A 205,692-nucleotide genomic window follows, 5' to 3' on the forward strand; every position below is an offset into this window, starting at 1 on the left:
TTTACACTATGTACTTTGGATTCAAGTGAAGTATCGCGTATGGTATTGTAATTTGTGAATTTATTCTTGGAAAAAATATTTGAGTATTTTTAACATAAGATTTGAGTCTAATACCTTATTTAGAAAACACATTAGAGATATGAAGAATGGAAAATTATTGCTTGTTTTGTTTTGTTTTTCTTCATGTGATCAGTTTAGTTGAATGTGAACAAGCCAACCTAATTGGACCTCATTGGTTTATTCATTCTCAGTATTTAAAATTCAGAAGCTGCAACGGACTGAAAAGGATAATGAGGAAGCACACACTGACAATATGTGAACCTCTACTGCTGTCTAGTGGATAACATTTGAAAATGTCTTTTAATACACAATACTATAACACTACGTCATCTTGGTTCCCTGAGTCAGTTTTCAGTGGGGGTATGCTAATGGTAAAAGACAAAGAGAAAAGTGTCAATGCAATACAATCATGTTTTCTTAATATCTTGTGAGAGGCTGTGTGAATAACACAGACAGACGACTCATGTGAAGGTCTATTGTTAAGCCTTTGATGAATGATCGTGTTTTAAAAAAATGTTTGTGCTAAATATCTCATACAAAAAAATATTGCGCTTTACCAAGTGATACAATGCAATGACTGAAATGTTTTTCAAACAGAAATAGACACAGACATCAACAGTGGAGGACAACACTGTCCATCTTTCCATCACAGACATACGCAATTGTTCACACAACTATTCTCACATGACTTATCACTCATCTCATCATCAGGCCCAAAGTTTTTACTTGTCACAGATGCCCTTCAGTCTTTTATCCAGCGATGGGACTTGTACAGTGCCTGTTCAGATTCAGACAGGGTAGAAAAATGTGAAAGAGCCAGTTTGGCCTGCAGGGCAGACCTGTCCTTTTGTTCCCTTCTCCTGTTGTCCCATCAGCCCTTGTGTTTCCTTCACCTGCATACATGGGAACAAAACATCCTGGTTGCTGCTCCACCCTGACACAACAAACACAAAATTCCAGTCGCACAACTTTGAGGAGGCCTGAAATGCAAACGTACATAAGGATCGACTAAACTTGTTTGTTTTCTTTTTCCAGTCTGCTGTCAAACAGTTGGTGGTGGGTTGAGGAGAAGCTGCGCAGACTGGGAAACAACAGTGATAATTTGAAGCATGACTTAACATGCTCAGCATAAAATAAATAATTAAAAACTTAACTATGTCAGGCTGAATTTTTCTGTGAGTCTTTATTATTTGTTTTAACATTCTGGCTGAGGCTTCGACATGATAGAAGATGGAAGAGGAGGTAGTGACTGACACAAATAAACCAGGCTTTTCCACATACCACAGGTCATGTGGTCTGTCAGCAGAGGAGAGTTGGGTAAAGCACGAGACACACAACACACGATGGTTAATGAATCCATTAAAAAGGTCAATTTGAGCCAGTTCAAAAAAAATATGATTTCCTTCTGATATTTTACAAAATACAATCTGTAGTCGGGGTCACAGTTTAGATGTCTATGAGTTGGTATTAGCTCCAAATTGTGATTTTACCCTCTGAACTTCTCACATTGTTTCATTTCAATACATGTTCAAATGATCCAATATCTCACCAAAAATCAAAGATTAGAGAAAACAAATCAGAAAACAGATTTGTGCCTCTTCTCCCAGTAATCATCTGACAAAGCCCAGATTCATCTGCTGTCCTTGTATGTAAAACTGGATTCCTTATTGTAAGTCGCTTTGGATAAGAGCGTCAGCTAAATGAAATGTAATGTAATGTAATGTAATGTAATACAAAGTAGTTTAAACCAGCTCAACCTGCAGCAGTTGCAGTAACATGCTCCTTATACATTGATGCTTCAGTATTAATAATCTAATGATGTCATATATAATAACATATCAGTCAGAGGGACCAAATCAGCACTTTTATTTTAATAGGCTACTTAGACTACAATTTGCTGCTACTACTGGTGTACTTTTACTTACGTAAGATTTGCAAAGCAGGACTTTGGAGTAGTACATTGCTGCATTGGTACTTTTACCTAAATGAAGGATCTGAGTGCTTTTTCCACCATTGGGGCAGGTCACTTAATAATGAAGATAAACAAATTACCACTTAATTGAGATTTTTTTTAAATAAACAGAGGGAAACATGTTTTATTGATGATCCACTGTTGACTTTTAAAGCTTTTTTTTTAAAGCGAGCATCCAAATAAAGTGACTGAAACTCATTTTAAGGGCATTTTTGATGTACACATGTACACATAGGAATTTCCAGTCATGAAAATAAAAAAATGTAACTGAATATAGGTCTGCTTTTCATCCACTTGTCCTCGACCTGTCACACACAAAGTCATCCTAAAAGACCAAAAACGTATTTCAAGCCCTTGCATTTTTTTTAAACCAAATATTTTTTCAATAAAGGCATAATATTGTTGTTTATTTGATATGCTGAATTATATTATGTTTTTAAAAGCATATAAAGTTGTAAAATGACTGGCCTAAGTCAGTCTATGTAGCCATGTGTCATGTCAGTGCACCCTCGCGGAGGCACAGCATCTGATTTTCACCTGAGTTTAATTTCCTGGTTAGTGTCATCATCGCCGGCCTGATGTCAAATCAGACGCAACCTCGGGGTTAAAGCACGAAATAATCCGCACGGGTTTCGATGTCACTGAAATGGCGTCTCTGTCCGCGGCTGAGGGAGATAGACTGCGGAGCAGACCACAAAAACGGTGTTTTTAAAGGGAAACACCGAGCTGAACCCTGCAAGCTGGAGAGAGAGAGAGAGAGCAGGAGCTGCGCGTGGGAGAATGTCAGCGGGTAGAGGACATGATGATGATGATGATGATGATGATTTCCTCCACCTTGGGGGAGGATCCGTCCACGTAATGCGAAGCCAACGCCGAGCTTTTCCTCCTTCTGCCGCGGTGCATCAGCAGTAATGAAGCCGCAGCCCGGAGATGTGCCTGGGTCCGTCACGCGCAGCTCGGACTCCGGATAGAAGGACGACGCCGCTCTCATTTTCTCGCGTTTGGCGTGTTTGTGTGGGTTTTTTTGGGTTTTTTTTTTTTTTTTGGAAAGCGGAGAAGATTTTCTTTCTGAGCCCGTCGTTATAAAACCCAGAGGATGAACAGCATAAGACAGGTGCCCACACGGGTGAAGAGCAGGCGTACTGAGGCCAGCCTCGGAGCGGAGAGGGAGCATTTTGACAAGCAGCAGGTAAATATGAAAGCCAGCGGGACGGGACGGGTTAGTCCCTGCCGTGGGATGGGAAACATGTCTTTTTTGTTGTTGTTGTTGTTCTGGCCTGCTGTGGCTTTACTGTGTGACCGAAGATCTACCGCTGCAGGCCACATTCACAGGTACCACATTCAACGGGAACTTGAATGTTTCACGAGTGAATTGACTGACTTGAAGAAGTCGCAGCTTCATGTGGGTGCTATTTTACCTGCGTCTCCTATTTAGAGACACGTCCTCTGCGTGTCTATCGTTACTATCAGCGGTGGAAGACGTATTCAGATCCTATAGTAAAAGTACCAATACAGCAATGTAAAAACACTCCAAAGTCCTTCATAGAAAATCATGTCGCAGTAAAAGTAGCAAAGCCCATTGAAGAAAAAGAACTGGCTGGGTCCCTCTGACTGATATAATATCATGTATGACATCACTAAATGATTAATACTGAAGCATCAGCGTGTAAGCAGCATGTTGCTGTAGTAGTAGCTGCTGCTGCTGCTGCAGGTGGAGCTGGTTTAAACTAGGCTACTTTATATAGCCTACAGTTTTATAAACGGGGACAGCAGATAAATGTGAGAGGTCGCCAGATGATTTCTAATCTTTGATTTTTGGTGAGATATTGGATCATTTTGAGATGTACTGAAATGAAACCATGTGAGAAGTTCAGAGGAAACAAATCCCAATTTGCTGGAGCTGTTAAGAACTCCCGGACATCTGAAATGTGAATACGACTACACACTGATTTCTGTAAGATGTCGGAAGCCGAAAAGGTTGGAAACAACTGGTTTGATCATTAACAATGTGTTGTGTTTTAGGTAGATTGTTCATTGTGGCAAATCTTCCCCTAAAAAGTAACTAAAGTTGTCAAATTAATGTAGTGGATAAAGAACAATAATTCCCTTTTTGAAAGGTAGTGAAGCGAAAGTATGTCAGTGGAATAAGCTTCCTATCTGGCTCAAGCTAACGCAAGTTGAGAGGAGTTTTAAATCAGATCTTAAATGGTTTTAAGATCATTTGTAGTTTGATGTGTTTTGTCTTTTTTGTTTTGTGAAGGGCTGAAAATAAGCACAAACTTGTTTGTTTTTGTGTTTTGGCTTTTCACAGAAACAAGCATGTGCTGAAATACATTAGATTTCAACTATTTCAACATGATATTTGTCAAGTCTGAAAGTTGGCTAACAACGCTCTGTGTCATCAGCCACACCATTCATTCCTCTCTGAAGACCATCAGTATCATGCCAATCTCGTCCTTCCTGTTTGGCCACCTTTCCTCCATTACAGTAACTCCCTGGTTTTTACTGCCTCATTTTTGGGTGCTGTTCTTTGGGAAAACGAGTTTTAACTTTGACACATTGTCCTTCAGTAACATTTCAGTTTCCTTTTGAATGTGTGCACTGGAGTACTGAAGTTTCACCTCATTCTTAATACAACAGGTGCTTTGTGGTTTCTGGCTGTTGCTTCACTTCAGTTACATGCCAAGAAAACCATGTTGCTCCGCACCGTTGTGCATGAGGAGGAACCAGTGACAGAGACAAGTAAATTCAAAAACATACTGAACTAAATTCTTAAAAGTATTCGAGACTCCGTTTCAAGTGATGTACACACCCAAATCTCTCTGCGAAACATGAGATTTAAATGAGGTTGAGTAACTAAACAAACTGTTGACCGGGTGTTCAGACTTACAGCACTTTCAGTAATTTGTTATCTGATTATGGGCTGAGCTTCTACTTTCCTGGGTATAGCGTATATCCCTCTGTCAGTGTTTTATTTGCTTTTGAAGCACGTGTAGCAGAGGTGGAGCTGAGGGGCTTGAACTCCTGCATACCTGCCCTCTGGGCCACATCTTTGTCAGAAGTGGCTGGAATTAAATATGATGTACTGTTATCAAAAAGTAAGAAGAAAAAAAAAAAAAAAAAAAAAAACCTGTCTTTTACCGAGTCCCATCCCCACTGCTCTGCGTTCACTTTAAAATATTTATTGGTTTGAAAAGCAAATGGCAACAAGTAGGTTCAGTTTTGCTATCAACACTAGCCATTTTTCCTTACCAGTTTCCATGCCATCAATTAAATGTTGCACAGGACATGTTGCGCAGAAAAGATAAATGTCAAAGCATGAGATGAACTGCGTTGAGCTGGTGTTGGTGTTGTGCTAAAGTGTGCAGGCTCAGGGAAGCGAGTCACCACAGCTCAGCTCATAGGGATTCACTGGGCAATATGCAAAGTAAGTTGATGCATGCAAGGAAGAATCTGGACTCCTGACTGGCATGTTTAAGATTTTTATCACCATAGCCTCCTGATCAACATTTTTACTGCAAGCAGTCTAGTATAGTGGGGTTAAGTGGTGTACTGGTACTGCCTAAGCAACATTTCTAATGGTATACTGTCGAGCTACCACTTAAATTTGTGCTCTTTTAATGGTGTTATATCAAAGAGGTTGTTGTGTGTAGGAGGGAGCCGGTATATTTCTCTAGACATTGAGGTTAACAGTGCTGCTGATTCACCAAGTGCTTTGACTGAAACTCCACTGCTGCTCTCTACTCTCATTCCACTCTCTCCTGCTGTTTATGTTGACCTCAGTACCAAGGTGAAATGTCTCACACAGCGTCCTGTGTGTTTTATACTGTTTGCTTTCCCTCACTCCTGTTGCCCGAGTGAGTGCCCATGAGAGAGAGAGATGGGAGTATCAGAGGGCAAACAGCTTCTAAGTGGGAGTAGAGAGAGAATTAATGGCACTTAACATATCAAGTTTTCACACATTAATGAAATACACTGACGTGGGAGTTATTTTTTATTCTTGTAGTGAGAACAAAAATATGAAGGTTTTTTTTTGTATCTTTTTAATGCAGGCATAAAACACACTGCAATCAAAAATCAAGTTTGTGAGTAAAAACATGAACTGAGAGTAAAACTTTTAGATTGCAAAAAAACGATCCCCTACGCTTTGGCTGGAGGTCAGCTCACATTATATTGCTTTTTTTTTTTTTCAATTGAACTGCTTTTAAATGGAACTCCATCAGCTTTGAATTGGACATAATGGGTGGGCCATTATGTCCAATTCACTTGTTTTTTGTCACAAACAAAGAAATCAAAAGTTTCTGTGAGGCTTTAAAAGCAAAACTCTCAAGACTGTGACCAAAACCAAACAAACTGAGAGGAATAGTTTGTTTGTAATCAAAATAATTTCTAACTTAGTTCATATGTTTTTACCAATCGGAAACCAAAAGTGACGTCACTCATTAGTTTATGAAACCTTGAGTTTGACTTTTTGGCCATCGCCATCTTGCCAGTTCAGAGATGTTTGGAACCAGAAGCGACCATATATGGATGAGCTGGGGAGGAACAAGCGTTGGATCTGACTCTATCTGATTTGGAACCAAAGGACACTACGCCCCGCCCACCTATAGCAGAAACCTGATTGTGTACCAGGTCTGTTAATCAAACAGACCGCCCCCAAGAAAAACGTCTTTTTGAGACGAATTTCTAATTAATGTCGGGATTACTTTTAGATTGACTGCCAGAAAACGAATAAGAAGAAGTGACTTTAGCGAATGACACCATGATAATTTGTTGAAAATATAAAATGTCTTTGTATTTCATGAGAAAAGTTGAATGGGGCCAACCCTAGTGGTACTCGGTGATATTGCACTTTATGGCTCTTCCACATTGGCTTCATTTTTCAGATCTCGAAGCTACGTCCACTTTTATATACAGTCAATGATTTTTACTTGTATATTTGTTTGGTTTTTATTTCAAGTGTGAGGAATTTGCTCTCAAAACTGTCTTTAATGCTTCCAATAAAAAGACACAAAAATAACTTCACAATTCATGCTATTAACACTAAGTTAATGAGCCAAGTGTGTGTCTGCAAAAAAATGTGAAGTCCTATATTGGTTTTCTGCATAAAACTTCACTAAATGTCCACTTTTAGTGTCAAGCATTATGATGGGTACATTTCATAGAAAATGCACATCTAATGCTTTTACATTATTTACAAAACGTGTGCTCATGATGCCTGTAATATCCATGTATTTTTACTGATAATAGGCCAATGTATAAGTTTTAAACAGTGTAATACCATGTTTGTGATATGGTATGTAAAGTTTGAGCTGCGGCTTACTTGATATTTATGGTCAACAGCTACTTACAGTCATAAACATCATGTGAATCATGAGCTAACTAAAAAGATCAGCAGACTTCTTGAACAAGAAACTATCCGGGTGCTAAAGAACAGCTGATCTTTTGTTGAATGTTTTAATGTAATTAGTCATAAAAGTAAGTTATAACCTAATAAGACATCAAGATCTCCATCTGTGCAGCCGTTCAATGCTCTTTTAATTCATTCACTCTTTCTTTAGTTCACACATACATACATACTGCCTTTGTTGACTTTTGTTGTCTCTTCATTGTGAACTCGGTGATGGAGAACACGTGATTAAAAATGTATTTTTGTTGTTGTCCCATTCATTAAATTCTAACTTTCATGGGTCATTTTTAGCATTAAGAGTGAATGGGACACTAAATCTCAGGGATCATCAGATAAACAACACGTGTGGTTTGTGGTCTGCAAGAGTGCTTTTGATTTTGAGCTCCTTCTCCCCCTCCCCCATACATTTTGAGGAGAGTTTATTTGTGTTTATGCAACATACACCACTGTAGCATGTGCAGTGTCCTTCCTGTTAGGGCGATTGGGCAGCTAGGAGGACAACGAGACATGCAGCGTGTGCTTGTGTTAGGTTTATTGCCTGTGTTGTTGTGGGACAGGGTGGTTCAATTAGAAAAAGGCCGCAGAGGCAGTCGAGAAGTAACACAATAAGAAGTTTTTAAAATACCAGACTAACCTTGCAAAGCCATGCAATCTGAAAGAAAGACTATTAAAACTATTTTTGAGCAAGTTTCATAAATCCCTGTGTTCACTGATTTTGCATTTCTTAAAATTTTGTATCACTGGTTTATCTGGTTGGTAAACCAGTCAGCTGAATTGTTACCATAGTTAATAGTGCTACATGCAGCTAACCGTAGCCAATAGCTGTGTTTAAAGTCTGTGTGTGACCTTGTCGGCCAGATCCCCAGCAGCAGTCTGTTGAATTAAGCTGATAAGGACCTGCAATAAGTTCTCCTGTCTCGCGGCATTATGTCCACTGAGAAGCCGCTCAGGTGTCGCGTTGATGCCTTGACTTTGGTAAATTCACACACTCCTTTAGGACGCCCTGGCACATGGCAATGTTGCCTAAAAGCAAAGATGAAAAGGTGAGCTGAGAGGCTTTATGGTTGGTAGATATTTGAACGGCGTACAATGTTTGGTGTGTGCACAGTATGGTGCAAGTGTGTAAATAAAGTAATGCTAGCTGGCAATAGACCTTATGGCAGGCCTCTGGGATTAGTCCAGGCTTTCCCTCCCTCTCACTTCTCCTCTCTGCTGGTTGGGGGATTTACTGACGCTTGAACCAGATGCAGCACCAAGTTGTTGGGGAGCCGAACAGTCAACAGCATGTCTGGAGCACTCGGAAGAAAATACTCTTGTTAGTAGAACGTTTGGATTTCATCTGACTTACCTTTTGACCGTGACATAAGGAGCTGGTACAAGTGGTGTCAGTGTGTGATCTGTGTGTCACTGTATGTGAGGCTTGTTAGTGACAGTTTGTATTGTGTGTAGTAGCAGACAAATAATTAGTTATTTAATCGTCATTAAATTTGCAGGCAATTAGGGAAACTGACTAGTGATAAGAGCTGCAACAATTAATTGATTAGTAGAATGCCATCGATAAATCTGCTGCTTTTTAAAATCCCTACATTTACTTTTTCCAGCTTGTCAAATAGGAAAATTAGCATTTTGATCTTCAATGACTTTTTCTGATATCTTGCAGAACAAACGATTAATGGAGCAAATATTTGGCAGATTGATCATTAATTAAAGTAGCTGTTTGTTGCAATCCTCCTCGTAATCGAAGGGTTGCTAGTTTGATCCCCATGTAGCCAGTGCCCATTAAGTCCCCAGTGGCCTTGAGCAAATGTACGTAAAGGTGTGTATGGAGTGAGGGAATGAGAGACCCTGAAAGCGAGTATAGGGTACAAAAATGGTGCAGCACAGACCGTAGCCGGTCATCATGGTCTTATTTTGACACGAGCTGTTGGTAGCATTTGGTCAACCTCCACCTCGTGTCCTGCATTTGATGTCCTTCTCCTCTCTGTCTCTTTCATGGCTGTCTCGCTGCTTTCTGACAGACAGCCATTCTGAATGCACCATGAGAGTCTCCCTGCAGCCTAGCTGCTCAGCAGCCATCTGTTGAGGCCTCTGTGCCAGACTCTGTGTGCCAGAGCGCGGCCCCATCCAAACCAATCTTCTACCCCAGCTGTCGGCCTTCCTCCCCCAACAAACTCCTCATTGTCACACAGACCTCCATGCTATCCCGCCGCACTTGCCCTGTGTAAACGAGGAACTTGCAGTTAATTTGCGTCCGAAGGGGGCGGGGGGAGTCTCCTATTAACCAGTACACCCCTCTCTCACTCAGTTGTAGCCCACAGTAGCCCCTCTGTGTGTGTGTGTGTGTGTGTGTGTGTGTGTGTGTGTGTGTGTGTGTGTGTGTGTGTGTGTGTGTGTGTGTGTGTGTGTGTGTGTGTGTGTGTGTGTGTGTGTGTGTGTGTGTGTGTGTGTGTGTGTGTGTTCCCAGGTTACTAATGCATTAAAGAGGCTAGTGTTTTGTTGGATTAAGGGCTTCTGCCACTGATATGTGATTATGGTTGAAACAAAGATGGATTGCTAAACCAGTGTTTTAGGCTAAAACCAAAGAAGCAGTGCCTTACACTGTCATTTATGTGTAACCTCTAAGACATAGTAATTGTCACATGTTCAAGTTTAAAGAGGTTTTATTTTTCAAGTAACATCATTTAGACTGCATTAAAAGAGAGGCTGAAATTGAACATGTTGCCCCTTTAATGCCTGCCATGTATGGTGGATTATTCTCTTATGTAATACTAACATGGTGAAGCTGGCCTGCGGGCATTATAAAGCTATGATGGGATTCGACAGATGCGTTAAAAATACAGAGCAAACAAAACATGTTATTACATACATTATATTACATTTCTGTCCGGTATTTTTTGAGTGTCTACAAATTGCCAGGGTTTTGACATGTCCCCAAATATAAAAGTTATCACAGATTATTGGAGTAATTATACAATTATTATGCACTTTTGTTGTGACTCACGGTGAGGCCACCTTACAGTTTTTGAAGCCCGCTTTATGAGCTATGGGTGGTGTCACAGCCGTCTGGGGTATTTTCACTGTTTCGCCGAAGCTTTGATCTTTATGTAATCATGATGTGTTTGTGAGTGAGCGATTTTAAATCTCTCTTGTATGATCCTAAAACGGCAACATCATGGCCAACCTTGTTTTATTTTTTTCAAGGACAGTTCTGCATTTCTCTGCTGTGCAGTTGGTTTCATACTGCAACATCATTTTCAGTAGAAGGTCCAAACTGAATTTAAAACACGAGGCGATAAAGTGCATCCGGAAAGTATTCACAGCGCTTCACTTTTTCCACATTTTGTTATGTTACAGCCTTATTCCAAAATGGATTAAATTCACTTATTTCCTCAAAATTCTACACACAATACCCCATAATGATAACGTGAAAAAAGTTTTTTGGGGAAATTTTTGTATTCACAGCCTTTGCCATGACACTCAAAATTGAGCTCAGGTGCATCCTGTTTCCACTGATCATCCTTAAGATGTTTCTACAACTTGATTGGAGCCCTGTTGTGTGTAGAATTTTGATGAAAAAAATTAATTTAATCCATTTTGGAATAAGGCTGTAACATAACAAAATGTGGAAAAAGTGAAGCGCTATGAATACTTTCTGGATGCGCTGTATATATTAGCCACCCTCAGTGTTTTCATGTATTTGAGCAGCCCCATCCTCGTGCATTTGTCCAACCCACAATGTTCTAAATATTTTTGAAATAATTTTAAATTTGACTTACATTTTCATCTTTATGGATATACAGCAGACCCCACTTATTCTCCAAGCTCCAAGTCATGATTTTTTTTATTGGCACAGATTGGGGACTGCCGTGATGAGGGCAGTGCATGACTGTACAAAGCAGATTTTGTTGCGTGTCGGATCATATTGGACCGGAAGCTGATTAATACTGCCAAATGTCCAAGAGGACACGGAGATCGAGCATGTGTGTTTCTGCCTATCCCTCCCAGGTCTTCTTCTGCGGGGCTTGTTTGACCTGCTGGACAAGTTGCATAGCAGCAGCACAATTGGAGATATTATCTTTTGATGTCTGGTTTGTCTCAGTTGATACCGCATGCATTGTTTTTGGTGGTGGCATGATTAGCAGCACTAGATACAAAAAAAAAAAGGTTGGATACAAGTTTTAATACAGATGGTAGTGACATTATTATGTACCTTTCTTGGTGTAGTTGATTCAAACCAGCAATAAATCACTCACAGACTGGATTTTTAGGTAAAATCAGTCTAATCAAAAGGTGAGAGTCCTTTTGTACAACGCTGTGTGTACACGGTGCAGAGTCATTGTTTCTCCCATTCAATCCTGCCATTGCAGCGTAACTGGTTATCATTTGTTTGACTCGTGGTCTTAATTAAGTTGTCATGACTTGTGTTTGTTGTTACGTCTGTTGGAAGCTCAAAAAGTGATGGATGTATGAGTGGGGAATAAAGACATACAAGATAATACATTAACTCCTCTCCTCTCCTCTCCTCTCCTCTCTCAGCTCAGCAGCATCAGCAAAGCCATCACTTCCTCTGAGACGCCTGTGAAGGAGAAGCATGCTCGACGTATCCTTTATAATGATTCCAAAAAGCAAACTCAAACCAAAGTTGTTTTTTTTTCTTAAAGCAGTACATTTTTGAAGCAAAAATGCAAATCAGCTGGCAGGCTATTCCATACTTTGCTGCTCGATCACCTTATCTGGTAAAAATGTGCCTGATTAAATAAGATAGAAGCCTGTCAGATATACACTCTGCTCAAAAGCATTTTAGATATTTTATATCGAGTATCGTATCACTATGACCTAACACCTAAGATGTACAACTAAAGTGTATACATTCATTTATGCAGTTAGGCAGTGTATTTATGCATTTTGAAAGTGCAGAAATCTGTTCTGTACTGAACATGAAGCAAGTGAAGCTGTTAAAGAACTGGAGTGATATGGTCACACTTTATGTTCTGGGCAGCTGTGTTTTGAATTAAGCTGGAGAAGTTAAATAGATTCAGAAGGAGGGCCTGCTACAGGGTTTTACTGTCTGATGGAGACAAAGACATAGACAAGTTTTTCTGCATCTACCTGAGCGATAATGCTTCAGATTGTTTTAGATATTTCTGAGGTTATTAAAGGATGCTTTAGTGATGCTGCTAATGTGTGAATTATAATTTAGGTCGGCATCAGATTGGTCAGTGAGAGTAATTGACAGTGAATCCAAAGAGTTAAAGATATTCAGAGATGGTGAGAACTAACCCAACTCTCATGCTTTCTTTTTAATTAATAACTGATTATATGTATCGAGCGCTGAGCTCAGGTTGAGCATAGTCAGCACAGAGACATTTTTGTATCAATAATTCTGATGAGAGCTGTTTTAGTGCTTGGAAGATGGAAATCAGACTGGAATTTGTCATAAATGTTATTAGCAGCAAGGTGGTGAACAACAGGAAGCAGATCTTGATGTTATTTGAATCTCTCAAAGGTCCACTGTGGAAAGATATTTGAAGATGAAGTTAATTATGATGGCAGTTGCAAAGTATTAATTTCCCTCTGTGGGACAGATAAATCTGATAAGCTTATGAACCAAAACCTTGACAGCACAAATTACTAAATGCTTACATTTTAAAGTTCTTATGTAGCTGAGTTTTGGAAAAATTTTCATTTTGTAATGAAATAGATTTCCTGTTGGAGCAGAGTTTGAGGATGGAGTAGCCAGCAGGATACCAGAGCATTTTTATTTAAAAGTCAGATCTGGTGGAGCTTTTATTTTAAATATAGAAATAATAAAATATTGTCCAAAATAAATGGATTTATTTGTGTAATATTAGCATAAAATGAAATGTGTGTATATTGTATTATATTAATGTGTGTATAATAGCAAACATGCAAACCTACCTACACCAAGGTGAATGTAATTTTTTAATTTCATTGTGCCTTTAATGCTGACCAGCAAAAACAAATGGCAGACATTGTTGTTGTTGTTGTTGTTGTTGTGTGATAGTTTGTGCTTCCTTAATGACAACAACAGGAATCATCCTGGGGACTCACAGGGAGAAGGGAGCCTACACCTTTTGGTCCTATTCTCTGGGCTTCCCTCTGGCCAGCAGCTCCATCCTCAGCTGGAAGTTCTGCCACGTACTGCACAAAGTCCTGCGAGACGGGCACCAAAATGTAAGGCACCCTTCTCTGTGTTCCCACCATATCCTATTACACCAAATGTGGCACCATCATGAGCTCGACATAAAGCTAGGGAAGATAATGAAGGCATTAAAGAGTTGAGTGTCATAAATATGATAAGATTATTTTAGACTGCACGCAAAGAGTTTGTCCTGAAGGCAAAAAAGCAAACATTGATTTAAATGTAACTATACCCCATCTCCTTTAGCGAGTTGCTCTTAATTTGTTAAAACGTCTGTCGAAAATAAAAGTGTGATATGTGTTCAAAACACACAACCGTGAATGTGAGTTTAATGCAAGGTGTTGCCTTCACAGGTCCTACAAGACTGCATGAGACATCACGGTTCTCTGGTTGAAATTGGGAAATTATGGGTCAGTCTTTGCATTCTATATTATTACATTTGTAAAAATAATTAGAATAAATACAAAAACTTAATTTTTGCTTTTCCTGTGGTTTCCAGGCCCACCTCCATGACAAATATGGACAGCTGGTGGTTCTGTATACCAAGCTGCTCTGCACAAAACTGGAGTTTCATGTGAAGGTAAATGCATCTTCAGTCATATGTCACGCATATGGATAAGGCAACAAAACCTTAGGAATTCACACTGTGAATAGGAACTGCCTCTAAACCTTATAAACTGTACCTCAATGCAGCACTCAGAAATCCCACCGAACCTGGAGGTCACAGATGAAGTCCTGGAGCGCACTGCAGGAACAGACATTAATAATGTGTGAGTTTACAAGTGCTGTAACCTTAAAAGTTAAATGTCTGTTTAGACTTTGATCGATTATAAGCACAGCTGCTGCCTCCCAACTTTGTTCACATAAATAAGCATTCGGTCCCCGCTGCTCTTTCATTTCACAGGGTCACAGCATCATTGTTTCTGAGCGGGGACTCTTCTCTGTCTAACGAAAGGTATCAACTTCTCTCCCGCAGGTTCCAGCTCACAGTGGAGGTGTTTGATTACATGGACACAGAGCTGCGTCTGGCCGAGACAGGTGAAAACAGAAACTCCTCCCACCTTTTCCCCATCCTACTCTTCCAAGGAAGAGAAACCTGAGCTACAGTCAAATGCTGCTGCCTGCTAACATTATCTATTTATGGACAAAAACTGAGAGCCTTTCAAGAAAGGGTTACTGTAAGCAACTGTTGGTTCGCCTGTTTTCACATGGACTGTGGCCCTTACATTTCAAATGTGATTTCTGTTACTTGGTCTAGTTTTTATCCTATTTTTGTCTGTGTTTGTACTGATAAGGAAATGCCTGCAATTAGCAGACATTAAGTTGATTTCCTCCAGTTGAGCAGTAATGGTATGCTCCTCCCAGGCCTGCAGAGTGGAGACCCAGGAGCACGTCTTAACACCACAAACAAATTTTGCAGCTGTATTGTGTATGTGGTTGTACTTGCATGTGTGTTCTCAGTTTAAGCACCATGTTTCGGTGTCATAGGCACAAAAACCCCTTATAGTGTTAATATGTTGGAGAAAGTATGTAATGTTATGACCTCACCAGTCAGCTGGGTGCTCAACTCTTTGGAGGTCCGATCAGTGTGATTTACAGAATGACTAAAAGCACAATATGCAGTATGTATGCACCACAAGGGGCCTTCATTAATTATCCAAAAGAGGCCAGCTTCTAAACTCTGCTGCAGCAGAGAGATTTCCAAAATAAAAGCAAACTACAAAATGTTTGGTAAGCGACAGTCCAAATTTAGTTCAAGGATACTTACGTCCTGTCTGTTTTTTCTCTCAGTGATCCGACAGCTCAACACATCCATCGCCATCTCCACTCTCACATCAGGCCAGTGTCGTCTGTCTCCTCTCATCCAAGTTATCCAGGACTGTAGCCACCTCTACCACTTCACCGTCAAGCTGCTATTCAAGCTGCATGCCTGTAAGGACAGTTATTACCCAGAACAAAATATTCATACATCATAAGTCTTTGCCTGTGACATTCGCAGAAAATGTGTTAAATGTTCTGTCACTGAAGTATTTCAAGGTATTGCCCTTAATGTTAGATTATTTACGCGTGTCTAACCACTGCCTGATACTGAACATTTTGGACCATGTCCTGGATTTCAGGTCTCCCTGCTGATACCTTACAAGGACACCGTGATCGTTTCCATGACCAGTTCCGCAGGTAGGTCGTCTGAAGCCCAAAGCTATGAGTGAACAAGAGTGTCTGCATCAAAGGCTTTTCTTTTTTTATCTGTGTAAATCTACAACATAATCTCGCCTCACCCAGTCGCCATAGCACTTTGAACTAATGCAAATATAACTATCAATCCAGCCCATCCCCACCCTTTGTTAAGTGTCTGTTGGTGTCACTGTCACAGACACATTTATGTTTTCTGCCGAGTTCAGAGCCTCTCTGTTACAGGAAGGCTTTATTTAGCACAGATTTTTTTTTTACTTTAATTGTACTTGATGCTTTATGCCTCTTTTTGTATTGTGACACTGTTTGCCATACCTGACAACTGGGATATAATAAATGAGAACAGTCCATCATAAGTAACAGTCATATTTCTAAATAAAACAAAACTGAGATGGGAGTGTGCATTGCATGTGCTATATTCTGTGCATGAATATGAGGTGATAATAAAAGGAAGTTTTTGTGTTTTTCTTTGTCCCGCAGCCTTAAGACATTCTTCAATAAAGCCAGAGACATGATGTACTTCAAGAGACTGATCCAGATCCCCAAGCTGCCTGATGTAAGAGCACAGAGGGATGGGGGATGTGCTGAGTCACAGCCTCCATCATCATAAACCTGATACCAATACTTTTACCCACAAACTGGGAGAATGGAGTCATTATTTATGCGGGGAACTTTGGACTGTTGAAATTTAGCATAGAAGAATATAAATAATCTTATTTATTATCATTATTTCACTAAAGCATGATAGCATAGTGTTTAAACGATGGCCTCTTTTTGTCTTTCTCCTTGTCAGTCCCCACCTAACTTCCTGCATGCAGCCTCACTTGCAAAGCATGTAAAGCCAGTGGTGGTCATCCCTGATGAGGACGAACCAGAGCAACAAGACGATGATGACGATGATCCAGAGCCACTCATTGAAGTCAGCGACGTCTCAACATCCAGCATACAGTCACAACCGCAGGTATGGCACCACAGACACGGGGATGTGTGCAGTATGCTGTATACACCCGCTCATACATGTACACAACAATACCATGACGTGTAAGCTCTAAATTATATTCTTTTTATTACTTTTCCTTTTTTTCTCAACAGCCTGACATATTTGATCAGACATTTGGACCTCCAAATGGAGGCTTTGATGACAGGTGAGCTTGTGTGTTTTACCCTGTTACCTGTCATTTTTAAATTGATTGTTTGGTTTGAGCAGTTGTGCGTGTCTGTGACAGTGGTCTTTCTGTCTGTCAGGGACCTCCAGATTGAGAGCCTGAAGCGAGACCTTGAGCTGTTGAGAGCAGACCTGGAGAGAGTCAAAGCAGAGGTAAGAGCCTGTTACTTAGGTTTTTGACATTTTTCTGTGTGTGTGTGACAGTGGAGGGCATGATTATCTATGTGCAAAGGAATCTGGGTCATGTGTTGGGTGGATGCAAATCTACCCCTGACATGTAGAATGTGGCAAGTAGCCTTTGAATGAGAGGTGACAGGACTCCACTTGAGATTTTTGTTGTCTCTGCCAAGCTTCTTCTCTACAAACGCAGACATTATGTAAACGATTTGAAGTCAAGCTTGTCTGGTACAAAGAGACATGAAATAAATGGTGTAAAATAAATGCATCTTGTGGGATGAATATTTTAAGATTGTTATGTTATATAATAAAGAACTGCAGCTGCACTGAACACAGGTTTCCCATGCACTTAAATCTATTTTCCCCTCCTGAAGGCTCAGCGCTACATCACACAGCTCAAGTCCCAAATCAACAGTTTGGAGGCAGAGCTAGAGGAACAGCGTGCACAGAAACAACGTGCCCTTGTGGAAAATGAACAGCTGCGCATGGAGCTGGAGGCAACCCGCCGCCGAAACGCAGAACATGAAGGCATACAGGCCACCTTCATCGAGGCAGAAAGTAAGATACGCAATTAACGCTCTTGTGCAGAGAGGGCTATTGTCATGAACAACATAACATCCTCATCCTCATCTCTGTCTGTGCAGAAAGGTCACAGGCCACTGAGCAGCGGTACAATAAACTGAAAGAGAAGCACTCGGAGCTGGTAGCTGGCCATGCTGAACTACTCCGGAAGGTACAGACAGACTGCAGGCCAGTTCAGAGGGGTTTGGTTCAAATTCGATTCGCACCTGGTTGTGTGTGGTAACACTAAATGTGTAACTGGGCTAACAGAGTGCAGACACTGTGAAGATGCTGTCAGCAACACAGCAGACGCAGGAGGAAGTGGAGAGGACCAAACTGCAGCTGTCCTTCGAGGTGGATCGGATAAAACAGGATGCTGACATGAAGGTTGGTGTCGTTTGGCTTTAAGAACATGGATGTCTGGTGTGGATGCGAATGCCTAATGCTGTTGTTGCTGCAGTTGGAAGAGCAGAAGTTTGAGATGGAGAAGCTGAAGAGAGAGCTGGAAGAGAAGATGGCAGAGGTGATGCGCATCAAGGCGACTTTGCAGAGCAGCGAGAAGGTGAGTGTGCACCTGCAATGTGGTGATACAGCATTAACCTTGATGATGTCTAATTATATTCATTTGGTACTCGGAGTTATCATCAGTTCTATGTTTAGAGGCCTGAGGCCTGCTACACATTTCCGGATGATCTTTTGCTCTGACACGCACGGCCATCGGACTGTCCTCATTGCTCTCTGTTTTTGCCAGACATCGGAGCAAGTGAACAGCTCAATGACAGCTCTGCAAGCAGAGAAGGAGCGTTTGATGCGATCTGTGAGTGAGAAGGAGGCGGAGCTGTCATCTCTGCGGCAGGCTGCGCAGGTGCAGCAGTCGTCACTTCAGCAGGAGCGAGAGAGGAACAGCAGGGAGATGGGAGAGCTGCAGGGCAAACTGCAGGAGAAGGTCAGTCAGGACAGTGGAGCCTGGCTCAGCACTGTGAACAGCAGACTCATCACTCATTTTAAAGAAGGCACACATGAACACATGGAAGAAATATTAACTTTTACTGGGCACATGTATATCTATATCTATATATCTATCTATACCTATATCTATCTATATCCAAATATACAGCTCTGGAAAAAAAATTAAGAGATCACTTCAAAATGATCAGTTTCTCTGGTTTTACTATTTATTGGTATGTGTTTGGGTAAACTACTGACAAGATTTCTCCCAAATTTCAAAAACCAATATTGTCATTTAGAGCAGTTATTTACAGAAAATGACAACTTGTCAGTGTTTACAAATCTCGAATAATGCAAAGAAAACAAGTTCATATTCATTTTTAAACAACGCAATGTTGATGTTTTAACTTAGGAAGAGTTCAGAAATCAATATTTGGTGGAATAACCTTGATTTACAATCACAGCTTTCAAGCATCTTGGCATGCTCTACACCAGTCTTTCACATTGCTGTTGGGTGACTTTATGCCACTCCTGGCGCAAAAATTCAAGCAGCTCGCCTTTGTTTGATGGCTTGTGACCATCCATCTTCCTCCTGATCATATTCCAGAGATTTTCGATGGGATTCAGGTCTGGAGATTGGGCTGGCCGTGACAGGGTCCTGATCTAGTGGTGCTTCATCCACACCTTCACTAACCTGGCTGTGTGGCATGGAGCATTGTCCTGCTGGAAAAAACACTCCTCAGAGTTGGGGAACATTGTCAGAGCAGAAGGAAGCAAGTTTTCTTCCAGGACAACTTTGTACATGGCTTGATTCATGCGTCCTTCACAAAGACAAATCTGCCCGATTCCAGCCTTGCTGAAACACCCCCAGATCATCACCGATCCTCCACCAAATTTCACAGTCGGTGCGAGACACTGTGGCTTGTAGGCCTCTCCAGGTCTCCGTCTAACCATTAGACGACCAGGTGTTGGGCAAAGCTGAAAATTGGACTCATCGGAGAAGATGACTCCAGTTCTCTGATGTCCAATCCTTATGGTCTTTTGCAAACCTCAGCCTGGCTCATCTTTACTTCTCATTGATGAAGGGCTTTTTTCTAGCTTTGCACGACTTCAGCCCCGCCCATAGGAGCCTGTTTCTAACCGTCCTCGCCGTGCACTTCACCCCAGCTGCCATTTGCCATTGTTTTTGGAGGTCACATGATGTCATCCTACGGTTGTTGAGTGACATTCGAATGAGTTGGCGGTCATCCCGGTGAGTGGAGAGTCGTTTTCGTCCTCTGCTGGTCTGTAGCTTCGTTGTCCCTAATGTCTGCTGCTTGACCTTGTTCTTATGAACCGCCGTCTTTGAAATTTTAAGGATGGAAGCAACCTGATGCTCCCTTTGCCAGTAAAACCAGAATTGAACCTTTCTTTTCCTCACTCAAAACTTTTCTTTTGAACTCTTTTGGCATGGTCAATAGTCGCTTTTTAAAAAAATTCCAATTGCTTTTAAAGGTACTACTAGCACTGTTTCTACCATCCAACTGGTCCTATTGCAAGAGGATAGTGATGACCACAGCACTGGTTTTTATACTTTTCTTCATTAAATAATCACCTAATCAGTACCTCATTAAGTAGAATCAGATGTGCCTGTATTGGAATTCAACAGACACGGGAATGGAACGGCTGCCATACATGTAGAGATGCTGATTTAAGAAAAATTTGGAGTGGTCTCTTAATTTTTTCCAGAGCTCTATATATATTTGAAGCGCAGTTTCTGCCTTTTTCTTACATTGCTGGCCAACAAGGGAATACTAAATGATAATGACTAATTAGGAGTCTGGGGCTTTAGAAAAAGTTCTGTCGTGGTCTAAAGTGGAGTGTCTTCACTCATTAATCCAAGCTCGCCAATAGCTGCAATATAAAGTTTAATAGTGTAAAAGAGTGTAAAAACGTGTTCATGCTCAATGTTTTTGAATTGATAAAGATTTAAAGAAAGACACTTGTTTTGAAGGAACATGAAGCAGAATGTAGACAGATTTTGAAACGGCTGGAGTCTGTTGTGCTCACTGCACTCAAACAGGAGAACGACAGGTGCTTTTTTGGCCCGTTTAGGCTTTAACAATAAATCTTGATGATGAAACTGTAACAGGTAAAACGGGCATACTGTCTTTGGCTCACGGTAGGGTGTAATGGGTTCTCCCCTAAGATGACCAAGGACAGATATGTTGCGTGAAACATTTTGAAATGTAAACCCACAAAAAGTCTAGATTATTTATAACAGTCTAAAGCTCCTTTTTATCAAACATTTGTATATGTTCTGTTGTGTGTGTGTCTACACATCCAGGCAAGTCAGGAAGAGCAGCTGAAGCAGAAGCTCCAGGAGGAGCAGTTTGCTCTGCTGCAAGGCACCATAACGGAAGCTGAGAGCATCATCCAAGATGCTTCTGCCAAACTGGATGATCCCCTCCATATACGGTGTACCAGCTCTCCAGGTCAGAGTCCTGCTCTGTCAATAAGAAAACAGTAAATTTGAATATTAAAAAAAAAAGAAGCATGACATTAGCTTGTTGACCACATGCAGAAGCATATTCAGAAAAGTTAAAAAGAAAGACTTTTTTTTTTTTTTTTTAATCATGTTTTTCCTCCAAACACAGATTACCTCATAAATCGGGCAGAGGCCACACTGGGCTCCATTGACAAAGTGAAAAAGGGCCACGCAGATTATCTGAATAACATGGGGGGTAAGCTCGCTCCGCTTCTGATTTGACTTGATCCTGCTGACCTCATGTCACTGTGTGGTTGGTTTGTTATGCTTGTTAATGTGGCCTACTGATCTCTCACTGTGTGCTCTTGTAACCAGATGCTGGAGGGCTGCTGAGGGCTCTGACCCATTTCTCCCACTTGGCTGCGGACACGATCATTAACGGCAGCGCCACTGCACACATGGCACCCACTGACCATGCAGACCGTAAGGGCAATATCTTAGCAATATTTCATTTATTTTCCTATTAATTTTAGCCTCTATTACCCAGATCATGCATTGATATATAAAACCATATCTCAGTTTTTTCTAATAACATGTTTAGCTCTGAAGAAGCACAATTTCAAAAGCAAGTTTTAATTGTCACTCCGTGATTTAAGGAATGCTGGAGTAGAGCCGATGGTTTGATCTGAGCTCTTTGACGCTCTCTAGGTCTGACGGAGAACTGCAGAGACTTTTCCGCTCAGAGTCTGCAGTACTTGAAGGAACTGAAGTCCAAGACCACCCTCCAGAGGGCAGACCCAGCTGCCATCCGCGTAATCGTTCAGAAGATCCTGCACTTGGGCCAGGTAACAGAAAACACAGAAGTTCTGCATTACCTTTATAAATACATGTACGCTAAAACTTTTAATAATTAATTATATCTGAGGATAAATTACAGTTAATGACTGGTCTTAATCCACTTCCCATGTCGCCCTATTCTGCTATCATAATGTGGTAATGATTTCTTTCAGACATGAACAACCTTTTTTTAAAGCATTAGTACTATCTGCACAGGCTGCAGTAACCGCATGTAGATCTGCTTCAAACAAACAGACTGATGCTGCCACTTAACGTTTCTACCACTTTTTAGTTTGAGGTAAAAACAAGAAGTAATAACTTCAGACAGGAACCAACATAAGCACATCCAACATTAAATTAAAGTAAGAACTTTTAATTCACCCAATTTATTTTTGGATTCCAAGGAGGCCAAGGATTACTGATGTTTTTGCTATTTTAGCTCACCTCACTTTGAAAGGTGGACATCCATAGGAAGCACATCTGAATTTAGGACAGTGTACACGCTTCAGTGTGTTCTTATGCAGTGTTAGGATTTGTCTGTATAATTTGTGATACTTTTGTAAAAAGAGGATTTGGTTTGATTAATGAGGTTTCTTCCAGTTTCTCTGTGGCTTTTTGTGGGAACACGGGACTGCAGCTTGTGACTTTGTCATTATTAGAGGTTGTACCGTTATCGGATTGTATTTCAGTAATAAACTCATCCTGAGATGTTGGGTTCAGTTTTTACCAGTGATGTTTTAAATATTTTCAAGTATTATTCTCCTCCTTTTTTCATGACTAATCATTATTTACTTGTGATATTCAGGAGCTGCGGCCGAAAGGCATGGACGTTCGTCAGGATGAGCTGGGAGATCTGGTCGATAAGGAAATGGCGTCAACATCAGCAGCTATTGAGGAGGCAGTCCGCAGGATTGATGTAAGCAATCTACTTACTTCAAAATGTATTATATTAATATTTAGTGAACAGAACTACAATATCCTCAATGTCATCATTATAACTGATGAGTGTCACGTGTGGTTTTTTTCTTAGGAAATGATGAATCAGGCACGAAAAGACACGTCAGGAGTTAAACTGGAGGTCAATGAAAGGTTTGTTCTGTTTTGGATTTGTTGCATCTAAATCACACAAACACGCGGTTTAGACAGTCTAACCTTTCTGATGTTTCAAATCATGCAAATGGAGAGCGGCAATATCAAAATGTATCCTTTGTCATCTTTTCTGTTTAGCTTTTCTTCCCTGTCATTCTTCACTAAATACTATTGAGTTAAGAAAAATACCACAAGTCATAGATGACTACCTGTTCCACTGTCTTTTGCAGAATCCTAAATAGCTGCACAGACCTGATGAAGGTACAGCACTTTGTTGTCTTTCAGTAATATATGATCTACATGTACAGTATGTACTACCCTGCATACTGTGTATTCTATTTTTAATTAACATCCCAATAAACATCAGTGGGAGTTTTGCTTTATTCTATCCTTTTATCATCCACTCTCCCTCAGGCCATCCGCTTGCTGGTTATATCATCTACAGACTTGCAAAAGGAGATTGTCGAGGGTGGGAGGGTGAGTCTGTTCTAATTCTTAATCCAAAAGTGGCAGCTTGTTTTGTTTTTTTTGTCTCTGAAATCAGAGTGAGTTGTTTCTCCTCCATTCGAAAATATCAGCTAATGCTACTGATGTGTTGTTTGTTAAGGGTGCGGCCAGCATTAAGGAGTTTTATGTCAGAAACTCTCGCTGGACTGAGGGTCTCATCTCTGCTGCCAAGGCTGTGGGATGGGGAGCCACAGAGATGGTGTAAGTTCTCAGTTATACGGGGTATTACAGTTCATATTCGTATATATTTAAATGGTTTATATATAGCTTTTCAAACAACAATGTCAAATAAGTTGAGAGTTATTGCAGACAAATGGTTTGTTTGGTAAGCAAATTGGAGGTGGCTCTTTGGCTAATATTAAATCTAAGAGTTGATACCCATGAACTCATTTATTGCAGAGTACTAATAGCAAAACTATTTCTTATAGAAATATAGAGTTGCCTGACAACAGCTGAACAACAGCTCTGACATTATAAATATCTATTCCTGTTTCTGCTGAATCAGATGGGCAAATTCAGATAGTCCAATTGTTAAGAATATTTTAAGATAACTCTGACCCTGGCACAAAATTTAAAATGCACAAATAGGCTGTTGGAAAAGGCCAATATTCTTGACTTTATTGGTTTACCGTAATAATACTTATGGATCAAAACACACCAAGCAATGATTTATTGATGTTAAAATGTTGTGTAGTACCGTAAGTGACTCCAACTGTCATTTGGCAGTATGCAGATATGTCTTTTCTAATTATGTGCATTGAAGTGCTTTTATGTCTTTACCTGCTTTCTCACAGTGAGTCTGCTGATAAAGTGGTGCTGCACACAGGCAAATATGAAGAGTTGATTGTCTGCTCTCATGAGATCGCTGCAAGCACTGCACAGCTGGTTGCTGCCTCAAAGGTAAGAGTCAAATTTCTAGGAAAGTAGGAAAGATACAATGAGGAAAACTTTTCACATAACTTTTAACTGTATAACAAAAAAATAATGCATAATACTGCTGCTTATCGCCAAAAGGCAGACACATTTAATACAAAAAAAATATTTTCTTTGCATTAAATTAACCAAATAACATAGATTTATACAAAGGTTTGTTTTACCTATGTAATTCTATCAATTCTTTTACCAACTCTTTCACACTTTAGCAGCATGTTATACTTGGTTTCTGCCACTGACTTTGTTGGTTTAGTTTCATCTAGTCTCACTCAGTCGTTCTCCCCTGCACACAGGTGAAAGCCGATCGCAACAGTAAGAAGCTGTCAGTTCTCCAGCAGGCTTCTCGCCATGTAAATGAAATGGCAGCGAATGTTGTTGCCTCAACAAAGACGGGCCAGGAGCACCTGGAGGACAAAGGTGAGTACAGAATGATTTGTGCATTACAACATCACAGAGCGTCTGTCTAATATTTCTATTTATACACTTTTAATGTTCAGAAACCATGGACTTCTCCGGGATGTCCCTCATCAAGCTGAGAAAAGAGGAAATGGAGTCACAGGTAAGTCACGGGACCCTGAGGGGGGTTAAAGAGTTATTGCTAAGGTGTGTAAGGGTATGTGTGCCTTCCTTTTGATTCTTTATATTATATGTAAAAAAAAAAAAAAAAAAAAATCTCCAGCTCATTATTAAATTTAATGTCAGGCTACAAGGCACTGCCTAAAACAAAGCCCATTATATTTCTGTGATCTATTCATATTGAGATAAGAAAAATTAATGTTTGCACTGGTGTATAACTTTTATTTTATTTCCTTTTTAATATTAATGAAGTTGGCATTCAATTTGGTTCGATTAAAACAAGTTAATTTTAATAAATGCAGCCGAAAACATTTTAACTGAAAACAACATGTTTATTTCAGGTGAAGGTGTTGGAGTTAGAAAATCAGTTGGGGAACGAGCGTCTGCGTTTGGGCGAGCTGAGGAAGAAGCACTACAACTTGGCTGGAGTTGCTCCGGAGCAGGCTTCTGAGGGGAACGGCGAAACCTCCTCGCTGGTCCATCCTGTCACGATGTCACCAAAATCCAACAAGCCTGCTCTCATGAAGAAACCTGCGTTGGCCCAGAAACCCAACATCCTACCCAAAACTATGGTAAGGTCTACAAAGACAAAAATAAGTATGTTGAATGCAAGAAAACCAGATACGACTTGTGGGTATATCTTATCTTTTCTTCTTTATGTTGCAGTTTAAGTAAATGCCTGAGCAGAAGATGAGAGAATGCCTCACTACAGGATGACGGGATTGAGAAAGATCGCCTTTTTGTGAACATTAAGTTGCATGCTGACAATCTTTTGTGTCATCCTGCTTCTCACCGTGTTTTTTTTTCTTTTTTTGCTAAAATGGACCTGATTTTTTTTTTTTTTTTTTTTTTTTTACCCTTTAAGCCTATAAGGGATATGCTGTTTTCACCCTCCTTTTTAAAATTTTTTTTTTTTTTTTTTTTATTAAAATAAACATATTTAAGGCTTAATCCTTATTTTCATATTTTGGTATCAAAAACAAGTAAAGTTTATACTTTTAGCTTGTTTTGAATTTAAAAAAAATTCTGCATTATTATAATTTTAAATGATTATGCATAACAAGAATGCAAACATTTACAATGACCACAAACCAACAGCATATCTTGTGCTTGTCGGTCAACAGTTTGCTTTGATCACGTTTTGGACAGCCTTTTTGTATACTGTTGGACATTCAGAGCACATCACATTTTCCTTAATGTACACTGAGCAGTAAAGGACACTGAGGAATCACGTCATGTTGCTGCAAAAGTTTTGCCATAATTCTGGCTTTGCCTTTGTGATGGACAGTGCTCCTCTTTTGTGCAAAACGGCTTTCTTTCTCAGCAGTACAAGATTGTCTTTGAGGCCTTGAAATGTATCGATGCATTAGATAATACCTGTAAAGACATGCAGTCTGTATAGGAGTGTGCAAAACACATCATTTCTAATTTATATCCACACTTATCTCTTGAATGTCCCTTCACGGGAGGAGAACCTGGATATTATGTTAAAGCATATAAATATATTTAATGCTTGCACACGAATATTTGATGTAGGTGTCCTTAATTATCATCTGCTTCCTTTAGGCTGAATATGAAGATTTAGGATGAATTAATATACAATATCAAGGTGTTTCAAGTCCTCCTTGCCTCTGGGAGCTTTTCTTACAGGGTCTTAAAATGCATCTTTTTATGTTCTGTCTTTTCCTCTGTACGAAATGTCTTTTACACTCAGATCTATTAATATATTTTAGTAAATATACTGGTGGTTCCTCCTTGTAAGAAGTGTACATGTCAGATAAATAAACAATAAATGTTTGATTTAATGTGGCATTGTGTTAACTCATCTTGTTCCAAGCTTATGAAGCCTTTTTTAGGCCAGTAGAATTAACTGCAATTTGCTGTATTTACAGCCTACAACTAAAAGTGGTTGAAAAACAACTTACCAAAAAATGTAATGTTCTATACATGTTTTCATATTCTTATTAATAAGTAAATTTGATTTGATTTGGCACCCATCACTATTTAAAGTCAAAAAGTAGACTTTTTCACAAGAATAGAATCTGATAAATGGTAAAAAAGAATAAAAACTGCAAGCAGTGATATGCAGGCCCTCGCACGCTGCATGTCAGGGATCCAGCGGCTCGGGGCCGCCAGCTCCCCAACGTGCAGCACGCGAGGGCCCGCATATCCCCGCTTGCAGTTTAATTTTTTTTCTCAATGTCGTATACATACATACAGACGACATTAAAATGTATTAAGGCATAATTAATGTAATGTAGATAAATTTTGTGGTAGTTCAGACAGAAATCAAGACGATTTAGACATTTTATTTTTTGTTACTGATTTTTATTTTTGTATGAGGTTTTTTTTATTTTTGTTTTGTTGTGGAGCAGTGGTTAGCACTATTGCCTCTCTGCAAGAAGTTCAGGGGTTCGATTCCCCCTTTTGCCATTCATAAAAATAACTAAATCATACTATAGCTTTCCCGTCCAAATTAGGGGAAAAAAAAAGTCCCACTATAGCAAAAGGTAACCCAAAAGTCATTTTTGGGTCACCTTTGGACGACATGCCTTTTTGTCTGCCACGCCACGGGCACACCAATCGTTAAAACAAATTATTTTGATAACTTTTAATTCCAAAAAATGTTAAGAGTGCACAGACTAAATTTCAAGCCGGTCCAACAAAATCTGTAGGAGGAGTTCGTTAAAGTACAACGTGTTCATCGCCAAAAAAAGATGACTAAATTAAAAATGGCAGACTTCCTGTTGAGTTGACATAATGGTCGACCGAATTTCGTGCATGTAGGTAAATGCAGCCGCCGGGGCATCTGTTTTGGGGGGCCACTTGTTACTCCACTAAAATACGAAATTTTTCGCCGGGAGAGACGCGTGTACCAACTTTCAAGAGTTTTTGAAAATGAGAAAGCCTCCAAAAATACAGTTGTTTACGGAGAATAATAATTACGCGGAATAATAATTCCTCGAAGAACAGTAGCGCTTTCGCACCATTGGTGCTCGGGCACTAATAAGTTACAAAATATTAAAAACTAAAGAAAATACTTTGTTTATATTGGTAATATTCATTTATTTTCTATGTATTTCTTGTTATAGACTACTTGTCCATCAAGTAGCCTACCATGTAGTATTGGGGAACTTTTAAAAGCTAAACGTCAACGATGAGCATACAAGGTAATGCACTACTAATATCATGACATGCGCAGTAGGACTTTGAATCAACGTGGAGGGAGGGCTGCAGCTTTCCCAACCAGTTGTAAATTTCACAATTTCTTTAAATCAAACTTTGAACACTTGCTAATATCACGTAAAGGAAACGTGACCTTCGAATTAAAGTCAAAATGGTATTATATTATTGTTATCTGTTTAGATATCCCGGATATTGTATGGCAACATTCAGCGCTTGTTGTTTCGACTATCACATATGTCTAACACTAACATATGTCTCGTTTGCATGCTCTGTGTATGATTGCACACGAAGCACTTTGCCGTTTAGCTTGTCTAAATAAAATATATGCTAAAAAACCACTCAAACAAACTCTATTATTGACTTAATTAGGTACGAGGGTGATATTTATTGCCGTGGAGTTTGACGTGTTCCGAGGTTTTACGGGGACATTGAACGCAGCATCAGAGGTACCAAACTGCTGCAGACGTTGGCAAAGTTTTACCTGTCAACAAACTGAGACAAGTTGACGGCGCGTTCAAACGTCGCAGATAACTTATGTAAACTCGTTTTATACTTCAAATGTGAGTCTACTCAGAGAGCCAGAGGAAGGAGAGGTATGTTGAATATCGGAAGTGTGAATAAAGCAGAGGACAGACATGGAAACCTGCGTTGTGTCAGCTCTGGACAAACCCGCGGCGGAGCTGACCGTCATGGATGTGTACGACGTAGCTGCGGTGCTCGGGCGGGAGTTTGAGCGGGTGATAGACCGGTTTGGGTGCGAGTCTCTGGTCGGGGTGGTGCCCCGTGTGGTGCGGGTGCTGGAGCTGCTGGAGACGCTGGTGAGCCGCGGAGCCGCCGGACAGGAGGCCGAGGAGCTGCGGAGGGAGCTGGACAGGCTCCGTCAGGAGCGGAGCGACAGATACGAGCAGGACAGGAAGCACCAGAAGGTCAGTGCGTGTTTGTTAATGTGTGTGTGTTTGTTAATGTGTGTGTGTTTGTGAATACGTGCGTGTGTTTGTTAATGTGTGTTTGTGAATACATTTCTGTGTTTGTTAATACATGTGTGTTTGTCTGTGTGTTTGTTTGTTTGTTTGTTTGTTTGTTTGTTAATGTGTTTGTTAATACCTGCCTGTATTTTGAGTGTCTGTCTCTACCTGTATGCTTACCTCCCTGTCTGCCATTGTCCCATGTGTATTGTAACCTTTCATGGTAAGTAACGTTGGATCTGTTAATAAGATTTGATGACATAGTTGCTGTTTTTGGCTAATCGACACTGAGGAAAAACTCAAATTGATCAATTTATAACAGTGAAACAAAGAAAGTGGAGGAACTATAACCAGCAAAATATCGGAATTTTTAACCTTTAAATTGCTTTACAATCACTCAACTATCAAAGCAGCCAGTGATTCATCTTCTGGCAATCACGAAAAAAATTATCAGTCCAGCCTGTTACACTTTGTGATTTAAAAAAAAAAAAATTAAGATCACACATTTACCCATAGTGCTTTAGATTGGTGTTGTAAAAAGATTGTGGTAAACTATCCAACACAGTACGACTTTAAGGTACACTTTACACGTGGGCTGCAACTAATGATTATTTTCATTATTGATTAATGTGTTAATTGTTTTCTCGATTAATTGATCTGTTGTTTGGTCTTTAAAATGTCAGAGACTTGTAAAAAATGTCAACCAGTGTTTTTCAAAGCCCAAAATGCAGCCCGATAAATCTTGTTTTGTTTACAACCAAAACCTATTCAGTTTATTATCATAGAGGGCCAACAAAAGCAGAACATATTCACTCTTAAAAAGCTGGAATCAGAGAATTTAAGCTTTTTTTCATTAAAAAAAATAAATAACTCAAACCTATGAATAGATTGTCAAACTACTTGGCAATTAGCTCTACTTTATACCTTGCATTACTACATTAACAATTCATAGAACACTTTTTACAATATACAACTTTTTATAATGTATAATAACAACAAAATCAGCTTGTAGACATGTTGGTATGTACTTTAAATATCTGGGTTTCTAGATTTTGGAGGCAGCATAATCTGAAGGGCTCTTGACTTTGTCCTGCCCTCATGTTATATTAATCCCTTCCAAACAAATGCTAAATACTCTTTACAAAAGATTTCCATTTCCATTTTTTTACTGTCCCTTCCTGTGCTCAGGAATTGGAACTGGTGGAGGATGTATGGAGAGGGGAAGTCCAGGACCTGCTCTCTCAGATCACTGAGCTTCAGGCCGAGAACAAGAGATTGCTGCTGAGCCTCTCTCTCAAAGAGTCCCCCATCACAGAGGAAGACCTGCAGAAACACGAGGGTGGGTTATCTGCAGCAACAGCTCTCCACCAGGGTTTCACAGCGGAGGTTTGGAAGGTTTTCACAATGAATTATGAAGATAAGAAAACAGTTATTTGGTTGACACATTTATTATTGTGTCCATTTTCAAAGAATTCTTTAACTTTTCTGATTGGAGCGAATAGTTTACTGACCTGAAAAATATCATTTTCAAATGTGCAGCTATAGGGACACACCTATTGACTGCAAATTATGTTGCTGAAGATCAACCTTGTCAGCATCGTTATCTGATAAATTAAAGTTTTAGCCTGTTCATCTTACTTCAATCATTTTAATTTCAGAAAAATGGCATTGTCAAGCTTTTGTTTTGTTTTTGTTTATGTAATTTAAAAGTTCAGTGTTAATTCAGTCAGTTATGTTCCTTTAGTGTGAACAGGCAGCTGATTCTGCTTTTAGTGCCACAACGTGAGTCATACAGAATTAACTTTTGGGAATAAAAGAGCACTGGTATGGCTTTGGTATTCTGTATCTGCGGAAAGCCTGAGCTGAGGTATCAAAATCAGTATCGGGAGAGAAATTGTTGCATCTCTACATGGTGACAAGCACAGTATTGATGAGAATATGGGATTGCACCAATATCAATCACCAAAAGCAATCTATTGTGAAAAATATTGAGACATGTAAAAATCTACAAATATCAATAATAAACAACATATTTTAAGTATATAAATGCAAAGCATATAGGTTCAGTAATTATAAAAACAGAACACTGTGGTCTATAGTTGCACTTGAAGTCTTGTCAGGCATGTGATGTTGTACAGTATCTGGAGGACTGTGGATGCCACATTGGTCGTGGCTGAGAGTTCCAGTGCAGATCTGAAATGTGCTCCGTATGAGTGCCGAGTACAGATTTACTTCATGCCGATCAACCATCTGCTGTATGTTACACATGTTTTGCCTGTGTACAGTATATGCAGCATGTTTGTGACTTGACGTGAGAAAGTAGGTTGTAAAGAGAGACAGTCAGGAGCTGGTTTTGGTCTATTTTTGAAACAGACCAAAATATAGTCCTTGTAGGAAACTCATGGTGGCTGCAGCTATACTTACCATCAGTGCTGCAGCACACACACACACACACACACACACACACACACACACACACACACACACACACACACACACACACACACACACACACACACTGCTTATATACACACTTATGAAAGAGTACTGCATGATATGATTACCGTGCTTATTTGTATCATTTGTCAAAAGGAACTAATTAATGTTGCCCCTGAAAAGAGAAGTTCAAAGGTCTCTCATGCCATAATGTTTTTCCACTGATATGTGTATATTGTAGTCAGACACTTTCTGTTAATTTTGGTACTGTTTGAAAATCGAGTTGCCAAGACTTTAAATGTATTAATGTAATGTAATCCATCACAGTAAACATTTTTGCTTTAACTTGAGAAGCTAATATTTAGTTTTTTGGTAGTGCTTTTGCAAAAAGGGTCTGTTTTCTGAACTCATTTAGGTGTTGTATTTATATTTATATAATTGATTTGCCTGCTTAAAGCATTGCACTCTGAATCTTTCTCACACAATGGATATTTCTTAATTTAATGTTTTAAAACAAAAGCTAAACACAGATACTGCGTGGTTTCCTAACTGTGAAATGTATAATCTACGAGAATGCATTGTTATTATTTCTGTGAACATTTTTCTGTTATTTTTTTAAACATATAACTGCAGGAATGTCGGAGAAAGAAAGACAAGTGATGACAAAGTTGAAAGACTTGGTGGATAAACAGAGAGATGAAATCCGGGCTAAAGAACATGAGCTGACACTAAGAAACGAGGACATCGAAGCGGTGAGTATTTCGAAAATAAAGCAGTCTACAAAATACTCTCTTTCACCAGAATTTGTGAAGTCAAACACATTCTCTCACCTATAGCTCCAGATGCAGCAGCAGCGGCTGATAAGGATCAACCAAGACCTTCTTCACAGGACGGGAGTGATGGAGGCTCAGGGGAAGACACTGATTCAGCAGAGGGCTGAGCTGGAGGCTGCAGCCCAGGCACGGCAGCAGGAGCTGGGAGCTCTGCAACTGGAGCTCACCAGACTGAGAAAGGAGCTCCGGGAGTGGGAACTAGAGAGAGAAGTCACTGAGATACAAGAGTTCCCTCTTTCAGGGTGTAGGATGTCATCACCTCCATCACCCCAAATGACAGTAAAAAAAAAAAAAAAACACCTTGTCTTTAGTAATAAAGTTAAAACTATGTCTGTCTGGTTTTGTTGTGCCTAAAGTGGCTGTGTTGTATCAAAAATCCAGTTCTCAGCAGGAGCACTTTCTAAGTCCATTAAACCAAATTCAGTGTGGGTGGAGTGTGGAGGAGACCCTAGCTTCCTGGCAAACTGCTTAGAGCGCGACCAGAGTCTTTCCCTTCTCCCGAGGTCAGCAAACAGAGAGAATAATGAGGAAGAGGGTGACGAAGATGAGGACACTGCATTGTTACTGGTAATATCTGCTTACATTCTCAAATACTCACAGTATTGCTGTGAGTACAGCAGAGGCCACTGTGTCCCTAAAGGGACAGTTCATGTTTTTGTAAGTGGGGGTTGTATAAAGTACTTTAAGTAATTAAAAGTCAATTTACCTCCCAGAACACAGATGTTTCTGGTCTACTGCTGCCTCAATCAGTAAGTTTGTTCCTGTTATTCTGTGACTTTGGTTAGTTTGGATCTAAACAACACCAAAGTCAAACAAAAGCACAAACAAACTGACCAAATCGAGGGAGCGACAGATCAGCAACTTCTGTGTTCTTAGAGGTAAATTTACTGTTTTTGTCAAGGGAGTCTGGTGACTTTGAAGAGAGAAATGCTGAATCTCTGTTTTGACTACAGAAGAGATCAACTGATACAGAGCCAGAGGAGGAGGAGACAGACGGCCTGGAGCAGGAGTCAGACAAACCTCGATTCACCCTGCAGGAGCTGCGGGACGTCCTGCAGGAGAGAAATGAACTCAAAGCCCAAGTGTTCATGCTGCAGGAGGAGCTGGTGTATTACAAAAAGTACGACTTCACTCACAAACTTTAATTGACTCAGTTGAACAACGCCTGGATGCAAATGTTAACGTTTACCTTTTCCATATCCTTCAGTGAGGAGTTTGAAGATCATGTCTACCCCATTGTTCGCACACCGTCTCCTCCACCCTGCTTAGCTTCTGCTGATCAGCCTGAATCAGGAATTAGACGCTTGTGAGTAATGAGTTTGACATGACACTTGCACATTGCTGACTTACTGAATTTATTTTACAGGAATAAGTAAAACAAAAATAACTTGTTTTTATTTAGTGTGTGGTGCAAATAGCGATATTCACTGTGGTGATCTTCGGGTCACAAAACATATAATAATACTGATCCCAAAAAGTCTTTTGATGTGTTTTGTTTGATCTCTCTAACTCTGAATTTCTTGACTTTATCTACCACTCCCTGTTTCCCATTTTCCTCTGTGGACAGGATCTTCACTGCCATCATGCCAATGGTGGCAGCTGGTTTGATCACAGATGATCCCACATTGTTGCCAATCAGAAGACTTATTTCCTTTTTATGACCTTGAATATAAATTCTTAAATTAATTTCCTTTTTTTTTTTTTACAACCATCTCAACACCCGTTTGCAAACACACAGGTACATGCTGCATTGTGCAGTGTGCAAGTTTTGTAAGTATACTGCAAGTATTTTGGTTGAATAGCTGCCTTACTTGGTTATTTTAAGCTAAATCTGTCTTCTACACTTTAAACTCTGGTGAATTAACCATGTTGTTATTACTGATGTCAAGTTTTATAATATATTTTGGTTGCATTTTTGCTTGGTGAGAGCTTTAAATCAGCACAAATAGTTAAAATGTGAGATAACTACAGCCATAACTGGACGCTTCTTGGTGTTTTAATGAATAATAATGAATAATGATTGATGATCAGGGTTTTGTTGCTTCATAAATTCACTAACTGTCAGTGCTTTACTTTGTAAACCGTATGTAACAAGGAAAAAGCTGTGCCTCATCAGTTGTAATGTTTCACATACTGATGTAACATCAAATGGAGTAGCACCCAAGTTTCTCTTTGCATTGCTTGATCCAAATACGGAAATGGTGTCATTGCAGTGCATATTGTACAATATTTGCTCGCCAATTTTGGAGAATATCCCGCAGTATGAATTGAGTTTTTTAAGCTGCCACTAAACCCATAAATTGGATATCTTGTGTGATTTACATATAAGTGATGTTATGATGTATCTGATGGCAAATTATTGCAAATATTTTTGAGTTTGGATTTAAGGATCACTGAATGTGCTACATGATCATGTGTCTCTGTTTTTCACTAAGAGACTGTAGGAGAGACTGTACTACAGCCTGACGCTACACCTTGTGGTTTACAAGGTCATCCTGATAAACCTCCAGAAGAAATATATTCCATCAATAATTAATATTGTGTAAACATGCCATAACTATCAAAATGTGCCAGAAAAGTAATGTTTGGCTGGGAAGAGTAATAAATAATAATAATTTATTTTTCATCTTTTGAGTTGTTGGTATTGTGTCCCTATCCCATACTAAGACGTTGAAGACAAGTATGCTATCTGGTAGATGCTTTATCTATGTCCATGAAATGTATTTTCTGGCTTTGATCATCAGTAGCATTGTAAAAACATTATTTCGTTTTTGTAACAATCTTTTCTGGATAATTCACTCTAGTAAGCTAAATAAAAAAATAGAGGGCCACGAAAATGAAAACGATCAAATCACGTGCTGTCTCACCTGATTGTAAGAACCCTTCATTAAGAGAAGTACAGGGAGAAGAATGAGGAAGGGAGCTCTCGCACTACCATAATCACCGGCTTCCTGTTCCGTAAAAACCAAGGACCTTCGTTTACGGTTCGACACTGCAGAGTGAGTTCTCTTGAGACATACACGATCTTTGTACTCACCTGTCGCTAGGATACTTTGCCCTCCTCTGCTGTCCAGACCGTCACGTCATTGGCGGCCGAGTGATGGGGGAAGTGCGGCTCGTCTGGAAGTTTGTTACCTTCGTTTAGTAGAGCTATTGAGCCGAAGTGAAAAGAGGAAAAGAAGCATTGTTTTTAAATAATTGTAAGTAGTAGCTGGTAGAGAGAAGTTGACTTAAATTCGGTATTTTAAGGAGTCGAGCCGTTCCGTCATGGAGTTTGGCGAAGAGTCGTCGCCAGCTCTGGCTTTCGAGAAGGACGCGTTTGAGCTCACGGTTGAAGATGTGTATGACATTTCGTACGTGATCGGACGAGATTTGTTAAAAATTAGCAGCACGGGCGAAGAAGTTTCGGACTTGCAGTTCAGAATAGTCCGTGTGTTGGAAATGTTTGAGACTCTGGTGAACAAGTACAACTTGTCTCTGGAGGAGCTGAAAATGGAGCGGGACAACTTGAAGAGTGAACTGGACAGGATCATCAAGGAGGGCTCATCCGGGCAGGGCACGGTGAGTTTACGGTCCGTTTCTGGTCAGATAGAAGTGGGCTTGTAGGAGTAACTTCCATGTGTGCGATCACAGCAAACAGCGGGACCAAACCAGTTGCTGGTTGACCTGACAGACCCCAACAGACCGCGCTTCACCATGCAGGAGCTGAAGGAGGTTCTGCAGGAGAGGAACCAGCTGAAGGCTCAGCTCATGTTGGTTCAGGAGGAGCTTCAGTTGTACAAGAGGCAAGCAGAAAACTAAAGTCTTCTCTCTTTTCGAAAAAGGCTATTATATTGAAAAATATAAGCAATTTATTTTCCACCGCTATTTACTCACATCAGAAGCATAAAAATACAACCACATTGTTTATTCAACACTTCTGGAAAGGAGGGGTTAATTGCAGGGCCGTAGTATAGTACTACATTAGATTGGGTGTTGCTTATAAATGTCTTACTGGGGGGGGGGGGAAACAAGATTGGAAAAAAGGTTGAGCTGAACTGTGCAGTTTGTTTTTGTGTTTAAATAAGACTTTATTGATTCCCACTGGGGAAATTCAATTGTTACAGCAGCACAAAAGTGGAAGAAAGGAGTAAATAAGTGAAGAAAAACTAAGAAACTGATCATTTATATATATATATATTTATTTATATATATATATAATGTGATGGGAGGGGTTGTCCAAGATGAAAGACAGCTTGTCCACCATTCTCCTCTCACCCAGGACAGAGCTAGTAGTTTTAACCGATTAATAAAGTAGATTAGAATAAGAGACTATCTGCAGGCCTACTGTGAGACACTGACAGTATTAGACTCATCTCACTCTCAAATATCCATCCATTATCTATACCCACTTTATCCCGGAGCCTATCCCGGCTGAATTTGGGCAAAGGCAGGGGACACCCTGGACAGGTCACCAGTCCATCACAGAGAGACAGACGGAAACAGACAACCATTCACACCTGTGGGCAATTTAGATCACCAATGAATGAATGCATTTCTTTGTATGGCGGGAGGAAACATGCTGGAAGGCCCCCCCAGCTGAGGTTCTGAACTGTTAAACTAAACTGTACTGATGTTAAAAAGCTCAAAATGACCTCGCATTTTAGTGACATATCTTTTTGCTAACACTAATTTTTAGCAATGACGCAATGACTGATCATGTCTGGGTCTCAGCAATAGCTTTTACTTTTCTTTTTTTTGCACTCCCATTATTTGTTTTTTATGACACCGTTGTACAAAATATTCTCACCGATCATAAATCTGTAATTTCCTATGCAGTGGGATTCTGCCTCAATCTGAACCAGCTATGGTGGAAGTGGATCTGCAGACACCAGCAGCTGCAAAGGACCTTCCAGCCACAATAAATGACACAAAGGAAGAGAAGACTACCATAGGAAAACTGTGAGTAGCAAGCTTGGTTGCAACTAGGTAGACACAGCAAAAAGTGATAAACCATTTTTAGCTGTACACGTCAAATTGAAAGGATTCAAAAGAATTTCCCACAGCAGCCACATGATGTTGTAGCAGGGCGATTGCTCTCACAGCCCGTCTCCTGTCTCCTAATGATATACTTGTGACCCAATGACTTCATGCTGAAGCTGAGGATGTTTGTGTGAGCAGTGAATGGGAGAGAGGTTGAAATGGAGAGTGTGGAGGCCAAACTGCTGCCGTCTGCAGTTATTTCCAGTCTGCCGTGATTTACAGCTGCTCCTGGGAGCAAACTCATAAAACCAACTCTTTTTCTGTTTGTAGGTTTTCATTCAGGCGAAAATGAGAAAAAACATTCACAACAACTGACCACGTAGAAGACAAACAGGATTTGTCGGCACAATTAAACCACTTTTATAATAATGTTTTTTAAATGTGTATTTGAACAATCTAACAAGCACTAGTATTTTGTATTTGTAATTTTAACCGAAAAAGGTGTAACGTAATGCATAGTTACTGTAGTAGAAATGCAGTATATATTATGTGAAAAGAAGATACAGCAAGATAACTGTAAAGTATTATCTAACGAATGTTGAATGCATTTACGGCAAATGAAATTATTTATAGGACTGAAAATATACTTGTTTTTAATAAATCAAAACTGTATCGTAATCAAAAACATTTTCAATCACTCAACTGTCAAATAAAAGAAAAATAGAATCTAGCAATAAAAAGGCCATTACATATTAAATAGTACTTGTGATTTTTTTTTTAGATTTTATTTTATTTTATTTTTTTAATGGGGCTAAATATTAATGTTTTTGATCTCATGTCAGTGTAAACAAATCACAGCAGATGGACGCCCAACAAATGTACACTGACCACCAACATCACCTTATTTCACACATCATAAGCAGGGTAATAAAGATTTATTTTATTTAAAAAAATGTAAGGCTTTGTTAGTGCAGGCATTTCACTAACAGCTCGATGGCTTTTATAGTTAACTATTGTTTTGGTCAGATGAATGGAGCTGAAAGCAAAGATCAACTAAATTTAATTTGACACAGTTAATGTTCATCAATTACTATAAATTGTATTTCATACGGTTTTCTTTGCAGACTCCTCATTGTAAAATATAACACATTAAGATTGACTTTACCGAATTAACAATGGAATCTATTCAAACCTTTGTTGCACATAATCCAGGCTACTTTCAACATTACTGCTGAATATACAGAATATTTTTCTGGCAAAAAAAACCAAAAGCCAGTCACAACATTTAGATAAATTATTATCCTCACCTGCTTTTCAGTCTTGCTACTTCTTTGCAATAGAGGGTTGGTATATAGTAGCTTCATTTTCTGTCTGCACATTGGAATAGATGTAATCTAACATCAGGGTGCCTTCACATACTACATAAAACTTTCAGTTCCATGTCAATTTAGGTCCGTTCCTGCACGTTATGCCAACCTCTCCATGTTCCCCATCTGTGTCCTGGCTGTATCAAAAGGTAAAAATGGTTATCATCTTCGAGCTCCATGTTTCAGGTTCAATTCTCAGATTATCTTCAGCGGTAACCATGCCACAGCTGGAATGAAAACTCAACTGTTTTATTCCTCAATTTACAGCACAAGTAATAATTTACAATAGCCAGAACTGCATTCAGTATAACAGGTAATCCTATGGACAATGAAACACTACTTGTTAGAAAATACTCTTCAAACTTGTATGCACCAGCTACAATTATTTTAAAAACAAAAAGATATAAAAGCACGATAAAAACAAACTTTGCAAAAATACACTTCATAAATTGAAACCTCTATTTAAAACAAAATCCAAATTTAGATCATTTCACTAGACTGTTTGTGTCATCCTTTACACGAGGATGAAATGGACAGCAGAGAGCACCAGTTCATGTGACATGTGAACACTGGTTGAGGTTTCAGTGTTTGAGCCAAGGGTGTGCCAAGACTGAGGCTTTACTCCGATCACCGTAATCGTACAGCAGCTCCTCCTCTGCTTTGATGTCTCTGGAGGCCACCAAGATCAGATGAGGGGTTCCATCGATCTCGTGAAGCCTCGTCTGGCAGTTTCCAGTTTTACTGTGGTTGATCAGTCTTCCCAGCCGGCTCGTTTCCTTTGTCGCGTCCACACTTTGAAAAGACAACGGTTTCAACAAAACAGAAGACAAGTATTCACACCAGAAGAAGTAGTCGTGAATATCTTAAAGAACATTTTTCAATTGCAGTCATAATTAATCCAAGAAATTACCTTTGAACAAGGTTGCTGCTTATTACAAGAACTCACTTCCTGTCTTTTTCCATATCAAAAGTCAGTGGGGAGAAATTTTCTCAGACGATATGGCTAATAAAAGAAATACTAAAGATGCTGCCCAAACTACTGTATTTTCAACTACACCCGTGTGCATGCACACACATAGCTGCACATGTGCCTGCTTCTATTTAATTTATCTCAATTAGATGTGTAAAGCATTACTGCGATGATATCTCAACCACCATTTTGAAACATCAGAAAGATGGTCAATAATGAATTTATTTGAAGCAGACTTTAATTTAAAGTTAGTTTAAATTTGAGGATAAAATTAAAAAGATCACTGAAATCGTGGATAATATTCACTCAGGAACAGGAATTTAAAAGTAAGCTTATTCATGAGCTTTTAATCCAAATTTTACAGATTTCCGTGTAACACCATACAATCTGTCAAAAACACCTAAAACAATGTTTTACTGTAAGATCATATCTCATCAAATATTTAATTTCCTTATCATTTCACCCGCAGCTCATTTTAGAAATCTGTGTACGTCTGGTCTGAATAATGAGTTCATGTTATTCTTTTAGAAATGCCAGTTTCTGTGTGTCCACATCATTTATACATCTGGCCTCAGGTGTCAGTATTGTTACAGAGCGGTGACGTTTGGACTTACCAGTACGTTTTAGATTGATACTGGAAGTAGTACATGTAACAGCCTGCTTGAGCATCCCGAGTGTACTGAGCTTCTCTTGTTTTAGCCTCGGTGAGGTCCAGTAGGTCTCCATGGTACTCCACGACAAAATCTCCCTTCTTGAAGCCCTTGACAGCAAAAATCCCTCTCCCTTTTCCCTCTATGTGTTCGACCTGTTCACATTCAAAAGTGATTTAGCAAAAGTGGGGGAATTACTTGACACTGTATAAATATTACATTTTTAACCAACAGAAGGTTTTTAGTGTTTATGACCGCTCTATAGATAAAATATCAAAAGTCTCCATACAGTAGGAAGTGGCACAACACAGTTAAACCTTTAAATGTTACCTGCATTCCTTCTTCAACGCCATTCTTTATCAGGTCATCAAGGTGTCTGTGTTCTTCATCCTGTTGTCAGCCGGCGTAATAAGATCAAAGTTATACTCGGCAAAAAAAAAAAATGAACGTTGCAAGGACAATTTCAACAGTAGACTGTATTTGCTGTTCAGCTCTCAATGTAACAAATACCTTTAACTCCGCTTTAGTTTTTCTGTTACTCCTTCTGATGGGGAAATAGTCTGTGACCTTTCTGTTTTGGGGAGCTTTACTCTCCGTCCTGAAAAGACAGACATTATTAAAGTAATGAGAGGTTATTATTGTGCAACGGGCTGTGGGAAGTCTTGGCTTTGTGGACTCACTTTTTTGCAGCCGGTTTGCGACCAGTTCTACTCCGAGGCTTGGATGCTGAAACTTTGCTGTCTGTTGCGGATCTGCCATCTGTGTGTGTGGTGGAGTCTTTTTGCTCATGCTGGTCAGTGGCATGCTCTTTTACCCCGTGACTGTGACAAGCCATTTCGGTTTTCTGCTCTTTGGACTCACAACTCCCAGACTTAATTTCACTGGGTATGTCTAAAATGAGGAACAAAGAATGAAACTGACAGCTGCCCCCAAACACTTCGCCTTCAGTAAGAGAGCGAGGTTCTCTCAGAAAACAGCTAAGTTGTGTCATAAGATAAACACGTCAATAAACACTGCTACCATTCAAACTCCTTGGAAGATTTTCTGTGGTACACATGGATCTGCTGACCATACGCTAACAAAGAGGTCAACAGCCAAATAGCTGTGAGGTTACATGTAATAAAAAGGACCGAACATCAATTCTCAAAGTTTTATAAGTTATTTAGGTACTGACCTTTTTTCAGCTTTGACATGTCAGAATTAGCTGCATCAGAATCATTTCCTTCCTGGATCAGCATGCTTGAACTGTCGCTCAAAGGTGATCTCGGTTTGGTAGGACCCCGTAGACACTGGAGGATTGACTGCACTTTACCTACACACTCCTGCATGAATCAATGTTATTTACATTGATTAAAGCATAGGAGTGACGAGGTGCAATCAATTGTGCATCTTTTTTTTAATTTTTTTTATGATGATTTAAAAACAGTTCATATTGTGATAATGTCAACATAATAACTTGTTGATGTAATGAAGTCAAATCATTATGCAGCTTAAGGGCATGACGTACATTATGTGCCCAACTTCCACAGCAACAGGCATGGCTGAAAGTGTCTCAATGGTAGAGTAGTGACGGTGCGTTCATGAGCTGCTGGAAAGTGGGAAAGTTTCAACCTCTGAGTTTAAGAATGCATCTTAACACCTGTTGAATTACAAATATCACAGCAGGAAAGTGAGAGGCTGTTGAGAGCTCAGAGAAATAGGTTTGATGTCACTTGCCATGCGAGTGTTTGTGGTGGGAGGAAGAAATATAGTCCCTCTGAGAATAAGTCGTAATAGCCAGACTTGGTTAGCGTAACCTACCTAGCTGTGTGAAATGTTAAAACAAAGTGCATCAAAACTTGTGGAAATGTAGTGCACGAACAACATTGACCTGTTGGGCTCCATTTTGTTCCGGTGTTTGTTTATGTTGATGCTTTTTTGTGAAAGTGGGACCTTTCCCAGTTGCTGCCTGAACGCAGTTACAAAAAGGGGAGCGAATTCAGTGGTGTGAAAGTACTTTTGTTACAAAAGATCCAACGTACAACAATACAAAATAATGTTCAGTTATTACTGAATATTTGAAGGCAAAAAAAAATGTATGCTGACATGTGAAACCATTGCACTTATCTAGTTAAAACTGTATTAATACCTTTAAATATTGTGATATTATGTTAGGGCCATATTGCCTCATACAGAACCGTGTAGCTATTGTGAACACAAAACACAGTTGGTTCATTACTTCAGTCCCAATGGATCCAACAGAAAACACTGAACAGATTGAAAAGACTTCACTGCTTTGCCTGCCAACTCCACAATGTCAGTCTGAAATCAGCTACTTGTTTACTCATTCACTGTTGTGTCTATAATGGATAGTGAGCAGTAAACTCAGACTGAGATTTCAGACACTCACTAATAATGTTGCACTGCTGATATCAACTTGAATCAGAAGCTTTTTTTTCTGAACCCGTGCAATAAACAACAAGACATATACCATGATGGGGATGAGGTGCAAATTGAACAAAAAAGAAATTCAGACACTTTGAACACATTGAGAGTCAGAGGTTTTGGGGCTTGTGGCGTTCTCTGAATAGTTTTTTCTAATTTTAGTTTTGATCAAAAAAATTACTTTTGTGAACTTAACGTCGCTATGATTTAATAGATTTATGACGTAGTACATCGTTGTTCTGAATTGCAGACAGCACATCTTTGCAATGAGGAATAAACAGAGATGTTACAATGAACATATTGGAAATTAAAAAGAAAAACTACTGTCAAGATATTGCTAATTGTTTCCAAACAAATAACAGCCTAGCATCAGTCTCTGGGATTTTTATGCTCTGTTGTTGAAAACTTGAGGGCACTATATAGTATCAAATATACACAGTCAACTAAAATGTCGGTAAATTTAGTGCACTTTTACAGTCTGGTAAATAGGAAGGGATTTTTGGACACAGCATGGGAGTGATTTCCGTGGTAACAGTGTCATATCTGATTGGTAGAATTTATTGTATTGAATAATTGGAAAGGAGATTGATAAAACTATAGTCAGACACCGTCAGATGAGCATAAAATATATAAATGAGTATTAAAAATCATACTACGGCTGAAAGCTTATGGTGCACTGGAAACCATGTAACAGTGTTGATGTTCGGCTCTTCATTTCACATTTCTCTTGTCTAAACAAAACTGAGCTTACTTATATATGGATAGTCTTTACCCTTTGATTAGTGAAAGTTATAAAGGTTATAGGTGTAAAGGTTTTGCCTGCATACATCACTTACAAACAACAGGCAGCATCCTGCAATATGGGTTAGCTCACTGTAGGAAGCTTACACCTGTTGCATAGAGTGTATATAGAAAGGTCTGTTGCCAAATCCCCTGTGAGAGTAACGTTGACACAACATGGGAGAAAGACACTCATGGTTTTGTGCCATAACTGGCAAACACACATTTCTGAACCCAAACAGCAAAACGTACCTTGTTAGTTGCGGGCTTGTTTTCCTTTGTCTCCGTCTGTGAGGTGACTTTATGTTCAACAATGTCCTCGGGCTTTCTCTCGGTTCTCAGCACATTTTTCTTCCCTTTATAAACATGGAACAAAATGTAAGCATTTATCTCTAATTTACGCAACACCACACGAAAGCCGCCCACTTCCGGCGAGTTATTTATAAACAGCTACGTTTGTTTGAACAAAGTTGGTCCTCTTATTTGCACACACTTAGCATTAGCTTCTAACTAAACCGCTACGACTGCAGCCCTCTGTGACAAACTTAATTCCTCCAACGACAACGCAATTGCAGGTTTACCTTTTGCCATCTCAGTTCACAGGATACAATCCACAGACGACGAGGAGTCTTTAAAAATGTTGCCCTCTTGTTTCCACGGGCTCCGCGTTGCGTTTATTGGACTGTTTTTGGAACGACAAACATCAGGCCTCAACAGTACGGAGCGGAGGAAGACCGTGGAGTATTTAAAAACGCTGCTGCTCCTCCCATTGGCTGTTTCCTTCAGACAGGAGGGGCGCGAGCATGAAAGCAACGCTCCCATTGGCCGGAGCTCTGCCTATCACTGTTCAAGCACACACGCGACTCCCATAAATTGTGCGGCTGTATTTTTTTTTTGTTGCAAAAAGTACGTTGATCTCATCGACGTGCCCGAGGGCTGTTTAAAGAAACCTGGACTAGACAAGATTTTCCAGGTTCCCTTGCTGAATTTTTGGCACGTAAGTTCTCATGGAGATTTATTCTGTGCAGCTCGCCTGCTCCAGATCAGACCAGGTGAACAGCAAGCTTTATTAAACCTGGTGCTCTTCAATCAGCATTCACTTTGATCAGAAACTAATTGCTAAATGCTAAAAATATACATTCAAGTCAAACTAGACTTACATCTACAGATAACGCCTGTATACAGCGCCTTTTACCTGAAGAATAAACCCACATTAATATTTTTTGGAAAACACTCTTTAAATACATCATCAACAATTTTTGGGGGGTTTTACTACATTTGATTTTATTATTGTTTTCAAAAATTCCCTCTGTCTCGTACTATGTGAACCACTACACATTGCAACTTTGCATAAATAGTGCAAATAAAAGCCTTTCCGGGTTTTGTTATCGAGTCCTTTCTGGCATAAAATACAGGATCATTCAAATATTCATGTCTTCATTGCATTTCTCCCACAAACATTTTAAATTGTGTCATTTCCAGGTTTGGAGTCTGTAGCCAGTGCTTCTTTAAACAGTCGTTTTCTCTCCAGATTCTCATTTGCCTTCCTCCTCTTTTCTTGCTTCCTCAGTGCAGACTCTTTCTTCTTTACAAGAATTTCACTGAGCTCTCCTTTATATGAAACATCAAGTTTCTCCCTCATGATTTCTCGGGCACGTTTTCGATTTGTATCCACAGATCTGGTCTGATGGCACTGCAGGGGAAACGGCGCAAGAGATTAAAAGAACATGGTTAGTAAATCACATAACTTTGGTTGACAACATTTCTTTTTTTTTTTTTTTTTTTAATTTTTTATCTCATCTCAAGGTAGTCTTGCTATTTTGGGCACGATAATGATCTTCAACCTTATAACTCAACTTTTAAGCCAACAAGAAATGTTTGGAAGAAATGGACATTTTCCTAAAAACAGAGCAAAGACTGACAGGGTGAGCAGATCCCAACAAACCAAATGTGGGGCAACATGGGACACGTTACCAATGTTGATAGTCTAAAATGTTGATATGCCTATCTAAAAAAAATAAATTAGGTCAATATACCCTCTAAAACTCACTGAGAATCACCTTCCACCTGCTTCAAGTAGTTAACAGTCTTTGTTGTAGCTGCATTTTCTTTTCTTTGTGGTAGTTTCCATCATATTCTGGTGAAAGTATTGCTTGTGTCTTAGTGGTTAGTTGCAATTTTCCCTCTGGGCCTAGTTGGCAGCAAAGACAGTGACAGACTAACCTGCACTTGACCCACATATGCATTTTGATTGACATCAAATACAGACCCAGGATGAGAACCTTCCCTGCTTTGTTCACAGTCTCTGGACAAAAGACAGGTTTTTAGAAGTGTCTGTCCTGCAGTATTGGATTTTTGACAACTACAGCCAATCAAAATGTGGGACCTTGTCTCGATATGTGGGAAATCAAGTGGGACACTTAGTCACGCTATAGCCTAGGCTGATGGACAGACGATCAGAAATAGCTATGCAGTTTGAGGTAAAAGCGTTTTGTCAACTGCTGTTTCAAAAGAATGCACTTAAAAGCACTTTCATTTGAATCACTATTTCACCATTAAAATTTCTACTAATGGACACAAATGACAAATACACAGATGAGGATTTACCTTCACCACAATGCCAGTGGGGATGTGCTTCAGCACCACACAGTTGCTGGTTTTGTTGGTGGCCTGTCCTCCGGGTCCAGATCCTCTCACGAACTGCTCCTCAAGCTCATCTTCGATCAGGACAGGGAGGTCTATCAGGTCCTTTTTACCGACTGCCGAAACACATATGAGTCCAGTCGGGAAGGGTCTGAGCAGTGGCGACATGCTGGGATAACCTCTCCAGAGGACCCGACTGGACACACTGTACATACAGCTGATGATCGGAACAAGGCCTGGCATGACATTACAATGCTCTTAATGTAACTAATGGAAGAAATGTCAGTTACCAGACCAAAAACTTCTTATCATCCACTACGTTACTGTTTCACGGTCACGGTGGGTGCTTGTTTGTGTTCCGTCTTGTCTTCTTCGCTTCTATACTCCTCATCCAATCAGCGGTCGCTGTGTTTTTATTCGTGGCCAGAATAGTTGTTGTGTTGACCCTCCACCGCCACCGTGTGTCGCTTAGTGGAACAGAACTAGCAGGTAAAAAAAAAAAAAACCTGCAAAAAATAAAATAAAATTACTTTAATAATACTCTTTTTTTATTTTATTTTTTTTATTAACGTGACAGCTAATTTCTCAAATGTTTTTAAAGCCTCTTTCAGGGAGATGATGTTGCTGCTTGGATGCAAATGTCCATGTCCACAGCTCTGACCTCCAATACAAGTCAGTTCTTTTTGTTCAACTTTCTGGATGTTTGGTGCTAATTGAGGTTTAACTGAAATTATTGCGGCAGATTTAAGGAAAACCCAATGGCCCAATCTATTACTTTTATACAAACCTAGATAATCACTAGATAAACATTTGGGAATATGATAAAGGACAAATCACATGCTCAAAGGATGTCAGGTTTCTATTTTATGGCTATGTTTACAGCGAAACACTTCTGTGAGTAGGCCTATAAAAAGAGAAGTATGCAGCAACTTATAGTTGTATACAATTAAACCATGAAGACATTACCGTGTTTAGAATCTGAATTTACATTAAATGATGTGAAAGATATGAGAATATGTAATTAATACCATTGCACATATATGATGGTTATAGAAGTAATTACAGTATGCACTACTGATGGCAGCAGTTTTTGTCACTGTTCAAATAAAACACACCTTATGGTTGGAATCATTTGTATGAAATGTAAACCCTAAACTGACCACACCCTCCAGTGTCCATGAACTAAACTGTACAGGCACGTTTCAAGTTCACAGGGAAACATGTTTTATAATGAGACATTTTTGGTTTGATTCTGAAATCGTAATAAGAACCCTCCTTTTCACCCTAAGTATAACATCAACAAAAGTATGATGGGATTAAATTATAGCCTAATAATTACCACTTCAGTTGACTGTGGTATAAATGAGTTATCTTTATTTTATCATTCGCCTTACATGGTACATAATACATTGTATTTTGCATTGATTTGCATTGTTTTACATAAGACATTGCTGTTAAATTTAAACAACAATGTTCGTCACTGGCAGATGTCGATCACTGCAAGGAGTACCAAACACTTGTGGAAGGAGTTCTTTCTGCTTCAAACAAAGGTCTAATCCATGTAATAAACTGCTGACAGCCATTTGAAGGTATAAATACAATAGTTTTGAACAATTTTTCATATGGAGAGTAAAATGGACTTTGATGTAATGCTTCCTGTTCTCTCCCTTGACAATGACTATAATTAATAAATCAGTAAACTATGTAGGTCACAGGGAAAAGGCAATCTCTGATGACCTGTGGTGACATGACTCTGATATTACTGGTGGGGGAGGTGCATTATTTCTAATTACTTGAACTACGTGTTTCGTGCTCATGTGGTGTGACCCTAATGTTGGAAAAGTTTAACCTTGACTATGTCATTCTTATGTGGATCTAAAAGACTAATTTCCAGTGATGTCCAGTGTCTGCCTGCCTGCCTGCCTGCCTGCCTATGATGCCTACATGATTCCTGTACATGATAGATACTTTTATTTTATATTAATCCCTCAAGGGGACATTTTTTTCTCTACAGCAACATATGCAGGTACAAATGACAGAATTAAAAATAGAGGTAGTGAAAAATATTAAATATAAAAAAATGCACATTATATCCAAATAAAAATAGAATGATATTAAATTAAACTAAACAACAGTGCAACGGTGTTGTTGACGTGTGACAGATTTAGCCAGAGGTGAGCTATTGAACAGTCTGATTGCAGTGGGCAGGAATGATCTCCTGTATCAGTCCTTGTGGCAGCAGAGCTGGAGGAGAAAGTGCTCCGCTGTCCCTGCAGTAGGTGGTGGAGAGGGTGGTCAGGATGATCCAATATGGATAACAGTTTGTTCAGTGTCCTCCTCTCCACCACCTTTTCCAGACTGTCCAGTTTGCAGCCAATTATGGAGCCGGGCCTTTTTAACCAGTTTATTAAGTCTGTTGGTGTCACCGGCTCCAATGCTGCCCCCCCAGCAGACTACGGAGAAGTACAGTTCACTGGCCACAACAGACTGGTAGAACATCTCCAACATCCCCTTCTTGCAGACAGCGTTGATGTTGATCTTCCAGGTCAGTCTGTTGTCGATGGAGACACCCAGGTACTTGTACTCCTCCACCATGTCCACATCCTCTCCCAGAGCACTCAGCGGTTGTGGAGCCGTCGTCTTCCTCCTGAAGTCGACCACCAACTCTCTGGTCTTGGCCACTGTGAAGCAGGTGATTTCCACCAGCCCACTCCACAAAGTCATCGACTACTGCCCTTTTGGTAAATAAAAAAAAAGTGCTATTACAGCCAGTCTATGATGCTTTTAAGGTTCCCAACACCAATATTTTAAAAAAACAACACGTTTTCTATTTCACTTCACTATTAATTAAGCAATACATATTACAGTAAACACACATCAAAAACAGATGTCCCTAAATAAATTACAAATGTGAAGATATAAATGGGTTTGTCTTTTGCTGTATGGACACTGACTGCTGTAAATGTTTTTCACTTTGCATGTTTGTCTGCGGAAATACGTAACCACTCGTTCTAACAGTTTCGACCATATGCAGAATTGCCAGCAGGGGGCGCCCTGTTACCAAAATGGCTCAGCCGAATTGTCATCGTTTAGCCAGCAGAGGAAAATACCAACACCGGAAGTTGTGAGACTAATCTTTCAGAAGCAAAGTCACAACGGTGTTAGTGCTCCTTTCCTGTGAATAACGTCCAAATAAGGTTTCGAATGAGAGTAATGTTTGTTAACACATGGGGCCAACAGTTTTTCAGCGTATTACACATTTCAACAGTTGAAACGTCAAGACGCCATATACGCGGTAAATTCGACTTTTATTTTGAAGAGTGTACCGGAAGCCTCGTTGTACTCGGGTGAACTTGTCAGAATTATTTGTCGTACTTGAAAGGACTGAAGTCTTGCAACGGTTCAGACTTGAGGAGTAACAATTTACGATGGCAAGAGCTCTTCGTCTGACCCCTCTTCACTCTTCTCGGTTCTCCGGACGGAGGCAGCGGCTGCCGGGCTGAGCTCAGGACCGATTATTCCGTCCCCTGGCCGCAGGACAAGCCCAACCGCCAACTCATGCGAGGGTTGCGCGGATATTCAAGGACATTTTAACGTTACCATAGCTACTTTGGCCTTTTCCTGTCGATCTAGGAAATCCAGCGTGGAGGATCTCCGGCAGCAATGATGCGGCCAGATTTTGTAAACATGGGCAGAAACGGCGGTTGATATCATGTAACCCACCCCCCCGAGTCGATGATGTTTCTCTCCGTGTCATCCTTACATGTCGCACCCCTTCCTCTGCCGAAGGGCCAAACAGACGGCGACGTAAAGGGAACCAGTCTGTGACTTTTCGATGCGTTTGTCAGTCATGGCATCGTTTCCAGACCCCATCTAGTCGGAGTCGTGCTGAAGAAGACCCCTTGTACTGGAGGAAGTAGTGACCCACCCCTAATAGACCTGGAGAAAGGCTGGTGAACTTTGAATTACTGCGTGCTGGAGTGTGGCGAAGACAAGAAGGTGCATCGCTGTGGTTGCATCGGGTCCAGGTATGTGAAGAGCATTGCAAGCCGTCAATTTGTCATTACCGTGCTGCCATGTTGCTAGGTAACTAACCGAAGGTGGGTTTACTTCAGTTCAAATGTGATTATCCCTCTCTGGGATGGTAAATCTTTATTTGACAAGGTTTCTTAATAACACGTGCTGTCATAAGTCGCCATTAAATGTGTTTAGACTTAACTTTGCATTCCTCCTTTGGGCATAAGAAGTGCAGAATATTCGTCTGCCCCCATGCCGTGGCCCTGTTGCTGCACACAGGCAGGCTCATTACAGTTGACGAAATTTTCCTCCTGACTGTAACTCTGTGCTGATGTTATCGCACACTGCATCTATTTTAATCACATATTCAAATAGTCGTCGCCAGACCTTGGCGTTGAGACTCACCAGAGGCCCTATGATACGATATTATACTTGAGTCATGATATCATGTTTTGGCGATTCTAAATATTATTGCAATATGATGAGCATTGCGCTAACATATGTTGCAATTTCATTACTTTATTTCAACTATAAATGATGTACCTAAAGGAACATTTGCATCAACGTCGGTTTTATATAATAAACTAGTTTTCAATCTATTCATCCCACTTTAATTAATTTCATTGCAACAAGATGGGATTGTCAAGTAGACAGACCAAGTGACATTGTACTAAAAACGTAAATGTCACATGCATCCAACAAATTAATTTGTTTACTAATTTAATAAAACATCAATATTTGATGTCCATGAAGCCATATAATAAACATTGCTTTACTACACTTTATAGATTTTTATTTTTTTCCCCTCCATCCATACTGGACATGCTTCATGATCTTTCTCCTTTGGTGCTTGTTCTTCTTAGAGGCATTTTCTAGTGACACCCAGGTGTGATAATTTATGTAAGACCCTGTTGAAAATTACAGAATCTTTAACTAACCTGTCAGCAGGTTTGCTGAGAAATAAAGAGAGCTCAAATCTCACATGGATTCCAGTTGGCTTGTTTTTGACATCACTAAGAAAACCTGCAAGCCACACCACACGCTTGTTTTTGTACACCCGAAGCCTGTTTCTGGTTCAATATGACTTTATGAGTTTCAGCATCAAGAGTCACTTCACTTGACTCAGCAGGGCCTGGGTGAGTCACCAAGGCAGTGCTGACTGGGCTGTGGCATCTGTTGTCCAGATGATGGCTCCGCTATGAGGTCGGGCAGGAGCTGCTGCACCTCCCCTCCACTGTGACCCCCTCATTTATGTCCAACATCATTGTATGTCATTTTGAGATTTATCCATGTTACTAAACTGAGATCATTGCCCAGCTTTAGAAGAGCAAGATCCAGCTTGCACTTGGAGTATGTTGGCAGAGAAAGAAATACAGGACACATACTGAGATAGATGTTTTCTGGTCCAATACTACTATAATAACCCTAACCCTGCTTTGACATGTTAAAACCTGCATCGCGCCTGCTTGAAGCTATAATAGTTGTGAGGTTTGTGGAACAAGCTCCGTATCATTCGCTCTGATCTAAAACATTTCCTCGTGTTTTTTAAAAAAAATGTTTTTTATCTGAGACAGGCATCACTGCTCTTGTTGCTGATTATAACTTGCAAAAGCTGGTGGTGACTTGCACGATATGTGTACATGCCCTTCATTTGTGTTATGAAGAAGTATACCATAAACACAGTCTGCTGATGTTGCTGCCTGGTCTTCAGCTACTGAAGTGCTACTCTGATGATTAAAGGCAGAGTGTTTGAAGTGAAGGCCCTCGATTACGGCATCTCTCATGATGACCCAGAATTCACATCCTGCTCATGTGACCACCTTCTTGACCAGTAATATATAATCTTTATGATATCATTATGATCTGCTGTGAACACGGCAATTCGTCAAGATATTGTTCAGGTTTTTTTTTTAGGATGGACTTCCTTTCCTGCCCCCAACAGACACACTCACACAAATACACATATGTGGTACATGGCTGGGGCTGTGTTGGCCATGCAAATTTGAAAATCTCCATGGTGACTTTCAAACTTCAGAGAGATCTGTGCCTCTTGTTACTCCACCGTTTTTTTTCCATTGAAGGCAAGATTTGAAATTGCAACTGAGTATTCTGTTAGATAGTCTGTGTCAAGAGTGTTTGCGGTATTTCATATTGAAGTTTGTTCATGTAGTTTGGATTTGCCAATGTCCAGCCTACAGTAATTAACTCTGAGAATTTAATTGACATTACGTGTCTGCTCAGTGAAAATATGTGTTTAACAGTAGAGTCATATTACATTTTACTCTGGCAGAAGCATTTCTGCAGCCTGTGAAATGCATGTTTCTATATTGAATGGCCTTTAATGAAATATGTTTGTTTTCAGAATTAAATTACAAAGGAAAGACCTGCACAGACGTCTTGCTGCAATGTACACTTTCCCTGTTTTATTATCACTCCTCTTTTCATCGACATTCTTCCCAATCGGAAAACTTGGAATTGTGGGTAGTTCCCTCAAGTAAGTTCTGCAGCATTGCAGACATGCAGGAAGGGGCAGACAGATTTTAAGACAGCACATGAAAACGCGACGATTTCACATTAGTCTCAATCCTCGTACATAAATATACATTAGAAATATATTTGTACGTCTTTGACGGCTGTTATTCGGGTTAGGCCATGCCGTTGGATAGTTTTAAACATGTCATATCCCTCTCACCATATTGAGAGGGATTGCCTGTACTATTGTCATTTTAAGTTACACCATGTTGAATATAGTTAGAATCTGTGATGTCCCTCCCCCAGAAAACGGCTCTGCAGGATCTCATTCCACAAATACTTTTTTGAAGTAACCAAGTCATTTTAACAGAATTCAAATATTCATTCAGTATAAATATTGTATGGGTTATTTCTTTTTGTGGCTTCAGCATTGCAAAATTCTATGCGGCTGTAGTCTTACTAGAGTTTGACACAGACAAGACTTGAAATTGATCAAATTTAATGGTTCTCTTGTTTGGTCCTTTGAGGATTTCCATACATGGACTTGTACATATTTTTTTATTTATTTTAATTAGTAATTTTATTCTGTTTCAAAGTATTTTGAGGAGACAAAGTACTAATATGTTTTGTTTTTTTAATTATGTTTTTAAGCATCTACAAGGAAGGGAGGAATATTACACTAGTAGAGAAATTGAAACCTCTTTAACTCTCAGGTGCCTTTCTTGAATACAATACATCAGACAAACAAACACAGTATGTCACCACTGTAGGAGAAAGAATGGAGGAAATTATGAATCAGCTTATTGTCTGTACAGTTGTGATTTTTGGAGGCAGCCTTTTGTTCGCTGTTCACGAATTTTAGTTAAAGCAGTTCCTTTTTTTTTTTGCAAGCACAGTGGAGACAGTACGAAGAGCTTTTTGATGAATGAGGATAATAATTTCTAACTGCATTCAGATACTGTGCTAATGTTTGCTCATTCGTGTCAAAGAGGTCTCTTTCCCAAGATTGAAATTACTCACCACTCCACTAATGTTATACAGTTACGGGAGTACCCGACAGCCTTCTGATGGTCTGGAGCAAAATGCTTTAAATACATGCTGTATTTCTGAATGACGCTGAAGTGGAAAATTCCTGACAGAGGAACCTGTAGCTTTTGAGTGTGTGTCCCAGCCTTGTTCGAGTATTCATAACGCTGTGTGATATCTGTCTTTTGTATCCTCACATGTGACAGATCGTCTTTATTCCTACAATACCTCTGAGTTTGTTTATTGTATTACAGCATAATAATTCTGTCTCCTATAAGAACAGAAGTGACAAATAAGCACACAGCCGTTGAATCAAATTTTTGTCGAGGGGAAAAAGCCAAGACGCACTTCCTGCCAGTCAAAGTTTGAATGACGTATGGAGCTGCTCACCACAGCTTTTGGTTCCATGTGTGTACTATGTGAGCTGATGTTCAGATGAGATTGCTCGCACAGGAAGAGGAAAGAAACACCAGGTACAAAGAGTAAAATGAGCTACATAATTATGTAATTGATCTGTGTTAATGCTGGTAGAGGATTCAGGTCAACTGTAGGTGTTGCTCTGCAAATATATATGTCAAATATACCCATAAATTATTTTGCTTGCTTGTGTGGTAACCTGACATTTGCTCTACCCTTTTGCTCCACCTCTTTTGATTTTGTAAAAGCCTACTGAACTGTTGTGTAATACTGGTGTTGCTGTGTGTAATTTCTTCATAACATTTAATACAATTAGGTTATTTAAGCAGAGGAGAGGGATAGACTACGCTCTTTATGTTGACCAGACTGTGGACTATTTTGTAAGTCTTTTGCATGCTGATTTCCTGCATCTATATTATTCCACCCACCATATAACACAATCACTGTCACACCCACCAGAGACAAGGTAGCAGTATAATCTCTAAGACTAGCTGATGAGGTGCAGTGGATAGTGACGGCTGAACAGCTGTTAAACAGAGCAATTTTCTTTTTTTTTTTCTTTTTTATTATAGATTCCTCGCTTTGTTCTTTATTTTATTCTGTTCTGTCTATAAAATGGACAAACATGCAGCCCATAATCTCTCTGGGGCTCATTTGTTGGATGTTGAGTTGGTTAATTGTTCATATGACTGCGTTAGCTGGCTTCCTGTGATTGCTCTGTTAGGATATTAGAAAACTCAATTAATTCTACAGCTAGGCATGTAATGTGTGAATTCAATTTGTTAAATAAGCTCATAGAAAGACACTAAAGCTGTTAAACAAGATTCCCAACAAATCTTTCATGCTATCTCTGACCTTTTTAGTGTAAATTATTTTTCCCTCAGCTCATAACTTCTGTATACATCTTCACATCCTTTCTCTGACAGCCAGGAAAGACTGATTTTTATGGGCACTGACAGCACCGGAGGGGGTTTTCACTCTTTGTGAGTGCATTTTCTGTGAAGAACTTTTAAAGTGTCTGATCAAAGAGGTTTTTTTTTTAATCAAATATTCTTTATTTATTGTGTGGTTAGCAGCACTGGCACAGGAAGTGGCATTAGTTAACCGGGTCTTAAAGGTTGTTCTTTCAGATATGGGGAATTCTGATAAATGTGAACATAATACAGTGCTTTTAGTGACTTAATCCAATTTCAACAGTTACAAAGCTTAATGGTTGAAGTAATTGTTTTTATGCTGGTAATTTCCTTTTACATGTTTTCTGGGTTCCCGGCATTCAGTTGAAACATTTCCTGATCAGCCAAACATGCCCATTGGAATTAGATAAAGATGATTGATAGATGAAGAATGTTACATCGTGTTTGTTTATTCAAGAGACTGCATACACACCACGGCTTACACTGCACAACACCAGGTTCTAAGCTTTTTTGGGGAATTGGAATTTGTAAAAGGGAAACTACTTGTGTCCGACGGTATTGCAAATTTAGAAAAAATTACATATTTACATATTTAAAGTATGTCCTCACAGGAATTGTCACCTTCCATTTTAATATTTAAGACAACATTTATAAATACCAGTGTCTTTAAACTTTTTTGGGGCTGATACATTTTCTGATATTCTCTGACCTCCGGTCTCCTCATCATATGGATGTCTTTTTTCAGCCACTGATTGCGGTAGTGTGCAAAAACAAAAATTACTTTTGCTGCATCTGTGACACACTTAGAGAATGAGGCAGAACTGATCTGTCTTTGCATCTATGTCACATTTGAACTTGATTGCTGGACTCAAGGTAGTTGAAACACAAAAGTAATGCAACAGAGGGGCATGTGCTGATCATGGATTAAAGATAACAAGTGTTGTATCCTATCCTTATAAAGCCCTACTCACTTGAGAAAATTTAGCATTTTTTGGCTATATTAATAATACTGACATGACGTGCTGAATGATCCAGTCTTGTCTTATTTCACTGAAATATTGGGTAGAATGTCAGACATCATCAGGTTTCTTCACCAGCATTTATGAAAATCTTTGTGGAAACCAAACACTGTTTATCGGGGCCTTTTTTATTGTTTGGACACCAAGAGGTATTTGAAGCAGTCCTGAAAAGCTTTGCTTACAATTTACAATGTCCTCTTAGGAGAGTATAGGGACAAAATGGCAGCTGGCTGGTTATCTGAAGGTCTAATTTTTCTTTTAATTGATCTTGAGCCGGCAATCAAACATCATGACAGTACTTCAGATGAGCTTCTGTTTTGCACCTGGGTGCCAGACAAGCACCGAATGGAACATTGTGTTTTTCCTGCCCCTGGAGCTGCACAGACTCTGTCCTTCTCCCCCAACCTCAGCTCCCTTGAACAAAGCAGGTGATGCGAATGCTGGTGTTGAGCTGTTGACAGGGACAACAGGGGTACAACCTGTCCCCACGCATCCCTGATGAGCCAGCTGATGAATGGCACATCATTGCTAATGCTCATACAGTGGCGTTGTCTGGGAAATGAAACAAAGGTAAGCATGTTATGCGGGGTCTGCTCTATGTCCCCCTTCCCCTTGGACACCAGGTTTTCTGGCAACATGGGTGGACTCCAAAGAAGAGCTGAGTTTTTTAAAAGTTTTTTTTATTGCAGTCGTCTGCCTTCCTGTGTCCTTTCTTGAGTTTCATTGTATGGAGGAGGAATCAAGTCTGTTATGGGCATACTGTCAAGGAAGTTTTTTTTTTGTCATGATATTCATAAGGCCTGTGGATGAAGTGAAATCAAGGCAGTCTGACACACACCCTCTCTTTACCATGAAACCTCTTGACTCTAAAGCAGAAAGATCTGCTTCTGCGAGGCAAAGTCGATGTGCTAGATAATCTAATCTGCAAGGATCATAGTCTGCTGTGACTTAGAAATGCTGTTTGCACCACCCAGTTATTGAAGAAAGTGCAGGTTAGTGGAGCTCTTCCTGGACGTTTTTTCTAAGCATCCACTTCAATTGTGAGGGAGACACTGACCGTCTATAAATCACAGCTTTATTCAAGGTATGTTTTATTTATCGCTACAGCTTTTACATAAGTATGGAACATACTCCATATGCTATTTAATATGTGTTTATGTGTGTTGCTCTTGTCCTACCCCCAACCCTGGCAGCGCTCTAAGTCTCATGGATCATGTAAAATGAAAGTGACAACACTGCTTCATGTCATTTTACCCATGCTCTCCTTTCTTTTCCACTGGACACAGACACCTGATTTCTCTGAACCTAAAAATAACCTCCTTCAGACACTGGCTCCCTCTCCTCACTTCCTCTCACCTCTTTCCCTTTTTTACTCCCACTTTACAGGCTTTTATTTTGAGGTCTCTCTGCACTGCCCATTCTTTGCTTCAATGTGGCAGACAAAGCCTCATGTCTCTGTGTGTGAGACAGAGACATCAGAATCCTTTATTGTATAAGATTGAGAGTTTCTGGTTTTTATAGGTGCTGGCTCTGAAAAAAGAATCTCAAGGCCTGGTTTTCCACAAGACTGGAAACCTGACCCCAGAGCCCATTGAAATGTTAGTGGAAGTCATAGGACCAGGAGCATCTTTGAAAATGGCCTTTTATGGTCAGTATGAGAGAAAGCTTCACTCTTTGGTCAGTGGGTTGAACACTTTTGGGAAGGCTGTATTATTTGTGCTGCACAAAAGGGTTTCAGGTATTTCACCAAAGGGCAGCAGACAGTCTCAGCTTTTGGACTGTTAATGTGCTTTGATGCTGTCCTCAGTAATGAATAGGCCTACTTACTAAACTTATGATTCAGAGATTCTGATTTCTTTAAACCAGAAACTAAAAACTGAACACAACAGTACAAAAGCATCAGCTGAACCTATGCAGATCAGTCGTTCTTCTTATTATGAATATCCTGGTCTTTGGTAGTCAGTTGACTAAGAGGTTAGTTTTATATTACTGTACTTGTGAAGGGGTAATATGCCATAACATTTCAAAATCAGTCTGTCACATAGATACACAGATGAAATGCCATTTCAGCTTCATGCTCCCCCTAGTTTGTCATTGTTTTGTGATTACACTTTTTGCATAGTGCTTGCATATTATTAAATCTTTCTGACCTCAATTCACACCAAAGGTTTCAGATCCACTTTACTCTCAGCAACTAAAATTATTTTAGTTTTCTCCTGTACCCTTCTGCACATTCTTCTAACTCACCACGTGGCATGGTAGCTCAATATTAAAGCCGAAGAGAGAGCTTCGGGGGCTTTGGGGAATTTTTTAATCTTCGATGTGATACAGTATTAACAGAAGAGACAAAGTACTTTTAAATGCCCAAACAGTTGTATTTATCCCAAATCTGCATTCTGTCATAAAATTGCAGTAGCAATTATTGTTACATTTGGTGATTGTTGCTGGCAGCTCCTGTAGTGGAAAACAGAAAGACTGCTAAGGAAATGAGGTGCGGTTGGGAGGAACAGAGACTGACTAAAGTGAAAGTGAAGACAGGAGAAACAGGAGAAAGAAGTATCAGCCTCGGTAGCGCCTGGTCTCCACTTTCCTCGTCACTCTGACTTCATCTTGGCAACCAATAAGGAAAGGGCCCGCTGTGTCTCCATGGTAACCCCCCTGTTCAAGCAAAGATGGAGAGGATAAAGGGGCAGGAAAGGGAATACATTCTGGCCTAAGGCGAAACCTTATTCTTCACAAGTTTTGTGGAGTAGCTATAATCCATTTCATTTCTATTAGTTATTAATATCGTAGTAATTATATTATTTTAAAAAATAAGTTGCATTGCCAGTTATGAGAAGGATGTTGAAGTTTTTTTTTAACGTGAGAAACTAAAGATTTACTCTAGAGAGGGCACAAAGGTTTCTGTTTACATTAACTTTTCAACTTCATATGCTTCTACTGTATTTTTACAGCGACTGCAAAATTGCCCCTATTTGCTAAAATGTGCTAATAAACAGACATGTGACACTTGAGAAGTTTGTTTTATGTTTTTGTGTGAGCCAGTTTTCTGTAAGGAAGGATCCATATCTAGATTCAGATGTTAGAAAAGTATCATGCCAACAGCACAACATTTTTTCATTTTACTTCCAACACCTATTTAAACTTTTCATATCAAACATTCACTCTACCCTCCCTTTGAGTTTTTACAGATTGGTTGATTGTCAGTCAAATCATGCAGTTTGAATTTCTGCTGCATGTGAATCCGGCTGGATTCTACCATGCACTTATAATGTAAGTGTCGTCCCTCTGCAATAATGAATCTCAGCTACATCACTGTCGTATTTCATATAATCAAAGCTACTTTCCACTATTGTGAGAGATTTCCAGCGCCGGCAATAGTGGAAATCCATTTGTTGTCATTCATTCGAGTCTTTGTGTCAAGCTTTTTGTGCTGTCAGTGATGAGCAAGTACACAGCAATAGGCTCCACATTAGCAAGAGTGCCTTAATTTGAATCAGCATCTTATTGCTGCCAAACACTCACAGAGGGCCTGATGGGAATGTTTGGGAGAGAGTGTCTAAATATACAAAAGCCTTTCCTATCCTGTGGTCTGCAGGCTGCATGTATCAGTTAATGGAAAGGACAAAATAGGGTGGCGATGCTTTCCTTTTCGGGTATATGCCTGAGTTACATAAGACTGCTCTCTACGCAGTTGATTTAGGCTGTCTGAGCGCTCGGAGAGAATGGCAGCGAGGGGAGATCCTCATTTAACCTTGGCATGTAACTGATTATTCCAAGTGTAATTTGCATATAAGGTCATCTAATTCTGGATTTCAGAGCTCAGTGTGGTGTTGATTAGAGATAGAGTTGGTATGTAAAGGGCCCATTTTGGAAAATTGTGGGCTGATGAGCGCCACTGAGGCGTAAGGAAACAATGGCTCCAATTATTAAAGCAGCTTAAAGTTCTCAGCAGTCACTAGGCACCAGATTTATTTATGTAGAATTTTAATTACATGCTGTTGGGGCATCAAAAACTTAAACTTGACTAATTTTCCACTGGTTCAGGGCCTTAGTGTGACTTAGAGAGGTTTACCGATCTGTCTTGCATGGAATTCATGTTCATTATGAGATTTTGTGCAACTATTAGTCTAACTATGTATTTGCTAGTTAGAAAGGACAAAAATAGCTGATATTTCAGGTGTGGCTTTCTTCAAGGGGCGTATATTGCTCCATGTTACATTTTCAAGCAGTAAATGAGTAGTTGTGACATCCTTTGACATCCACCATACTGTCAAGTATATCAGATCAAAACTCATAGTTAGAGGGTGATTAAGTTAAATTAATCTTTTTCTCTGTAGTAATCAACTCACAATTCTCTCACAACACCACGCTCCCCTGTGTGTGTGTGTGTGTGTGTGTGTGTGTGTGTGTGTGTGTGTGTGTGTGTGTGTGTGTGTGTGTGTGTGTGTGTGTGTGTGTGTGTGTGTGTGTGTGTGTGTGTGTGAGAGAGAGAGAGCTTGGGGGTTGTTCCTGTTCATCCCCTCCCCGTGTAGGATCGTTTTTGGAAACAGTTCTTACTTGCAGGGCTACTGTAGGAGGAAGAGGATGAGGAGGAGAAGGAGGAGGAACAACGGAGGAGATGCTCACCGGGTGTTAAGTATTTTTAGCTTTCCCGTTGTACTGCCATGATGAGTAAAGAACAAGGGCAGGTTGCGCATCCCACCTGCGTAGCCTGTGGAGCATGGGCCTGAGGGAGGGGAAGAGTGCTGGCCATGTTACAGGGCACATCATTGGAGCTTACTGTATTTACTATGTAGGAAAAAGATGACGCACCAGTATTTATCCCCTACATTTTACACGACCATGGTGCTTTGTCAGTTCATGGCACTGCTAGTGAAGGTGGTTACTTATGTCTTTGTCTGTTTTTTTTTTGTTGTGCTCTCATGTTTGAAGAGCTCATTATGTTGCAGCTTCATTTGTCTGTTTTATTAGCTCAGCCCTCGTTTATAATAAGTCAGAGCTAAATAATGGATCACTCCAAATGTCTTCCCCTCTCATGCGCCTCCTCTCTTTGAGCTGTGCATTGTGGTGTAGTATACAAAAACTTTTCACCACTTGGTAAATATGGAGAGGCGGTAACTGTTTGCTCTTCCCTTTGGTGCTTTATTAAAACCAAGCAAAGTAAAACATGGCCTATGTCCACCCCAACTGCACCTGTATACTGTAAAGCAATACTCTCGCCTGTATCCCATGGCGTATATAAAAGGGTTAAATAATTAGATAATAGGATAAAATGTTATATAATACAGGTAAATCTATTGATGAGGATAAAAGTAGTCAGTCTAGAGGTAAGTCTGCACATCAAATGTTTTATGAATCCCTAAATGGGTCGACTTTTCAGGGTGTAAATTCAGTTTTGTATTCTGTCAAGTAATCTATGTTTATTTCACTTATACCCCCAATGAATATTCCCCTCTTTTGCCCTTATTAGACTCTCCACTGGCGAGAGAAGTCTAATCTCAGTATAATATGGTCTGAGATTAGGATTTTGTCTGATGTTATTTGAAATATGCTTCATGGCTTCTTTGGCCATTGCAGGTGGATGGCAAACTCGCTCGCTCTAGGCACACAGCCTAACAAAAACAGCATTGTCTTAAGCCTTTTGACATTTTAACAGGATTGGTGGGTAAGCCCATCAACTCAATCAAGGGTTCTCATCGCAGGCTGAGGCTGTGTTGGCAGCGGTTGTCATAGCTGAAGTTGTCTCTGCAATATCAAGGCAACACTGTGAAACTGATCTATGGTATTTTAGGCAGTCCAGGGCTAATATTTTCCACTTGTATTTTAAAGGGGTCTTGCCTCTGGTTCAGTCATGAGGGAACCCCCACCCCCACTCTATCACACACACACACACACACACACACACACACACACACACACACACACACACACACACACACACACACACACACACACACACACACACACACACACACACACACACACACACACACACACACACACACACACACACACACCTCCTCTAGGATTCACTGCCTTTGCTGGTGCTCCAACTCAGTATGGTGTTCTGTAAAACATAGCTAAATTTAAATGAGCAGCACCACTGTGGCCTCATAGAAAATCTTCCTGTGAGTCAACCACAACTACTACTGTTCAGCAGCAACGCCCAGTTGTTGCACTCTGTCCTGAGGTCAACCTATCTTCTGTGCATATGGCTTTCAATCCTAATCTATATGTTGCATCTACCGACAGATTTAGTAATGGCACTTTGGCCTGGAGTGGCACAGTTTCATCAGTTTATGTCAGCAGATGTGCACATCTACTCATGCAGTCACACAGATGTGACTGTGTTTACAGGAATCGTCTTCATGGCTCCTGTGGTGTGACTCATCATGTGATGTGTAAAGGTCCACTAGATTGATATGGGTGCAGTGCCTTGAAGAAGTTTCCAGCTGATGTTTAGTGTCTATTTCAGTGTTGAAAGTGAACAATGTGATTTTAAACACTTATGCTCTTGCCTGAGGGGTTGTTGTTCAGTACCTCTGATGGCTCATCACACAGCTCTTTAGAAGTAGCATTAAACACCACCAGGTGTACAGTCTTTCCACAGCTGGCCACACAGGATACAGAAACAGTGGTGGGAAGAGGTATGAAACACAGACCCAAAACTGCCTTCAGTTTTGTCAAAACAGGAGCAGGAACATTGAAGGCTGCTTTGTGATGAGAGCTGTGCATTTTGGCGTGTGCTGCTATTGCGTCACGGCCTACAGGGGGGCAGAGACTGTATTTTTAGATGGAAATGGGCATATTCTCTGAACAAACAACGTCAAGCACTCTGCTTGCGTATGCTTAGATTATTGTGACCAGGCTATTTTTAAACTGTGTATGTGAGAGTGCTTTTTTTCTGGGTCAAGCATGGTGTCAGTACTCTCTCTCTCTCTCTCTCTCTCTCTCTCTCTCTCTCTCTCTCTCTCTCTATCTATCTTTCGAGGCTGCTGGTGGATTGTGCATTACTGTGTGCAGCATCTGCATCAGTCACAAAGGAAAGAGTCAGAGACACACTGATTTCAACTATCAGGAGGAAACGTTTGTTCAGGATAGCCTGTACCTGGAATAGAGGTGAAAAGGAAACATAATGATTAGACTGTATTTGTGGAGCAGTCAGACACTCTTACACTAATTCAGACAACCTAATCTAAAGTGGATCATTAAAGGAGAAGGCATTGCAAAATACATCAGTCAAAATGCAGAAATATACAGTATGTTCTATTTTTTTTTATCAGGTTTGAGTATCCACAAGTTTGGGTGTGCCCATCCTTGTCTGTTGCACCCATTAGTAAAGAAAACTGCAGCTAGACAGGGAGATACAGATACTGGACAAACAGTATGCCATGAGATTTCCATGTTTTACTAAAAGCGATGCTGAAACAAAACATCATAAATTATTTATTTCAATTGGAACAAAACATTGTTGAGAGGGGGAAGTTTCAACTAAAATCTTAATCTGTGCCTGACAAATCTGGACAAGTCTGTACACACAAAGTTTTATTTTATCTTACATATGTTAAATACAGCCAGAGGCTATGTTTTGTTCCTGATATTTTGATGACGTAAACCAAATATGAGAAGGCCTTTCAATATCTTTTTTTGTCCTGAAACAGAATGAAGCAAAAATGAATGATACTGAAATTTTTGTTTTAAAAAAAGTTCTCTGAATAACAAAATGCAAATAATGGTGCTGAAACAATTACTCAATTCGATTCGATTAAATGGCAGAAAATGTATGTGCTTTGAGTAAATTATGAACAAAAAAAATGTATCTCAGGAGTTGGACGGCATCAGTTTACACTCTTTGAAATTATGATTGTCTGTTTCCAGCATTTTCTGACATTTCATATGCTTTTATAGTTGAATTGAATAATCCAAAAATAATCAACAGATTAATTGATAATGAAAATAATTGTTACTTGCAGCTCTAACCAATATAAGAACTGTTATAATCCTGCTTGGCAGTTGGTGGCTAAAATCACCCGGCTCACTACAAATCGCCGAGCAGCATCATCACCACAGGCTCCAAATCCTGCTGGAGAGCAAGGTTTTGACAGACTGTTCAGATGCTTGTTGCTTTTCCTGTGTTTCTGTCTGTTTGTTATGCCCTCCCTCTTTTTACATACCTCATGTCACTTCCTTGTACGTGGGTTGACTGGCGGTGGCTGGGCTTTAGTTCACACAGTGGTCATTCTCCTGCAGATAATCAGACAGTAAAAGAATTTGTCACGCTGTGTCAAATAGAACAATTAAGAGTTAAGAGAATGACTTCCAGATCTGTACAGCTGTTACATCCTGAATCTTTGGCCCAGAGGAAATTCTCAGAAACACTTGGAAGTTTGTTGCAGCATCTTTTGCAACCCGCATTTAAACTGTTGCCACTTTGTGGAAACAGACTTTAAGTAAATAGTGAAGCTGATCAGCTCTGTCAACAAGGACAAGCCTTCCTCTGTCAAGCTTGGCTCTTACTTCTACAGGCTTCTTGGCTCCTGAGCCACAGGCGTTTCTCCGGGCCCCTCCAGCTAGCCTACTTTTTTTCCTAGCCTTTCCCAAGAGTGCTGTTATTTTCAGCAAAACGCGGTGTTTCTGCTCTGATTTTGTCAACGCATTGTTCTTCCTTGTAAAGCAGTGATATTACTTAAAAGATGTTTCGAACACAACTCTTTTAAGCAGAACACATCCCAGTCTGTTAGTAAGCAGCTGCTGCAGGTTGATAAATTGCACAGGCTGCATCTTTGTCCTAGCAGTCAGCAAGCTTTTAGACTTCAGTGTCTTCAGTGAGGAGTTGCACGGGCAAGCGCCCAATAGGTGGAGGACCAGCAACACCAAGATCCTCACCAAGGCGGGCGTTTGTTTGTGCTGCATAAGTGACACAGCGGGAATATTTATGTGCTTAGTGTGATTAGACAGAATGGCCAGGCTCCAAAGCAAGTTCCAGCTGCTGCCATAGGTCAGAAGTGAGCAAATATTGGTGTTATGCAAAGCTGTGTAGTCACATTCGAATTGCTAAATGGAGGCTGTGCCAGGATGGTGTTGGTGTCTTCCCTTACACACACTGTACAGTACAGTCTCCTCAAAACTGTGACTAAGATCCTGTCTCCAGTGTTTCCCCCAGATCTATATGAATACAGACTGAACTGTCCCTTCGTTAAATAGACTTTTAAATCTTTGTTGTTGAATTATTAAAAGGTTTGGAGCTTTCTTTCTGATATGCTGCATATCCAAGTTGAAGAATGTAAAAAAAAAAACTCCAAGGATTCAGCCTGTAATAGTGATAATTGTATCCCCTTCATGAACTGGAGTAACCGGCTTTTCCTTAAAGATTGTGTAGTAATGTGCTCCTTCGTGCATGTCATCACTCATTTTGACGGAAGTATTCTTTCAGCAAGTAGATATCTCTCTCCCCTTATTGACTCCTCTTCAGGTAGTGAAGCCGACACCTGTGATATTTAATTAAGATAAACCTCCACTACAATGCAGCACAGTGCTGTACAGTCATGATCGTGTTTTGTACTTGCTTAGCTTCGGAGAGCTTTTCTTTTCTCACCAGTCAAATCCGACTTCTGCAACTCACGCCACCCACACGTTGCATATGTATAGCCCACACCTACCCTTATCTGCCCAGTGGTTTGAAAACAATGCTTTGTGTAATTCTAAGGGTGCTATTTGTGAAACCTCCTCATGCACAGGGGGCTCTTACAATGTTATGTAATGCTCCCCACTCAACTGTAATCCCTCTTATGCTCAGTGAGCCCCCCCATGTGACGGTGCTAGAGGGTTGGGAGAGACAGGGTGGCTGTTGGGCTGTTGCAAGGCACGGGTGCTCTCCGTAGACTCCGGCCACCCCCCCTGAACACACACCGAGCAGGGGCCTGGCCACCCCCCCTGAACACACACCGAGCAGGGGCCTGCCTATAAGAAGGAACATTTTCCTGGGAAGTGCCTTTGTTGGATGTGCATGCTGGATGGAGACACGACGATGATGCTTGTTCTCGGTGCCAAGGCTGGGACCAGATATACAGTAACTACGTTGAGCATTTGTTCTGAATGACACTCCGGCTCTTCTCTTCACCTGCATGTGAGCCACGAGAATGAATCTTTGTCCTCGGTTGTTTGCAGAGGAATTTCACAGCTTCAAAAAATTATTTGTGTGTTGGCATGTTCTGCTCATGATGAATGATTTTTCTGTGGATTTTTCTGTGGATTTCTGCTTTCGAGTGATGGAAATTGACATTTCCTTCTTGTTTGAGGGAACAATAAGTGTTTTTGAATGTCCATCATCAACCTTAACAGCATACTTAGACTGTAACAAATACTACCGCTTGATTGTTTGTTTTTCATTCATAGTTCCTCATTTTTGTTTTTGCTTTTCTCAACAGGAACCATGAATGTGGACTTCAGCTGCTGATTTGACGAGTCACATATAGGAGCACCAGGAGTCTCTCCTTTCCCCTCGCCCCTTCCCTTCCCTCTGCCCCCCCTCCCCCTTTCCCTTGTCAATCTTCTCCCTGATCCCCCTTTTCCCCATTCTCCAACATTCACCATGCTTATCAAGGAATACCGCATCCCCATGCCCATGAGTGTGGAGGAGTATCGCATTGCCCAGCTCTATATGATCCAGGTGAGGCAACAACGCCACATTCATTACCAAATTCTCACCCACACTGACTGCGCCAAAAATGGCCAAGTGATGCCAAAACCAAGGGACAAAAGCAAGCAATCAGAGAGGAGATAAATTAACTCAGGAAATGTTTCAAGACTTTGATCGCAGTGTGCCGAATTATGAAATGATTGGTCACACGGTGTGTGACGCTGGTGAAGTAACGGAACAAAGAAAACTTGTGTGCTGATGGATTATCCAATTTAAACTCTCTAAAGCTGCCTCTTTCCAACTATCATAGTCCGCATGTTTCTGAAGGAGAAGGGTGGGGTTACTCTGCTCTCACTGCAAACTCAGTGCACACACACTGCTATGATGGAGATTGACATATTACTTTGTCTGTGTCAGACAGTTTAATTTGTCAAACCAGTCCTCTAGGTGGAATGGAGAGTCTGTGTCAGAGCTTGAGTGTTTATAGCTGCCCATTTCTACAGCTTTAGTTATCCTGTGTGGCAACATATTTTCTCTTCATATGGCATGTGTACATGAAGAAGGATTTATTTAATTCGGTGTTACTGCCAGGTGCAATGTGAGCAGCAGCACACAGAAGAGGCATGGAGAATAAACTGAGGCTGTGGTAAAAATGATGTATTATTAAGTTACTATTTTTGAAATGTGTTATTCATATTGAGGCATCTAGGTGCATTTTTCTGTTAAAATGTTTATTGTTTGAGACAATGTGCTGGTCTTTACTACAAAGATTTAGCAGATTGTTGGGATTTGAGCTGCATGGTTATGTAATGTGTATTATAAGTGAAAGTTTGTTCAAGAGCAGGTTGAAGTTACAGGCCTGTTTGATCAGGTTGAGGAATTTTGCTGGCTTCTTCAGCGATCTTATATTGTAGGAGAAGGAGATCGTTTAAAAAAATATATATATATAATTTTTTTTTATTTTTATTGGGAACCACGAGAAGTCCAAAAAATTTTCATAGTGCTGCACCAGGTGAAATGAGCAGCTAAACATGGTAAATTTATGGTGAGTCGGAGTTGCAGTTGGACAGTCATCTGGGAGCTGCATCCCTTAAGGCAGCATCTCTGTTGGACAAGGTGGGCATTTAGCTGTAGGAAACCTCAGCATGCCCACCAAATGCAGACCTTTATATAGAGATGTCGCTTCTACATCTGTAAATCTTATACCCAAATCTAAGAGTGTTTATCTAGACAAGGTTGTCTAAAATGTATGTCCATTCAATGAAATAATATTATTCTAAAAAAGCTACAGTTTTTCTTTAACTGTATTGCTACAGAGGGCCTCTTTTTTTCTCATTTTACTACAAAACAGTTTGTCCATAAAGAATATCAGATTTTTCAGTTGGCAAACTTGTTTGTTGCTCTGTTGTTTTTCTTCATGTTCTCCTCATGGTGTACTAAACGGACAGGTAATCCAGTTGAGCTGTAGATGGATGGGAACATGACTCAGCGGACATGCCCCAAAGCAAGTAGACATTTCAAGACAGCACAAACTAGTCACTGCATGACATTTCAATGTATTTAATCATTCTTTGGCCCTTTTGTTGCATTGAACAGTATATTGTGGAGAGTTATTAATATTGTGAGACGCATAACAAAATTTTTGTTTCGTATTTACCGCCAGATAGATTTCCTTAGATAGAACATTGTGCAAGCAGATTTACACAAAGTCTTAGTCTATGAAAAAAGCACTTCATTTGTGCACTCAAGCATGTAAACAAATCACGGGACGAGGAATTCTTCCGTTATTGACCCAGAGTTACCTTTCCCCTGACCTCACCATCCCCACACAGCCTCATTGCTGTAAGCCTTCTGTCACTATGGCAACCATGACCTCAGCAGCGTGCCAGTGGTCAGGTTTTGTTCACGAGAGGGAGTGAATGAAAAGAGGAAATGGAGGATAAAAAGAGAGGCTGGGAAGAAATGAGAGAGGGGATGGAAGGAAAGAGAGTGTGGCTACTTGCGCTTCATTGCTGTATGTTACCAGGGCAACTACAGCATGTAGGCCTGCCTGACTGCGATCCTTCTCCGGTGTAAGCCTCAGAGATGCAGCCAGGGCCTTACGACAGCCTGGCCATATTTGCACCTCCTGAGGCAAGGCCCCACCCCATATCTCTCCTCTCACTTCCTTTAGGTAGGTAGGTAGGTATATACTTTATTAATCCCCGAGGGGAAATTTTTTTACCCTTACACCACCTTCTTATTTGATAGCTAATTGTAAATTCATTATCAGCGTGTAGGGATTTGCACTAAGGTAAGAAGAAAATGCTCAATGTGCAAGAAATGAAATATGAGAAGTTCTCATTGTGTCTCATTCATACGCATATATCCATCATGTTTTGACTTAGAAACTGTATCTGTGGTGTTAAGTGAAACGCACCATCTCAAACAGGAAACCTGCCTCATTAAGTTGACGGCAAGAGGAAAAAAAACAAAACAGGATGCGACTCCTATCCTGTCAAAGCCGTCTGATCTAAACACATACAGAAGGCTATCAAGAGGATAGCTTTCATTTTGTAAAGGTATGATGGCTGTTTTAAAGAAAGGTTGGCCGAGAAAAAGAGAGAGCCGTGTGACAGGACTTAAAAGTAAAAGGGTACAGACAGAGAGCCTCCCTTCCTCCCCTGTAAAGGCGGCTGACACACCTCCAGAGGTACATCCTCTGGAAAATTATTTCTTTATTTGTTCCCCAACAGGTCTAGTATACCTCTGTAAACAAATGAACAAAGTGTGTTGTATTCATTAATATAAAATATTACATTCAGTGTTTATTTGACTTTAAGCATGTTATCTACTTCCTTGTTTCCCCCTAAGGGAACAGCTAAGCCCTGGCCAGTGTATTGTAATCTTTTTTCCTGGTGCACTGGAGAGAATCACCCATTGCTCCAGGGAGAGAAGAAGGGCAGTTACATTTGACAGGCTGCAGTCACACGTCAGGAAGCAAATTAAATGAACAGTCCAGTTGCAGGATATATATATATATTTTTTCCATTTTGGGGTTTACTTTTCCTTTACATATTTAAAATTAATAATCTGTGTATACACATTTTTCCTAACATGTATGTTTTTCTACAGCTGCATAGGTTTTTGTAATGTTTGTATGCATATACTGTTGTATACTGTAAAGCCCCTGAATCTCCCATTGTTGAGTTCCTGTCTTGTGTGTTAGCTGTGTGTACGGCCAGTTTGATGGTGCTGTTTGTCTGCACTGTGTCTTTGGAGCTGTGTCTGGGTTGTTGAGAGCAGGGCGGGTGGCTAATGAATGACCTGTCAGAGGTAATGAGGTCCGGAGTGCTGGATGCTTCATGGCTTCCTCTTCCCTACCCCTGATTCACTGGCTCACTCACATCACCCTCCCTCCACTGGACCGACTAGAGAAATCTGTCTCCCTATTATCTTGGTGCAGCATTAAATACTGCCTTAAACAAACTTTGAACTGTATGTGAAAAGACTGGACAACTGCTGATAAGAGTAACAGAGAAGAGATTACCTCAGTAATCTCGAACATTTATGGTCCTTGAGCTTTGCTCCCTGTGTTTTTTTTTTATTGTCAGCACTTGGGCTATGCTCTGCTGTTTAAGTTTCCTGTTTCATTGATTTCGCAATAATTACAAACCTTCCTCTTGCCAATGCCTTACATTCCTGTCTTTGAATCACCTGGCTGTAGCTGTATGCAACTGCATCACCAGGCTCCACCCAGCCTGTCTTCCTCTGTGCACCAAGAATGTAAATATGGGAAAGGTGTGGCTCCATGAACTGGTTGTTGGGCTTCCTGATTTGCAATTTGCAGATCATTCAGGAAGCTATGAATTTTGCTGTGGTTGTTGTTGGTACACTCACTGTAACAACAGAATGTATCTGCAAAACCTTATCCATCCATGTGATATTCAATTTCTTGCTTAAACATTTGTTTTAGATTGAATGTAAATAAGTATTAATATTTTTTAACTTTAACACTCTTAACAGGACAATTTTAATATGCAAAAATATACACTCTGCCAACTCACTGAAACTTCATTATTCATCTTTCAGAAAAAGAGCAGAGAAGAGAGCTGTGGTGAAGGTAGCGGGGTGGAGATCCTGGAGAATAAGCCCTACACAGATGGACCAGGTGGGACGGGCCAGTACACCCACAAGGTCTACCACATCGGCATGCACATTCCGAGCTGGTTCCGCTCCATCTTGCCCAAAGCAGCGCTGAGGGTTGAAGAGGAGTCCTGGAATGCCTACCCTTTCACCCGCACCAGGTGAAGTTTGTCCCTACAAAAAGGCCACCTCAGCACTCCTTTAAAACAGGAGTGAGTGTCCTGCTGCCAAGGCTGAACAAACTCAGAATTATTTAAATCAAATAAATGCTGTGTGCCACAGCAGTCAGAAGGTGTACACACTTTTAAGGACAAAAATTAAACTTTAGCTTGTGTAGAGGATCATAGCTCAAACCCTGCTTTTGTTCAGGCTTCAGTCCAGCAGTCTCTCAGAGAAAGCCCAGAGAAAATAAAGACCTCAGAGCAAGCTGTCAGAATATTACCTGGTAATTGGCATGTGACCAGCAGCGCTCCCAGACTGCTAGACTTTAATGGCCCCTCTCAGGGTAGGGCACAGCAAACACAGAAACATGAAGGTGCTGAAATGAGATGTGCCCTTGACTGTACTGTGAGGATATTGATAGACTCCAAGTTCCTGTTGACACATCTATTCAGCCAGTTGCTGCAGATGCCTCAGATGGGCCTGCCTCTCATGTCTTCTATCCTCAACAGTGAGAAGATGTTGTCACTCAAATAAAATACTTCTGATCCTGAGCCATTCATTTGAAAATAAGTCTCTGAATGAAGGAAGGCGTCAGCCTCTACTTCACTCTTGCGTTGTTGGTTCAGTTGTTCTATTCAGTTTTTTTTATTGACGCTTCTCTTTCAGGTACACCTGTCCCTTTGTTGAGAAGTTCTCTATTGACATTGAGACCTACTACAAACCAGACACAGGCAATCAAGCAGATGTCTTCAACATGTCTGCAGTGGACAAGAGACAGAGAACAATTGGTAAGACCATCTGGTATCAATCCTGAACCATTATGACAACATAAACTTAGATATTAAAATACTGATTAATATGTATCAGGCTACATATGTATAGTGTATGTGCTACCATATAGCTACATTAGAGAGTCAATACAGCAAGTAATGATCTTTTCTTGTTGTAGTTATTTAAGGTTTCAGGTTAATATTAGGAAGTTTAGTCTGATGGTCTTTACATTTCTGCCCTCTTGTTATTCAAACATAAGAAGTGGATGAGGCCCACTTGTGGCAGTTTAACATTACAACATCTGTTTTTGTCTGTGGTTGAGAGCATGTTAGCCCATTGAATATGAAATAATACCGTAATAAATGGTTATATGGCATATAGTGACCCATTTACAGTATTGTTTGTAATGATTTTTATAGTTCACGCATTCTTGTGTAACTGATTTCCACCTAAAATTCCGTTATAAAAGGAATTTGAAGCTGTTAAACACAGGCCCGTACAAGTTCTACTACTCCACCCACTAATGCACACACAATGACATAATAATAAACTACATTCGTGCAATCCATCTAAAACACCTGGCACCAAAAGTAATTGTTTTCTGAATATGAATTGTCTTTGGCAGACCCAATCGACATAGTGACAGATCCCATTGCTGCTCATGAGTACAAATCAGAGGAAGACCCAAGGCTTTACAAGTCAGACAGGACCCAGAGGGGTCCTCTGCAGGATGACTGGATAGAAGAGTACAACAATAACCCAGGGAAGACCCCAATCATGTGTGCCTACAAACTCTGCAAGGTGGAGTTCCGTTACTGGGGCATGCAGTCTAAGATTGAGCGCTTCATTCATGATGTTGGTAAGTAAACAGAAAAAGAATACAGAAGCATTTCATGTCATATGGTAGTTTAATACTTTTACTAACAGTACATTTAGAGTGTAAGGTTATAAGATGCATTATTATAATTCTTCTCTCATTCTCCTCTCTCAAAAGGACTGAGAAAGGTGATGGTGAGAGCCCACCGGCAGGCCTGGTGCTGGCAGGATGAGTGGTATGGTCTGACCATGGAGGACATCAGGCACCTAGAGCTGGAAACCCAGCTGGCCCTGGCCAGGAAGATGGCCCAGTTCAGCCAGGCAGAGGAGGCCACCGAGGCCAACGGATGTGCTCCATCTCCAGACAAAGAACAGGAAGTTAAAGAGGCAATCAGCTCCATTGAAACTGAGGAAGTGGTTGCTAGCACAGGAGGGGAGACACTCCAGCCAAGAGGTGTGCTCACTAAGCAGTGGTCCACCTCCTCCCGATCCTCCCGCTCATCCAAGAGAGGAGGTGAGGAGCATGCCACCTTCACCTATGCACCTGTGAAACCTCTGTGCAGGACAGTGTTTGAAACTGGCACTGTTGTGAAAGGTATCACATTAATTTTGTATTCACATGACTCCCATATACATTTTTCAGCCTCTTTTCCTGGAGTTCTGCACCTACATCACCTTCCCTCACACATTATCACGTCTATATCTACGTGATATATCACGCCTTGAAGCCTAATTTGCTCAGCCTGCTGCCTGACTCCTTTCTACACACTTAAAGACTGAGGTATACTAACATTTGAGTTAAACTGTCCCATAAGTAAACACAGCCAGTTGTGATATTTGAGACCTGCCCACACTGGAAGCCAGTATGTTATGAATTCAACAAGGTCAAGCTTCAAGCTAAGATAAAGTAGCGCGTTGCCTTTTCATTTGTATGATTTTTTTCTGGTATAATTTCTATGTTGTACTTACTATATACTATAAAAGACTCAAAACTCTCACCTCCCTGAAAACTTTAAAGGTTAAGGTTTAGTATTATAAATCTGCAGTTGATTTCACTGGGGTTACAGTTGTAGCTGCACAGGAGGTACAGTAGCGGTTATTGTTTGGTTCAGCTGTACACAGGTGGACACAATGAGAGTTGCCTCTAAGCTGAATTAATCAGAGTCTACTGAAGAGCTCTGAGCTCCAAATGTTGAATTGGTGTTAATAAAGTCAAACACCCCGGGAGCGGCTTTTTAGTATGCAGACCCTGCTTATGTACCACGCTTTGCTTCTCTGTCCTGTGCCTCATGTTAGTTGGAACCACATTTATTCACACCTACACTAACTCACCCTTGCACACCCAGGTTATTTTTAGCAACAACTTTGACGTCACAAACCACATGTCTGAACACACACATCTCAAGTGTCACCCCTTCCTGAAGGTAGTGTTCATTGTAACTACTACACAGACCCTGACTCTCATTCAGCATGCCTTCCTTGATTCAACCCTGTAACTCCCCCCTGTGGTTCTCCGCTGGGCTATTTTTAGCAGCAGTGCTGACATCACAGACCAGAGGAGGCTGATGCTCCTGACCCTGCCCTCCACCACTGCCGTGTTTCCTTCTGTGTGCTGACAGCTACAGCTGTGCCCCTCTCTTACTGCCCCTCAGAGCGATGCCCCCCTCTCTTCCTCTGCAGTAATGAAATGTGAGGCATAGACTGAAGATGTGATAGACAAGTCCTGCTTTTAATTTTGCCATTTTCCTCAGCTGCCCTTTAGTGTATGGTGTGATTGTAGCTCATTAGTGCTACATTGATCCTCACTTTTCACACAGCACCCCTGACCACCAACAGTCCATCTGTGATGAAGCAATGCACCACAGAGACTGTTGCATGTTTATGTAACACTGTTTCTGTGTGTGTGTGGGGGGGGGTTGTGCAATATTTCTTTGTTGTACTGTGTGTGTGCGGGCGTGTGTGTGCCTGTGTGTGCGCCTGTGTGTGTGTGTTTGAAAAGAAAAGAGAGAAGCTAAAACACATGTCCCAAAATAACAGTGAATCTTTTACTCGTGTGTGTTTTTTCAGTGAGCCCATCACGACACAGCATCTCAGAGTGGAGGATGCAGAGCATAGCAAGAGACTCCGATGACAGCTCAGACGAGGAGTTCTTCGACGCTCATGGTAAACCCTGCTTTGATTTCAAATTAAATGTGGAAGTTGGATCAAATGTTTGTTTGTGTTCACTTTTCAAAAAACCTGCTTGCTCCCTTCTTCAATTACTCTGCATGCATCTCTTTGACCATAGATCAGTTCTTAGGCTTCCCAGATTCCCAGCATGCTTTGGGGCTGCAGTTGAAATAGGTGGGTGTGTGGTGCAACCGCCATGCTCCCTGCTGGAGGAGTTTGGCTGAGGACACGGGCCAAATGTCTCATCCTGACGTCAAGTTCAGAAATCACAATCGTCTCTGCCCACCAGACCCTCACTCACCAACACATTCCAGTTCCTGCATTGTCATTTAAAGTTACGCACACACAACCCGTTACAAATCATGATGCATCCAAGCAGTAAATGATCCCCTTCACCATCGTTTGTGTGGTGAAATTGTGACCTACCGTTTAGTCATGATGATGAAACAAGAATAAAATTGTGCATGTTACTGTCATTTATTATATTGATACTGATTTTGCTGCTCTTATTAGCTTCCACTTATAATAAGTTTAATAAGTTTCTTCATGTGGCATAACTGGAAGGCAATAATTTCAGTGAATTGTGTTGATATTTGATAATTTTTATGTACTGCAGTATTCATGTGTGTTTGGATTAATTATTATGTGTTGGCTGTCTGAAGTGAAAGCTGATTAAATTTATGGCCACACTGTCATAAATTAGTGTTTATAACCCACTGTTTCCATCACAGTTACTCCAATTTCAGTTATTATGATTTACAAATATTTCTATACTGCGGAGATGACATCATGGAATAAGCTGTTCTTAAATTAAAGTAAATAAATGGGGTTAAGATAGGATGTGCCTTTATGGTGTATCAAAATGAACTGATACACACAAACAGAAATGTGTGCTCTGGTGCCTGGATGAATCACATGATGGAGGTACACACATTAAATATGGAAACAAACTGACTTGGCTCAGCTTGCTTCTGATATTAGATTTCTGTCTTTACAGTTTGTTTGTGATCATGGCCCTCGTGCAGTAATAATCTGTTTCAAACACTGGAGAAGCATGTGTATGTTTATTTTCCACTGTCACGTTCCCCTCTAATTTCTTTGTGCAAATTAATAAAGGAAAGCTTTCGGGAGGAGAACTCATCATAGACACCAAATTCAGTGTGTCTGATATATAACGATATATCATCATTAGAAGTGTGAATCTACCAAAAGTTGAACACACTTAACTTGTCTTATAAAGCCACACAGATTTCTAGAACTACTCACAACCTGCAAATGCAGCCAGAATGACATGTTATTTATTGACTTGAATTAGATGAATTCTAGTGGTGAAATTAAGACACTGTTTATCCTTACACCTTGACTTTTACCCAGTTCAAGACTGGATTGTTCTACATATTTATAAATAAATCCAAAAGATATTGAAACAACTGCAAAAATGATTTGAACTGTTTACAGGACACATCATCTCTTAGAAACTCATCCAGTTATTGACAGAAGGCTTTTCTTTGGCTGTTAAAGACAGTTTCTGCTGAAACTGACTGCAACCTACTATTAGTATTGATAGTAAGCCAAGATTAAATAAAAATGATTTCCATTTGATTTCCAACATTTGTGTTATTTATTTGTAGTGTAACAACGGAGGAAATAAATAAAATTTTCTGATATTTGTTCATTAAATTATAGATTAAATTTGCTAGTGCAAACTGAAGTGAACAAGAAGCAGCTGTCTGTTCCTTATAAATGAAGACGCTTACAATATGATAATTGACATGGGAATAAACAATATAGGATGAAAAGTTCATATTTTAGTTTCTGGACCTTCCTTTTTAAATCAAAGACTAATGTCAGTGGATGAATAACACAGTCCATCCTTATATTTAGATGAATTCAAAAGACAATCAAACGATCAATCAATTGTTTTTTATTTTCTGAGAATCTATCATGGTGATTAAACCACACTACCTCTGTTCCACTGTCCTCCAGCACACACAATGTATGTATCTGCCATTTGAGGCTGCAAAATACAATACACTTCCCAGCCCTATATGAACACCAAGGTTATACTTCACACATGAAATAGCTGACATAATATCGATTTGATGTCCACCACAGTGAGCGATGCATCACATTAGGTGGTTATAAATACAAAAATCAAGTGATTTATTTGTCACTATCTTTTGGGAAACCTTGACAATGTTCCCTCACGTTTGCTCTCCTGTTTCTTTATTCAACTTTAGAACAGAATGTAAATCATATGACCCAGAGGAACACTATAAAGTTGTTATACTGCTTTGTAACGACAGATTTGTAAACCATGGATGGAAGATATACTGTAGTTAATCATCACTTCATGTGTTTCCCCTGCAGAGGATTTCTCAGATGGCGAGGAGGTCTTCCCAAAGGAAATTGCCAAGTGGAACTCAAACGATCTCATGGACAAGATTGAAGCAGCTGACGCAGAGGAAACACCTGGTATGATGAAGACCATGGACAGGCACTTCATCATGAACAGTCACACATCGGTGATACTTCGTGTTAAGAATGTGTGTATGTGTGTTTTCAGGTGAGCTGTTCAAGGAAATGACCCTGGATTATGAAAGAACGACCAGTGAGGAGAGACTAGATGAGGTATGTGTGTCAAACAGTGAGTGGGAGTGTGTACAAAACCCAGTACTAAACAGCATCTTCTGATGCAGTTACATCTGTGAAATAAATACTCCGAAAGAACCAGCGAGAAGAAAATTCCCTTTCAAGCTTTTACTGTGAAACGTTCTATATCAGGATTTAAGTTTTGGAGGATAAGAGAAGGGCTGTTTGTCCTCTGTCCTCTTGTGTTCAGATGCGTGGCTCTCTTAGCGGCCAAGCCGATAGCTCTCCCATTCCCACCATCATGGTGACAAGGCACCAGTCAGTAAGTAAACATTTTGGCCCCAGTTCACACTGTGGGTCACAGCAGTTCCACAGAAACCTCCGATCCGTCTGGACAAACCCAGTACTTACTGCCCCTGCCCTTTTCCTCGTCGTTGCCCAAACCCAAAACCATGTGTACTCCTCAGCGTCACCCCCCTCTGTTCAAATCCCCTGTACTTACAGCTGTGCCGTTTATAGTGCTTCTATGAACATGTGAAGTTTTGGGTCAGACGTAAAAGACAAAACTACACATTGTGCTGTGCTATTCAATGTGACTTGTCCTCAGGAAGCATGGTTGTTGTTTGCTGTTAATTGAACAGTTGTCCAGGTGGAGTTTGGCTCTGTTCTGTTTCCCTTCATGGTTCTCCGCCCCTCTATAGAAGTTTGCTGTGTGGTCCATCTTTGAAGAGATTGACACAAATAGTCAAAACCCATAAAATGGGATAAATAGGATTTGATGCCCAGTTGCAAAGGCATTATTGGTTATCTGTGATTTTTAAGCATGCTGTCTTGGGCCATTCTTATATATAAATAAACTACTTACAGAACATTCTCCAAGGGCTGTTCTTCAGTGTTTTCATCCATCCTTCTCCTTTTAACTTGCTGTTCTCAGGAGAGCTCGTCCCAGCAGTGTCTGCAGCCTTCCAAGATCCATGTGTTGATCTTGGTCCTGCATGGAGGGAACATCCTGGATACAGGCGGAGGGGACCAGAACAGCAAGCAGGCCGACGTCAACACAATTAGCACGGCGTTTGACACAGTCATGCGTGTTCACTACCCTGCTGCGCTGGGACGCATCGCCATCCGCTTGGTGCCCTGCCCTGCCATCTGTGCGGAGGCCTTCTCCCTAGTGTCCAAGTAAGAGAAAACACATGCACTCATTTTTCTGCAGGCCCCAAGAAGTGTGTATAATGACTACAGATCTATGTTTATTTGCTGTGACGGCTGTTTGCTTCTGATGGAAGAGGTCCAGATGCATCCCCTCTTCCTGTGTTTATTTCCTCAAAGTCCTCTGTGTTCGCTTTTGATTTTAAACTAAGTTCATTATTAGTTTTTTTCAACTTTGGTCTTTTACGACAGCTTGAGTCCTTACAGCTACGATGAGGGTTGTCTGTCCAGCAGCCAGGACCACATCCCGCTGGCAGCTCTGCCCCTCCTGGCCACCTCTGCTCCCCAGTATCAGGAGGCGGTGGCCACCGTCATTGTCAGAGCCAACCAGGTGTACACCGACTTTTTAAAGTCTCTGGATGGAGCTTCCTTCTCTGGCCAGGTCAGTTACTACCCTGTAAAGTATTAGTACTGCTGGATTCTCAGAGGTTTTTTTTTTTTTTTGTCTTGTTGTTGTAGTAGACATTTTATTATGAGTTTCTCATGTGTTTTTGTTCTCAAAGATTTATATAAATAATCACAGTTAAACCAGCATGAATTGTTACCTTTTAGGACAATATATTAAAAGTCAAATAAAACACCGTAATTATTTGTTTCTTATGTTAACATCCAATTTGTGATGTTTGGAGAAGGTGTATTAATATTGTAGGTAAACCTGAACCCGAAGGTTGTATGTCATAAATATAGTTTCTTTTTCTATTTTAGGTGTGCCTGATAGGGGACTGTGTGGGAGGAATCTTGGGGTTTGATGGTCTGTGCAGCAGCAATCAGACAGTAAACGAAAGCCAGAACAGCAGTCGCAGGGGCAGTGTCATTAGCGTACAGGTAAGAGACAATACATACTGTACATGATTACAGTGTTTGAACTCATCATAAAATAACCTAGAACACTAGTGCATGTACAATCCTGTTGTAAATGTAAAGAAAAACTAAATGCAATGATTTGCCAATCTCATAAGCCCATATTTAATTCAAAATAGAACAAAGACAACATCTCAAGTGTTAAAACTGAGAAATTGTATTGTTTTATGAAAAATATGTGCTTATTTTGAATTTGATGCCAGCAACACATCTCAAAAAAGTTGTGACAGGTGCATGTTTTGCACTGTTTTGCATCACTTCTTGTTCTAACAACACTCTGTAAACCTGTGGCAATGAGGAGACCAGTTTCTGGACTTTAGGAAGTGAAAAGTCCAATTGTTGCACAAGATATCATTTTAACTGCTCAACAGTTCAGGGTTTCTTCTGTCATATTTTTCATTTCAATAATGCACCAAATTTCTTTAATTGGGTGACAGGTCTGGGCTGCAGGCAGGCCAGTTTAGCACCCAGAGTCTTCTACTAGAGATCCATGCTGTTGAAATTTGTGCAGAATGTGGTTTGACATTGTTTTGCTGAAATATGCAAGGCCTTCCCTGAAAGAGACGGTGTCTGGGTGGCAGCATATGTTTCTCCAAAACCTTTATACATCATTCAGCATTCATGGTGTCTTCCCAGATGTGCAAGCTAACCATGCCATGTGCACTAATGCATCCCTGTACCATCACGAATGCTGGAGTGTTGATAAGAAGTTGGGTCGTCCCTCTGCTCTTTAACCTGTTGGATGCAGCGTCCATGATTTCCAAAAAGAATTTCAAATTTTGATTCATCAGACCACAGCACAGTTTTCCATTTCGCCTCAGTCCATCTTAAATGATCTCAGGCCCGGAGAAGGTGGCGGTGTTTCTGGATCATGTTTATATATGGTTTCTTATTTACATGGTAGAGTTTTCACCAGCATTTGTGGATACAGCAAAGAACTGTGTTCACAATGATTTTCAGAAGTGTTTCTTAGTCAAGATAGTGATTTCCATTACAGATTTGTGTCTGTTTTTAATGCAGCTCCGCCTGAGGGCCCAACGATCACGACCATCCAATACTGGTTTTCAGCCTTGTCCCTTTCCCCAGATTCTCTGAATCTTTTAATGATTTTATGAACCGTAGATGATGAAATCCACAAATTCTTTAAAATTTTACTTTGAGTAACATTAATTATACATTTTAGCACAATTTTCCCACAGTCTTTCACAGAGTGGTGAACCTCTCACCATCTTCACTGCTGAGAGACTGACATTTTCTTTTTTACCCAATAATGTTACTGATCTGTTGCCAAGTAACCTAATTAGGTGTGAGCGTTCGACCAGGTGTTTTTTTTTTTTAGCTTTACACAACTTTTTCAGTCTTATGTTGCCCCTGTCCCAACTTTTTTGAGACGTGTTGCTGACATCAAATTCAAAAAGAGCATATATTTTTTATAAAACAAAACAATTTGTCCATTTCAACACTCGATATGTTGTCTGTGGTCTATTTGCAATTAAATATGGGTTTATGAGATTTGCAAATCATTTCATTTAGTTTTTATTTACATTTTACACAACATCTCAACTTTTTTGGAAACGGGGTTGTATTTTTAAACTTTTTTTTTTTTTTTTACATCATAATAAGGTCACATGTGGACATGTTTTGAAGTGATGTAAGCTTTCATAACAGATTTTCCTGAATCTCCCTTGTAGGACCAGGACCTCCTCTCTCCTGGCATCATTGTCAACAGCGGACATGGATCAGCGTCTCCAACCTTGGAGGGCAGCCGGCACCTCAGTCGCAGTAACATCGACATCCCTCGTACCGGTGCGGGTGATGACACCAAGAGACAACTGCCGCGCAAGAGAAGTGACTCCTCCACCTATGAACTGGACACAATAAAACAACACCAGGCTTTCCTGTCCAGGTGTGTTGTTCATGGGATGACTAAAATTCTTTCCCTGGGAAATAAAAAAAAAAGAAGCTCTCAGCACTTAGCCCCCATGTACTGTCAGAATATGACTTATTTTTAGTTCCACACAAGGAGATGACTTTGTGATGTCCTTCCAGCATACACTCCAGTGTCTTGCGGAACGACGCAGCCTCACGCAGGTCGAGCAGCAGCACTATGCTGGATGGAGGCTCCCTGGGGAAGTTTGACTTTGAGGTGTCTGACTTTTTCCTCTTTGGATCTCCACTGGGTTTGGTACTCGCCCTGAGAAAGACTGTGATTCCTATGTTGGATGGTAAGCTTGTTCGTAGAGAGGATTGCAATGTTTCCTGTTGTGTAATCAATGATAGCAAACATTGCTTACATTGTAAAAGTAGCAGGTCAGTACCCAAGGTTTGCCTTAGGTACCAGTATAGTAGCCTGGGGGCCAGGTTATCATAAAAATATTTTCAGTAATTGTAACTGTTTGATATTACCAATACTTAAATGCTCATAGACCCCCTGTGCTTCTGAGGGAAATATTCACAGAGGCTGTTGTTGCATACATTTCCCATCTTTCAGGTTCTTCCCTTCTCATTTCTCATGCCCATGGTTTGATTTCTCCCCCTAGTGGCTCAGCTGCGACCTGCCTGTCAGCAGGTCTATAACCTGTTCCATCCAGCCGATCCGTCAGCTTCCCGCCTGGAGCCTCTGCTGGAGAGGAAATTTCACCTCCTCCCTCCCTTCAACGTGCCCCGTTATCAACGCTTTCCCCTGGGAGATGGAAACTCTGCCCTACTGGGTGAGCTCTCTGCACCGATGATTTATAAAAGCCTCATTAACATCGTTTTAGTGAATATCCAATCGTACAGTTTAGAATTTGTGTAGTTCTGACTTGTATTCACAAGCACAGACACAAATGAGAAATTCCCTGCAATCAAATATCAGTTTAACTTATCTTTTTAACCGAAGATCACATGAGCTAACACTTCAAATACTGTTTGTAACCCACTGTTCTGTTTTCCCATGGATGCATGCCATAGACAACACGCACCTTGGTAGCACACTGAGTTCTCTCAGAGTAAATACTGTCTTAAAGAAAAATGAATTTTTTTTTCTACTGTTTGTGCTTCAAAGTCTTTTGTGAAGCAGTTTATTCATTTAAATGTGGTGATAGTCCAGCTGGTGCTATCTGTTTGAGCTGTTTATTACAATTGAGTAACCCTTAGAGCCTCACTCTACCCTGTTTATGCCAATATCTGTCTATCATTCTCGAAGAAAAAGGACACAGAGATTGTTATGAGTTTCTTCTTTGTTAAAATACGTACCTTCCACTTTTGAATGAAGAAACAGGGCTTATCAAAGAGTAATATGAGGGTTAATCAGCTGTATGAGCATGAAATGGCTTCTTAATTACTTCTGGCCAGGGTTTTGATTTCAACCTAAAAGTGAGAGCCTTCATCAGATAAGTTGTCACTGAATATCCTCAGGTCTTGTGCTACTAGTTAACACGGTTTTAAGTAGAGATAGAATTTTAAAGACAAGTTCATTTTTAAAGCAAAAGCATGCAAAATATTTTACAACTAGCAGATTTCAGGCCATCCAACTGTAGAACAGGGTGATATGGCAGAATACGACTGTTGTGGTCCAAAAGAAGTGGGCTTCACTTAGGGCTTCACTCTTTCTCGTCTCATGTTCGGTTGTTCTTGCTTCATATGTTTTTGTGTCTTCCTTGTCTTCTTTCCTTCTTCTTCTCTTGGCCTCCTGTCCCCATATCTACGTACCTGCATCTCTACCTCACTTCTGCCCCTCCTGCCCCTCCACCTCCCTCTGTAGTGGAGACAGTCCAGAGCAACGCTCAGCTGCTACTTGACAGCGGGCCTCCTCTGTCCCTTCGCTGTCAGGAGACCATCAGTGAGACCTGCATCCCTGTGCCCGTGCTAAACTGGCAGGAGGGCTACCTCAAAGCCACACCCGCCACTATGGAGTGTGTGTAGCCGCTCCCATTCACCTACATCTGTCCTGACACTCACTCGCTGTGTTCCTTTTGTCTCTTTATTCATCCTTCTTGCTGTTATGTCCGAGATGCTCCGATTTTTGATCCACCACATGCTCCCTCTGAGTATTTTCATTTCTGTTGTTTCAAGAGTTAAAGACACAGACATGTGCTGATAGACCAGTTTAAATACAGCATGCTTACATCTCCTTGTAGCATCTAGTCTCTTTGAATTGGTTGAATTCTGGTTCTCTTCAGACTTTCTTTTCTGGTTTGAAATAGAAATGATAACAAATTGTTACATCATGCCATGGAAATACTTTACAAAAATCTGATCAGCATCTCTTGTACTGGATGTTCTTGTGATCTCACATATTCACGTCATGTTCAGTGTTTGGAGGATGCAAGTATTTGTGTTTGTGCTGTGGTTTTTAAGCCAGGTTTTAAGTGTGTCTGCATCATCTCCATTGTATCAGCTCACTGATGATGACGGAGCGTATTTCTACTGTTGTCTCAATTTCAGAGAAAAGGTTTTGATGTGAACATTGTGCTGCTTGTGATGTTGTGTTTGCGCAGTGGACATGGAGCTCTGTCTATACAACCTCATAATACTGTACCCTATGTTTCTCCATGTGATAATGGTCAGAGGTCATCTGATTTTATAATATTTCAGCACTATTTCACTGACAAGACAAAGGATTTTTACATAATGTTACCTCCTTAATAGTTACTAATACACAGGTATGACTAACAGAGGTGGACATTTGTGATTTTACATTCACTAAGTGTTTTATGTATTCATATTCTCGTCATATGTCCGGTTGGGTAAAGAAATCTGTCTTTGGGGACCTTGTGGTTTCACATGTCCTCTGAAACCATGGTGCCTGCCATTACATTTCTTTCCTGCTGCCCCTCCCTCCCATCACTGTGAGTTCCCCTTACCTGTGTCTCTGTCTAATGGGATCTCCTTGTTTGGGCTCAATAGCGGATGTTGTTCAGTCTCATGGTGGTGTCTTCATGGACAGTTCGTACCCTTCATCCCCTGTAACGGGCCCCCTCTCCCGGGGCCAGCGGAGGGCCAGTGAGGTCAGCATTGCCAGCCAGGTCTCAGGAATGGCAGACAGTTACACTGCCACCAACATAGCCAACAGTAAGTGTTCTCAATACCAACGAGTCTCTCTTTCTCTCTTCCTTCCACTCACACAAACACTCTTCCAGCTATTCTCCCACTTTCTCTTGCTTTCAAACCAACTTTTCTGTCTAGTTTCTCTTTCCGACTCTCCTACATCATCTTCTCTTCCTCTCAACCCCCGTTACTCTGACTCTACACACACCCTGCACTCCAGCTGAAGCAGTCTAGTCAGCCAGGTACACATGAATACCCCGCTCCTTTTGCTGTTTCTGCTTTGACAGACTTGACGCCTGTATTGTAGGGAGACTCAGGCAAGGTGTTTTGTCTGAGTACTGATAAGATCAAAGTCCTGACGAAGAGCAAGCTTAGCGCCACTTTCCACTGTCTGTCTTACTTTTACCCACTGTCTAAATGTAAATGCAATGAATGAGTGCTGCATTTATCTGATGTTGCAATGCATGTAGACACCTGCCTTCCTCAGCCATTCCTGCATTGTCCACTCCCTCTTGCAGTGTTTGCTGAGATAACCAGTGCTCTGTTTCCTCTTTGTTTGATTGTCCTCAAGTCCCTCCTCTCCGTCACTCTTTCACTTCTGTTACCAGAACATGTATTTGTACCTCACGTTACTGTTCTGTGGCCCTCTGTTTTATCACCTACAGTCCAACTCTGGAGATCCATTTAAACTAATTACAATATATTTCTACTACAGCAACACCAGAACATTAGAGGATCTTCAACAGCATCACCCTGCCTTTACCTTTACTAATACTAACAATTCCTTTTCAGCTTAGTCATTCACAGCTCTGCTTAAAGCAGCTTAATGACACTGGACGCATCCAAACATCACTCTGCAAACTATTTAAACTGTCATAAACTGTCACATACAAATGTGCATCCATTTTGTCTTTTTTTTTTTTCTCTGCTTTTTTCCCATAGCCAATTCATACCAGATTAACCAATCCAAAAAGTTCCGTCTTTTGTCGCAACTCGCCCTTTCATCACAAAACAAATTCTTCCTGAAAAGTCCTCCTAAGTCCCGTAAGCAGAAAGCAGAGGCCGGCCAGGCCGCAGAATCTCCTGATGCAGATCTAGTGGCAGAGCTGGACAGTGAGGCAGACTCTAGTGAAGGGTTCAGTCCCACTGGCCAGTACGAGACCTGCCTGTCAGCGGGGCTGGACTGTGCTATATCTGATCTGGTCTCACTGGACTCTCAGGCTGAAGTGGAGCAAGGTATTTTTCTAAAGGAGGGGCCGACTGAAACCAGCTGCAGGTCTTTTCTGTGTGCTGCTCTATACTGTGTCACAATCCAAAAATTCGACGCTGCTGTTTTTCCTCTCCTTTACTTGAATTCTGTCAAAATTTGATTCACAATGATCCAAGTGCAATCACATGCACCGATGAGAAATAAATCTTAAATCTAGAACTTGCCCCCTTTTTCCAAATCCATAATTTTGTTTCATGCCAACACTAACACAAATAACCGTCTTCAGATGCTCTTATAATCACTTATCAGTTCAAACTATCTAACTCTCTTTTTCTGCTTGAATTCAGTGCTTAATTCCCCCCATAATAACAATTATAAACTCCTTCCTTTCCCTCCTGTAGCTGAAGGACTGCTGAAATTGGTGATGGTTGGGGTTGAAGATTGAAATCAACTTCTTGCTTTAGCTTCAGGCGTGTTGCACCTTTGCGTGGCATCACATATCTCACACCGACTCTTACAGTTTCATCTAATGCCTCTGCACCCTATTCATTCCACCCCCGTCGCAGTTGCAGCACGTTGGTGGGGCACAAAGCGGCTGGACTTTGCCCTGTACTGCCCCGATGCTCTGACCGCTTTCCCCACAGTGGCTTTACCGCACCTTTTCCACGCTTCATACTGGGAGTCCACGGATGTTGTGTCTTTTCTCCTGAGGCAGGTGAGTAAACGTCACAACGCCTTGTATCCTGTATGGCACGTCAACACGTTACCTGCAGTCTGTAAAGCTTCTTTAGATACTGAGGATGAATCATTGAAATGTCCCCTGCAGGTCATGAGGCACGAAAACTCAAGCATTCTGGAGCTAGATGGGAAAGAAGTGTCTGAATTCACCCCCTCTAAACCTCGGGAGAAATGGCTGCGCAAGAGGACTCATGTCAAGATCAGGGTGGGCATCAGATCTCTAAAAGATGTCAGTTTCAGAATGCTTTGGAGCTCCGTCTGCATTAAATAGACAAAAACTGTTCTTCAACATGTGTCTTTCTTTCACTCCTTTGACAGAATGTGACTGCCAACCACCGGGTGAACGATGCTGTGTTCACTGAGGACAGCCAGCAGGTCGTGACAGGTCGTTTTATGTATGGCCCTCTGGACATGGTCACTTTGGCTGGGGAGAAGGTGACCGCACTTTTGTCATCGCGAAGAGCAGCACAGCCTCATGTCAGGAAGGCCTGTGTGATTTGAGTCTGTCCTTATTTATTGCATTAAACAGTTACGTTTGTTTCCTCTGCAGGTTGACCTCCACATCATGACCCAGCCTCCATCAGGAGAATGGGTGTACTACAACACAGAGGTGACCAACAGCAGCGGCCGTGTGTCTTTTATCCTCCCAGAGGACAAGCGTCTGGGCATCGGAGTCTACCCGGTCAAAATGGTCGTCAGGTGAGATGAGCTTGATACCCATTTGATGCCAAACACGGTCTTTCTTTATGTGATTGTTCAAGATTTCTATGCAGGAAGCCTGTTTTCTGTTTTCTTGTGAGCTCACTTTGTTTTTGTGTTTTTCTCTGTTTTCTTACACTGTTCTTGTTATTCTCCAGGGGCGACCACACATTTGCAGACAGCTACCTGACAGTTATCCCACGTGGTACAGAGTTTGTGGTGTTCAGCATTGATGGTTCATTTGCTGCCAGTGTATCAATAATGGGCAGTGATCCCAAAGTGCGGGCAGGAGCTGTGGACGTTGTCAGGTACCTAGTCGCTCTCCCTGTGCTTCTCTTTTCTTTTTATTCAGATTGAAGTCCATAAGCTTGTGGTATTTATGTTTGGGTATTTTCTGCTGTTTCTCGTCATTGCAGGCACTGGCAGGATTTAGGCTATTTGATCATCTATGTGACTGGACGTCCAGACATGCAGAAGCAGCGGGTGGTGGCTTGGTTGTCTCAGCACAACTTCCCTCATGGCATTGTCTCCTTCTGTGATGGCCTGGTGCACGACCCGCTCAGACACAAAGCTAACTTCCTCAAGTCTCTGACGGAGGTTAGACTGGAGGGAGGGTCTTGATCTTGAAAATATCACATTTTTAAAGGGGAAAAACAAAAACAACAATGCTGACATTGTGTTACAATGTAAAATACTTTCTGCCTTGTTAAGACAAATACAGTGCCCAACAGTTCTCCTCTGATTCCAGGCTCACTTGAAGATTTTCGCCGGCTATGGGTCAACAAAAGACATCTCAGTCTACACAGCCATTGGCCTCCCTCCTTCACAGATTTACATTGTCGGCAGGCCCTCTAAGAAGATGCAGCACCAGTGCCAGGTATTATTTGTTTTTTGAATCATAATTACATTTCAAAAAAAGCTCAAGTAAATGTCCAAACACCCATGAAATCTATTTGATATGTGACACTGGTCTGTTCTCTAATGCTCCTGCTCCTCTGATCCTCAACAGTTCATCACAGAGGGATATGCAGCTCATTTGTCCCAGCTGGAGTACAACCACCGTTCTCGACCAGCCAAGTCCAGCACTGCGCGCATGGTGCTACGTAAAGGCAGCTTTGGCCTGGGTGCAAACAGCGACTTCCTGAGAAAGAGGAACCACTTGTTGCGCACCATCTCCTCTCAGCCAGCCCCGAGTTCCCCAACGGGCAGTATCCACAGCAGACCAGAGCGCACACAGAGCCAGTCAGACAGCGAGCGTCTGGAACGGGAGCGGCTGGAGCGCTCGCACAGCCACAGCCAGGGAGCGACCCAGCGCAGCATGAGCATCACGGCGAGCTGCTGGGGTCGCAGCAGCAGCACCAAGCTGGAGCCAGGAGTTTTCAGCCCAAAATGAAATTAGACAGAAAATATGAGAGTTTCCACTGCTGAGGAAAAGACACGTGGCATAAAGATAAATGCAAAGAGTGAGAAACAGTTGGCTGGCACCAGATGGGTAAATACCACGAGGAAGATCCGGTGCTACAAACCACTCTTTATAAAAAAAAAAAACCTAACCCCAGACACATTCAACACAATTATGTATGGACAGAGGCTGTGGCTATATTCATAGCAAAACACTGACACAGCAGACATTTCAAGAAGCATTCTCCTGAACCAGGAACATGCACTCAACCAGATGTAGTTAATATTGTAGGGATCCAGACTTTTTCTACTGTTTATTCAATATTTGTCAGTCTTGAATACAAGTTCCTTTTTCCTCCTCCAACAGGCTTTTAGATTGGAGATGGTTCCAGACAAAAGCACCCCCATGCTGTATTCTGCAGCAAACAACACAGCGTTTTTACCGACAGCTTGTATCAGGTCCGTATGCTGATACGGCTGTGTAACTGACTAATGTGGCCAATGCAAGCACAACAATTACTACAGACGCAAACTCTGCGTAATAGTTCTAAAGCTTTGTATGTGATAATCAGGTACGTTCTCGTCTGAAAGCAGAGCTGAGAGTCAGGTGAAGTTGGACTGAATGTGTTTCTTGTTTTGGTGTAAACATACAAAGAAACAACCATCAAGCCAAAATTAATCTTTGTTATATTTTTTTTTTTTATGGAAAAACTCAGTAATTTATTAACAATACAGAACAATGATTTGGTGATTTGTAAACCAACTAGAAATTATCTGATCAAGAGCTACTACTTGCAGCATAAACAACATCGGACTGAATAATGTTAACCACAGTCCGGTTTGGCTTTTATGGTCGGCCCTTCATTCAAATAGCACATGAAGCAAACTGCGAAATTTCCCTTTAACTATGGTTGCAGCTGAAACCGTTACTGGGTTTTTCATCACACCATACTGTGCTGCTGTACCTTCCTGAATAAGTAATGCCTGACTCAACTACAGGAAAAACTTCTACTCCTGTACGGTAAATGTGCCAAAGTAAACGGTATCAACTGATATGCTGTATATGAACAGAGGGGGAACGATTTGGGTCTCCTGTGTAAAAAAATGGAATAGACTGTGTAAGTATGTAGTTGAATGCCTTAACAAGGCTTGTACATAATTGTTACATTACAGTGCAGATCTGGTATCTGGTCCACTGAGGACCAGCTTCAAGTGTCTTCTTTACTCTGGGGGTAAAAACCAACTCATTCAGGATAGACTTTATTGATTGATGATGATAATTATTGTTATTTAAGATTAGGTAGATATTTTAAAACGTATTGATTTTGTGAACAAAAATGTGTTTTAAGATTACTTTAGCTATGTTGTGTATTTTGTTTTCTTCAAACTTCAGTTGCAGCAGCCAAAACTCAAGAGGTCTTTGCCTGGCACAGTATTGTATTTTTATGATTTTATCTTGCAGATCATTGCAGAGTTGTATCAACAGAACAGCTATCTTGTGTCATATATTGTACGTTTGTTCTTAACTATTTTGGAGATTCAGGATATGGCTTCTCTCTGGGTATCCTAAGCTGTAAATGAGGCATTGAATGTGCTCATAGATAATCCTCCTTAGGTTAAGGCCTCTTTTTCTGTTCTGCTGCGCCTTTAGAGAATGAAAATGTAAATTCTGTACAATATTCTGTCGAACGTAGGAACACCGAGCTAAGACTTGCTTTATGCTGTTGGCAATTTATTTCTAAAATGGGTAAAATTTTGTGATTTATTCATTCAAATGATGTTTAGTTAGCAGACTGCAATGGACCAATATGGGCACAAATGTAAGGGGAAACGTGCAATATTATTTAGCCGCACCACCGGATCAAACTGACTGTTGAGGAAACGTCACTGTGCAGTGACAATCAGTTAAAGGCACATATTGTACAGATGCCAAATTACAGAGGGGATCTCAACATGGTGACCCAAACGCATACATTTTACAAAGTAGATTTCTCACAATAAAAGTGCCACTGACCTGCCGATGGTTTGGAATATTACAGTTGGTTTTCTCCTGTTGAAACACACGCTCAGCCTTTGTTTTTTTATGATGTTTCCATCACATCATGGAGGCATCTCGAGCACCCACTTAACATTTAAAAGTCAGCACTCAGTTGCCACATCATTAGATACACCTGGCTTAGAAATAATGCAGTTTAATATAGCTTCCCTGCACTAAAACCGGCCTTTGTGAAGGCTATAATGTTGAGTTTCTGTTGGGACTCTTCAGAGGTGTCTATTTAAATTAATGGTCATTATGGAGGCTGCAGTTTGTGCTGATGTGGAATTGTGTTGTCTTGCACAGAGATGTGTTTCTAACATTTTGCCCACTACACATTTCAATGGGGGAAGACGGAGTTCAAAGATACTCTTAATCCAGACTGTTCCTTATTATCCCAGTAAATGATGCTGTAGATCTTAATGTACCACTCTGCATTTTGACTTTGTCAAGATTTAGCTTCAAGCCACGACTCTTACGAAAGCTGCTGGTTAAAGAATGGTTGTTTGTACATTCATAGTAATGAATCAAAAGGACCGGCGATGCTGGAATACATGCACTCATCCAGCATTGGCAACTACTGAACCATGTTCCCTGACCTGAATTGCCTGGATACTAAAAATCCAGAGAATGTAAAGATGAAGCGGCGCTCTGTGAAGTTTGGATACCTCTGGGCAGACAATCGCTTCGATTCTGCTACCGACACACACATTACCAGAGGCCTTACATTTCCCTTCTCTGCCTTACGTTGACCATTGTGTTGCAAGGCCTAGAATGAGCGAACTAACTCCACGGAGAAGGATAAACTGTTTGTGTAGACTTGACTTTGGGGAAATAGCAAAAGGCCATATTTTCTTAAAAGACTGGTTTATTTTACCTTTAATGGAGAAATTGATTTGACATATTTCCCCAACATTAGGCGATCCATCGCTGTCTCTAGTTCTGTTCTCCAGGTTAATGCAATGCCACAACTGTTAGCTTTCCCAGGCTGTATATATAAAAAATGAATTGGTAAGTCATGCTTAGAAAGTATTTGAATTGTACAGGGTGTGTATCTTGTAGGTTTTGGATAACTTCATTTAATCCATTCCCTTGTGTTTTTATGTACAGTGTATAAAGAACATATAAAGAACAATTGAGTTATTGTGGCCTTTTTTAACACTAATATTAATATTATCATGAATGAGTACCATATACCACTACATGAGTGCCATGTTTCAGATTAAAGACAATTTCATCAGAGAACAGGAATTATTTAGATACAGACTTTGTTTTGCTCAGATCAGTTCACACAAATGGAGATTTATTTAGAGAACAAAAGGGAAAGAAAATGTGACGTGTGAAGGTGAGACAACATCTGCAAGTGGGTGTAAAGTACGTGGCCAAAATCCACTTTAAGCAGACATTATGCAATACAGTTTACATCAAATAAAGAAACCATCTGCAGTCACGACTCCTAAATACCAAAGACACTGAATCCAGCGTTTATTTAGGAAATAATCCTTATTTAAATTTATATACTGAAATGCTTTGAAGCATGAACAAAATAAAAAGGCATGAATCAGTGTAAACACACATTGGATGTGCTCTTGCTCTTCAGTTGACTCAACACATTAAAATCCAGAACTCATCTGTTTCGCTTCTCCTTTTTGATCAGCATAAATTTAAGAAGGCAAATCAACAGGAGATGATAGCTTTTATCTGGTTTACATCAAGACGACGTGTCCCTCTTTCACTGTACTTGGTACATTCACAACCATTCAGTTCAGTCACAGGTAAATTGTTGATATAAAACGCATACAATGCACGCATTTTAATCCATATTCATTTTAGCATAATGACAGTGATATCTTCTACCTGTTGATTCCCAGTTTTCTCTGGAAGGCATTCCCGTCTCCCTTGGTCGCTTGCTATGGGATGAATGGATCACTGTTAACCATATGGTAACAGTATGTTCCTTTCACAAAGTAATATTTTAATGTTTTTCTCTTTTACCTTGTTGATGTCTTTGTGTTTCTCTCTGCTGACGATCTCCTCTATGATCTCTCCCTCTCCTCTCACCAATCTAGAAGAAAGCAGAAAAAGGAAAAAAAAAAAAAGTGAGCGCATCGTTCCTTTCAACTCACCTGTGAAGGATTGTAAACTACAGTGTGCCCCGCAGAGCCGTCTTACCTGGTGCGTCCTGTTACAGGGTCCACCACCCTGCGGATCACGCTCTGCCTGGCCTCATACTCCTCTTTGGTGAGAGGCCTCTTGGTGGAGAGACGGGCCTTCTGCTCATCTGTCATGACTGCAGTGGAAAGCGGAGCATTACGCAATGAATGCAACTTGTGCAGTTTGGAAATTAAATACCTGGGTGACAATGGCTCTAAAGAATACAGGACTGGAGCAAAGTGACTAAAATAACCAGATATTGTTCTTGGGATGAATATCAGGGTTGGGATTCATGACAATATATTTTGGCACAATGTTTGTACTGATGTTGTTCTTCAGTCAATTGTGGGCAATGCTTCAATTTAGTGCAAATGGGTGCTTTGTGCGACTGAACTGCAACTGAACTTTTAGATCATGTTTGCAACAAGTACATTCACAGGTATTTAATCTCCTCAATGTCAACTCCATGAAATCGATCCTGTCATATACTGTATGGCCCCCAACTACTGTTTTACCTACGCTGTTCTTTTCCCTCTCCTCTCACCTCAACCGATCGAGGCAGATGGCTGCCCATCTCCGAGTCCGGTTCTGTCCGAGTTGTCTTCCAGCTGTTGCTCATGTGGGGAATTGTTTAATTGTTGGGTTCCTCTCTATATTCCTGTAAGGTTAGGTGACTCGAGATGATTTGCAGGGTTTTCCCTGCCATTATCACACTTGGGCGACAAAGTGTTTTTTCAAAGCATCTGAGCCAAATATAGGGTAAAAAAAAAAAAAACTATTCTGAGTGCTGACTATAGGAGAAGTTCAAAATCATTCACTATAAGCTTTGTTTTACTAATGTGAAGTGATTATTATTTTCAATAGCACAATAATACTTTTTTTTTTCAATACAGTATAACAATAATAGTCCAATATTATGTGAAAAGTCATAGTTTAGTCACTGACCATCTAAGCCCTTCAGAAACCTGCAAAAAAAAAACCTACTGATAATGATAACCATCAGATATGAAAATAAGATCCTACATCTGATTCGTCATTTTAATCTGAAACCGTTCAGATTGTGCTCTTTCAAATCCAAACCATCATTCAGTCACAGAAACATGGCGACCAGTCCTGTTAAAACAGCTGATTTAAACCCCCACCTGGCCCGAGCTCCACCGCTCCCTCATCACTCTGCCACACCTCCAGGTAAAATGGAGGTTTCTCTGTTGGACTAGTGGACGGTGGCTGCGCCTGCGGCTGTGCCTGCGGCTGCGCCTGCGTCTGCGCCTGCGCCTGCGCCTCCTTCCTCTTCTTCTTCTCCTTCTTCTTCTCCTTCTTCTTCTTCTTCTTCTCCTTCTTTTTCTTCAACTTCTTCTCCTTTTTCCTCTCCTTCGTCAGCTTTGCCTTTTGCTTCTTCAGCTTCTTTTTCTTGGCTTTGCTCTTCTTTCTCTTTGTCCTCTCATCGCTGGACGAGGAGGAAGACGGCGAGGAGGAAGAGCTACTGGATGATGAAGAGGAGGAGCGTCTTCTGCGCTTCTTGTTCTGTGTTTTCTCATCTGAAGGGAGAAACAGAGACAAATGTCCGACAGACTTTTAGCGATGACACTTTTCTCCTTTGGTCAAAACTGGTTAACTGCATGAAAAAAAAAAGTCCTCACCTCGGCTCTTGTGTTTCGAAGATCGGCTTTGACTTCCGCTACTGGAGGAAGACGACGACGATGATGATGAAGATGAAGAAGAAGAGGATCGTCTCCGTTTCTTCTTTTTCTCGTGTGTTTTCTGTCTGTCAGCTCTGTCGGATGATCTGCTGCGATCCATCACTAAAGAGCGACACTGAAAAGTTGTTTCAGGATCACGGTGAGCAGCGACTGTTTGGCTGTTTTTTTACGGAAGTGTGTCCGTCTGAGAGTTTCTTCCGTCCACATCGGGACATGATTTAGGTTCCTAGTTCCTACTTTAGTATACCCGACATATGCTCTGTGATAGGGGACAATTTAGAAATATTATAAAAAGATGAGATGTGTTGGACTTGGGCTGCTGCTAGTCTAAAGCCAATATGTGTCAGCCCTGTGCGATTCTGTGCTAGGTTATGTTTACAATAATACAACATATATATATGCCATATCATATTACTTATATATAGGTCGTATTATCAACTACTAATCTTAAGGTGTAGACAAAAGGCTGTGTATGTAAATGAGAGTGATACTGCTTGGCCAAACCAAAAGGTCACAGGAGGAGGTCTGCAACTTTTGGGGTCACATACTGTTGTTCTTTGAGGCATTAACAGGAACAGACAGCTGTCTGGAGGACTCCAGGGGGTGAAGGAAGACAACCACCGCCTCCACCAACCAACAAAGGATACACATGACTTTTTGGTGTCTGGACTATAAGAAGACTGGGTGAGGGAAAGTCAGGAGATCAGACTTCGTGAACTGACACATACTCTGTTGTGGTCAGGGAAACATAGTCTGGACCCAGAGCTCTGTAAACTGATTATTCTGCAGCTGTTGAATAAATATCTTGAAGCCTGACATCTTCTCCTATTGCCTCATTAAAGAACACGCAGGACTGGGGGCTGACACATATTGGCTTTATACTAGCAGGAGCCCAAGTCCAACAGCCCCCAGTCCTGCGTGTATCATTTATAAGGTTGCATTAATTCTTGTGGAAACTTTACCTACAATATTCAATAATGTAGACTAGATATTTCAGGCTACTATATTGATTCCAATTACAGCAGGTTCTTGTAAATGTTTCACAATAAAATTATATACATTTATTTTAAATCTAATTTTTATTGATTCTTGACATAGCCATGCTCGGACAATGACAAATGCCCAAATGGGAGAAACTGCTTTGCTGCGAACAATAAAATAATTAGAGATGAGATGGATGACAAAATCCAGTGAAGTCAAACCTCATCTCCCATTTCTTACCACAGGTCATCGCTAGACACCTATGGTACAGATACCTCCAAGAGAACTAAACAGGGTGACCTGTTAGCTGAGGGGTTAGTGCATGTGCCATATGAACGCAAATGAGGTCCCTAGTTAGATTACAGGCCAGACCTTTACTTCATGTCATGTCTCTGCTCTATTTCCCCATCTGTCCTCTCAATCTTTACTGCTACTGTCTAATAAAAATAGGCAAAATGGCCAAAAAGAGAGAGAACTAAATGGAAAGAAAAATAAAAGGAATGAAAAAGAACCAAAGGGGTCAACTCCTCTATTGTTCAGGTTGAATGAGGACAATGTTGAGGCAAATTTTAAATAAAAAGGCCACCAGATCTTATCAACAGATGAAAGAAAGCCTCTGTGGGATTGTCTAACCTTTGATGGTGAAGGGTGAAGGTCTGTCTCAAACCAGTTCCAAGAGTGTCCAATATTCAGGTCACACTCAACCATTAATATTGTTATCCCAGTCTCGTAGTTTCATTTAATTTGACAGTTTGCACAGATGAGGATCAACGAGAGAACATATTTGTAATATTTATTCAAAAGTTTTTACAAAGGCAATTGTGAATCTTTAAAGCTTGTATATAGATAAAATACTTGTTCCTGATGTTAGCCCTTATCACTCTTAGTACATAAGGCTAAACTAACTGAAAGAAATAAAAGAGACAGGCCTCAGTGACTGCTCACCAGCTTCGAGTTAAATACTGTCACCTGTCTTCATTCATGTTTAAATATTGTGTAACTTTTGCAAATAAATAAAGCAATCTCAAAATTCCTTAAAACCCCACAGAAGTACATTGGAAATGATAAATACTGAAGTTCATGTTACATAAGACACGCAGCTGCATGAGTGAATGTAACAGTCTAAACATGGCTGGACTTGAAGTTAGGAAAGGTAAAGATGTCTGCAGAAAGAGAGACTTAGAGCTATCATCTTTCCAGTCTGTGTGCAAGGGGAGCTCGTCAGGTCCCTCCTTGTAAAAAATTAAGATTAAAAAACAGAGCGGGTGGCGGTATTGAAGGGGGGCTGGAATGTGTCAATGCTGCTTGGATTTGATCTGGACCATTAGGATGCAGCAGCCATGCGAATTCTCTCCGGGGGAAACAGCAGGACGTTCTTAGCTGCTTTGATAGTGTTCTTCATGAGCATCGCCACAGTCATGGGTCCAACACCTCCAGGCACAGGGGTGATGAATCCCGCCTTCTGTCTCACACCTAAACATGGACAGAAAGAGTGGGATGTCAGAGATGTCCGAGATGCCAAGCGTGGCCCTGCAGAAATATGATCGTGTACGCTTTCCTGCCATACCTTCAAAATCCACGTCTCCAACCAGTCTGCTTTTTCCTGTGATGGGGTCCTGCACTCTGTTTATTCCAACATCAATCACTGCTGCTCCCTCTTTGATCATGTCTGCGGTAATCAGGTTCGGGATGCCTGAGAGTTCAGTAACGCGCACACAGTACAGTTAGACAACAGAGGCAATTCAGTCCAATCAAGAAAAAGATTAAAGCGGTTCAGTCACTGTCAAATACAAACAGACAAACAGTGACACAAACCTGCAGCAGCCACAATGATGTCAGCGATTTTAGTGTGTTGGCGAAGTTGATCCTTTGGAGTGTAACGGTGAGAGATGGTGACTGTGGCATCGCCTGACAACAGAGCAGAAGGGTTAGTGTGCAAACTCAAACTCTCCTTGTCTAATACATCGCACATGATCAGACATTCCCGCACACACAAGTCATAACCTACCTCCGGGCCTCTCGTGACGGCCGTCTGTATGCAGTAACATGGCGATGGGCATGCCCACGTTCTTGGACCGTCCTGCAACCACGACATTCTTTCCAAGAGTGGGAATGCCTGGAAGGAAGAAAAAAAAAAATGTGGAAATTGAATTCTGTTTGTTTAGCAGCATCTTAATCCCGAGAGGAGGTTAAGTGATCGCTCCGTTTACCTGTGCGTTTAATAATTTCCCAGACTCCCCACGGAGTGGCAGGAAGCATGGCGGACTGATCCAGGCACATGCGACCCACATTAACTACGTGGAAGCCGTCCACGTCCTTGGTAGGAGATACTGCATTGCAGATCGTACGCTCATCGATGTGGTCTGTCAGAAAATAAAAACAGGTTACAGTCAGGGCAACTTGAACCGAAACTTTTCGATCTTGTCTAACGCAAACGAGACCCACTACAGATGCATGATTCGCCGTATTCATTCAGCTCGGTTCTCTTTTCCAGTTTTTCCTGTACCTGGCAGAGGAAGCTGGATCAGCAAGCCGTCCACACGATGGTCTGCATTGAGTTTGTAGATCAAGTCCATTAACTCCTCTTCACTGATGTCTGAATGCTTGAGAATCGTCTCGCTTGAGATTCCTGTGGGTGGTCAAAGTGAGAAAACAACTCATAAAAGAAAATACTTGGATTTTTTTTTTTTTTTTTTTTTTCATTTGGGGTTGTGTGTTGTTTTCCACGTACCGACATCAGCTGCAGCCCGTGTCTTGTTGAGGACGTAGGAGTGACTAGCTGGGTTGTCTCCTATGAGAACGACACTCAGGTGGGGTCTCTTGTGACCGGCTAAAACCCATTTCTCCACATCGGCCCGGGCCTCCTCCCGAATCTGCCGTGCCAGTTTCTTTCCTGAGATGACCACCGCCTCTTGCCTGAGAACAAATAATCAATAACTTACATTTTAACGAAGTTGTGATTCTGCTAATATTCAAGCAAGGACATAAATTAATCAAATGAACCGCTTACTCATTAAGTATGTATAAACTCTGTACACAGCCACAGTTTTATACTGAAAACTCACCTGATATGATCATTGAAAACTAAGCCAAAAAAATTCTTTGGACTTGACTATGTGAATAATCTGTACAACAGTAATCTAAACCCAATCGACTGGACAAGATGGTCCGTTTGACTGCAGCTGAACGAGGCGTTTGACACCAGAAACCACGCAGCCGGGTCAAGCATCACTTCCAGCCTCTAAAATTAGCCACAGCACGTCTCCACCTGACTGAGCCATATGCTTTATGAGCACTTTTACTATTACAGTATCTGAAATTACTGTAAATTGGTAGAAACAAGCAAAGAAAAGCAGTTTCTATGTACAAGCATTATAAAAAGGTAGCTGGTGGTTAAAACTGATGTACAGCATTCATGACTCTACAGACTGCTTCCCTACAGCTTTGTCCACATTTAAAAGCCCAAAGTTGCTTCTCCGTTATATAACAACAAACAGAGAGCAGTGGCTGATAACTGAAGAGTAATGAGCCATCAATAGTGATGTAACCGTCACTGTTATTCTGCCAAAACTAATTAAACCTCAAAAGAAAACATATCAAGTGTTTGGGCACGTTGGGGTGACACGGGGCCAGTGTACCAGGTCCCAGAGGAAATGTGTCGAGATTGCAGGGCAGAGTGAGCCGATTGTACAAATTTTCACGAGTTCTACTGAAGGAAAATCTCTCTTTTTAAACGCATGATCACATCAATAGCTCGTGTTAAATGTGACCCACTGTGGAGGAGAGCTGACTTATTTTCACGTTTTTCCTTTCTTTTGTTATGGTTGCATTTCCATTCAGGTCATTATTCTGTACATGTTATGTTTGCAGAAATCTTCTATAAATGAAACTGCCTTTTTGTTGTCTCACAGTAATGTGATTATTACAGAACTAATTTGGTAATGTTGTGATAACTTGTGCATAACAGGTTTTTGTTAATTATTTATCTTGTGCCTTTGAATGCAGATCATGTGCAGGAGCCACGAGGTTTGGTGTTTTAGGCTTCTGTGCAACATTAGTTAATTACATGCATTACAGTCATGGGGCTTCATGCTGCACTCAGCACGTTTTCCATAAATACCTGCACGGGATGCAAATTTGGCGCCTGTATGACGGCATTGATGACTGATAGGCTGTCTGTAGCATAACACGGAGTAGTTTTTCTATTTTGATTGATCGCATACAACATATGGATGTATTTGCCTTATGTGCAGACCGAAACCTCGATCTCCTGCTGAAACCTGGTCCTTAAGCCACAGGGTGCAAGTCCTCAGACCGATTTCATCAGCCAACCGCGGCTGCAATGTTACCGGCATAACGCTAGGGGCGCACATCAACGCGATCAACTGCGGACATTTAGTACATTCAAACCAAATAAAAACCCTTCAGGCTAATACCAAAGACATGATCTCACATGTCGTAAAAAAAATATTGTTAAACCTACTCAGATTGTGGCAAACAAATGGTGGACTCACCTCGAGGCGGACGTGTGCAGTTTACAGACTTGATGCTGGGACTGTTGGCACAGTTTCCTGAGAGTCCTGACCGCTGCCATTTCTGACTGACTGACACTGGTTGGCCGAGCTGAGAGCAGAGGAGACACCACCGCAGGTTATTAATTGTACTAGCACCCGGCCCGCCTGACAGAGGGTCTGTGAAGGAGGAAGAGGAGGAGCGAGGCTTTAAAGCCGCCCCCCCTCCTCCTCCCCACTCCTACGTCACGTACAGTGCCTGCGTCACTGATATCTGCTGCCACACCTCTGCTGCATATATTATCTGTATTTTTCCAATGAGACGAACACTGGGGCCAGCAGCTGCAGGGGGCTCTGTCTATTTACTTCAAAACAAGTAAAAGTGCTCTTTTAAAAATTTTACATTAGGTTGCAGAACTATTATAAGTAAAAAAAATAAAAAATAAAAAAAAAATACTGTCAATTAAGTAGTTTTTCCGACGTTTGAATGGGTAACGTGTTTTTAGGCTCAGTTTTAATGTTCAATCTACAAAGTAAGTAAGTGGCTGTAAATAAAAGTAGTGGACTCAAAAGTACCTCTGAAATGTAGCGGTATTGAAGAATATATTATAAAAATAAAAAATGAACAAGTACCTCATAATCACACTTAAAAGTATAATACTTGAATAAATATATGTTGAAACTTGACTGAGACGTGAAATTGGAAATAATAAATAAGATCAAATACTCCATTGGGTCTTGTTTTCAGAATTCAGGAACAAATACAGAAATATTGTCAGAAAAATATATGTAAAGTATCAAAAGTATTCACTCAGGAAGAATGGTTCCAGTCAGAGTAATTTTATATTATTGGATTATTGTTTATGACACGTTAACATTTAAGCAGCACTTAGTTTTTTGAAGTGTGTCTAATTTTACTATATATACACTGTTGGGAGGCTTAATGTACCCTATTTTATGACAATGTTCTTTTTCATAATGCTCACCGTAGTTTTTAATCTATCACAAAGAAGGATATACTGTGGAGTAAAAAATAAAACATTTGTCTCTGATGTGCCGTGGAGCAGAAATATTAGGTAGTATGTATTGAAATACTTTTACATGTATGAAATGAAACAGAACTTTATTTATAATTTATGGGATTAGAATATAAACTAAAATACCTAAGGAGCTGTAACTAAAATACATAAGGTATTTTGTTTTATGTAGAACATTATATTTGCCATAATAAATTTGTAAGTGATCAAATTATTAGAAACTCATAGCCCCACAGTGATCCTGGAGTGTTGGAGGCCCTTAGGTTTCCGGGGCCCTCTTTTGGCTGTCCAACTCAAATGATGACTGCCAATTTATACATATATATTATTTATTTGCTCTCAGTCTATGCGGACACATTTTTGCCTCAGATACTCTGAACATTAAAACATGTTGTGTTTGTTACAAAATAATTAATAGTAAGCCTAAATAAAAATACCTTTGCAAAAAAAAAAGTTTCACAGTAATTAGAGCATTAAATAAATGAAAATACATGTTCGAATTTGATCAGTGATTAAATATTATTTTTAAACACTATTATTAGTAGTTTGGTTATAGCGCCACTTTGGGGAGTGGTCATACCTATATACGGCCTGCAGGGGGCGACAGTCTGCTTGCGGAGAGGCTGTGGCTCCCCGACAGAGGAAGAGCCACTGTGGGTGCAGTCCATGTTAGCCGAAACGTTGCTATTAGCAGGCTGCGCTGACAAGTGACTCGTTGTTTGTGATTCTCAAAACACATTTCTGTTTACCAAACCAACGACGGGAGCTGTAATCGAGGCTCTCCAAAGACTGCTTCGTCAAGATGAGCTTCCTGTTGTGAGTAAAGTTAACGAGCAGTTGCTAAGTTACAGCTTTGCGGTTAAACGTTAGCTGCGCGTCTGCGAAGTTCCATCAAGGGAAGTAAACTTGAAACAAGACGAGGCGAAACCATCTCTAAACTATCTGCTCACCTCTTTACAAGAAAAAAAAAAAGCCTAGTCAGTGTAGGGCGAAGTCTTGTCTCGTGTAGGATTATCATACGTCGACGAAATCGTATTTGTGACCTTTGTTTATTTATAGTTACCTCGCAGTCGGACTTAACTTTTCAACTAACTCGGCTCGCCTGGTGATCGACGCGACTTCACGGCTGGTTGACGTGTGTTGTTTCTGGCATTTGGTCAGATAAGACCAGACACGGTACCCTTTCTCATCGTGCACGCTTTTGCTGTCTTATCCTCGTTAGGAGGTTTCTAAATGTCGAGCTAATTAACTTCCGTTTTTAGTTGTTTTTTTTTAACACTAATACCGTGATACTGTCTTATTTCCTGTCAGTCGCACCAAGTGTGGATCCGCGATCACTTGGTTATAACACAGATTGTGAAGTCAGGCTCCTGTCACTGTGAAAACGAATCAAAACAGATGTTTTTGATTTGAACATCGGTGTGACAAATGTAGTGGTGGAGGACATTATACGACTGAAGTTGCAGCACCTAAGTCAAATCATTGTGGAGAGCATCAAATTCACTAAATGAGTTTTCAGTCCTTTAGCAGGTTTAGTCTTTAGATTTTTGGGTATAGTTTGTTTATTTCTTTTTTTTTTTTTTTGCTTTAGCAGAATTATATAAATGTATGACATGGAAATAATCATGTAAAGTAAGAAATACCTCAAATTTGTACTTAAGCACTCTACTTGAGCAAATGTACTTAGTTACATTCCTCCACTGGACCAATGTGACGATGATTGCACATCACGAGTATCGATTGATTCAGCAAAAAGTCCATAGAAATTCACCATGAAGCCTGCTGATTGCACAAACCAGACCTCGTGAGGAGAAGTGTCAGCTCCTGTACATGCCTTTTAAAAATGTCCAGCAGGGCCATATCCCAATATCATAAATTTGCTTCAAGGGGGTTTCAATCTGTACATAGTACAACTCCCTCTCCCCCAAAAGACCCTTTAACAGGAAACAAATGAGAGAAACCTCAGGAGTAACATCTGAACAGGTATCCCTCTACCATGACAGACATTTGATAGGTGTGTGTACGGAAGAGCAATAGTAGATTAACAATATAGACACTTGAGATAACAAAATTCTTGAATGTAAATTTATGAAGAATTTGATCTAGCAGGACGTCAAATAGTGCTGGGCGAAATATCAATGTTTTATTGTTTTGTGATATGAAAGATAATATCGTGTTTGCCTTTGGGTTTCGTAATATTGTTATATGACATAATTTGTGTCTTTTCCTGGTTTATTAGGCAGAATTACAGTTAAGTGATTTAATTTTCTGAACTTACCAGACTCTTCTAGCTGTTGTATTATTTGTCTTTACGCACTGAGTCATATTTTTGTAAATATTTTGGGAAATCACCAATAGTCATCCCTGCAATATCATTTCAATATTGATTTTGGGGTATTTGGTCAGAAATATTGTGATATTTGATTTTGTCCATATCGCCCAGGCCTTCCAGGTGTCATCAAACAGACAAGGCCTGTGTCACATTGCCACCATGAAGACCTGCATAGAAGACACACACAGAGCAGGCACAGTCCTCCTTTGTTGACACACAGTTTCTTAGGTCCATATTTATTTCCTTTGCAGTGGCAATCGCTCATCTAAGACCTTCAAGCCGAAGAAGAACATCCCAGAGGGCTCCCACCAGTATGAGCTGCTGAAACACGCTGAAGCAACACTGGGCAGCGGAAACCTGAGACAGGCTGTCATGCTGCCGGAGGGAGAGGATCTCAATGAATGGATTGCTGTCAACAGTGAGTGAATGAATACAATAAACTGACACACCTAGTATACAAGTAACTGTTTAAATTATTTTGCCTTACGCCACTGTTAAAATGAAACATAAATAATCCTTGTGCAGGGGCTGAGTATTTGAACCACGCTGTGGTGTGAAAAGAGGTAGATAGGTAAATTATTGGTTGCAGCATTAAAACTGTTCACAAATTAATAGTAGCCTGCATATACAGTATACATGATTGGCAATATTTCAAGATACCATATTGACATTATTCACAGACACTGAATTGGGAAAACCCCGTCGCTGCTTTACATCTATTTATTTATGGCTGTCGAGGGTGCGTACTAACATTTTGATTTGAACCTGCAGTTGAAGTATTAGTAATATTTCATCATTATGATGAGCATTATTTAAGACAAGAAAGATGACAGTTTACCCTTTCCTTCAGCGGTGGATTTCTTCAACCAAATCAACATGCTGTACGGCACCATCACTGAGTTCTGCACTGAGACCAGCTGCTCTGTGATGTCTGCAGGACCGAGGTAACAGCAAACATTTTCCTTTTCATGCACACAGCTCCTAATTTTTCTAATTTATTTATTTGGTTCCTTGTGTTGTGCATGCTGGTCCACTGTCACACTGTCATAGCTTACTGGGACACTTGAACAGAGCAGAGGTGTGTGTATTATTATAAGTAACACGTGTGCTTTACTTTTAGCTGTGACAAAAAGCCTTGTGTACACATACTTCCTGTAAAAAGTGTTGTTTGATGTTTTATAAAACATGAATGCGGCTTTCTTTTAAACATAAAGGCACATTGCGATGCTGCAAAAAAACAACTCTTTAAATGAGAGTCACACTTTAAATGTTTACGTGTTTGGAGCCAAAATCATTGTTTTTGCTTGAAGAGAGATTCATGCCCCCTGAAACTTAATTTCTGTTTTCAACCAAGTATGAAATAAAGGTAAAATCAGCTGAGTCTATTTTAATTGATTGAAGAGAGGCAAGCACAGTCCCACACAGAGAAAGAAATCTCAACAGACACCGTCAATTCTTGTATTAGTTAAGACGCAACCAAAATGTATAGTAACATCAAGCCTTGAGAACTGAACTCAATTGTGTACACATTCTCTGACTTATCAACTTCATATTATTTCAGAACTAGGAAATTGATCTATATCAAGGAACCACACTAACGATTCAGATTAGGAATGGTAGAGACAGTCGAAGCAAAATAAATTAAAATAGATCATCTGAGCAAAAACAGGAATTCAACTTTGCATGTGGTCCGTGTAGAAGCTGTTTAGTTCGAATCTAGATTTGGCACTTCCTCTATCCTCGCTCTTGCTAAGACTGTTTGTGTTCAGTCTGTAATCAGGAGGAAGAGACAAGGATTCACTTCCTATTGACAAAGCATATGTCTGTAAATGCTTTTGTATTTCCCACACTCTGTTTTTTTTTTAGCTTCTCTGCTTCCAAATGATGTTTTCACGTCCTTACAGAGAGGCATGATGAGTGACATGTGTTGTCATATGAATGTCATATGTAGAGCTTTCATGCACATGTCTTCTATGTAACTCCCGTAACTAATGAATCAAGTCAATAAAATAGGCCGTGCCAATTGATTCTGTTCCTCCTCTGTAGATATGAGTATCACTGGGCTGATGGCACCAATATTAAAAAGCCCATCAAATGCTCTGCGCCCAAGTACATTGACTACTTGATGACCTGGGTGCAGGATCAGCTGGACGATGAGACACTTTTCCCCTCCAAGATTGGTGAGTTTTTTTTTGTGGAATTTTTTTGTTTCCAGTAAACTAATTTGCAGTTAACATGTTTAATGGTGATTTTGGTTGCACCTTTTGTAGAAGCGTTTTACACAGAGGGGGATAAAACCCAACGCAATACAGGCTGTAGTCACATTATTCTCCCACAGACCCAAGTAACTGTATACATCCCATTTATTTAGTTTTTATAATGTCTTTTAACACAGAAAACCAACAGTTCAACTGTTTTTGAATCTACTTTTAGCCTTTGAGAATTACATTATCTGTTTTCTATACTTATGAAAAAGATCAAATACTAGACAAACCTGTAAGTTCTTGAGCTTGGCACTTAGAGGGCAGCAATCTATCAGTTTTACATCAATATAGCTTTTAAGTAATACTAAATATACAGACAGTCACCTGACTTTAGGCCAACTGAAGAGCAGACTGATGGCAAAAATACCTCAAGACAAACAAGAAGTGAAGGTAACAGATGTCAGAGACTGACAGCAAAGTGTTTGATACCAAATACTAAATCTTTTTGGAAAGTGTAGATAATGAGCTCACAATTGTAGGGAACCACGCAGGAAGTCACAATCAGAGCTTTGCAGAGGACACTCGGGCTGGAACGCCAGCTCATGCAATAAAGCTGGCAGATCAGAACCGTTAAAGTGGTCCTGCCTCTTTCTAGGTATTTTTGCTTGTTCGTTTCCTACATTTAAGTATTTTAACTTTAAGTTTATGTGAACTTGACCAATTTCATTTGATCTTCTAAAATTGGAAAACTACATATAAAAGGATAACAATTCCTACACTGCCCATCTTCCTTTATGTAAATGTGATACCAACACATTAAATTGTAAGGGCTCTCAGTGCAATTCCAGGGTCTTTGGTAGTTTCAGACAAATGCAGTGCCCTCCTTGTTTAAATATCAAATGGACTTGCACCCATCTGAGAACTCATGGATGTATTGGTCCTGAAATGATGTGTATTGAGGCACATAGTTGGTGCTATTTTGAAGCAGCAGAAGGCAATCATGCGATTGACCAAAGAAAAAACGAACTCAGTCTGGTCAATGTCATAGTATTTTAATGTTAAAATAGTAATATGCACCGACGTAGGCGGGTGCCAAACGTATTGATATTCTCCTTGTTACACAGGGACATGAAACAGGGCACAAATATGCAAAGGATTAAAGATAAAAAGATTACAGCGTGAAAGTGTATCATTGGGTACCTCAATCTGCTCAGTCTGTGTATAAGCGGATCTGTTTCCTCTAGAGAAAAGTGTTGTTTACTTCTACTTGGTGAACCCACCGCTATAATGGTTCAGGCACACCCAGCTTTTAAAGGGAACGGGAGACGACACTGTCATTGGTTTATTCCATGTTGCACCTAAAACACACCATATTAAATAAAGAGACTTGGAACAACCCCTTTGAACCATGCACCTTACTTTCAAATTAACTGTTGTTAAACAAGTAAAAGTGGTCTTGGACTTCTCCTGAATGCACTTTTGCCACAGGCTTTAGACCGTGCACTTAGATCGTTGAAATATATCTCTTCGTTGCATGATCATTGTGTGGACCACAGGGGGAAAACACAAGCAAAATATGTTGCAGTCCTGAAACCGACTGTGCTGCACCTCCACTCTGCAGGCCATGTTGAGTTTTATTTGTAGCTGTCTGTGTGTGGTTCTTCTGCAACTGTCCATACTAGCACTTAAATTTGCAATATCTCACTCTGATGTAGGCTGAAAGACATAGTGGACATTAAAGCAGCACACACTGTTCTCTTGATATCAGCATTTTCCACCACTTTCTGTCTCACAGGAGTTCCCTTTCCCAAGAACTTCATGTCTGTGGCCAAAACCATCCTGAAGCGCCTGTTCAGGGTTTATGCTCACATCTATCATCAACATTTTGACTCTGTGATGCAGCTGCAGGAGGAGGCCCACCTCAACACCTCCTTCAAGCACTTCATTTTCTTTGTTCAGGTGAGATTATTGCACCACAGTATGAGGTTTGTGTCCAACGCCCCTTTCAGACATACACTGTAAGCCATATCTGCCAGTTTGATGTTATTGTCATGTTTGAAAAGGAGTCCCAAGCCAGTTTTCTGTAAAAGTTAGCTCAGTAATGTGCTTACTGAGGAAATTGTAACATTTTCTGTGTGAGTAAAAGCAGCTATAAGATAAGGAAAACTTTATGTATATCAAAGTAGGACTACAAATGAAGCTTTAAATGCTGATCATTGTTCAGCTGATTGATCATTTTCGTATCAGCACGTGTAACTCTAAGGAGAAGCTTTGCCACTTGCACTTCTGTAGTTATAATGGCTTTACACTGGACCAACACTGAAAACGATTGATCAGCTCAATGTAAAAAACAAAATACAAGAACATCTTAAGAGGACATTGTGGTAAATGATCTCATGTTTCTTACATTCTAAATTACCCTGCACAATGCCTATTCTCCCGCTCTATCTAAATGCCAGTTACTGTGGTAGGACCGTGTCCCTCTCTGCAACAGTCCTGTCATGTTTGTACAGTCAACAATGACAGACCTAGAAATCAAAGCCAGAAAGCCATTAAATGAACGAACATTAAAACCCTGCAGTTTTCCTGATTATATGTCTTAAAAATATGTCTTGGAAAGGCTTTAACAGGATTTAATATGCAAGGAAAATGTTATGCATGTGGGATTTTATCAAATTTTTTAGCAGGGCAGGACAGTAAAGCAATCTTGACAACGATTACAGAAAACACACCATCAATTACAGTAATAACGATAGACCACGTTGGATGTAGAGAGTATGAATTTATTGATTAAAAACAAATGTTTATTTGTTTAAGCTTCAGTCTTCAGTCTGACAATACTTCTTTAATTTAAAGCTAAATAGTTCCCTGTGGAGTTTTCTTGTAAACTAATAGGTTAACTTAATATTGAATATTGCTTTGAGCAAACTGGTCAATGCTGTCAGTGTGATGATGATTTAGCCTCTGGACACAACGGCCAGTATTTTGGTGGCTCTAGTGTAGCCAGCGGATATCCAGACCAAGACTTAGTCTTCAGTATCACTTGTCAGATTGTGAGAAGAAAAAAAAAAAAGTCCTAATTATGACATATAAACATCACTGAGTAACCAGTCTGATATTGACTATGTTTTTTTTTTTTTTGTAGGAGTTCAACCTCATTGACAGGCGAGAGCTTGCTCCCTTGCAGGACTTGATTGAGAAGCTTGGATCCAAGGACAGATAGATGTTTCATCACGCATCTCCCCTTAACAGTTTTTTTTCTTCTTTCTCAGTCTCTGTGACCTCTTCTACCTCTGTGACTTTTAGCCTCTACTCTTAAACTCTGTGCCTTCTTCTTTGCAATTCCTTAATATTCTTACTGCGTTATTTCTTTTATTCCTTTCTGTTGTCTTGTATTCTGTCTTTGAGCCTTTTTTTTTCCCCATTTGATCCTTTCTAGATCATATAAAATAGTGTAGTGGAGTAAAAATATTTTTCCATAGGACTGTGGTTAATGACTCTGTAAGAGCAACCTACTGATTTTTTTTTATTTTTTATATTGGACCAAGGACATTTGGAAGTTAAAGTGAAAAGCAGCTTTTCTTCTTTCAGAAGTTGATAGTGTTAGTTATCGATTCCTTTTTGTTAACTTTGAGCTTTTATAATTATAGTGACTGACCAAATATCCCAATCTTAGATCGTTGGCTGGACTGTCACAGTGGGGTCAGCCCTATAAACTAAAACTGCTGTCATGGAGTGACTGAGTGATAAAGTTACACCATTGGTCGGCCGACTGATTTTCAAATTAACAGCCCACGGGAGAGTAAAGATGGCAAGAAAGATAGTGACATGACAAAGGCCTTTAGTGTGCTTTTGTACCCGTAACAATACATTTCACAAAGGCAGGTATATAAATGCACCGGTGTACTGTATACTGGTTGTGTGCCTGATACCCAAATATGCTGACATGACTCCTGTTGACACGCCTTTGTTCTTGCCCCACAAAAACCTCCATTATCAACTGCATATAGCTATTTCAGTTTGGTCATGCAATATTGTGTTTTGCACATTTTTTTTTTTATTAAAATAGTAATATGTGAGATATAGTTCTTACAGTGATACATTTTGCCTACTTTGAATCTATTATTTAGTTCTTATTAATAACCACTTAAAGCTTGTATAATGACCCTGTAAAGGACCTTTGTAGTATAAATGGTCCTGTCAACAGCAAAAATAGTCTAATGTGAATTTTTAGTTTTACTGTCATTTTAGTTCATTTCTATGGTGCCGATGAATTCTGGAACTCTTTTTATTTTTATTTTTTCCAATGCTGGTACTTGTTATTTCTTTTTATACTAAATATTTCCCCCTGGATTTGAAAATAGACTAATAACTATTGCACCTGTAAACAATAAGTATAAGTGACCTGAGATGTATGTAGTTTTTTAAAGTCTTTATTATAATTTGGTGCATGTACAGTATAATTAGCATGGTCATTATCTGTGTTTATTCTGGCTACAACAGCAGGGCTGTTTGTACAGCCATTGTTTTAAAAACTCATGCAGCTAATGTTCCTGATGATTTTTTTTGTCTGGCAAAGTTTGATCAAGGGAATTGGTTCATAAACTGCTTAATGTTGGACCTCAAGTTATATCAGACAATCGTGTCGCCAATTATGATGGGTTAGATAACTTAAATGCATCACCAGGGAACTAAACAAGGGACTTAGTGGCAGCAGAGTGTTTATTTAATGATTTAACACTCTGTAAGAAAGACTGTTCTTATACTAAAAAAAAAAAAAACAATGTGAAAAAGGGTTTGATTCACTTGAACTGCCATTTATTGACTTTTAGGGCCACAAATTGCTTGGCAAAAATATCAAGCCAGCAACAATTAAGTTGATAATCTATAGGCATGTCCAGTCATTACTTTCAATCTATATTCAATCACATATTTTTGAAATGTATTGCTTTTTTTCACAGTTTTATTTTGAAACTTTTGGCGTTGAGTTACATTTCATATTACATTGTGAAAGGTTGGTTTTACCTTTTGAATCAGAAATGGAACAAGGGCTTTGAAATTAATTAAAGGTGTTTATGGATTTACAACATTGGTCCAATCATGGGGTGGCCATTTGGACTGGGTGGAGTTGCGTGGATGTATGTACCGTGTCCAAACATTTGCTGTAAATAAGATCAGTGTTTTATCTGAACAAAAACTGTGCCTTACAATAATGAAAATGTCTAATGTGACAGTATTGATAGATCAAAAACTCAATAAACTCTGAAAGGACAATGCTGTGTTGATTGTCATTTTGTCTGCTAGAGAGTGATTGGATCAGCAGTGAAGTATTGATCTTTGTATTTCCTTACACAAACAACACTCTTGACACAATGTTTTGAAATACATTTTAGATAGATCTAAAGATATTACATATGCAGGTTTGTATTCTGTTTAATTGTATTGTCATTGTGAATTAACTCGTCTGCACAATAATGCAAACCCTTTGAAATTCCTTAAATTTGTTGAAAGATGCTGCAGTACGATTGACAAAAAAAAAAAAAAAAAAAATCCACCGGGCAGCATTACACATGCAAATCGACAGAACGAGTAAAAGGCTGTACATCTTACAGTCTTTATTAAGTACACATACTTATTACTAGCTTTATAACGTTTCAAGAGGACGCCTGGACGTCACAGATTAATAAAAAAAAAAAAAAATCGGATCAAAATTAACAGCAATAGTATCGCCCGAGACGTTTTTACGTGGTGCACGGTGTAAGTTAACCAATCAAACGCGAGTTTGGAGTTAGCGACGTTTTTTTGCCCTGAGTTTTGACTTCCAGTCAGCTTGAACCAGTAACCTCGACAACGTGTCCTCAGGAAATTCAACGTCTCACTTTGTTCAGTGGACGCAGACCTGCTGCTGCGTCACAAAATGTGACCGTAGGGTTTGACGAGGTTGTGTCCGTGTAGAAGAAGACACGGCGGACATAAGCTACGTAGACAGCCTGAGAGGCTTCACTCGGGGCAGCAATCCTCCGGCTTTGAGGTCAGCAAGGAGGAAATAACGAACTGTGTTTTTTTTTTTTTCTGGCTACATCTCATCAAGTAGTTAGCTGTCATATGTGAGTTTTGGTTAAATCTTATTAACTGTCCGTCACAGTAACTGTTAAATTGTTGTGTTTGTTTATTTTTTTTGGCCTGGACCCGGTTGGCAGAAGAAGCCACAAAAAAAAAAAAAAAAAAACCCGACGTTTACGTTAGCTTCCTAGCACAGTTGCTACTTCGTAAAGAGCATAAAGTTAGTTAGTTAGCGTGAAGTCAACTCTACGTGGTGATCCCTGGTGGTCTAATTAATGCTTAAACTACGTAGCTCGCTAAAGGCAACGCAGCTATAATTGTACACGTATGTTTGGAAGTTATTCAAAATGCTTGTTGATTTAAAAAAAAAAAAAAAAAAAAAGGTCTCCTCGCTAATTCCGGCTATCGTTGTGAGCTAACATTAGCGACCTGCCTGGAAACACCGGGTGAAGCAAACCAGAAGATGTCAACCGGGTTTTTATTTGTTATTTTTACACGACCTGGTTGTTTACGGAGCATTTTTTAAACGAGCTCGGTGTTGTCTCGACGCCCCGAAGCTCGAGTACACTTGTAGAACTAATCAATCACAATTAAAAGTCTCCAGCGACAAACAACCGACCTGTTGAAAACGCCTCAATAAACAACAGAGCTTTCGGATAAATGTCACTTTCTTCTGACGACCGAGCTGATCTGTGTCACATTTTTGTCCGCAGGCTTTGATAAAGTGATGGCAGATGAAAACACGCAGTTCTGTGGCAATTGGTAAGTCTGAACAAGTTACATGACGTAATCGATGCATTTGATGGTGGTGAACACCAAGTTTCATGATCTGCTTCACCCTTTGTTTTATTTTATTATTATTTATTTTTTTTTTTTTTTTAGCAAACATGACATCCCAGAGGCAAATTTTACAACTCACGAGATCCACTGTCGAAGAAACATCGCCCTGTGTGATGTGTGCCAGGAGCCGGTGCCCCGGTCGGACCTTCAGGAGCACAAGCAGCAGGAGCATACACAGGTAATATCTGAGGGGCAGGAGCATAAACGGGTAACACCTAAGCAGCAGGAACTTACACTGGTAACAGGGATTGGGGCATATCATTGGTGCTTTATTTCTTATATAAGTCTATTTGAGATAGTTTTTTTTTGTTTTTGTATGGTAAATAAGCGGGCTAATGCAGCCTCTGCAAGTCCCACCAGAGAAAATACATATTGTACTCCAGTCACCACTGACATCAAGTCTTTGCCCAAAAGGAAACGATTAGTCATTAATGATAATGACTGAGACCATGACTGTAATTGTAAAAGCATTTTCATTTTCATTTTAGATTACTTGCAAGTGTGGTTTGAAGATTGAGAAGAATCATATTGATGTTCACCAGGTATTGTTGAAGATCCTTTTCATTCCCTATTCATGAGTGTGAATATTTAAGCATCTTGATTAAATCCTCTTTACAATGGTTGTCTCTTACAGAGCTCTGAGTGCTCTCAGCGGCTGGTCCCATGCCAGTACTGTGAACTGGAGCTTGTTTTCAGTCAGTCCAAAGAGCATGAGGATTACTGTGGAACACGCACGGAGCCTTGCCCACACTGCAAGTGCAACGTAATGCTCAGAGAACAAGCTGTGCATCCAGTCTTATGTGGAAGCCTCACACCGCCCCAAGAGAGGAACAACAGCAGGATGAGTCGCAGTCCAGTAGAACAACAGTCTCCAGGTGCATGGTTTGAAGCCCACTCCATTCGAAACCTCCTAAGGGCCCAAGAAAGAAGCCCCAAGAATAACAACATCAGTGCAGCAGAGCTGCAGTCCTTTCCTCGGCCATTTGAGCCCAGAGTTTATGACACTTCAAGCGGACCTCAGGCCTCAGTAGACTGGAAAAATGCTGCACCACGGAATACAACATTTAGCCACTGTAAGTGTATTCATTATTACATTTATTTGTTCGCTAACAGTTATTGGTGGGGCGTTTAGAAAGTCCACTTACTTTGAAATGTTACTGTCAGCTTTTCCCTTACGAAAGGCAGTCTTTGGGAAATTAGTTTTGCAGGCAGAGGACATGCAGTAGATGCCCCTGAAAAATGATATACATTTTGGAGAGATTTTGTTTGCTCAGCATCAGCACAAAGGTTTTCCGTGTCGGAGGGCCAAAGATCGCATTGCACATGCTGCTAACTTTGATTGTGTGTTTTGAAAATTTGAGGTTAGCCTGACCAACAATAGACAATTTCACCAATGTGTTGAAGAAAATTAAGTTTTAACATATTAAGTCTGAAAATATTAGAACAAATCCTTATTATTTATATATCTTTATCTCCCATTACTGTACTCATAGACTGGAACTATTGTGCTGCTGCTTTCGGCTTTGATTATTTTCTGAAATGACCATATAATCCGTTTTTCTTTTAGTGCTGGGGCAGAGTGATTTCCTGCATGGCAGCAGCAGCAGCAGCAGTGGGTGGCCACACAGTGAGCACACACTGGATGAGGATTCATCTGGCCTCGACTACATGTTGGCTCTCAGCCTGCAGAGTGATGGAGAATCAGTGTCTGGAGGTTTAGAGGCCAACATGTGGAGTGATATCTGGGACCACAAGATTGGGAAGTCTACCACCTCTGGAAGCTCCCCTCTCTCTCCACCCAACAACAATTACCCAAACTTCAGTGTAGGGACAAGCACAAGTGCAGTGCAGGACCACGATCAGACCGGTAAATCAGTGGTGATTAGGATACTTAAATGTTATTCTGATGTCAATTTGTTAATCATTTAAAAATATTTTTTTTATAGATGCCATGTTGCCTTGTGAGTTTTGCGAAGAGCTGTTTCCAGAAGAGGACCTCATTCTACATCAGGTTTGAGATTACTTTTGGTGACATTGATTTTTGTGTTCACCAGCTGACTTAACTGTGGCCAACATCGATTTAGATGAAAGTCTGGAAAGATCCTTTAAATTCGGGGATTAGATTGTGATTGTGACAGTCTTGGATCTAAACACGTGAACAACACACCTACAAACCAGTCAGCTCTCTAGAAAACTGTTTTCCTGTGCTCACAATCTGATCAGTGATGAAAGCACTACACGCATAATAAGCAAGTTGTGTTGAAGGACTGCCATGTGTCACATTTATAGACTTGTAGAATCTTTTCTTCTTCTCCATGTTTTGGCCGGGTGTTTTAATTTAACTTACTCAGTTTTATTTTACTAGCAACTTGCACATCAATGGTGTTTACGAAACAATAATTAGATCAGACCTTCTTTAGGCTGCCTACGAACTTCTGCCTGCTTTTTAAAATATTTTCTCTTTTTTTGCTCTGATGACTTGCCTCACTTTCACTTTAACACTGGTGGAAAAATCTGCTTTGACTTTGTCGATGTCGTCATGGTGCATTTTGTTTTTCCTTCTAAAACGATCCACAGGCTGCTGCCATCTGTGCTGGGACTCTGTAAGGTCAAATGGTTGAGACAGAAGTCTGTGTCTTTGCACCAATCAATGCAAAATGCTTACATCATGACAGATATCAGATGGCGTGCTAACATTTGCATACCTCTCTTTATCCTTGTTTCACTCTGTTCACAGTCCACTTGCAGCCTTTGTCTGTTTGACTGTTTGACCCTCATCTCTATCGAGAAGGAACTTGATGACTCGACTCTTGCAGGTTCGGTGTGGATCTCAACCTTTTGTACACTTTCTTTGTTTCAGACTGGGTGCAGTCCGGCTTCTGCCTTTGCCTCTTTCAGCAAGCAGCCCTTGACTCCACCTAAAGAGGAAAGGATGAGCAGGAATGCCCCGGGGCTGATGCATAACCTGCCTGACACACTGGCTTCCAACATCCCCACCTTCCCTCGGTCAGTGTCACCAGCGTCCTACAGTCCTCCAGCCAGTCCACTAGAGGGCGATGTGGTTATTCCATGTGAATTTTGTGGCGTTGCTCTAGAAGAGGCTGTTGTCTTTCACCATCAGGTATGTAACTCATCACGTTAACTTGGTAGTCTAAAATGAACATATCATGATGACTGTTAAGGATTGGATTTTATTGCCTGTGAAGGAAAAATATTTTAACCTGTCATAGTGTAACTGAAACAATGTGGCATCTTTATTGGCACATAATTCAAATATTTTTTGTGGAGAGATTTCTTCTTAATGACTTAATGACCCTCCCTTAAATTTCATTCCTGAATATGTGTTCACAAATATTCAATATTAAACATTAAATAGTTCAAATAAAATAAACATACAGGTACGAATATTCTCTTGTTTTGTGATACTTTATTGTTTGTGTGTTTTTATATCCAGGACAAGTGTGATATGCGCCCTCAGACTGCCCACCCACTGAATAATATAACAAAAGGATCCGTCAAAAAGCCGCTAAGCGCTGCTAAAGACCCCTTTGGGCAGACATCTCCAGATTTTCAGAGAACAATAAAGAACCAAGGTAAAATATACAATTTATACAGAATACTAAAAGTCGGATTAAAGTCAATAAATACCTGAAGAATTCTGGTAAATCTCATTATAGCATGTGAAGTGCGTCAGCAGTGTGACGGAATACAAATACTTTATTTGGATAAGGAACAGATATCATTCCCCGAATACATATTTCAACAATATTTAAACAATGTAACACAGAAAAGAGGGAACTGTGGCAAATTTTGGACATCGGGTTTTACACTCAACTACTTCTGGTGTAAATACAGATATTAATATAACGTACACAGATAAAGATGATGGCTTGTACATGATAGATATGCTACTTATCATCTATTTTTTGTTTAAAGTGCCAGAGAAGAAGAGTCGAACATTTTTGATACTGTAGTGGTGTTTTTGTCTGTAATGTGCATGATTAAGTGTGTGTAATATTTAGTTTTGACTTGTATATAAATGCGGTTGGACAACATCTTAATATCCAAAATATCCAATGAAAAAGATTGTGAACCAAAAAGGTGCAACACTTAAACACTTCTGTCTTTATGTCAACAAACATTAAACATACATCAGCAAAGCTCATAAAGCTATTTGAGTTGATCGTAATTGACCCAATACTCTATGTACGGGCATTTCTGTCTGGCCACTGTGTTTGCATGTATGTTTATGTGTCCATATTGTTTATGCTCCCACACACACAGATAACTTCTTGGAGGAGGACTTTGGGTTTGACAGGGACACACCACCAGGACAAAACCCAAGGGGATGGCAGAGAGGCTTCATCGGACCACCAAGTCCAAGAAAGACGTTCAACTGTGATGTTTCTGTGAAAAACAGACCGCAGCCGAGCAAGGAAGCAGAAGGGGCTCATTTATCTTTCTGTGACTCTGACAAACCTGGTTCTGCACCTCTGAAGGGGTAAAAGCAATGCTCAGGCTCTGTGGATTTTTTTTTTTTTTTTTTTTAATTTACTTTTTGTAAATAACTTTTTTGTATGTTATTAATATTCTGATTTAATAAATGTTTTTGTCCAACAGACTTCAACTCCCAGAAAATACAGAAGGGAGAGGGAACAGAAGGAATCCAATAACAAAGGTACATTTAATTTTTTTTTCTTTTTTTTTTTTTTAAATCATGTGCAGTAGAGACAGACAGGAAATGTGGGGAACAGAGCAGGGGAATGAGATGCAGTAAAGGTCAGTATGTCTAGGAGACGAACTGGAGACTTGAGACGAAGCATTTGTGTTGGGTCGCTCCAGTAGTTCTTTAAAAAACAATTAAAGTCATCCTTTTTTTTTTAACTAAATAAAACCCCCTCATATAATAGTGAAATCTATAAGACTGCAGAAAGCTGATCACAGAATTTGTGTGGTGTTTCAGTGTAATTTTGGGTGTCCTCTCCCTTCACTCAACATGTTTTTTCATCTGTTAAAGGGTTTTCAAATGTATTTTTTTTCCATTTGCAGTTACCCAAGAAGCAGAATGAAGAACAACAGGAAGAGTGAGAGCTGGAACTTGTGGAGAAACAGACAAACCAAATCTCCTACTCTGCTTTTCATGTATCTTTTTGCACACTTTCAAAAATGAAATACTATCTGATAAGTGCCTGTGAGAGTATTCGTATCTTGCAGTTTATATTTAGGTTTCTTTCACTATTAAAGTATAAGCAATTAATTTGGTTTTATTCATGCATATTCTGCTTTATTTCATGATTTGTTTCAAGTGTTTGCATATCTAACATCAAGCCTTAACAGATACATTTTAAGATGTTTTTTATTTACAGATTAATGAATCTGATTGTTTTTGGTTTCACTGTTCAAGTCATGTCATTATGAGCACAGAGACCATCAAAGACAGACGCATGACTTCGATGGGCATTTGTTGAACTTAATCTTCACCTTTATAATTCAGCCAAGGAAATTTTGTTTTCACCCCTGTTCGCCAGTTCCTTCAGGTTATTTGTCAGTGTCCCTGTTGGTTTCTCCACCTTCATGTAACCTAAAGCACTTTGATAGATTATTTGGTTAAAAAGGGCTTGAGGAACAGATTTGATACATTTATGCATCTTTGACCAAGAAAAGAGTAACGGTATTATTGAATATTTGTCTTTTTATACTGTTGAACATTTGTCTTTAATAATTTGTCTGTAACTACCCAGTAATAATTAGATTTTTTAAAAATCCTACCTATAGAACTATATATGTGTTGTTAAGATGAGATAGCTTTTAAAGCAGTGTGTCCTGTCTAATATTGTTTTAAGTAGTATGAAAAATGTTGTGGTCCTTCGAATAGTATTCAAGATTGATAAGATGTTTTTTTGTGTGTAACATAGGGTCCACTTTAGAAATACATATAAATGTGGGAGCCACAGATGGTTGAGGATGCAAATGTTGCTCTTCTGATCAACAACGCTACAGACGTTAGAGAGCAGCGGAAATCGCATGGTATGGTGTTTAGTTGGACTCCACGCTCTCACGGCACACCGCTGGCTATTTTTGTTTTAGGACAACTGTCTTGATTCTCTTTGTCTTTTGTGATTATTAAATGTTGCAATGAAGACATTGATTTATGGCTGCTGTTTGTATTTGGTTAGTGCTGTTTCATACCTCTGTCTTCAACCACAGTCAGCACATAGGCTGCAGTCCACCTGTTATTCTGCACAGGATAGAGCAGGTATAGATAATGGATGGATGTTTCATACCTCTTTATACTCCCTACATATACTCTTCTAGGCCTCCTGAATTAATCAGTGACAGCCCCAAACTGTGGAAGTAAGGAAGATACAAATGTCTCTTTAATTGTCACATTTTCAGCCAGTTGACCACTTAAAGAGCTTCTCCCTCCTGTGTCAGAATATGTGGTAACCTGAGTGTGTGGTGATAAATGCAGCAGAAGAAGATATTTTAAAATGTATTTGATGTGACAGTACAGCAGTAGTATGGACTCATTATTTCTTTTACAATAGAATCCAGCATAGGTTTTGTTGTGATTATTACAACCATAAATTATGAGTAGTCTGGAAAAGGCCCACCTGCTTAGTGTCAGGGGGATTTTGCATTGGTGCATTGAAAAGCAGTGTTCATCTGCAGGCGTCCTCAAGATCACATCTTACAAACCGAACTGTTACTACACAAAACATTTTTTGTGTAAATTCTCCGTCACGGCACGGTCATGTCCTCAATATATTTGGAGGGAGTATATACTAAATGTATACATGCTGGGTATCTGCTGGCTAATTCCAGTATATTTGCATTTAATTTGTTTATATTCAAATAGTTTTGCGCTAGCAAAATGTTCAATATTTCTCCACAACAATTTAAAACTTGGCCACATGGAGAAGGATTTTAATTTTTTTTTTTATTTTCCAGTTCTAATTTTAATCACATTACTGAGGAAACTCCCTGGAAACACTTGCATAAAAAAGTGTTGGCATCACAGATGACTTATTTTTAGTGATTTTTTTTATTTTTTTTATTTTTTTTAAACCTTGCAGCAACCAGATATTAAAACCATACAATTTCTGTTACTTTTAAAATAAAAGTTAAACAGTAATTGGGGTAAGTTCATACTACTTAGTCAGAAATCCCTCTGGCTTTGGTGGCTAACACTGGCACTATGTTTGTTTTAAAAAAAAAAAAAAAAAAAAAGTGGCCCTAATCACCCTCCATACTTGGACTCCTTTTTCCGTCCTCCCACACAGCGGCGCGCTTTGAATGAGCGCCGGGAGAAGCCGGACAGAGATGGGCGGGGTTGCACCTTTCAGTGGGAATCCTCCGTTCAAAAAGCTGCCGACGTCTCTTACACGAGAGTGCGGAGCTGTTTTGTTTCTGCTTTCACTGCGATTCACGAGACGACCGAAATGTGCTCTCCACGAGAAAGTTAGTTTTTGTTGACTCAGAAGAAAGTTTCTAACTGTGCTGAAGACTGGGAGAGTCGGCAGAGGGGAGGAAAAGACGCAACAAAAAAACAGCTCACAACTCGTGCAGGTGGCACACGTTGTTGACCCGGGGAACCACGCCACATCGGGACTCTGCATCCGGACCTTCTCGTCTCACCTGAGCCCGACAAGAAAGATTAAAATGTCCCTGGAGAGTTACTCAGCGCTGGACGAGTCCTCTCTCCGAGCCTTGGTGAGTAAATGAAAGGGGATGCTCTGGAGATGAAGTTAATGAAAGTGGGACCCCACTGGTGTGTGTGTGGGGGGGGGGGGGGAGGGGGGGTCTTAGTGTATCATTTAAAGTTTAGTTTGCATACATTCACAGATACACCATGGAGGCTATTTAGTTTATTACTCTGTTTGGGACTTTAAAAAGTCTTTTAAAATAAATGTGTACTGTAAGTCTCTGAGGATCACAAACTCAATTAGCTACCACATAGCCGACATAACATCTTCATCCAACATTTCATCCAACAGCCTTTTCAGTGGCTTCCCCCCACTGGTAATCTCTCCTTTTGATAATGATACCTGACAGGCAGGTAGGATGTGCACAGTATTCAGGATAATCCTTTTTCACTTTGTAGTTAGTTTTGTATCAAGGAAAAATACCACTACTTGCTTCATGTATGTCATATACCCGGATTTACCTATTTTAATTCATTTACATCCTTGTAAAATGAAAATGTGGTGGCATGGAGTGCCAATCTGGAGAAAAACCACGTGTTTTTTTAATGTAATACTGGAGTATTAATGAGTTATCTTCTTCTCTTTATAATTATTACATTGACTAAGCACATAAATAGCTGTTAGTTATTGTCTTTGAGTAAACTAAGAAATAGTTTTGAATCTATTAAAAATAAAGAGCTGACTCTTCTCTCAATGAGCTGCAGAAGGGAGGCTGTGGCTCAGACGGTAGAGTGGGTTGCACACTGATCGGAAGGTTGGTGGTTCGATCCCCAGCTCTTCCTGTCCATGTGCCCGAGTGTCCCTGAGCAAGACACTGAACCCTAAGTTGCTGCCGATGGTGTGTGAATGTACCCTTGATGGTGGTCTGTCTCGTTAGTGTGTAAATGGGAAAACCATGTAAAAGCGCTTTGAGACCAAAAGGTGATAAAGCGCTATACAAGTACAGACCATTCATTTAGAAGTTCCTGAAATTTTGAAAATTAGATTTTGTAATATTATTCCACATGTGAGCAGCTAATCAGTGCAGATAAGACGAATGTGTCAGATCTAACGCGTACAGGTTTACAGTCACATTAGTCAGGTCATAATTATTTCCAGAGGAAGGTGAAGTATCCAACATTTATCATGACACCTGTAGCACTGACACATTTACAAGGATGCATGAGTCAGCCTGTGTTCAGACAGTGTTACAGTGGACTGAATCACAGCTACGTAACAGTCACACATGAAACATCTGGGAAAAAGCATTCATACCCAATTTGGCTTTTTATGGAAGTTGTGATGAGTTTTGATTTGAACCATCAGGTTTGTTGTTGACCACCTGTCAGATCAAACTACACTAATCTAACTCCACTTTCCAGTCATTATCCTCACTCGTTTTCCCAAGAATGTAGAGAAGAAGAAAACATTTTCTTTAAGATCCGCAGACCTGACAAGAAAAGGCTGTTTACTTTGGACCCAGACAGAGTACAAATGTAATGTTTAGTTGACCTGTCTGACGCTATTTAAACTGTATCTGTTATTTCCCCGAGGCCTGGAATCGTCTGGCCAAGAGCTACAGTCTTTTCATAAATCACTCAAAGGATAAGTTTTTTTTACCATGAGTGACATTGTACTAGTGGGAGAACAGGAGTACCTGCAGTAAATAATATTGCTCCAGCACAATGGTTTACTTTGAACATGAGTATCGGTGGCTTTGATCAGTCGGTTTATGAGTTTATTTGTAGAAGGGCATAGCAGGAAAGAGGGAGGGAAACTGGACGCAATTGAGGAAAGACTCAACAGAAATTTTGGCAGAGAAAACCATGAGTATTAAGTATATAGTTTGTTAGATGGCGATGCTCAAAGTTTTTTAGAGAACCTGTCTGAGTCTTGCTTTGTGTGGCTTGTGCTCTGCAAGAACTTGCTCTAAAAGCCCGGCATTGTCCAGGGAGCAGCAGCAGCAGAATAAAATTATGCAGACGCTGGAATTTAAGTGTTTTTATCTTTGTGCGACACCCATTTTTCACCCCATTGTCGAGCTGCTTTTTTTTTTTTTTTTTTTAATGCCTCGTCTCCTCGGTGCCGGATTGGTAGAGCTCAGGGTCTTTTCCTCAGCTTCCCTCCCTCTGATGTGACCACCAGCTATAAGGTCACCCAGATCCCACATTACCACTGATGATGTTTGTGGTGACTCGAGTGTCAGAGTTTTCCACAGTGAACTTAGTTTCAAAGGAAACAAACTCTGCTTTGTCTTACTGCTCAGAGGAGATGTGATGGGATTTAAATTCAGCTCGACAGACTTGAACGTAGCATTTTGTGTTACTGTGTCAGTCACTGTTTGCGAATTAAAAGCTGTTTTTCAAAACTCTCGAAAAGATGATGGACATTTAGAGATTCTCAAGCGTAATTAAACTGGTTGTAAAGCCGGGTGGAGGAGCTGCTATTAAATAGAAGTTGGATAACGAACACAAACTCCAGGCCTGTTTTGTACTTAATGAACTAAACAGTCAGAAGGTCATGTGGCGGACCCTCTAACGCCACTAATCCTGTCTCTACACTCCTATTCAAAAGCCAGGCTGCCTTCTATATTGCTCATTTAATCCCCTCCATGGCAACCAGGAAAAGCATTTTTCTTTTCTCTTGCTACCACAATAATTTAAACATCCCCAAAAAATAATCAGTTGGTGTCCCACTTTCCTTCCTTTCCTCGTCTGTTGCAGGTCATCTGTCTGAATGGAGCCTCTGTGGCCGCGAAACCCCCAAAGCTGCTGAGGCCAGTTGGAGAAAATCTCTCTCCAACCAAACGCCTCCAGCAGTTGTGTCCTAATAGTAGACGTTGTCAGCTGATTTCCAGCTTGAAGGGTGATGGTTATCACTTGTCACACCTTTGAATTCTCGGTGTGTCAGTGCATCAAAATCCTGCAGGACGAGTCTGGCCTACAGGTGTCTGTTCTTGTTGCACCTGTACATCGGCCTACTTGGCTAAAAATAAGGTTTGATTGTGGCATCTGTCTGCTACATCATGACCTCCCTTCTAATTATCTCCTAAGTGCCCGAGCTGCTCTGCAGCACACGAGGGGTGTAGAAATGTGACATACATTTTTGCATAAAACCTTATTGTGTTGCAGTCTGTTAAAGCACAACTCACTCTTTTTTATTCATTTCTAAATTGATGTGACAGCTCGGAGACTTTTCCGTCACCGGCGCCTGCTGGGCGAATTTCACATGCTGGATGTCTCACAATGATTTGTAACTAGTCTTGCCAGCCCTGTGATTGTCCTTTCTCCCTGGTGAGCAAGAGGCATTTACACATGTTTAAAATAGGCCAGTTTCCCTCTGTGGTCCAGCCTCTGTGATGTATGGGACCCCTGGGCCTTCGTTTTATGGCTCTCTGGACCCTTTGTGCGTTGACAGGGGCTCAGCGGTTACAGTGGATAGGAAGAATGGGTTTGTTTTGTAGAAACTTAGTGTAGTCCCCAGATTGTCCTTAACCCCCCCAGAGATAGGGTCTAAAATGTCAGCCTCATCATCAGGAACTAATAAATTGGAAAAATTACGCTACATTACATAACGGATTTACTTTACACTGTTTTTACGTTGTTTTAAAGGATCCTCTCTCTTTGTCATTACACTCTTAAGTTAAAAATGATGTAACTTAAACGCAAGTGGTTTTGACCTGAGCCTTTGTCCAATCATGAAAACCATTTGTCTTTCTTCAAAGATGTCGCAAAGCTGACGTGTTGCTTGTACAAGCTGCTGCATGCAATAGATCTTCTTTTGAATTCAGCCCCCCCCCCCTCCCCTTGCCATAAACATGTTCGAAGATAAGATGAGAGTTTATGCTCCTGATCATCGATGACACCTTCTGTGTTGGAGTTTATGAACACAACTGTTGACCTCTGTGAATGTTTCCATGCTGTTTTTGTAGATGTTGGCTAGAAAAAAAAGTTGTTCTCAATGCACACCTGATTTTTCTCCACCGAGTCTGTCGTCATTCTTACAAGTATTTACTCGTTCCACATTTCCCACAAAGCTTTTCCTGCATGATCAAGTTTCAAAGGTGTAGGCGAGGAGGTAATTAAGAACGTGATCAGTTTCAATATTCAGGGCTGACCTATCTCTGTAAACTTGAGTTATCTGCACTGTTGCAGCGACTCCATCAGAGTGAGTGGGAAGGGTTTAGTAACGGCCTGCAGACTTCAGCCTCTGACAGCAAGTATCCAAATACATGGCAGGGAGCAGAGAGATAAGACATTTCATGTTGGTTTCATAAAACAGGAAACTTTTGTTTCTGGATGCTGCCATATATAGCCTACTCATATTTTGGCTTGGAGAGGATGAGAAAAGAAAAGTCGTGAACTTTGAGATGATCTGGTCTTTGTCCTTTAAGTAGCTTGTTGCTGTGGAACAGTAATTCAGAGTGAATGTAAAACAGTTTTAGATGTATTTTAACAAACATTTATTCCATGTTTGAAGGTGAAAGTTAAAACTGAGTTCAGTGAGTCATATTTCCATATTAAAGTGGGCACTTGTTATCTCATTGGCAAAGGATTACTTTAGAAACACAAGCAGTCGTCTGACTATGAGAAGCAATATCTTATTATTACCAGGCACTGTTTTGTCATTTTAAAATGTCATTAGAGAATAATGTGGCAGTAAGCTAAACAAAAGCAGCACTCAGAGAGGTTGATACTTGTGTTGGCAGTAGTGTGATCACATTTTACAGTTTGTGAGTGTACATTGGCTCATGTTTCAGGGTATAAACATAATAAATAACTCCTCATTTTCCCTGTCTAAGTTCAGACAGCTGCAGCTCTGTTGTGATACAATACATGGAAAATATACCGCCTTTTCGTCATGCCGAGATTTGAACTAATTGTCATTGCCACTTTTGCTAAATGCTGAATTTCTGGGAGATGCTTCTGCTTGACACAAAGACATGATAGCATGTGCATCCCATAGACGGTATACAAAAAAAAAAGAAAAAAAAAGGGCAGTATACAATACAATTCCTGAAGAGCAGTTTTGAAGCTCATTTCCAGGTGTCTGTGGCCGTCGCCATCTTTGCAGTGCTGGATTCAGTCTTACTCCCGGGCGGCTAATTTTTGAAACCTGCAGGCAGCTTGCCAACTGCCACCTGTAACTTAAAGCTGCTCGCCCTTTGTTGAGTAACATTCAACCTTCAATGGGTGTGTTATAGAACAATTCACCCCCTGTATAGATGTCATGGAAATTAGATATAGAGTCCAAAACCGTTTTTTTTATACCGGGCTGTAGACAGTTTAACATTGGGGTCTCTGGGGATGTACAGACACGCTTTTGGAGCCAGTCTCAAGTGGCTACTCGGGGAACTGCAGTTTTTTGCACGTTCATATTTTTTTTAGCCCCGGAGGCTGCTACCTGCTGTATCATCGGTCATCCTTTTGTTGGCGCAGTTTTACTTCTTGGTACTTCACCATCTCAAAATGTTAGTTAGCTGAATAGGATGGCAGGATGTGAATTGTGTCAGCCCCTGGCTTGTGTGCTGCCACGCACAAACAAAAGGGGGTCCTCTTGTATAATATTGCTCCATAGATGCTTATTAAAAACTGCACAGAATACCTGCCTAAAGTTGAATCAAAATGCAGTCAGTGGTGATAGAGGAGTTACAACTTAACAAACATCAGCTGCTATCTGTGAAGTATAAACGGAATCAGTATAATACAGTATATTCTGAGGCGTGAACCACCTCTAGAAGGAGACTCTGCTGTCACAGCTGCTCTGGACTTTGCGTCTGTGGTATAAGTGATCCAGCAGAGACTGATCTGCTTGTCTGGATCATCACTCTGCCAAATGGAAACGGTCTGGGTAAAGGATTGAAGGTGTGCTTATTCACTCAGCCTCCGTCACCACCAGGCGTCTGAGATGGACGACTTGTGAAATCTTGCTCTGAGATTTATGCTTCAAGGGTTCAAGGGTTCAGGGGTTTTGTTTTTTGTTCTAAACGGTTTCTAAAAGTTTTTCAGGTGTTTTAGACTAAAAAGAAAATACTTAACAAATGTGTACAAAATGCTCACTGCGGTATCATTACAAGATGATTTCAAAATACAAATGAGTGTTATAGTTGGTAGAAAATTACGACACTTAGACATACATCTTGGTTAATGCTGAGTGGATGAAATGTTGAGGCTATGTTTTCTCACAGGGAAGTTTCATCAGTGTTTGTCTTTATATTGGAAGACTTAAGTGGGGCTCTGTTTATAAAGAAAAATATTATACAGGAAATAACATGCAGCAGTCTGTAGGATCAGAAATGTTTCCTGCCAAGTCACATCCTGAATTAGACCAATAAAAAGATAAATATATCACATTTTGAGAATGAATGATACTTTTTTTAATTATGAGAAATAAAACATAGAAAGACCAAATGTGGTCATTTAGAAATGTAGAAACAGTGTGGTTTTGGCTGTTTCTATATTGACTCCCTCAGGAAAGAGTCATTTCCTGGGGTCCACTGGAAATCATTAGGCGGATGTTGATGTTATGCTTTCCAGCTCACTGTTGTTAATGTCGTGGCATTCTTGAGATATGATCTGTTAAATTTTGGTTGGCTCTGTCTGTCTGTCAGTTGGTGGCTCTGTCCCATTGTCATAGTAAATGTGGATTTTCAGTAGAACAAACAGTTACTCCTTTGCAGCGTCCCAAAGTGCCAAAAATCCTGCTGTTTTTCTTTGTGGGACACTCCTCTCAGCTTCCAATATACTCCACTAAAAAGCTTCAGCCAGATTCTTTACTGTATTGTCTCATATGATTGGATATGATGACACGAAAACTTTGGAAAAAGAAATGGAAAAGATCCAGATTTCTTGGGGAGTGATTTTTGAGCCAGTTTAGCTTTAAGAACCAGCAGCATTGGAGATTCAGAAAAACATACACAGAAAGTGAAGATCTTGGCATCCAAACACATGAATCACACAGTATAATTTCCCACAAGTGATGTTGCTTAAGTCATTGTTGGATGGGGCTGAAGACTACAAATCTGAAGATGGAAAAAAAAAATCAGTGTGTAGAGAAAGAAGTGATCGTACCAGACTTCTGCAGCACGCATCTCATCTTTGCCAACATTAGCCGCTACTATTCTACTTTTACGAGTGTTATTAGTTTAGTTACCTTATGGGTAACATAGGTGCTGGGTTTTTGACAAGGAACAAGAATATGTGGAGCGAAAAGGATGATACCTCTGGTTCTGCTGCATTGATTTTGGTCTTTCCTTAATGTGTGGATAAAATTAATAAAATGCTAAAACAAACATCATCCATCCATTATCTACACCCGCTTTATCCTGAACAGGGTCACGGTTTTGTCAAACAACCCAATGCCCACAAGAAAAGAGTGTTTGTCAAGGTGAAAGTAGTTTTACTAGTTGTGTTTGATGGACTGAAAAGCAACAATGCAGCGAAGATTAGAACCAACTTTGAGGTCCTGAACAGAGCTGAAAGGTCAGTAGTTTGCAGTTTATATCAGAGCATTAACCATGTTTACACAATCAAGTGTGTGCTAATTAATCAGTCTGCATGTGGTGCCAACGTAACACTCGGTACTATGAGCATAAATCAGCAAGACGCATAACCCTTCATGTGAGTTCAGCTCTGTCTTCAGTGCATCATTACAGCCCTGTAGGACATTGTGGATGCCTATACCCCCCTCTGACACACATGCATTCCTCTATGTGTCCACTCTTTATGCCTGCTATCTCAAGTGTAAAGGGGGTCACTGTTTTCCCAGGTCGGTTCTGAGTCTGTCTCCTACCATCCACTTATTAGTGAAGGTTAAGCTTTCCTACACGTGCGGCCACACTCACAGACAGCACGATGGCACATGCGCTGTAATCTTTCTCCTTTGCTTGTATATTTCATAGGTACTCCTTCTTTTTCTTCACTACAGACAATAGAAGCTCAGCGCTGCAACACGATGAGTTTTAACCAGGATCTGGTTGGATTCTTTGTTCATTTTTTAGCCAAGAGGTGACTGAAACTTCCTCTCTGAGAAACCAGGAGCCCCGTGCCTTGCAGGGCTCTCGTATACCTGGGTTATATTTCCATTTTTCAGGTGTGTGTGTGTGTGTGTGTGTGTGTGTGTGTGTGTGTGTGTGTGTGTGTGTGTGTGTGTGTGTGTGTGTGTGTGTGTGTGTGTGTGTGTGTGTGTGCCGGCCTACTGTATATATGCATTGTTTTCTTGAGGCTCGGAGAAATGAGTTACAGGCATCTACCTGACTCAGATTTGAGTTTTGTTCCAACAGAAAAGGAACAAAGTGATTTAAGGGTGATACAAAGATTTTTCTGAATTTTCTCACTCTTTCAGTCTCTCTCTCTTGATTGTTTATTTGTGTCTGTCTCTGTCAGTAACAGACTGGCGTCCTTGGTGGCAGCTGCTAATCCATTTCAGCTCTGCTGCAAGGAGCGTCTCATGTGTCCTTATAAGGGCAAACTCCCTTGTGGGCCTGACACAAGTGAGTTTAAAGCACTGATCCGATCTGCTGCCTGGCTGAACTCTAACCTCAGCATGCTCTGGAAATTATTACAGTAGGCCTCAATTCGTGCACAAAAACAAAGTACCCCTTACGGCTCACTCATACCCCGGCACATGGGTGCACAAGCGCATACACATATTTCTTGCAGAAAGAAGACATACTCCTTTGTGTCGGGCTCGACACATCATAGTTCATAAAGTACAGAGCGTTCAGTACAAAGTACGTTGTGCTCCCAGACGTGTGGGGGAGTGTCTGTGGGGGAGTGTGTGTGGGGGAGAGTGTGTGTGTGGGGGAGAGTGAGTGAGAGAGTGAAAAAGTGAGATGTCCTCCACACACACCAAGCTGTTTCACCTGATCTGTGTGAACAGCAAACAACACAACTGGAGAGAAGTATACAGTACATAGAGCTGGGTGTTTGAAATATTTCAGCTCGTGTGATGCCTGAGTTTTAGTATGAATGCGCAAATTATTTGTTAATAGTTCGTCCAACAAATGAAAGCAAAATGTCGAATGTTGTCTTAATACCTGCAGCTGTAGAAAAAACAAACAGTTAGCACATTATAACACTGCAGGCACAAATGTATTTGATTAAAGAACAATTTAACAGGACAGGAAAACACCCAGACTCATTTTAGTTGGTACAAACATGTGTAATAGTATAGGCAGCCCTCGTGACATATATACCAAACATGTATTAATCCTGTTTCAGCGTTGCTCCCACGGGTTGCTGCTCCAGTTTAGCTCAGCTACAATGGCACCAGACCCACTAAATGGCAGCTCAGTATATTTTGACTACCTGAAGTTAAACCTTGAGCTCCTGCCATATGTGACCACTTCTGATGCTGTGTCCATGTCCGACACAGTAAATCAAACTAACCCACCCAAACTTAAATTACATTTAAATCTGTGGAGCACATGAGAGTTCAGAGGATGTCTCTTTCCTCAGGAGTGTGTCACCAGCTGGTCGGGATTACTGCTAAACCGTGAGCACTCTCTAATTGGCTGTGATTGATTGAGCTCCTTCAGTCGGATGTCTTTGGAGGTTTATGGTTTTTCCTCCATAGAAAGCTGCTGCTTGGCAGAAAGTGGCTCAAAGCAACCAGCAATACAAGCCTTAGCAAGCCTGTTTGTGAAACATTCAAATCTTCTTTTGTATCTTCCTCCACTCAACAGGATGATTCCTGACAAGTCATGTTTTGGTTTAATGTATGTCAGTGATGAGTAAGTGTTTCTATTGAATGAGAAGAGAGTGTAATAACCATCTCTTTCAGTTTTGCCATGAAGCAATCGCCCCAATTTCTACAGGATTGTCTCATCTATCTTCACCCTCTCAGTCACATCCACCTCCTCCTTCCTGTTTCCTAACATTGTATCTCACTGGCTGAGTCAGATGACTCTACTGAGGCCAACAGGTGTGAGCACAGCAGACTAGACGGTGACATGACGATCCTCCCACCATCATTAAAGGTGCTGACAGCCTCTTGATGACGTCTTGGTGACTGCCTCTCTATCTATAAAACATATTTTGTGTGTGTGTGTGACTTATTTGTTATGTGTGACTTCTGAATCGCACGTCTGTTAGCAGCACAAGTGACACTGCGTGAAAAGCTTTTCTGTCTGGCTGTAACGGCTGCTCTCTGGGTCACAAGGTAGTTGTTGTTTGGAGCCACAGTAACAGTCGGTTACCCAGAGGTCTGAGGTTTGGTTCGAAAAATGCCTTTGGATATTGTCAGTGGTGTAAGGTGCTGTCACTGTATAACTGGATTGATTTTTTTTTTTTTTTCCCCTCCCCTTCTCCCCTCTCGTGACACAACTTACTCTCTGTTAAGGCCACTGACTTGTTTCATGAGTGTGTGTGTGTTTCCGTCTCTGGTTCTTTAACGGTTATTCTGTTTTATTTGGCAGGCGCCCACGTTTAAGGTGTGTTTTATTTGCTTGGGTTACTCATTACTTTCCAGGGAAATTATTGGTTGACCCTTTTTTTTTTTTTTTATTTTCCTCTTTTCAAATGTGTAAAGCAAAAGTCAGTTACAGCCACTGGCATTGTCGCAGCTGGATTGGCCAGCTGAATTCAACATAAAAGCTGCAACCAATCCAAACACACTTGGCAGGCAGCCGTCTGTCCACTGATTGGCTTATTTAAAGCTCCTCGTAAATGTCAGATGGCACTATTTCAAGATGTGTTGTTGGAACAGGTCAAAGTGCTGACATTAAGAGTAGGGATTGGTTTTGATCTCTTATCATAACACCATGACGAACTTCTGTTACTGTGCTTGTATTTGAAAAGATTACTGGAACAGGTTCAGACACATCTGTAGTTTGTCACCTGCTCTGAGTTTAGCAGCTGTTGCTGGATTTTTTTTCTCAAAACATGTTTTTGTAATTTTTGCTTTATGTTTTAAACTGCTATGCACTGTATGCAGGCCACAAACTGCAGCCTATTCTGAAATGCTAAGCAGACCTTACTGTGGTTGAGAAGAGGCCAGTGCAGGCTTAAGGCCATTCTGTTACTTCGCAATAATGAAGAAATAAATCAGTCAGTTTGAAAACTTGGCTGCAAGCGTACTGGCTGTACAATCACATCTTGACATTTACTCAGCGATGAGATTGACGGTGTGTTAGACAACGGCTCCCTCGTGTGTGTGTGTGTGTGTGTGTGTGTGTGTGTGTGTGTGTGTGTGTGTGTGTGTGTGTGTGTGTGTGTGTGTGTGTGTGTGTGTGTGTGTGTGTGTGTGTGTGTGTGTGTGTGTGTGTGTGTGTGTGTGTGTGTGTGTGTGTGTGAGAGAGAGAGAGAGAGAGTGTATGTGAAAGAGACACTGGCCAGTGATTAAAAGTGAGAAAACATGTTTAAACTTCCTCTCATTCTTTTGTCTGCTTCACAATCAAAATTCCATGACTGTGTCACACCCTATCATCTCACATTGTATTATCTCACAGCTGACTTGGACCCAAACCTAGTTCCTCATTGCCGGGGTTCACTGCCATCTTTTTTCCTTGTGAGTCAGCAGGAATGTGAGGAATGACCTGTGCAAGGCCTGGCCCTTTTCCACCTCTCATCTGCCCATTTTTAGACATACCCTAGTCTGGCTGCTCTTTCCTTTTTCTCTGTTTCACTTTGTCATCCTATCTCTCTGTTAAATGCTTTAACCTCTCATTCTTCTCCCTCTTTCTCGTATCCTTTCTTCCTGCTGTTTTGGAGCACTTTCTCCTCGTACCCAAGTATTTTCAGTCAGCTCAGCACTTCTAATTTCCACAAATTACAGTATATAGAAGAGCCCCTCTGAGCTAGAGCAGCTCGGCCTGCATATTTTGACAAACCACAGCGAGACCTCAAAACCACTTCATCTCTTGTGAGACGACCCTCCCCCTCCTCCTCCTCCTCCACATCCTCCTCCTCCTCCTCCTCTTCCACATCCTCCTCCTCCTCATCATCATCATCATCTTCTTCCTTCAGGTCCAGCAGTGGGGCACATCAACCCCTTTTTTCAACTCATTAGCACGTAAAGCTTAGCTTAACAACCACATCCAGCTTCCTTTAGCAGAAGAGTCAGTTGGCATGCAACGGTTTGTGCCTCAACTTTGCAGGTTATAACTGGTGCAGCGGGAACCCTTAAAGTGTGAGTTTGAGCGTGACGTTAATAAGACCAGCCTGCCAGAGGAGCTGCTCATCTCCACATGTGTTGACAGGTTCCCGCTGTCGACCGACAGGGGAGTGCTCCCACTACCCTCCTGTGCTCAGGGCGGTCTTGAACATGAAAGCACCCAGCTTGTTGAGGTGGTACGTCTGTCTGCAGGTGTGCTTTTAAACACACACTCACATGACTTAATTACTGCTGTTTCACCTTAAAAAAAATAAACCTTTTAACTAATAGTCTCTCAGAGTGATGAAAAAACTCAGTAAGTGTTTTAAGTAGAACATTTCAACATCTGAGTCTCTGGGGCTTCCTGCAGGTTGGCTACTGTTCAACCAGAATAAAATGCGGTGACAGGAGAAGACACCTGAGTGATAGCCTGACCCGGACAGCTGGGCACATTTCTTTCTTTAAGCTGAGCACCAGCTGTTGCCGTGCCTGTTTCCTATCCTCTGCTCCTTGCTCAGGTGGTCCTGTCCATTGACATTAGTGAACCCAGATCACTTGTCATCGCCAATCTATAAGCCGTCCATCGGCCCTGCTGAACTTAAAACTTCCTGCCGCATGTTTTAAAAGTAAGCCAGGAATGTCTAGCACAATGAAGTCGGGACATCACACACTTCATCATTGATCAGGCACATAAAAAAAGAAAAAAACTGATCCCTGAACATTTTAGGATTGTCTGTCTCTGGATGGACGTTTTTGTCAGGGCAGGCTGGCTGAAAGTCAGCCTCTTCTTGTAAACAAGGGCTAATTACAGAGGGCAAGAGACGGCAACTGACAGAAGTCAAGGCTACAACTCTTGACAGTGCTTTGACCTTGAAGTTTGGCTTATTCGCTGTCCTGTACTTACACTGAGAACAGGCCTGTGACCCTTTAGCTGCATACTCTTATGTAACCATGTGTCGGTGGTGTATTTACTCATAGATGCAAATGTACAAGTGTCAAGTTACTAATCTATGCCAGCCAAATGTTTGCTGTCCTGTGTGGCATCCTGCCGTGTTAGCGCACTTTTACATCTTGTATTTGTCATGCAGCTGGATGGAACCGTGGATCTGGACGAGAGACGCCTCATCCGTTCAGCCATCCGGGAGCTGAGGAGGAGGGAGATCGAGGACATGGAGGCCGCTCTGGCCAGCAAGAGGTTTCGGCCCACGCGCTTCAACCAGCAGGAGGACAAAGAGAACCAGCACAGGTGCAGCCACACACACACACACACACACACACACACACACACACACACACACACACACACACACACACACACACACACACACACACACACACACACACACACACACACACACACACACACACACACACAAAAGACCTGTCCTAATGACAAATAATGCCTAATGCACCCGACCAGGTGAAGTGGAGATGCCTGAGAAAACTTTCTCAAACCCGGACACAGAATTCCACTACTCCAGTGTGAAAAGTCTGGAAAAGTCCTGTCAGGAAATCACAGGGTCCAGAAACCTGCAACTACAGTACATTTTCAAATTTCCATCTTGTGTGCTCATTTTACAATAAATACTTTGCCCTCAGTTCAGATTATCAGTCACCATTTAAGTCACAAGAGTCACACTTAAGTAGTTTTTCTCATATCATTTGTTTATTTGTATTTGCCTTGCAGAGGCATCTCAAATGTTTCCCCAGTTCAGTGATACACAGTTCCCAGCACCTGTCATCAGCTGCAGATGAACCGATAACTGAGCTGTAATGCTACACTACCTTTGCCATTTTGGCAATAAACATGTTTTTTCTGGCAAACCAAATGAGAAACAGGGCGAACAGGATTGATTATCATAGAAGATAATTTTTACTGTGAAAGATTGTGGGTAATGGCCTTTTAAAAAGGTTTAGAGCAATGCACAGAAGCTTGAAATATATTTTGAATGGTGATTTATGTAACTCACAGACCGATTCCTTTTAAATGACTTTTTCTAATGAATGCATGACAACTGGACATTTTTCATTAAAGAATTCCTGAAATCTGTCCAATCATGGCAAACTGTATCATTTACATGTATCAGAAGAGAGAAGCTGCTGCTTCTCAGTCAAGAAATGCAGCAAAAGAAATCAAGTGGGACCTTAAAGTGTTGAATGATCTGAACTCTCTTTCTCTTGGTTGGCCTGAGTCCTTCTACATGTGTTAATTTATGTTCAAGGCTGTAGTACGATCCCAGCATATGGTCTGTAGCAGAGTAAAGATTGAACAGCGTTTCGATGGGAAAAGGATACCCAGCCTGCTGCTGCCATCCTCTGTCTCTGTCACTGAATCCTAATAAGAACTAATCATTTCCATTCACTGCTGCTCTCAAATGACAAAAGCAAAGGAGGTGCCTCACTGAAGCTGCTAAAGAAAGCATATCTCCTGTCACACATGCATGCACATATGCACATGTTAAGACACACGCACAAGACCCGTCTGAAAGTTGCATTATCCCGTGCCTCTCGGTGGTGGAATGTGAAATATTCCACTCCAACGTGCCGCACATCTTTGAGTACCAACGAGTGGAGAAAAGCGAGGATAATGAGTGAATTGAAAGAGTGTATGAGTAGTAGAGACTAACATAAAAGCAAGCAGTGAAATGGAGGAAATATGAGACTGAAAAACGGAGGATGAGAGCAGCCCTTTTCAGACGGTTTGTGTCATTGCTTTCAAATCTGTTATGTCAGTGAATCACTTCTCCCATGCTTGCTGCCTTCGGCTGCCTTTGACTTGCACATAGAGGCTTCAGATTTGGGTCAGAGGAGCCCAAGTTTTATATTTGTATATCTTAAAACACTAAGGATTTGTTGTTTGTTGATGGTCCGTTAACATGGCTGCCACTTTACGGTCCCTCTCTCTTTCTTTCAGGTCAGAATCAAGAGAGAACTTGGATGTGCTGTCACAAAAACTGCAATCAATCCAGGACATCGATGAGCTCACAAAAATGGTTAATATTGAAAAAGAAAAAAAAAAAACACTGACGACTTCACTTTTTGTCGTGGGTGCACTGAGCTTTTGTGTGTGTTTTGTTCATAGCTTCGCGCAGCCAACGAGTATGAGGAGAGGAAGATGATCCGAGCAGCCATCCGACAAATTCGAGATGAACAGCAGCAAGGTGAGTCTGGATGATATTGCCTGTTTGTCAAAGCCGCCGCCACCACTTCAAGATAAATATTTGTGCTGATCATAGGGAACATCAGAATATCAAAGGACAGTGATTCCTTACTTAAATGTCCGTGGTACCTTGCAAGTTAAATAAATTGGTTTGAACACAATAGTATAGATTTATAGATTATTGCTGTGCAGATTTAGTCATTTAGGCACCGCGCACAAATCCAGAAGACTTGGTAGGATGATGTGTTTTTGTAGTAAGTATGGACACTGTTTGGCCTGATGAGGGCGCTAACATTAAAGGTAAAAATATGTAACTACCTGTTCATTGTGATTTAAAATCGAAAGGAAAAGTAGGTTTGTGTTATCAGTGTGTCGGCCATGAAGTGAATGCATTTGTGTCCGTATGTTGCCATAGTAACTACGGCAGATCTACCTATAATGCTGGATAAGATAATGGATTCCTGTCATTCCTTAGTGCTGTCTGGTCTATGTGCCCCCCTCCCCCCGTTACTCTGAAGCACTGTGATGCAAACACACTCAAACCAAAAATGACCAACTCTCACTGGAGGACACCTCCGATAATCTGGTCCCCTCGCACCTCAGCTCATATCCCATCTGTGTTTGCTCTTCCTCTAATATCACTCATGACCAGAGGTTTTACATCAGATGGGATGATGAGTCACGTTCTTTGATCTAAATATTGTCTCAGTGCTACCACTCTGTGTGTGTGTGTGTGTGTGTGTGTGGTTTTAGGGACTGTGGAGAGGGCTAAAGCTTCTGGTCGCTGCCTGGAGCCCCAGAGTGTGGAGCACCAAAGCAGCATGGGAACTGGGGTGAGTACAGCAGAGTGAATGGAGAGATCAGTGTCGACTGTGGGAGGAGAAATGAGAAATGATTAAATGTCACAGCGCTATCCTGATAAAGTCAGAACATCACCGTTACAACTGATGGGTAAATGGTCTCAGCTCTAATACGCGCTCGTGTCAGTTGCAATTTACAAAAATGAACCAAACAAAGACTAATTTGTCAGTGCTGAGTTTGTTTGCATGGCAACAGTCACCACTGAGGTTTCCTTGCTGCCGCAATGAAGAATGCAGCAAACAACAACAAGCACTGTGACTTGAGTCACACTCTGGCTCACGATTGTGGCTACACCACACACACACACACACACACACACACACACACACACACACACACACACACACACACACACACACACACACACACACACACACACACACACACACACACACACACACATACACATAAATGTACAAAACACATGCCTCAGCTGTCACGGAGTGAGGAATTTTGTTTTGTTTTTTACATCCTCATTCAGATTTGGCCAAGTATGAGGAGAAAGATGAAATTTACTTTGACTCTGGTGTTAAGTGAAGGTAGTAAATTGTTTTTGACAGAGACAGTCTCAATGCCAGATGATGTTTCACACACATCTAACTGTTCAAGCTTTAAAAAATTAGAAGCATTTGTATTGGTTAAAATATGTCAGAGGTATTTTAATGGCATTGTTATGGCTTATGTTACAAATCTCCTAATCCTTGAGTATTCAGATGCCTCTCACAGCTGACCCGCCCTCTAGTGGTTGAGTGTCAGAGCCTCATGATGTGAAGACAGTTTGAGAGGGCTCATGAAGGAGCCAGATGTTATCTTATCTGCTGTCTCTGATCACAGTTTTTGATGAGTGCTCTGTTTCCAGTGGATGGGATTTCTGTGGAGGAAAAACTGTTAATAGCCATTGTATGCAGTCATCGCTCTTGTACTTAGGCATTTGAGTGATAAGAGCGCCTTCTACTGTATATCTACGCTTTAAAGGAAAAATGCAATCGGTCACATTATCAGAGTTCTTGTGGGTCATACGAAAGCACTCATTTTTCCCACCACAGTAATGTGAAGATGTAAAGGGAGAGAAATGAAAGGCTGTTAGTATCAGTTCCATTGTCTGTTGTGGCCTGTGCCTTGCTTCCATGCGTTCCTGTGTGTGTGTGTGTGTGTGTGTGTGTGTGTGTGTGTGTGTGTGTGTGTGTGTGTGTGTGTGTGTGTGTGTGTGTGTGTGTGTGTGTGTGTGTGTGTGTGTGTGTGTGTGTGTGTGTGTGTGTGTGTGTGTGTGTGTGTGTGTCCTCAGATAGGAAGCAATGACAGCTTGTTGGCGTAACAGGATGCTCTAACATTCAAGCTTTTTTAGCTCACTTCCTGTAAAACAGCTGAACAGTATGGTGTGTGATGGATGAGGGGGGTCGGAGGTAGGGATGGTGGTGAGGACGGTGGGAGGTGGGGTGTGAGTTCAGGCAGACAGACAGGCAAACAGACAGGCAGGCAGACAGACAGACAGACAGGCAGGCAGGCAGACAGACAGACAGGCAGGCAGACAGACAGGCAGGACAGACAGGCAGGCAGACAGACAGACAGGCAGGGAGGCAGGCAGGCAGGCAGCCCACCAGCTGTGCCTCAGCAGTCTGGTCCACGCTGGAATGGGGCCATGGCCAAAATCAACATCAACCAGCAGCAGCAGGGCTCCTTCCCCTCACATCACAGCAGTGGATCTCTTTGAGCTGTTTGCAGTTGTCCTGCAGAAGATGCTGGCTGTAGATAGGCCTCCACTGCAACCAAACACAAGCAGACACACGCAACATGCAACATGTAGACGCTGGTAGTAGCTTAACAAACACCAGTCCAAGAACTTAAAGTGTGTTTAATCAATAGATTAATGTGGCTGTTTATCTGTAATTTTACCAGAATCCAATGCCATACAGAAGTTAATGTTTCTAATGGTTGACATGCAGGGATAGCTGAGGTATAGAGGTATAGATCAGTATAGAAATAACTTCTTTATTCATTATTGTCACATATGAATGAAGGTCTTTTATGGTAAAATATCTCAGTTTTTCAAGTAACACAACAATACGAAAGTAAGAGGTCAAAACAAAGGCAGAGTGTCAAGTTAATGTGTTAACCAGGCAACCCATTAACCTGTAAAGTGTGTGTGTGTGTGTGTGTGTGTGTGTGTGTGTGTGTGTGTGTGTGTGTGTGTGTGTGTGTGTGTGTGTGTGTGTGTGTGTGTGAGTGTGTGTGTGGGTGTGTGCATGTGGGGGGGGGTAAGAGTGGGTGGGTGTGGTGGTGGTGGTGGTGTGTGTGTGTGTGGGGGGGTTGGGTCATATCCCTCTGGAGACAGAATGGGAGGGAGGGGAAGTCAAGGGAGTGGCTTGTTGGTATTATGTGTGTGGTGTTTGTGGTGGTGTAAATGTTTGTGTGTGAGTGTATGTGTGTGTGTATGATGTGGCTGAGGGAGTAGAGAGGCAGAATAGTGGACGTCCTGACTCCAAGAGTTACTGCTGAGAGAGAGAGAGAGAGAGGGCAGAGAGGCAGTCAGTCGGGTGAAGAGAAGGTAAATGTCACTCTGATTTTCCTTCTGTCGTGTGTCACAGACCAAATGCTCTTCTGACTTTACTTTATCTCTGTTTGGACTGAAAAGTCATTTAACTGCGTTTCATCTTCTGTTTGAGCTGGTTTCTGTGTGATTGCAGAATGGGATGTGTCTGCATCTGGGTTTACATTTCAGGTTTGTGTACATAATGCTTTATTGGTGAGTTAGATCACCTTTTGTTTATTTTAGCTGACAGGATTAATAAGTAGAGGTCAGTTTATGATGCATGACATGAAATTTATTGACGCATGTGAAAGTAATACAGTGAAATAACTTGAGTACTCTGTAACAAAACTTGATTCTTTATTGCTTGTGATTAAAAAATATTTAGGTTTGCACGCCGTCTAGGTGTATTGGGGGAGCTCAGGTAGTCTGTGAGGTGACGGGTTTGTTGCAGCTCCAAACAGACTATTGTTTGTTCACTGAGCTCATCATAAACAATTTTGAAAGAAGAGACCCGAGGAAAGACTAGCTTACCTCTAAAGATTGGCCAAAAGAGGGTTTAGCAGGCTTTGGAGATGAATTGAGAAAGTGTGCTTTAGAAAGAAAAGTACAGCGGTGATCATTTGAAAAGAGAACAGACAGTAAGCTTAGATTGGCATCTGATGCTTTGCAGAAAGTAAAAATGGGAATGAGGCTCCGGGCTGACGACTTCTGTGGGTTTTCTTACTCCAGACTGTGTGTGTGTGTGTGTGTGATACAGAGATGATTGGTACTTCATTCCAGCTACTGTATTTCAGTTATTGGAGGTAGGCCGAGTGTGTGGTTCCTCAAGCTGCAGTAATGGAAAGTGAGCCCCCAGGTTTCTTCTCTTCTCTTCCACGTGGAGGCATGGAAGACCCACAAATGGTGTGACCTCACCAATGGTGTGATGGATTTTACTTTCATGGAAAACTGGAGTAGTGGAGCTCGGCGCGTTAATCCGTAGTTGATGTCAGTTTTCAGAGCTGGTTGGTAAAGGAGCTGTGTGCGCCTCAGTCTCAGCCTCATTGTTGTTCTTTGTGGAGTTGAGGGTTCAGAGGAGTCCAGATGGCCCACGCCTTGCTGTGGTCACATGAGAGGACAGTTGTTTTTGTGTTTATGAGTTTGAGATTTTGCAATTATAGTCTGACACAAACAGGCTCCTGAGGCCAGATGGGCTGAGGGCTTCGTGGGTGCGCTGGAGTGGGATGGTGTCAGTGTTGGTTCCACTCTGTCAGGTCCTCACTGTTGGGGCCAGAGGGAAGCCGCTAATGACAGCATGGGGACTGGCAGCAGGTCCTGCGCTCTGGTCTCCATCTCCAGTTCCACTTTATCTTCCCTTTTTTCACTGTGCCTCACTGTCTGTGAGAAATATGTTCCCTGTGGTTTTGTGGGAGCTTTGAAATGATGGCTGCCTGTCTGACTCTGACTCTGGTAGAAACGGGAGAGGAGGAAGAGGAGAGGCGGAGCGGGTGAGGAAAGACTTGTTCTCTTTAATTGTGTTTACAGCTCGAACACAATTATCTGCCCCTGCGACTCTTTGACTGAGTGACTCCAGTCAGAAGAGTGCCCTTTGTGTGCGTCCTCTCGCATTCTTCCACTGTCGTGCCTCCACTCTTTTGTGCTGCTGCACACGAGACTGTTTGTGATCTCCAAACTCATCAGACACTTTATTGACTCATTAAAGGAACGTTCTCATAAATTTCTGCTCTCCACTGTGAAGTGTCAGACTGTGTCCGCAACATTTACTGTTGTCTTGAAAAGCTGAGACGACTTTTTTTAAACTCCACAACCGATGCTGCTTTTTTGTTTTTTTTTAGCTACATATGGAAAAAGTGGAAGCTGGAAAATGTGACATTGCAGCACCTGCTATGTAGATTTATATCATTATGAGTTCACATTTAGTTTTCACCTCGATTCGGAAGATTTTTTTTTTCTTTTGCAGACACAGATTGATCTCTCCTGGATGATTTTACCAGCAAAATTTCTGTTATTTTTTTGACTAATTTAACCATAAGTTTTAACCCGAGCTGTGTCTTTCCAGATTGTCCATTTTTGTCTATGCTGCTGTCTCCTGCAGCAGTGTCTGATTACATTTTCTGTTCTGTGATTGAGCAGCTCTGCCCTGTAATCTGCTCAAGGTGGGGAAGGTCACAGTCTACAGAGCAGAAAGCCTTGCGTTCTTTCTCACCTCTGCTTCTCACTCGTGTTTAAAATCGAGCAGACTTTGTGGTTGGTCACCACATCAACTTGCAGCTTCCCTCTGTCTGCCCTCATCTCACACTGCAATGATTAAAAGCCTTTTAAAACACTGATGTGTGATTTATAAGAAGTTCACACTTCTGCCGACAACTGTCCCCGTGTAAAATAACATTATTTACTCATGGCAAACTGATTGTTTACACACAAAATCATGACTGTTTGCTGTCCTGGCTCCTAAATGGTGGAATGAGCACCCCACTGACATCAGGACAGCAGAAACTCTGTACATCTTCCGCCGCAAACTAAAAACACACCTCTTCCGACTTTACCTTGAACAGTAGAACTTTAGTAGCACTTAAAATGGCACTTACTGATAGAACTTTGTAGTTTGGCTTTCTTGAAGAAATTGTATTTTCTTGATTCCTGTTGTTCTGGGTTTTGTACCCTCATGGTTGAAATGCACTTATTGTAAGTCGCTTTGGATAAAAGCATCAGCTAAATGAAAAAAAAATTAAATGTAATGTAATTGTGATGTGTGACTGTGTGGTTGTGTCTGTGTGTGCTTTCTTTCCTTGTTTGAGAGATGGTGAATGTGTTTCCATTTGAAGTAATAATAGGCTGTAAATCGGGTCTAAGTATGATCTTTTCGGTATGTGAGGTCACGTCTTGAATGTTTTTTCAGGATCCACCTAAACTTTTGTTGGACTATTCTTAACTTGGATGCATGCCTCTTGTAAAACACCTTTAATGGGCCGTCCTGTAGTTCATCATTTCAAATGAGTTACAGAATGATGCATAACACCTGACGCTCCGCACACACGCTTTTTGTCCTTTAGTACAAAAGTTTTCAAAGTGTTGTGAATTAATAAATATGTGTAGGAGTGATTTAAAGAGAGCGTGCTGTTGTGTGTGTGTGTGTGTGTGTGTGTGTGTGTGTGTGTGTGTGTGTGTGTGTGTGTGCGCGCGCGTGTGCGTGTTTGTGTGTGCACGCACACACGCTCAGCGAAGCCTTATTTCTGCAGCTGATTCTCCTGTGGAGTGGCTCAAGGTCAAGCACCAGAGGCCCAACAGTAGTATCGGTATCTACATCTTTCTTCCATCCTCCTCTCCCGCTTCCTCTCCATATGCCAAAACACTGCTCCCTCTCCCCCGAGATCAGAGCCAGAGTGCACCAGAGAGACCTGCATTTTGCTGTGGTGAGGCTGCAGGTAGTCTGAAGGTGCAAGCACTACCGAAGCCAGAACCTATAATAGAACTGAACCATGTGCTGAATGTGTATGTTGGCGCCTTTGGTACTCAGGGCGCCTCTCTCTGCCTTTCACAGACATACACAATGGAAAATGAAATAGATCTTTACTTTTCCAGCTGGCCAAGTATGTTGCTCATCATGGCTGGAGCGTTTGACCTCAACCTCCAACAAAAGACTGTTGTGATCACCAGCTGACCTCAAACAGATGATAGAACTGGAGGTGATGTTTTCACTCAGAGGAATGAGTCGGCAGTGTGGCATAGGCTGGCTGTTGTCTTATGTGATAGTTGAACACATGCTGTGACCGGAGAAATTAAAAAGTGCTGTGAATTTGCAGCTGTATTGACGTACACTGAGCATGTGATTATTTTCCCTTTTTGTTTTCACAGGAGACGGAGCGGGAAAGTCACAGTGAGCGAGAGCGTATCAGATCTCAGATCCAGGAGCTACGCGGCCAGCAGACACAACAAAGCAGAGAGCTGCAGAGAATAGGTAAGAAACACCAGACTGACTGTGACTGCTCTTCATAATAGTGGAAAGTCTGAATTTTGCTTGCATGTTAATATCTGCAACAAAATGCGCACCCACACGCTCAAATCATATTTAGTTTTTTCACTCCTTTAAGATCTTTGCAATACAAAAGCCTGTGTATACTATAAACATTTACCTAAAGGTCAAGTATGGGGTAGGCACTAATAACACGAAAGCAACACTGACCACCTCTGTTACATGTACCTGTGAAAGCATTCATCTCTCTCGATGCTGTTTCCTCTTCACTGGCTGTTAAAATACTGAGCCAAAGGAGCCGTTCTCCTGAGGTGGCGGTCAGGAGGTCACAGTAGTAGACTCTTTAAGCTCCTTCATCGAACTTTATTAACTGCTTAGAGTAACTCACAGGCGTAGGCTTAATGACTTGGCTTCTTAGGTGTGAAGTGATTTAATTAACCACTCTGTTAGTCCAGCCATCAATAAAGTATCATGAATGCCTGCCTTCAGGGGGGGAATGAATGTGCTTCGTTCTCTTGAATCCCTGGAGCTGAGCAGGAACACTTTTAGGGCTAACAATGAGTTGCCTGTAAAACAACAAAGGTAAATTGTTGACAATATTGATAGAAACCTATTTTTAATTTGTCCGAATAAAAAAACTCAAGGAAAAGTATAAAATCCTCTTCGTGTAGAATACCAAATTTACTTCTGATTATCCTCGGCTGACCGTTTAAGCTAAAACTTGGTCAACTGGAGCTTGGCCCGAGGCTGACGGTCATAATAATGTCAGTCTGTGTGGCCTTTTCTACCCTGGGCTGGGCTCTCAGTGTCCTTCACATGACCAGGGGTTGGTGGTGGGGTTATGGGAAGCAACAGAGGGAAACCCAACAACCACACCTCTCCTAAATACAGCTGATACCAGAACAGAACGAAGGCTTTCTTCACGTGGCGGAGAAACTCCCCTCTGGTCCTGATTTATCCCTGCTTTACAATTTAAACCAGGGTGAAACTAGGATCAACGACAACAAAAAAGACCACCACAGAAAAGCAAAGGAGACAGGGATCTTTTAAAGTGGATACCAATCAACAAAGACACAGGCCTTTTGTGGTTAGGTCAGGACAGTGTAGCCAGGGTGGGCCTGTGGTTCCTTGGAGGGCGGGGGGTTGTCTTTTCAGCACAGTGAAAGTGGCAGAAAATAAGAGATTAACTTGAACGATTTTTTTTTTGGTCCATGTCACATACACATAACTCTACCTTTGAGACAAAGGCATATATATATTTACATACTTTACCTCAATGAGCATGTGTCCAGCTGTGCTGCATTCTGGTGCAGACTGTAGCAGATAAAGCTATGATTCAGGAAATTAAATGTTTTCATAGAGTCTCAGTGGAATGTACTTTGTGCTTCAGGATCCTAGAAGGGAAAAACTTGCTCAACCCAAACACACTAATTACAATTTACACAATAATCCAGAGAGTGTACTGAATACAGGCATATCTGGAGTTATTACCGTAAATATCATTAATATATCTGTCATTCACAAAAGTCTTTGGTTTTCACCACATAGGTCAATAATAAACCATGGTGTTGTAATAGTAGTATAAATTCTTAAATCAAATTGTTCAACCTTTCTCACTTGATGTCATTAAGTGGTTGTTGCAGTGTTGTTTTTAGCCATGCTAATAGTGACATGGCTGTTTGGATAACAATGTTGGTCTTTCAGTCAGTCCACCACTTTGGTCCCCACTGAAATGTTTTAACAATTACTAGTTGGACTGCCATGAAAGTTTGTGCCAATTGTTCATTGTACCCAGGGGATGAATACTGCTGACTTTGGTGATGCTCTGCCACCACCATGAGCTTGTGATTTTTAATGAAAATGTTTAATTGTAATATGATTGAATATTATATTGATTGCCATGAAATTTAGTATAGAGATTCACATTCCCCTCTGAATGAATGATATCTTTAATCTTTCATCCAGAATCATCAACAGCTCAAATACTTTGGCTTATTATCAGAAAGCCCTAAAAACAGCCCCCATCAAACATTATGTCTGTCTAGCGTCAACATGTTGTCACTGTGAGCATGTAGCATGCCTTTAGCTCAAAGCACCAGTTTGGGCAACTTCCCTGAGACACTAGCATGGCTGCAGACTTTAGTCTTGTGTACATAATGCATATTTTTCATTTATATTGTAACATTGTGGAAAGCTAATATAACAAATTCTATGAGAACTTAATGACTAAAAATTACAGAACTGTGTACCTACCGATTTAGAAAACTGTCTTCAACCTGTTAATTCAAAGCTGAAGTGTGCACGATGAACCTTTGTTGAACCATCGTCACCAGCAGTCAAAAAACTTGTGTTGACCCATTCACAGCAAAGACAAATTTGGGCTTTCTACGGGTCATTGCTTCACTGTTAAAGGAGTATAAAGAAAACTCTCAGTTGACCTTTGTTTGTGCTCTATATATTGACTGGCAACAGACTGCACAAGTGCAGCTTTTGTAGCTATTTTGAAGCAAAAAAACAAGCCTGTCATTATGCAGTAGCAGTGGGGATTTTCCCAGAAATTGTCACACAATAGATATTACAGGTTCCCAATGGAAAAGACGTGAACAATAATGTGAGTTTGCTGAAGAAGCTGTTTTGGCTCTCACTTCAGTTACAGTTGGCCAGTGATTGAATTTGGGTTGTGTGCCTCATTAGATATGGACCCTTCTGTCTAGTGGACCGTTGACAGTTACATGTGAGTTTTATTGTCCTAATTGTGTGTAATTATCACATTTTCTATTCAGCCCGTGTTACATAATCATCTGCTCTGTTTAATCAACAAGTTGCTGCTATTTTTATCCTCTCTAATGTCTGAAGTAATTTGTAAACTTGTGTTTGAGAACTTTATTATTTCTAAAGTGATTGTGAATGATTTACTGGGTGTCTTTTTTTGGAGGTGTTATGCAATAATGAATAAATAAAGATCAGCTGTTTTAAATGAGGCTGTGAATGTTCCCCCTTGATCCTGGCTACTTGAAAGTTGAAACCGACTGTGCTGCCTGCCTCCTGTCAGACTGGAGGTCCTCTTTGATTTGGTTTGTCAACAGACAGACATGCACACTTGGTGAACCCCCTTCGGTTGCAAAGTTGGTGCAAACGGAGGTCATTCAGAAGTCTTCAAGCCTTGCTTTGTACATGTGATGTGGGAACCTGATACGTTCTTGGTTTCCTATGCTTTCCCTATCTGTGTTACGCACAACCTCAGATATTCTATCGAGCAGCAGCACTGTGGGGTGTTGGAGGTAGAAACTGTTGCGGGGGAGGATGTGGGCACCACTGAGTTGTTTGGAGTGTGGTTTCCTGAGGAGAGAGGGAGCAGTGAAGGAGCTTGGACCAAGGGGAGGGGAAGTCTCTATTACACCCCCACTTTCTCCGCAACTCCTTGTAGTTTCTTACCGTTGTGCCGCATTCTCCTTTTCTCCACTTGTGAGCCCTCCTTCGACTTTAAGTACATCCACCACAACAATCTGTGCTCAGGAACTGAGGCCAGTCTGGAGGAAATGTCTACATCCGCCATGTCTCCACATGCCTCCTCTGTGATCCTCAGAGATATTTTCTAGCCTGTTCTCTCCTGGGCCCCAGTGCTGCGGAATATTTCATTTACATCACTGAAGTCTCAAACTTTACTACCTAGTGCAGGGGTGTCAAACTCATTTTAGTTAAGGGGCCACATACTGCCCACTTTGATCTCAAGTGGGCCAGACCAGTAAAATCATAGCATACATAACAACAATATTTCTCTATGTTTAAATCATTGGTGAAGGTTTTTAGTTGATAAACTCAGTGGTGCCCACATCCTCCCCCGCAACAGTTTCTACCTCCAACACCCCACAGTGCTGCTGCTCGATAGAATATCTGAGGTTGTGACGTTTGACGTCAAACGCGTCACAAAGTGAGCAGCAAGCGCTGCTGCCTGTGGCAACGAGCGCTTCTTCCTCCGGAGCAGACATCGCATTTATGCTGTTTTTGAAGCAATTACTGGATCGATTAAAAAAATTACAAAACGTTTGTACTCATAAACCTCCATATTCTCATAGAAATGCAATTTATGTCTTTCTGTAATTTTCATACTTAGCAAAGTCATCCGGCGGGCCGATCTGGACCCACTGGCGGGCCGGATCCGGCCCGCGGGCCGTATGTTTGACACCCCTGACCTAGTGCTTCCTTTGCTCACATACAGCAACTGTGTGAAGAAGAATTAAAGTAACATGACAATCAGCTTTTACAAAAGCAGAAAAGCCAGAGGATTCAGAGAGATGTTTATTTCTCATCTTTCATTTGTGTTTTCTGTAACAGGCTCCAACTCAGGCATGGTGTTGGTTCTTGATCACCTGGTGAAGGATGACGACTCTGGACCTCTGTTGATCCAGCATCAACGAGAAGATGTGACCACAGAGCCTGATCTGGTACTGTCTCACCGTCAAAGGTCAGACTCCACAGCTTCAGACCGCAGTGGCACCTCGGTGCTTTCCAGGTCCCATCTGGATTCTGTGGCCTCGGAGAAGAGTCTGGGCTCAGCCCACAGGGCCCGGCTGGACTCTGGAGCCTCAGACAAGAGCCAGAGTTCCTGCCAGCGTGGTCGGCTGGACTCTGGGGCATCAGAGCGAAGCATCAGCTCCCAGTCTTATGTCAGACAGAGGCTGGGCTCAGATGTCTCTGATTCAGGTGTCAGACCCCGTCTGGGCTCTGGGGCATCAGACAGCCTCGGTCTGTTCTTAAGGAAACGGACAGACTCGGGGACATCCGACCACAGTGTGAGCATGTTATCTGAGGAGAGGGGTCTAGCGGGGGAGGTGGAGGTAGCCACGAGTGGTTCGGCTTACAGCACAGATTCAGAAAGCGAGAGCAGGAGCCAAGGTCCAACCAGCAGCCAGGCTCAGTGTAGCCAAGACCTCATTGTTGACCAGGAGCAGGTTGATGGGGCTGTTTTATCTCGGAGAGATCCTGCTAATGGGCTGCTCAACGGCAACGCTGAGGGGAAAACTGACTTCCAGAAACAAAAGGTGGAGTATAAAGTCCTTCTATCAAGCCCTGTTGTTTGTGTGTAGAACATACCGACAGTAAAACATTAGAGTCAATGCTGTTGTTAATGTTGTTATTGTAGTCAATGTTGTTTTTTCCTTTTTTTTTTAGCAAATTTTATTTTTAAAAATAAAGAAAACTAAACCGTTTTTAACAAACTGTTCCAAGATCTTTCCAAGAACAGTTTGAACCAGCTGAATGGCAGGAACGACACACAACATCTATCCTAACTTCTCCACTAGAGTGAGGTGCTGTGCTGCGTAGCCACAGTCACTAACACTCTTTCTTTTCTTTCTTTCCGTTTCATTGTCCCTGACAAGAGACTCCGACATTCCATTCTTCAATGACACCCAGGTCACATCGTAATCCATAAACACAGCATGCTGATCTCCTGTTAAATGCTGTTTAACTTTTGTTACCTGGTTACACAAACAAACAAACGGACTGACAGACATGACTGTCTCTGCTTCGCCTCAGCGTCGTGTCAGCCTCACCTGATGTCAGGGAGGGATAGGCAGAGATGCAGGCCAGAGATTCTGGCTATCTTCACCCTGCAGCTCTGAGAACAACAAACATACAGAGCTTCTGTTTCTATGCTGACTGTAAACTGTTAAGCAACATTTCCCATCTTGGGAGCTCAGGTCGCCATGACGCCATCATGTCGCTGGGCTAAATGTGTTTACGTAAGGCTGGCCCCAGACTTTTATTGTTCCCTGACAATATGTGCTGATGCTCGGTCTCCTGAGAGTAATGTAAACACGCTGGGGTCCATCATGGCTCCCCTGCCAAAAAAAGAACAGAGGCAAACAACTTCAAAAACAAATGTTATATAATGAAAACAGTCGATTCTGTATTGTTATTATGGATTGTGTAGGTCTGTGTGTGCGTCTGTAGTTGTCAGAACAGTTCTCCATGCAGACTATAGCTGCTTGTGAATTTGCATTTCTTCCCTGTTAAACAATGAGCTGTTTATTATAGCAGCTCTGTGGTTGGCAATCCAAGATCAGTACATGTTAAACTTTAATCTCCTCTGATTTTTTTTTCTTTCCTTTTTTAGATAACGGTAAACAGTGCTCTTCCCCTCACAGGTGGCAAAGCAAAGGATGCTGGTAAGAAATTAGTCCAACTCTCTTAGTCCCGCACTGATTAATCAACAGCAAATCTGATCATCTTTTAAGATAATTATCAAGGAAGAATTCAGAACATTTATCATTTCAATGTTTAAAAAAATTTGGATTTGCTGCATTTCTCTTTACAAAAATTATTAATTGGGTTCTAAGAACATTACAATGGATATTTTTCACCAGGTTTTTGATTATATTTTCTATAATATCACAATGGATAGTTTTTAGCCTGTAGGACTTCACTATGTGGAAAACAATCCAAGTTATTAGAATGACTGTATAGGGCCACTCACAGGATAGAGGGCTGAGAGGAGAGACTGCAATGAGATATATTATTTTCTCTATTTCTACCAGACAGGGCTCTTCACTGTGTCCACTCTGCTATAAGTTGTGGTTTTCTGATTAAGCAGCCATCATTTTTTCTTCTTGAGGATAACTTCCGTGAATATCTTCTCCTCTAATAACGAGCATTTTTCCCCTTTGTTGGTTTTTAACCATTAACTTTATACACATCACCTGACAGCATTAAGGATCAAAGAATGTTTAAAAAAAAACACGAGTGGAGGAAACATGCCCTGAAAAGAAAAAATAAATAGGAACTGAAAGATGGTGGAATGGAGGAGGTTAAGTCAAGCAAAATAAAGGGGCTGGAACAAAACCTCGAAAGAGGAGGAAAAGGGATTTGTAGTGGGCTTTTGAGGTGGAGGAGGAGATGACAAGAGCAAGAGGCTGTAACTGTGCTAAATTCAGCCTGAAGAGTGGAGGGGGTCGAGGCTTTGTGTCTTCTCTGTATTGAGTTATTCTTAGTTTTCAACTCTTTTCTTACATTTGGTCTTTACAGCACCTGAGAAGAAAGATGTTATATTGGAGCAGTTCAACCGCACCAACTCTGTTCGTGATCGAATGCGCAAGTTCACAGAAGCCAGCCAAAGTCCAAATGTCCCAGCTTTGAAGAAAACTCCTCTGAGGAACGGGAACACCTCTGGCAGCAGCGGCCAGACGAACCTCTCCAGAGCTACTGAGCTGTTTACACACTCAGCAGCATCCCTCAGCACATCTGGAGACAGGCCAACGAGGCCACATCAAGACTCCACATCAAACACCTCTCCTGCATCCCTGAGTCAGGCTGCACCTCAGCCAAGGGGTGTGGCTAACAAATCAGCTAGCCAATTGCAGAACTCCATGGGCGGGATCAGGCGTCCAGCTGAAAAAGATGTACACGCCTCTGGCAACTCAAAGGAAGACAGGACCCCAGGGAGAGCAGCTGGAAAAAAAGTCACCCAGGGAGAGGACATGAAGACTTTCCTCACCATCGAGATCAAGGATGGGTGCACCACCTCCTCAGCCCCTAGAGGCAACATCGTACCCATCACCAACATGACCCCACGCAACACCACTAACGCTCTGGGGCAAAGACCAGGTAGGAGCATCAACCTCACATCGACAGGAAGCTCTCACGCTCACTAAGTCCTCAAATGGTCAATTTAACATATTTTGTAGTGAGAGTTCGAATGACAGCTGAACACCAGTTCTTTTGTTTGACTTTAACAACTTAAGGCATCATGCTTATTCGATAACACTTAATTACATGAACTTTATGCTATAATTCTGCAGAGATGCAGCCCATGTGTTCCTGGTGGTATGAATCTTAATTGAACAATTTTAAGTCTTTTCTTGCTGATATCGACCCTTGGATCACACTGGAATCCCAGTCACTGTGGGAGGTGACCAGCGAAAAGAAATCGGTCACAAGTGGGATGATGACAAGGGTTGTTGTGAAGCAGAGCACATGGACGTTCAAGCTGAATAATACACTGCATTGTTGCACTGAAGGGTGTTTGTTATATAGTGGGCATGTTTCTCAGTGTGGAGGGGGGTGAGGTCACTTGTCTTCAGAAGAGAGCATATTGGGACAAAGGAAGCAACAACGGGCTCTCCCAAGCCAAACTGACTAGTAATATTGTTACGATGCAACTGAATAAGCCTGCCAGCCCACACATTACAGTGCTTTGTTCATTATGTTCTGTAGATATTGTCTGTCCTCTCTTTAGCTAAAACAACAGGCACTTACTGCCATCATTCATTTGAGTGAGCATTTAAATGGGGAAAAAAAGTCTCTGGGAAACCAGCCCACTGGTCACTTTGCCTCATGAGCCACGAGAGCAGCAGTTTTAGATGGTGCAGAATCCTCAGTTTGAATGTGGCTGGATATCTTTGTCATATGTTATTCCCTTCTTTTGTGATCATGTTTTGCTTCTCTCTCTTTCTGTCGGCTAACAAGAAAAGGTGACCTTATTTACCTGGCTGAACACTTCCATCCTAACATTTTAAGACATGCAGTGTTAATGATACGATACAATGCAGAAGTATTGTGTCAAAAGTGAGAAAACATTACTAATAGCAAACAGTAGTATGGGGGGGTGCCTGTGGCTCAGATGGTAGAGGAGGTTGCCCAGTGATGCTTAAGTTGGCAGAGCAATCTTTTCCTGTCCACATGCTGAAGCGTCCTTGGGCAAGACACTGAATCCCAAGTTACTCCCGATGACAGGCGAGCCCCTTCCATGGCAGTTCTGCCGCCATTGGTGTGTAAATGGGAGACAAATTGTAAAGCCCTTTGACACCGCTAAGGTGAAAAATCCGTTTACATTTTACCATAGTTTACATGAGACGATGGAATTTTTTTTAATTTTGTCTGTCAAAAATTTTATTGATATATGGCCCTACTAGCTGTATAAAGCTTGAAGAATTTGTGTATTTAAATGAGTTAATGTACTAAAACATTAAAATTGACTTACAACTTCTACTAAAATATGTAACATGTGCCTTCAGTAAGTGTTAAAAACCAAGTTTCTATATTATCATTAACAGCAGTATATAAACTCAACACATTATAGGCTACAGTTTAGTCACAGAGCAAACAGCACCAGCAGAGATTCACATGGTCAACAGTCTGTTTCATAAGCAAGGCTGCTACAGCTGCTGTTACTGTCGGTCCAAACAAGATGTATTAAGTTTCAGCTCTTCTCATCAGCTGGGACCAACAACACAAACAGTTTATTTAAAACTCAGGCTGGACCTGTGCGATTCCAGCCTCATCACCTTTTACAGTGGAACCCCCCCCCCCCCCACCCTGTCCCCCGTCCCCTCCCCCGTCCCCCTCAGGACATTTTCTGGGAGCCCTACTAGGCTCATCCATGAAGGTCACATGGCTTCTTCTCAGCTCAATTTGCTTTAACGGTTTTGGGCTCCTTTTTTGGGAACATGCCCGTCTCGCTCTGAGTAAAGGCAGCCTGCGATTGTGTCTCCGGTTTCCCTCAAAAGCACTACAAAGGCTTTTAAATGTACACTGTGCCATGCGAGTGTGCATCAATCTTGTAGTTTATGATATAGGTTTTGTGTGTGTGTGTGGATGAGGAAGGAAACAGGTCTAAAGGAAATGCATGTGCGTACTCTGGGAGCCAATGAAGAAAGCTGTTTATGTTAAAGGTGGCGTCATCTACATTTTCTCACTTGTCTCTCATTCAACACGAGTCTGTGTTGTTTATGACACTGTGGCAGGTTATGTAACTGACTAATGGCTACCATCAGCACAGTGCAAGGCCATGTACACATCTCAACTTTACACATATTTATGGGTAATGGGACCTTTGAGGGTTCTTAGTCATCTCAACTATTTTATGTTTCACGTCCAGGTAAATCTGTCTTGTCTGTGTCTGTTTCAGATTTGACCCTCGGTCTAAGAGCAACACCATTCAAGATCTCCTCATCCAGCTTCTCCTCCGGACCCTCCAACAAGGTACAATCTGCATTACAAAACATCTTGGGGAAGTAATTACAACACTGAGGCTGAAACTTGTCAGAATTTATCAAACATAAATTAAACTATTTCCAGTCGCTCCCAATTTAAGTTAAGTGTTTTGTTTTTATCCTATATTTAATTTCCAAATTACCCGATTTAATTCCACTGGTGTTTTCCCTGCATCCCAGTCACAGCAATCACCTATAAAGGCCTGAGAAGCAAGCGAGCCAGGACAGTGAAGGACAGACAAAGTGTGAGAAAAGGAGGGAGAGGAGGGGAAGAACAGTGTTTATCAAACACAAGAGTGGGTAGCCAGTCACATCTGTCCTTGTAGGGTATGTGAAGGAGAGAGGGAGAGTGAGGGAGGTGTTCTGGGCATTCCTGCTTCTCTCTCTGCAGGCGGATGTCCACTGAGATTCATCTGGGAAATGTTACCTTAATCACACCTGTCCGTCTTCATCACACTGATTTCTGTCCAACTGTCTTAAAACATATGCTGACAAAAGTTCTTCATCACTTATTTTTTCTTTTCTTGGGGGTGGGGTGGCGTGGAGGTGGGACTTGAGGGGGATGCACCTCTTTGCACATTCTGATTGTAGAGAAGTAATCTGGTTATGGGATCACAGAGCTGGTTAATTAGGGCTGGGACGAGGCTGCAGGCTGGATGTTAGGTGTTGGAGTGAGACCATCTCCTCAGTTAGAACCTTGTTGAGACACAAACTCAACCATAGCTTTCTTTTAAAAACAGATTTTGCAAGAAGACAAGGATTCTGCAGGGGATGAGCTTTATTTTTGACTGATCCCAGTGGTATTACAGCATGCAGGTAATGTCTTTAAGTGCAAACATCTATACGATTATTTCCAGGCATGTATTTTACCACAGCAACTCACCAACACTTTATGGATTACATCCTACTTCGTTTATCAGTCCCCAATCTTTCGTACTAACTCTGTTATTCATCACTGTTGGGGATGGTGGTTTAGCAATAGGCCTTAACACTGTTTGCAGAGTGTAACATAACTGCATGTTAGCACCACTAGGCTGTGGTTCACATACATGGACTTCCTAAACCAATGCATCTTAATTGTATGGGCTTAACATGAATGCCTTCACTGATGAACTCCAAGGCTACAAGAATAAGTCATTTCTTCTTTTCCTCACTTGGATAGGGAACTATTTCAGCTGCTTCAGCCAGATTTGCTCCAGTTTTACCGTACAGTGATTTGGCTAATGAGATTGTAAAAACAGCAGCAGACACTGTTGGTTAGCATCAACCAAGGGAGGGAAGGGGCAGCAGCTTGTTTACTTTCAGACGGATCCAGAGACCACCTGTTGTCTGACTTTCCCTTGCTTAATCAATGCTCAAGGTTGTGTCTGTGTGAGGGAGGAGGTGACATGTCAGAGGAGGATTCAGTGGCCTAACAGTGAATATATTTGTGATAGCAAGAAGAATGTGCGGACATCGAGGCAATATACAGTGTAACTGGAGTTTTAATATGCTCTTCCTGTTTGGTGTTGTTGCTTGTTAATTGACCACAGTGGTTCCCGTCTGAAACTCTGATCTTTTTGGGTGGTCTGAGCTTCTCTTTGGTGGTCCAACCTCAGCACTCACAACCTCCACTATTTCCTTACTTGTATTTTCTTAATTCCCATAAAACATGTTGATGCTGATAACTTCTGCTTTTACAGTGGATCACCTTTAAATCTGAATCTAAACAATGGAAAGAAGCCAAAATGAGGAAGTCGCTCCTCATTACTTATAGTATAAGCTAGACTAATCAAATTAATGGCGATCTCAAAATACTTGACGTGTTGCAGTGCAGGGACAAGAGCTCATTTCAGACAAACATTGGGCAATTTTTTTTAAACTTTTGTTCTCCTATAAACTTAAATATTAGTATTTTACTGTACTTTTTACACAATTCCAACCAAGCATGGATTTTAAGTGGTGCAGTGTATATTAGTTATTCATAAATAAGGCCGTTGTTATACTTAAAATATCAATAAACATCTTCTACAATGTACAAGTGAATGATTTTCACCTACATTTGGCCTTAGCCACACCCCTCAGTGTCCAGCAGTAGTCTGCTGACATGGAGGGGGAGCGCTTGTGCTTTTCTTTGTACGTGGTAGTATACTGGAACAAAAAAACTATGGGTGATAGAGAAATTCATAACAAAATTGTCTGATTCAGTGTTAAAAAAAAAATATTTAAACGGGTATTTTTTGCATGGGACAAAATCTTTGTAAACCAATGTTGAAAACCTTTTTCACGGCAGACATTTTGACTTGTTGTAGAAAGTACAGGTGTATAAATTTTTGCTTGGTTCCATTAAATGTCCCAGGAAGCAATGACAGTGAACTAACATTCACAAAAGCAGGACCATCACTAAGTGGGATTCAGCCGTCATTAATACACCTGTGCTTTCCCCTACAATGACAAGTCAAAATGTCTACCATGTCTTTTGATGCCTCTTGCTCTACCTGATCTCAGCTGCTCCTGCTCATGTCAGCGGTCCTTCCATGCCGACCGCTGCGCTCGGCCTTGAACTCAAACATAAATAATGCCTTAGCTTTATAACCAGGGTGATGGCAGGATAGTCAGTCTTTACTGAAGCAGGGGGATTTCTGACACAATAGGGGTCACACTGGTTAAATACTGCTGCGTGAACATGGACACGCGGGCCCACAGTCAGTGACAGATTGTCTTACTGTCACACAGAGGGATAAAGAGACCATTGTTAACATGCTGCTGATCCATGACACATGCTGATTACACTACCAGGTCCCATGTGTGACAGATCTGAGCCTGGTCTGCAGAACTGGGGAAAGTTCTGAGGGGATCTCATATGTGGTTCCCCTTCCAATCCTTGCATTATTTTCTGTTTTAACTCTGCTTGATGTTGCACTCCAATATTTTTGGACACGCTTACGTGTCCGCTGAGGGCTCACAGACAATCTGACAGATATATCATCATAATTGAAATACTTCAGAGTCTGCCACGATGATCAGAAATATAGCATGCCTGCAGAAAATTGCACTGCATGTACTTTATAGCCTTTATATTTTTGGCCTCTGTGTCTTTTCACTTCGCCTTGCTTTGGTTTATTGTGGATAAAGTGCTTTCAGTGATGCATGGTGAGACTTAGAGCCACGTCCTCCATGGGTTTGACCCACTTTTCCTGCTGCCATTCAGCATTTCTCTTCACTCTCCCTCGAGGCCAGATTCTGAACTTATTTAGATGAATGAAAATATTGTGCATATAGTCACAGTATTTTTTTAAGAAGTCAGAGATATTTACAGTGAATTTGGTTGTGTTTGCACTGTTAATGCTTGTAATGTATTGGCATGTCAACAGGTTTATAAATTTTTTTCACATGTAGCCTTATGATTCTATTTAGAATGCATTCAGTGATAGGGCTGGGCAATTGATTGAATTTCAGTTAATGTTTGGCTTCTAATGTTAAAGACAACCAGACAATTTAGATAATATGGTCATTGTGTTGCATTTTATTTTGCAAAGATGCTATTGTTTTGTCTAGTTTTGTAAATCCAGAGCTTTTACCCCTCCTTACAAGTTTTACATAGTCTATTTTTTTACACATCTTTGTTTACAGTTTTCTTTTCATTTGTTGAATTATTTAAAAAAAAAAAAAGTTTTATTAAGTCAGCCTTATTAGATAATTGTGATTATGACTTTTGCCATAATTGAGATGCAGTATGAAATCTGTTGATTTAATAGATCTACTTGAGCATCTAACAATGTGAAGACCATAAACAGACTTCTGTCAGTGTGCTTGGAAAGCTCTTAATTTAACACAGACGCACTTAAAGCATCCACACAAGGAGCAGCTGGACCCTTGCTGATTTGTCAGTATGCCTAAAACTAAATCTTGGAAGGGCTTAAATGTCCTTTGCAACATCCTTGCCCAGAGTTGTGGAGAACTAGACCCCTGCTCATCCTCAATCACACTCTGCTTTGTCATGGCCCTAAACTCTTTGCCCTTCATGGACTGATCTTTTCTCTGGAAGTTTGCCTAGAATCACAGTCATGCAAAACAAGTAACCTGATTAATCCAGATGCAGTTGCATTTTGTTAGAGTGCAATTTTAAGAGGAGTGAAACACTAATGTGTAACTCTTTCAACTCAGCCCAGGCCTAGAGCCACATCTAAACTTTTGTTGCCAGCTATTCGAGGTGTGAAGGACATGGGCTAAATAAAAGGAAAGTTGAAGTGGGAGGGGTGAGTTTTCTAAATTATTGTCACTATCACTCCCCCTCTCCCCTCTACCAGTGCCCCAGGACTGACTGGCTCAGTGGAATAATGGAGATAAATATACTTTTCCAGGCCACCTGGAAATAAGCAGTTGGGGGCTGCCTGGGAAACCGGATTCTCTGCATGCTCATTGGCTGTCAGATTGTTGGCTTGTAAAGAGGGGGGGGAGAGAGAGATTTGCTGGGGGTATAAAGAACGTGCATTGTTTTGGAAGGTCTCTGACAAACAGAGGAGGACAGCTTCTACTCTTACAACAGAGGCATTGGCCACAACCTTTTATTTCTCCGGTTTTACAATCCAGCCTACATTTTTGGGGCAATAAACTGGATTTAAGCTAAATTGGTCAGTGAAGTTTGGTCTGGCCATGCCTGGAGTGAACCTGGATTACCTCCCAGCCTCACAGGCTCCACAGGCTTTGGGCAGCCCAGATAGTGCTTGTGCGGAGTCTGGCCTGGAGGAGGTGATCGGTGATCTGCTTGTTCAGGAGGAAGCTGAAGATGAAGAGGGGCAGTTTGGGGAGAGGAAATTTGAGTTAACATTGCGGTGTGCAGTGGGGGAGATACACAGTGACCTGCAGGCCTTTGGGAAGCGAGTGGATGCCCGTGTGGAGGAGGCAGCAGCTCAGGTGGCTCCTCTGGCAGAGGCACTCATCAGGCTGCAGGAGGAAAACCTGAGGCTGAGGATTCAGCAAGAAAAAATTGTGAGGCAAGTGGAGTCCCTGTGTCAGCTTATGGGGCTACCTGATCCCTTACTACATGAGCCACAAGGCAAAGAAAGCCCCTGTTCAATTCCATGTGAAACCAAAACTTCATCCAGTGATACTTCACCCTGCACAGAGGAAGATACTGCAGTGGAAGCACCACATTATTCTTCGTTCTGCACTCCCCAAGATTGTCCACCCGAGGACACACCAGCTAGCACTCTTCTGCAAAGTCAATCAAGCGTATCCCAGGACCTTATATCATGCCCCCAGGACTCACTCTCAATACCAACTGGGACAAACACACTTCAGAAGTCAGAGCCTTCAGCAGTCCCTCACCCGCCAACTTTTGCAACCTGCCGCTCCCTCTCCGCTCCCTCTCTGATGACAAACATTTCTCCCAACAACAGCACGGTACTGGTCTCTGTTAATGGTTCTGATCATGACCCCTTTTAATTCAGACAAGCCACTGGAAAAATGGGAATGTCTTTTGTTCCAGTGTTGCCAATACCGGTGGGTCAGCTGACCATGAGTTTTACATGCCATGCTAGTGATACATTGTGTTCCACTCACATACTTGTTGACCTACTGTTTACCTCTCTTAGCTTTCCACTGGTTTTAATCTTGCATTATGTCCTCACTTCAACTGGGAAAAAAAAGCTCAACCATCTCAGCTGTCATTCACTTTAGAGACAGGCCGTGTTTATGTGGAGGACTTCACTGCAATCTGTCACAGAGGCATTCCAATCCTGTAGCACCATGTGTCTCTGGCTCCTAATCAAGTGTGTGTGTGTCTGCATGTAAGTGTTCTGTGATTGTTGCACTTCGTGGTGCAGTAAAAAAGTATGACCTTTTTAACAGTAGTAGTGCCCCTGGCCTGTAGTTTGGCATCCTCAAGTCATCCACAGTGCTCACTTTGGCAGGAATGTGAACTTAGAGTTGATTGTTTTCTTTTTTTATTCAGAAAGTGTCCATATAGACAGATAGGAGATGTGTGAAAAGAAGATTGGGGGAATGACATGTTGCAAAGATCCCTAGAAGATGAACTGGGGACTTTGAAGACATTTAGTGGTATTTGCCCTAAACCACTTGGCGAACTGAATGTTTTTCAAAAAGAAGCCATTTATGAACAGGGTTTATTTGTCTAACTTTACAACAAGAATGGGATTGAAGGTCTTACATTTCCATTACATAGATGAATGTAAGTTTCACCTTAGTCTCTTAGTTTGTTAGCTCTTCAAATCCCACAGCAAATCTTGTGAGTGCACTGGCGACATTTCGAGGGATATTGCGTATTTGCAGCATCATCTTCAGTTATTGAACCATCCAGAGTTCATTTTTCTGTCTAATCCTGCAAAGACAGCGGGGCCCGCCAATCAATTAGTTCAATAATGGTGTCAGCTTCACTGAAGTGTTGATCCCCGCAGCAGATAGACATGATAACAAGGGGTGGCCTTATCTGACCTTTATCTTTGACGATTATTAGCTCCCATGTCAGCTCTTCATAATACTGCTGGTGAAGACTTTATTGTGGGGCAAAGCAGTGAATCAAAAAGATTGTTGACCTTCTTTCGTTTCAGAAAAACTAAACTATTTTTATGCCACAGTGACTTAGATGCTTATGGGTATCATGAAACTCAGTTAAACATGACTGTTTGGGAATTTCTCACCCCACACACATACCCCCATTGCCTGACTGAAAGCCCTTGTTTGGCTTTGTTATGTCCCAAAACATTCTTCGTCGGTCAAGTGCCTCTCAGTCAAAGTCTGTCCCATGGGTCAAAGCTCCATGTCCAGAGAGGTTTCAATTCCAAGGGCCACCTTTGATCACACAGCTCTGTGGATGTGCCGGGCATTGTCCCTCCCTTGATAAGACCTGGTCTGGCTGGGCCCCTCAGAGAGGAGGGCAAAGCTGCTGTGTATTGGGATGGGGCCAGCTGTCTTAGCTATATCTGGACCTGGACTCAGTTACAATAAAAGCATTAAAGCCGCAGCTCGAGCCTATAGTCTGCCACAGGCATTCGGCGCCATCTGAAAATTTTAAGAGGTTTTTTCTGTAGGATTTATGGTCATTCAGAATATGACAGCACATAGTCAGGTTTACGTAACATTCTGTAATGTACACAGATTTAGGGACTCCAGGTTTGTAGATTTTGCCAACTGAGGTCACCATTTTCTTTTTAAAATGAATATAGGCAACACCTCCAAAGTCTTTGCAATCAGAGATTAATAACTGCCTCACTGTTTCTTTCTACATATGCTTCTGCTCATGTTGAGTTTGCTGTATGTCTTGTGCAGATGGAGACCGAGCCCGTTGTTGCCTCGGAGCCAGTGTTTTCAGCTGGACCATCTGTCAAGGTGGCGTGTCATGTCCCAGCCATCTCCAATGGCTCCAGCACGCAGGCCAAACCTGTCGAATGCTCCGGAAAACTGACGGCCGAACAGCTGGCTGCGATCGATGATGAAGAGCTCCTCGACAAAATGGTACTTGGATGGATGATTTTAATTTAAAAGCACCACTTTCAATTGGAAACAGCAACTTCACTCATGCAGAAAGTTTGTGTATCAACACTGAATACTGCCAGCTACGTGAGGTTGCATTTCTAAGCTCTGCGGTTTGTGTATGTAGATGCTGTTAGAACTGCATGCATAAGTAGAGACGTGCCACTTTGCACTATGCAGGGAAAGACTTGTCATTGCTTCCATTTGTTTTTTTCCTCTTTCACAGCTCGATGAGTCAAAGGACTTTGAGGAGAGGAAGATAATCCGTGCAGCCATGAGAGACCTTCGCAAGAGAAAGAGAGGTAACAGTCTTTTATCTGGTACTCCAACCACTTGAAAGTTTTTGCTCCATCCATTTACTCATGACTGCTGCTTTCTTTCAAATCATTAAAGGCAGACACTGCCTCTGTGTAATCAAGCCTGGTGGTTTTTAATTTACATTTCTTATCAGCAGTTTTTTCTGTCTTTTTCTTAAAATGTATCACTTCCACTTAATTCCTATCCATTCTGCTCTCAGAGGCCATGCTGGGATGTACTCAGGAGGAAATAGGTAGGACAGGTGGTGTGCAGTGTGCAGTGTGCATTAATAATTGATATTTGCCTGCGTTTCTCTCTGTGTGCACCATCCTGTCATTGTCAGACCACGACAATTATTATTTTCTCAGATGTGGTGGATGATGAAAGATTATATTGACCGTTGTTGATGTGCATGAATCCTGTGTTTGTTTTTGTAATGTGGTGTTTTAACCACTCATATCAATGTGCTGCGACATCCTTCCTGAAACCTCGACCACATTTAGTGTATTCTCTGCTTTTCAGTGAGCACTCACCATGTGGTTTCACTTGGCACCTGGTTGCATTGATCTGACAGTTGAACCACTTAATTGGATTCCTACATCAGAGTCTAAAAATAATCTGTAAAAGTTCAGTTCACCCAGCGGATTCGAGGAAACGAAGGGTCCAAGACTGCCCTTAATGTCCTAACATTAGGGCGGATATCAGACAGAACTAAAAAGAGTTTAATGAATGTCTCTGCACTATATGTTTGAATACATGCACCCCCATTCAGGTAAAAGCTGGAGGTACCAGTGTAGGAATCTGATGCTGACTTCAGCACAGCCCTCCACAGTAGACAATCTGAGTGTGTTTGCTGTCTTTGATCTGTGATGTTTGTGCACGACACGTTATACCACAGCCTCGCGTCAGCTGCTGAACCTCTCACCTGTGGGTGTTTGTGTGTTCAGAGGAATTTTACAGTGCTGTGGAAAGAATCCTGAAATGCATCCCTTCAAATCTGGAAGCCCACTTTTAATCCATTTTTGTGGCTGTCAGAAGAGGCGCTGTCAGCTTGTTTATGATCTCTTGGCCTCCTCCTCTTTTTCCACTGACATCATCTGTCCACCTTCCCCACCTCCTCTCCTCTCCTCTCATCCCCTCCCCACTCCTGCCCTCCCCTCCACCCCAGACCAGAGAGAAAAAGAGCGCGAGACCCGTCTGCAGGAGCTCCGTCAGCAGAGAGAAGAGAGAGCACAGAAAGGTCGTGCTGGGGTCGGAGCAGGAGAGGTGGTGATGAGGAAAATGGAGAAGTCTGCTGATGGCTCGACCCTCAGCCAAGTCACTAAGACAGACCGATTTGCCCAGTCTGGTAGTTGTTATTTTTCTTTATCTTTGCCTTTATTAACCTTCTTTAAACCTCTAATGAGCTCGTGTGTAACCACTCAAGTCACCAGAAAACCAGTTGTTATTTACAATTCCAAAACACAAAAGGCATCCTGGGAGTAAAAATTGGCAAATAGGCTAGTAAAAAGTTAACAGTAAAAATTATTAAGATGCACAGTCATGTTACGGATCCTATCCAATATCATATAAATAATTAGAAGCCGCTTGTGTGTGTTCAGATGATGGGAGCAGATCAACACGTAGCACCGTTGTCGAGGCCAGTTATGTACAGAAAACAGACAGTGAGTTCTTTCTAAATTATCCGATATCATTGTATACAGTTATCGTTACAGTACCAGTATCATTCATATGTGTGTGTACTTGTTTATCATTTCAGGAGGGACAGTTCAGTCAAAATCATACAGCTACACCTCTTCCTCTTCCTCTTCCTCCTCCTCTAACACAACCAAAAAAGTGGGCAGGTGGGTTGTGAAACATCTGCACAGTAATGACTAACATTTAAAATCCCTTGACCTTCATAAATTAAGTTGCTGTACATGTTGTTGCATCAGTGTGTTTGATCGTGAGGATGACTCAACGTCTCGAAGTGGCAGCAGTGGGTTGGCAGCTGTGGAGCGAAGGCAGGCAGAGAGGCGCAAGGAGCTGATGAGGGCTCAGACGCTGCCGAAGACCTCAGCCATGCAGGCCCGGAAAGCCATGATAGAGAAGCTGGAGAAGGAGGGAGGCGGGTAAGGATAAACAAAGAGGTAGTACCAAAGAAAGAAAAGGAGCAGATCCGAGCATGTACATATTAATACAAAACTCACTTTTCTTTTAGCCCTGGAAATCAGGCGGTGGCCAAGGTAAACAAGGTTCAGCGTTCTACCAGCTTTGGTGTACCCAACGCAAACTCCATTAAGCAGATGCTGCTTGACTGGTGTCGTGCCAAGACCCGCTCATATGAGGTGAGCCAACTGGCCACAGCAATCCTCTGTGTCTTTAGTGCTCATCTTTAATGTAAGCCAATAAAGCTGTAGCTGAATCTGAGCTGAGAACATATTTTGGCCTGAGATAATATTCTCCTATTTTGGGTATGTTTCCATCCCTTATCCATCACTGCCTCCATATCTATTCTGTTTGGCTTTTCCCCCCAGCATGTGGATATCCAGAACTTTTCATCCAGTTGGAGCAATGGCATGGCATTTTGTGCCCTGGTACACAATTTCTTCCCTGAAGCCTTTGACTACAACTCATTGAGCCCCAGCAACCGCAGGCAAAACTTTGAGGTGGCCTTCAGCGCTGCAGAGTGAGTAGACACATGTTTGTCCTTTCAATGTGTACAAACCAGTTTGTGTTGTTTGTTGGAGAAACCACATCAACTGCCTTGAGCCTTTATTTTGGTAAGCCAAATTTTCTCTGGTCGAGAAAATGTGAAGAGTACGTGGAGAAACCAGCGGAAGAAGCTTCTACAATGTTAGTTAACCTCTCTGGTGTAAAGAGATTATCCAACCACCTTCATGATGGAGTGAGTACACAAAGAAAATCCAACAACCCAGTTCAGTTTTATGCACTACCCCAACCCAAACAAACTCATTCCTCTTCTTTGCGTTGTACAGATTTTCCCATCCTTCTCGCATTGCTCTGTAAAATCATCTTGGAGCTTTTATTCAGTGTTGGTCTCTATGCCAACATCTGCTTGAGTTTAGAAACGGACCGATACCATGTGGAAGCCGGGCGACTGATGTCCCAGTGTTAACTTTCAGTGTCTCTCCCAGGTGTATCAAGCCCCCTCAAGGCTGTGAGCCCATTACTCCTCTAATAACGCTGCCTCTTAACCGTCCACTCTCTGTCTGTCTTCTACGAGTATCTGCTGTGACACCCTCCATCTGCTCTAAACCAGAGACCCATGAGCAAACCCGTCCTAAAAAAAACAGTAGGTTAAAAAATGAACGAGCTCTCCGCTGAGCCTCGGATATTTTCCCTCCAAATCGCCCCTCTGTCCTTTTATTTTACTCTTTCTCAACCCTCTTGCATCACACCGTTCTCACTTCTAATACCGCACCCACCCACCTGTGTGTGTGTGTTCACTAGTAGGATAATGTCCATTCTGATGTTTTTTTAGTAATGATTTATTATTAGTACTTTCTGCACTGGACTGTCACCCAACCACAGCCCCCGTCTGTCCACCTTTGTGTTGCACTATCACTCACTTCCCAAGGCACTCCAGACCCTCCCAGCAGTTTGCTGTTATCTGGAATCCCGACACACACTCAACACACACACCACCCTGTGCACCAGTGTGTTTATAGAGTCACCATATGATTGTATCTTTGTGTTGTTTTTTTTGCAGAATCCTTGTTGTTTTTTTCACCATGTCTTGTCTTTTCTGACAGAACATAGTCGTATTGATATGGTCAAAACTGTCTTGTCTTAGTGCACAGAAAAAAACAACAACAAACAAAAAGGCTGAATGAGCATCATCTCACGCTCATTTTACATTTTGTTTTGTTTCATGTATGTATGTGTGCCACTATGTATTGTGATGTTCATGAAGCATGACATCTCATGGATATATTTGTGAACACAGAGAATGTAATGTTATTGTTTCTTTTTGTGTTCTTTCTCTCTCTGTTTTTTTCACCCTGAATTGGTATCATTGGCTGCTCACTGCTTTATCTGTTTTTGTTCCTCCTCCCTCCTCTCTTTCCCACACTGTGTCCACTATCTCTGTCATGTTCCTCCTTTTATCTGTACTTCATTCTTTCCTGTCCTCTACTTTGTTTTTCTCTGTTTCGGTCTTTCTGTCCTTCCTCTCCCCCGTCCTCTCCACTTCCCCCCCCGCTCCCCTTTCGCCGGGCATGGGTGCAGGAAACTTGTGGATTGTCCCCAGCTGTTGGATGTGGACGACATGGTGAAGATGCGCGAGCCGGATTGGAAGTGTGTGTACACGTACCTGCAGGAGTTCTACCGGGGCCTGGTGACGAAGGGCCTGGTTAAAACCAAAAATTCAGCATAGAGTCGCACCCCACCTAAAACTGAACCTATGGTGAGAGAGGGAACAAGCTTAGAGAGAACCTCACTTGGGTCCTTACAGACTTTATGGGATGAAGAGAGTATATGTAACTGCATGTTCTTACCAGCTGATAGGATTTATATCAAACACGGTGGTTAAAAAAAAAAAAAACTCCTTTATTGGCTGATTTTGGATGTTTGATCTTTCATGTTAATCTGAAGCTACTCAAGTCCAAAGTACCAAACATGGTGCGCGTGTCTGTGTGTGTGCATTTCTGCATATCAAGAATATGGCCCAGGCAGAGAGCCAGGACCATCTGCAGCTCAACACTTTAAAAGGAACTGCTGTTTCAAACAGAAGAGTTAAGAAACAAAGCAGAGAACGGAAAGGCTGAGTTGTCCGCTCCAACTCTTTATCATGTGTGAGGTTACAGGTGTTTATGCGCTTGGCTTCTAAAACCTTTTACTGTAAATGTAATAGTTAAATGCTAAATGACCTCTGTCTGCAGTTCCTTAAATTACAAAACAGAGCTGATGTTGTTGACATTTATTTTCTCATGCAAGAGATTCACCGCTGTGAAGTGTCTGTTGCTCTGTTCTGGTGGACGTCAGAGAGGGTTTACAGTGTGTGGAGATAATGCCACCCTGTGGTCGCTCTCTGCATAGCTGAAGAATTTGATCCTTTAACTGTTTATTGAAACAGACTCCATTACCGATGTTTATTTATACAGTGCTTTTAAAAAGGTTTCCACAGAGAGATTTATAGAAAACTGAGACAAAAAAGGATAATAAAAAAAATAAAGCATAGATAGAGTGTAACCACATCAAAGGAGATCCATGGTATATATGTTTTAAACTAGCTTTCAATAACTGTTGCTTAACCAGTTTGTGATCATCAGAGAGGACTTGATGAATGATCAAATATGAAAATTCATGACCGAACATGATAGTTTGGAAATCTGAGTATATACTCCTTCCCATTCATGTCCTCTCCTGTCTCTTCAACCTCCTCTTTCTCATTCACACTGTCTTGTATGCCTGCTCCTCAGGACCCACGCCAACTGTATGCCTTTGGTGGAAGTGGAGGACATGATGATCATGGGTAATAAACCAGACTCCAAATGTGTCTTCACCTACGTACAGTCTCTGGTCAACCACCTGCGCAGATATGAGATGTCCATGGGTCGGCCCTGTGACCTCTGACCTGTGTTTGGTGTGCGTTGAGGCTCGGCAACGCATTGGATCCCCTCCTCCACCACATTCACCCGATGATGACCTCCTCTCTGACTGGCTGGGTCGAATAGTTACACATCTATGACGGACAAGTTGGGGATTATGTGTGTGTGTTTGTGTCCGTTTTTTTTTAGCATCTTTGTCGACAGTGGTGATGTGTATTCATTATTTCAGTTCTCATTTGGACACACTGTTAACACAAAGTCTACCTTTTTCTAACAAGAGGGCGCCAAAGTTTTTAAACGATCTTTCAAGTTTTATATGTATTTTGTTTTCGTGCTCAAACTCAGCTTCGTACCAGGTGATATTCAACATGCAGTAGCTGTGTCACTTTGCTAGTGTCCTGAAAAACACCCAGGAGAGAAAAGAGAAATAGTTTTATAATATTTTCTCTTTTACAGTATTTATACCAAAATTTTTCTCTGCTACATTTTTGTAATTACTGTAATTTGTTAGCACCTCTGGTGGTAATTCTACTGTAAGAGAACAACATGCTCAACCATATGATGCATTGTTTGGGTTTTATTTTGGTACTTTTTCATTTTTAACCAAATTCTGGTTGCTTGAAGTATTTTAATTAAGTTATTATTTCTCATGTTGACTTAATCAAATAGCACGTTTTTAATACATGAGTACAGGGATGTTCTTATTTCATTATTAAGCTAGATTCGACACAGTTACTGTTCGGTTACCTTTCAAAACTCCACAGCTACTGAGAACATTTTACCCCTCCTCTATGACTATATGATTACGATACTATTTTAAACGTAAAAATGATTGCGGTTGAACATGTTTTTTTTTATTTAGGTACAAACAAAACAACGAGTGGGTGGGAGTCTGATGTAATACAGCTGAATTGCTGTAGCTGACAGCATACTGTATGTACAAAAGATCTCACCGCACTGTCGTCCACCAGCATCACTGCGTAGCCCTGCCAAACACACTCACACAGCTCATTTAAAGGACTCCTTATTTATGCTTGAGTAGATTTTATTTTAGAAATATATCTTTTTTTTTTCTTTTTCTTATGTAGTGTGTACATTATGCTTTTAAAAGTTTGGTTTAAAGTAAGTCGATAAGCTACCACAATGTTGTCTGAAACAAATGGGGGTCACTTTTTGTTTGAAAGCCGGCTTTCAGTATAAACCTGAGTAATCATGTCTCAATAACTGCCAACTGTATATTTAACAAAACGAAGCTAATAAAATTCTTTAAATGAGTATTTTTTATTTTACTTGTAAATTCAGGTTCTTTTGAGAAGTTGTCTAAAATTTGGTTTTAGGTTCGATATTGATGAAAGCTTTTTCTTAAAGCTCTGTTTTAGTAGATTGGAGAAGTTATTGGAGAATTACTTAACTGCTGTAAACCGAAAAACAAAACCTTCCACGAGGCAGTGAGTGTTGTGTATATAAGAGCATAAACACGTTATAATTTCATGTTTCTGTGCACCACAGTTAAATGTGAATTAACAATTAAACCAGTTTGAAAAATGAATACGTTTGACGGAGATTATTGTTCTGTACCATCTCGTAAAACAGATTTGTATTTTCAACACTAGATTAAACCTATGAAGTGTCAAACGTGCTCTCATGGGAAATTAACAGTCTGTAATCTGCCAAATCTACAGGAGTGTCGAGGAGAACAGATAAAAGAACATGAAGATTCAACACAGGAAGGGCCTGAGATGAGATTTCTATTTTCTAATATTTTATTGTTCTTTTACAACCATTCCACTTGTCTTGTGTGTGTCAGTCCGACCCACCAGAACATGTAGCATCAACCTCAGGCCAGTCAGACGATTTTCAGCCTGAGGTTTCATTCAGTTTCACAGTAGGTAGGAAGCAATCACACACACACACACAAGAGAACTCAAATGGGGCTGAGATTCTGACAACAGCTGACCCATAATGGTTGAAAATACAAAAGAAAACACACACACACACACACACACTTCCAGTCTTTGTGTGGGAAGTAGTAAAGCACTCAATGCAGCTGGTTGGTCACAACACTGCAAAAGAGGAACAAGTGGCATTAAAAATATGTGCAAATTCAAACTGTGGACTTTTGAGAGGTCTTCTGCTGATGGTATGATTTCATCTTTCCCCAGGGTCTGATCTATGATCTGCTGGATTTAATCTGAAATTACAAACATTTATCATCAACTGCAATAACCAGCTGGTCATGGAGCAGCTATGGGGCACAGAGCTGCTGTTCCTACTGTTGTCCATTCTTACAGGTTATAAGTCAGTGTGCTGGACCTCCGCGTTGGGCTCTGACGAGCTGTTCTCGGTGGCTGGAGCGGAAGTGGAGGATGTGTGAGCGGGCTCATCTTGAAACGGGCTGTCTTTGGCAGGAGAGAAGCGGAACTCCTCTGGCACCATGTCCTCCGGTTGAGCCTTCTTGTAGAAACCCAGTTTTGCCAGCAGCTCATTAATTTCAGAGCGGGTCATGTCAGACAGAGCGATCCGCTGTGAAGGAAACACACGTGTTAAAGGATTATTTAACCCTAAATTTACTGTTGTGTTACAATGCAGCATGAAAAAGTGCAATACATTGTTATAAATTTTACTTTTATTTTCTTTCTTTCTTTTTAAAAAAAAATCTGAGATGAACATTGATGGGTTTAAAATTAGAGGCAATAATTATGAAAGAGAATAAACTTGCACAATATAATATATTTTTTATTAACAGTTGATCAAATAGTCATGTGAAATCTAAAAAAGATGAATCATTGTGATGAACCTACAAAGAACTATCCCAGCTCTGTGGAACGTTTTTCATGTTTAATGGGTCACTGTTTTGCTTTTCTGGCCTGCAAATATAGTTTTGGTTTAGTCTCATTTCTCCTATTAATTTCTAAATGCACAATTGTTGTCAGTGAAGCTTCTACAAACATCCAGATGAAGTTTTCAACTAGCAAGTGAGTAGTGCATAGCATATAGAGACAAATATTTCCCCCAAAATAGGGCCAATAGTAACGACTTAATGCTTCATTTGCTCTATGTCTGCTGCATGGATACACATAAAATTAATTTTTGTTCCCACATTTACAATAATCTCTTGAAACACTGATGTATGGGTCTGTTTCTTTTATTTCACTTTTGGAACACGAGAAGGCAAAAAGTAGTTTTAAAAATATGCTCAAAACCTCCTTAACTGGTCTGATAAACAACCATGCATGTCACTGCACCCTTGCCATCCCTTTCACAGATCTGATTCTGAACATAAAGCAACATATCGGCTTTTATATCTGCATTGTGTAATTTCTCTTTATTTCAAAACAAACGCTTAATACAATAAAACAAGCGGGTAGCAAACAAGACTTACATCCAGCTCCTCATAGTAGTGGTTCAGGAGGACAAGCTCAGGGTCGGCCCCAGGAATGTGCTTCATCACCAGATTATGGCTGAGGTAGTGATGGTCAAGGATTTTTAGAACATAACAGTGTGCAATTTTTAAACAGACATGTTTAAAAACGGGTAACAGTGATTTACTGTCAAAGGATACTAAAGAGGAATATCCTGTACCACAAAGGCTTTGACCTGCAGAGAAAGGTGGGGATTAACGTTTTATCTCTCAGGGCTGGTTTCTGTGACAGATCTGTCGGGGATTATGTGACACTCGAGATATAAAACGTAAAATGTGTCTCAGAGAGTAAACACTTTTAAGCAGGGATTAAGATTCAGTCTGCCTCTGACACTGGCTCTCAGTGTGTTGACAGTTTTGTTCCTGTTGATTACATAATAGGGTAACTTACCTCTCTGAGCCTGTTCAGCTGTCATCCACCACATGACTGGAAAGAGACGGAACATAAGATACTTAATGGTCATTTTGTGCAACTCAAATGTGCATATTTTCCTTGTGAATACATGCAGCAGCTTCTTGCTGCAGTTTTTCAGTTTGAATTCTTGTTCACAGACTCCTCAGTAAACCTTTCGGTTACGTTCTGGTATCACTGCAGCGTTGCACCTTTTGTACAAAGCACAGATTTAATTAGGCCTCTGGGAAAGATGCCTAACCTATTTTTGCAGCTATATGAGCCTGAGGTATGAGGTGTGACTAACACAACAATAGCAACAGATAATGGTTTTCTTCATTGATGCCGGTGAGTTGGTGATTGGGTGACACCCTGGGGGGGAAACAGCACGGTTTCTCACAAAAAGAGGGGCAGACTTTCAGAGGGTTTTGTGCAGGAGTCCGTCCTCCTGTTACACACCCTGAGGAGGATCCGTTCAAACTTGGTGTAGTAGATTTTGTGGTTATAACAATAATGAAATGCGGATTACAGTCTGTGTGTTTGATTAGATAACACACTTCAAACGCATTGACATCCATTCAATTTACTCTTGTTTTACTCCCCTATAAGAACCCCTCACGCATGCGCCAAATATAGAAATCTGAGAAAAGAAGCGCACCCATTCACACATTTAAACACATCGGATTCAGAAATCATTGCCCACCGTCACCATGAAGATGCTGTAAGTCACCCCCCTTTCCATCTATGAAGCAAACTATGAAGATTGTACCTCCACCCTCGCTTTTGCCAGTCCGTCCAGTTTCTTCAGGTCCACATCGTAGGCCGAAGCGCAGTGAAGTAAACTGGCCAACACGATCGGCCACATTGTTTTCCAACCTGGTTCCTCAGATCGCGGATCAGGACTTGCTCTTCTTCGGGACCAGTACCTGCAGATATGTGTAGGTAACTGAGCTAAAGAGAGGAGGAGTAGGAGAGATGATGAGTAGCTATGTCACGTCCGGACCTCTTGCCACGTCAAATATTTCTCAGAGGAGAGAGAGAGGCGTGGAGATGGCTCTCATGGGTTAACTGCTTCTTCCCCGTCAAGATAAAGTTAATCCTTCTGATTTCATAAGCAATCTATGGCTAATCCTCGGTAGTAAGGTTAAAATGAAAGAGATCACTTCATAAAACCATAATAAAGCGGAGATATTGCCTGCTCTCTTCATTTAGCTATTTGATATTCCCGCAGGTGAGGTGACAGGTGGACTCCTTTATATAAGCCATGATACTGGTATAGTGATAAACAAACATTACTGAATGATTACAAATCCCTGTATTTGGAGAATGCGTTGAAATGATTTGTGGGTAATGAATGATACACTACTTGTTTCTGTTCTAAGTGAATCATGTCATCTCAGATTTAAGAGGGAGAGTCCTGTCAAGAAATGTTATCTTTGCCACATTTAGTAAATTTATCAGTAGTGTATACAGAATATATACAGAACTATTTATCATTGTTGTGTTTGGCAAAACCTGAGCTGCAAGTATTTGTGTCAGTAACTTTCAGGACTCTGTTGACACAAAAGACTCAGTTTGGCCCTTTGTGGTTGTTTTCAATTTCAGATTCCTTATATTCAAGGTCAAATTTCCATTTACATGGATGTATTTATTGCTGCTGCATTATACTATATTGTTTAGTGTGTATACATTTCTAATACAGTTTGTGCACCTTTGCATATGTTTCAGGGGTATTTTATTTTCCAGATATTTTAGCTCAATTATAAAGAGCAGTTAGATCTGAATACCATTTGATTGGTTACAAACGAATAGAAACACTGAGGGCACACAGTATAATAAGGAAAGTGTGAAAGAATATAAAGTAGCCTACCGTGATAGCGGGTTGTGAAAAAAACACTGAACCATGTATTTCACAAAAAAACGGAATTTTTGTCAGTGCGATTCACAGCAGGGCAGAAGAAAGAGGCTACTAATCCATGATAAAGTGGACCAACTGGAAGGATAAAAAAAGAAGACAAAAAAAATCCACCCAATAATGCTCACATCTGTAACTGGGTCAAAGAATTTCTGGTGCACCTTTTTAATCATAGCAACGTCAGAAATGCATCAGTTCATTTTATTGAATTATTATTAAAGACATAAATAATAAACTCGGTTTGTTACAATCAACACTATCATTGTTGAGTGCTCAATCAGGAGGTAAGGAATGTGCAGTAAACAGATTTTTTTATAATTTTACCTCTACATACACTGAGTAGCTTCAGGCAACCATTTCATTAACTGCAGTGCACAGTTTTTACTACTAAAGCTTTTGCCTTAAAGGGCACACACACACACACACACACACACACACACACACACACACACACACACACACACACACACACACACACACACACACACACACACACACACACATATACATGCATACACACACGAATATAGTTTTTGACTCATCAATTTCGACAGACATTAAAGAGGTCACAGACACTGATGAGGTATCCTCCAGTGTTGCTATGGCAACATCTTATCCGATGTTTTAGCAAAGTGTAGAGCTGTTTTAGCTCCCTTCAGACAAACAGGTGTTTTAATGAATATATGACAGAGGGCACACCAGTTCCAAATTTTTATTTTGACATATTTCTATAAAGTGAATATAATAACATTAATTACAAACAATGAATAAACAAAGGTGCATCACTGTCACTCCATTGCTTTGTAAATGGAGTGGGAAAGCGAGGTCATCTAACTGTGTCATTTATTAAAACATGTAAATCTATGTTACTGTTTTTCTTTGTTAAAAATGTGCAACATGTTGCATCTGTTTTACGATGGACAAAATGTAGTTGAAAGAATGGACTGTCTGTGTATCAGCCTCTATGAAGCTCAAACCAGAGATAACAACTGAGACAGAATGTATAGAAAGATGAGATCTAGAGCTTTTTTGAAAGGGGGATTTAATACAAGTTTGGCATAAGGCATTTCTTCATTTGATTAAGAAAAGGCTCTGTGGGGGCTTACCAATTGCAAATTGAAGTTAAATGTAACCTTGACCCCTGACCCAACATGTTGCTGTTCCATGTTTTTCTGTCAAAGTGTCACTAAAGGGCCAAGGTAAGGCCATGCATGCAGCCCTGTGCTGTTCTGTAACTCTGCCACGCACATACCGACCTGTAGGCGGCAGTAGTTCCTTGTCATAGACTGACAGTCCATAGAACTGCAGCTCCCATTGGACCCTGCTTCGGCTCTCACCCTGTCACCGGCTAACGTCAGAGTTTGATATGTTCTCATGGAAACCAGGTCGAGTCCGTGCACGAACGTGTAACAGAAACTAGTCAGCACGCAGAGGGAAGCCATGTTTATAACTGCCGAGGTGTGTTTTTTTTCTACCTGCCGTAGATCTGTGAGCTTGACAGTCGGACTGCACTGTAATCATTAACAGACAGGGGCTGCTCGTTTACGGCAGCGCGCGCTCTCCCTCTCTCGTGCTGTCCCCGGACGTCTTCTGTAATTTGAAGGGCACGGAGCGTAGGCGTGCCGCTGCAGCCTGTGTCTTTAAACGCAGGAGGAGACGTGAGTGTGTGTGTGCGTGTGCGTGTGTGTGTGTGTGTGTGTGTGTGCGTGTGTGTGTGTGTATGTTTCTGAGAGATGTAGCCTGCCTGTCGCCAGCATAGCTCCGAACCCACCTGCCCCTCCGCTCTGTCATCTCCCCGCCGAGCAAGGAAGGAAGGAAAGAAGGAAGGAAGGAGGGAAGGAAGGAGGGACAGGGCTGAGATGCTGGGAGGCGGCTGTAAAGGAAAGTTCAGTGTGTTTTTGGTCAACAGAGAGGCGTTCTTGTAAATTCACATATTCCAAAGAAGCTCCGGACTGACCGACGTCTACATCTGCAGAAACCCAACATAGCTGCTCAAGTCCTCAAACAGGTAAAGGTGATGATTAACCAGCGGCACGCATGCGTTATGGTCATACTTGAAGCCTATCAGAGGCATTTGTAGTGTAAACATACTTCCAGTACACAATACAGGAAATATCGCGGTTCATTTTTGTATTATTCTGACAGCAGCTGTAAAGAAATGCCGGAAACCTGATTCCGTGGATGTAACATGATGCATTGATGTGTGTTGTTTGTAACGTGACACTATGATAATTCAGACTACACCTGTCAAAATCCACACTTTTCCCACCTTTTGCAATGCCAGACATAGATTCTCACACACACTGCTCTCCTGTTTTGTTTTTTTCTCCCCCTGATCTCTACCACATTTACACCAATAGGCTACATGCAGCCTCTGGCATCCATGTGTCTGAGATAATATCTGACACGAAACACAACACAATTAAAATGACCTTCATCTTTTTCAGCCAAAGAAATTGTGCTTGAAGTGGGAGTGTAATTAGGCCAACGGTTCTCCTTTTACAGCCGAGGTATGAGTCATTTTATCCGTTGTAGGCTATGTAAAACACCTACCTCACGTGAAAGTGAACATTGCAGACATTGTGTTCTGATGTTTACATTGGGTAAATAGACACTGTTTACCAGATATCAAATGACACATGAGGAGTCAGAAGATGTTTCGTAGAGATAACTGACCCATGTCATAAATTTGTCATTATGTTCTACTATCATAGTGTAATTTCATATAGTGTAACATATACTTTACCCTTACACTGCCTCACAGTACAGTAGGCTACATAGTATGCCTTGAGGAAGGATTAACCTACCAGCATTAGGGATGCACAATATTGTATTTTTTTGTAAATATTTTCCAACTGTGTTGGCCAGTTCCTGATCCCGATATATCTATATATGCAATGATCAGGAAGAAGGTTCTTATGATGGACTAATGAATTTGTAGTGTTGAAGGAATGTGATGTGGCTCCTTTTCACATGACTGTTTCAGACCATGGACTGTATATAAAAATAGACGTCGCTTCTGAGAAGCCAATACATTCCTTCAAGTGCAGTACCACCAACGACCGCTAAGGGCTGGCTCCAAAAAACCTCTGGCTCCAATAGACTCCTATTCAACTTCTGGCTAAATTCACTCCTTCTGATCATTGTTTTGAAAATAATGACATCATTAATTAGATATTAGGCCTCACAGAGCAGAATATTTGTGGGGGTGTCTGGTTGGATTGAAAGGTCTGTGGTGCAGTGAGGTTTCCGCTATGGGGAGGTGGGTGTAGTGTCCTCGGGTTTCCAATCTGATCGAATCAAATCGCTCCTCCGTAGTGCATCCGAATATGGTCACTTCTGGCTCCAGACTACCAAGATATGGACGGCCAAAATGCTAGTCTCAAGACTTCAAAACTGCAGTTCGCAAACCAATGAGTGACATGCGTTTCAGACACTTTAAAAAACCTCCACGCCACCGACATATTGTGGCACACTCTTTCACACTTGAGAGCCACTAAAAGCACCCTCGCACCGGGAACATGTTGTTCAGCATTTAGGCATAATTAAAGCGTCATTTTTTTGGCCTGTCATATCGGCAGGAAGGTTAATTTTGGGCCAATGCGGATATTTCATTTTAAAGCCGATATTGGCCAATACTGATGACGTACCAATATAATTGTTATGTAAAAAGAATTATAATAACTGGATTCCAAAACAATGCACACTCAGCAATTTTAGTCCAAATGCAGTGTTTAATCCTGACCTAACAAGTTTTTATCAGTATTTACTGGAGCAGCAGCTGCTGTTACAACTTTTTGTCTATGTTTCTTCCTTATTCTTATTTAAAAAACAGTAACTGGGCAGAAAGGTAAATGTGGCAACCAACCGACTTCTCTGTATGAGAGCATTTCATACACATGCAGACATTAGTACACATGAATCGGGGCTATTTCGCGTGCCAGTCCAAGGATCTTTTTTTTAACATCCCTAATGAGTTTTTGGTCATTGAATTTATTTTTATCACTAGGTTATTCCAATTACTTAATATTGCTAAATAGACTTTTACATGTCAATTATCTGGTAAATGAGAAGTTGCTTTTGCATCTAATAACAACATGGTGATAATTTTTCTCTGCAGAGAGCCTTTTAAGCAGAATGCATAAGTAAATGTTTCCATTTGGCTGATTTCCATTATTGTTAATTGACAGACTCTGAAATTGCATCTTACAACATAGGTTTGCAACGCAGACGTTACACTGTATGTTGTCAACACGTTTCTTCATTGTTAGATTGTAAGCAAAATCATTTTGACAACCTGCAGCCTTGGCTATGAGCTGATCAGAAAGATGAGGCCCCCTGGATACAAGGGAGTTATACTCAGTGGCACTAGGACCTGGAGGAGCCATTTACAGCTGTGGCAGCAGCTGTCGGTGTCATTTCTGTCCAGGTCATCATTAGTATCCCTGTCACAGGGGCATATGGCACTGGAGGCCCTCAACACCAACACTCGGTTTGGCTGTAATTTCAACATTAAACACTAAAGAAGGTAAAATGCGATCAACATCATGGCTGGAAAGACTGGGTTGATGCAACGCAGCCATGCAGAGCCAGTGATGTAAGATAAAAGATAACTCAGAGTGAGGCTATACATGATTTCCTTTATGTATGCCCCTGAAGAAGAAAGCAGTATGTTTTCTGACCTTTTGCCCGACTCATTCACTCAAACCTATCTGTGTGCTCATTTAATCCCACCAAAGGAGCCAAGGAGGCTGGCTGTAGACTGCTGTTTGGGTTACTCCACATCCTTCCTGGCTCACTCAGCTCTCACCCCCTCAGGAGGGTGCATGTAAACACTATGACACATTTGTTATAATCAAATCATTCCACTCTCTCCTCTGTGAACGTGAGAGGAATAAGAAGTGGTAGTCTGTCACAACTATTCCCAGAAAGGCAAATATTTGGTACTAGCTTTGTCATGCATAAAGAAAATCAACGTTATTTTGTGTGTGTGTGTGTGCGTGTGTCTGTGTGAGTGAGTGAGTGAGTGAGTGAGTGAGTGAGTGAGTGAGTGAGTGAGTGAGTGAGTGAGTGAGTGAGTGAGTGAGTGAGTGAAAAAGGTGAATTGCACTGTATTTTTGGAAGGCGGAAGAATATGTTTTCCTAAATACAAGCAGAGAAACTTGCATGCACCACTTCCATTAACATCCATATCTCAAGTTTTAGTTTTCCTTCCTTCATTTTCACTTTCATAAAGTGTTCATTTCTCACACACCTCCCCTTGTCTTCAGATATTTTTGTGCAATAACTACAACATGGTTTGAAAATTCATCATTCTCCAGTTTTTCTCCTATAATCTGGATCACACAAACATACATTGCCACTGATTATGATCTATGTTTGGTTGTTGTGACGGTGGCCGCTGAAACTGTGGCATGTTGACGTCATTGATAGGGACTGTGAGTTGGTTGGCCAAGGGAAACAATACACAGCGTGTTGCAGGAGGAGGGTAAGTGTCACCTCAGAGTGCAGGGGGGATAAGAGACATTTTCAGGAATAGTAAAGGCACTTGGCTTGATGAGAAAAGGAAAAATGGAGAAAACTAAATAGGTGGAGTGAGCGATTCAGTTTCCATACAGTGAAGGTGGGTAAGATGGAACAACAGAGTCTTGGGGAAGATGGTGAGGGAGGAAGGATTAGAAAATGGGATGATAAGAGAGAGAGAGAGAGAAAGAGAGAAGGGGGGGGGGGATTAGAGCTTGGAAAAATAGACATTGCCAGAGGGAAGTGTGAGAGGATCAATTTAGAGGCATTCTGCGAGGAGACAGTGCTGTCACTGAATGGGCTCTCGGTTGGCTCTGCCTCCCGCTCCCTGTAGCTCGTTTTGCACCCTCCCACTCCCACGTGTGCCCACTCACCCTCCTCCTTTACACTCCCCCCACTCAATGCCATACATGGACCATAGGAATACATCATGCCCAGCCAGGCCCCAGGTTATTGGTGGACTGAAAGACCAACATGTTTCTGGGCACATGTGGAATACAGAGGCAGCTTTCGTCTCTGCATGAAAGTCATGGCCTCTGTGTCTTCAAGGTCATGTGAATAATTATGAGAGAGCTCTGTTATTTCTGTATCCCCAAGCGGATAGCCCTTCCTCCCTGCTGACCAAAACGGTGTCCACAAAGCACAGGATGTTATTTCAGCCATGTCAAAAAAATGCAGTGGGTTTGCCATGATTTACACCCAAAAGGTTAGGCGTCTCTTTTCCCTCATTAAAAATGTGACACTGACATTTTTGGACCTTTTTTCACACATCAGACTTAAGCCACTAACTGACTGATGGATGCCCAAATCAGCTCTTTTAAGGCTCGGACATGTCCACAAGCACAAGAACTTGTTCCCATCTATGTGGCTGATATTTAGTTTTAACATCTAAACGACCCTCGCTTTGGTGATGAATAATTCATGGTTGGCAGCGTACATCATTTCGTTCTCCATTTGATTTTTTTTCCTTAATTGTACGAGCATATTTTTCCATGGAAGTGGCATAGCAAGATTTTGTCTTCAGCCATCATGTATATCACCATAATTGCTCAGTTATTTATACATTTTTGTCAAAAAGCTGCACATGTTTTGCATTGGAATCAGAAATGATAGTGATTCAATTGCTTGAATTGCCATTGTTTTCTATCGATCTACAATTTTAAGAGACATGCAGTCACACATTAATTCAATGAATTGTTATTTGAACCATTTGCCTTTAATTCCTCTATTATTTCTGTCCTCCTTTGCTCTGTGCCTCCTCTCTGCCTGTCTGATCTCTCTGCAGCGCCCGCTCTCTGTGTTGTTGTTTATTCCATGCTGTTGATTTCTGCTGTTCTGAACCGTGCAGCGGTTCCTCATGTTAGTGTGTGGCAGGTGCTCTGAGCTGATATGAACTGACTGAGTATCTCCCTGGTTACTGGAGGACAGGCAGGCAGCCTAGGTAGAACTAGCGTGGATGATTAACTCTGAAGGCTTTTTTTTTTCTCCAAATCTATCCAGTTCAAGTTAGGACAGTAAGAGAATGTCTCTTCCTGCCTTTTTGCTGTTGTTTTTGAATGAATTTTGTACTTCCAGTTTTATAAAATCAATACATGCTGTTGCTGTTTCCAAGGCCATGAGAAGGCAGGTAATTGAACAGTCACGATGGTAGTAGCTTGAATGACTCACTCAGCTGTCCTGCTGGGTGAAGAGGATCTCATGACAGTCTTACACTCATCAGCTGAATTGACTTGTCATTTATGAAAGCAACTGCATGTTGCGCTCTCCAGTTTTTCAGTGTAAGCTCCTCTTAGCTCCTATTTTAATTTATTTTCCTCATGTCATCTTTGCATCGCACACTTTGATCTTCTCGGACCTTAAAAACATCATAGCTTTTCAGGGTTAGCTGTGTAAGATTATTCTGGCTGTTAGATTCCTAAAATGCAAACACAATATGTATCAAGCAAGTGCAAGCATTCCTGTTCTTTTTGTATTACAGAAATCTTAAGAAATGGACCAAGATAATCCAAGCCAAAGCCAAACACAAGAGGACAACCCGAACAGAGGAACAGAAGCTTTAACAACAACTTCAGGTCCAGCATCAGATACAGTGCCTCCGGACACTGATCCTGATATCGGCCAGCCTGCAGCTCCTGCCAGGCCTCGGCGGCCCCAGAGGAGCGCCAGAGTAGAGGGCTCTGTTGACATCTCCGAACCTAAAGTTGAGCCCAAAGCTGAACCCAGTCCTCTAACTGACCAAAATGAGAGCATTCCTGATGGCAATGTGGCAAGTTCTGCCAAACCCTCCCGCCCTGCAGCAGTCGAAGGAGAGCGCAGCGAGCCCCATGTAAAGGTCGGTCCTAAAGGTCCAGGCCACCACCCGGTTAGGGCTGCCTCGGTCCCCTACCCAACTGCCAGCAGGGATGTGCATCCTCACCTGAACCCTCATGCACAGAGGGCCTTCTCTGTCGCAGGCACAGCCGACACTCAGTCCCAGACTGTGGAAGACTTCAGGCAAGTTTCCTGATCTCTGTGTGTGTCCTGACATTTATTTCTCCACAGGACCTATCTTTCCCAGACAGATCAGCAAGATTAGCCTTGGCACACATAACATCCATTTATATTTATACAATGATAGTTGACTCTGCATGGCGGCATTATTACTGTGAATTTGTGGCCAAATGGTGGTGAGTTTTGCTAAACACTCTGATCTTAAGACAGTTATTTGTTACTGTATGGCAAACTTACACATTAGTGGGTTACAAATTCAACCAGCAAATCCCTGATTCAAGTTCAATTAATTTCCTTTTCTCTCCATAAATTACAGTATATCCTTTCTAGGGACTAAAAAAATGTTCAGATTAAACCTCAAAAGGGTAATATGGTTTTACCTGAATGGCCAGTGTTCAGTTTAGTAGGTAATGAATCACTGTACACTGAACTGATGTTGCTGAGCCAAAGCCAAAGATTGAGACACTAATGAGTCAGTGAATTTGTACTTGGCCGGAATGTTGTAATGATGCTTAGAGTTAGGTCAAATATAAAAAATAAAAATTCGGAAAAGCATTGATAGTGTTTTATATTTGATCATAGCTAAATGCATTGCCTGTTCATAGAGATGACATGCAGTTTTACAAAAAAATACAGCTGCAGAAGTCTGATTTAAGTCATTTGATGAACAAAAAGGTTGACTAATTCTAATTATAAAAGTGGCATTAAGTGGAAGTTTGAATCATGACACTGTTAGTCAGTGAGCATCATGAGAAAATGTCTGACTCCCTTGGGAGATCACCACCTACTGAATTAGGTAAAAGATGTGAAGACTCATCCGTGTGTTTCTGAAAGTTCTGATATGTCTGGTATGGCACTAGATGGTCCCTAAATATCCTACATTGTAAAAACGTTGAGATGCAGGGGAATTTTTGATCCACTTGTACCCCAGACTGAGAGGCAAGTTACACCAGTCTATTATTCACACCCAACTTGCATGTGTTTGTCCTGGTCCAGCTGCTGAAAATCAACATCATCTGTTTGTTTACGTTTGTTGCTTTGTAATGTCTGTTGTTTTTACTTATTATTAATTTGTCTTAAGTGTTTTAATGCAATTTCTTCTGCCTCAGAATGACTGACTTGAGTACATGATGATTAATGGTTTTGTGAGGCCAAATTGATGGGTAGATAACTGAAAATACAGTTGCTTCTGACATGTAAAAAAAAAGTCGAATAAAGAATACAGCTGACCTCGCATATTGTGGTGAGAAACTAAGAGGAAGGACTATGTCAGTGTTGTTAGGGCTGATATGACGCATAGGGATCTGCTAATACAAAGATTGCGCTGTCTCATTCAGCATCTATAGGTTCTGACAGGTGCGCAGGAGACGAGCGTTTATGAGAGATGTTAAAAAAAACACTTTTCCAACAGGCTGCACATCATCACTTGGAATGTGGGTTCAGCCACGCCGCCTGATGACATCACTTCTTTGCTGGGGCTGAATGTGGGTGATGGAAACACAGACATGTATATTATCGGGTGAGTGTTTTGTGGTGGCCACAGTCATTCTGCTTCTTCAACATAAAGGGTCAAGTGTCCATTGACATTCACTTGTTCCACATCAACTCTGCAGACGATGTCAATGATGTGCAGTCAACTCAGATTTGACTGTGTCTCTCTCTCTCTCCCTTTGGCAAATATTCTCTTGCATTTATTAATCCTCTATTACATTATCAAAGCTCCTTCTCATTAGCTCCTCTTACATCTTTTTTTGGCTCTTTACCCTTTTGCCCTGTTGTGTCATTTTTTTCTTCAAGGCTGCAGGAAGTCAACTCTATGATTAACAAAAGACTGAAAGATGTCCTCTTCACAGACCAGTGGAGTGAGGTCTGCATGGAGAGACTCAGCCCCTTTGGTTATGTGCTGGTCAGTAATGGCTTATATTGTAAACACATATGCACACACTCGCATAATAAAACAGCTTAGATTCATATGCATTACGTGATTGCTGACGAGATTTCTGCTTCTTGCTGTTTCGGCTCATTTTGTTCCCTGAGCAACTGATGTGGTGATAATGTATAGCAGGTGTGTAATGTCAGCGTATCTGCTATCTTCCGCTGTCTGCCAAGCTGATAATGCAAAGCCAAGCTCTCACTGACTCTTGCTTTCCCTTTCTGTGTCTTTATACTTGTACAGTGGCCCCTTTTCCTCAATCTTTGCTTTTCATGGTGGCCTCACACACCCAGTGTGAAGGTAACATACACAGACATGTAAAAACCTAGCAGGTTATATGTCTTCTTAATATATATTCATTAAAAGCATGGACCTATTCATGTAGAATATTATAAAAAACTATTATGTAGAAATCATTCGGATGTTTATTTTCCTAAGAAGTGTTGGTATTTTCTGTATTAAGTAGCACATACCGCAGCTGTGGTTGGTGTTTGTCTCCCTGCATCTGAAACGATGCTTTGCTCTGTCGGCATGGTGAGCCAGAGAGCGTGAATCAGCTGTCGAGCTGAAAGAGCTAGACAAATGTCTCCCAGGGTGCTGTTTTATTTTTGGATCATGTCGTTGTCAGTGTTGATGGGCCTCTGACAGTGAGACTGATGCTGTCCTCCAGCTATCTCATGGTCGGCTACGTTAGTTTAAACCTCGTTAAAATCATCTCGATGTGACCTTTTTGTGTGCTTCTAGTGGATACTAATGCTGTGAGCAGGTTGGTGAATGTGTAAGTGGGAGTTTGTCAAGCTCTTGAGCAGAAGGAGACCCACGGTTGTGTCAGTAAGAGTCTGTGTGGCCATGACATGGTGGACAGACACGTAGTAACAAGACACCCCATCTGTTCTCACTGCTTTTAGATAGTCTCCGCATTAAGACTCATTGTCAGGTTCAAACGGTAACCGCTGCAAGCAAAAGAAAGCTTCCTCAAATCCGCCCTTTGCAGCAGAAGCACAGGGCTAACAAGACACTTTTTTTCTGGCAACTCACCACGGTTGCTGCTGATTGTCACTGTAATTACGGTCCACGTATTAACAAAGGCAGTTTTTTCTGGCTGCAGACTCTATTTGCAGCATGGCGCAACGTACTGAATGTGCTGCAGCATGACTGTATACATACAGAGGCAGAAACTTCCTCTTAGCATGTCTTAGAGACTTCAATAATAAGCTGATATTTTGCACTGAACTTCTTCCAAATTCCCAGGCAGTCGTGCTAAGATCACACTTGTTACTCACAGCTCATTTCTTCAGTCATGTGTGTGCTGCACAAGGTCAAACATACACAGCTGCACACATGCTCGTTCTCGCTCTCTCTGTCTCTCTCTCTCTTTCTGTCTCTAACACACTTGTCTCTGGGCTTAAAAGTATTTTCTGTTCTGAGCCAAAATGTAGCTTGGCAGCCTTCAGGAGCTTCCAATGTTCACTGATGTTGATAAGACATGCTATTCAACCTCAGTGTACGCTTGCAAAGGTACATTCTCTCAGACTTTACACAAGCACACACACACACACACACTCATTGTTTGTGTCTACACACAAACCAGAAAATAAAGTCGGTCCACTTTACGGTTCAGTAGAATCCATTACGCAACAAAGTCGTTCAAATAGCCAGTTAGTATACAAGCAATAGGGTCTTCTGTCACGTGGAGATGTAAGCCTACATTACTGCCCGCAGGGCATTTCAGGCCGGGCGTGATTGTGCTTCAGACTGTGGTTGGGGGTTGGGATGTGTAGATAACTGGATGGGAAAAGGGAGCGGCAGTGATAAACATACATATCTGGGGGAGGGGGTTGACATCGCATGCAAGTGCGTGTTTCACTTAACAAATGTGCATGTCATGTTCCTGCCTATCTTGTGAAACACAAAAATATCTGCATTGTTTTTTCACACCAGTGATGCGCAAATGTCAAAATCTGCATATTATTATGGTGCACAACAAGATATGCTTGGGAAGATGGTGGAGGACCCAACCATCAAGTGCCGTCACTGTGGGCTTTTTGCTGTATGGGGGTTTGAAACCGCAGCAAGGGTACACCACAAGCTATAGCATCCTTAATGTGCAGTGCTTAATGTGATGTAGTGGGAGAGCTAGGCCACAGGCTCCTGCAGGGCAAAATTGAAACGCAAGGGGATAGAAAAATGAGGAGTGAGAGACATTAGAGACAGATATTTTATATTCATACAGTAGTGAAAATGAACTTTACAGCTGTTCTCTTTACAGAATCATGCAAAGTGCCCCCTGCTGACTCTCCGGCCTACTTATCAAGTTCTTCATGTCTGTCCCTTCTCACCTGTCTGTTCTTCAGGTGACATCCCAGCGGATGCAGGGGTGTTTACTGCTGGTGTTTGCCAAATACTTCCACCTGCCTTTCCTCCGTGGAGTCCAGACGGAGACCACCCGCACAGGCCTCGGGGGTTACTGGGTGAGATGGCCACTGACACCATTCTGTGATCAGCACTGTGTTATGTAAACTTCACACATGGAAACAGAAGTCCATAGAAGTGGATTACAGATCTTTATTAGTTTTTATCTTGGACACACTGAACATATGCATTAAAGACTGCGTCATATTAGGTCTTATAATTTGTTAGTCAAGTACTGCTTCATCTAGTTTTATGAGACTAAAGAGATCGATGTTGGTGTCTGACAGCCTGTCTTTATTAATGCTTGGAAAATCAAGTATTACAATAATTAAGCCAAAGGCAAGTAATTCTTCATGTGTTTTAACTGTTATAAAGATTTGAACTTCTACAAACGAGCAAGTACTTTATAGAAATTTTGTCAAGCGGTACCAGTTTTCTTGTGATCAGACAGTGGACTGTCTGAACACTCAGGGCTCAGATCAATATCTAAAGGTATGGTGCACTATCAAGCGAATTTCATCCTGCAAATCATACATACTCATACAGGCATCAGCACATTATGCAAATTTTGCACCACGACATGTTTTGTGTTTTAATGGGTCAGAGCAGCTAAGTGAACGGTGGGAGGAAATCCGCAGACTCATCTTGTGGGGGTAGTAGTGCACAGTGGGGGGGGCACTGTGCACTTCACTGTCACCATTAAATATTGATATTGTTCCTCAGTGCTCCTTAATGACTAGACTTCCCGTTTTTCTATGCCAGAGACACATATACAATACAGTAGAAACATTGACATACTAATTACTGCCCTGAGACACTTTTTTTTTTTTTTATCACTGCCAATATTATTTAATTCAACTATTCATTTAATTTTGCTTCGAGGGAAATAAATGGACACAACTGTCTTCTCTCTCTTTTCACCAGTGGCTGCCATCTTTTCTTTAATAGCGTTTGAACTTCTGCTGTGCTTGTCCGTGTGACAGGGGAATAAAGGTGGAGTGAGTGCCCGTATGTCAGTGTTCGGTCACACCATCTGCTTCCTCAATTGCCACCTGCCGGCTCACATGGAAAACTCAGAGCAGCGCATGGAGGACTTTGAGAGCATCCTGCAGCAGCAGCAGTTTGAGGGCCAGGCTGCCACCGGGGTTCTTGACCATGAGTAAGTCCACACACACACACACACACACACACACACACACACACACACACACACACACACACACACACACACACACACACTTCTTTTTATGCGGAAATCATTTCTCAATCAGCATTTAAAAAGTACTATTATTCTTGTACTTGTTTGAATTTATGAAATTACTCATTTTTTTCAGTCTAGTGTTCTGGTTTGGGGATCTCAATTTCCGTATTGATGGCCTGGATATGGAAGTGGTAAAATCTGCCATTGATAGCAACAGGTTTCCCATGTTGTGGGAAAAGGATCAGGTAAAAATAAAGGTTTTGTAATATATATGTAAATAGAGAAGTCTGTGAAAACAAATGTAACTCTTCTGCATGTGGTCTTCCTGAAAAGCACTGGATACAACTTGTACTTTTCCTCATCTGTATTCATAGCACCCAATTGGTTTGAGTTTTAACTGGGTTTATTTTTAGAGAACAGTAGTAGCTTCTATACTCTGAAATCCTTGCCAGACTTGTTTCCCAGAGAGGCTGTTTGTGAATCAGAAGGCTTGTGAAGACTTGTAATTTTACAAGCTGAAATTATGTTAAAAAGTCAGGAAGTACACAATGTATTGCCTTCTCTCCTATTGTGGACTATGTAGGTAATGCCACTAGAGGGCAATAGAGAAACATACTCTTCCTACAAGAGCTGTCAGTAATTATCAAGAAGTATGTGATGTCTGTTGATTGAATTTTTTACAGCTGAACATGGCCAAAGACGGTGAGACAGTGTTGGAGGGATTCCAAGAGGGTCCGCTGAAATTTCCTCCTACTTACAAGTTTGACGTTGGAACAAATACATACGACACAAGGTTGGTGTTGCTGGGCAGATATCACACAGCCCAGCTCAATAAGAGTTAATACACTGCCCTCCCTGAAAGGTCCTCACTAGCCTGAAGAAAGTACAGAAGTTCTTGTTTCTTCCTTCAAGTGTTGGTTTTAAACAAGATGATATTTTTGTATGCCTCTGTGCTGGATGACAGCTGTGGCTGAAGGCTTTTATGTTTCCCGGTTGGCCCTCTGTCCTGTTCTCGTGAATGTGATATCTCAGGAACACCTTGAGGGAATTTCTTCCAATTTGGCACAAAAGCTCATTTGGACTTGACTTTAGTGTTCAAAACCTACTGTGACCTCACAAAATCCATTTGTCACCATAACTCAAGAATTCGCACTCTTAATATGACAAAATTCTACACAAATGTCTAATAGGAAAACAATTTCAAAGGTTAACTTCACTGTAACATCATATTCTTCTGCAAAAATAATTTTCTGGCCATCATTCAACACCATTACTCAGGAACAGAAGGGGAGAATTGTGACCATATTACACATCTGTTTGGAAACTGACTCGGTGACACTAGTCTTGAGTGTCCACCTTGATATTGTGCTGATTGTATAGATCGTCTGTCTGTCCTGTCTCTGTCAAGTAGATGTGTGTGGGAAAAATCCACGTTTTAGAGTTTGTAGCTCCTTTGCAGCAACATCCATATTTGAAGCATCGTCTGCTGTCATTATTACAACTTTGTTTTCTATCAGAATCAACTTTATTGGCCTAATCCCTTCAAAGTCTTCACTTTATTTACTAAATGAGTCTGGACAGACATGGATACCTGAAGCTTGACTGTTTGGCGGAGACGCAAGGTGGTAATTTGAGTTTTTGTCTTGCTCTGTCTCTCTGTTTCCGGTAACATCCCAGTGGGAAGAAACGTAAACCAGCTTGGACCGACCGGATCCTGTGGCGCCTTAGAGCCACCGCATCTGCCGATGCCACTCTGAGAGTAGGGAAGCGTGTCTCCATTTCAGGGCTGAGCAGCGGGAGCAAAGTGACACAGCACTGCTACCGAAGTCACATGGAATACACTGTCAGTGACCACAAACCAGTCTCCTCCATCTTTACCCTACAGGTGAGACACACTACGGTACATTATAGTAATAATTTTGACTCATAATTATTAGGGCTTGCATCTTTGAAAGGTATTGATAGTGGTGCTGATATGATAATATAACACTTTCAGTTTCAATATCAAACAGCAATATAAGAACTTTGGTGAAATAAAATGCACTCTAAAAATTACAATATAGTTCAGTACATATCTAAAGAATATGTGCATGAGACTAATACATTTGGAGCCAGCATTTGACCCTGGTAAATGTTCTTTGTAGTTCCCATACAAGGTGGATGTTGCCCTGGTCACACTCGTCGTGGAGGATGAGTGGAATAGTATTGCTGATGCCACAGCAATATTCAAACTGGCGCCCAACTATTCCCGCAGCTCATGGGACTGGATTGGACTGTACAAGGTAACTAGAGTCACCAAATAATATGTAACATTTGAATAATCCATGTTTGTAAACCATCAGGTAGGTGTGTGCATTATGAGTTTTAATCATGTAGTTCATGATGATGCTGCCCCCATAGGTGGGTTTCAAACACCACAAGGACTATGTGGGATATGTGTGGGCCAAGCAGGAGGAAGCTGATTTTCATCGACAAGAACATCAGGTAACATGGGTGCATTCTGAATTCTCTGTAGAGTTCATCTTCTTTCACATTTAATAAATGTCTGACTAACTGTTTTCCAGGTAACCTTTACTGAGGAGGAATTGCCCAAAGGCTCAGGGGACTTTATCTTGGGTTACTATAGCAACAACATGAGCACTATTGTGGGTGTAACAGAGCCATTTCAGGTAATCATAACTCATTGCTTTCTTGGGGTTTAAGCAATCAAATGTGCATCTTATCGTCTGCATCTTTCCAGTTTTTTCATTTCGCCTACTCATATTTTGCTGCTCTTTTTTTGTATTTCAATCCCTTCATTTAACTCTTTATATTTATTTTTCATACATCCACAGATCCAGCTTCCCACTTCAGGCCATGATGGCAGTTCTTCAGACAGCTCTGACTTCACTTCAGAAGATGACAGCAATCATCTCATGAAAATGAGGTCCCGCAGTCCGAGTCCACGTAAGGGCAAGCATCGCCGCCGTCATAGCCGCAGCCACGGCCGCAGCCACAGCCGCAGCCACAGCAGCAGCCACAGCCGCTCTGGCAGCCTTGCACAGGCCAAGATGAAAGGACTCAACATCACTGATGGCACTCCATCAAGCACCACGACAGAGCGTGAGTCCGCCGGATCCCCAGTAGAGGGCAGCAGCAGCCAGCTGTCTGTTCCTGGGGCGAAACACAAAAACACAAAGGATTCAGGTGTGTGATGCACCACCTGGTCCTGCTGTTGTCACAGGTCACATAACCAACTGTTGTGTCTTTTATTCCATACATCCACCGTGCTGTATGTTTTCTGCAATGAAAATGTACAGTTCCTGATGCCATCCTTTTCAGGAATAGCCATCTGGTTTGTCCAGGAGGTTTACTTTGCCTTGAGTTGTTTTGTTAAACTGTGCACATTTTATGTGGATTTTTTTTTTTTTTTTTTTCTCATTATTTGTAAACCTTTCACTCTGTTTCTTCTATCTTTGTCCGTTCTCAGGTGTTAACAGTACAGGGACCTGACACCTTGCATTAGGAAATACTCATGGATTTCTGGTCATGTAGAATAAAAACGTAATTAATACTTTCTAGAAACCATCTTCCTTGTTTTCCAAATGCGGTTTGAAACTCTGCACTGATGAACCTAGCAGTCATGTCAGTAGACTGCATACAAGTGACAGAAAATGCTTTTGCGACAAGGACTATGACATACTTGACACAGACATTTTTCACAAATCCCTCAGTGTTTGCTTTAGTTGTGGAACATGTGTCTATCATGACAGCTCGCACCAATAGCATTTTATTCAGAAATCACTCACATCATTAGTTTCTGCAAATGGAGATAGCCATCTAATTTGACTTGGCGATAAGAGTCGGCACACATCACAACATGATATGCAGGGAGCATTTCAAATGATGCACCAATGGAGATAGTCCCACCAGGGTGGATAGAAACAGCAGAACCAAAGTAGGTGGAGACTGGGTGTAAGGGGGCTCCACCACTAGCAATGGCAGCAGCACAACACGTCAGTGTAGAGAGTGAATGTGAGCGTAAAGGTCTTTAAATAGAGCGCCATATCTGTGTAGGGGGATGTGATGGAGGCTAGCTGCCAGCTGACACAGCACAGCTGTCGTGCCAGAAGTAGTTGATTGATTGTTGGCCATTTACTGCTGGCTCAACTGCAGTGATACAAAAATCACATACTTGCTTTGATTGCATTTTGAATATATAATACAATCATTACTTTTTTGCATGGTGTTTTCAACATAGAAACAAGTAAAATCCAACACAAGACACTATTTCAATCTAAATATCTCATACAAATGTGAGCAGGAACTCTACTGTGTAGAGCTACTACAGTGATTTGTATTATACTGTAGATGGTATGATACAAAGCTGACATGTTCCACTATTGTGAAATATCACAAATCTACTGTGATATTTCAAAAAAGCAAAATGGTCCTATCTTTTTTTTCATATGATTTTAACTTGTCATTTTTGTTTCCTCTTTCCAGTTCACTGTGTTTATTTTTGTTTTCTCTCTTGCTCAGATCTTCCCCTGTTAATCTGGGTGATTAGTCGTCACGATAGTCGTTTTGCATTGTTACTGTGTGACCTCTGATGCACCATCTTAGACACTTTGTACTTTTGGGCTGTTAGCGTAGGACAGTGTATACTGTTGTAGCTGTAACCTCAGTGTGTATGTTTGTAATTAGTATTTTTGTGTATGTGTTTTTCTGGAAGTATGCGTGGGTGCGTGTTTGTGTATGTGTGAATGACAGTGAATGGGGTGTGACCGTGTTTGCATGGTTTGCTGCTGGACATACTGTACATTCCGGTACTGTGTTTTTTGTGCCGTAAAGTGCTGTTTTTGAATCGTCTTTGTCATAATTGTAGCTGTGAAAATTATTAGAAAAACATGGTAAGGACAGTATAAATAATCTAACTACAGCGTAAATGTTAGGTGAAGAAATGCTGAGTAGTTATACATGCGTAAATCTAAAATTATTTGAATCATTTCATAGTGCATTCATGTATTTTCTTAGTTTTGAAATCTACTGGACCTTTTGTTTAAAATAAGATGTTGAAAAAGATTGTCCTACTTTAGATAATTTAGATGAGTATGTTCAGTGCTGCAGTCATGAACAGTGATTATTGTGAATAGTTAAAAAACCTGTCTACCGAATGTTATTGTTTTGCAATTACTGTATGTGGCTAAAATAGAAGAAACTTTATGTAAAGGAGGAATATGAAGTGTTGTAGTATATATATAATCGGAGACCATCTATGCCACAAAGATTATTTTAATTAAATTATGTATTTATTTTCTTATTTAACTGTTAAATGAGCCTGAATTCTGCTGGCCAGTGAGGGAGCATTATTTCAATGGGAATGTTTTAATACTGATGATATCACAGAGTATTGATGATTATTTTCCTTTCCTATTTGGAAGTATGACGAGAGATGGTGATTTCTCCGGTTTCCATATTAGTGAATTCAGATCAAATGTTGCATTTATTGTCAAAAGTCTAGATTGTTTAGTCTACAGGTGTTTGCATAACTGTGAATGAAACTACAAAAAGTACAGCAAGCCTGTGAGATATTGATTTTTGGCCTATAAGGATAGTTCTCTTTGATCAAGGAGGCAAGAAGGTTGTTTGAGGGTTGCTTGCTTTGTTCTCCAACCCAGAAACTTGTGCAACACTGTCCAAAGAAATAATATACTATCTTTCAAACTGTGGTCTGTCTGCTTTTTGAATGTCTTTATATATATTTTTTTTAATATATATATATATATATATATATATGAGAATTTCTTTTTCCTATTGTATATGTCATTTAAACCGATCACATTTAGTTAAAAACAGAACTTTAAAGATTATTTTTTTTTAGGAAAGGTGTGTCTGTGAAAGAATAAAATAGAGATAGATAAAGAAACAGAAACAGTGACTCAGCTTAAAATGTGCACTTACAAAGTAAATAAGGTTGATGAGTAAATATAATTCCCTGATACAATACAGTCTGGGTTGCTAAAACCCTTACACGAATAAGTGCATTTCATATCTCCATTAATCAGTAACTATAAAGGTCATTAGTGCAACAACTGTACTGTACAAGCATTTCTTCTGTTACGTGAAGGAGATGCATTTCTTTCAATGAATATCATCATTAGGGTATACCTTCCATCTGCTATTAATCTTCTGACAACCAGTCAGCTCTTATTGACTTCTTATTAAAATAAGATAATCCTTAGTTAGTCCCACAGAGGGGAATTTTGCAGTATTACAGCATCAAAGGGGTGAGTGCAATCGCAAGTAGATCAGTGATAAAAAAAAAAAAAGAAAGAAAAAAAAAGAAAGATATCCGAAGTAAGTAAACAAACATTGCACAGTTTAATATCGGCCTACATTGTACATTGATATTACAAGAGTAAATGTGTCCGTTTTGGTGTCTGGGGAGGTAACTGTTTACGCTGTAAGTTGCTTGCTATTTCAGGCTTTCTGAATAAATGTGGATGACAAAAACAACAACACATCCTGCAGAAGGCAACAGCTGGTGCATCTTGCATCATGCTACTTTTTCAAAAGAAAGTGTCCATTCTGCAAATTCATGCTGACTGTACTGCACTGATGCAACACTGGACAGGGATTGAGCTGCTTGGTTTAGTGACACTAAACACCATAAGCCCAGGTAACAATGAAAATCAGAGAATGAATTGAATAAAGTGGTACAGGCTGATGATACAAACAAGGTTGTAGTGTGAGTGTGAAATGTTAGTTTGGTTTTCTCTTAGATGTCCAGAATCAGGAAATAAATAACAGTTTAAGTGTGTGATATGAGCCACCGTATATGTGCAGTAAACCTCTTCAGTATGATCAACAGCTGCTGGTAAAGTTAGCTAATCTTCACAATGACTGTTGATTTACAGAGTGAGGTAACCTTGTTACCTATCTTCAGAGCAAGTCAGGTAGAACATCAGGTCTCTGTGTAACACTGGACTCTGATTGAAAAGCGGTTGTGTTTGTGTGGTCTACTCCTTTATGAATGCTATTTCAAAATGGCAAGCATATATTCAAACTGAAATTATTAGTATGTGCAGAATGTCACAACATTCAAAATAGCAACTGTAAAAATGTACACAAGCTGTTTTGATGAACCGGTTCTTTGCATCACAAACTTTGTAGCTTTTCCCCAGCTTCTACATGTGCATCTGAACCTGGATAAATCCATTCTCTCTGGGTAAAACGCAAAGATCTGTAATCCAATGTTCCTAAACTAAAAGTAGAAATACTCTCAGAAATACTTTTCTTAGTTTCAGACCATTGATCTCCTCAAATAAATAACAGGGCCCTTTTTTGAGACATTAATTAAAACCATCTGTAGCCTATAAAGGCACAACATCTTCACAGTCATAGCTTTTGATTATATTATGCAATGGGGCTTGAAGCATAAGAGGGAGATAGGAGCTTTTTGAGTATATAATCAAATTATTATTCGATATGACATCTCCAGCATGTGCTTTTCTCTCCACTATCCAGTTTTCACTTTGTTTCTAAATGTATTTCCAGGCTAATCTGTCTGTGTCACAAAGGAAGCACATGTTCTGATGTTCTCCTGATAGCAAGTATAAATGCAATTTATCAGATTAATTATATCGTTATTGGTTTGTATCAAACTTTCATGATGGTTTCTAGGAAATACTTATTTCTTGTCTGGTCCACTCAGCCTATTATAAAACACACCACACAACGAGTTTTACATAATAAAAAAATAGCAATTAGATGTCATGGATGTAAGCAAAACAAAATTATACCTTTTACGCCTTCATCTATTGTCTCTCTGGACTCTTATTATCTGACTATCAGGGAGTCTTGGCCATTCCTTACTTCTTAAAAAAGCTATTAAGATTTTGGGGTTGATGTTCATTTTGAGGTTGTAAAGAGGTTAGATTTACATACGTGTCGGGGGTATTTGTGCTTGAAGAGTAAGAGTGCTGCACTGATCAAGAATATAGAAATACAAGAAGGATATGTGTGGGCAGAGGTGGAATGTATCAAAAGTTGAGGTAGGCTATTTGCTTTTGAGTATTTCCATTTCATGCAGCTTTATACTTCTACTCCACTAAATCTCAGAGGCAAATAATGTACTTTGTACTGCACTACATTTGTCTTACAGCTTTAGTTAATTCATTTTAAGATTACAGTTTTTCATGTCCTTTCTGTCCAGTAAAAACCATTCATCTCCAAATTTGGTGAATTGAAATTTGAATTTTTCTCATATACTGAAGGATTAGCTGTTCCTTTGTGGGTCCTACATTTTTAGATAAACTATTTCAAAACCAACTTGGATTCATTGGAAAATGTATTGTTTTTCTTGTTGAACAGAAATGATACAAACACAATCTTATAGAATAAGAGTTATCACTGTACATTAAACTAATCAACTGTGCATAAAGATAAGCACAACCTTAATTAACTTTAGCACCAAAAGGCACATTAATGTAACATTAATATAATATTAATTAAAAAAACATCAAATACAATGGTAAAAGACAGACAGAGATTACTTACTGCATACTGTTTACTTTTACTTTTGATACTTTCAGCACATTTTTTTCTGATGATACTTAGCTACATTCTTAACAAAGGTTTTTAATGCAGGACAAGTGGTGTTCGTACTTTTAATTAAGTAAAGGACATGAATTCTTCGACCACCAGTTTGTGTACGTGTGGAAGATAGAGTAGAAGTTACTCATTTAAAATCTGCAGGTCGGGTTTCTAACCTGCGCACTTAATATTAAATCGAAAATCAACACAAGGTGCGAATACCTCGACTGATTTCTTACGTCATCATTCTCATCACATCTCCACTACGGCAAAAAAAAAAAAAAAACACATTCTTTAGGTGTGATGAGGAAACTTCTGAAGTAATTGGTGCGCAAGTTCCCGTGTCGCTGTAACATTTTGTGAGCGCGATTCGTTCACTCTTTGGTTACAGTACGGGGCGACCCCTGGATAAGCTCAATGGTATGGTCCGCCTCCTCGTGACGTCAGTGCGACTTTATAGGATAAATGGTAACGCTCTGCGCAATGAGGCTCAGTGTACGGAGTGGGACGTTCTCTGAAAACGCTGAGGCATTGCCAGTACTAAGAAATACTGCCAGCCTGATACCACTGCTGCTACACATTAAAAAAAAATTAAATAAAATTGTACCAACAGCTGTCAACGATGATGAACGGACAGATGAACGGTTTTCATAACTCCCTCATTGACGAGGACTGCTTCTTGTTCACCTCGGAGTCTGTTGGAGAAGGACACCCCGGTAAGAACCGACACGCCGGTCGGCCTTTCGTCGGTGTTTATCTCGTGGAGCGAGTTGCGTCTGTAAATCTTATTTTCACGGCAACGGTTTTGTCCCGCTGACTATGAAGTTAACATTTCAGATGAGTTAAGTAAAAGGCGGTTTAGAAATAGACATAATTTAGGTTTGAATGTTTGGGGCCTTTTTCTGCTGCGCGAGTGTAGCTGGGCCGGTTTCAAGAGCACGCGCCACTAGCTAACGTTAGCTTGCTAATCTTTGGTGATGCTCTGCCTGTCCTGGTCCTCCCGACAGCAAACACACACTCCAGTGTTTGTCTCCGACACTCCCTGGAAACGATGCATCAATACTGTTTTTAATTACCACATCATCACTTGTTAACTGCTTCACGTTTTTCTGGAACTAACTGGGTCTATTTGGAAAGCACGCGAGGCACTGTGACTGCTAACGCTATTTATTTATTTATTTATTTGCCCTGGCAGATGTATTGTGTTTAGGATATTTAGTATATAATGCTTGTCTTCCGTCCCCGTCTTGTTGCGCGCGCTCTCCACCACATGTGCACGAGATGAAATGGCGACTGTTGAAACTCCGAGCCACTCCCACTTCAGCACGAACCGAGCCGGTGGCGCACACGTGCCCTCGTTTACGTTCAGACCCAGTGATGGGGGGGGGGGGGGGGGGTTGCTGCAGTTTTGTTTTGTTTAGTCACGTTGATTTTATTGTTGTTGTTTTTTTTTGTTTTTCTTAGATAAGATCTGTGATCAGATCAGTGATGCAGTCCTGGATGCCCATCTCAAGCAGGATCCTGATGCCAAAGTTGCATGTGGTAAGGAAAGATTGGGTTTCTTCTTGTCCATGTTGGCTCCTGTCAGATGTTCATATTGACACAGGAAAACCATCTTTTACCTGTGTTTGTAATGTTGCATCATTCTTGGGTCATGCAGAGACTGTTGCCAAGACCGGGATGATCCTGTTGGCTGGTGAGGTGACATCACATGCCACCGTGGACTACCAAAAAGTTGTTCGTGACACCATCCGCCAAATTGGATACGATGACTCCTCCAAAGGTATAACTTGTAGTTTAATTTGTAGTTTATCCTTTTCATTGAATTGTTGGTGGAATTTCTTGGTCTTGATCTGCTGCTTTCTGTTGCAGGTTTTGACTATAAGACCTGCAATGTTCTTGTGGCCTTGGAGCAGCAGTCTCCTGACATCGCTCAGGGTGTTCACATTGACCGCAATGAGGAGGACATTGGAGCTGGGGACCAGGTGAGTAATGGCCATAAATGTTTTGGTGTGATATGGGTGTGCTGAAATGTAAATTATTGCTATTTATTGCCCTTAAATGCATTTTAATTAATGAGTAAATGTCTCTTGCTCTGCAGGGTTTGATGTTTGGATATGCCACCGATGAGACAGAGGAGTGCATGCCTCTGACAATTGTCCTTGCCCACAAGCTGAATGCCAAGTTGGCTGAACTGCGACGCAATGGCACCCTTCCATGGCTCCGGCCAGACTCAAAGACTCAGGTAGAGCTCTGATTGTTTTTGACTTCATTAAATGTTTGCAGTATAGAAAGAGCGAGGCACAGAAATGTGGGGATAAGATCAGTCGAACCACTCGGCCATTGGGTCACCACCCCGAAGTTGAAATTATTAACTGCTTTAAATTCTCCTTTTTGGTGGCGATATTGTAACTTATTTATGTTTTCACCTTCCTTGCAGGTTACTGTGCAGTACCGCCAGGACCGCGGTGCCATGCTGCCTGTGCGCGTGCACACAATTGTCATCTCTGTTCAGCATGATGAGGATATTTGCCTGGAGGAGATGCGAGATGCTCTGAAGGAGAAAGTCATCAAGACCGTTGTTCCCTGCATTTACTTGGATGATGACACCATCTACCACCTGCAGCCCAGTGGGCGGTTTGTCATTGGAGGCCCACAGGTAAATGTCGGAGGGCGTGGCTCTCAGGAGCTGATTAGCACGCAAGATATTTACCAAGGTGTAACCTCTGTTCCTCTGTTACAGGGAGATGCTGGACTCACTGGACGTAAAATCATTGTGGACACCTATGGAGGCTGGGGAGCCCACGGCGGTGGAGCCTTCTCTGGAAAGGATTACACAAAGGTGGACCGCTCTGCTGCGTATGCTGCCCGCTGGGTGGCCAAGTCTCTGGTGAAGGCAGAGCTCTGCAGGAGGGTGTTGGTTCAGGTGAGTGCTGGTGTCATGGTCCACCAGTCGTCATTTTAGAGAGAGGGGCCGCAAGACGTTCCTACCTGAAGTTTTCTGTGTGTAAATGCTTGATATAATGCGTCAATATGTGCTGTATTAGGTGTCCTATGCCATTGGAGTTGCCCATCCCCTCTCCATTTCTATCTTCCACTATGGGACCTCCCACAAGAGTGAGAGGGAACTGCTTGACATTGTGAAGAAGAACTTTGATCTCCGTCCTGGAGTCATAGTCAGGTAATGTATAACCTCTGAAGGCATCTGCTTTTCAATGAAACAGCAGCTCCTGGCTCCTTCGTGTTTCCAGTGCCTTAGTTTTGTCTTTATGCAGTTGCCCCGTGTGGGATTTGGTTAATTTAACCAATCAACTATGAAAGTACCAGAGTCAGTTCCTTTAGCCACGTCTGGCAACTTGTTTGAGTTCCGTTACCAAAAGCTATGAGTTTATCTCTTTCTGCTCAGTTACGTGGCATAGTAAGTTATGTATACAGTCATCTGGAGGCAAAAGTCTCTTATTGGGGCAGACGTGTTCGATTAGTGGTGTAAGGAAGCCATATAACACCGTTACATGGGTGTGTTTTATAAATTGGATCAGTGTGGTTTCCATCTGTAAGCTGCAGTGTCCTGTGTGCTTGGCAGGGTAAGTTTCAAAGCTTAACCTTTCCCTCTTCACCAGCTAGTCAAAAAGTTTTTATTTAATTTTGTTTTGTTGGTGGCTCTCGGCACTCCCCATCGTCTTAATACGAGCATTACGCTTGCGTGAGTGTGACTGTGTGCATCTGTGGTCGCTCGGTGTGACTGCTGCTAAACATGTTGATTATGTATTCCAGGGAGCTGGATCTGAAGAAACCCTTGTATCAGAGGACCGCAGCCTATGGCCACTTTGGCCGAGACTCCTTCCCATGGGAGGTGCCCAAAAAACTCAAATACTAAACCTGTTAAGCTTTTCCCCCCAGGCTTGTTGGTGTATACTACAGAGAAGCCTCCAAGGTTCTGGGGGTGAAATGCCATTACCTCTCTCATAATAATGGTACATGACTCCCTTCCTCACTCCTCCTTCGTCTTGTTGCTGTTTTCTGCTAGTTGCAGTATCGTGCTGGGTCCTAGGAGGCATGCCTCAGAAACTTGATGTTTTAAAGAACTGGGTGGGTTCCATGAACCCATGCACCATAGCACTTCCATGTTTTTCCCCTCATCTTGAGGTTCCCCTGCTTCTTGTGGTGGTAGATGCTGAGTAGCTATTCGTTCCGCTCTTGTCAACGTCATCAGTCTTCTATTTGATGTTTTGGCGGTAGCATATTAGGCTATATGCGATACCCCTCTTAATTTACTGGTGCTACTGATAAAATGAGTCTGCATTTGGTAGATGGAGGGTTCTCCGATCTGACAGTCCCCTAAAAGGTTTTAGCTTTTTTCTAAACATTCCTCCTTTTGTCAGTCTGGTACAATTATTCCTTGACCTAGTGCTCTTTTATTCTCCATTTTTTTTTTTTTGTTTGTTAGCTTTATTCCCCTGTCTTTGTGGAGGATGTTAGAATGGCACAATTAAAATTTAAGGGTTGTTGCTGTTTTCACTAAAAAAAAATGCTATGCATTGCAGGCTAAGGGGCAAGCCAAATCCTACTTATTCAAGCTCTCAAAAGAGCATAAGGCCTCAGATGCCACTACAGACCTTTGCCGTTTTCTGACGTAATACAGAAAAGTCAGAAGCTGCTATGTCACTGCATGGTCTGCAGAGGTGTTGGTTATACTTGATGGGGTTGGAAGAATTCGATTGTTTATGCATTGAAATTACATTTTTTAAATGAGTCCTTTTTTAAATGTGGTATTGCTTGCTTCTTTTTTTTTATGGTTTGAAGTGACTAAAGACCCTTTTACCCTCGAGGCTTATTGATGGCAGGTGTAGCTACAGAGAAACCTGATTCTCATCTTTATCCTTAAAGGGGGAGTGTTCTTTGCCACAGAGTCTTTTTGGCTAGGGTTTAAACCTAAACACTATTTATTTGTTCTCTGAAACTCGGCGTGGATACAGAGAAGCTGAGGTTTCAGAAGGCAGCTTTAAACAGACTGGTTGTTGAATCTCGAATTCCTTTTTGACTTGATCATTTCAGTGTTTGGCTTGAGGCTCCAGAGTGTTGTACAGAAAAGCTTTGGTCCACCTCAACAAGAAAGTGTCACTGGCTACTGTTAACGACTATTTCACGACCTTTTTTTTTTATTTTTATTATTATTATTTTTGGACTGCAGATCTTATTTTTTTAGGGGGGGTTAGTTTCGAAATCCCATTTAAAACGTCTGGTGCAGTTCGTTGGCTCTTGCCTATCCTCATGAATGCGATGGCCGCATTTGGCTGGTGTGGTACAGAGAAACCAGCCGTGTTTACATAGCCATCCCATCTGTGGGATAGAGTTTCAAGTTTTGGTTTTGTTCCCTTTTACCACTCGGACATCATCCCGTTGGTTACAGTAAGTGTAAGAGTGCCTTTTCTATTTCCTCTACTCCCCGTTTGCTTTTTCTCCCCCTCCCCCACCCCACCCTCCCCCCACCATGCGTCCAACTTCCAAGAGGAGCAAGTAGCTCATACTGTAAAATGCTTCATGTCCTTGACTGGGTAGTTTCCTTCTGCTCTGTAATAAATAACTACTCCCTATCAAATGTCCGTTGTCTCGTGAATTTTGTATGTTCATCGTACACGCCGCAAAATGTCATCCGTGTTTGCTTGATTCAAGAAGTTTGTCACCAATGAGGTTTTTTTTTTTAATAAATACTTCGAGTCTCTGACAAATCTTTCTGCAAGCATGAAATCTCCTTCCTTTGGTGATTGCCTTATCCGATATCGCTTCTAATGTAAGGTAATTGGCAGTAAGCCGTTTCTGTTGAAGACATTTTGACATGTTGCAGTAGAAAAGCACGGGGATTGTTGAATACACTGCAGCACCTGCATTTCACCCAAATCGAGTAAAAAAAAAAAAAAGAAAGTCTGCTGAAGTGACCGTTTCCTTTAAAAAAAACATTTGTTTTTAAGGCACCTATCTCTTCCGCGTTAAGCGCAGTAGAGAGTTGGCATATGTGTGCGTTTTGTGTAATGATTGACGTGTTGCGTGACAGCTGTGTTAACAGAACTGGTTCTCTGGTATGCAAGCAAAATTGTTGTTTGAAAAAAATATTTTAAGCATCACTAAGTGCCAAGTTCAGTTTCCATCAATTACTTGGAACGAGTAAATTGTTACATCCTGGTGTTTGTCCGCATTAGAACAGCCGTTTGTAACGCCTATTTAATTAACTCAAACACTACTGAAGTACAGCGTTCGTTTAACGCTATTTTATACCTCCACTCGACTAAATTGATGACGTCAAGAATCGGGGTCACATTTCAGACGCCCGAGTTAACGGCTCCAACAAAATAATTCCCCCCTCTGAACTACTCGCATGGTTTCATTTCAATAAATGTTCGATTGATCAAATATCTTACCAAAGATTAAAATAAATCTGAAAACATTTGTGGATCAGAACTTTTTTTTTTTTTTTTTTCTTTCCTCGTCTGACGATTTAACATTTTGAGTTTTTCTCAGGATGACATGTTCCTTTGTGGGTTTAGGAAAATGTCCTACATTTTTAGATGAACTTTCAAAACCGACTTCATTGGAAAATGCATTGTTTTTCTTGTAGAACAGAAACGATACAAACATAATCTTATATAATAAAGAGTTATTACTGTAGATTAAACTAATCAACTGTACATAAAGACAAGCACAACCTTAATGAACTCAAATACTGTACTGAAGTACAGTGTTCATGTGCTTGAGGGACACAGTAGGAAGGAGGTTTTAGGGTTGTAGGTATGACAAGCATGCTGGCCCTGGCCCTGGCCCAACCCCCGAGTCACCCCCTACATACTTTCCCCTGACAGCTGCCAGTGCTTAATAAAAGTTCAGAATAGTTCAAGCGTGACCGATATAATAAGAGTCTTAACTGCGCAGACATTTGCCTCAGTTTGTGAAGAAGGTCAGTGCTGGTAGTTTTGCGGTATTTATATCGTGAAGCTTGAGTTTGCTCCCGAGGATGGGATCCGTGGTTTTTCAACTTGTTGACGTCCCATCTCGACTGAAGAATTGAGCTAGTTTTCGCACAAGGCAACGAGGCATGGTGTTTGTGGAGGGCCGAGCAGATAACCAGTAGACCAGAAGATAATGCTGCACACCCAACTGCTGTTCGAGCCCCTGGACTGGTCTTTGAGAAACTGAATTTTGAAGTTGAAAGTAAAAAAAAAAAGAAAGACGTGTCTTATGGTCACAGGATATTTTGGTATGACTATTTGAAGGAGTTTTTCCATGTCTTTTTCTTTTATCTTTTCAGTTTTGCCACGATGTTCTTTGTTAAAAAAAAAAATCCACGAAAGCAGTTTTTAATATGCATCGCTTTGCTTTTACGGTATTGACGGCACTCCGTCCATCAGCTAGGGCTACACTTGCCCTTATATCCTGCAGAGAATTTATGAATGTTCCATTATTCACCTTAACAGCTCCTTTTAGTTCAATATTTACCTTTTGAGATGGCACCAGGCCAAGATCTTGCTTCCACCATGTGATTAATACCTTCTGTAACCTGCGTAAAGGGAGGAGCTCATTTCTGCTCTTTGTGTAACAACTAGTTTCAAAACACATGCTGATTGCGCAACCTGTTATTTTTTGCTAAGTGCTCTTGTATTACTTGTGTTTTTAATGAAACGTGTTTCTGTGATGGGCTGGCGACCTGTCCAGGGTGCACCCTGCCTTCGCCCAAAGTGAGCTGGGATAGGCTCCAGCCTAAAAAAAAGCGGGTATAGATAATGGATGGATGGAAAATATAAAAGACAAGGGCAACATGCACGGAAGTCATTTTCAAATAGCTGTCATTAACAGGTCTGGCACAGTGTTTTAAGTATTTAGTTTTTTTGAAGTTGCCCCTGCTTTCAAGAAGATATTATGTCAAAAATACACAAATTTAATAGAATGAGTCAATAAAAGATTATTTGATTTAATATGTGTAATCCAAATTGCATGTATCTTGCTGGCCCTTAAGTACATTTGTAGATTGGGCAGTGGATCCTAGAAGATGAAGGTTGACTTTTTCAATGAATATATAACGACTGGGATGAAATTTCGCAATAGAAAAAAAACTTTTGTAACAATTAGTTATTTAGTTTAGTCTTTGTACAACTTTGTATTCAATACATCCTCTTTGCTCATTCCTTTCAAACTGTGTGCAGTTTAGACATTTCAACATCCAGATCATTAGTTTTATCTTTTAAGTCAGGAATCACTGGATTGTTGAGTAAACCCTAAAGGTTACCGTTGGAATTCCCATGAGCACCTTGAACTGAGATTAGACTCAACACAAAAGAAATGTCTACTCCGTGATACTCTCACCCTTTCACAGTCATTCAGCTGTTCAGCCAGCACAATGTAGTACTTTGACACACGATTGTCTTAGCCCCAAGCATGGAGGGAGTCTCGCAGGCCTTGGTGTTGGTGTGAACAAGCACTCCTGTAACAAAACAATACAAATATAACAAAGTGAAGAGAGTGACGTAAATGGCAAGGTATGACACAGCAGTTTCTCAAGTTATATTTTAAGCACGTGGAAGGTGTAAAACAAGCTCAGTGGGAAAAGATTTGAGAATATGTAAGCATTTGATTTCTAAAAAGACATTCAGTGATCCTGTGCAGCCCCCTCAAACATATATTAGTAAAGCATTTTCAGAAACATCCTGACAAATCTTGCTAAACTTTGATGAAAAACAATACCGTCATAGAAATACCTGGCGTCAGAAACCGGGCGTATATGAATGCATACTATATTGGGAGTTTTTTTTTATTGTGCTTTATAACCTTTAACTTTTTTGTACGAATAAACCTTTGTTTTGCTAGTTTATCGTCACTTGTTACCAGAAAATAGTGAAGTAGCAGCAGGGACTGAACAATGAGGAGTTTAGACGCCAGAAGCTCCGTCCTACTACATTATTCACTACATGTAACCACCAAATTAATTGCACTTTTCAACACATTGATGTGTCCATAAACACTTATACAAAACGTATCATAAACACTTAAAATCAGTTTAGTCTGCCTGTTTTTTCTTTGGTGCCCTACATAACTACAAAATACTGCATGTTCATACAATAGCTACCTCACAAGGTAAAAAAATAAATAATCCGTTGCCTCAATGTGTCTGAAGATGAGTCTCCTATAGAAAATCTGATAAAGTCATTAGGACAACAAAAACAAAGATCTGATTAATGTAGCAGAGACGGACTTGTAGAGTCGCCGTTTGCCTTCGACTAAATAGCCACAAAAGCCACAAGGTCAGAACTATAGCTTTCATTCAGCTCTGTCAGCGAGTCATTTGCCTGATTTTTGCTCAGTTGTGTACTAAGTATAAGTTTGACTCATTATCTCTTGAGTGCGGGAGTAATTTGGGGAAAATGTCTTGGCATCAAATGTTCTGAATCCACTCTGCTACACTTTAATCTGCCATTCAGAGAAATTGTATTCAGTTTGAAATGCACTGATTAAGTTGATTGTTCTGGGGCTGTGGGACTTGAGGGTCTTTTGGTCTAAATGGGTTGCTGTTCTCCAGTGAATAAACTATTCCTTGCCGATTAAAACCTCAAAACAGCTCAGGCACCTTGGTGTCCAAATGGATTCTGATGGAAATTTAAGCCAGATTGCGTCACTGATCAACTTAATACCTCCTACCGTCCAACAAATGTAAATAGGCCTAATGGGCAAATAAGAACTGTAAAAACAAACGCATGCCCGTATGCGTAGTAAAGTAGACAAAAGTCTGATCCACATAAACTCACCCTTTAAACCCTGTCGCAAATTCAAAATACCGTGTGAACTGGAAGAACATGTTACAAGAACCATTTCTGGGCAAATCTTAGTGATCTTCAGTTAACTGGAAATCATTTAGCTGTGATTCCACTTGAATTTCAAAGGCTTTTCCACAGAAACCTTAGCACGGTCATTGATGACAGTAAATTACACAACGCCTGACTCAGCGGTTGTAAAAACATTTTCAAAACCTAACGCCAGGATTACTTGCAGGAAAACAGAGATTTGTAGACTGCAAATAGGTAGCCTACTATGCAATATTAACACAACCTTGAACTTACATGATTTGATAATGTATTAGGCTACTATAATAGTAATAATAATAATAATAATAACAAACTTTATTTTGATAACAATTTACAGTTATTTGTACTCGTGGTGTTCTGTGGGTAAACATATGGTAGAAACACTCGGGTGGTAGTGTTGGTGTTAGCGTTTACATTGCATTTTGATGTCCTGTAAAATCTGATTCCAAATTAATGAAACCGAGTATGTATGGTATAACTTAATTCATTATATAAGAAAAAAAAACGTGTGAAAGTCGTGGTGTGAGAAGATTATTACGGAACCTTTCCAAGAATGTCGGTTCATTTCTACTTTTTAATCACCTGATTTCAAGACGAGTTGGAATGTTTATGAAGTCAAGTTTGGGCAGTGCACACTAGCCTTAAGCGGTGCAACAACCATAAATGCTGTTGAGTAAAACATTTGCTTTCAGGTACACATTATGTTATATGTAAAATTCCAGACACCCCTGAGCAAATGATAGATTTTGTAGATTGTTGAAGTGAAACAAAGCAAAAGCAACTCTGTGGCAAATCGACACTGAAAATGGTTCCTTTTTCAAACATTAATGCTCCGTTTCTTTTTATTATATGAATTTATTTTTCTATATCTTAAGTTCACAAAATAAAAGGTAGCAGTGCATTTCCCTTTATTTATCAATATTCATTTATTACACCCTCATTCAAATCTACAAATTCAGTCATGTCCAAACATACCCTTATACTTTATGTATATTGTTTACCTTAATCTCCCTCTACATATTTACTTGTATGTTATCTGTATCTTGCTTGTATATTTTATAACTAACATGTACATGACCTGTCTGGCTTGAGACTCAGCAACTGCCAGAACCAAATTCTTTGTGTGTGTTGACACACTTGTCCAATAAATCTGAGTTTAATTTGAGAAAGGGAGAATTTGTAATGGCTGATTGCTGTAGACATAGAGTTTTAGTGTCATGTGATGGTCATAGTGTTTTTGTGGTTGATTTTCAAACTTTAAATACTGCTGTCTCAATACTGTATCCGAAAGAACCTTGACAGCAAAAGTCCCATATCACTGAATTTTCCTGAAGTGCAGCAACTGTGTGCTTTCGATAGAGATACCGCTGGAATTCACTTTCAGAAAGCTCTTCCTTGTGAATAGGATTTTGTGATCTCAAACAATGTCTGGATGTTCTTCTTGTCTCATCACATCACCGCAGTTACAGTAAATGAAGTTGCGAGTAGCATCCACACTCCAAGTATCGACATCAAAGACCTCAGAAATCAATCCTGTTCGCACTTTGAGTACAGCAGCTGTGCATTTCCACTACCACACTGGCTCAGCCAAATCTAAATTTAACTGAATGTTGGTGTGGCTGGGGGGCTCACACTTCCACAGCCTTGAATGGGCAAGATCGCTCGCCGCAGCACCACCTCACAGACAGAAGCTGCTGAAATGCATTAGGTTGTAAAAACACAAATTGGGGAAGTTGTTCCTCGAGACTATTACACCACCAAACACTGAATTTTTGAAGCAGAGACGTGCTCATGAAGCGTCATGTTTTCATTGGTGATCAGCATTAGCGCTGCATTATTGTAGTCTTTTGGACAGATGTTATGCAGTTAGCTTTTTGTGCAACTCAGATGAGGTTTACACTAAGATTTATTTCTCCATAACAGCAACAACAATATAAAAAGAACAA

At 41.0% G+C, this 205,692-nt stretch overlaps 14 protein-coding genes across 24 annotated transcripts; 9 read left to right on the forward strand and 5 right to left on the reverse strand.

The window, feature by feature from the left end:
* Nucleotides 1–2,787: 2,787 nt before the first annotated feature.
* hip1rb (huntingtin interacting protein 1 related b) lies at nt 2,788–26,868 on the forward strand. The gene is made up of 32 exons (XM_069721538.1): nt 2,788–3,221; nt 11,979–12,042; nt 13,495–13,637; nt 13,959–14,015; nt 14,105–14,185; nt 14,299–14,375; nt 14,582–14,643; nt 15,397–15,537; nt 15,726–15,783; nt 16,279–16,354; nt 16,592–16,759; nt 16,891–16,943; nt 17,044–17,116; nt 17,515–17,698; nt 17,785–17,873; nt 17,972–18,088; nt 18,162–18,263; nt 18,453–18,647; nt 20,976–21,123; nt 21,286–21,372; nt 21,492–21,599; nt 21,825–21,961; nt 22,759–22,869; nt 22,984–23,042; nt 23,273–23,303; nt 23,457–23,519; nt 23,650–23,750; nt 24,344–24,449; nt 24,776–24,899; nt 24,980–25,041; nt 25,400–25,630; nt 25,725–26,868. The coding sequence occupies exons 1-32, from the start codon at nt 3,129–3,131 to the stop codon at nt 25,731–25,733; spliced, it is 3,210 nt and encodes a 1,069-aa protein (XP_069577639.1). The 5' UTR covers nt 2,788–3,128; the 3' UTR covers nt 25,734–26,868.
* A 1,832-nt stretch (nt 26,869–28,700) lies between these two features.
* LOC138634557 (RILP-like protein 1) lies at nt 28,701–35,104 on the forward strand. Of its 4 annotated transcripts, none has more exons than XR_011311990.1 (9): nt 28,701–29,170; nt 30,398–30,548; nt 32,279–32,397; nt 32,482–32,757; nt 32,860–33,045; nt 33,432–33,598; nt 33,686–33,784; nt 34,046–34,248; nt 34,914–35,104. XR_011311990.1 is itself a non-coding variant. In XM_069721554.1 (8 exons), the coding sequence occupies exons 1-8, from the start codon at nt 28,880–28,882 to the stop codon at nt 34,137–34,139; spliced, it is 1,383 nt and encodes a 460-aa protein (XP_069577655.1). In that variant the 5' UTR covers nt 28,701–28,879; the 3' UTR covers nt 34,140–35,104. The 4 variants fall into 4 exon arrangements, 2 of the variants coding, with proteins under 2 accessions (XP_069577655.1, XP_069577656.1); XR_011311991.1 differs by having other exon boundaries at nt 34,046–34,216; XM_069721554.1 differs by having other exon boundaries at nt 34,046–35,104.
* A 459-nt stretch (nt 35,105–35,563) lies between these two features.
* On the forward strand, nt 35,564–38,185 carry rilpl2 (Rab interacting lysosomal protein-like 2). Its single transcript, XM_069721543.1, has 4 exons — nt 35,564–36,039; nt 36,112–36,263; nt 37,297–37,419; nt 37,771–38,185. The coding sequence occupies exons 1-4, from the start codon at nt 35,746–35,748 to the stop codon at nt 37,790–37,792; spliced, it is 591 nt and encodes a 196-aa protein (XP_069577644.1). The 5' UTR covers nt 35,564–35,745; the 3' UTR covers nt 37,793–38,185.
* An 855-nt stretch (nt 38,186–39,040) lies between these two features.
* kmt5ab (lysine methyltransferase 5Ab) lies at nt 39,041–44,521 on the reverse strand. Its single transcript, XM_069721550.1, has 8 exons — nt 44,213–44,521; nt 43,884–43,987; nt 41,602–41,749; nt 41,108–41,318; nt 40,938–41,025; nt 40,758–40,817; nt 40,392–40,582; nt 39,041–39,599 (listed from the first exon to the last, which is right to left on the reverse strand). The coding sequence occupies exons 1-8, from the start codon at nt 44,220–44,222 to the stop codon at nt 39,389–39,391; spliced, it is 1,023 nt and encodes a 340-aa protein (XP_069577651.1). The 5' UTR covers nt 44,223–44,521; the 3' UTR covers nt 39,041–39,388.
* Nucleotides 44,522–44,887: 366 nt separating this feature from the next.
* Nucleotides 44,888–46,651, reverse strand: mtrfr (mitochondrial translation release factor in rescue). The gene is made up of 2 exons (XM_069721551.1): nt 46,239–46,651; nt 44,888–45,324 (listed from the first exon to the last, which is right to left on the reverse strand). Exons 1-2 carry the CDS (start codon nt 46,515–46,517, stop codon nt 45,094–45,096), a joined length of 510 nt encoding a protein of 169 aa, XP_069577652.1. The 5' UTR covers nt 46,518–46,651; the 3' UTR covers nt 44,888–45,093.
* Nucleotides 46,652–49,697: 3,046 nt separating this feature from the next.
* Nucleotides 49,698–91,882, forward strand: LOC138634534 (membrane-associated phosphatidylinositol transfer protein 2-like). Of its 6 annotated transcripts, XM_069721526.1 has the most exons (26): nt 49,698–50,302; nt 66,570–66,811; nt 70,853–71,067; nt 71,735–71,856; nt 72,465–72,698; nt 72,834–73,169; nt 74,723–74,818; nt 77,195–77,299; nt 77,391–77,455; nt 78,351–78,595; nt 78,818–79,007; nt 79,331–79,450; nt 81,178–81,392; nt 81,536–81,711; nt 82,027–82,197; nt 83,232–83,384; nt 84,377–84,541; nt 85,460–85,753; nt 86,294–86,442; nt 86,554–86,670; nt 86,784–86,900; nt 87,016–87,164; nt 87,323–87,472; nt 87,581–87,761; nt 87,913–88,041; nt 88,174–91,882. In XM_069721526.1, the coding sequence occupies exons 2-26, from the start codon at nt 66,734–66,736 to the stop codon at nt 88,555–88,557; spliced, it is 4,356 nt and encodes a 1,451-aa protein (XP_069577627.1). In that variant the 5' UTR covers nt 49,698–50,302; nt 66,570–66,733; the 3' UTR covers nt 88,558–91,882. The 6 variants fall into 6 exon arrangements, with proteins under 6 accessions (XP_069577627.1, XP_069577622.1, XP_069577625.1 ...); XM_069721521.1 differs by lacking the exon at nt 85,460–85,753 and having other exon boundaries at nt 49,701–50,302; XM_069721523.1 differs by lacking the exons at nt 49,698–50,302; nt 85,460–85,753 and adding an exon at nt 66,071–66,268.
* arl6ip4 (ADP-ribosylation factor-like 6 interacting protein 4) lies at nt 91,883–94,643 on the reverse strand. Its single transcript, XM_069721530.1, has 5 exons — nt 94,395–94,643; nt 93,897–94,292; nt 92,773–92,890; nt 92,596–92,665; nt 91,883–92,510 (listed from the first exon to the last, which is right to left on the reverse strand). Exons 1-5 carry the CDS (start codon nt 94,552–94,554, stop codon nt 92,454–92,456), a joined length of 801 nt encoding a protein of 266 aa, XP_069577631.1. The 5' UTR covers nt 94,555–94,643; the 3' UTR covers nt 91,883–92,453.
* A 1,571-nt stretch (nt 94,644–96,214) lies between these two features.
* mthfd2 (methylenetetrahydrofolate dehydrogenase (NADP+ dependent) 2, methenyltetrahydrofolate cyclohydrolase) lies at nt 96,215–100,117 on the reverse strand. The gene is made up of 8 exons (XM_069721553.1): nt 99,950–100,117; nt 98,167–98,351; nt 97,942–98,064; nt 97,646–97,798; nt 97,444–97,551; nt 97,251–97,343; nt 97,003–97,128; nt 96,215–96,908 (listed from the first exon to the last, which is right to left on the reverse strand). Exons 1-8 carry the CDS (start codon nt 100,027–100,029, stop codon nt 96,760–96,762), a joined length of 1,017 nt encoding a protein of 338 aa, XP_069577654.1. The 5' UTR covers nt 100,030–100,117; the 3' UTR covers nt 96,215–96,759.
* A 1,499-nt stretch (nt 100,118–101,616) lies between these two features.
* Nucleotides 101,617–110,793, forward strand: mob1a (MOB kinase activator 1A). Its single transcript, XM_069721544.1, has 6 exons — nt 101,617–101,799; nt 103,567–103,733; nt 104,166–104,259; nt 105,362–105,495; nt 107,315–107,478; nt 108,665–110,793. The coding sequence occupies exons 1-6, from the start codon at nt 101,786–101,788 to the stop codon at nt 108,740–108,742; spliced, it is 651 nt and encodes a 216-aa protein (XP_069577645.1). The 5' UTR covers nt 101,617–101,785; the 3' UTR covers nt 108,743–110,793.
* A 628-nt stretch (nt 110,794–111,421) lies between these two features.
* trafd1 (TRAF-type zinc finger domain containing 1) lies at nt 111,422–118,570 on the forward strand. 3 transcript variants are annotated; one of them, XM_069721548.1, is made up of 12 exons: nt 111,422–111,550; nt 112,296–112,344; nt 112,465–112,600; nt 112,911–112,964; nt 113,057–113,495; nt 113,990–114,289; nt 114,369–114,433; nt 115,283–115,543; nt 115,877–116,015; nt 116,707–116,923; nt 117,043–117,100; nt 117,472–118,570. In XM_069721548.1, exons 2-12 carry the CDS (start codon nt 112,310–112,312, stop codon nt 117,508–117,510), a joined length of 1,743 nt encoding a protein of 580 aa, XP_069577649.1. In that variant the 5' UTR covers nt 111,422–111,550; nt 112,296–112,309; the 3' UTR covers nt 117,511–118,570. The 3 variants fall into 3 exon arrangements, with proteins under 3 accessions (XP_069577649.1, XP_069577646.1, XP_069577647.1); XM_069721545.1 differs by lacking the exon at nt 111,422–111,550 and adding an exon at nt 111,555–111,626; XM_069721546.1 differs by lacking the exon at nt 111,422–111,550 and adding an exon at nt 111,692–111,907.
* A 1,260-nt stretch (nt 118,571–119,830) lies between these two features.
* On the forward strand, nt 119,831–165,999 carry smtnb (smoothelin b). Its single transcript, XM_069721540.1, has 21 exons — nt 119,831–120,135; nt 133,289–133,446; nt 135,115–135,193; nt 135,283–135,361; nt 136,114–136,193; nt 142,607–142,709; nt 147,060–147,766; nt 148,843–148,894; nt 149,751–150,329; nt 152,632–152,705; nt 159,986–160,171; nt 160,416–160,491; nt 160,707–160,739; nt 161,655–161,834; nt 162,088–162,150; nt 162,246–162,330; nt 162,421–162,597; nt 162,687–162,813; nt 163,003–163,154; nt 164,717–164,894; nt 165,910–165,999. Exons 1-20 carry the CDS (start codon nt 120,085–120,087, stop codon nt 164,862–164,864), a joined length of 3,189 nt encoding a protein of 1,062 aa, XP_069577641.1. The 5' UTR covers nt 119,831–120,084; the 3' UTR covers nt 164,865–164,894; nt 165,910–165,999.
* Nucleotides 166,000–167,783: 1,784 nt separating this feature from the next.
* On the reverse strand, nt 167,784–170,877 carry selenom (selenoprotein M). The gene is made up of 5 exons (XM_069721541.1): nt 170,620–170,877; nt 169,851–169,886; nt 169,601–169,635; nt 169,421–169,499; nt 167,784–168,561 (listed from the first exon to the last, which is right to left on the reverse strand). The coding sequence occupies exons 1-5, from the start codon at nt 170,713–170,715 to the stop codon at nt 168,331–168,333; spliced, it is 477 nt and encodes a 158-aa protein (XP_069577642.1). The 5' UTR covers nt 170,716–170,877; the 3' UTR covers nt 167,784–168,330.
* A 2,274-nt stretch (nt 170,878–173,151) lies between these two features.
* inpp5jb (inositol polyphosphate-5-phosphatase Jb) lies at nt 173,152–191,035 on the forward strand. Its single transcript, XM_069721561.1, has 13 exons — nt 173,152–173,773; nt 179,267–179,781; nt 181,190–181,297; nt 181,576–181,684; nt 184,066–184,182; nt 185,107–185,282; nt 185,458–185,569; nt 186,008–186,117; nt 187,002–187,209; nt 187,469–187,606; nt 187,725–187,808; nt 187,889–187,993; nt 188,159–191,035. Exons 2-13 carry the CDS (start codon nt 179,279–179,281, stop codon nt 188,516–188,518), a joined length of 2,130 nt encoding a protein of 709 aa, XP_069577662.1. The 5' UTR covers nt 173,152–173,773; nt 179,267–179,278; the 3' UTR covers nt 188,519–191,035.
* Nucleotides 191,036–194,387: 3,352 nt separating this feature from the next.
* Nucleotides 194,388–199,500, forward strand: mat2ab (methionine adenosyltransferase 2Ab). The gene is made up of 9 exons (XM_069721537.1): nt 194,388–194,617; nt 195,366–195,443; nt 195,562–195,684; nt 195,774–195,886; nt 196,003–196,146; nt 196,342–196,560; nt 196,645–196,827; nt 196,949–197,082; nt 197,676–199,500. The coding sequence occupies exons 1-9, from the start codon at nt 194,524–194,526 to the stop codon at nt 197,776–197,778; spliced, it is 1,191 nt and encodes a 396-aa protein (XP_069577638.1). The 5' UTR covers nt 194,388–194,523; the 3' UTR covers nt 197,779–199,500.
* The last annotated feature ends 6,192 nt before the right edge of the window (nt 199,501–205,692 follow it).

The sequence above is a fragment of the Brachyistius frenatus genome, unplaced genomic scaffold (assembly GCF_029030835.1).
Source record: "Brachyistius frenatus isolate BFR_SWC_R1_liver_20210118 unplaced genomic scaffold, ASM2903083v1 Contig_267, whole genome shotgun sequence".
Taxonomy (NCBI): domain Eukaryota; kingdom Metazoa; phylum Chordata; class Actinopteri; family Embiotocidae; genus Brachyistius; species Brachyistius frenatus.

What these genes read in the sequence shown, in the direction of transcription:
- hip1rb (XM_069721538.1), top strand. Translation starts at nt 3,129, where the DNA reads ATGAACAGCATAAGACAGGTGCCCACACGGGTGAAGAGCAGGCGTACT. An exon ending in ACCCACTGACCATGCAGACC is followed by an intron (nt 21,600 to 21,824) that starts GTAAGGGCAATA and finishes GACGCTCTCTAG; the next exon opens with GTCTGACGGAGAACTGCAGA. An exon ending in AGATCCTGCACTTGGGCCAG is followed by an intron (nt 21,962 to 22,758) that starts GTAACAGAAAAC and finishes TGTGATATTCAG; the next exon opens with GAGCTGCGGCCGAAAGGCAT.
- LOC138634557 (XM_069721554.1), top strand. Translation starts at nt 28,880, where the DNA reads ATGGAAACCTGCGTTGTGTCAGCTCTGGACAAACCCGCGGCGGAGCTG. An exon ending in AGACCTGCAGAAACACGAGG is followed by an intron (nt 30,549 to 32,278) that starts GTGGGTTATCTG and finishes ATATAACTGCAG; the next exon opens with GAATGTCGGAGAAAGAAAGA. An exon ending in GAGCTGGTGTATTACAAAAA is followed by an intron (nt 33,599 to 33,685) that starts GTACGACTTCAC and finishes CATATCCTTCAG; the next exon opens with TGAGGAGTTTGAAGATCATG.
- rilpl2 (XM_069721543.1), top strand. Translation starts at nt 35,746, where the DNA reads ATGGAGTTTGGCGAAGAGTCGTCGCCAGCTCTGGCTTTCGAGAAGGAC. An exon ending in GAGCTTCAGTTGTACAAGAG is followed by an intron (nt 36,264 to 37,296) that starts GCAAGCAGAAAA and finishes TTTCCTATGCAG; the next exon opens with TGGGATTCTGCCTCAATCTG. An exon ending in AAGACTACCATAGGAAAACT is followed by an intron (nt 37,420 to 37,770) that starts GTGAGTAGCAAG and finishes TTCTGTTTGTAG; the next exon opens with GTTTTCATTCAGGCGAAAAT.
- kmt5ab (XM_069721550.1), bottom strand. An exon ending in CGCAAACCGGCTGCAAAAAA is followed by an intron (nt 41,026 to 41,107) that starts GTGAGTCCACAA and finishes CTGTCTTTTCAG; the next exon opens with GACGGAGAGTAAAGCTCCCC. An exon ending in TATCAATCTAAAACGTACTG is followed by an intron (nt 39,600 to 40,391) that starts GTAAGTCCAAAC and finishes GTCTTTTCAAAG; the next exon opens with TGTGGACGCGACAAAGGAAA.
- mtrfr (XM_069721551.1), bottom strand. Translation starts at nt 46,517, where the DNA reads ATGCCAGGCCTTGTTCCGATCATCAGCTGTATGTACAGTGTGTCCAGT. An exon ending in CCACTGGCATTGTGGTGAAG is followed by an intron (nt 45,325 to 46,238) that starts GTAAATCCTCAT and finishes TTTCCCCTGCAG; the next exon opens with TGCCATCAGACCAGATCTGT.
- LOC138634534 (XM_069721526.1), top strand. Translation starts at nt 66,734, where the DNA reads ATGCTTATCAAGGAATACCGCATCCCCATGCCCATGAGTGTGGAGGAG. An exon ending in GCAGTGTCATTAGCGTACAG is followed by an intron (nt 79,451 to 81,177) that starts GTAAGAGACAAT and finishes TCTCCCTTGTAG; the next exon opens with GACCAGGACCTCCTCTCTCC. An exon ending in TGTCTTTTCTCCTGAGGCAG is followed by an intron (nt 86,443 to 86,553) that starts GTGAGTAAACGT and finishes TGTCCCCTGCAG; the next exon opens with GTCATGAGGCACGAAAACTC.
- arl6ip4 (XM_069721530.1), bottom strand. Translation starts at nt 94,554, where the DNA reads ATGGATCGCAGCAGATCATCCGACAGAGCTGACAGACAGAAAACACAC. An exon ending in TTCGAAACACAAGAGCCGAG is followed by an intron (nt 94,293 to 94,394) that starts GTGAGGACTTTT and finishes TTCTCCCTTCAG; the next exon opens with ATGAGAAAACACAGAACAAG. An exon ending in AACACAAAGACATCAACAAG is followed by an intron (nt 92,511 to 92,595) that starts GTAAAAGAGAAA and finishes TTCATCCCATAG; the next exon opens with CAAGCGACCAAGGGAGACGG.
- mthfd2 (XM_069721553.1), bottom strand. Translation starts at nt 100,029, where the DNA reads ATGGCAGCGGTCAGGACTCTCAGGAAACTGTGCCAACAGTCCCAGCAT. An exon ending in CTGCACACGTCCGCCTCGAG is followed by an intron (nt 98,352 to 99,949) that starts GTGAGTCCACCA and finishes ATTTGTTCTCAG; the next exon opens with GCAAGAGGCGGTGGTCATCT. An exon ending in CCGTCACGAGAGGCCCGGAG is followed by an intron (nt 97,344 to 97,443) that starts GTAGGTTATGAC and finishes CTCTGTTGTCAG; the next exon opens with GCGATGCCACAGTCACCATC.
- mob1a (XM_069721544.1), top strand. An exon ending in TGAATGGATTGCTGTCAACA is followed by an intron (nt 103,734 to 104,165) that starts GTGAGTGAATGA and finishes CCTTTCCTTCAG; the next exon opens with CGGTGGATTTCTTCAACCAA. An exon ending in ACTTCATTTTCTTTGTTCAG is followed by an intron (nt 107,479 to 108,664) that starts GTGAGATTATTG and finishes TTTTTTTTGTAG; the next exon opens with GAGTTCAACCTCATTGACAG.
- trafd1 (XM_069721548.1), top strand. Translation starts at nt 112,310, where the DNA reads ATGGCAGATGAAAACACGCAGTTCTGTGGCAATTG. An exon ending in GAATACAACATTTAGCCACT is followed by an intron (nt 113,496 to 113,989) that starts GTAAGTGTATTC and finishes TTTTTCTTTTAG; the next exon opens with TGCTGGGGCAGAGTGATTTC. An exon ending in GGTTCTGCACCTCTGAAGGG is followed by an intron (nt 116,924 to 117,042) that starts GTAAAAGCAATG and finishes TTTGTCCAACAG; the next exon opens with ACTTCAACTCCCAGAAAATA.
- smtnb (XM_069721540.1), top strand. Translation starts at nt 120,085, where the DNA reads ATGTCCCTGGAGAGTTACTCAGCGCTGGACGAGTCCTCTCTCCGAGCC. An exon ending in GACAAAGAGAACCAGCACAG is followed by an intron (nt 133,447 to 135,114) that starts GTGCAGCCACAC and finishes TCTTTCTTTCAG; the next exon opens with GTCAGAATCAAGAGAGAACT. An exon ending in CAGAGAGCTGCAGAGAATAG is followed by an intron (nt 142,710 to 147,059) that starts GTAAGAAACACC and finishes TTTCTGTAACAG; the next exon opens with GCTCCAACTCAGGCATGGTG.
- inpp5jb (XM_069721561.1), top strand. Translation starts at nt 179,279, where the DNA reads ATGGACCAAGATAATCCAAGCCAAAGCCAAACACAAGAGGACAACCCG. An exon ending in CCTCCATCTTTACCCTACAG is followed by an intron (nt 187,210 to 187,468) that starts GTGAGACACACT and finishes TGTTCTTTGTAG; the next exon opens with TTCCCATACAAGGTGGATGT. An exon ending in GTGTAACAGAGCCATTTCAG is followed by an intron (nt 187,994 to 188,158) that starts GTAATCATAACT and finishes ATACATCCACAG; the next exon opens with ATCCAGCTTCCCACTTCAGG.
- mat2ab (XM_069721537.1), top strand. Translation starts at nt 194,524, where the DNA reads ATGATGAACGGACAGATGAACGGTTTTCATAACTCCCTCATTGACGAG. An exon ending in TGTTGGAGAAGGACACCCCG is followed by an intron (nt 194,618 to 195,365) that starts GTAAGAACCGAC and finishes TGTTTTTCTTAG; the next exon opens with ATAAGATCTGTGATCAGATC. An exon ending in TGATGCCAAAGTTGCATGTG is followed by an intron (nt 195,444 to 195,561) that starts GTAAGGAAAGAT and finishes TGGGTCATGCAG; the next exon opens with AGACTGTTGCCAAGACCGGG.